General features: G+C 37.9%; 50 protein-coding genes and 1 pseudogene across 51 annotated transcripts; 27 read left to right on the forward strand and 24 right to left on the reverse strand.

The window, feature by feature from the left end:
- Positions 1 to 223: 223 nt before the first annotated feature.
- GCK72_015103 (uncharacterized protein) lies at positions 224 to 2,211 on the forward strand (the record flags this gene model as incomplete). Its single annotated transcript, XM_003108565.2, has 7 exons — positions 224 to 268; positions 312 to 664; positions 720 to 813; positions 1,153 to 1,726; positions 1,775 to 1,936; positions 1,990 to 2,054; positions 2,101 to 2,211. 7 exons carry the CDS (start codon positions 224 to 226, stop codon positions 2,209 to 2,211), a joined length of 1,404 nt encoding a protein of 467 aa, XP_003108613.2.
- A 107-nt stretch (positions 2,212 to 2,318) lies between these two features.
- Positions 2,319 to 2,804, reverse strand: GCK72_015104 (uncharacterized protein; the record flags this gene model as incomplete). The annotated part of the gene is made up of 1 exon (XM_053730632.1): positions 2,319 to 2,804. One exon carries the CDS (start codon positions 2,802 to 2,804, stop codon positions 2,319 to 2,321), a length of 486 nt encoding a protein of 161 aa, XP_053585404.1.
- Positions 2,805 to 3,065: 261 nt separating this feature from the next.
- GCK72_015105 (uncharacterized protein) lies at positions 3,066 to 12,722 on the forward strand (the record flags this gene model as incomplete). Its single annotated transcript, XM_053730633.1, has 4 exons — positions 3,066 to 3,090; positions 3,259 to 3,302; positions 3,802 to 12,026; positions 12,518 to 12,722. 4 exons carry the CDS (start codon positions 3,066 to 3,068, stop codon positions 12,720 to 12,722), a joined length of 8,499 nt encoding a protein of 2,832 aa, XP_053585405.1.
- A 376-nt stretch (positions 12,723 to 13,098) lies between these two features.
- Positions 13,099 to 16,851, reverse strand: GCK72_015106 (uncharacterized protein; the record flags this gene model as incomplete). The annotated part of the gene is made up of 12 exons (XM_053730634.1): positions 13,099 to 13,665; positions 13,714 to 13,804; positions 13,848 to 14,164; positions 14,290 to 14,376; positions 14,895 to 15,006; positions 15,060 to 15,120; positions 15,171 to 15,301; positions 15,389 to 15,536; positions 15,673 to 15,815; positions 16,036 to 16,159; positions 16,204 to 16,357; positions 16,678 to 16,851. The coding sequence occupies 12 exons, from the start codon at positions 16,849 to 16,851 to the stop codon at positions 13,099 to 13,101; spliced, it is 2,109 nt and encodes a 702-aa protein (XP_053585406.1).
- Positions 16,852 to 21,403: 4,552 nt separating this feature from the next.
- GCK72_015107 (uncharacterized protein) lies at positions 21,404 to 22,148 on the forward strand (the record flags this gene model as incomplete). Its single annotated transcript, XM_053730635.1, has 4 exons — positions 21,404 to 21,493; positions 21,540 to 21,637; positions 21,686 to 21,884; positions 21,933 to 22,148. The coding sequence occupies 4 exons, from the start codon at positions 21,404 to 21,406 to the stop codon at positions 22,146 to 22,148; spliced, it is 603 nt and encodes a 200-aa protein (XP_053585407.1).
- A 1,052-nt stretch (positions 22,149 to 23,200) lies between these two features.
- Positions 23,201 to 24,852, forward strand: GCK72_015108 (uncharacterized protein; the record flags this gene model as incomplete). The annotated part of the gene is made up of 4 exons (XM_003090210.2): positions 23,201 to 23,374; positions 23,427 to 23,852; positions 24,333 to 24,609; positions 24,653 to 24,852. The coding sequence occupies 4 exons, from the start codon at positions 23,201 to 23,203 to the stop codon at positions 24,850 to 24,852; spliced, it is 1,077 nt and encodes a 358-aa protein (XP_003090258.2).
- A 38-nt stretch (positions 24,853 to 24,890) lies between these two features.
- Positions 24,891 to 27,025, reverse strand: GCK72_015109 (uncharacterized protein; the record flags this gene model as incomplete). The annotated part of the gene is made up of 3 exons (XM_053730636.1): positions 24,891 to 25,084; positions 25,553 to 25,957; positions 26,881 to 27,025. 3 exons carry the CDS (start codon positions 27,023 to 27,025, stop codon positions 24,891 to 24,893), a joined length of 744 nt encoding a protein of 247 aa, XP_053585408.1.
- Positions 26,189 to 26,814, forward strand: GCK72_015110 (uncharacterized protein; the record flags this gene model as incomplete). The annotated part of the gene is made up of 2 exons (XM_003108538.2): positions 26,189 to 26,398; positions 26,455 to 26,814. 2 exons carry the CDS (start codon positions 26,189 to 26,191, stop codon positions 26,812 to 26,814), a joined length of 570 nt encoding a protein of 189 aa, XP_003108586.2.
- A 1,274-nt stretch (positions 27,026 to 28,299) lies between the features above and the next one.
- Positions 28,300 to 37,837, forward strand: GCK72_015111 (uncharacterized protein; the record flags this gene model as incomplete). The annotated part of the gene is made up of 7 exons (XM_053730637.1): positions 28,300 to 28,364; positions 31,064 to 31,155; positions 34,281 to 34,387; positions 34,506 to 34,644; positions 36,187 to 36,878; positions 37,557 to 37,670; positions 37,727 to 37,837. The coding sequence occupies 7 exons, from the start codon at positions 28,300 to 28,302 to the stop codon at positions 37,835 to 37,837; spliced, it is 1,320 nt and encodes a 439-aa protein (XP_053585409.1).
- A 2,208-nt stretch (positions 37,838 to 40,045) lies between these two features.
- GCK72_015112 (uncharacterized protein) lies at positions 40,046 to 44,814 on the forward strand (the record flags this gene model as incomplete). The annotated part of the gene is made up of 8 exons (XM_003108729.2): positions 40,046 to 40,072; positions 41,743 to 42,066; positions 42,354 to 42,532; positions 43,108 to 43,295; positions 43,408 to 43,532; positions 43,629 to 43,758; positions 44,199 to 44,377; positions 44,674 to 44,814. The coding sequence occupies 8 exons, from the start codon at positions 40,046 to 40,048 to the stop codon at positions 44,812 to 44,814; spliced, it is 1,293 nt and encodes a 430-aa protein (XP_003108777.2).
- Positions 44,815 to 54,135: 9,321 nt separating this feature from the next.
- Positions 54,136 to 60,390, forward strand: GCK72_015113 (uncharacterized protein; the record flags this gene model as incomplete). Its single annotated transcript, XM_053730638.1, has 10 exons — positions 54,136 to 54,195; positions 54,248 to 54,650; positions 56,093 to 56,158; positions 56,289 to 56,465; positions 56,636 to 56,754; positions 56,807 to 57,018; positions 58,226 to 58,455; positions 58,513 to 58,622; positions 60,091 to 60,177; positions 60,247 to 60,390. The coding sequence occupies 10 exons, from the start codon at positions 54,136 to 54,138 to the stop codon at positions 60,388 to 60,390; spliced, it is 1,608 nt and encodes a 535-aa protein (XP_053585410.1).
- GCK72_015114 (uncharacterized protein) lies at positions 54,244 to 54,543 on the reverse strand (the record flags this gene model as incomplete). Its single annotated transcript, XM_053730639.1, has 2 exons — positions 54,244 to 54,347; positions 54,441 to 54,543. The coding sequence occupies 2 exons, from the start codon at positions 54,541 to 54,543 to the stop codon at positions 54,244 to 54,246; spliced, it is 207 nt and encodes a 68-aa protein (XP_053585411.1).
- A 15,705-nt stretch (positions 60,391 to 76,095) lies between the features above and the next one.
- On the forward strand, positions 76,096 to 77,741 carry GCK72_015115 (uncharacterized protein; the record flags this gene model as incomplete). Its single annotated transcript, XM_053730640.1, has 6 exons — positions 76,096 to 76,292; positions 76,339 to 76,807; positions 77,111 to 77,216; positions 77,277 to 77,417; positions 77,466 to 77,627; positions 77,680 to 77,741. 6 exons carry the CDS (start codon positions 76,096 to 76,098, stop codon positions 77,739 to 77,741), a joined length of 1,137 nt encoding a protein of 378 aa, XP_053585412.1.
- Positions 77,742 to 77,983: 242 nt separating this feature from the next.
- GCK72_015116 (uncharacterized protein) lies at positions 77,984 to 78,515 on the reverse strand (the record flags this gene model as incomplete). The annotated part of the gene is made up of 3 exons (XM_003088979.2): positions 77,984 to 78,127; positions 78,277 to 78,393; positions 78,438 to 78,515. 3 exons carry the CDS (start codon positions 78,513 to 78,515, stop codon positions 77,984 to 77,986), a joined length of 339 nt encoding a protein of 112 aa, XP_003089027.2.
- A 124-nt stretch (positions 78,516 to 78,639) lies between these two features.
- GCK72_015117 (uncharacterized protein) lies at positions 78,640 to 79,670 on the reverse strand (the record flags this gene model as incomplete). The annotated part of the gene is made up of 3 exons (XM_053730641.1): positions 78,640 to 78,945; positions 79,169 to 79,305; positions 79,499 to 79,670. 3 exons carry the CDS (start codon positions 79,668 to 79,670, stop codon positions 78,640 to 78,642), a joined length of 615 nt encoding a protein of 204 aa, XP_053585413.1.
- Positions 79,671 to 80,519: 849 nt separating this feature from the next.
- Positions 80,520 to 82,223, forward strand: GCK72_015118 (uncharacterized protein; the record flags this gene model as incomplete). Its single annotated transcript, XM_053730642.1, has 6 exons — positions 80,520 to 80,654; positions 80,703 to 80,766; positions 80,959 to 81,209; positions 81,262 to 81,367; positions 81,441 to 81,825; positions 82,136 to 82,223. The coding sequence occupies 6 exons, from the start codon at positions 80,520 to 80,522 to the stop codon at positions 82,221 to 82,223; spliced, it is 1,029 nt and encodes a 342-aa protein (XP_053585414.1).
- A 240-nt stretch (positions 82,224 to 82,463) lies between these two features.
- On the reverse strand, positions 82,464 to 83,231 carry GCK72_015119 (uncharacterized protein; the record flags this gene model as incomplete). Its single annotated transcript, XM_003088251.2, has 1 exon — positions 82,464 to 83,231. One exon carries the CDS (start codon positions 83,229 to 83,231, stop codon positions 82,464 to 82,466), a length of 768 nt encoding a protein of 255 aa, XP_003088299.2.
- A 279-nt stretch (positions 83,232 to 83,510) lies between these two features.
- On the reverse strand, positions 83,511 to 84,838 carry GCK72_015120 (uncharacterized protein; the record flags this gene model as incomplete). Its single annotated transcript, XM_003088250.2, has 2 exons — positions 83,511 to 84,538; positions 84,583 to 84,838. The coding sequence occupies 2 exons, from the start codon at positions 84,836 to 84,838 to the stop codon at positions 83,511 to 83,513; spliced, it is 1,284 nt and encodes a 427-aa protein (XP_003088298.2).
- Positions 84,839 to 85,477: 639 nt separating this feature from the next.
- Positions 85,478 to 86,968, forward strand: GCK72_015121 (uncharacterized protein; the record flags this gene model as incomplete). The annotated part of the gene is made up of 5 exons (XM_053730643.1): positions 85,478 to 85,696; positions 85,744 to 86,052; positions 86,099 to 86,409; positions 86,457 to 86,571; positions 86,618 to 86,968. The coding sequence occupies 5 exons, from the start codon at positions 85,478 to 85,480 to the stop codon at positions 86,966 to 86,968; spliced, it is 1,305 nt and encodes a 434-aa protein (XP_053585415.1).
- Positions 86,969 to 87,460: 492 nt separating this feature from the next.
- On the forward strand, positions 87,461 to 88,786 carry GCK72_015122 (uncharacterized protein; the record flags this gene model as incomplete). Its single annotated transcript, XM_053730644.1, has 5 exons — positions 87,461 to 87,523; positions 87,571 to 87,858; positions 87,910 to 88,220; positions 88,267 to 88,381; positions 88,427 to 88,786. The coding sequence occupies 5 exons, from the start codon at positions 87,461 to 87,463 to the stop codon at positions 88,784 to 88,786; spliced, it is 1,137 nt and encodes a 378-aa protein (XP_053585416.1).
- A 349-nt stretch (positions 88,787 to 89,135) lies between these two features.
- Positions 89,136 to 92,288, forward strand: GCK72_015123 (uncharacterized protein; the record flags this gene model as incomplete). The annotated part of the gene is made up of 8 exons (XM_053730645.1): positions 89,136 to 89,230; positions 89,279 to 89,465; positions 89,718 to 90,113; positions 90,162 to 90,287; positions 90,735 to 91,030; positions 91,075 to 91,189; positions 91,241 to 91,600; positions 91,779 to 92,288. 8 exons carry the CDS (start codon positions 89,136 to 89,138, stop codon positions 92,286 to 92,288), a joined length of 2,085 nt encoding a protein of 694 aa, XP_053585417.1.
- GCK72_015124 (uncharacterized protein) lies at positions 91,766 to 92,793 on the reverse strand (the record flags this gene model as incomplete). The annotated part of the gene is made up of 3 exons (XM_003108596.2): positions 91,766 to 92,409; positions 92,459 to 92,612; positions 92,659 to 92,793. The coding sequence occupies 3 exons, from the start codon at positions 92,791 to 92,793 to the stop codon at positions 91,766 to 91,768; spliced, it is 933 nt and encodes a 310-aa protein (XP_003108644.2).
- A 323-nt stretch (positions 92,794 to 93,116) lies between these two features.
- On the reverse strand, positions 93,117 to 94,127 carry GCK72_015125 (uncharacterized protein; the record flags this gene model as incomplete). Its single annotated transcript, XM_003108588.2, has 3 exons — positions 93,117 to 93,462; positions 93,671 to 93,938; positions 93,986 to 94,127. 3 exons carry the CDS (start codon positions 94,125 to 94,127, stop codon positions 93,117 to 93,119), a joined length of 756 nt encoding a protein of 251 aa, XP_003108636.2.
- A 6,901-nt stretch (positions 94,128 to 101,028) lies between these two features.
- On the forward strand, positions 101,029 to 101,373 carry GCK72_015126 (uncharacterized protein; the record flags this gene model as incomplete). Its single annotated transcript, XM_053730646.1, has 2 exons — positions 101,029 to 101,145; positions 101,215 to 101,373. 2 exons carry the CDS (start codon positions 101,029 to 101,031, stop codon positions 101,371 to 101,373), a joined length of 276 nt encoding a protein of 91 aa, XP_053585418.1.
- Positions 101,374 to 101,684: 311 nt separating this feature from the next.
- Positions 101,685 to 103,722, reverse strand: GCK72_015127 (uncharacterized protein; the record flags this gene model as incomplete). Its single annotated transcript, XM_003087577.2, has 4 exons — positions 101,685 to 101,838; positions 102,334 to 102,431; positions 103,161 to 103,370; positions 103,624 to 103,722. The coding sequence occupies 4 exons, from the start codon at positions 103,720 to 103,722 to the stop codon at positions 101,685 to 101,687; spliced, it is 561 nt and encodes a 186-aa protein (XP_003087625.2).
- Positions 103,723 to 104,512: 790 nt separating this feature from the next.
- On the forward strand, positions 104,513 to 105,794 carry GCK72_015128 (uncharacterized protein; the record flags this gene model as incomplete). The annotated part of the gene is made up of 5 exons (XM_053730647.1): positions 104,513 to 104,638; positions 104,683 to 104,760; positions 104,809 to 104,892; positions 105,089 to 105,256; positions 105,306 to 105,794. 5 exons carry the CDS (start codon positions 104,513 to 104,515, stop codon positions 105,792 to 105,794), a joined length of 945 nt encoding a protein of 314 aa, XP_053585419.1.
- A 449-nt stretch (positions 105,795 to 106,243) lies between these two features.
- On the forward strand, positions 106,244 to 111,308 carry GCK72_015129 (uncharacterized protein; the record flags this gene model as incomplete). The annotated part of the gene is made up of 7 exons (XM_053730648.1): positions 106,244 to 106,426; positions 106,476 to 106,545; positions 108,892 to 108,999; positions 109,050 to 109,185; positions 109,242 to 109,424; positions 109,470 to 109,797; positions 110,580 to 111,308. The coding sequence occupies 7 exons, from the start codon at positions 106,244 to 106,246 to the stop codon at positions 111,306 to 111,308; spliced, it is 1,737 nt and encodes a 578-aa protein (XP_053585420.1).
- A 505-nt stretch (positions 111,309 to 111,813) lies between these two features.
- GCK72_015130 (uncharacterized protein) lies at positions 111,814 to 117,289 on the reverse strand (the record flags this gene model as incomplete). Its single annotated transcript, XM_053730649.1, has 11 exons — positions 111,814 to 112,043; positions 112,088 to 112,146; positions 112,193 to 112,257; positions 112,307 to 112,549; positions 112,612 to 112,753; positions 113,229 to 113,342; positions 113,393 to 113,943; positions 114,721 to 114,918; positions 114,971 to 115,090; positions 115,136 to 115,603; positions 117,224 to 117,289. 11 exons carry the CDS (start codon positions 117,287 to 117,289, stop codon positions 111,814 to 111,816), a joined length of 2,256 nt encoding a protein of 751 aa, XP_053585421.1.
- Positions 117,290 to 117,556: 267 nt separating this feature from the next.
- On the forward strand, positions 117,557 to 118,178 carry GCK72_015131 (uncharacterized protein; the record flags this gene model as incomplete). The annotated part of the gene is made up of 3 exons (XM_003087014.2): positions 117,557 to 117,725; positions 117,772 to 117,980; positions 118,032 to 118,178. The coding sequence occupies 3 exons, from the start codon at positions 117,557 to 117,559 to the stop codon at positions 118,176 to 118,178; spliced, it is 525 nt and encodes a 174-aa protein (XP_003087062.2).
- A 513-nt stretch (positions 118,179 to 118,691) lies between these two features.
- GCK72_015132 (uncharacterized protein) lies at positions 118,692 to 121,377 on the reverse strand (the record flags this gene model as incomplete). Its single annotated transcript, XM_003094567.2, has 4 exons — positions 118,692 to 118,846; positions 119,001 to 119,240; positions 120,703 to 120,805; positions 121,222 to 121,377. The coding sequence occupies 4 exons, from the start codon at positions 121,375 to 121,377 to the stop codon at positions 118,692 to 118,694; spliced, it is 654 nt and encodes a 217-aa protein (XP_003094615.2).
- A 443-nt stretch (positions 121,378 to 121,820) lies between these two features.
- On the reverse strand, positions 121,821 to 126,255 carry GCK72_015133 (uncharacterized protein; the record flags this gene model as incomplete). Its single annotated transcript, XM_003094577.2, has 9 exons — positions 121,821 to 122,094; positions 122,716 to 122,894; positions 123,287 to 123,987; positions 124,155 to 124,590; positions 124,636 to 124,813; positions 125,049 to 125,124; positions 125,172 to 125,387; positions 125,915 to 126,007; positions 126,054 to 126,255. 9 exons carry the CDS (start codon positions 126,253 to 126,255, stop codon positions 121,821 to 121,823), a joined length of 2,355 nt encoding a protein of 784 aa, XP_003094625.2.
- Positions 126,256 to 127,253: 998 nt separating this feature from the next.
- Positions 127,254 to 129,478, reverse strand: GCK72_015134 (uncharacterized protein; the record flags this gene model as incomplete). The annotated part of the gene is made up of 6 exons (XM_053730650.1): positions 127,254 to 127,649; positions 127,695 to 127,986; positions 128,582 to 128,932; positions 128,978 to 129,133; positions 129,214 to 129,334; positions 129,388 to 129,478. 6 exons carry the CDS (start codon positions 129,476 to 129,478, stop codon positions 127,254 to 127,256), a joined length of 1,407 nt encoding a protein of 468 aa, XP_053585422.1.
- Positions 129,479 to 131,365: 1,887 nt separating this feature from the next.
- Positions 131,366 to 132,811, forward strand: GCK72_015135 (uncharacterized protein; the record flags this gene model as incomplete). The annotated part of the gene is made up of 7 exons (XM_053730651.1): positions 131,366 to 131,372; positions 131,416 to 131,743; positions 131,903 to 132,218; positions 132,267 to 132,358; positions 132,407 to 132,521; positions 132,568 to 132,648; positions 132,698 to 132,811. 7 exons carry the CDS (start codon positions 131,366 to 131,368, stop codon positions 132,809 to 132,811), a joined length of 1,053 nt encoding a protein of 350 aa, XP_053585423.1.
- A 678-nt stretch (positions 132,812 to 133,489) lies between these two features.
- Positions 133,490 to 134,684, forward strand: GCK72_015136 (uncharacterized protein; the record flags this gene model as incomplete). The annotated part of the gene is made up of 5 exons (XM_053730652.1): positions 133,490 to 133,516; positions 133,563 to 133,673; positions 134,011 to 134,142; positions 134,187 to 134,401; positions 134,453 to 134,684. 5 exons carry the CDS (start codon positions 133,490 to 133,492, stop codon positions 134,682 to 134,684), a joined length of 717 nt encoding a protein of 238 aa, XP_053585424.1.
- A 353-nt stretch (positions 134,685 to 135,037) lies between these two features.
- On the reverse strand, positions 135,038 to 142,737 carry GCK72_015137 (uncharacterized protein; the record flags this gene model as incomplete). Its single annotated transcript, XM_053730653.1, has 34 exons — positions 135,038 to 135,490; positions 135,924 to 136,103; positions 136,333 to 136,680; positions 136,962 to 136,996; positions 137,044 to 137,091; positions 137,140 to 137,295; positions 137,344 to 137,529; positions 137,605 to 137,718; positions 137,766 to 137,864; positions 137,957 to 138,022; positions 138,067 to 138,147; positions 138,343 to 138,456; positions 138,508 to 138,609; positions 138,938 to 139,054; positions 139,102 to 139,185; positions 139,253 to 139,366; positions 139,411 to 139,515; positions 139,574 to 139,678; positions 139,731 to 139,802; positions 140,187 to 140,300; positions 140,347 to 140,448; positions 140,493 to 140,609; positions 140,656 to 140,748; positions 140,897 to 140,998; positions 141,046 to 141,147; positions 141,195 to 141,296; positions 141,348 to 141,428; positions 141,494 to 141,568; positions 141,616 to 141,723; positions 141,776 to 141,889; positions 141,938 to 142,024; positions 142,073 to 142,153; positions 142,197 to 142,289; positions 142,341 to 142,737. 34 exons carry the CDS (start codon positions 142,735 to 142,737, stop codon positions 135,038 to 135,040), a joined length of 4,347 nt encoding a protein of 1,448 aa, XP_053585425.1.
- Positions 142,738 to 144,239: 1,502 nt separating this feature from the next.
- GCK72_015138 (uncharacterized protein) lies at positions 144,240 to 145,204 on the forward strand (the record flags this gene model as incomplete). The annotated part of the gene is made up of 4 exons (XM_053730654.1): positions 144,240 to 144,381; positions 144,443 to 144,654; positions 144,706 to 144,761; positions 144,835 to 145,204. 4 exons carry the CDS (start codon positions 144,240 to 144,242, stop codon positions 145,202 to 145,204), a joined length of 780 nt encoding a protein of 259 aa, XP_053585426.1.
- A 2,886-nt stretch (positions 145,205 to 148,090) lies between these two features.
- GCK72_015139 (uncharacterized protein) lies at positions 148,091 to 149,028 on the reverse strand (the record flags this gene model as incomplete). The annotated part of the gene is made up of 4 exons (XM_053730655.1): positions 148,091 to 148,460; positions 148,514 to 148,572; positions 148,618 to 148,820; positions 148,866 to 149,028. The coding sequence occupies 4 exons, from the start codon at positions 149,026 to 149,028 to the stop codon at positions 148,091 to 148,093; spliced, it is 795 nt and encodes a 264-aa protein (XP_053585427.1).
- A 2,889-nt stretch (positions 149,029 to 151,917) lies between these two features.
- On the forward strand, positions 151,918 to 152,695 carry GCK72_015140 (uncharacterized protein; the record flags this gene model as incomplete). Its single annotated transcript, XM_053730656.1, has 3 exons — positions 151,918 to 152,142; positions 152,191 to 152,249; positions 152,326 to 152,695. The coding sequence occupies 3 exons, from the start codon at positions 151,918 to 151,920 to the stop codon at positions 152,693 to 152,695; spliced, it is 654 nt and encodes a 217-aa protein (XP_053585428.1).
- A 3,505-nt stretch (positions 152,696 to 156,200) lies between these two features.
- On the reverse strand, positions 156,201 to 166,601 carry GCK72_015141 (uncharacterized protein; the record flags this gene model as incomplete). The annotated part of the gene is made up of 35 exons (XM_053730657.1): positions 156,201 to 156,481; positions 156,538 to 156,736; positions 159,267 to 159,479; positions 160,340 to 160,591; positions 160,883 to 160,920; positions 160,980 to 161,027; positions 161,070 to 161,225; positions 161,275 to 161,454; positions 161,602 to 161,715; positions 161,894 to 161,992; positions 162,036 to 162,152; positions 162,197 to 162,277; positions 162,357 to 162,470; positions 162,545 to 162,643; positions 162,959 to 163,069; positions 163,138 to 163,221; positions 163,294 to 163,407; positions 163,459 to 163,563; positions 163,613 to 163,711; positions 163,757 to 163,840; positions 163,895 to 163,999; positions 164,044 to 164,145; positions 164,194 to 164,304; positions 164,354 to 164,446; positions 164,538 to 164,639; positions 164,684 to 164,785; positions 164,829 to 164,936; positions 164,981 to 165,064; positions 165,109 to 165,210; positions 165,287 to 165,388; positions 165,433 to 165,546; positions 165,590 to 165,676; positions 165,843 to 165,923; positions 165,970 to 166,062; positions 166,115 to 166,601. 35 exons carry the CDS (start codon positions 166,599 to 166,601, stop codon positions 156,201 to 156,203), a joined length of 4,461 nt encoding a protein of 1,486 aa, XP_053585429.1.
- A 2,826-nt stretch (positions 166,602 to 169,427) lies between these two features.
- Positions 169,428 to 172,429, reverse strand: GCK72_015142 (annotated as a pseudogene). The gene is made up of 10 exons: positions 172,357 to 172,429; positions 171,997 to 172,251; positions 171,846 to 171,944; positions 171,704 to 171,799; positions 171,238 to 171,327; positions 171,077 to 171,190; positions 170,945 to 171,025; positions 169,682 to 169,780; positions 169,553 to 169,633; positions 169,428 to 169,498 (listed from the first exon to the last, which is right to left on the reverse strand). Coding segments are annotated over exons 1-10 (1,059 nt in total).
- Positions 172,430 to 174,014: 1,585 nt separating this feature from the next.
- GCK72_015143 (uncharacterized protein) lies at positions 174,015 to 175,209 on the forward strand (the record flags this gene model as incomplete). Its single annotated transcript, XM_053730658.1, has 5 exons — positions 174,015 to 174,041; positions 174,088 to 174,198; positions 174,536 to 174,667; positions 174,711 to 174,925; positions 174,978 to 175,209. The coding sequence occupies 5 exons, from the start codon at positions 174,015 to 174,017 to the stop codon at positions 175,207 to 175,209; spliced, it is 717 nt and encodes a 238-aa protein (XP_053585430.1).
- Positions 175,210 to 176,310: 1,101 nt separating this feature from the next.
- GCK72_015144 (uncharacterized protein) lies at positions 176,311 to 185,728 on the reverse strand (the record flags this gene model as incomplete). The annotated part of the gene is made up of 34 exons (XM_053730659.1): positions 176,311 to 176,862; positions 177,210 to 177,482; positions 178,768 to 179,019; positions 179,246 to 179,286; positions 179,357 to 179,404; positions 179,452 to 179,607; positions 179,659 to 179,841; positions 179,938 to 180,051; positions 180,104 to 180,202; positions 180,248 to 180,364; positions 180,409 to 180,489; positions 180,609 to 180,722; positions 180,768 to 180,866; positions 180,995 to 181,111; positions 181,163 to 181,246; positions 181,377 to 181,490; positions 182,355 to 182,459; positions 182,503 to 182,607; positions 182,656 to 182,736; positions 182,779 to 182,892; positions 182,935 to 183,036; positions 183,081 to 183,197; positions 183,250 to 183,342; positions 183,489 to 183,590; positions 183,643 to 183,741; positions 184,043 to 184,144; positions 184,191 to 184,268; positions 184,322 to 184,420; positions 184,465 to 184,560; positions 184,609 to 184,722; positions 184,769 to 184,855; positions 185,161 to 185,241; positions 185,285 to 185,383; positions 185,434 to 185,728. The coding sequence occupies 34 exons, from the start codon at positions 185,726 to 185,728 to the stop codon at positions 176,311 to 176,313; spliced, it is 4,413 nt and encodes a 1,470-aa protein (XP_053585431.1).
- A 4,733-nt stretch (positions 185,729 to 190,461) lies between these two features.
- GCK72_015145 (uncharacterized protein) lies at positions 190,462 to 191,690 on the forward strand (the record flags this gene model as incomplete). Its single annotated transcript, XM_003094556.2, has 4 exons — positions 190,462 to 190,636; positions 190,789 to 190,991; positions 191,037 to 191,092; positions 191,159 to 191,690. The coding sequence occupies 4 exons, from the start codon at positions 190,462 to 190,464 to the stop codon at positions 191,688 to 191,690; spliced, it is 966 nt and encodes a 321-aa protein (XP_003094604.2).
- Positions 191,691 to 191,750: 60 nt separating this feature from the next.
- Positions 191,751 to 192,205, reverse strand: GCK72_015146 (uncharacterized protein; the record flags this gene model as incomplete). Its single annotated transcript, XM_053730660.1, has 2 exons — positions 191,751 to 191,931; positions 191,985 to 192,205. 2 exons carry the CDS (start codon positions 192,203 to 192,205, stop codon positions 191,751 to 191,753), a joined length of 402 nt encoding a protein of 133 aa, XP_053585432.1.
- A 1,215-nt stretch (positions 192,206 to 193,420) lies between these two features.
- GCK72_015147 (uncharacterized protein) lies at positions 193,421 to 196,449 on the reverse strand (the record flags this gene model as incomplete). Its single annotated transcript, XM_053730661.1, has 9 exons — positions 193,421 to 193,507; positions 193,558 to 193,827; positions 193,928 to 194,087; positions 194,150 to 194,249; positions 194,301 to 194,590; positions 194,812 to 195,144; positions 195,494 to 195,593; positions 195,645 to 196,215; positions 196,366 to 196,449. The coding sequence occupies 9 exons, from the start codon at positions 196,447 to 196,449 to the stop codon at positions 193,421 to 193,423; spliced, it is 1,995 nt and encodes a 664-aa protein (XP_053585433.1).
- Positions 196,450 to 198,253: 1,804 nt separating this feature from the next.
- On the forward strand, positions 198,254 to 199,444 carry GCK72_015148 (uncharacterized protein; the record flags this gene model as incomplete). The annotated part of the gene is made up of 6 exons (XM_053730662.1): positions 198,254 to 198,280; positions 198,326 to 198,436; positions 198,487 to 198,565; positions 198,849 to 198,901; positions 198,946 to 199,160; positions 199,213 to 199,444. 6 exons carry the CDS (start codon positions 198,254 to 198,256, stop codon positions 199,442 to 199,444), a joined length of 717 nt encoding a protein of 238 aa, XP_053585434.1.
- Positions 199,445 to 200,318: 874 nt separating this feature from the next.
- Positions 200,319 to 208,964, reverse strand: GCK72_015149 (uncharacterized protein; the record flags this gene model as incomplete). Its single annotated transcript, XM_053730663.1, has 33 exons — positions 200,319 to 201,008; positions 201,355 to 201,612; positions 202,156 to 202,410; positions 202,706 to 202,752; positions 202,803 to 202,850; positions 202,900 to 203,055; positions 203,104 to 203,289; positions 203,366 to 203,479; positions 203,527 to 203,625; positions 203,828 to 203,908; positions 205,181 to 205,294; positions 205,346 to 205,447; positions 205,508 to 205,624; positions 205,672 to 205,755; positions 205,824 to 205,937; positions 205,982 to 206,086; positions 206,138 to 206,242; positions 206,293 to 206,364; positions 206,412 to 206,525; positions 206,572 to 206,673; positions 206,718 to 206,834; positions 206,881 to 206,973; positions 207,119 to 207,220; positions 207,268 to 207,369; positions 207,417 to 207,518; positions 207,572 to 207,652; positions 207,718 to 207,792; positions 207,840 to 207,941; positions 207,998 to 208,111; positions 208,160 to 208,246; positions 208,295 to 208,375; positions 208,424 to 208,516; positions 208,568 to 208,964. The coding sequence occupies 33 exons, from the start codon at positions 208,962 to 208,964 to the stop codon at positions 200,319 to 200,321; spliced, it is 4,509 nt and encodes a 1,502-aa protein (XP_053585435.1).
- A 1,853-nt stretch (positions 208,965 to 210,817) lies between these two features.
- On the forward strand, positions 210,818 to 211,823 carry GCK72_015150 (uncharacterized protein; the record flags this gene model as incomplete). The annotated part of the gene is made up of 4 exons (XM_053730664.1): positions 210,818 to 210,959; positions 211,020 to 211,231; positions 211,283 to 211,338; positions 211,412 to 211,823. The coding sequence occupies 4 exons, from the start codon at positions 210,818 to 210,820 to the stop codon at positions 211,821 to 211,823; spliced, it is 822 nt and encodes a 273-aa protein (XP_053585436.1).
- A 922-nt stretch (positions 211,824 to 212,745) lies between these two features.
- Positions 212,746 to 215,819, reverse strand: GCK72_015151 (uncharacterized protein; the record flags this gene model as incomplete). The annotated part of the gene is made up of 11 exons (XM_053730665.1): positions 212,746 to 212,832; positions 212,880 to 213,203; positions 213,250 to 213,409; positions 213,472 to 213,571; positions 213,620 to 213,909; positions 214,150 to 214,482; positions 214,527 to 214,698; positions 214,749 to 215,009; positions 215,335 to 215,545; positions 215,591 to 215,718; positions 215,777 to 215,819. 11 exons carry the CDS (start codon positions 215,817 to 215,819, stop codon positions 212,746 to 212,748), a joined length of 2,109 nt encoding a protein of 702 aa, XP_053585437.1.
- A 1,797-nt stretch (positions 215,820 to 217,616) lies between these two features.
- Positions 217,617 to 219,795, forward strand: GCK72_015152 (uncharacterized protein; the record flags this gene model as incomplete). The annotated part of the gene is made up of 5 exons (XM_053730666.1): positions 217,617 to 217,914; positions 218,096 to 218,457; positions 218,502 to 218,763; positions 218,881 to 219,311; positions 219,361 to 219,795. The coding sequence occupies 5 exons, from the start codon at positions 217,617 to 217,619 to the stop codon at positions 219,793 to 219,795; spliced, it is 1,788 nt and encodes a 595-aa protein (XP_053585438.1).
- A 1,133-nt stretch (positions 219,796 to 220,928) lies between these two features.
- GCK72_015153 (uncharacterized protein) lies at positions 220,929 to 221,793 on the forward strand (the record flags this gene model as incomplete). The annotated part of the gene is made up of 2 exons (XM_053730667.1): positions 220,929 to 221,091; positions 221,525 to 221,793. 2 exons carry the CDS (start codon positions 220,929 to 220,931, stop codon positions 221,791 to 221,793), a joined length of 432 nt encoding a protein of 143 aa, XP_053585439.1.
- Between the last annotated feature and the right edge of the window lie 6,757 nt (positions 221,794 to 228,550).

Consider the following 228,550-nt stretch of genomic DNA (forward strand, 5'->3'; position numbering starts at 1 on the left):
TTCTTCCCTCCCACCCCCATCTTTTTGTTATTTCCGTTTCTTTTTTCTTCTCCCGTCCCCCACTTCTTCTTCTTCTCCTTCCAAAAAAATCTGTGCCAAATGCCTAGGTTACGCTCCTTGTTCAAGTTGCTATTGGCTCCCGGAGCCCCCTTTTTTCACTTCTGGTTTCCTGTTTTCACTCGATAAAGTTTATGTTTTCAGGTGAGATGAAAAGTAGCGTCGAATGATTTCACTGGCGAAAATCATCCTGCGACTCTTTTTAATTTTGGTGAGTCTTACTTCCTAAATTCTTTGAAGTTAATGTATTTTAGCTCCCTCTACTGAGCGGAGCACACTCCGAATTCGAAGCCGATGTCCGTTGGTCATGTTCAGAAGACGTCGTCTCTGTATTCGTCAGAACAAACCAACCATTCGAAGGCATCGTTCAAACCAGTGCATCCACTTCTGATGCCTGTCGTGTGCAAGGATTCGGTACCAATGTTGCTGTTCTGAAATTGAATTTAAAATCAGATGAATGTGGTATCAAATATGACGTGACAAGTCGGACACACTCGGTTACTGTGGATGTTCACTCCCATCCGGTTTTAATTGTCGAAGGAGACAAATCGGTGAACATCACATGTCGAGAAATGATCAATGGCACACAACATTTTATGAGTCAGATGTAAGAAACTGGGAATAAGACTATTTTGGGAGGGAAATGATGTAATCTGTTGCAGGAATACACAAACTACTCCGGATTATGAACTGCGAATTTTGTCGAGTCGACTTCCAGTGGACACCGTGAAATATTCACAGCCGTATACTCTCCAGGTGAGCTTTGTAGTTTCATCATAGTCAATGGAGGTCCGAAAATTATACTTGCCAATCGGGCCGGGCCATAACTCGCTTCAAACTGAGTTTTAGCGTGTTGTCGAAATAAAAAAGTTTCGTCATTTTTTCTTACGACAAAATGCAGACTCAGTGCAAAGTTACTGCTGATAGTGAGTCTGCATTCTGGATGTGAAAAAAAAGTCGGAAATGCTGATGATTATGACTACAAATAAGTTAATAAAGTGAAAATTATAATAAATAATTAGAACGCTAATGTCAAACTTCAGTAGTCAAATATTACACTTATCAACAAAAAGTGCTAACCTCAATGATTTCCAGATCCGTCCGTTCCCCAACCCGTCTCAAAATGCCTACTCGTTCTTCGTTGGTCAATGTACTGCCCAACCGGTCGGTGGAAACGTCACTGTTCAACTCACCGATCCAGTCGGATGTGCACTTTTCAAATCAATCATGGGTCACTTTGCCCGACGAGAATCGGTGGAAGAAGCTGAAATTCCATCAATGTTCCGGTTTCCCAATGCAAAGCAACTTCAAATCTCTTGCATTGTGACAGATTGTGATGGAAAGTGTGAAGCAAGGACATGTGATTCGGATGCTTCTGCATCATCACTTTTAGAAAGAACTACTGCAAGTACAGAGTCAGAAGAGTTTCAGAGAGTGACTGTTATTGTGAATTTGGAAGAGGAAAAAGTGGAAATGGTGAAAGTAGAAGAGCCATTAATATCAGAAGCAGTTCATGATCAAGAAGTAATAGTACACCATGTGGCAAGAGATGCTGAGACTCCGCCCCCAAATCTAATAGTACAGAAAAATCGAGACGACGTGGTTCAGAGTGAATGCATCTCTGAGCATGAGTTCAACTTGCTCTATTATCTGTGTATTTTCTTAGCTGGTTAGTGATTTTTGTTATGAGCTCTCATACATGTTTCCAGTTTTTCAGTCTGCTCTATCCTCGGATTCACAATGAACATTGTGCTGGCATTGATGCTGAAACGGAGATCTGACAAATCTGCAAAACGAAAACCACTCCCCGTGGAACAGCTTCAGATACCAAAGTCTACAGTCACTCCGCCGGACTTTTGGATTATTGAAAATGCAAAAGGTAGGCTACAAATTTTGGGCTGAATGTGAAACGGAAAAATAATAAAAATTTAGAAACTGAAGAACCGGAACCAAATTACTATGCTGCAAGACGAGACTCATTCTCTTCGTATGCTTCGGTAAGTATTCTAGAATTAAAATGTAGAGAATTTATTATTTTTATAGAAACCCAACCGTCGAATCATCCCAGTAGCATCAGAATATGGAGTCCCAGCGTCAAGGAATTCAGATGCGTCGTCTTCCGAGGATAGAAGTAGCAATGAGATTTATAGGTAACTTATATTAGACATGTGCAGACTGGTGCTCGAGGAAATTTTATTCGATATAAAACCAACAAAAAAACAAGAACAAAAAGTCAAAATCAAAACAAAAATGTATTATTTTTAATTGTTTCCGGGATAGATCCATGTCGCATCCTCGTCGAATTCCTTTTCTAACTCTTCCAACTGTACTCCCATGAACGCTGCGACTTGCTCCATTGGCAAGCGTTCCAACTTCCGAGCAATCACGAAATTAATACAGTTCATGAAATCAATGCATTCCGTGAAACTGGCCAATTCAACTATTTGCTTCAACTGCTCGAGACTCAGCTTCCCCGCCGCTTTGTAGTCTTTCTCGACTACTGGTTCAAATCCTTCTCCCTCTGGAATGTAGCTGCGCAAGTGTTGGAACAGAAAGTCTCCAGCAGCTTTAGGAAACGGGATGTTTATTGAAGGGACTGGTTGGACACTTTCAATTTCCCAATTAGGGTTTCCAGTCTCTAGAGCTCTTTTGAGCACTGGAATTTTCTTTATGAGATCCACATCACGGAGTGTGGCTGGCTCTGTGCTGTCCTTGAAGACGAGTTGGATTTCGGATTGGGCAGACATAGTTGTGTTCTGAAATAATGGGAAAATAATAGAAAATTTATTAAAACTGAGAAAAAGAAACGATCGATAAAAAGAGGGAAAGAACAGGCAGAGGAAGAAGAACATCGAGAGAATGAACGGGAACACCTCATTATGCATTGATTTTCTCGACCATTTCGGTTGGCTTCTGGGAATTTGCCTGTGGGATGTTGAGGTCACATTAGAAATGAGTAGGTGCTAATGGGAGATCTGAATAAATATTATAATCCTAGACCAGAGTAAATGGCCAAGACCGCGGTGAACCAAGGTATTTATGTCAAAATAATGCTGGACTCTTAAACGTCCCATAAAAAGTAGTCAATTACAAAAAGTACTGTCAATGCTAAAAAGTAGAGTTCCTGAATTAAAATTAAAATCTTGCGAATGATTTCAAACTTTGTTTAAAAACCTCTCCAGTAATTTTTGTTCATTCCAGACGCCCCAACCAAATCGCCATGGCCCGTCCGGAAGCCCGACACAGTAATTCGACATTTATGACCCATTCGACAACAATGGAGACAGATATTGATAGTCAAGCATCGAATCAGGCCACATCTTATCATTGATATTTTGAGAACAACTGTTTTGTTACCGGTACTTTAAGATATTTTCTTTGCAGTTCGATCTGATTTCTGTATTTTTTTTTCATTTTTGATTCTTCGAAACCTTGTTTGTATAAATAAACGCATTTCGTCACTCTCTCACAGCTTTTACGAAAATATTTTCGGTCTTTCAAATATGAAGTTCTCATTTCGTTTCCATGGTGACTAAAACCCGCGTGTGATAGAGAAAGCACTACACCGGAAGATTAGAGTTTTCCCCTTTCTTTCCATTTCCTCTCCGTTTTCTTTCTTTTTATGTTTTCATTCCTTTAGTATACATTTGTGATTTGTTGAGGACTAATCCCACGAGATTTCGCTTTTAGTTGTTGTTATTGTGACTCTTTTATTACATTGTTAGTAACCTTTTTTGTTTTTAGATGAGCCGTCCCCTTGATAATATCCTGCATAGACCTGAAAAGTTCGATGCAACAACTGAAAGCAGGGCTATGTATGCGAGCTCCAGTGTCCCGAGAACTCAAATAATACGGCCAAGAGATCAGATGAACTGGCCAACTGGAAATTCTCATGTGGGAACAATAACTGGAACGACGTATCAAGGAGGTACTGGAGAGAGGTATGCTGCTACAAGACCAAAAGATGGGATTGATCGTCCGACTGATTCACTTGACTCCACCACAATCAATCGGTCAACGTATCAAGGAGGTACTGGAGAGAGGTATGCTGCTGCAAGACCAAAAGATGGGATTGATCGTCCGACTGATTCACTTGACTCCACCACAATCAATCGGTCAACGTATCAAGGAGGTACTGGAGAGAGGTATGCTGCTACAAGACCAAAAGATGGGATTGATCGTCCGACTGATTCACTTGACTCCACCACAATCAATCGGTCAACGTATCAAGGAGGTACTGGAGAGAGGTATGCTGCTACAAGACCGAAGGATACGATTGATCGCCCGACTGATTCACTTGACTCCACCACCATCAATCGGTCAACGTATCAAGGAGGTACTGGAGAGAGGTATGCTGCTGCAAGACCAAAAGATGGGATTGATCGTCCGACTGATTCACTTGACTCCACCACAATCAATCGGTCAACGTATCAAGGAGGTACTGGAGAGAGGTATGCTGCTACAAGACCGAAGGATACGATTGATCGTCCGACTGATTCACTTGACTCCACCACAATCAATCGGTCAACGTATCAAGGAGGTACTGGAGAGAGGTATGCTGCTGCAAGACCAAAAGATGGGATTGATCGTCCGACTGATTCACTTGACTCCACCACAATCAATCGGTCAACGTATCAAGGAGGTACTGGAGAGAGGTATGCTGCTACAAGACCGAAGGATACGATTGATCGCCCGACTGATTCACTTGACTCCACCACCATCAATCGGTCAACGTATCAAGGAGGTACTGGAGAGAGGTATGCTGCTGCAAGACCAAAAGATGGGATTGATCGTCCGACTGATTCACTTGACTCCACCACAATCAATCGGTCAACGTATCAAGGAGGTACTGGAGAGAGGTATGCTGCTACAAGACCGAAGGATACGATTGATCGTCCGACTGATTCACTTGACTCCACCACAATCAATCGGTCAACGTATCAAGGAGGTACTGGAGAGAGGTATGCTGCTACAAGACCAAAAGATGGGATTGATCGTCCGACTGATTCACTTGACTCCACCACAATCAATCGCTCAACGTATCAAGGAGGTACTGGAGAGAGGTATGCTGCTACAAGACCGAAGGATACGATTGATCGTCCGACTGATTCACTTGACTCCACCACAATCAATCGGTCAACGTATCAAGGAGGTACTGGAGAGAGGTATGCTGCTACAAGACCGAAGGATACGATTGATCGCCCGACTGATTCACTTGACTCCACCACAATCAATCGGTCAACGTATCAAGGAGGTACTGGAGAGAGGTATGCTGCTGCAAGACCGAAGGATACGATTGATCGTCCGACTGATTCACTTGACTCCACCACAATCAATCGGTCAACGTATCAAGGAGGTACTGGAGAGAGGTATGCTGCTGCAAGACCAAAAGATGGGATTGATCGTCCGACTGATTCACTTGACTCCACCACAATCAATCGGTCAACGTATCAAGGAGGTACTGGAGAGAGGTATGCTGCTGCAAGACCAAAAGATGGGATTGATCGTCCGACTGATTCACTTGACTCCACCACAATCAATCGGTCAACGTATCAAGGAGGTACTGGAGAGAGGTATGCTGCTACAAGACCAAAAGATGGGATTGATCGTCCGACTGATTCACTTGACTCCACCACCATCAATCGGTCAACGTATCAAGGAGGTACTGGAGAGAGGTATGCTGCTACAAGACCAAAAGATGGGATTGATCGTCCGACTGATTCACTTGATTCCACCACAATCAATCGGTCAACGTATCAAGGAGGTACTGGAGAGAGGTATGCTGCTGCAAGACCAAAAGATGGGATTGATCGTCCGACTGATTCACTTGACTCCACCACAATCAATCGGTCAACGTATCAAGGAGGTACTGGAGAGAGGTATGCTGCTACAAGACCAAAAGATGGGATTGATCGTCCGACTGATTCACTTGACTCCACCACCATCAATCGGTCAACGTATCAAGGAGGTACTGGAGAGAGGTATGCTGCTGCAAGACCAAAAGATGGGATTGATCGTCCGACTGATTCACTTGACTCCACCACAATCAATCGGTCAACGTATCAAGGAGGTACTGGAGAGAGGTATGCTGCTACAAGACCGAAGGATACGATTGATCGTCCGACTGATTCACTTGACTCCACCACAATCAATCGGTCAACGTATCAAGGAGGTACTGGAGAGAGGTATGCTGCTGCAAGACCAAAAGATGGGATTGATCGTCCGACTGATTCACTTGACTCCACCACAATCAATCGGTCAACGTATCAAGGAGGTACTGGAGAGAGGTATGCTGCTGCAAGACCAAAAGATGGGATTGATCGTCCGACTGATTCACTTGACTCCACCACAATCAATCGGTCAACGTATCAAGGAGGTACTGGAGAGAGGTATGCTGCTACAAGACCAAAAGATGGGATTGATCGTCCGACTGATTCACTTGACTCCACCACCATCAATCGGTCAACGTATCAAGGAGGTACTGGAGAGAGGTATGCTGCTACAAGACCAAAAGATGGGATTGATCGTCCGACTGATTCACTTGATTCCACCACAATCAATCGGTCAACGTATCAAGGAGGTACTGGAGAGAGGTATGCTGCTACAAGACCAAAAGATGGGATTGATCGTCCGACTGATTCACTTGACTCCACCACAATCAATCGGTCAACGTATCAAGGAGGTACTGGAGAGAGGTATGCTGCTACAAGACCGAAGGATACGATTGATCGTCCGACTGATTCACTTGACTCCACCACAATCAATCGGTCAACGTATCAAGGAGGTACTGGAGAGAGGTATGCTGCTACAAGACCAAAAGATGGGATTGATCGTCCGACTGATTCACTTGACTCCACCACAATCAATCGGTCAACGTATCAAGGAGGTACTGGAGAGAGGTATGCTGCTACAAGACCGAAGGATACGATTGATCGTCCGACTGATTCACTTGACTCCACCACAATCAATCGGTCAACGTATCAAGGAGGTACTGGAGAGAGGTATGCTGCTGCAAGACCAAAAGATGGGATTGATCGTCCGACTGATTCACTTGACTCCACCACAATCAATCGGTCAACGTATCAAGGAGGTACTGGAGAGAGGTATGCTGCTACAAGACCGAAGGATACGATTGATCGTCCGACTGATTCACTTGACTCCACCACCATCAATCGGTCAACGTATCAAGGAGGTACTGGAGAGAGGTATGCTGCTGCAAGACCAAAAGATGGGATTGATCGTCCGACTGATTCACTTGACTCCACCACAATCAATCGGTCAACGTATCAAGGAGGTACTGGAGAGAGGTATGCTGCTACAAGACCAAAAGATGGGATTGATCGTCCGACTGATTCACTTGACTCCACCACAATCAATCGGTCAACGTATCAAGGAGGTACTGGAGAGAGGTATGCTGCTACAAGACCGAAGGATACGATTGATCGTCCGACTGATTCACTTGACTCCACCACAATCAATCGGTCAACGTATCAAGGAGGTACTGGAGAGAGGTATGCTGCTACAAGACCAAAAGATGGGATTGATCGTCCGACTGATTCACTTGACTCCACCACAATCAATCGGTCAACGTATCAAGGAGGTACTGGAGAGAGGTATGCTGCTACAAGACCAAAAGATGGGATTGATCGTCCGACTGATTCACTTGACTCCACCACAATCAATCGGTCAACGTATCAAGGAGGTACTGGAGAGAGGTATGCTGCTACAAGACCGAAGGATACGATTGATCGTCCGACTGATTCACTTGACTCCACCACAATCAATCGGTCAACGTATCAAGGAGGTACTGGAGAGAGGTATGCTGCTACAAGACCGAAGGATACGATTGATCGTCCGACTGATTCACTTGACTCCACCACAATCAATCGGTCAACGTATCAAGGAGGTACTGGAGAGAGGTATGCTGCTACAAGACCAAAAGATGGGATTGATCGTCCGACTGATTCACTTGACTCCACCACAATCAATCGGTCAACGTATCAAGGAGGTACTGGAGAGAGGTATGCTGCTACAAGACCGAAGGATACGATTGATCGTCCGACTGATTCACTTGACTCCACCACAATCAATCGGTCAACGTATCAAGGAGGTACTGGAGAGAGGTATGCTGCTGCAAGACCAAAAGATGGGATTGATCGTCCGACTGATTCACTTGACTCCACCACAATCAATCGGTCAACGTATCAAGGAGGTACTGGAGAGAGGTATGCTGCTACAAGACCGAAGGATACGATTGATCGTCCGACTGATTCACTTGACTCCACCACCATCAATCGGTCAACGTATCAAGGAGGTACTGGAGAGAGGTATGCTGCTGCAAGACCAAAAGATGGGATTGATCGTCCGACTGATTCACTTGACTCCACCACAATCAATCGGTCAACGTATCAAGGAGGTACTGGAGAGAGGTATGCTGCTGCAAGACCAAAAGATGGGATTGATCGTCCGACTGATTCACTTGACTCCACCACAATCAATCGGTCAACGTATCAAGGAGGTACTGGAGAGAGGTATGCTGCTGCAAGACCGAAGGATACGATTGATCGTCCGACTGATTCACTTGACTCCACCACAATCAATCGGTCAACGTATCAAGGAGGTACTGGAGAGAGGTATGCTGCTGCAAGACCAAAAGATGGGATTGATCGTCCGACTGATTCACTTGACTCCACCACAATCAATCGGTCAACGTATCAAGGAGGTACTGGAGAGAGGTATGCTGCTGCAAGACCAAAAGATGGGATTGATCGTCCGACTGATTCACTTGACTCCACCACAATCAATCGGTCAACGTATCAAGGAGGTACTGGAGAGAGGTATGCTGCTACAAGACCAAAAGATGGGATTGATCGTCCGACTGATTCACTTGACTCCACCACCATCAATCGGTCAACGTATCAAGGAGGTACTGGAGAGAGGTATGCTGCTACAAGACCAAAAGATGGGATTGATCGTCCGACTGATTCACTTGATTCCACCACAATCAATCGGTCAACGTATCAAGGAGGTACTGGAGAGAGGTATGCTGCTGCAAGACCAAAAGATGGGATTGATCGTCCGACTGATTCACTTGACTCCACCACAATCAATCGGTCAACGTATCAAGGAGGTACTGGAGAGAGGTATGCTGCTACAAGACCAAAAGATGGGATTGATCGTCCGACTGATTCACTTGACTCCACCACCATCAATCGGTCAACGTATCAAGGAGGTACTGGAGAGAGGTATGCTGCTGCAAGACCAAAAGATGGGATTGATCGTCCGACTGATTCACTTGACTCCACCACAATCAATCGGTCAACGTATCAAGGAGGTACTGGAGAGAGGTATGCTGCTACAAGACCGAAGGATACGATTGATCGTCCGACTGATTCACTTGACTCCACCACAATCAATCGGTCAACGTATCAAGGAGGTACTGGAGAGAGGTATGCTGCTGCAAGACCAAAAGATGGGATTGATCGTCCGACTGATTCACTTGACTCCACCACAATCAATCGGTCAACGTATCAAGGAGGTACTGGAGAGAGGTATGCTGCTGCAAGACCAAAAGATGGGATTGATCGTCCGACTGATTCACTTGACTCCACCACAATCAATCGGTCAACGTATCAAGGAGGTACTGGAGAGAGGTATGCTGCTACAAGACCAAAAGATGGGATTGATCGTCCGACTGATTCACTTGACTCCACCACCATCAATCGGTCAACGTATCAAGGAGGTACTGGAGAGAGGTATGCTGCTACAAGACCAAAAGATGGGATTGATCGTCCGACTGATTCACTTGATTCCACCACAATCAATCGGTCAACGTATCAAGGAGGTACTGGAGAGAGGTATGCTGCTACAAGACCGAAGGATACGATTGATCGTCCGACTGATTCACTTGACTCCACCACAATCAATCGGTCAACGTATCAAGGAGGTACTGGAGAGAGGTATGCTGCTACAAGACCGAAGGATACGATTGATCGTCCGACTGATTCACTTGACTCCACCACAATCAATCGGTCAACGTATCAAGGAGGTACTGGAGAGAGGTATGCTGCTACAAGACCAAAAGATGGGATTGATCGTCCGACTGATTCACTTGACTCCACCACAATCAATCGGTCAACGTATCAAGGAGGTACTGGAGAGAGGTATGCTGCTACAAGACCGAAGGATACGATTGATCGTCCGACTGATTCACTTGACTCCACCACAATCAATCGGTCAACGTATCAAGGAGGTACTGGAGAGAGGTATGCTGCTACAAGACCGAAGGATACGATTGATCGTCCGACTGATTCACTTGACTCCACCACAATCAATCGGTCAACGTATCAAGGAGGTACTGGAGAGAGGTATGCTGCTGCAAGACCAAAAGATGGGATTGATCGTCCGACTGATTCACTTGACTCCACCACAATCAATCGGTCAACGTATCAAGGAGGTACTGGAGAGAGGTATGCTGCTACAAGACCAAAAGATGGGATTGATCGTCCGACTGATTCACTTGACTCCACCACCATCAATCGGTCAACGTATCAAGGAGGTACTGGAGAGAGGTATGCTGCTACAAGACCAAAAGATGGGATTGATCGTCCGACTGATTCACTTGATTCCACCACAATCAATCGGTCAACGTATCAAGGAGGTACTGGAGAGAGGTATGCTGCTACAAGACCGAAGGATACGATTGATCGTCCGACTGATTCACTTGACTCCACCACAATCAATCGGTCAACGTATCAAGGAGGTACTGGAGAGAGGTATGCTGCTACAAGACCGAAGGATACGATTGATCGTCCGACTGATTCACTTGACTCCACCACAATCAATCGGTCAACGTATCAAGGAGGTACTGGAGAGAGGTATGCTGCTACAAGACCAAAAGATGGGATTGATCGTCCGACTGATTCACTTGACTCCACCACAATCAATCGGTCAACGTATCAAGGAGGTACTGGAGAGAGGTATGCTGCTACAAGACCGAAGGATACGATTGATCGTCCGACTGATTCACTTGACTCCACCACAATCAATCGGTCAACGTATCAAGGAGGTACTGGAGAGAGGTATGCTGCTACAAGACCGAAGGATACGATTGATCGTCCGACTGATTCACTTGACTCCACCACAATCAATCGGTCAACGTATCAAGGAGGTACTGGAGAGAGGTATGCTGCTGCAAGACCAAAAGATGGGATTGATCGTCCGACTGATTCACTTGACTCCACCACAATCAATCGGTCAACGTATCAAGGAGGTACTGGAGAGAGGTATGCTGCTACAAGACCAAAAGATGGGATTGATCGTCCGACTGATTCACTTGACTCCACCACCATCAATCGGTCAACGTATCAAGGAGGTACTGGAGAGAGGTATGCTGCTGCAAGACCAAAAGATGGGATTGATCGTCCGACTGATTCACTTGACTCCACCACAATCAATCGGTCAACGTATCAAGGAGGTACTGGAGAGAGGTATGCTGCTACAAGACCAAAAGATGGGATTGATCGTCCGACTGATTCACTTGACTCCACCACAATCAATCGGTCAACGTATCAAGGAGGTACTGGAGAGAGGTATGCTGCTGCAAGACCAAAAGATGGGATTGATCGTCCGACTGATTCACTTGACTCCACCACAATCAATCGGTCAACGTATCAAGGAGGTACTGGAGAGAGGTATGCTGCTACAAGACCAAAAGATGGGATTGATCGTCCGACTGATTCACTTGACTCCACCACAATCAATCGGTCAACGTATCAAGGAGGTACTGGAGAGAGGTATGCTGCTACAAGACCAAAAGATGGGATTGATCGTCCGACTGATTCACTTGACTCCACCACAATCAATCGGTCAACGTATCAAGGAGGTGTTGGAGAGCGGTCAAACGTGGTGAAACATGACAGTACAATTGACTTCGGCTCCGGGAAAGTAACAGATCAATCCGTATCAAGGTGAGTTCTCCATCTTGGATTTTATATTATTTTTGTATTTTGCATACCAAAACGGGCCGACACGGGCCGGCGCGTGACTCGCTTAAAACGCAATATTATGAGCTGAAAAATATACCAAAATGTAGATCTCAACAAGTTCTATGTCCGTGACCTACTACGGGTCGGATGGCTATTCGTTAATGTGACGCGGGAAAAAAAGCCATTCTAGCCCGGCCCGCTGCACATTAAAATAGCCATCCGGCCCGTAGTAGGTCACGGACATAACGCTCGTAGAGATCTACATTTTCGTATACCTTTCAGCTCATAATGTTGCGTTTTAAGCGAGTTTCGGCCCGGTTTGCAAGTATGGTATTTTGTAATTGTTCGTTAATCGGAAGAAGTGTCACGTTTCAAGACTGTACTCATTAGAAAACAAGATAATCATCAATCTTTTTTGGACAGTGTTCAGAACCAATATTTTTCAATCTCGTTCCTAATCTATAGCTTTTCAGATTGACCTACACCCAATTTCCCATTGAACGAATGTCTTTGTCTGTCCCTGTCGAGAAATGGATATCAGCTGGATTGTCGTTCCCAACAGAGTATCTCACTGAACAACGAAGTTCCTTCCGTCCGAAACCTGCAAACTCTGAATCTCCAGCCGTAAGAATTGTCAGTTCTAAGAAAAGAACGCCTAACCATATGTTTTTGTATTAAATTTTTTGTAACATCTGTGTCATTTTCCATTCAGTTGTTTGTCTTTCGATTCTGTAGGGTTTTTGTGGAATTCATATAATTTTTCGAATAAATTGAAAATTAATGAAAGATATAAAAACGAATACTGTTTATAGAAAAGTGAATGAATTCAAACTTTGGCAACAATTGTCAGAAAATGAAAGACTGAAATGGGAAATGCAAATTGCACTGGAAAGAAAAAGGTAAGAAAGCGAGGAGAGAAAATAACCCGGATAGGAAATGAAGTGAAACAAGATAAAACATTTGGGTAATGTCAGAGGTTCGATAAAGTCCGGGAGGTTTTTAGGCCACCACATAAACCTCTGACTGACATCAAAGTACCGGTAACAATGGAGACCTACGTCTGCGCGACGACCTCTGGAGGCTTCTGATAATACTGTACATTATGCTCCTGGGGTCTGTTCAACTCTCTATAAAACCGCCATTGCTGATAATAACAATAGATAATGAGGATACAAGAAAACATTAAAAACATCTGAATTGCTCCTAGAATGACTGTAAGCATGCAGGTGACGTCATCCATCAGACAAGTTTTCGCAGCTGACATCAATCCAACAGAGTGCTTCACAACGATGACATCGCCTTCATGAAATTCTCCGGCATCGTTGAAGTCGTAAGTCGAAGATGAAGACGTTGGCGGCTTAAAGTCAAACGCCTTTTGTGGTGGTGGAGGGTTCAAAAGCGTTAGTTTGTGTCCCGTCACTTTGTAGACATCACTTATCAGTTGAAGTTGTCTGGGTTCTCCTGCAAGTGATCTCCTGACCATTCGATGACGTGGCAAGTCCAGAGACAACGGAAGGGAGTGAACATTCGTCTCTTCTTCGGGCAACATCATATCCAGATTGCATTTTGGCATACAGCCAACTGTGCATGTTTCAACCATGGCGTGGTAGACTACTTCGGTCTCAAATGTACTATTCTACAATTTTGAAAATTGGAAACTCGAGCAAACCTGTCTTCGGAATCCAGAAAAACTGATTTTCAGTTTGACATAGTTGTCGGTCTTCCTAATTTCTTTCACAATATCTCGCCGTAAAACACATCTGAAACTTTAATTACTGTCTGCTCGGACATTTTACAACTCACCCGTCCTCATCAATTATCTTCAATACTCTTCCTGTTATAACATCTCTAGCTACTAAATTAGTCACTGTAAAATCCTCTGCCGAATTTTTCACAGCCAGCATAATCCAGCCGAAATCTCCAATATGAACAGTATCAGCTTCATTCGAATCGAGACCCAATACTTTCAAAGAAAACTTTGGATTTGTGGGGGAAACTGTGGAAGTCATTACGACGTCATCAGACATGACTTGACTCGTTTTGTTATTCTCATGAACATTCATTTGGACAGATAAAGATTGTTCTTCGGTAGGCATGCTCTTGTGGAGACGGCAGTTTACCTAAAAAGAGTTGAAATGTTTGGAATTTGGAGAATAGAAAAGGATCGGTACTATACTTTGTTTTGTTGGAGTATGTTTTAAGTTTTTGTGAAACAGTAATAATTTTTTGTTCAAGTTCTACTCACCTGCAAAACTTTATCCCTGATTGTCACCAAACTGGTACTCCCTTCTTTCACGTGAACCATTCCACGATAAGTCGAGTCTTTGGATTTCTGGAAAAATATTTATTTTTTACTTTAACGGTTTGAAATGTTCATAGTTTATAATTTTTGAACGCAATTTCAATTGAGAATATTTATATTCTCACGATGATTCAATTGTAACCTATGCAAACGCGCTTTGTTGAGACTACATTTTGGTAATATTATTTGACGCCTAAATTGGAATTTTTAATATTTTTTGTTCTTTCAAAAAATTGGCCTTTCTCGATTATATTTCTCTTTAAAACTATTTCTTGTCAAAGTTTTTCAGTTTGAACAAAAAAATTTACGTAAGTGATTTGTCTCAAAAGAATTATCGTGTATTCTAAATTATCACAGACTTGCAAAATGTCGGGTCGACCCGGTCCGGCTCGGAAAAATTGCGATCCGGATTTGAATTTCTTTAACATTTTTTAGTACTGAATTTCCGGGCCGACCGGGCCGGGCCGAGCCAGAGAAATGTTGATTTCGGCCCGGCCCGTTGCAAGTCTGGAATATTGATGTTTATCCATTAATTAACGAGGACTTACATTAGGATCCAGTCCACATTTCTTGAAGTCAAATCTCGACGAGAAATCAAATTCTCCTTGGTAATTCTCCTCGCACATAATCTTTTTTGATTTCTTTGTCATCATTTTCCCGCTGAAAACATCGAAAATAATTCTCTACTTCAACCCTAAAAACTGATAACTCACATGAACATTCTCAAAGAGCTTGCCTTGATTTCCAAGTTATTTTCTCGACATTTGAGGGAAACTGAAACAGAATTCAGGATTCTTTTTTCTACCAAAATTAGGAAAACTCACAATTAACACAATCATCTAGATCTCCATGGAATAGATTTGGTTTCATTGATTCTAGTGGACTTCTTCCTAACATTCTGGCGGATGACCACATCAGATGACAATCCAAAGTGGAGTTGTCGTAGGTGTAAGATCTGAAGTTAGAGGTGAAAATTCGGATATTATTCATTTATCTTTGAAATTTCCATTTGAGAAGCCGATTATTAAAATTAAAATTTCACCTGCAGGGATCTGATATCCTCGTTCTTACAACACACATCTGCTCACATTCCTCAACGCTTCCGACACTTTGAACCAATTGATCACTGACTGATTTCAGACCTCCCCCATTGACACGCATGAAAGTACAACCGGATGTTGTCATGGTATCTGGAAATCTAACGTGAAATCCTGAGAAAAAGTTTTCAAATTTGTACTGTTTCAAGTTTTTTTTAAACCAAAAATTCCCCGTTTTCATTACTTTCTGTTAATTCTCGGCAATTATTTAATTGACATGAAAACTCACAGTCGATACAATTATTTTCGTAGAGATCAATTGAATAGCTCGGTTTAAAATATAATCTTGGATTGTACACTGAATTCAATGAGATTCTTGATAATTGACAGAGTGAGGTGTCATGGTTATGAAGGGCGGCACGGCAGGCCGAGCTGAAACAAGAGGGAATAGTTTTGGGACTACATACAATATTTCTTCCCGAACTGAAAAATATCTGCTGAGAAATTATACAATATTTTTAGGAAACAGTAGAAATTTTGAAGATAGTTTGATTAGAATTTTGAAAAAGTTTCTGTTTCAGGAAAATATGAAAAATATTAGTTCAGCCTGGAAATCATTGATTTTAAATATCGTCATGTACCCTTCACTCACTCTTTCTGACACTTCGATAAACATTCTTCGACTGAAACCGAGAATGTCTTGATAATAAAAGAGGCATTCAGCAGAGATTTCCCCGAAAACTTTTCGAAAGCAAAACTTCTCTTCGGACATTTACCTGCAAAAAACGAAATCTCATAAATGTCTGTTAATTATACTCACTCTCTAAACATGTTTTCGTTCCGGCGGTCAAAGGACCAGACGTCGTTGGAGAATTAGATGGAGAAGACGGAGATGTTGAATGAATGAGATGGCAATTGGACACTCCGTTCTTTTCGGCAGCATTCGAGAAAGTGAAATGAGTGCAGTTTTCGATCTGTATGAGTAAAAGTATATATTGGTTGGTATTAGTACGGAAATTCTAGAACAGTGAAGTGACATTTCAGATTTCAGATCTGTGTCCAAGTACTGATAAATTGAAACAGGAAAATTTTTGCCGTTGTTCGAAAGAATGTAAAAGTTGCTTTACTGGAGTAAGCACTTTTCAGAGATACTATTATCTTTTTTTACTATTCCTGAGATTCTGAACAAATTTTCTAAATTATTTAATAAATAAGTCAGACAAACCAAATAATTTAACAAAACAATTAATTCTAAAATAATTGAAACACCAATTTATCTTTCTCAATAACTCACCGATGAACAATACCGAGTGCATTGAGACAAACTATCCACTGATTTCTTCAAAACCAGGGAACCTGAGGAGTTGATGGATCGAGAATTCTCGATGATGAAATTGACTTCACATGGGATTACTGTAGGTAGAACAAAGAGAGAGGTGACTGAGAAAATGAGTAGGATATGTTTCATGGCATCACCTGCAAGAAATGTACTGTTGAAACAGTAAGAAAATCTGGTAAGAATACGGTTTGTAAACGAGAAAAGAAAAACAGAAATAGGATATTCCGTGGAAAAAACTTGTAATGTGTTTGCCGTCGGGATTCTAGAGATATGTGTCTAGAAACGGAAACATACAAGTTTTTTCTGTCTAAAAGTTTTGGAATTGAACATTTGAATTTTCTAACATTGAGTTTAATCCAGAAATTTGAAAATTTCGAGTATAAATATATTCCAAAAGTTTTTAAGTCATCCAAAACCTTTCTTACGTCCACTCCGACCCAGAAACCACTTTTCATCACAGCATGGTGCCAAACTAAAGCATCAAAGGTTAACTGGGTATTAAAGAATATATAATTCCTCCGTCTTGGTCTACATCTCAGAATTCACAAACTAAACTAAAAATATTGCATGAAACTCTTGAGTTATTTCCGAACGAGAAGAAGCTGTCAGCAATAAATAAGAGAACAGAGAAACGGAAGGACGGGGAAGAAACGGAACTACCCATCTCTCTCTTCTAAAAGTTTAAAGTTGCATTCATTTCGGCAGGTTAATTAATGAACACTCCGTCGGAAGATTCATCCGGAGAAGAAAGGGGGAGAGAAGAAGTCGTTTTAAACATGTTATGAGACAAAATGGCATGAATTATTGGAGTTGGTTGAGTAGATGAAGGGAGGTGGTGAAAAGTTTAAGGACTTAGTTTTGGGATTTGGATTTTCTGAATGAACGATGTATCAATCTACATATTAAAACATTTTTGAAGCCTGTGTTATAATAATAAAGCGCGTTTTTTTAATGTTGAAGGAAAGATGGAACAAGAGCCGGAAACGAATGAATAGAAGTAAAACAATCAGGTGGGATCTTGTTACAGTACACTTTGAAACTAACAAGCTTCAAGGTCGTGGGATTTTGATTAACTTTGATTAATTTCGAATCTGAAATTACAAAATACTTCGATTTCGCGAAATCTCGGCTTCTGAAATTCAGGATTGAAAGTCATGGTGCCTTGAATCTTAGTTTTTTTTTAATGTTGCATGTATGATCTCAGTAATTTGGTGTCATCGACGAAACGAAGCGAGAAAAGATAGATGTAAAGTAAATAGTTCGAAACAGTGAAATATAACAAAAAGTTCAAAATCTTTTCAGTTTCAAGAATGGGTTATGAAATGTCAGTAATGCTGATATCTGCTTCACACTAAAGTCGAAATTCATCAAAGTTGGCTATTTTCAGATAAAGACCCAATATTCTGTAGGATATATCCTCTCCAAAAGATATGAAGCAAGATCTTTTGTGATTCATTGCCAATGACTATCCATCAAATAAAAAAACCAACAAAAAAAAAGAGAAGGGAAAATCCGTGTTCGCCGATAGTTACCCGTTGGTCATTTGTCATCTGGTTTACGGACGTGTTTTGAAAACGGACAGACAGAGAGAGATGGGAATGGCTACCGAACAGTAGACACATATATCGTTTTGGCGGTAAGCAAACATGCCCGGACACTCCTGTGAATGACCAGTCAGAAGCGAAAAGAAGAAGAAGAATACTGGAGAAGACGAAGAGAAATAGACAAAATCAAAAGGGCACAGGTGGAAGAGAATCGAAAGTGACGGTTACAGGAAGTAGGTGAAAGTTGTTCCGAGAAGAAGAAGGAGAAGGAGAAGCTTCTCCTCTTTTTCTTCTTCTTCTTCTTCTTTGACTTGCATTTGGGTCAAATCTCAATTTCCAGCTGGGAATATGTCAAGTTGAATTAAGGTTGGAAGCGACGGAGAATTACTTACTGAAAACTGATACCTTGACGGAAATTTCTGAAATCTTTGAAACAGTAACTATTTTTCTGGAAAACTTTCCCACCACTTATTGGAAAAAATACACGGAAATCGCGAAAAGTGGAAGCAATTGGTGGAACTTAACTGAAAAGTTCAAACGGTGATTGTTTCAGAACCCAAAACTTCAAAAACAATTCTCCCCGGCCGGGAATTGAACCCGGGTCTCGCATGTGACAGACGCGGATACTCACCACTATACTACCGAGGACACGAGAGAACAAGACAGCTCGCTGCCAATAATAAATTGGAGAATGGCGAAAAGAAGAGAACAGAGAAAAAGATAAAGGGGGTGTCTCAGCTGAACAAGCACATTTATTTGCAGGTTGGTGTATATTAAGAGGATGAAACAGAGGAATATTATGATTTTCAGGTGTAGATTTACGGTGTGGGTTTACGGCGTGGAATACTGTAGATCTCAGGAAAACTTCCAAAGATCTGATCTCCCAATTGAATGAAACAATAAAATAAATATCCTCATTTTCACTAGTGAATATCCTCTCTACAAAAAACACATTATTGTTTTTCCATTCACTCCTTGAGATTTCATTTGTCTCGGTCTCTCTGATTTGAGTACTCTCTCGTCGAGAAACCAATTGGCGGATTTATGAAACAATAAAGAAAAGATGCGCGGAGTGAAAAAAAACAATTCGGGAAGGAGATATTTAGAAAGTGACGAGCTGAAGATTAGAGAAATCGATTATCCGGGGCGGAACCAGAGAGATGGTTCCGGGATACGCTTCATCGGATCATACGGAATGGGGTGAGGAAAGTTCAAAGGGATAGTTTGTTGTTGCAACGTAAATCTACATGAGATTACGTAAATTGCGGTCCATTGGCCCAGATCCTCAATCCGGGATGCCGAAAAGCTCAACTGGCTCCAAGCTCCGCCCACTCTGTGGTTATACATAATGGACCATCAATTTCAAATCAAAACTTCTCCTCTCATGCCACGAAGAATGAAATTGAATGAAATTGAATGATGACAACGACTGAATAAACAAAAGAAACGGATTGAAGTGAAAACATTATAATGTCCATCGAGTATAACAACTACTATTGACCAGAGGGAACAATTACCACAAAGCTCCGTCAGTTAATTGATCTACCCGACTGGCACCAACACCGAAAGAGGAGGCAGGAAACAAGGTTGATGTGTTTGGAGAGTACTGAATTGAGTGAGTTAATGGAAAGTTTATTGGAGGAAAAGATGGGAAAGGAGGAGAGGCAGGTGTGCTCTTTTCGTTTCACTTTTCACGTTGTTGGGGGAAGAAAAAGAGTATAAAGGGAAACTGAATGTTTTTGCTGGATTTGATTTATAGAAAAATTCAAAATTGGTCCGAAAAGTACATTTTCATTTCAAACTGGAAAAATCCAGGCATTTTTTAAAGTCAGATAGTTTGTTGAAACAGTATTTCATTTTTGGAACTCAGAAATCGTAGAAGGTTTCAATCTAGTCTTGAAACGATTAAAAATATAAATTTTTCACTAAATTTGAGTGTTGATTGGGCTGAATTCTATTGCTCCAAATTATCGTTTTGAAAAGATAGTTGTTTTATTAAAAGAAAGTAATTAATGAGATCTTTATGAAAATGCTTAAAATCTGAAACCTTTGATGAAGACAGAAAAACCATCTATCAGTGAGGTTAATCTAAGTAAAATGTTTCACTTAAAATAAAAACGATTTCGTATGTACGTGGAACTACACAATGGTAAAAGACGATAGTAAACTTGAACGTTTGAAACGGGAATATTTTGAAAAAATGTTACATAACCATACATAGCAGGAAGTCGTATCACATCTGAAACATGATTGTTCTGAGAAAGGAATGTGAGATTTTAAGACTTCTTCAGAAATATTAAAAATTTTCAGATTATTGATGCAGCTATCCAAAACACAATGCACTGCTCGTTTCAGCCAGCCGGAAATCGCCGGGAGAGGAAAAAAGAGGAGAAAGAAGTGACCTTTTAAGTGGAGTGAACAAACAAGAAAGAAGAAGAGCACACTATGATTAAATGGGTGTGATTCTTTATTTGTCTCAGTCTTTCCCTTGATATTTGATAGTTATTGAGTCAATAGAATACAAAAAAGGAACGGCATTCTCTTTCTCTGAGCTCCTAATCAAGTGCCTATCGACCCATGGCACTTACGCAATCTTCTTTTCTTCTTTGGTATTTCCTATAGAGACCGGAAACTAGAGATCAAGAATGTGGGAAAAATGATTACTTATGAAGCTAATAAGCCAGCGGACTGTTGACCGATGTTGTAAAAGTAGGCGGAGCTCCGGCGGGCGACGCGGTCCAACTTTTGATGAAGATGATATGTTTATGAGTGTCCAGATGTCTCTTTTTTACAATCGTTCCATCCTGCTTTACGTTTCTTTTTTGTTTTTGTGACTTATCATGCACATCTGGCATTGAGTGTAACCCTTACGGGAAGAGGAACAATAAGAAAACAAAAATAAGAAGAAATTGGAGGAGGAGAGGGGATTGGAACGGCGGAAAACAAATGAGATTTTTGAGGAGAGAAGCGTGTGAAAAAACAACAATTTCTGGCACATTTTTTGAGGGAGATTGATGATTGGAAAGATGGAATGAACATTTGGACGGAACAATATTCAAGGCGAAGTGTATAATTTCAAACCAATTTCTTTTGAAAAGAAAGAAATTGAAAAGAAGTTCAACGAGGCATTTTCCTACATGCCATTGGCTTGCCTGATTGGAGGAAAGATTCTGACAATGCATGGAGGAATCAGTACGAAATTGGAGAATTGGAAAAACTTTGAGACTGTGAGCAGTCAGATATTTATCTGAAATTTATCTGTTTCTTTTGCAGATCCAGAGACCGCTTGTTGAAGTTTCTGACAATGCACTGGCACAAGACCTTATCTGGGAAGATCCAGCTGCAGATGAATCTTTGGATGCTCTTTCGCGGTAAGTTTTGCCTTTTTTGTTTGTTTTGATTCAATCAATTAATTACAGAGAACCTAAATGGAGCAAAAACGCACTCCGTGGCCTATCATGCACTTTTAATTCGCAGTGTGTGGATGATGTCTGCAAAACATTCAAAATTAAATTAATCATTCGTGCTCATCAGATGATCCCGGATGGATTTCAGTTCACGGCTAACAAAAAATTGCTCACAATCTTCTCTGCACCCCGTTACATGAATGAAAACGATGTAAGTTAAATTCTCTTCTGTCTCAATAACTGATTTTGTTTATTTCAGAACCGTGGCGCTATCGTCCGTATTCGAGAAGATGGAAAATTCGGAATAATTGTCTTCAACAAGACGATGGGTGGAAAGAATCCATTGAACGAAGAGCTGACACGTGCTGACTATATTCCGAATGTCTCCGCGAAAAAGAAGTCTGATACTGTCGTCAATGATATCAAAACTGCTCTACAAACAGCTTTTTTTGACAGCAAGAGCTCTCAAAAATGAATTAAACTTTAAAATGAATCTAGAGTTGAGCATCCGTTTTTGTTTTGAATTTCGCATTCTAGTTCACACTTCAGGATACAAAACACAGAAAAACGTAATATATTTTCAAAACCGCAAAAAATTTCTCCCCGGGTCTCACATGTGACAGACGCGGATACTCATCACTATACTACCGAGGACACGATAGAGCAAAAGAGCTCGTTGCCATCAGATTCCTGTTCTGCTCCCACTCTGCCATCAAATTTATAATACACAAGTTTCGAAAATAAGACAACCACCTTTATTTCCATCGATTCCTCAAACATCAATATCAAGTTTGCAGAAATCTTCTCATAATTCTTATTCCAAAATGACTCAAATCTTCCCACATGACTCTTGTATCTAGATTTCCATATTTCTCACATTCTAATGACCCTTTTTTACTATAAATACCTCTCGGACATCTCAATACTCACATTTCTCAAAATGTTCCACCAATTCTTCTTCATCTTTCTCATCTTCTCTTCAATCATTGGAGCTTCGACTGCTTGGGACAGCGAGGAAAACGATGAGTGAGTATTCAGATAGATCTGGTTCTTATAAATTGATTATCTGTAATTCCAGTCGCATCGTTGTGAGAGCCGAGAGACCATTGGCTCTCCGTACTCGTCGCCCAATCAAGTATGTTCCATTCGGAAGACATCGCGAGACTTGGTATAAGTAATCCAGTTATTGTCATCTGAAATTGAATAAAGTTATGAGCATTCCAATTTTGGTTGTCTGGCGCGCCTTTGATGCATTGAAGCTCACTGATCTAAATGATATCATTCAAGTCATTAGAAAAAAACCAAATGAGTCGAGTCACCTGTTTCTGTTTCCAAATGCCATCATTCCACCCTCAACATTTATTTTTTGACGTATTTCCATGTCCGTCTTCTCTTCAGTCGAGCGTACGTAATCCTACCGGATTTTCAGGAGAATGGGATTACTGATGAATGGAAATTCAATAAAATTGATATAAAGAGTCTCGAAGACTTTTCAATCTCGAAAATTCCGAAATTCATATTACTAAAATGTGGAAAGTTTTAAATCTGATGTCGAATGACTTGGATTCTTCCCTTAATTACTATATTAGAAATGGGTTCGAGCCTCATCCATACTACTACAATTGTTCTGGAATTGAGTCAATCGGAGAAGAAAGACCAATTCTTGGGATTTATTTTATGACAGTTGGGGTTTTGATATTGGTAAGAAAAGACTCCTTTAATGTGTCATTTCAATTTGATTTTTTATTTCCAGAGCATTTACATCCCATGTCTCTTCGTCATCTCTCACTCTGATCTCATCAAATCCTCCTGCTATAAAATAATGCTTTACCTTGGACTAATGGATGTTTGCTGCCTAACAGTAAACTCGCTGGTAACCGGTTACCTCGGGTTCATCGGAGCAACATTTTGCTCATTCCCTCGACTCATTTTCCTTGCTGGATCTATAGGTTGTGGTTGTTGGATGGGTTCGTGTGCCACTTGCATTCTTTTGGCAATCAATCGATGCAGTGATATCAATCATAATCTTCCTTTCCGCAAAATTTTCGTCGGGAGGAATATCTATTTCACTTTGATGATCCCAATGAGTTACACGTTCTATGCAGTATTTTTCACCAAACCAATTCTCTTCAACTCTGTTTACATGAGCTGGTTCTTCAACCCTATGTTGGGTTTAGAGGTTAGTTCTGTCTACAGTATCGCTGGTTATCAACTTTGGCTGTTTTTTTGTGGAAAATGACCAACGTTGACAGTATATTTCGGTAACACCTGATTGTCCGACAAACTTTATTTTGTATGGGCTAAATAGAACAAAAATAGCTCATTATTTTTGTAGTTGACCATTTTTTTGTAGGGACACTACCTTGAAAGTTACAAAGTGTCAAAGCCAGCCGACTAATTTCAGTAGCGAAGTTTTGAAGCTTTTCACTTTGACACCCTGTAACTTTCAAGGCAGTGTCCCTACAAAAAAATGTTCAACTACAAAAATGATGTACTATTTTTGCTTTGTCCAACCCACACAAAATAAAAATTTTCGGACAATCAGGTGACACCGAAATACACTGTCAATGTTGGTCATTTTCCACAGAAAACAGCCAAAGTTAACAACCTTTTGACCTGTACTGTATCTGTATGTTTATCCTAACAATATTGTTCCCAGAGTGATCTATACGTCAGTGTTCCTCACACAATAAACAACTGTTGTGTTTCATTGTGCACAGCGAGTTCATACGGGTACCTCAGCTTATTGATCCATTGGAAAAATCGACATGCCCAATCGGAAGCATTGTCAAAAACTCAGAAGCAGATTTTTATTCAATCCGTGTTAATCTGCACTTGCAACGCTACAGCCGCATTCATTTACGTCTACATGCAATTCTTTCATTCCCCACCTCCAGTTATTCTATTGGGACAGATTGCTTGGCAGTGTGCACATGGTATACACATTAAGAATTATGATTGAAATGCTTATATTTACAGCCTCCGTCTGCATTGTTTACATCACCTGGAACCGAACAATTCGTCGAAAAGTTGTCAATCTGTTACTACCAAAACGGTTCAGAAACCGAGTTGGAGTGACCTCAACATTCATATCAACAGGACCAATTATCAATATGATACCGACTGAAATTATCAAATCAACCGCAACAAAGACAAATAGCAACACAACCATTTTTTGAATTAACGTTTTTCAAATAAATATTTGAAATAGAAAAAGTTATTTCCAAACTCTAAAAACAATATCACACGGTGGATTCATAAACTGATTCAAGAATTCTTCTCCGAGAACTTTGCTTCCTTTTTCGCTTATCTTTGGGGCAAACCATTCGAATTTCGAGAATCCGGCAGCTTTGAAGCATTTTTCATAGAATTCATTGGAATGGAGAGCCATCGTGGAGGTGCATTTGACTTCTGGAACATGAAATACAAGCTTTTCAGAAATTTTATTTTTCAAAAAAAAATACTGTTTCAAATTGTTTTAATCAGCAGTTCAAACAAAATCAAAATAGTTTTTCATCTTCAATCGGAATTGAATCATAATTTTTTTCGATCCAGTTGTAAAATTTTTCTAGAAAAAAAAGTTATGTTTCAGAAAACATTCGAGAATGCTACCATTGTGAGAAAATTATTGAACGAATCGATTATAACGCGCAATAAAAATTTCTTCCGTTTCACTGAAAACTCAAACTACCGTAAAAACTGTATTATAACGGCATGCCGTTGTATTTTTCAACCGTTTTTATCATGGAAAATACCCAAGAAAATGCTTGTGGTGAATTTGGAGCATGGAAGGGTTGCCGTTATAATACAGTTTTTACGGTATTCTGTATATTTTTTTGAATTGATACCCATAAATGTTCTGCTGGAAATACAACTTACTATCTCCTTCATAAAAATTTGCAGTCACCAATCCACCATCGACAAATGGAACTTGTCGTTTCTCAATCTCTGCTCCGAGCACTTTTCCTGCATTTTTTGGAGCAACAACTCCTTCAACTCCATTTGGAATCAATCCAACAAACAATCCATCGTCCTCCAAATGTTCCCAAATCAAACGAATCGCTTTCTGAAGTTCCTGCTTATCATGAACGTATTGCAACACAAAAACAGCAGTTGCCACGTGGAACTTCTCATTGAATTTGAAGTCAGTGACACTTTTGTGATGGAATTCCAAGTTTTCAGATTCCTTGTGCAGGGTTTTGCAGTTCTCAATCATCTCTTGGGAATAGTCAAATCCAATCACTTTCCGTGCACCCCATTGGAGGAATGAGTGGGCGTTGTGTCCTGAAATAATTTGATTTTTTGTATTTTCCGACCTATATATTTTTGAGAGAATACAAAAAACGTGCGCCCTCACGATTATCTGTTAGCCCAGCTGTCCCTCTCCTTTCCCACCGAAAAGCCCAATTTGTATACAAAAATAAACATGCAAATGACCACATTAGTGACCATCACTACACTATATAAACCTGGGGAACCTTCACAAAAATATCCAAAGTATTTTGGTTTCAAATAATGCTATTCCTTCTTTCTACTCTTCTTTTCTTCACAAGTTTCGCTGCTTCGGCGCCAGTTCTCACTGTAAGTGAGGAAATGGAACAAATCTTCCAAAATTTGACGACGGAAGGTCAAGAAGACTACTTCCAAATCCTGTTCAATGACACTGTTACACTCCGGGAAATGGATCATTTGTGGGATCAATGGGCTGAGAAACACGGAATTTCGGTAAGAGAAGCCTTATTTTACTATTGAAGGGGTTTTTTTACGAAAAAAATTTTCAGGACAAATGGACCGCTTACAGTGGAAAATGGGAAACCAGAAAGGAGAAATTCCATAATACAGTACTATCGGTCATCGAGAATCTTCCATCTGCGTACCGTATGATGACTGAGATCACTTCGAACAGAGATCAAACGATCAACCAAGTTCATGAAGCATTGGATCAGCTCAAGGAAACGTATAATATGGAAGTCAGTATGATTTCGTTCCTCTCGAAAATGATGGTTTTGAATGAGGAATATATTATGAACGGAGGAAATGTGGAAATTGGGAATGAGGTTTCCCAGGACTTGAGAAGAATGAGAGACTACAAGAAGAATCGTGGATTGAACGCTCTTTTGGTTCCAGGACCATTGGTTTAATTATTTAATTGATTTGATTCAACTGATTTTCTGTATAAATGAATATTTTATTTCACTCAAACGTACCGTTTCCACATCCAATATCTAACACTTTCTTATCTCTCAATTCGTCTTTGAGCAAAAATTCCAGAGTGGGAAGCACCAAATGATCTTGGTATAACCATTTTTGTTGCGCTGACGAATAAGGGTCGGTCGGGAATTCAGAGGACATTTTAGGAGAGTTAGGTAACAAAAAGACGAGTAGAAAAGGTGAAAGAGATAAGATCTTGACTTTTTCTGAAGTTTCGAAAATGGGATAGGCGAAGGAAAAGGAGACCTTGAATGTTCGGTTTGTATTTGGAATCTAAGTAGATAATATCTTGATTCAAACACTAAACCTTACTAGGGAAGATCTCCGAGTCACCGTGGAGTTATATAGGACGTCACCTATATCAGTGGAAAGCTGAGGAAAAGCTGATTTCAAATAAATATTCAGTTTTTGCCCTCGATGTCTGGTATTCAAGAAAAACGAAGTCAAAGTTCGGACCGCTGTCAAGGGGTACCAACCTGCCGATATTTTTCACACGTCGGTCTCGTCAGCGGTCCAAAATTTGATCTTCTTTTTCTCGAATACCAGGCCTCGAGGGCAAAAACTAAATATATATTTGAAATTAGCGTGGTTTCAGCTTTCAAATGATTTAGGTGACGTTCTATAACTCCACGGTCACTCGGAAGACTTTCCTAGTTAGAGAGATTCCTCATCATAACCAATTTAAATAACAGTATATATTTTAGGTTGTAACTCCTTTTCGGAACATTTGAGACTTTTTCGCTGTTTCTGAACACAAATATGTCAAAAACAGAAGTATTTGATGTCATATTGGAATATTTGCAATTAACTTTATTGATGATAATTTAGTTTGAATGTGATGCGAAAATTAAACCCTTGTTTCCACTTTGACTATTTCCAATTTTCATGAAACCGTAATTAGCTGTGAACATTTGATTCTAGTATACGGTTTCGAAAAATTCATTAAACAAGTTTGAGAGAATGTAGTCTCGATATGTTAGCTATAACTGTTTTAACCAAAAATCATTGTTTTTTTTTAGATTCTCATTCCCTTTTTCGATCTCTGCCTTTTCCTATTTCTTCCTCGTTCGCCTACACACTTCCGGTCATTTTCTCGAGAAGAAGAGGATTTCCGAAACAAAAAGTTTCCATTTTTCAGACTCGTTTCAATCGAAAAAGTCAAGTACATAAGTTCATAATGAGCATGCTCTCTCTCCTCCCTCATAGTCAAACGAGAGAGAGAAAAACAAAAATGTAAGAAGTGCTCCATGAGACGGAGAGTGTCAGAGACAGCTGCTCCGATGAGACTCCGCCCACTTTCTTCTGCTTCTTCTTCGTTTTCTTCAAGAAGAAGAAATAGACAGTCGTGTTGTTTCTGAAGAAGAAGAAGTTATCTGAAGTCAGGATACGGATTCAGAAGACGTTGACATACGCGAATGGTCGGTGGATTCCGGATAGGAATGCACTTTCTGGCCTCAGCCCTTCGATTTCTTGAACCAAGGTTTGTCAGAGCGTTTTTTTTGTATTTTCGGGAATTTCGGCAAAAAATTATAGGAAAATATGTCTCAAGGATTAAAAATGATTGTAGATATGTCTGAAATAGGGAAAAAGAAATTTCAAGGGTTAAGTTTACATTCTAACTATAAAATAAATTTATTTAGCCGTACAGTGATCACTATTTTTGCAAAAACGTTCAATTTTTTAAAATTCACTTTTTCGAAATTTGTCTTTAAAATCCTTACAACCATGCAGCTAGCAGCTTATTGTAGGCCACCTAGCATATCTAAATCAGTTAAATAATAGATAGAGCGAACCCAGAGAAGTCAGGCACCCTCGCTTCTCTATCACTCTCTCATTTTCTGTACTCTTTCTTCGAACACTCTGTGATATCACCCATATTCAAAAGTTCCATCCTTTCAAGTACTTCCTGAGACCTTCCCAATTTACTTTTGAGTGTTCCCTGTCCCCCCTTGTCAACTATACTTTTTGACCTCCCTCCTCCCTTAAAAACAATTCTTCCTAAAGCGAGAATCAGGGTGTGTCATTTCCGAAATAAACAAGTGTTGCTTTCTGAAAAGCGGCCCCCAAATTTTTGGAGAAAGAAGAAGGTCCATGGAAAAAATAAACAAATCATTGGAAGGAGATTCTGTTGCAAATGTGAAGCCACTGTAGGAATAGGGAAGAGGGCGGAGACGCAGAGAAACGAGAGTGTCTGGTTTCTCTGAGTCTCTTACAAGGGTAGTCTTTGGGGGCGCCAATTTTAAACGACCTATAAATTTTGGTCATAGGTACTTTCGACTACGGGGAGTCCGTTTTTGCCGTTAAAACCTGCTGAATATCTTTGTGAGCCGAGTTATGAGCTCTCAAACTTTTCATATGGTCAAGTTTTTTCACATGGAATTCCAAATCGGCTCGCAGAGATATTTAGCAGGTCTTCTAGCAAGTAAGGAGTTAATTTTGTCTGCAAAATCAAAATAATTTTTTTTCTGTTAGTGGCCTAGTCTAACGTTATTGTTTCCTAGACCATCAACTTTTATTCCATTCATAAATCTCTAGACTAAACATTAAAAATCACATATGATTTGTCGTCAGGGGCTCTCGGATCCATCATAATTTCATATCTCTGTCTTTTGAAATATATCTATTCGAAATGTAATCACATGTAATGTATATATCTGTGTGTGTATGCTCAACGGGACCCCCCTTTCCATCCGCTTCTCTTCTTCTGAGTGACTCGCAAAAAAGACAGGTGTTTCTTCTTTTTCTTCTTCGAGAAACTCACCGGAGTATTTTAGAAGGAAGAAACGAAGAAAAAGAAGAAGAAGATATATTCTTTACGTATCTCGATGCGATATTTCACTCTGATCGACTTGCTCTTTTTATCCGAAAAACGATCGGAAATTGGGAAAGAGAGAATCAGAGAGAAAAGTGGTTCTTTTTGATCGAAGACATGTGGAACGGGTCTAATATTTTCGGATGGTTAGCGGGGAAGAGTTTTTTTTTGAGAGAATCGGAAGAGATGTGTGTGTACTAATAAAAATTGTCAATAATATGAATGAAATCGGAGAAGGAAGATCCCTAACAAATAGGGGAAGCTTATCCGAAATCCCTTTTTTTTTGGAAAAAATTTTAACTGCACTTCTGGCATCGTTTATAAAGCAAAAAACAGTGGAACTTAGAGAAGAGAAGCACCATCAAAACATACTCACAGCAGGAGTTTTTTGTTGTTTTAAAGACTTTTAAAAGTGAGAAATGTTTTGGATTGAGAGCAAACAGAAAAATTTTGAAGACGTTTCAGAGATATTCTCTTATACGGAAATTTAGAGTCTCAGTGGCTCAAATTTTAAGTTTTTTAAAGTGTTAGGGAATAAAAAAATAGGAAAAAGAAAATAGGCCCGTTAACAATCCTGAAAAATTTTAATACGTTTTGGAAAACTTTTGAAACAGTGAATTTTTGAAATTTTTCAGTTTTTTTAATGAGCCAATTTTATAATTATGGAACGATGGTTGTGAATTTTGACGGCTGAATTCGGAATTTTTCTCGGCCCGACGTTTGAAATTCAAAACTTTAAAGACTAAATTCTGCAAGAAATTTTGAAATTTTTGAAATTTTTTGAAATTTTTTCCGAAATTTTAACTATACTTAAGAATCCAATCAAAAACTAGTTATGCATCATAAATTGGATTTTTAAAATAAAAAACTTCAAACAAATTCAAAAAATTCGGAAAAAAATACTAGCACGGCACGCTTCTTACAACCGCGCTCTACCGAAACCGGAGAAAATTGTATGCGAAATTGAGGGATTCAGAGAAAACGAAAACGAGAAACTTTTCATGAGGATTTCGGTGGAGCGCAGTTGTAAGAACTGTACTGGGCTAATGCATCAAAAAATTTGATTTTTCAATGTGAAATTTTAAACAAATTTAAAAAATTTGGACCGGGTTGAGCAAAAATCTCAGCCCATGCCGAAATTTAACATTTTTGGTTCAAATCAACAGTTATTCACGAAGAATCTGAAAACAACCCTTATTTTTTGACTCTAAATCCCCAGCTACAGTTTCCCAATATCCACCAACTTTTTTCAAAAATTCTCTGTTTCAAATTTTGTAAATAAGCTATCCCCTCTCAACCCATTCAATATTAACATCCCTCCGATCAAAACTAAAATTTCCCTCCACTTCAATATTTTGTGTTTTCAGAGTAGACGATGACTTTGTTGACCGTCTCCATTACCTCTACACATCCACAATGGTCCTCATGTTTGCTGTTTTGGTGTCGGCCAAACAATATGGTGAGTTCTTTCTTTTTTCTCACGAACATCTGAACTTGATACTTTTGTTTTTTTGTACAACTCTAATAATAAGTTCTTATAAAAATCGGAAAAAGTACTTTTCTCCAGATAATTAGATTCGTTAGATAATTACCCTCATTTGAGTTTTTTTTTGGATTTTTGGATTTCCCCCTCTCTATTTAGATATTTCGTCTAGATGATGTGAAACAGAGAGGAAATTCGAAAAGTCTCATCATTAATTCATCTCAGATTTTGCGTGTCACGGCACTAAAGGAGCAGAAAAATATGAAAAGAAGAAATCTTAGATTTACTTTTCACTTCATGCTCTGATAAGTTTAGGAATGGAAACGGGGGACAGGTGAAATCAGGCGAATGGGTTACGAAGGGATACAAATAGTTGATAAGTTGGGAATGGAGGGTTTTGAGAATTCCAGGGAGATCAAATTTACTTGATATTCAAAAATATATATTTGCAATCTAAAAAATACAGTTTCAGCATTTTATAATTTTTTCGAGTAGCTTAAATTGTATTGTTCGAAGTATGTTATCGTTTCAAAAGTTGATATTTAATTTCACGGTTACGTGAAATAAATGCTGAAACTTAGGATTTTAACGGTGAAACGATGACCAAACATTTCGAAAATCAATTATTCATTTACTGAACTAATCTGAACAAGGATATCATGATATTCGGAAAAGAGTTGGAACAGTAATTTTTTAATTTTATTTCTCATTTGTCTAAGCATTAACTCATTATGAAGAAAGAGCCTGTTCGAAAATTGCAAATTGTTTTCCGGAGGGAATATTGAATAAAAAGATCCGAAAAGCCGAAAAATTGTTTCTGTTTCATGAAAATCTTTTGAGAACTTCACCTCAAAAAAAATTTTGAATTTTTTTTTTGAATACTCAATATTTAAAAAATAATTTTCAAAGTGCCAAACGTTTCATTTTCCACTGAAATGTTTGAATGCCGAAAATTCCGCGACTAACATTCCGGAACCCAGATTTGCAAAGGGCCGACCCGCCCCGGGTGTTATTACAAAAAACTGAAATTGAAAATTTAATTTTTTTCTATTATATTTTTGAAAAAAATTCGAATTTTCGATAAAAACTCAAGCGTACATAGGATTTTTGACAGTTTCTATGAAAATATCCGGAAAATTTTGTGAGCCGGGCCGAGATGTTGCAAGTCTGCCGGAACCGGACGGTTCAAAAACCGATCATATGAAAGTCAAACAGTGTCTATCTCCTGATTTTTAAAATTGAAAAAAACAACCTCAAAAACTAACAGAAAGTACTTTAAAGTCTTGAGAACTTGCCCTGAATCTGATAATGATTGAATACAACGATTCTCGCTCTAATTTCCTCTTTCTTTTCTCTTTTTCCCCCGACTCAACCCATCTAAAAAAGAAACTATTCTTGGGACCTCCCTCCTTCTTCTCCCTGAGTTGTTATTCAAGCTTACAAAGTTATATAAAATGAATAGAAATCATCAAAAAACTACAGTGCGTAACACATGTATAAGGCCACCCATGAAATTGAGTTTATTGGCTCAGCGGAACATTTTTGGTTAAAACTAATAACGGATTCGGATTCCTCATCCAAAAATACCCTTAAGAAAATGTTTTTGTGACATGACCTCCAAAACTAGGATGGCGACGTTGCAAAATGTGAAAAATGCGCACTTTCAAGCGTAACATAAGTATAAGGCCACCCCCGGAGTTGAGCAAAAAGAGTCGAATAAAAGCAAAGTTGCACTCTAGAATTGCATTTTAGGATTGTACAAGTTACATTCAAGAAGAAAACATCAAAACCATATAGTCCTGGCACTACTGGTCTGCTGGGAACCTGGATTCAAGTCTCTCTCCATTTTTTCTCTTTCAGGCGCTAAATCTGGGCTCTAAAAGCGGCGTAAGTGGGTAAATTCTTTGAGAAACCATGTCTCCAAATGCTCATTCGTTGATTTCAAAAGTTTAGAAACATATCTTGTACGTTTCTGGGAAGAAATTTGAGGTTGGACTCTACGCACAGTCTGCACTGCTGTCAATATTAGAGAGATTTGAGTCACTAGCTCGTTGAGATCTTGATAATGAGAGCTGGAAATGTTCTGTAATAATGCAGATAGATACTCAGTATCTGCTGGATACAAACACCGTTCAAATTTGTGGATATCTGATGGATTGTCTTGAGTCCAACTGCCGACATATCATAATTATGCATTAAGAAAAGTGGGCTATGTCGTGGGTGCTCAAGGTCTTCCTCCGATCGATAGATCGAGAGTTGTGTCATCCATTTTTTAAGTTTTATTATGTTAATAACATAAATTTTTAAAGTGGAAAAGTGCCAACAAAGGTTTTTTCGTGAGCAGTCTAGCTACATCATTAGTAACAGTACTGCCCTGGCTTTAGTAACTCAGATGGGGTTTCGGAAAATTGACTACATCATTTTAACTGAACGGTATTTGTATCCAGCAGATACTGAGCATCTATCTGCATTATTACAGAACATTTCCAGCTCTCATTATCAAGATCTCGACGAGCTAGCGACTCAAATCTCTCTAATATTGACAGCAGTGCAGACTGTGCGTAGAGTCCAACCTCAAATTTCTTCCCAGAAACGTACAAGATATGTTTCTAAACTTTTGAAATCAACGAATGAGCATTTGGAGACATGGTTTCTCAAAGAATTTACCCACTTACGCCGCTTTTAGAGCCCAGATTTAGCGCCTGAAAGAGAAAAAATGGAGAGAGACTTGAATCCAGGTTCCCAGCAGACCAGTAGTGCCAGGACTATATGGTTTTGATGTTTTCTTCTTGAATGTAACTTGTACAATCCTAAAATGCAATTCTAGAGTGCAACTTTGCTTTTATTCGACTCTTTTTGCTCAACTCCGGGGGTGGCCTTATACTTATGTTACGCTTGAAAGTGCGCATTTTTCACATTTTGCAACGTCGCCATCCTAGTTTTGGAGGTCATGTCACAAAAACATTTTCTTAAGGGTATTTTTGGATGAGGAATCCGAATCCGTTATTAGTTTTAACCAAAAATGTTCCGCTGAGCCAATAAACTCAATTTCATGGGTGGCCTTATACTTGTGTTACGCACTGTATATTATTTCTTTGCAGTCGGACATCCGATAGAATGTTTTGTGCCGGCACAATTTACGAGGGCAATGGAACAATATACGGAGAATTATTGTTGGGTGCAGAACACTTATTGGGTACCGTTTCAGGTGAGCAATATATAAAATGATGGAATGAATTTAGTCCCATTCTGATTAGAGCTCGAATGATTATTGAATGGAAGATTGAAATAGAAAAAAAAATCTACCAGAAAATGATGATTTCCAGGACCTGATACCTCACCGACTAGACGATCGGGAGCGTCGACAAATAGGATATTATCAATGGGTGCCGTTTGTGTTAGCTGTAGCTGCATTGACATTTCACATTCCTTCTTCGGTATGGAGGATGTTGGCTGGACAGAGTGGTAGGATGATTTATGTTTTTGAATGAGCAATTTCGGTAATGAAAATAGCAGAACAACTTGAAAATTTTCTCAAGTTTTATGAAATCTAGATAACGATTGAACTCGAAAAAGGCTTAGTCTGATTCTCTAATCTCGACAAGAAAAAAACGAATAATCGTAGATCGGGCATACATTGAACTTTTAAAATGTCACAGATCATCTAAATTGTTCAAAACTGTAAACAACTTTACTAGGGAAGGATCCCGAGTCAAGATGGAGTTACATGTCAAGATATATATCACTAGAATCGAAATTTTGCGCTGATTTCAAATCTGTATTCCAATTTTGCTAAACGATCTGGTGAAAAAAGTTATTTGCGATTTTGTGGCTTCCCAGTGCAAATATGAGCATTTTCAAGACTCCCAAAAATAACGTTTCTCTCATTTTTTTCAAATTTTTTCGTTTTGTACGTATGACTACGGATGTGAAGATGGTTTTGGCATAGTTTGATTTCAGAATTTATTTTCAGAAAAATTTTTGTGACGTTTTTTAAATTTTCAAAAATGACGCATCTACAAAAAATTTGTCTGAAAATTTTCTGATGTTCCAACACGAATAATACAATCAACATTATTGGAACTGCACGTACAACACAAAAAAAATAGAAAAAAATAAGAAAAACGTTAATTTTGGGAGTCTTGAAAATGCTCATTTTTGCACTGAGAAGCCACAAAAACGCGAATAACTTTTTTCACGAGATCGTTTAGCAAAATTAGAATACAGATTTGAAATCAGCGCAAAATTTCGGTTCCAGTGATATATATCTCAACCTGTAACTCCATCTTGACTCAGGATCCTTCCCTAGTTAGTTAGCTGCCATCGAAAAAGTTTCAATTGATCTTGTAATTATAAGTATCAAAAGATGGAATTCATCTACAATTGCTATCCCATTAAACTTTCATGAAACTTCACAGTTCACCTAGATTAGCTGAAACGGTAGAAAAAAAGTTGAATTTTGAATTGAGCAGAGGCTACAGAGAAATTCCGTCAATGAGAAGTTTATGGGAGTATTGAATGTATTGATGCTTCAAAGTTTTTTTTAAACCTAAAAATTAGATGACAGAAATTCCTAAAGGTGCAAATATGACAAAAAAACATAGCATTTTTTCTAAACTACTGTTTCTTAGAAGTTATTTATCTATGAATTTCAAAATATTTTGATGATTTCGATTTCATAATTGAACGAAAACATAAAATAAATCGTAACCGTCTACAGGACACACACTAAACATTCTGAAGCAGCCTAACTCATATCCAGATAGGTTGAAACAGAAAAAAATGTGAACAGTTTCCAAATATCGGAAAAGAAAATTCTGAACACAATAATCAAAATGCCTTCTTTCAAGTCTTTGATTATTAACTTCGAAATAGTTAAGAGAAATAAGATCGTAAATTCCTATGAGATCGTTCAATGAAGCTTCAAAAACAAAAGTAATAGAAAAATAAAATTGTTAGAAAGTCTAGTTTTGTGAATCTAGTAATTTAAAACAGTTTTCTTTCCAGGCCTCAACGCTGGATTGGTTCTCCAACTCGTTTGCGGAGAACAGAATGTAGATCCAGTTGTCCGTGACAAGACTGTCGATATTGTCGCTCGTCACATTGATGATGCTCTGATGTACCAGAGGGAGCATGGAGCACGGAGGAACAGTGTCTACATATTTGCAGTCGTGAAACTTGGAAAATTCTATGGAGCCTACGTGTCAACTGTCTACATCTTTATAAAACTACTCCATCTGGCGAATGTGATTCTCCAATTTATGTTGCTCAACTCATTTCTCCAAACATCTGACTATCCAATGTTCGGAGCACACGTTCTCTATGATCTATTCATGGGAAGAGAATGGAGAGATTCTGGAAAATTCCCTCGAGTTACACTGTGTGATTTCGAGATTCGAGTCCTCGGAAATGTACACAGGCATACTGTTCAATGTGTGCTTGTTATCAACATGCTCACCGAGAAAATATTCATTTTCTTGTGGCTCTGGCTCACTGTACTGGCGATTGTGACGGCACTGAATCTGATATTTTGGTTCATTGCACTTGCTTCAAACACTTGTAAAGAGAACTTTGTGGCGAAGCATTTGGATATTCAATCGGATCAGATCAGTCGATTTGTGCATCGATTTTTGAGAGCTGACGGGGTGTTTCTGTTGCAAATGATAGCTTCGCACTCTGGAAATTTGATGGCGGCAAAGGTGGGTTTCATTTAAATTTTTTTTAAATAAAAGGATCAAACTGGTATAAAAAATTAAAACAATTATCTTCGTAAAAAATTAAAACAATTATCTTTATTGCACTCGTGAATAGAAAACTGTATTAAATGATTGACTTTTACCTTTAGGTCCATTAAAGAAAACTTTAAACATTTATATTTTTAAGGATTCCAAGTACTCGACTGAAATTGTTGTAGCAGATAAGATAACGAAATTAACAGATAGTACTTTTATGATAGAAAATTTTTGAAACAGCAAAAAAATACTTTCTGTTTCTGAGTAGTTTCATTTGAAGATGATCTCAATAAGCCCAGTTCTTGTCCTTAAAAAACCTAAGAAATTTCCTAAACGGTTATGAAAAATATCATGAGAAGCTAAAGAACAGAGTTTCGCATTTCCTTTGCTTTTGAATTTCTTCGAACATCATTTTTTACGATTTCACTCGAAGTGACCCGCAATATTAAAGAGTTTCCGTACATTTTTTCTGTTTCACAACCTCCTCATGAAATTTTCTCAATTGTTTCGGTTAATGATTTGTATTGATTATTATCGAAATAAAAAAGTTCCGACATTTTTGTTGCGACAATAGATTTAAAATTAATTAATTCATTAATTTTTTTCGTTCAAAAAACTAACGTATCTAACCTTTTTCCGTTCCAGGTAACAGAACAACTGTGGATGATATTCGTTCGTCGAAGTGGAAAACCAGTGTGTGATGATAAGATAGAGGATCGTGGATCAGTGAGAAGTACAAATGGAAATGACTGGGAATCGGTGGGGGAATTATCAATAGTTGATTGTTAGAGTAGAGAATTCAATTCAAATTACAGCAGCACGATGAGGGAAAAGCATCGTTGAAACGTGGTGATTCGTGGCATGAGACGTCACTTCCTCCGCCGATGCCTAGTCTTCCAATTAGGACAAGAACTGATTATGTCTAGAGAATAATTAAGTTTTGAAATTCCAAAATTAAGGTTTTTTCTGGGTTGTTTTGGAAATGGATTGTGATGGGAAAGATATAGGTTTTGGAGCAAAGAGGGTCTGGAATATTGAAGACATTTGGATGCTCACATTCAAACATTTTTTTTGAAACGGTACTAGAATATCTAGTTTTGTTTCTATAACTGTTCTCGGGAGTTTAAAAAACCCCAGTTTCAAAACATTCTATTAGCTCGGCACAGTTCTTACAACTGTGCTCCACCGTAATGCCCTTGAAAAATGTTTCTTTTTCTCTGAGTCTCTCAATTTCGCTCACAATTTTCTTCGGTTTTGGTAGAGCGCGGTTTTAGGAAGCGTGCCGTGCTAATAGCTTCTTCCATTTTGAAAAACAGTCGTCATCACTCATTTTGGATAGAAAAGCAATCTGATATTCGATCTGATTGTCAATTCCGTATCAAATCCGGCTTTCTCTTGAACAACTAAGAAATATTTTCAGAAACAGTACACATTTTTCATTTTATTGATTCTCAAATCCTTTTCCAAAATTACTCTATTTGATCTTTCCTTATAATTTTTTCCGGGTATTTGATCTCTCGTTTCCTTCATTCTTATTCATCAATGAGTCATTGCTTTCCCCCCGATTCCCACTTTCGTCTACTTTCTTTGTCTTTCTTGTGTTCGAAAAATAAATATATTTGACCAATATGTGTCTTGTTATGATTTGTGATGATGGAGCGTGATTGACGTCATATTCAGAACAGGAGGAACACTTGAAATATAATTGGAACTATTTTAAAATACTGGTTGAGAGGGGAAGTCTACGAGAAGAAGAAATCATGAATCAGTTTCAGAATAGTCAGTAGTGATGCTCACAGATTAGTATTTATCAAAACTTATAATAAATATTTCTGACTATACTAGAGAAATCAGTTTTTCTAACAGATATTTGAACTTGAAATCAGATTTTTTCAAACGAGAATATGAGCAATCAGTTATTCAGCTCGAAGTACTATGAGAAACTGTGAAACAGAAATTTTTGATTTTCGCGGCAAATATTCTACAGACACCAAATTTACAAATGATCAGAGTCCATCACAATCATTTTCGTTCCCTAACCAATTAATTAGCCTGCAAGACAGTTTTTCGAGTGTTTACAAAATTCCTGATGGCTCAAGTAGTCTTGATCACAAAGTTCATTCAATTTTTGATGTCATAGATTGGTCACACGGGAGAAAATGAAGAGACTGTTTGATAGATCAGATCACACCCCAAATTGATCTCGGTGAAAAGGTTGGAATGGGTTTCGGTTTCAGATTTGAAACAGGGAAGGAGAGTGGTTTTTGGTGATTAAAATAACAGAGTGAAGGGAAAAGGGTGGAGAGATGGTACTGTAAGAATTGATAAGCAAGACCGCCATTTTAGGAATCATTATCTATCCAAAATTTTACCCAGACAGACAAAAAAGTCACAAGCAAACCTAGTGGTTCATATCAGTCAATCAGGGTGCAGCTAAATGAAACGAGCCTCAAAATTAGTCAGTAAACAAATTTTTTTCTGAGTTGAGCTCTAGTATTTAATTAACTGTTTGCATAGATTCTATACTGATTACACGATCACCAATGGAATTCACAACCTGAGATGACCACATAAATCGTCTGAATCAACTTTTCAAGTTTTCGTCAATTTCTGATCACCTAAACTGAGACTTCCTGCACACGAAAAACGAGGAAATTCGAAACTTCTGCAACTTGACCCCCATAAAATTTTTAAATTCGCTGAAATTTCCCTTATCATAAATTCTGTTTTACTTCTCTTCCTCTTATTACACATTCCCTCACAAGCCCTCTGTCCATTTCAGGTCATATAACATCTCTATCACTATCATTATTTCTCTCTCACTCACTTCTCACATAGTTTACTATAAACATATGGTTTTTCACTATCTTATCAAATTGAGTAAACGACTGCCCATATCGTAGACGATTATCATATTAGGCGCCCTCTCTCTCTGCCATCGTTTTCTTGAAGGTCAGCTGAACAATGCCCGCATTTTCATGTCAGGCGGTTAAAAAACTTGAGGAGGCGGAGTTTGAGGGGAAGAGGTGACCAGCACTTTTGAGACGCCTTCTGAAATCACTTTCATTTTTTCTCATTATTGACCGGAGAAGAAGGAAATAGCCGGACACCCGGAGCAACTCGCCCTACGTTTGATGCAACAAATTTATCTGCTTGCTACGGTGAGTTTTTCACTCGAATGATAGGATTGAACCTAGCGTTGTGTGTCTGAGAACGACGTTTCATTATAGTCGGAGCTGAAACTAATGTGGCTAAGTTTTGAAACGGTAGAGTTCTGATACAGAGAAACTCTTCCAGATATTTCTACCGGAATCCAACCGTTACGCTTGATAAACTCAAATGAGCTCTCAGAGTTTTCTCAAAACTTAGCCAGATCAGAACTACCTGTAAAATCAGCGTAGTGAAGAACTTGATGTATTCAAGATTTTATCAAAATCATTCAGACGGCTCTTAATTATTTCCGTCCATCATTTCTGAATTTCCAAATACCGTAACACCCTCTCGAAGTTGGTAATTTTTACCTAAAAATGGCCAAATTGTATATCTTACTGTACTGTACTAAACACGAGGTTTCATGAGATTTGAAGTTTTTCTACAAATTTTAACTGTTTCAAAACTTATCGTAAACTTGAAGTGTGCAGTTTCAGTAATCAAACCTTCTTTTCAGTTTGAAGATAGCAATAATAGTGACTAGCTTGAAAAGCTGAAAGTTGTCAACGGTTGTTTCCGATCCTCACTTTGTTAGCTTTAAGTTTTCTCTTGACCCTTTGACCCCTCATTAACATCTGACCATAACAATTATGTCATCAATGATCACGTCATCACCTTCTCCTCCCTCAATACCAAAAAGTGACCAGTCGAGTGTTTCAATTTCACTGTCACCACAACACATATGTTTTCCTTTCATCACCCCCTCCATACTACTTCTGAAACAGTAGACACCGTTGACTTGAGAAATGAAAACTCGATTCTCGGTCCCTCTTCTCTTCCTCAAATGATGAATGATACCTGATATAGAGAAGCATTCAATCACTCTCTTCTCCTCCTCTCTTTTTCTGATTTCTCAAAAAGGGAACGACAAGAAATGAGAAGTGAAGAGAAAAGACGTGTTTTGATAATACTGTATCACTGATATAGTTAACCCCACCCTCTTTTAGAACAGGCGGAGGACCACCTCTTCATTTTTTTTTCTGTTTCTCGACACTTTTTTTGGATTGATACTATATTTGACCCACCTTCACACCTTCTAAAAGAAATATTTAGAAGTTTTCTGACATTTTTCAAAAAAATGTTATGGTTTCAGGTAAATTTTTTATCACTTTTTCAATGTATTTCTAAAATTTGGACGGAAGTAATTCCAGAAGAAATTGTATATCTTTATAAATTGTTCATCTTTTACTAAAACATTTCTAAGCTAGCTGTTCAATTTTTTATCAAAGTTCAGGGTTTCAGAAATCAGAAATGTTTCTGTAAATAATGAGAATTGAAGACCGTTTGCTTTTCTTATTTTTCTAGTAAAATTATCCTAGAAATGCTGAATTCTCAAATCTTTAAAAAATTAAAATTCTATAACTTTCAGAAAAAAAACTATCAGAACAGTCTCACTAATTTGGTATAATTTCCAAAATTTACGGTTTCAATGGACTTTGAAACATCGAACACAACCAGAAAGTTCAATAACTTTCCTAGTTTTAGGAATTATTTTACGGTTTCAATGGTACATCATAAAGAAAATACAAAAATCAGTTTTCAATTTGTGTAATATATCTATCACCACAAAAATCCACCTACTATATAGATACATCCCCTTTCACTCTCTATTTATTTCCAGGTTGGTGCTCTTGCAGCACTAGCAATTGTCGTCCATGCTCAGACCACGCCCCTTTTCCCGGTGGCATGCGAACTGAACGTTCTAATTGTTTTGGATAGATCAGATTCTGTGAAGGGTGGATTCAATAAAAGTAGAAAATTCGTGACAGATGTCTCGGAAGAACTTCAAATCGGACCAGAGAAACATCGAGTCGCTATGATCGTTTATTCTGGATTGAGCTATCGACGAGAAGTTTTTCCATGGAATTTCGCAAAGTCTAATGAAGAATTCGTGCAGAAAACGAATGCGTTGAGAGCTATTGGAGGAACAACTAACACTAAAAAGGTGGGTGGAACTTTAAAATTTTCACGGTTTCAGAAATTACTAGAAAGTTTTTTTTTCAACAAAAAAACCACTGTAAGATTTATTGTGAATACATAAATAACATTTTCCGCTATTTTGGTCTTATAATACATATCAAAACACCGAAAAACAACCGCTAAAACTTTGATTAATATGTTTTCGAATTCATTTTTCTTTACAGTTTTAACGATCTGACTCAGTTGATAACCCCAACCAGGAATTAGAAAAAAGACATACACTTTTATATTGTTGTTTATTTTTCCATTCAGGCGCTGGAAGTTGGACTAGAATTGATGGCCCAGAGGAATGTATCTATTCCAACACTTGTTATGGTTGTCACTGATGGAAGAAGTGCTGATGACCCGAAGGGACCTGGAAAACTTCTTCAAGCTCAACCCAATACTTGGGTATTCGCTGCAGCGACTGGGGATCCAGAGAGTGTTGATACGTAAGGGATGGGGGGAGGATGGGGAGATGGATACAAGAAGAAAAAATTGAACGAAAATTCGTGAGCACAAAACTGTAACTATATATTTTTGAAACAGGAAACTTTTTTAACGGTTTCAAAGTTTTATGGTAGTGGATCATTCGGATGGTGCTGATTATGACTGAAATGGACACCATTAATTTGATTTGAGCAGTCTGAAAATGTTCATTTTGAGTAGCTGAAAAATATGCCAAAATGTAGATCTCGACGAGTTCTATATCCGTGACCTACTACGGGTCGGATGGTTATCCGTTAATGTGCAGGGGGCCGGGCTAGAATGGCTTTTTCGGTCATTTTCGCGTTTTTTGGCACTTTTTCCCGGCCCGCTACATGTTAAGGACTTGTCCTCCGGCCCGTAGTAAGTCGCGCCCCGCCCGGTTTGCAAGTATGATGCAATTCAGTTTATAAGTTCTGAATTATTTCTCTCAAGTTTAAAGTTTTCTGTTCCACCAAACTATTTATCTTTCTAAAAATTCAAATCCTGCTGAAATCTTTTTAAATCCTGAAAATATTATTAGCATTAAATCTATTTCCAGACGAGAACTGATGGATATCACTGGAAATATCAACCACATTGTAATGCACAGAGGAAGAGATTTGGCTACTGATATCACGAGAAGACTTTTGAGAGAAGCACAGGATAAGTGTAGAACTACCACGACTACTACCACGACTACCACGACAACAACCACCACAACAACCACTACTACCAATCCAATCACAGGTGAGAGGAGAAATAATTATTTTTCGGTTTCAAAAAGTTTTGATTTTTGAGAAGAATAGTATTCTATAATTTGTGATTTGCTCGCATACACTTGTGCTATTCGTTTTTCCAGGATGTGAACTCGACCTTGTCCTTGTTCTTGATTTCTCCACAACCACTGATCCAGTCTACAATTCTTACAAAGATCTCAGCAAACGACTGGTGTCTCAATTGAAGATTGGACCACATTATACACAGGTGACACGATGTTTCAAAAATTACTGTTTTTTGAATATTACGAAATTTCACTCTATCCCAATATGTCTTCCTAACTACGTTTATCTCGAATTTCAGGTCGCCGCAGTCACATTCGCCACTGTCGGAAGAACCCGAGTGAGATTCAATTTGAAGAAATACACGACTCAAGAAGAAGTTTTGAGAGGAATTGATAAGTTGCAATCGAAGGGAGGAACTACTGCTATTGGTAGGTTTCTTTAGTATAAAATTTGAAGGATTGGGGTCATTTTGAGCTGGAAACGTTTCGAAAATACTCATTTACGGAAAATCTAGTGTAATTTTTTATGTTCTTAAAGAGGTGAGAACTCAAAAAAATTTTGACTCGAACTCCGTCAAGTATTTGCTCTGCGGGTCTCGAACTCATGACCGAACGCACATGGGTACAAAACCGCAACCGACTGAGCTACACGGGCGAAAACACCTCTGTCCACGCGGGCTGTGATAAATGTGGGTACCACTCAATCACAAACAGTTTTTTGCGTTCTCACCTACTTTAACGAATTCATTTGGAAGTTAAACTTTAGAAATCAGACCCATCATCACCTGGTTCCAGCTCAGGGCCGAGTGGGAGACATTGAAACCCTGACCTCTCAAATCAAATCTGAAAACAATCTAAAATTGTTTCAGGCGCCGGTATCGAGAAAGCCCTAACCCAAATCGACGAATCCGAGGGAGCCCGTCCTGGAATCGCAACGAAAGTGATGATTGTCTTCACAGATGGATGGAGTAACAAGGGACCAGACCCAGAGAAACGGGCAAAAGATGCAGTCAATGCCGGTTTTGAAATGTATACAGTCGCCTATACAGTAGGTGTTTTTGATCTAATTTCTAAAATTGAGAAGTCATGAAGAGAAAACCAACACTCCCTTTTTCACAAAGGTCGACCCCCCGTCCCCCTTGTGTGCTACGTGTGACAGGCGGAGAGGGTGCTAGAGAAAAGAGAGAATGTTGACCACCCATAATGTGTACGCCGTGAAAGTGTACTCCGGCAAGCGGTCCACTGGTGTAGTGGTTATCACGTCTGCTTCACACGCAGAAGGTCGCCGGTTCGAACCCGGCGTGGACCTACTCTTTTGCTTTTCTCATCTACATTTGTTTTCAGGCTCGAGCCCCCAACTCGGTGACATTGAACAATGAAACTCTGTCAGCTATATCTGGAAGCAGAGGGCACGCATTTACAGATGTAACATTTCAATCATTAGTGGACAAAGTCAAGCAACGAAACTTGCCATGTATGCCATAACTTTTTTTGAAACTGGAATTTTTGTTATATAATGTAAATATGTAACTAAATGTAAAACTGAAAAATGTGTACACTCTCTATGGTATATAACAGGGGACCACTCGAATGCTCAGGATTTTGCATGATATTTTGTTTTCTTTTCTTTTTATACTTTTCCTCAATCTGTAATTCTCTACCTCAATAAATGAACTTATCTTGAACTGTGTCACAAGTATAAACAAACAGTAAGCAACACTTATGTGTCATGTCTCTATTTTTGTTTTTAGTCTGATCGAAAGTAACAAAAAAGAGGAAAAGAGAAGAGCATTATTGCCTCACAACTAGTATTTGTATATGTCTGCGTCTCTCATTCTGACTTATCTCTCGTCAGTTTTGAACAGTTGGTTATTTTGATTGGAGAGACAGGAGTTACCTCATGTTTCGATGATCTATTTTTTTTTCCTAGGATTTTTATTGCTCAACATTTTTTTCTTGTTTTTTTAGTTTAAAGTGCTTATTTCTGATGAATCAAATTGAAAAAGCCCAGAACTGATTATGAAAAGTCTGTGAAACTGTAAAATTTTCAAAATTTTAACTTTTAACTTCTCGATATTCAAAGACAGATAAAATAAACAGTACTAATTTGACGATTTGACACAATTCCAGTCTGAATTCCAGTCAACACAAAAAAAAATAAGAAAAACGTTAATTTTTTGAGTCTTGACAATGTCCATTTTTTCACTGTGAAGCCACGAAAACGCGAATAACTTTTTTCACGAGATCGTTCTGCAAAAACAGAATACAGATTTGAAATAAACGCAAAATTTCCGTTCTAGTGATATATGCCTCGACCTGTAACTCCAACTCGACCCGGGATTCTTTCCTTGTGAGTCTCAACGCTCTCATGAACATGTAAGAAAACTTAATCATCTGATTTCAATTGGATCTTCCTATTCTTAATATTCTGAAACTGTAAAAAAAATAGTTTTTAATTTATTTTAGCTGGTTACCTCAACGTAATACACTGAAAGCTAAGCTATTTCATATCTGATTAACTTGAAACAGTATTTATTCAATACATAGATGTACGATTCCCAAGGTGTCCAGTTTTCTCATTTTGTAAAAAATCTCTGATCATCCCCTTTCCTATCGCTATTACACATCCTCTTCTCCTTATTCCTCATATGTTGTGACCTTCAAATAGAACATTCCAGACAGTGTTCCGGTTTCTTAATAATGTCAAAAAAAAAGTGCCAGACGGTTGATGCGTGGGGGAGTGACAACAGATCAGAAATAGAAAAAGATAAAGTCGGAAACAATTTTTCTCTTCTTTCATCCGTTGTACCTTTGTTCCCTGATCGTCATTTCTTTTGGATATCTAATCCTTGATACCTTCTTCCTTTATCTATTCTCGTTCTCTGTCACTCTACGTCTTCTTAGAAATGTTTCCAAATGTACCCTTTTTGTCTGAAAGAGGACGTGCCAAATTGTTTGTTCGCATTGCTCCTTCTAATTTCCTTTGAGATGTTGCCATTTTTCGGAATGGAAAACTTTTTTCAAAAAGTTTGACTTTTTGAATGAACGAGAAAGTTTAATTATAGATTGGAGACAAAACTCAGAATTGTTCTTTTGTTTTGTTTTTCAAAGAAACAGTAGGAGAAGTTCGTCATGGAGAGAGCGCAGAGAAGTCAGACAGTCTAACTTCTCTGCGTCCACCGACTAGTCATCTCCCATCTAGATTTCCTTAGGAACTCTGGAGTTGACAAAATATGATCCTTCAAATTTCAATGAGTTTTGAAAATATTTTCTGTTTCGAAGTTTTTTGATTTTGACTCTCATTTTCTAGTAGTTCATTGCATTAGTTCCAACCAATACTAAAGACAGATTTCCTCCTAAACTAGACGTCATTCTCTTCTAAAATATGTATTTTGTATCAAGTATAATTTCAGCTAATTTCTTTTAGACATTTTTCTCAAAATCGCAACATAAATAAGTGGAGCCAATCACACTTTCCCTCTTTCTCTATTCTCCTATTGCTCATTTTTTCTTTTCTATTTGTTGTCCGATGTTTTCTAGTTGAACTCATTCTCTCTCTTTCTGTCAGTGCTGCCCGGTTGATTCGTCATCAACTTCACAAACAAACAGATCACAGCCAAATGATCATTTTTGGGTGAGCCAATATGAGTGCAAAAACTACGAGAGCACAAATACTTTCTTTTTTTCGTAGTCTCCCCCATTCGAGTGTGTTGTTTCAGCTTCCGTTTTGTTTGGAATGATGGTTTAGGGAACAGGTGAGTATTTTTTATGCAGAGGTCTTGGCTTTTTAGTCGAATGAAATTTTGTGTAGTTTTGACAATACAAACTGAATGTAGCAACAAATTGGCATTTGGTGGTTCCGGTAGAGCGCGGTTGTAAGAAGCGTGTCATGCTAATAAAACGGCCCCAAGTTCATTATCCATACTTAAACACCTTTCATAAACATTACATTTGTGTATTATATTTGGATCAGATGAAAAATATTCAACACTTTTCTGAAACAGTAGATTTTTTCTCGCACGCAATAAAGTTTTGAATAGTGGTTTGCGGATGATTATGGTTATTTTCAAGTTTAAAAAATACACGGTTTCCAAAGTTTTCGAATACTAACTGTCAGATACTATTATATTTTCAGTATTTTTTCAGCAGAAGCCATGAACAAACATTTTTGTGAAATGTTTACGCTTAAATTTTCAATTTCGAAATTTCCCGAATTTTATCTTTTCGAAAAGATCGTTTATTTCGATTTTGGACTATTGACCCACAGAGATCAACAACAAAAATGTTTGTGAGGATAAATAGGCACGGTGTAGTTTGGTTATTCAAGACATTTGGGCGTCAAAGAAGCTTTTTTCGAAAAAAAAATACAGTTTCATTAATCTTTTGTAACTTGAGTTGGAAAAAATTTACTATTTGAAGACATATTTCCAAGAGACATTTTCTAAAACTTTCCGGTTCAGAACTCTCGCTTATAGGAACTGGTCCGTTACTGGTAATATGAGGCTGTCCGTAATTTTATTTCCAGATAAAAACTCAATTATTTTTCGGAAAAATATTGATAATTTCACTGTTTCTACGAAAACTTTTTTTAATTTTCGATAAATCTAGAAGTACAAATTCTAACTTGATGAACTAATATTTTGATTTCTATACACTTTTCCAACTTTTCCAGTTTTCAGTCATCATTATCTTTTCACAATTCGCAACAAACTACACCCATCCACTCAAAATTTTTGTTCTCGAACTTTGGATCAACCCAGAAAATCTAATGAAATCCGGATACCTTCCCGTGCTGTCTCTCCTATCAAACTCTGTACACCCGTTTCAACGGATTCTTATCTCTTACCCCCTTCTTCTCTTTCTTCTCCTTATTCTAACATCATCATGCGGAAGATACAGGCGACGATCTTATTGTAGTCTATGACGTTCAATTTTTCTACAACAAACCGTAGTCTTCTCACTCACACTCTCATTTCTTCTAGATCATATCCTGATGGATGTCTCCTATTCATTGTGTATTTATTGTTTGAATCGGTGAACATTTGGTCTAAATTGTTTTCTTTTTTTTCCATATTCTTGAAATTTTTATTTTCTAGAATATCTAAATTCCTTTACTATTACAAATGCATCTGATTTTTTGTATAAATTGGATCGCCCATCAACTTTAAAAATTGCGATAAGCTTTTACTCAAACTTGAAACAGTAAAATTTATTTAGTGGGATCCAGTCGAACACTACTGAAAAATTCGATACTTGAAAACCTAAAAAAGATGTGGCAGTCAGTTGAATACCGTAATGCTTTTGACTGAACAAAATCACTAAACTATTACAAAAATTAGAAACCTTAACTTATTTATAATCTTTGTTCCATTTCTCCGGTATTTTTCAGCATCCACTCTACATGTTCCCATGTATATTTTATTATACCTATTTTTCTTAAAGCATTGAAAAATTAAATCTTGTCAATCCATCTTCCCCTAATCCATCACTTTTCTCAAATCGTTTGTTGTTCACCAAATCGTTTAACTCTTTCCTCTAGACATACCAATTGACTCAAATTGTTTGAAGATTCTTAACCAAATTACCAGTTAACCTTCTGGGAACATGTAATTTTTCTTCCAATTCATAATGTTGTTGTTTGATATTCTGACTCTTTCATCATCTGAAAGTAACAAATACATAATAGTTAGAAGGAACTGAAAGGACTTTGACAAAGACGATGGGGACGTTTTTTTAAATTTAGATCAAGAATACCTTATTGAGGTTCAAAATGGAATTTTTATTTCCGAGATTACTGTTTCAAATCTTTTTAATTTATCACTTTGCCTTTAAGTGGTATTATCATTGACAAAAGGCTTCTACTACTGTTTTCCAATGTTTTTTTGGAATTCGGAAGGATTTTCTCCATAAATTTGAATTTCACTCTAATTATCACGACTTTATCTGTGTTGGTTTCTGTCATGAATTTAATTGAAACTTCTCCTTTTAAATCTAAAAATCAAAGAGAAGCACAGGTCGGCATGAGAACCTGAAAACCCATGTTCTCAAATTGAAACAGGGAAATTTTCAAGAAGAAAACCAATCCTGAATCTATTTTTTATGTCGGCAACACTAGGCTGGGTATGCTTGAGAGCTTTCACGGAATCTTCGATTCTTCAAAACTATTCCGTTTCAAGAAAATGTTTTAGGAGAAAACGAAAACTTGAATTTTGTTCATACTGTAACGAAATATGGTTAAGGCGTTCTCTTAACCTTCGTTAACGAGTGAACTGTGTTCTGTTGTGAGGAATATCCATGATAGATTGTACAATCTTTATTGTTGTGGCGGTATAATGGAGCGTCGGCCGGAGCCAACCGACCACGACCGCTTGGTGGAAACTAAACTGAGATATAGGGGAGATGAGGATGTGGGGTGTTTTGTGTCTGAGTTAATGACAGTTGGTGAGTGCATCATGGGGAACGTGTGGTTAGATCTTTGCCCCGTGACAATACACTCGTAGCATTTTTAAAGGTTTCAAAAATTCGAATTTATTGGAGTTTCGAAGCAGAAACTTCACTGGTCCGTTATTCTTGAAATATTTTTAGCAACAATAACCCCATACTTGCAAATTTAAGGCCGGGCCGAACCGGGCCGGTAGAGAAATTTCAAGATCCGGCCCGGCTTCAAAAAAAGTACCTATTTTTTACCTAGTTTTTGTTTTTTTTTCAATTTTACATTATGTAATTCAATTTTTTGATGTAGAACTAGCGTTTGATTGAATTCTAAAGTATAATCAAAAATTCGACGTTTTTGGGAAAAAAAATCAAAAAAATTCAAAATTTTCATCCCGGCCCGTAGCAAGTATGAATATCCCAATTTTTCACTTTCAAAAATTCTCGAACCGTGAACCAGACATCTCCCCTGGCAGCTTCTGTTGGGAAACTATAAGAAACACTCTGTTAATCCGTCTAGTATCCCATAAATAGTTGTGTTATGATGACTAGTCAACAGTCTAGAATCGTCTGCTTTTGAAAAAAGTCAACTTTTTTGTTTCCTTAGTTTTCAGATTCTAGCTTTTGAACACTGATCTTCCAGTCTCTTCCAGTCTCTCCAGTTGTCTCCTACTTTAGAATAAAAATGTACCGAATGAGCCATCCTACAAAACCATTGTATTCTTACTTGTTATCCTGGAACAATTCCAGTTTTGACTCCATTTTCCCACACCCTAATCCCGTAATTGTTGCATTTTTGAAAGATATTGTCTGAAATGAATCTCTTCTTGATGTCTGGCTCAAGAAACAAACAACTTTATGTTACGGTTTCTGATACGGTGGAAAGGAATTGAATGGACTCAGATGTTGGTTGCATCGGAAACGTCTTAGTTTTGCTAGATGGTAACGAACCCTTCTCCCCTTCAATCTTATTTACTTCAGAAAGCTGTAACTTCACTGGTTCAACAAAACAGAAACATTCAACCAGCAACTGTTTTTTCATGCAATTCAGTTTCATGTTGTTTCATAAAAGGGCATTTTCAATTCCCTACTGTATCCTGTTTTTTGAAGACTTTTGGGACCAATTCTTGTGTAAATCGGGCTCTGATTACATGTATGTAGCCGTCTTGTCTAGTAATGCTATGATGATTCGATGATTCAGAACAATAACATGACGTCTCTTATGAAATCTGGTAAGCTTTCAGTTATTTTAGTTATAAACATGTTTATTGTTTGTATACTGTAGCAATGTATTATTCAATCAAAAATTATTTTATTGAGTCAGAAATTTAGCTTTAGGTACGTTTGATGGGATCTGGAATAAACAGTAAAACTAAGTGATCACAATTCAATTAGTTACGAAACAGTAGTTTATTTTTCTTATAACGTGATCACAATCCTATCGACTATTTCAGCATTTAATAACTTCCACTGCTTCAAAATTTATCTAAATTTTCGGATGTAACTTGTCATCCCAGAATACTATGCCAATTAACACTGGTACAATAATTCCAACTTTCAAAAAAAATTGAAACAGCAAAAAATATGATCTCATAATCAATTTTCGGTGTTTTATTTCACATTTATCCAACTTCCATTTACCAGAAAATGTTTGGAAGTAGACTGTAGTAATAGGAAGCCTGGATTATTCTTGAAACACGGTTGCTTCATCGATTTGAATTTGGGAGCACTTTGAAATAGTGTAATTTGTTCTTCAGAATGGAGTATATGTATTCCTCATAGATAATTTCGAACAAATTCAATTGATCACTTTGAATTTCAGCACATTTATTTCAGTTTCAAGATTCTTTCAAAAGAAATTGTTCTGAATGGCAACTGGTGTCACATTTCTTGGCATTTTCCATCAGCGGTTGCTGTTCCCATTGTGATCAACTGGAATGTTCTAAAGTTATAATATTTTGAAAAGACTATCAACGAACTAATTCCAACATTTCCAGATACTTTGAAACAATTGTAGTGAGATTACTTATACTGTTGGATAGTAGTCTGCTTCACTTGTGATTATTTTCAATTTTCCTAATTCAGCCTTTAGTAAACTTTTGAAATGGGAAAATATTCAGTGTCAGGCGTGGCTGGCAACTTGCCATCCAGCCCACAGAAGGTCAGACGTTGAACTGGCCAAGATCTACATTTTGGTATAATTTTCAGCTCATAAAACTCAGTTTGAAGCAAATTACGCGTCCTCTCGTGTCGGTTCGCCTTATTTAGTGCACACTGAAAGCTGGAACTTTATTAGCTCGACGCAGTTCTTACAACTGCGCTCCACCGAAATGCCCTTGAAAAATGTCTCTTTTTCTCTGAATGTCTCAATTTCGCACACAATTTTTTTCGGTTTCGGTAGAGCGCGGTTGTAAGAAACCTGTCGTGCTAATATGTGAACAAGTAAACCTCACTTTCTGTAGATGTACTGTAGCAGTTTCTCCAACATTCTATATCCAGAGCCAGAAAGAGAATAGTTTTGAATATAATATAGTCATCGTATCATAGTCATCGTATCAACCAATATTTGAACCTATCCTTTCAAAAGTTTTCATGAAATTTTGAAACAGGAAAAATTTTCATACTTGCAAACCGGGCCAAAACGGGCCGACACGGACCGGCGCGTTATTTGTTTAGAGCTCATTATTATGAGCTGAAAAATATACCAAAATGTAGATCTCGGCGAGTTCCATATCCGTGACCTATTACGGGCCGGATGGTTAATATGCCGTGGGGCTGCAAAAAGTGCCAAAAACTCGAAAATAGCCAAAAACTCATTCTACCCCAGCCCACGGCACATTAACGAATGGTCATCCGGCCCGTCGTAGATCACAGACATAGAATTCGCTGTGATCTACATTTTGGTATATTTTTCAGCTTATAATATTGAGTTTTAAGCGAGTTACCCGCTGGCCCGGTTTGCAAGTATGCCAACTATAGTTTTTTTTTCCGATTTCAATCATTGAGCGATATTTTATAGTGGCTCATGCTACCCGTCAGTTGTAACTCTCCTGGACTTTTGCTCATCCGTGCCGTGGTCACTTTCTCTTCCCACCTACGATCAGATCACACAGTAGTTCATACTCTGTCCCCACACCTTCCATTCGCCCTTTTTGCCCCAACATAATTGTCTTTTCGTTCTGTTTTTTGATTTCTCTCGATTCATTCTGTGTTCACAAACCTTTGCCTTCTCTCTTTTTTCTCTTCCTGATGTCCCGTCTAGTCCCCCTTCTGTCTACTCTTCAACCCCCGCCTCTTCGCGGTCACCTCTGACTGCAAACCCCAGTTTTGCTCCGCCCTTTTGCACTTTCGCCGTCAACAACAAGAAAAAAAGATAGCGAGGAATCTATCTCTCTGGTTTCTATTTTCTTTTCTTTCTCTGTTTCAAACCAATCACACAAACAAGAAAAAAAGAAGAAAGTTGCCCTTTGGATTGATGCAAAATGGTAAAAGTGCAAGATGTCATTCCCCATTCCTTTTCCAAAAAAAAAAGAACTGACAGTTAGTCAGATGTCTGTGACTCTCTCTCTCCCTCTCTTACTCTTCGTTTTTCATATCACTTGTCTCTTTTCTCTTCTTATTTTCTCCTCCTACTCCTCGCCCCTTTCTTGTTCCCGCAACATTCGCTCCCTGACGATCACATCTGTTTTCTCACTTGATCATCATCAACTTCTCTCCTCTCTTGTTAAGTTTTCCAAACCTTTTCGCGATCGGAAACTTAATCGGAACTTGGTTTTTTTTTTCTTTTTTTAAATGTTTTTATATGGTTCGCAACTGAAACTGTGAGTTTTAGAATTACAGATAAGAAAAATAGATCAGTGAGTACTAGATAACAATCGTAAGTTTTGGAACTGAAACTTCTGTGAAGCCTTGAAGAACCGAAACTTTAACCCAAATTCTACTGTTTCAAAGATTTCTGAAAAACAATTTGGCATTGATTCATAAGCCATTTTAAAGATTTGAAACAATTTTAAATAGTGTCGTTTTGAACCTTTTCCCATCCCAAAGACATATTTGCTCGTCACAGTTCATACAATTGCGCTCCACCGAAATGCTCTTGAAAAATGTCTCTTTTTCTCTGCCTCTCTCAGTTTCGCACACAATTTTTTTCGGTTTCGGTAGAGCGCGGTTGTAAGAAGCGTTCCATGCTAGTATAATCTGAGAATCCTTTCTTATTTACTTCTGCCTTGATCTACTTACGTTCTCCCGCTTTCAAAATCGTTTTCACTGTTTCATCTGTTCTCCCTAACTCCCCAACTAATTACTTCCACTTTTTCTACAGAAACTACTAGTCGACTAGTCAAAATTAATTGGATCCCAGATCAAAACACAAATATGGAAATACTTGGAAAGCAGAGAGTTCTCGCGATGATGCGACTCAACGGTGCCGGACAGGTGAGTACGGTAGTGGCCTAACCTTCTGTCTATTACAAATTTTCTCTTTCAGCTAACCGGGTACCCATTCGAGACTCCATCTTCCTCCACATCATCCACTCCAATCCATCCACCAGCTACTCCCGCCACAATGTCATCAACCCTGCTAGCATCTTCATATATGAAAATGTCACCTCCGTCATCTGCCACGTCATCAATCACGTCTTCCTATATGAAGGCGTCCCCTCCATCTACAGTATCCTCACCTCCATCCACATCGACATCCACGTCGTCAGCTGCTTTCATAGAGAAGAAAGAATGCGCGGTGTGTAAGAACCCGAATTCCAGTGGATACCATTTTGGGTGCATTGCTTGTGCCGCGTGCTCCGCATTCTTCAGGCGTACTGTAGTGTTGTCAAGACGGTATTACTGTAGAAGAGACCCGATCGGCAACTCGTTGTGTCCATTGGATAGAAGTAAGTCTGAGGGAGGGGTAGTGTGGGCTCACAGGCTTACCGTACGTCATGTAGATTTACGGTGGGATCTCGTAAATCTACACCAACACTCTAGTCACGCACTACCAGCTGATCAAAAGCCCCCTGTCTAGCTATCCCTGTCTGTCTGTCTGGCATGGTGTTCCATTTTTAAATGTTCAATCCAATATTTTTTCCTATTCTCCTCTATTTCTGTTCAATAGAAATGGCAACATGATTCAGTCCGTTTTCAATATGTTTCGTTTTCTATTTCTCTCTTTCTCTGCGTCTCTCACTCTCTCGTTTTGTCTATTCATGAATACAGTATCTATCAGTCATTCCCATTCCATTTTTTCTCTCCGTTCTGATCAAAAATTTAGAAAGGAGAAATGGAAAAATGTTGCGAAGAATCATGAATTCTGCCAGACAGGCAAATATTACAATAATGAGAACATGATGATAAGATGAACAGTCACTTTTCTTATCTTTGTAAATGTGTAAAACTGACAGAGAGAGTACTCGAAAACGTATTCCCAACTCAACTATAAAATTATCAAAATGCAAATGGAAAACGAAAGAAACTTCTAGTTTCTTGTTGCTCTACACGGTCTTTGAAATTGCTTGAAACAGCAGAAATTGTACGGAAATGTTTTAGTTTGGTGTGGACAGAAATGTTGATAGGAAATAAGGAAAGAAAACGGAGGAAAAATTATGAGGGAACATAGTTTTTGGTTGGCTTTTACATTTTTCATTTTATCACTCACCTTCAGCACCGCTCAAAAAGTTATCAACTTTGATTGTTTTCAGTGGAAAATGACCAACTTTGACAGTGTATTCCGGTGTCACCTGATTGTCCGACAAATTTTATTTTGTATGGGTTAGATAGAGCAAGAATAACACATAACTTTTGTAATTGACCTTTTTTTAGTAGGGACACTACCATAAAAGTTACAGGCAGTCAAAGCTAGCAGACTAATTTCAGTGCATTTTAGCGAAATTTTGGAGCATTTCACTTCGACAACCTGTAGCTTTCAAGATAGTGTCCCTACAAAAAAATGGTCAACTTTTAAAATTATGTACTATTTTTGCTCTGTTTGGCCTTACAAAATTGAATTTATCGGACAAACAGGTTACACCGAAATACACTGTCAAAGTTGGTCGATTTCCACTCAAAACAACCAAAGTTGATAACATTTTGAGCGGTACTGTATCTGTGGTTCTGAAATTTGGGAGCAGTGTTATGACTAAGATTAGGCTCCGTATCGACTGAGTTGCTACTCAAGCTCTAAAATTCATTGCTGAGCCAACTGGAGAACACTGTTTCACCGATTTTCGGAAAAACCATCTGAAAGCGAGAAAAATAGGAGCCGAGAGTGAGAAAAAGAAGCAATGAATAAAACTATTTTTATATGAAACATCCAAAAACATGTTTTCTATTTTTCCAGGACACCGATCGAATTGTCGAGCATGTCGTTATGTGAGATGTATCGAAATGGGGATGAATCCGAGTAGTGAGTTTATAAAATTTTGAAAAATATTTACTGTTTCTAAACAATTTTTTAAGTATAGCATGTGTGAAAATGTTCAATATTTCTTGGGATACCTGTTCCAGTTATACTTTGAAAACTAATATGTTTCCAGGCGTTCAAAATCTTCGTGATTCCATCAAACCCCGTTCTCCAAACTCAGAATCAACAGTTCCAGAAGAAGAAGAAGATAAGAAAGATGATATTTTGTTCTCAGCTGCCACACCTGGTAGTTGGATTTCCAGTACAAGTACTTGTAATGAGAATCCACCACTTCCAGTGGCGCCAAAAGGTAAGTGGCTTGAGATTTTTGGTTTTTGATTTTGAAGTTTTGATATTATGGTTTATGTTTGAATAGGATCAGGTTTAAAACTGAAATTGCTTGCCCAACAATCAACCAACATCTCCCCACAATCTTACCAATTGACCAATTCCCCTTCTTTTTCTAATCAACACTTTCAGAAACATCTGGTGAGAATTGGCTTGAAATCCTACTCTCTGTATATGAAACCTCAATAACTCGTCGTCGAATGTTCTATTGTAATGGATCACTTCGAGAAATGATTGGAGGAACTGGCTTAGTAATCATTGTACTAACTATAACACCATTTCATCAGCTCACCTTTATTTCAGAAAATGCGACCGACGAGATTCGACGAGAGATATTACAAAGAGAAGATGCGATTCGAATTGATACTTTATGTGGAAATGATGAATTCGATGAGTGTTTTCAAGCAGTTTGATTTGGATACGAAGGAAGCATTGATCAAAGGATGTGCTGTTTCGTTGGCTATGCTTGAGAAATATTATATTTCTGTGAAATATGATGGATTGAAGACACAAAAGTATGAGTTTTGGGGAAGTAGTGGGGGTGAAATATGTAAAAATTTCGAAATGATAAAACTTTTTTCTATGATACTAATAGGGTAAAAAAGCCTCATTAGTTCATATTTTCTAATTTTTTATGAAAAAAATGATTTACTAGGGAAGGCCCCCGAGTGACCGTGGAGTTATAGGACGTGACCAATATCATTGGAAAGCTGAGGAAACGCTGATTCCAAATATATTTCAGTTTTTGCCCTTGAGGTCTGATATTCAAGAAAAACAAGGTCAAACTTCTGAAAAATGACAAATTATTACCCTTGTGATACACGAAAAATGTTTGCAATTTTTGGAGTTTTCGAGTGTTAAAAAGGTAATAATTCTCTATTTTACCGAATTTTGACCTTGTTTTTTCTTCTCGAATATCAGGCCTCGAGGGCAAAAACTGAATATATATTTGGAATCAGGGTTTTATCAGCTTTCCAATGATATAGGTCACGTCCTAAAACTCTACGGTCACTCGGGTTTCTTCAAAAATGCAAAAATGCAAAAACATTTTTATAAAAACAGGGATACAATGCATTCTTTATAATAATTAGGTATCCGTGTTATATCACCAACCACTTGCAATTACTGAATCAGGTTAAATTTCGAAATTTCTTTTGCACTATATCGTTCATAGATAATTAAAGACTTTCTTGTTCTCAAGCTTGCACCGGTACTGTGAAAATTTCGGGACTCCACGGAAATCGGGCAGAGCCTTTGAATCGGGGGACGAGAACCGGGGAAAGTGTGCAAACTTTTTCGAACCGTAATGAAATCCTCTCCCCGATTTTCTTGCAGTCCCAAAATTTCGGTTTTGGTAGACCTCATAGGCTTGAAAAACGAATTTACAAAGTGCAAACGTCACCAATTACTTGAACATTTCTATAACCGACTTTCTGGTGATTCCGAAACAGAAAAAATAATATCTTTACCCCACGTGTGTCTATCTTTTGTGATCCCGTGCCATTTGGTAAGTGTGAAGTTTCACAACAAGGCGTTATTTTCTGTCTATTTTCTGTCTATTTTCATATAATCTTGTATCACCAAGCAGTTCAAGATTTAAGAAATTCAAGATCAAAATCGAATGCAAACAAACTCTATAGAATGGAAGTCTATGATTCGAATGAAGCCTCTACTTATTCAAATTCTAATAAATAAATTCTGAAACTGTAAATAAATTTCCAGACTAATCGCCCCGGACGGTTCTTATACCGACCTCGCTGATGAAGGTGCCCAATTCGAAGAGGAATTCAACAAAATCGCTGGAGACACTGTCATGGACAAAGATCAATGCCTGAAACTACTGTACAACCCATTGAAAACGTGTCTGAATGAACTTGGAACCGCACTCGAACATTCGAAAATGACAGACACCGAGTTTTGTGCTCTCTTTGCAATATTGTTATTCAATACTGGTGAGTGTATCCTGTCTGGAGTGAGGTGTCAATCGAAAGTACACTTTTTCGTTTCAGCTGCTGATAACATCACTGATGCCACTCGGAATTTGGTCATGATGGCCAGAAATCGGGTGATGAAAGACTGGTTTGAGTTTTATGCAAAACAGGGCAAAACTTCGGAAGAGGTGAGGAAATAGTGAGAAAATGGAGAAGAGTGCAGAGAAGCTAGACACTCTCGTTTCTCTGCGCTCTCTTGTTTGCCATACAATGATCAAATGCACACAAAAACTATTAGGTTGGCAAGAAAGTTTTTGTGCATGACTCAAGTTATTTTTACTCAAACAGGAAGCATACCAAATACCAAACATAGTAACCATCTTAGTCCACAACTGTCTCCAATTTACTGGGCATGTTCCCGATACCGTCCTGGCAGAGCTCCGGTTGTTTCGAGGCAAAATAGACTTCCACCCATTTTTCGACTTGACTTCAAGTATCGAAGTCCTGTTCAGCGGCCGAGCGCTGAATTACCCCGAACTTATAGTAATTCGTTAGAAGAAGGCCCAAGCTCTAATTTGTATGATTAAAAACTATTTTCCAATATTAGGTGAGAAAATATTTTGTCGGGTATGCAACTAGCGGATATGCAACATTATGGAGGTGGCAGACTTTTTGACCGTGTGGAGCTGAAGACTCACGTATAGTTTTGATTTTTTGCACACAAAAAGAACAGAAGTAGAAGATTATTGTTTCACATTTTCCAATCATATACGTTGGGTTGGGTCCTCCACATTAGGGTCATTATTTTCTTTGGGTATGATTCCCTTTTGATGATGTCTACCAGCGCTTGATCAACGCCAAGTCGGTGCGTTTTCCTGGGGTAGTTTGTGTGCAATACCCACTCTCTATCAGTGATACCCAAATGGTTAGGTCGATTGAAGTTTGAAAGAGGAGAGAGAATTCGAAGCCGCAGGTCTACCCTTCACTGAACGCGGATCTTGGCCAAAATATGACAATTCAATGTCTCTTTTTTTATTCTTGCCGACACATTTCAAAAAGTTTCCAATTGTGTTATAAGTAGTAGTGATTATCATTGATAATTCACAGGAAGATTGAGATAAAAACTCTCCTTCTACAGCTCACAGCATGTGCAAATCCTATTCATATGCACTTTTAGTACGTGGTACTTCGACCACAGAAAAATCGCATTTCTCAAAGTTGGAAACTTAATTACTAATAGTGTGTCAAAAGAAGAATTCATCCTTGTAAACTTTTCCTGTTGGTTGCACAAATTTAGAAATTTAGGTATTAGATGGAAAGCGGAAATAAAAATATTGCTGTAAGAGTTGTCGATCAAGAATAAAGATAGGCATGGCTCTTGCAGATGAGAAGCGTCAGGAGGAATTCCTGACTGCTATCAGAATCACAGAGAGTTTATCTAACAAATGGTATGCGTAGTTGGTTTTGATTCTTGTAATTTATCTGACAGCATTCAAAACAAAACATGCACAAAAACTTTCTTGCCAACCTAATACCATAAAACCTGTAATAGAGGAGCACCTGGCGGTGCCTGTTCGCATCTCGGTTCTCAAAAGAAATATCAAAGAGCTTTCAACTGACAAAATATAGCTTGATGTTCATAGAATATTTTTTTAGTTCAAAAATTCACATATCTTTAAAGACAGCCGAGATACGGTGCTCCAAACTCTTGCTATCGGGTGCGCCTCTGTTACGGGTTTCACGGTAAGCTGATTGTTTGAAGTTCAAATACAAAAACTACTAAAACAGAGAAGAATTCTCTCCCTATTTCAGGCTGGTCTTCTCGTCGGAAACACCCTTCTCCTGCTCACTGCCGTCCGGAATGCAATGGCTGTTCATCGCGAAAACTTCCATGTGATTCGAGTGTTCAACGTGATGGAATACGATAAATTGATTGATGATCTCGCTTTTACTTAAAATTTTGATACCTTTGAAAAAGATTGTTTAGTATTAAAAATCGCTAGAAAATTGTGAAAGAGGGATAATAATTAATAATTTATATAATAAATGTGTACAAACCGTTTTTTAAAAGTGGGGACAAACAGAAACACGGATAGACTCTCATGAGGTTTCGGATTTGAAAAAAAGAAAAACGTCTAGTTTTAAAAAAATAAATGTTTTATAGTCGTTGGTTCCAAGTGTGATGGCGCAAACTGTTTTCAGTCTCATTTCGGGCGATTTCGATAGTTTTTTTTATTTTTGTAGTTAACAATTTTTCTGAGTTACGGTCATTTTAAGGCGACAGCTCAAAAATCGCACTATTTTGCACTGAAATTGGTCGATTTGAGGGAGAAATTACTTTGTCGAAATGTAACTTGCTAGGGAGTGTCCGTACAAAAAAGTTGTCAACTACAAAAATGAAGCTCTGTTTTTGATGTGTATGATCCATTAAAAATCTACTTGATGGGACAATCAGAATTACCATGACACACTCTCATAGTTAGACAATTTCAACGGAAAACTGCCATACATAGAACTTGTGTTTGTCTTCGGAATACGAAAATCTAGGTGTGTATGCTGAAATTTTTGGATATCGTATGTGTGTAATAAAGCATAATATAAACATTTCGTTACAGCAGTAAAACGTGTTCCATCTCCATCCCATTTATCTCCCATTTTTCCACATTTCCTCCTATCTCTGACGTCAGCTCTTCTCTCTGCGTCTCTCATCCCTCCACACTATTTCTCGATTTCTTTGAAAATGAATAATTGGTAGAGCACTCAGAAGAGTAAAGAAAAAAAACAAAAATGTGCTCCGTCTGCTAAGAAAATGTTCTACAAAACCAGAGGAGGGAACATAAAATAGTTGCAACGGGAGGACGAAAAAAGAAAACAAAACATGCTAGTAGGTGAATTGTTGTTGTTGTTTCTATTCTGGAGTTCCTTAATTCCTTCCGTTTCTTTTTTTGTTGGTTTTCCGGTTTTGTATAGTTTTTTGTTATAGTTATTTGTATTACTTTCCGCTTGGCTATTTTTCTTTTCTTTGTGTTCTCATTAGAAACTATCCACAAAAAATATTTATACTGTTTCTGGAAATTTTGAAACCATTCGATATTTTTTTCATGATTGAATTTTTTGTAGACATTTGGAAAAGATATATCCTTATCAAAATTTAAAGGTTCCATACCTATTCCAAGTTTTCCCCCTATCGACCAGATTTTTTTTTGAGAAAAATTCAATTATATTCCCAAGTGCCCCGTGTAGTTTTTGTTGACATGATTTTTGAGTCGTCTCTCACTTTATTCTCCTATTTTTTTTTTCTCAAGTGGAAAATAAGTATACGGTAGGTTTACGTGATTTCTAGGGAATTCATGAGGATTTCAGATTAATTCCAGATGAGACTTGTAGTTGTGTTTTGAGTTTTATGTCAGATGGGGTTTCTGGAAAGCTAAGAAGATTCTGGAAAATATGTATGTTCCGTATTTTGTTTTAGATTTAGAAATTCAACAGAATTTGAACATTTTACCAATGCGTTTTCTTTTTTGATTCTTCTTCGTTTTTCGAGATACAGTAGTTTTTAATTGATTTTAAATTGTACGAACGTAGAAAGTAGTGAGTTTGTCATTGGCAGAGGGTACAGTAGGGTCAGATGTTCAAGTTTTCAAAAGATTTCTTGAAAATTGGGTTTTAAGAATTAAATGAGCCAGTAGATACACATAAGTTAATGAATATCAAACTGCGACTAAGCTTTTTACAAAAATTTTTAACTTTCCATATTTTTATTATTCCTGAAAACTATCGCTGTCTCGCAAATATTCCGGCCGAGCCGGACCGTTATAAGATTTTCAAGGCCCGGCTTCTAGATAGATTAGATAGATTCTAGACTAGACCTAGTTTTTAACCAATTTTTAGAACTTTTTTAGAAATTTTTCATTTAAAAATTCAATTTTCTGATGCATAACCAGCTTTTGATTGAGTTTAGTCAAAAATTGGAAATTTTTGAAAAAAAAATCAAAAAATTTTAGTTTGGTTTCTTTACACTATCGTCCCGCTATTATGGTAGCTTTAAATAATCTAGTTTTTATTAAAGTTAATTTTTTAAATAGTTTTTCATCTTACAATTAAAACGGCCCCAATTGATAATTTAACTTGAACAATATATTTGACATAGTCGTGAAACAGAAAATAATACATTTTTCAAAACGTCCAAAATATGAAATTTATTGAATCCTTTGAACTTTGATGGCTGTTCCTTTTTGTATTCCATCTATTATGCTCCATTTCCAATATGCACCGAAATTTCTTTTTGTAGATTTCCCATCCTTTCAGTCAATAGATATATTCACCCCCCAATCCTGCATATTTTATTTATATTTTCTATACTATATACTTCTTCTTCTACTTTCCTATTTTAGTATTTCCTACCACATGACCCAACACTTCTTCACTAATTTATCTTTTCTCGAGACTTTTCCCACATTCATTCGGAATTCCTTCCCAAATACACGTGGTGATGGACGAAACTTTACATGTTCTGCAAATTTATTCCTTTTTTCTTCTGTTTTCCGGAATGATGTCATGAGTCTGGAAATAATAGAGAACAGTGGGAACGCGGCGATTTTAAATTTTAATGAATGAGAAGATTTCAAAATTAAGTTTCGAAACATTTCCTGTTTCAAAAATTACAAAAAAATATTAGCAAGTTAAAAAAAAGGAATTCATTCAAACGGTTCTGTAGCAGAGTTGCATGGAAGTAAACTCGGAAGTTAGACGGAAGTGTGTTTTATTTCGACAATATAAAACGAAATGCAAAAATATGAAGTGAATACGTTGTATTGATGGTATTACTACCCTTCGAGCATAAAAATTCCAACATTTTACGTATCCCCTACCAGTAGACTTGAAAAAAGAGCTGATTTTGATACCCGAAATATCCCGGAAGTCGGAAGTCGGAAGTGAAGATTTTTTTAGGTCTACTGGTAGGGGATAGGTAAAATGTTGGAATTTTCTATGCTCGAAAGGTAGTAATACCATCAATACAACGTATTCACTTTATATTTTTGCAATTCGTTTTATACTGTCGAAATAAAACACACTTCCGTCTAACTTCTGAGTTTACTTCCATGCAACTCTGTTCTGTAGTCTCTTGTTAATAAATTTTTCAAAAATTCTCACTGATTCCAGAGAATTCCTTTCGTTCTTTCATCTGTGTTCTGCTTCCAACCTGCCCATTTATGTTTTTTAGTCTTAGCTCCCCCCTCTGACTAAAGGAAATTGGAAAATTACATAAAATTGGCAATTTGGTCTATTTTGTTATTTTTTCTGCATCGGCTTTTTCTCTTTCTCTTTAGAACCTGAGTTCAGTCAAGACTAAATTATTCATGTCACATGTCAACGGCTCTGGCGCCTTTTAGATATTTATTTTTTTGTTTTCTTATCCGGTCTACTGAATATTTGTTTTATTTTTATTATTTTAATGCTGGTATATTAGCTCTGCACAGTTCTTACAACTGCGCTCCACCGAAATTACCTTGAAAAATGGCTCTTATTCTTGGTGTCTCTCAATTTCGCACACAATTTTCTTCGGTTTCGGTGGAGCGCGGTTGTAAGAAGCATGCCGTGCTAATAAGTACTATTAGATGTTTCTCTTGAACATTTATCTCTATTTCTTGATTTGCTATTCCAAAATTGAAAATTTCAATTGACAGTCCACAAAATAATTTTACAGTTTCAAGCTTTCCACAATTATAAACTAAAAACGTATTAATTCAGTTCGCGCTCTATGTCTCTCTCGATTGTTTCAGATATACAAAATTTATCTAAAATGGGAGATACGTGTCTATAATTTCTCACTTACTAGGGAAGGTCAGTGTGGAATAATGGGAAGTGACATTTATCATTGGAAAGCTGAGAAAACATTTATTTCAAATATATATTTACAATTTGCCCTCGAGTCTTGGTAATCGAGAAAAACAAGGTCAAAGTTCTGGAAAATGACAAATTATTACCTTTCTGGCAAATTGTTTGCATTTTTTCGAGTATAATTTTGTCATTTTTCAGTCTTTGACCTAGTTTTTCTCGAATACCAGGCCTCGAAGGTCTAAATACATATTTGAAATCAGCGTTTTCTGAGCATTCCAATGATATAGGCCACGTCCCAAAACTCCAAACTGACTCCATAATCTTTCCTAGTTAATCAAGAGCTTCAAGATTTCCAAAACGAAATTCGCCGACTATTCATAGTTATGATTTTACTGTTTCAATACATAGCCATCAATTTTTCTAAAACTAAACTCCCGAATCATTTCGTGCGAACCCTCACCTCTGATCTCCTTCTCACTCCCTCCGTTCACCTTTTCTGCAAATGTCTCTTTGAAACCATTTACATATGCAGATGCAATTTGCGTGTGTATGTATTTGGTTGGTTAGTAGCTGACCAATTGATAAATTATAGCTGTAGTAGTCTCTAGAAGATCATTGAGCGATAGGTGTGTTGCGAGTCACGTATCCAGATAATAATGATTATGTTCCTGTAAAACTTCTTGAATTTTTTCAAGTTTTCGTTTCTTTTTGTTCTTCGTTTTCTACATACTTGAACTCTATTGTTTTATTCAATTCTTTTCCCCGAGACTTCCCTTTTTCAATTCAATTCTCTTGTTCAATGAGTGAGAATTTCTTGTTTTTTCTCATTTTCAAAATTCAGGCCAGGATTTTTGGAACTGAATGACTTTTTGCTCTGCTAGTTGTTTATGTGAAAGGACTGACAGGAGGTATTGAATAGAATGTTTGGTTTCATCGTCATTTTTTAAAACTTAATAATAAAACCATTCACATGACCACCCGGAAAATATGAATAATAGAATAAAGGTGTCAAAAATCAGATGGAACTTTTTTGGAAAAATTGTTTGAATAGATGATAAAGAAACAAATAGGAACCATTCATTTTTTTTCAGTCATGTTCAACTCGTTTTGAAATTCTGACTGTCTCGTTATATCAGAGTTTTATAAAAAACATCTCTCAAGTTAGATCACAGCTTTTCCCTTTTTATGTTCAAAGAAATTACTGTTCCAAGAACTGCAAAACTACCTGAGAGCCGTTATGAAAGCGATCCCCAAACTATGTTCCCTTACTGCGAGTCGAAGTTCTGACCCATACAATTTGTTCATTTTCAGATATTTCAAAAAATTACAAATAAAATGTGGAAAATTTTGACAGCAATATTTTTGTAGTTGGTCATTTAATTTTTTACGACAGTTTTTGGGCAAAGAGATAATTATGTTTTAAAGAAAACCAAGAAAGAAAATCCTTTTTTCACAGTCCCTAGCATTCCAGAATGAAACGATTTCCTTGAATCCTGACCCTCTGCCTGTTCTCTGTCATTTGAGACTAGGAAAATAACCTCCGAAGTTTTTTGATCTACCCCACCACCTTCTCTATTCTTCCTCATGCCCATCCGGTTTCCGGTCTATTCATTTCCAGTTTTTTCATGAAAGAATTTCTCTATTCAAAACGAAAGAGTCATACCAATTTTCGACTATTCTCGATTATTCATAAGAAATAAAAAACAAGTATACCTCTAAAAGTTGGTGTTGGTGATTTAGAGGCTGCCCTTACATCTCTGAACATTTTTTGTTTCTAAAGTGGAGAAAATTCATTGTTTTGAGCTCTTTTTTCCAAGTAGATTAACTCAAATTTTCTGGCTGGCAGGGTTATAGCTTTTGATATTTATTTCAGTCATCAGAGTACTCTCTAAAATTGTAAATTTTTCACATAAAATCTGAGCTTATTGACATTAAATTATTGTCTGAATTATTCATCAAATACCTGAAACAGTAAAATTTTCGAGAAAACATCCCAAGGTCAAATACAAATTTAACAAGTCTAGAAACCACTCTGATCGTAAAAAACCAGTCTTTGACGCTTGCACTTTTCGAACTTGATGCTCTCCCTCTTACCAGTTTTATGTTCACTTTCTTTCTCTTCTCCGATCCTCCGTTCTATATCTGAATTGAGCATCAACACACATTAGCATTCACTAATTGCTCTCTCTCTCTTTCCTTTCACAAAAGACAAAAAAATACATAAATTTGGGCGAATGCTGAACCTTGCATCTCTTTTTTTTTCTGTTAGTTTTTTTTCAGTTGCAAAAGAATAATAAATTGGTGATACGGGGGAAAAGGAGTTCCTGCAAAAACAATTAGGAATGGGAAATGAGAAGACGTCATTGAATTCTTGATGAACAGCGGATTCTGAAGATTATTTGCATGGCATTCTTAAAAATAGTCAAACTCACAGAAATTTAGAAAATTTTGCTGTTTCATTAGCTTTTGAATATTTTAGATAATCATTTCTTTAACGCGTGCTGTCCTTCTCCACAATTTGGAATTTGCCTCTGTCAACGTTTTTTTTATATGTGATATGGCTCTAAACCTTTCCCGAAACAGAACAGTTTTCAGAAAATTCGAAAATAATTCTGTTTCTGATATTTTTATAAAAGTATTTGAATTATGAGTTTGGTATGGGTTTTCTAAAACTTCCATATGGAATACTATCCGAAACCATAACCAAATGTCAGCATGTCCATATGACTTAGCAAAGAAAACTACCGACTGCTCATTTATTTTTAAACAATACTATGAATTTTCTCTGAAACTGGAAATTTTCAAGGAAAATTGAAAGAAAAATACTGTTTCATAGATTTCTCAATAATTATATTTTTGGTTGTTTTCTTGGTTCGAACGCTCCAATGCAAAATACTAGTAGCCAAAATGTATATCCAAATTTTGCATTTCCATCGAAACTGCTTTGAATTTTTGGGCCGGGATTTGGCGCTAATGAAGGTGTCCATTATTTATCCCAAGATGATTATTGTTTCCAACTTTTTCATCTACAATTTGATGTTTGTGGAACAAGTAGCATCCTTTCTTGGTGAATTATGATTTTCATTTCTCCATGAAATAGCAAGTTTTGAGAAAATTTCTGCTTCTTCCGAATAAAAACTATCGTTTCACAGTTTTTCAGACACATTATCCACCTGTGTGTACTTCAAAATCTTTGCAAAATCATTTTAGCTTTCACTGTTTTGGAGACTCATAATATTTCATTACTGCTTGAAAATATTTTTTTTTTAAATATTTTCATTACTGCTTTTCTAGGAAATCGTCTCAATCGATTCTTCCGAACGCCGTCTTCCTGCTTCCAGTTGCTCCCAATAGTTTCCAGAAACTCCTTCCCCTCTATGGAGTTCCAATTAGAATAATCCTTGTTTATCCATCTTTTGCAAGGACACCTCATGACTCGAATGCTCCAAAGAGCTCTCTCTTATTTTCCGCCAAAAAGGGATGGTTCTCTTCCAATTAGATCGGAAAACACTCCTTTTCTTCTTCTCCGTCTTCTGCCCATTTTGCTCATGCTAATAGAGTCGTGTGAGTAAGAAAAAGAAGAAGAGGAGACTGCCAAACATCATCACAGAATGATGATGATGTCAGTTTTTCCCTCTCTCTTCATATGATTCTTCTGTTTTCTCTTTCAGAATTCTCTGGATCATAGGATTCTCCTCGCGGGTCATCTTGTCAGAACTCTGATCTTGTCAATTAGATTGAGAGAAAAAGTTTCAATTTCACTTTTTGATGAAAGTAGATTTCTGATCTTGACCTTCTTGAGTTGTGTTGACTAAACTACATTTTCAACTTATGAAGTCAAAACGAGAGAGCGCAGAGAAGCGAGAGTGTCTGACTTCTCTGCGCTCTCCGTGCAAAATCTTTAGGTAGGTCTATCTCACTAACTTTTTCAGCTAGCTAATTTCAGTCAAGTACAAAAATAATCCACATGAAGGTGTCTACATTTTATTAGCTGGCAACTTTTTGGTAGACTGAATTTGCTAATTGATTCATACATTGACCACCGTCCAATCAGTGTTTAAATGTTATCTTTTGTCTTCCCTATTCTCTGAAACAGAAACAAAATGTTCTGTTTTCTCCCTCCAATGTCCTCTTCTTCAATTTTAATCTTTCTTCACTTTTATTCAAGTACACGTATACTTGTTTTTCCGAAAAAATCTGAAATTTCAGCTTAGCCGTAGTATTACGTAGGTTTAAAAACTTTTGATATCCTCGTCAGAATATCGAATTTTAAAAAATATGAAACTGTGGTGTCACTTTTTTGAAATATCCTAGGGATTAGTGATTGGCAGTGTGAAGGCAATGTAAGAGGGAATCGGATATGATCAACTTTCAGAATACAGAATAAAAATTACAGTTTCAAGAAAATGCCAAACTTTGAATCGTGTTTTCGATATGCTCCTGTGCAACTAGCTGGTATAATAGTATAATCTGTAAAAATGTGTTTTGGGGAACATAATTAGATTCAGAAAGTTATTAGATAAGAACACAATCCTGTTAGCTGTATGGATTGAATCAAGGATATTTTGAAATCGAAAAAAATACCTGTTATTCATAGACAATTCATAATAGTCATTCTAGTTTGTATTCAACGGCTCCACGACATTTCGCAATTGCGACGTTTCGTAACTCACGTATGTTTTGCAACTACGACGTTCCGCAATGCGTACGTGAAAATGTTGAGTGAAAGGGCCTGAAATGTCACAGTTGTGAAATGAACAGTTGCGAAATGAACAGTTGCGAAACGTCGCAGGTCCGAAATGCCTCGGAGGGTATTCAACCATTAAAATCACTGAAAAGCTGTAAAACTCATAGGAATGATGTTGACTGATCCATGATAAAATATGACAACTTTGAAAGAAATGATGATAGGATTTTTTTATTTCGCAGTTTCAAAGTTTCCACTAATATCTGAATGACTTTCAATGGTGATTCTTCAACAAACCTGTTTCAATGACGAATACTCCAATTGTCAACTCCAACCCGAATTCCCTTATCTCCCAGAAAAGGAAGTGTTCCCTTCCTTGGTCACTTTTCTTTCCTCTTGTTGTTATTTCCCGAGAACTGAAACCTCAAACAAACAAGGATGTCTCTCCAATATTTCCGGAGTTTTCTTTTTCTTCTTCCAATTTTCTCCCTTTTTTTCGACAAGAACTGGCACGATTAATATGCAAATGTATGAGGGGATTGTGTGTGCGTAATCAGAGAAGAAAATGGATGATTTCTTTGCTTCACGGCTCACGGAGCATCGATGTTCAAACAGCGTGATGTTTCAGCGAGGCCAGTTTTTCATGTTTCACATTTGTTATGTTCTGTTCGAGATGGGAGTGAGACGGTACAAAATTTCAAGTTTGGAAATTTTAATAATTAGAAACGATCTCATTCAAAATATTTTTGGTGGAAAGTTGGAAAATCAGCGTAACAATTTTGCTCAAACTTCTACCTTTTCCAAATCTTATTAATCAAATTTTTTAAATCAGTTTGGATGCAAAAAATTCCAAATGATTAAAGATCACTTTCTGGTGTCACTGTTCAGGCTAATCTTTTCTTAACTCTTAAATTTTCATTTCGAAAAAAAGTAATCATCCTTATATTCGCATCATGGAAAACATATGATGTTATAAGCTTTTTCAAGCAAGTACCGCAGGAAAACAACTGAAATTCCCCAGTAGATTTTTGCCGATTTTAAAAAGCAATTATCCCCTTCTGCAAAATCTCCTCGCTGTTGGGTGTCACTTTTAAGACCGGGCTGACAGGATAATCTAGGTCATTGACAAGACTGAAAATATCATGAGAACTGAAGAGACTGGATCCACATTTTAAGCTGTTTCCAACTTTTTTCGCTGAAATCTTCATGTCGTAGGTGGGAAAGGATTCCAGTAATCCGTTGGGAAGAAGAGAGAAACAACTTATTTCTATTTCAAAAAAGTCTCCTGTTGATCCTGCTTGAAGTCTTTCATGTAGTATATAAGAAGTGGGGAGCAGAAGCTTTTTGTCATTGAATTCAAGAAAAAGAAGAAAAGGATGATTTCACTTTCTACTGTCAGAAACGTATTCAAATTCAGGAAACAGTGAGTTTATGGAAGTAATTATGTACTCACAGTCATACGGTTTCAGAGTATTTTCAGGTCTAGACGATGACTTTTTGAAACTTTCATTGTCTAGGCAGCTCTTACTTGTCAGATCTGAAAAATAATAAATTCGAAGCTTCAAAAACAATTTCAGATTTTGAATTTCTTCATGTTTTACCGTTTCAAATCTTGGTCTTAATATTTTTATTTTTTGATACTCTCGTTTCTCAGTTTGTTTCCTCTTGATAGCACGACACGCTTCTCACAACCGCGCTCTACCGAAACCTAAGAAAATTGTGTGCGAAATTGAGAGACTTAGAGAAAATGCGACATTTTTAAGGGTTTTTCGGTGGAGCGCAGTTGTAAAAAACTGTACCCAGCTAATAACATCTTTCAATCAATATCATATTTTCAGATCAGTCCAACCCAAACTTGTGCCGATTTCCTGCTCGAAACAGGACAGGTCCGTTTATCTTCCAGAACTTCTTTTCTGGCTTAATTGAGGTTTTTCGGTTCTTTTGAATTTCCAAAGTTCCAGTGAATTTTCTAATTGATGTCTGGAACTTGTCGTGATGTTTTTCAAGTTAATTCCAATCTATTTCAGTCTTTTCCTAATTTAGATATAATTACCCTTGATCTTCCCTAATCACATGTTCCTTCTGACCTCCTTCTCCCTCATAATGTGATCTACGCATTCACGTGAACATCTTCTTCTTTCAACCAAAAAAGTTGTTTGAAACCTTCCTCCTCCCCACTCGAAAAGATGATGTTACATAATGAACTTTAACTTTTTTCCTCTCCTTGCCTTTCAACAAAAGTTCTCAAATTTTTAGTTTTTGAAATTTGTTCCGAAATACAATCCCCGGTTGAAAAGAAGAGAGGCAAAATTTGTCAATATTCGGAGAGCTTTTTTTTCATTTTGAATATGTATTTTTTGCAAGAGAATTTTCTATTTAGTTTGAGGTTGGGAGACTAGAGTGTTTTGGAAGGAATTGGGTTACAAAAGTTTAAGTTTTGAAAAGTTTTCGTGTTCTGTCTGAGTTTCCCAACGTCCGGATGTCCAGATTCTCCCTCCTAACTTATGTGTCTCGATAGTCTATATATTTATCCGGATGTCCAACTTATTCTCTCCATTCACAAAAATCTCGAATTTCGATTATGTCAAGTATGTGCATGTACATATACAACTTTGTGTTGTTCGCCACGAGCCGAAAAAAAATATTTTGGATCGGATAACACGTACACTCGAAGAGTCACAAGATAACGGGGTTCATATTCACTTTACTCTACGATTTATGACTTTTCAGTACTAAGGAGGCGGGGCTTTAAGGTCACCCCGTTCTGTAGGATATCTCTATTTTCATCTTCTTGGAATCCCGTTTGCAAATTGTTTAGAAAAACAGTATGACGTGATTTGAGAGTGAACCCATTGATATTCTGATCACATGTTCAATTTTCCATTCACCTACTTGACTCATTTTCAGTGTTTTTTTGGGTGGGGGGGGGGGGCTCACCGGACGGAGAATAAGATAATTGAATTTCAGTGAGGGAAGGGATTCGATTCGGTTCGCCAACGCCTTCCGATCTCCGACTAGACTCTCTCATTTCCTTTTTTGAGAATATGTGTTCTTTTGGTTTTCAGTTGGAGATTGTAACGATTTGCTTTCAAGCTGAATTATCTCTTCAGCTGAAACACCTAGAAAAAAGTTGATAACTATCAGAATGTAGCTCTTCAAATTTTATAAATTTTTCCTGTTGACAACTTTTTCAGATTTCAGCACCCTCAGAAGTTACAACGGGTTGAAGTTCATGATTAGGAACGAGCGCAGAAACAATCTTTCTCTTTTTCTTCAAACCTAATATTCGATCTTTCTCAACTCTACATCTTCATCCAGAAAATTCATGAAGTGCACATACATTTCTTCCTCTTCTTTTTTGATTCCTCATGCTCTGTCGAGCACTTTGACCCTCCTCTCAAAAAAGGCTCAAGTCTTCTTCTCTTCTTTATGATCACAAATTAGATCCGTGTTTCATCTTGTTTTTGAGGTCATCGAGCATTCAGTTAGTTGATTCATAAGAAGAGATGAAATTTCGAAATTTTAGTTTTCCCTCTCAGAAAGTTTAAAAGAAGCACGTAGGTGGTTTTGGTGTTGACAATATTTAAATCTGGTATTATAATGACGAATCTCTGATTTCGAAATGAAGGAGCGCAGGATTGAAGGATTTCGGTGATATTTTTGGAGTTTTGTGTTGAAGATGTTTAAGTTCAGATGATCATGACAAATAGAACAAGAACAAGAACATTCAGTTTATCGGCACTCGTGGTCTTCGTCTTGAGACCGATTATCTTTTTGAACATCGATGAGTGAAAAAAAAACAATCAACTAATGAAAAAGGGGGCATTTTTTTGTTTTTGATATCTTGATAACTTTTAAACTCGAAAACTAGCTGTTATCTTTGAGACGTTGTAACTCTGTGAGGAGTAAAGATTTCAAAAAAATGTTAACTGAAAAAATGTAGAGAAATTTATGCTGATTATTTTTGTAGTTGAAAACTTTTTGATAGCTAACTATCCCGATCAGATATAGCGGTTTGAATGTTTCTGTGAGAAAAGAGAGACACAGAGAAGATAGACAGTCTAGCTTCTCTGCGTCTCTATTCTCTACTTGATTGTTCTACTTGATACCCAGAGAGACTCAGAGAAACGAGAGTGTCTGGTTTCTCTGTGCTCTCTCAAAATTCAATTCCCCCCAACCCAAAGATGTTGTTGCCAGGAACTTACTAATGTTTGAGACGTACTTTTCGCAGGTCATTCAATTATTTTTTGTTTTTCTCTTTCCAGAATAGCCGTACCCCCCAATAGTCCAAACCCATTGAATGTCCCGCCCGAGAAGGCGTCAAAACAAAAAAAGCTTCTCCAATTTCCTCACAGCTCACTGACCCATATTCCTTCCCCAAATACTAGTCAATCAAGTCATCAAAGTGGGTCAATTAAGTGGTTTCCAGGACATATTCTAACCTTCAATCTCTACATTTTTTCCGTTTTTCATCCGCCAGTCATCTCATTTAAAAAGACGGATTCTATCTCTTTTGCATAACGATGTTTTTGTTGTCTAGACTGGGAAAGGGGGTCCCGAAAGACCAAAACAATGTCCTTTCGAAGAAAATAAATGGAAACAGAGACATAAAATACTAAATAAGTACGTTCAGATTTTCTATAAGTCTAGAATTGAAAAATGTTGTTTAAGCTACGTCATCAACTCCATATCTCTACCTCATCTTTTGTTCTTCTTATTCTTCATTTACACCTCCCCCCTTCTTCATTTCAGAATAAGACGATGATTCAGAAGACGTGGGGGAGAAGCCGCCCTTTTTCCTCCCCTCATTCGCCTTATAATTCTGAAATTCGACTCCCCCTTTCCCACTTCATGTGGGCTCTCATTCTTAAAATTTGAGGTGCGTGGGTAAAACTCATAGACTGGGCTGGAAATCACAAAAAAATAGAAAAAGGAAATAACAAATAGCGACCGATTTAGATTTAGAAGATTAGATTAATTGAATTAGATTAGGAAATTGGGAAGACAAAATCAGAGGTAATTAGTGTCGTCACACAACATGAAGCTCCACCCATTTTTCATATGCTACAGTAAGAAACTCCTACACCATAATCCCCCGATCTGCTTAAGCAAAGAGATTTTGCAGATTTTCCACTTCTTCTTCTTCTTCTTTTTTCAACATCACGTCAAGTTTGTTTACCTTTGTGTGGAAACTAAAGGCCACGCCCACTTTAATATCCTATGTCCTTCCCCTCAACCTTTTTCGCTCATTTTCATTGCTTACTTTGTTTGACTTTTTGTGTTATTGGGTCCCTTTAAAGTTCAGTGGTGCACCACCGACTCAAATGGGTTTCTTATTTCCTTTGGGACAACGTTTTTCTTCTTCAGAGTCCAGAAGCAGGTCGTTTCTGAAATCTACCCAAATTTCAGTTTTGTTCTTTGATGGTGTACCTCTGTTTTCTTTCTCACAAAGTTTTCTTTCTCATATAATACCCCCCACGTCACACAAGTTGAAGACATAGAATAAGAAGAAGGCAGAATAAGAAGGAGATGTCAATCACAGCAACCGACACTTCCCTATTGCACTTACATACACTTCCTAACACATTTCCCCTTTTTTGTCTTAAAAAAAGTAAAAGAATCATTTAGAATGCATTTAGGTTAGAATTCATTTGGAGCAAAAAACTTCCCCGAGATTTTCTTGAGCTCCTCCCGAAAAGTGATGAATTTGATCCGGGATCAATTTAATCAAAAGTAGGTCAATCCTCTCTGACGATCAAAATGAGACCTTTCGGATTACCACGTCCTCTTCTAGAAGACGTCAGTGAACCTGGCCGAAGGGAGGACGTCAACAAGATATTCTGAGAAGTAATGTATCTTACTTTGGCTGTAAATATCATCATATCATCTATATTAATATCTCAACGACTAATCCAATCTGAGGATAAAACAGATCGCTTTTTATCAGGGGTGACGTGACACTACTAGTATTTGGCTTCCTTTTTTATCCAGTTTTTTATCGTTTGGACCCCTGAAAATCCAGATGTTTCTTGTTTTTTTTTGTTTCCCAAGAAGGCCCGAATCCTAATGAACGTCCTTCCCATAGACTCCTCCCCTCTCCTCTTCTCTTCTTTTCAGTACATTTGCATTTTCTGCCTAAAGGCAAAAAGAGAGAGGCAAACGAACCCCTATTCCCCTTATTCCAACGTCTCGCTATTTTTAGAATACTCGAGAAATAAGAGGGTTCGCTCCATTTTCGTTTTCTCTTGACGTCAGATTTTCCTCTTTTTGGGTCTTGGTCAATTTTGAATTTTGGGATCTCATGAATTTTTGAACTTTTCGGTTTTTGATAGACATGTACCTGAGAATTGCGTCAGAGAGTCGGGTTCTTGGAAAATGACTTTTTCGGTTTTTTAATTAGTTTTTCTTTGAGATTTCTTAAGAGTCTCATATCGTGGACATACAGTACTGGCCAAAAATCTATCATATTTTGTCTTTTGTAGTTGAAAACGCCCAACTTTAAGAGTGTGTCATAGTAAAACTAAGTGCCCCACAAAATAACATTTTATGGGATCGAATAGAACAAGAGTAGAACTCCATTTTTGTAGTTGACAACTTTTTTGTACCGGCACTTCCTAGAGAGTGACGCACTATTTTTCCATGAAATTGGTCGATTTGAGGGAGAAATTACTTTGTCGTAACTTGCTACAACTACAAAAGGCAAAATATGATAGCTTTTTGGCCAGTACTGTATCGTACTGGCTTTACCAAAACCACCAAAAACCACCGCCTTCTATTTATCATCGACCCAAAAAACAGCCTCCTACTATTTCCGGCTAAGCTCCGCCCCTTCTCTTCGTTGCTCCCCTCATCATCTGCCTCATAAATCTTCAAGTGTTCAGCTCATCCACTCCCCATCTATCTGACCCGAAATAAACCACATCCCCTCTTTTTCCTTTTTTCATTTTTTCTTCTTGTTTGCAACCCGAGGAGATGTCACGAGTAATGAAAAATGCATTGCAACTTTTTCCTTTCCTCTCTGCATTTGATCCGAATGTTTATTTGATCTCCTTTCATAAGAATTTTGCATTTTACTCCGCAGATTCCGTTCCCATCGTCCTTCTCCATCTAAACCAGCCCCTCACTATTCCAGAATGCCCCGCCGAAACCCATTATGGCTCCGTCTGCCAGGATCATCCTCCCCATCATCCACGTCTACAACCGAGGAACTTCGCCTCGCTGCACTCTCTCCATATAACAATCCAAACGATGAAACCTCATCAATCCCAGATTCTCTGGAACACTCTCCTGCGAAAACCAGCGACGATGGAAGCGAGATTTCTAGAGCAAAGTAAGCATCTAGCTCTCGGGGAAACATGTTAATAATTCATTTTCAGTTTCAGTTCCCCCACGAGTTCCCCATCCAGATCCCCGAATAAGAAGGTATCATGGTCTCTATTCGACCAGGTTTCTCTCTCCGGAGAGGAGTTTCTACTTCCCCGACGTTTCGAAGCCATCGAGTTGATTCCTGGAACAAGTACTCGTACTACATTTGCATCCTGCTCTGCAACAGATCTCCTCGAGAGTGAACACGTCACAATCCGTAAAATATCGTTGCAAGACCCAGCCACAGCTCGTAAAGAATACAGAAATATAATATTGTGTCGACTACTTCCCCACCCAAACATCCTCCCAATTTCTGAAGCATATGAGGTGGATTCTACTCTGTATACAGTTTCTGAACAGATGGATGGACGATTGAGTGATATTGTTGAAGAGAGATTAACTCATTTCGTGGTTGCCAAGATCACTCATCAAGTCTTGGCTGCCGTCGCAATGATGCATCAGAATGGAATTGCACATGGGGTAAGAGAGTCTTCTTGATTTCCCGGAAACTATTCTTGAAAAATGAAGAAAAGAGGAAGAAACATGATCGAAAATCTAGAAAACATGCTTGTTTACTGGTGGGAAATCGGAAATTTATGCTAATTTCCGCTTTTTCAAACAGAAATTGCAGTTGAAAGGCAAAACTAGTTTGCTTCTGTTACTGCAGTATACTGTGAAAGCCTTTTCTGCAAACAAAATTCACCGTATTCCAGTGAAAAACTCTGCAATTTTCATCTCAAAAACTTCCGATTTCTTAGCTCTTAAAATACTTCATTTTTCCAGGATCTTACACTCAACACGATTTATGTCAACACTGACGCGGAACTTCGTCTCTCTTCCTACGGAAAAAGCGATGACTCCTCCGAGCATTTGGATGAAAGATTTCGAGGTAATTGCCCTTTTCTCTCTTCTATTCCGGGTCAAAAAGTCATCGTCGTGTTATTTCCAGACGACCTGCTCTCAATCGGTGCCATTGTTTCACGTTTTTTGATGAACGAAGAGGAAATGTTCAAGTTTTCCAAGTCCAGAAATCATAAGGATATTGATTGGAGACTCGTGCTTGAGGGAAGCAGAGACTCGGGACTTTTAGGTAAAAATTGAGAATGAACTCCTGGTTTTTAGTTTTGAATCCTTTCAGACTTCAACGCTCGTTCCCTTCTCTTCCAACTCCTGGAAGGCCGCCAAACCGCCCGTGATCTTCTCCGTCATCCATATTTCAAATCTTTCCGTGCTCCACAACACCAGACTGTCGAGCGAAAGCACACAGTCGTTGGACAGAAGACATCCGATGAAGTTCTAGGTAATTTAGATGTTCTCCGGCAGACTGTATTATAATTTCATTATAATTCCAGATAAACTTCGTGAAGAACTTCAACGATTCAATCCATTCAATATGTCGGAGATCATGCTTTGATTCAAAATTAATCAATCCTCTTTTCACTTGTTTTTCTGCTTTCACTTTTCTTTTTTTTTCTTGTTCCCGGAATGTATAATACAATACTAGTTCGAGTTTTTTCCCCTACTGTCATGCGGTTTTTCGTATCTGTGGTTCCATGAAAAGAGAACGATAACTTTGATGATTTTCTTCAATTTCTCATTAAAAAATCAAATAAAATGTTTCTTTTATTCCTCTGGATCTTCTCTATTTACAACGAATTATTTTCCGAATCCTCCACGACACGTCGGGCTTTCCTCTTGCTTCTGTCCATCCCATTTGCTTGTCGGAATCGCATCAATTCGAAGAGCATGCACTGAAGTGGCCAACTCTTCCGCAAGACACGTGTTCACCAAACGATGTCGCTGAAAATGAGAATTTGATACGTGATTTAGCTGAAATTCTAACGTTGTTTATGTTTTCTCTGTAATGAATTTTCCAGTGCATGAGGCTTTATTGCTCTTCGGAATTGAATTTATCTTGACATCAACACTTCCTTGTTTATTCAACTGACCTCTATGACACGTTTTCCTTCGAAGGCATCACTGACAACTTGCACTCGAAAGTGCATTTCTGCTCCTTTTGGCACATTGTGCAGGTGGCTTTCACATTCGACTTCGAGATGTTTTGGCTAAAATTGAACGTTCCAGAGCAGCTAATAATATCCGGAAATACCTGAAATGAAGCTGACAGCTTCTCACGGAGAAGGCGAGCCACTGGACCTTCGCTCAATGTGCTCATAACTCTTTTCATTAATACTGAAACTTCTATGAAGATAAATAATAGTACACATTTTAAAGGTATGAAAGATATAACAATTGGTTTATAAACAACCATTTCATTATCGGAACAAGTCCAAAACAAAACATAACAAGATTTATCGCTTGCGGTGGAAAACTTTGGTGTTCTTTCTCTTCCAGTTCTTGGCTTGAGATCCTCCGCGAGTAGCTGAGAAGCGCCATCCCTTTCCGAGTCCACGAGACTTGCGTCCAGCGGATGTGAGTCCTCTTTGCTCACGGTGCTTGTGGACTGGCTTGGTGATCCATTGGGTATCAGCGGTTCTGCGGATGGCCTTGTGGAATGGATCGATCAGGATAACCTCGTAGAACTTGTAGGTGGAATCCTCAGCAACCCAGTATGAGTTGAGAACACGGAGGGATCCGAGACGACGTCCAGCACGTCCCTGAAAATAAGTGATTAACGATGTCAAAATCAGGAATTTCTTAATTCAAGATTGGTAAATTTACTTGTCGCAATGTCATGAATCCGATACACCACAAGGAGTTCGGGGATTACACAATGCTTCTCTATAGCCGACAGTGGATTAAGTTAGTACTATTAAAAACAGCCTACTTTGCCCAGACACTGTGGCCCAAAACGTTTTACTTTATATATGTAATTCTTACCTCAGCGACGGCTTGCTTAGACTTGGCGTTCTTGAGCTCGTTGACTCCATGGGTCTTTGGCTTTCCGTAGGTTTGTCCCTTGCAGACTGGACGCTTTCTGTTTCCTCTGCGGACACGGACACGGTAGATGACGAATCCTAAATAAATTAAATTTTAGTTTTGAAATGTTTCAATGATATGAAACCGAAAAGTTCTATTTAACTTAACGGGGATTATTCAATGAATTTTATATAGCCATCAATGGATTAGGTTGCTCAAGCGGGTGCAGGGCACCTTGCCCAGACATTGTGGCATGAATGAATACATCAAGATTATTTCAGAAGTAATTACCTTGCTTTGAGCGGAATCCGAGACGGCGAGCCTTCTCTGGTCTTGTTGGGCGGACGACACGGTGGACGGCGCTCAATTGTCTGTAGTGCCACGTGCGGATACGGAGCAAGTAGCGAAGAGCATCCGACTGCTTCTTGCGCCAGATCTCTTGCATATACTTGTATGCACCCATGTTTTCTGGAAAATTATAAGTTTAGCAACTAAAATATCGGATTAAGACAAAATGATGAGAAAATTATTCAAAAAAGTTAATTTTAACAAGGATTATGCGAAAATTGAGAAATAAATAAATTCGAGCCAAAAATTGAAATTAGGTACTAAAAAGTTTAACAAACGTGAATTTTAGGATGAAACCTTAATGAGTTGAAAACTTCTTCATCTAAATTTGAATTTCTCTGTGTGAAATTGATTTTACGTGAGAAAAAATTAAAAATTTCATCCAAATTGCTGAAAAATAAACGGAAAAAAGTTTAGGCCAGCAAAAACTGGCGTCAAAATCAAAAGACGCTCCCCATACACTTCGCATACACTCCGACACGCTCCACAACCCACTTACCGTAGGGCGGCGGCGGCTGGCAGCATGCCAAGTGCGACCCTGCGTAAATCGACACGAGAGAAGTTTTTGTTTGTGACAAAGAATTTTCTGGTTTTTGATGTTTTCGGTCAATTTTCGAGCAGAAAACATTTATCATAATGAAGTGAGGTAGTTTTGAAGACCACTGATGTAATTTTTATTAAAATACCTATCAAAATACAGTTTTTGTTATAAAATTTCCCAATTATTCGGATATTATGAGAAAAAAATTATACTCTTTGTGAAATTCCACATTCTCTCCCAGAATTTTAGTTTTTGCTTCGTAACTTCATATTATTCTTCCAGAACTTTCCCATTTCGCAACTCTCTCTAACCTTTGTTGCATCATTCATCCACGTGACCTCATGTTCAGTTATCTTTCTTTTCTCAAAAATAAACAAATATCATCACTTCTCTCTCATTATTTTCCTTTATTCCAGTCGCAAAATGTTGTCTCGTCTCACAATGACCGTTCCAAAAATGGTGACTCTCACCTCAGGAGTCCGATATTTCGCCAGTTCAACTGTCAAATCAGCTCGGTATGGAGGAAATCCAACTGGATTCGGCTCCAGAATTAATCAAGTGAGTTTTTTAATTAGATAATGGTCTTACAGAATTGAAAAATTGCAGGGATTCGGAGTGAAAACCGGACCAACACTCAAAGAACGGCTTCTCGGGCCAACTACTGGAAAACGTAAGCATTAAATAATCAAAAAAATACGTAAAATTTCAATGAAAAGCTCGAAGAAAAAGTGAAAATTATGGTTTTGATTTAGTATAGTTTTTTTCGGATTTTAAGAACTGAAATCGCATAAGAACATCATTTCATGGCAATTTTCAAAAAAATAAGTCTCTATTCGTGGAAATCTAACATCACATTTTCCAGCATTCCTTTACGGAACATATGCTCTCGCTGGAGCATCAGTTTTCGGAGTTGCCGCCCTCATGTATTACGGACTTATCTCAAAAGAACAAAGTATCCTCCAAAAAAGTGCAATTTGGCCAACATATGTTCGAGAAAGAATCAGCTCCACTTACACATATTTGGCTGGAAGTATTGCTTTAACTGCCGTCAGTGGAGTCGCTGCCTCCAGAAGTCCCGCTTTGATGAGATTGACCGCTGGTGGAGGTCTTATGGTAAGTATTTGCCTGAATGTAGTTGTCTTGACGCTGAAACAGAAATTTTCAGTCTCTCTTCGGTACAATGGCTGTAATGATTGGTACTGGAATGCTCGCCAGATCAATTGATTATGACAGCACACTTGTGAAACATCTAGCATGGGCTCTTCATTGTGGTAAGTGTTATTGCAAGCTACTGTCGTCGCCCGCGTTCACAGAAAATCCTAAACGTTTTGTTTCCTTTTTCAGGTGTAATGGGAGCCGTCCTCGCCCCACTCTGCTTCATGGGAGGTCCAATTCTCACTCGTGCTGCTTGGTATACTGCTGGAATTGTTGGAGGACTCTCCGCTACTGCTATCACTGCTCCATCTGAGAAATTCTTAATGATGTCTGGACCACTTGCCATGGGATTCGGTGTCGTTTTCATGGCTAACATCGGAACTTTCTTCTTGCCACCTGGATCCGCTCTTGGAGCAAGTCTCGCCTCGGTTGTGATCTACGGAGGATTGATTCTTTTCTCTGCTTTCCTTCTCTATGATACCCAAAGACTTGTCAAACAAGCTGAGAATCATCCACACAAATCACAATTCTATGGTGGAGAATACCAAATTAGAACTTTCGATCCAATCAACGCGTAAGTATTTTTCCAGTTTTGTCACTTCTTCGAACACGCTGCGTCTCCTCTATTCCCCTGCTCTCTAGTTTTTCTTCCACTATTTGACATAGTGAGCGGCGGAACCCGGGAGATGTCGGCTGCTATGACACACACCGCTATATAAATTTGGTCACCTAGCACTCTGCGTTGCCCGAATGAACCATGGCGGTCTGTGGTGCAGACTTCAAATCTGTAGGCGGTTAGCGCCGCAGTGGTTCGACTCCACCTTTCGGGTGTTGTTTTTAGTTTCATTTTATTTTATTAAAGAGGTAATTTTGATAATTTTCAGGCAAATGTCTATCTACATGGACGTGCTAAACATCTTCATTCGACTCGTCATGATTATGGGTGGAATGAATGGAAACAAGAGAAAGTAGATGATGAATAAAGTCATTTTCATAATGTATTTTGTAAATATTAGTCTTGTTTTTTCTCTCGATTTTTGTACGGTTTCTTTTCTCTTGAATTTCTCTCGCTTCTCGATTATATTGCGAGCTGGTGCGACTAGTTTTTTTTTAAATCGATTTACTCGAAATACATGACATAGTTTTAATTTCGGATAATTTCTGAAGAAAATTGAAAATTTTTAATTTATTTATAGAACATTTATACAAAAATTAATCCGAATCGTAAACGGAGACAAGTTCGAGTCCAGATGGTGAGGATTCTGATGCTTTTTTGATAAGCTTCAAGCCATTGAACCGATCTTTCTGCTCTATTTTCCTCTTCACATGTGAATTCGCAGGCTTTTGCGACGATGTGGATGCTCCAGAATCTACCAACGTCTTCTTAACTCTTCCACTCAGCATCTCTTTTACTATCCGATCTTCTTCTTCTTTCTCTTTGTTCTTCTGTTTCTCTTCTTCTGCTTTCAGAATCTCCAACGCATCCACGCTTTCTTTTCCGTTTCTCATCTCCTGAAGATCCTCCAATTCTTCAATTTTCTTCCTTTCCACATTACTTTGTTTCACTCTTTTCTCCAAAAGTGTCATTGGATCCAGCACGTCTTCCGAATCTTCAGAACCCTCTTGTTTGAAATCCCCTGATCCTCCTTCAGACAGCCTCGTTGCTCCATGTTCCATTTTATAATCACACTTCTCCAAATCAGTTCGGAACACAATTTCAGACAAACAATTGTGACATTTCATATAGAATCGGAATAATTTCAGACCGAGATACGTTTCTTCTTCAACTTTCTCTCGATTCATATTGAATTTTCGTCCTTTATAAATGTGTTGGGAGCAAGAATTGCATTGAATATTGAATGGAACCATGACTCGTTGCACGAATTGTTTCGGACCAGATTTAGAGCCACGTGGAATTTTGGACGGATCAAAATCCGATGGATAGTATTTTTGGAAGCATTTTCGTTCGGTTCCTGTCATTTTTTGGTGAGATCTGAAAATAAAATCTAATGTTTGTGGCCAAGAATTACAGGAAAAACTAATATTTAAAATGCGCTGTTTAGCAAAAACGATTTCGAAAAGAAAATTGATTGTCAATAGAGCGCATTTGCACCGTGGCTCCTTCTTTTGCAGTGTCTGCAGAGAGATCTCTGAAGAGCTCTAAATATGAAAATAAAAGTAAAAAAATATATTTATTCGGGAAAGAAACAAAAAAAAACATAGAAATATTGCAGAATCAATAAATAATACATATCAAAATTAATAGATATTCTTATGTGTTGGGTAAGCTGGGGCAGCCTCTCCACCTTGTCCATTGGTTGGTGGCTCGGCAGCTCCTCCATCGTATCCACCACCTCCGGCTCCTTCTGGTGCAGCTTCTGGAGCGGCAGCAGCGGCTTCTGGAGCCTTCTCAGCAGCTCCAGCTGGCTCTTCACCTCCTCCAGCTCCCTCTGCAGCTGGTGCTGGCTCTGCGGCAGCGGCTTCTGGAGCTTTTTCGGCAGCTCCAGCTGGCTCTTCACCTCCTCCAGCTCCCTCTGCTGCTGGTGCTGGCTCAGCGGCAGCGTCTGGAGCTTTCTCGGCTCCAGCTGGTTCGGCTCCTCCTCCGGCTCCCTCTGCGGCTGCTGGCTCAGCAGCAGCTGGCTCTGCGGCGGCTTCCTTCTCAGCTCCAGCTGGTTCAGCACCTCCTCCGGCTCCAAGAGCAGCAGATCTTGGTGGGCAAGGGCAGTAGGCAGCATCACTTCCTGGGGCTCCATCAGCTCCAGCATCTCCATCTTTACCTGGTGCTCCAGCCTCTCCGTCTTTTCCGGCTGGTCCTGGTGGTCCTGCTGGTCCAGCTGGTCCTGGTCCACTTCCGGCTCCAGCTTCTCCATCTGGTCCTGGTGGTCCTGGAGCTCCGGCAGGTCCTGCTGGTCCTGGAGAGTTGGTTGTCTTCGTTCCGGCTGCTCCTGGTTCTCCGTCCTTTCCAGCTTCTCCAGCCTTTCCGTCTGGTCCTGGTGGTCCTGGTGGTCCTGGTGGACCAGCCTCTCCTGGTGCTCCAGCATCTCCGTCCTTTCCGGGGTTTCCTGCTGGTCCTGCTGGTCCTGCAGGTCCGTCTGGTCCAGCTGGTCCTGGCTCTCCTGCTGGACACTTGATACAGGCTCCTCCATTGACGTCCATTGCCATTTGAGCGACTCCTGGCATACCGTTTCCACCGTCTTCTCCGTCAGTTCCTGGCTCTCCTGGAGTTCCGTCTTCTCCTGCTGGTCCTGGTGGTCCAGCTGGGCATCCGGCGGCTTGGGCTCCGCAGTCTACAAAGGAAAGTGAATATGAATTATTAAATTTTCTAACTCACTGCACTGTTGCTCAGCAGCTGCTCCAGTAGCATATCCAGCTTGTCTTGCCTTTCTTGCAACCAATCCTCTCATTCCCTCGTTAACCATCATTGTTCTCCATGCATCATCATAATGTCCACGGAATTGAACCAAATCTTGTGAGATTTCATCGGAGAAATTGTTAATATCAATAAGGATTGAAGCAGAGATAATGATTGCAGTGACAACAGACACTGCAGTGACCGTAGTCACCACTCCCAGAATAGCTTGAGACATTTTGAGAAGAAAAAGCTGATTGTTTTCTATCCGATGGTTCACTTTTATAGTGTTAACTATCCAGTTGTGATAAACTTGATCACCCATCGACAACTTTGTATTTGAGGGGCGAGAAGAGATAAGAGAGATACCAGTTAGCCTTATCAATTCTGATGATCTAACAATAAAAACAACTTTTGATACGGGGAAAAGATGATTTGATTAGGGGATATATCAATGAGATTTCTGCAATTGCAGAGATGTATCGTCATGATTCATTAGATTATCTGGAAGTGAGAGATGGATGATTTATCTGAAAAGAAGCGACAGCTGTTTACTTCCCCATTTGTATGGATGTCCGGTTTTCAATTTCAGATTTTGAAACTCCAACAATTTTCATCATTTCTCACACTCAAAAGTTTAGCTCAAATTTGAGTAAAATGGTCTTCAGAAAACTTAATCAGAAACTACGGTACTTGCCAAAGTACGCAGTGTGTTTGCGGGAACTTCCTACCGTAACCAGCGCGCGAACTCCTGGAGTTTGAAGATTAACAGCTGGAATTTTCTCTTTTCGTCATGACTGTTTCCATTTTTTTTGCCAATTTAATGCCATAAAAATGTATTGAATAGCAACTTCATAAGCATTTTTCAGAATTAAACATGCTTCCCACCGAGAACAATAATCCACGAGAGTCTGAAGACGAAGACGAATCGTTTAGTTTCGTTTCAAACGAAGACGAATCGTTTGATTTCATTTCATACGAAGATTGCGGTGATGAAGAAGAAATGAGTGAAAATGATTCATTTGGGAATCATTCAGATCCAGAGGAAACGTTTAAAAGCGTGGTTGCGGAAATTTTCAAAAAGGAAAATTATCGGGTAGGCAGGAGGCTTCTTGTTGTGTCTAAAACAAGTATTCTTTTAAGGTTCTGACTCTCAAGCAGCTGGAATCAAATCTGCAACAACTGGTTTTAGACGTCGACGATGTGCTTGAGTTAGGCTATGAACAGTCTCTGAAACTTCTTCAAAAATACGAATATGACAAATATGTGCTTCTGGAACAAAGATATACTAAAGAAGACGCTCTCAGAATAGTTGAAGATCTTCGAAATAGCTTCGGAAATTTGGATATTTCAACTAAATCTTCCGATTGTCAAGCATGGATCAACGATTATGTGAATAAGAGCACTTCGTTGAAATGGTGTCCAAGAGATGGATGTCCCCTTGCCGTTGAGGTAAATCAACGTTTTAAAGTGGATAATTTATTTACTGAACTTTCAGGCTGAATACGCTGAAATTAGCACTGTCAAATGTTTGTGTTCATTTGAATTCTGTTTCTCTTGTGATCGGGCACCGCATGACCCAGTCCCCTGTTATCTACTGGCTCATTGGTTGGAAAATGACAATCATGATTCACTGAAAATGATCATGTGCGAATCGAAACCATGTCCAAAGTGCCGAGTTCGTGTTCAAAATGAAAACGAAAAATCGAAAAGATGGAGGCGTGTGATGTGTCCGAACGTGGAATGCCATTCTCTATTTTGTTGGCGGTGCGGCGTATTATCAGATGAAGTTCACTACGATTGCCAGAAGTCAGTTTATATTGAAAGTCTCAACTTATTGAAAACAATATTTCCAGTTATGAACGACCGTTTGATTACGAGCGTGAGAAGTTGGAGATGGATTTCAGAAGATATTCTCGTTATCATAAATTGTTCGAGGAACAGAGATTAAACCTGGAGTTGGAGGGAATAGTAAGCAAACTTGGTTCTAATCCTCAAACCAAATGAAAAATTTCAGCTCCGCGACCAAATTCGAGATAGCCTTTTTCAATATCTTCAAGAAGCGCTAAACAAACTTCTGGAGTGTTTCAAAACTCTGATGTACTCGTATGTTCTGGAGTTTTACCTCAATGAGAAATCCTATACGGATACTCTCGAACAAACTCTAAAATATCTTCAAGACGATTGTGTCAAACTACTGGAAGCATTCGTGGACCTGCAGGATGATTATTCGGAAGAATCAATAAAGAGTATGCAAGATTTGTGTGTAAATGCAGTGAAGAAACGAGACAGCCTCTTGATGATCTGTGCGGAAGAAATAAAGAATGATAATTGGACATTCGATGAGCACAAATTTATTGAGATGTGAATTCAGTTCCCGGTTCTAGTCATTCTTTTCCTACTCTCATAATTGTGCTATATTGTAATATATTGATAATTTCTCCTCTCCTATCATCGTTGTCATTGTATTTCATTACTGGTTCCTTGACTCGTTGTCACACGTTTTTGAAACCTCGATTTACCATTGTATTTTTAAATGAAATCTCAATCACACAATAGAATATAGTTTTGTCGGTGAGCGGAGTGTTTCTCATTTGAAAATCGAATTGTGGACAGAAGAGAGCGTGAGACGAGAGAGAGAAGCATTAGTCATCGACGCCCTCTTTCGTCGCTCTTCGCTTCCTCACCCTTAAATTTCATTTTTCTTTTCGTTGTGTTCTCACTTACAACGTGTTGTTTCTCCCTCTCAACGATTGTTTTTTCTTCTTGCGATTCAATTATTTTAAAGTTCAAAAACTGAAAAAAACCTTCATCTGTATTTTTCCTTTTCTTTTATTACGGAAATTCATTGTTATAGAAAATGTCGCAGAACGACTGTCAAGAACATGAAAACGAAGAGAAAGATTATGGAAAAGACTATCGTGTAAGCTGGTGAACCTTTGTGCGAAATTTTAATTTTTTATTTTTCAGAGTCTCAATGCCGAACAGCTCGAATCGAAGCTGAAAACGCTCATTTCAAACGTGGCAGTTATTTTCGAGTTAAGCGATGAGCAATGTTTGAAACTTCTTCAAAAGTACAATTACGACAAAGAAAGACTTTTGGAAGAAGGATATTCTGGAGAAGATGCACTCAAAAGTGTTGAAGACGTCTCTCAAACTTCTGAACACAATGATCGTCAAGCCATGATAAATGATTATGTGACAAAAAGCCGATATCTCAAATGGTGTCCAAACGGAGGATGTACCAGAGCCATTGAGGTGAATATAATTTAAATATCTTATTAATTCTTTCATTTTCTGGCATTTCAGGTCGACTACGCCGATATCAGGACCGTCCGATGCTCCTGCCAAATGGAATTCTGCTTCTCTTGTGATCGGGGACCTCATGACCCAGTTCCCTGTGATCTACTGAGCCATTGGTTGGAAAATAACCAGCGCGATTCATTGGAAAAGATAATATTCGAATCGAAACCATGCCCAAAGTGCGGACATCTAATCCAACCTGATGATAAAGAGGACATGAAAACTGGCAGTGTTTGGTGTCTGAATGAGGAATGCCGACAACAATTTTGTTGGTATTGTGGAGTCGAATGGGTTGGTGAACATTATGATTGCGAAGAGTTAGTTTTCTTACTGGAATTTTTAAAAAATTGACAACATTTTCAGCTTCGAACTCCCTCTTAACGAAAAGCACGAAAAACTAGTATCAGATTTCAAGAGATACAGTCGTTATCATGAATTGTTCACTACTCAAAAAGAGAATCTGGAAATGGAGGAAGCGGTAAGAACCTACGATAACTTGCTATTAAAATACACAAAATTTCAGCTTCGTGAAAAAATCGAATCGAGAGAAACCAAAACACAATATCTTCAAGAAACGCTGAGCAAACTTCTAGATTGTTTCCGAACTCTGATGTACTCGTATGTTCTTGAATTCTATCTCAATGAGAAGTGCAATGCGAACATTTTCAAACAAATTCGTGAAGATCTCCAAACTGACAGCGCCAAACTTTTGGAGAAGTTTTTGAAGTTGGAGGAGGTGGACGATTCGATTGAGACGAAAAAGATAGTTCAAGAAATGGGAGAAAGTGCAGTGAAGAAACGGATTAATCTCTTGAAAAACTGTGCGGAAGAAATTAAGAATGATAATTGGACATTTGATGAGCACAAATTTATTGAAATGTAAAAAACTTCCTTATCGTGTTGTTTTATTGTTTATTATTGTTTTGAAGCTTACCTTTTTTATATCATGGCTTCTCTTACTATGTACTCCCTTCCTACTAATGATATTGTACTGAACTGAATCTGATATTCATTTTAAAATAAAGCTATTCAAGAAAGCAAGAAAGCAGTGTTGTCCATCTGGAAAATCATGTTTACTTCAGTATTACGGTAGTTAAAAAAGTACGCAACGTGTTTGCACACTCGCGTACCGTAGTCGCTCGCTTTTTCGTCTTGCTCACTCCTTTTTCGGCGGCTGGTTATCAACATTTGATGCTGTCCTTCACTTGTTATTCTGTATTGCAGATAGCAAAATGAACACTGAAAATATGGAGAACGAAGGTCTGCCGGTTGACTCGACATTCGGTGAAAACTGGCATGGAGTTCAAAAAGTAAAAACGGACGATCGGTAAGAATTTATTACAATAACTGCTAAATGCGCAATTTAATTATTCAGACAATGTATGGGAGATGCAATGAATGTCGAAGAAAGTCGGGATGAGGCGGGAGAAACAGAAGAAACAAATGAGGAGATTGAATATGAAGAATCAGAAGGTGTGGCAGATGAAGAAGATGAAGAAGAGGAGAACGATGCATGCCTTGAATCATGCGACAATGATACAGATTATTTAAAGAATAACAAGGTTGGTTTGTGTACAAAATAAACAATTTCTATTGAATGCTTCGTTATTCCACTAGCGATGGCAGAAAGAACTTTATCGTCTGCGTCTTCGCGTTATCATTTTTTTCTTCCTCACACTAAATATTGGTTTCTCTCTCACTCTCATAAGCCCCCTTTCTTATATATGAGACTTTTTAAATTCTAACAACTGAAAAATGAGTTTCAAAGTAAGATTATTCATTGGGCTTACTTATCCCTAACTCTCTTCATTCAGATTCTCTCCCTCGATAAACTGGAATCGGAAATGAAAGAGATAATCTCAGATGTTGAGACTATTCTTGAAGTCAGCACTGGAATCTCTCAGAACTTGCTTCAAAAATTCCGATGGAACAAAGAAACTCTATTGGAAAAGTTCTACGGAAGTGATGATACCAACGAGTTTCTAATGAACCAAAACGTGATTCCAAGTGATCCTGAAGATTTTCCATCTGAAGAAAACACGCAATGCGCTATTTGTTTTGATGACGAATCCGTGCTTACTGGTCTCTCTTGCAACCATCAATACTGTATTGGATGCTGGAATTCATATTTGACTCAGAAGATTGTTGATGGAGAGACTGAAATTAGTTGTATGGCTCCCGAGTGTACGCTGCTTTTTCAGCCGGAGCAGGTACTCTATCAGCCGGAAAGACACATTTTCATAGTTTTTCGTTTCCAGATCACATTCTACATCAATGACCCAACTGTCATGTCGATGTATCGAAAAGCAGTTGTCAGTAATTATGTAGACACAAATAGACTGCTGAAATGGTGCCATGGAGCAGGTTGCGAGAAGGTTATCAAGGTGAAGAGAAGCTTTAAACCAAACAAAATACGCTGAATTGCCTTTCTTTTTCCAATTTGAGACATTTTCTGATAGGTGGTGTACATGTACGTTACTTTAAAACAGCTTCTAGAAGTGCCTGCAATTTATACTTTCGAAAAAGGCAAGAGACGCAGACAACTCTGAAAAACATCCGTCCTTTTTGCCACATCAAGGCCCAGCTCGGCCCGAAGTCCCGGGTATTTTGGCGCCAAAGTGAACATTTCAATTTTTTCGAATTTTTTCGCTAAAAAGTCAAATTTTCGACTATCATTTAAAATTAAAAGAAATTCTGAAAAAATCAGCAAAAATTTTCACATTAATGATAATCTGAAAAAATACAAAAAGAAATAGGAAAAAGGGTAATTTTTGAATTTTGAAGCCGGGCCTTGACAAGTATAATAAAAACGTATTTATTTCAATTTCTAGGTTCCGCATGCATCAATTCGACATGTCGCCTGTTCATGCGGATCACAATTCTGTTTCTCTTGCAACAAAGACTCGCATGAACCTGCCAGCTGTCATATTTTGACACATTGGCTGAAAATGGATGACCAAGAATCATCGAAATGGATTCTCTCGAATACGAAAGATTGTCCGAAATGCCAGGCGCCAATTGAGAAGAACGGAGGATGCAATCATATGACTTGCACGAATAGAAACTGTCGATATGAATTCTGTTGGCTGTGTATGGGTGATTGGAGAAATCATCAGAATTGTAATCAGTGGGTTTTAGTTGATGGATGTAATATTGAGTGTTTTGTTCCAGATACCAACCGAATCCTGATTCAAAACGTGAGAAACATCTGGCTAACTTGGAGAGATACGCTTTTTATAACGGACGTTATTTGGCTCATCAACAGAGTTTGAATTTGGAGGAAAATGTAAGATTTATGTGATAAAAAGAGTTTTGTTATTTAGTTAGATATTTTCAGCTCCGCGAAGAGATCAAATCGAAAATGAGCAAACTTCAAGAGTTCTTTGCTCTCTCCAAACCGGAAGTACTATTCCTCCAGAAGGCGTTGAATGCACTCTCCCAGTGTCGTCGTACTCTAATGTATTCATACGTTTTCGCATTTTATCTCGAACCGAATTTCAATTCAATCATCTTTGAAGCGAATCAACAGGATTTGCAATCAGCAACCGAACAACTTTCGGAGATTTTAGAGAGAAAGTTAGAGGACGATGACTTGGATTCGTTGAAACAGAGAATTCAAGACAAGTATCAATACGTGGAGACGCGGAGAAAATGTTTGTTGGATCATTGTGCTGAAGGAGAAGAAAAAGACGATTGGGTATACATTGAATACTGATTCTGTTATGTAAATGCTCTCTTTTGTAATAACTTTCATTCTCTAGCTCCCGTTGAGTCTCCTGGTAATAACGTTTTTTGTTATCTTCTCTCTTTCGTTGTTGTTAATATCACAAAATTTATTAAACTGAAAAATATTAAAAACATATCAAGACTTGAAGAAGAAATATCCGCCACCATCGGTCTTCTCATCGGCTCCTTCTCCAATCGGTGTTCTCGGTGGACATGGACAATATTGCGCGTCTTGCCCAGGTTGTCCATCATCTCCAAGAACTCCTGGCGACCCTTCATCTCCTGGTTTTCCTGGATTCCCTGGTGCTCCCATTGGTCCGACTTGTCCTGGATCTCCTTGTGTACTTTCTCCAGGAATACCATCTGGACCCGGTGGGCCTGGTGGTCCGGGAGGTCCAACTGGACCAGGAAGATTTACGGAATGTTGTCCAAACTCTCCAGGTATTCCACTTTTACCTTCACAACCTGGACGTCCATCTGGTCCGGGAGGACCTGGTGGGCCAGGAGGTCCTGGAAGTCCTGGATTTGGCCCATCCCCTGGTTTTCCTGGTAGTCCAATCTGCCCATCATATCCGGGAGGTCCATCTGGTCCAGGAGCTCCAGGTGGTCCAGCCGGACACTTCACACATTCTCCATTGGTGGCTTCCATAGCCATTTGACGCATTGCATCCATTCCTGGTCCACCATCAGTTCCAGGTTCTCCAGGTGTTCCTGGATCTCCTGGAGATCCAATAGGACCTGGGGGACCTGGTGGACAATTGGAGGTAGGTTGGGCGCAGTCTCAAGGTAGAATTTATCGATTTGGGTGATTTTAAGAAAATAAACTCACTGCATTGTTGAGATTGGCCACCAGCAACAGAAGCGCCACCATCGAATTCATAACCAGCTTGCTTCCTTTCCCTTCCCAAATCTCTTCTCGTTAGAATTCTCATCGAATTCCCTTCTGAAACGTGCATTGTTTTCCAGGCGTCGTCAAAATATCCCTGCAAATGATGTTAAATTGGTTCAATATATCAGAGAAAAACTCACTCTGAAATCCCCCAAATCATCGAAAATTTCGTTGTGAAACTCATTGATTCCTACCAAAATCGACACAGAAACACAAAGAGATCCGAAGATGGAAGCAGCTGATGCAATGATGATACAAGTGACTAAACGGATCATTTTTTGGAAGTTGGAGGGTATCGGAGATGGTTTTATACCTAGTCATTTGCTTGAGAACAAACCAGAAAAGAAATAAAAGTAGCCCCGCGGAAAACGGGGCTAATTGACAAGACCAGTTTGTTTCCGTTTCTTTTACCTCTTTCCGACTACAAGTATGTTTATTATCAGATGACTTGATGGTAATGGGTTTGCATTGAAAGAATTTCGTGCGAAGATAGAAAAAAAACCCAGTCACTTTCAGAATCATCAAAAACATTTATTCTAACCATTAATTGAAAAGCAATTACAATAAAGAAAATTACAAAGAAACAGTTGGGTTTTCCTTAAATATGCTTGTCTTTTGGTGTTTCGATAGTGGCGGAAGGTGTCGTGGTTCCACTCGCTGGCGTTCTCGGTCCGAAGTCTGTTCCAATCGGGACATCAGTCATCACCTTGTTAGTTTTCTTTTCCTCACGAGCCTTCTTTGCACGGCGTTCTTTCACACAATACCAAAATAGAAACCCGTCCACGATTGTGAAAATAACCGCGATTACAATCATGATGATTGCCCCTGTCTGCGAGTCGGAACTTTCTTTTTTGTTGTTGAACTGATAGAACTCATTGGAACAAACTTTGTTCCGCAAATGGCTTTTTCGAGCAATTAGTTCCAATTTGATGAAGTCATCGAACCTGAAAATAGGGAAAATGTTAGGACAACTTTGTTGTTTTTTGTTTTCTTAGGTACTGTTCCTACAACTGCGCTCCACCGAAATCCCCTTGCAACAAAATGTCTCTTTTTCTCTGAGTCTCTCAATTTCGCACACAGTTTTCTTCGGTTTCGGTAGAGCGCGGTTGTAAGAAGCGTGCCGTGCTAAAATTTGAAATTGATGAAACTTACGAATCGGTTTCCTCCCTAAATGCCTTTGCGAAGTGATCGTTTTCGAAAACGATATCCTTCTCCTTCTCCTTGCCTTTCAACTCTCCGAGAGAAGTGAAATTCAGTCGTTTCAAATTTTTATTCTTCTTGAATAGCATTGCAGGACCATTCGAATTTTGAATCCTCTCAACGTGCTTTAAATAATCGAACGTCTCAAGGTCAGTTTCGATCACTTCAATTCCAGAGGCTATGTAGTTGATATTTTTTACTTTTTCTCTGACCATTTTTTCTGAAAATTCAAGCAGTTTTCAGATTTCAGAAAAGTATAGAACTCACCATCTTGATTTCCTTTGAAAACCAACGGATTCTTCTCAATCTTAGTGCAATCATCATCCAGATCTTGAACCTCCTTTCCAGCGCAAGTCTTATCCCCGCTGACACCAACGAATTGGAGAATAAGTAGAGAAGAGAGAAGCATTGAGTTCATATTGAACATAATTATCCTGCACGTTTTGCTGAATATTTAAATAGGATTCGGAATTTTCGAAATTGGCTGAACTGATCGTTTCTATCGGACAAATCGACAGAGAGTGACGTGGCAAGTGTGGCAAGATGGGCGGCTCATTCCGTCGGTGGCGATGGGAGCTCACGTGGAAAATGTTTAAAAGTTCACGTTTTATTTTTCTCTTTTTCGTGTAATTCAATAAATTGAAATCTGGTTTGAAATAAGAAATTTTACAGTTTTTTAAACTGTTAAAGTATGTTTGATTAAAACTGAAAATGTTCGAATCTTTCATCTTCGAACTTTGATTTTTCAAGTATGTTTTTTCTACGAAAAAAGGATTCAAGTATCATCTGATTTGCTTGATATTTATCTTCATGTGCAGTCTTCTCTTTTTCAGTAAGAAATCTCTGGAGAATCAGAAAAACATTATTGAATAATACATTCTTCTTCTTCTCACTTTTTCCCAATATGTCGTTATAACTTTTGCAGTTTTTGGTTTCTGGTGAGATTTGTGGTAGGTCGAAGTTCAGGAATTTCAGTTTGTTGTTGTTTTTCCGAGCTCAATTTTTTCCGTTGAATCAGTTCAAAAATGTAGAAAATGGCATTAATGGAGAAAAAATTTTGGCTGTATTTATGAAACAATGATATCTGAATTCAAGTCTTCAAGAATATTACAGAAAAAAAAAGAATCATATGACCTTTCAAAATAAATGTTTGTATTTCGTTATTTCAGGTTTTCGTTTTTCCTGACTTGTCTTTAAATACTTCAAGAGGAGATTATACCTTTTTGCCTTTTTTGACGCTTTGAAGCCTCATAACTCGGTTTAGACTAATTTTCGGATCAGGCCCCAAGAGACATTTCTCTTGTGCTCAAACTTCTCAAACTTCTGAGCTGATTCATATAAAAATTTCGATTTTTGGAAGAAACTAATATCAAATTTCTTGATAATTCATAACATTTTGATCTCCCGTTTCTCTGCAGCTTCTAACTAATTATAAAGTTCAATAATTAAGTTTAGCAAGTCATCATAATTAGATAATTAGAGACCTAGAGGAAATTATTTCGTTGAACTTTGCAAACTTTTAGTTAATAGTTCTTCAGAAACTGAACTTTTTATTCAACTCGATTTTTTCTGGTTTCAATTGTTTTGAATCTGAATCTGAATCCCTTTCCCTTATCCCCAAAAATGAAAATCTAGATAATCTAGATGTTCTTTCATCTAAAAGCTCCATGAAAGTTGATTAGTCGGATGGATAAGCAATCAACTATCCGAGAAGAAAATGAAGATAGAAAATCTAATAAGAAGAGTACACATATGACTCAAATACTATTACAACTCCTCCTTTTTCAGTGCGTGTTCAGAAGGATTTGCTCTTTTTTTTCGATGAAAAATTCTGAGATTCAGAACATCCTGAGCATGCTGTACGAAAAATGTAAAAACCGTTCTAAAAATAATGAAAATTACTGCTGAAATTTTCAAAAATTAAGTGACAAAAATAGCGATTTTTCCTGAATTTTTCCTATTTTTATCCTTTTGCTAATTTTCTACTCAAAACAGGTTTCTGGGAGTCTTTCCTTGAAATAATTACAGTTTTGATACAAATTCAAGACTTCTGCCTCCGAAAAACTCTTTTTTTTTCAGACAGTTTCCTGGACTTTTTTTGATTTTTTCGGTAAGAAGTTCAGCCCAGATCACAGCCCAGATCCGTAGGAACATTTTCACCATAGAGACTAAAAATTCATCAGAAGTTCAAACTGCCCACACGTTTTTGTCTTTTCGACACGTATAGCAACTCGGTGGGGTGTCTAATGGACCTATTCACAAGGTAGCAAAAAACCATAATGGGAGGGACCTATTGAATGAAGCAGTCATTTTTCATTATTTTTAGTTTTTCGAGCAGGATTTTCCATTTTCTTTTTTTGCTCATTTTCATCTTGAATCTAACCTCATACAGTTTCTCTGAAATTTCAGATATTTTGTTTTCTTGTTAATGAATTCTTAATATTTGGTCTGGGATCTCACTCACTTTCTCTATTTATAACAACATCTTGTCACTTATCAATTCATAGTTTTCGTTTTTTGTTCCCAGTTTTTGGTCTTTTCTTCTGAATACACTGTCAGTCACGCAGCATTATTTCCTATTCTCACTAGATTTTTCTCAAAGAAAACAGGTCTGACTATGATATTTCAGATGTAAAAGTCTCGAAATTGAGAGATAAGATGTTCTGATTCTCATAAATTCTTGTATGTCTAACTGTGTGTCTGTCAGTGTGTCCGGATGTCCGGATGTCCATCGTTCTGTTTATTTTCCAGAATTTCAGTTCAATCGTAAAGTAACTTCTCTCAATTTCCCACCAATGTTCCCGGGCTTTCCTGAATGTACAAGAACACCTTGATGAATGAAAATGAATCACCGTTTTGTCTGCAAAATCTTCTTTTTTTCTGCAATTGACACTACTTCCCACTGTCTCTGTAATTTCTTGTTTCGATGGCCGTTACGTAAATTGGATTAAAGAAAAAAAAAGAGAAAATGTACTTGGCTTTATATTCAATTATCTAGCAGAAGGGCGTGCACACTATCTGCTTTTGAAATTTATGCTCATTTTTCTTCTTTTTACGCTTTTTTGTTCTTTCCAATTAGCTGAGATCGGAAGTGGAGATTCTGAAATCGAGGAGATCTTAGGTTTATGGAAACGCGTCGGAGGTGCGCCAGGTCTGATTTCCAGGAATTTTCCTCACTACGAACCTACACCAAGTCATCTAAAACCCCATTAGTATTCGTATACATCCGTTCATAAAACATCAGAAAAATGACCATTAGTTCAATCGGATATGAACACGAGTGCGCTTGGAGTATAATCAAATCGAGAGCCTATGTCATAATCGGCTTCCGATTCAGAATTTGTTTTCTCTCTTTCTGCAAATGGAGGGCGTTCAAGGAGATCAATCTTGACTGTGCATGTATTTCTGTCAGTCCGGATGTCCAGTACACTGGTTGAAATCAAAAACACCAGAAATATATCCAAACGTTTACAACTCTGATTCCACGTCAACTGTTCCAGATGTCCAAACAAGTCTGACTATGATATTTTAGATATAAAAGTCTCAAAATTGAGTAATAAGATGTTCTGATTCTCATAGATTCTCATACAGTAAACCGCTCAAAATGTTGTAAACTTTGGCTGTTTTCAGTGGAAAATTACCAACTTTGTCAGTGTATTTCGGTCTCTCCTAATAGTCTGACAAACTTTATCTTGTATGGGTTAGACAGAGCAAAAATAACACATAATTTTTGTAGTTGACTATATTTTTTTATGGACACTACCATAAAAGTTACAGGGTGTCAAAGTGGAAAGCTCCAAAATTTCGCTAAGGAAATTAGTCGGCTGGCTTTGATTACCTGTAACTATCATGGTAGTGTACCTACGAAAAAATGGTCTACTACAGAAATGATGTGCTATTTTTGCTCTATCCAATCCATATAAAATAAAACTTGTCGGACAATCAGGTGACACCGAAATACACTAATAAAGTTGGTCATTTTCCACTGAAAACAGCATGTCTAACTGTGTGTCTGTCAGTGTGTCCGGATGACCGGATGTCCATCGTTCTGTCTGTTTTTTTTAGAATTTCGGGTTAATCGTAAAGTAACGGGCTCCCTTTTCCCAATTTCCCATTAATTTCCTCCGAGATGACATCATCTCAACTTCTCCATTACATTTTCTCTCGATTTTTTTTTCTGAGAAGAATCTGAATCGTTGACTTCTGAATTCCTCCCGCCTATGATTCATTATTCTCTTTTTTCCTCTGAATATTCAATTCGATTGAAACTCACTCAACTAGACACTAATTGTTTCTTTCTCATTCTGTTTCAATCAAGATAATTCAAAGAATACGGAATATTTTATTCGAGCTTGATTTTTTGACTTCTTTCCATACAAGTCATTCTTTTTTAAATTTCTCCTGCTTCAGATGGATTTCGAAAGTATAAATGCTGTGAACTTTTACAGTTTGTGCTCCCAAGACTATTTTCATCTGCCTCATGAAGCACGTACTCCATTCTGATTTTCAAATTATTTATGTCACTATTATTATTATTACAAGCGCACGGCACGGAACATCTATTATTAGTGTAAATATATTCAGTTGAATATGTACATATAAGAGATGTCAACGTGCTCGGGACGTGGAGAAAATGGGGATTTAAACTACAAAGGGAGGTCAGATTTAGATCTAGAAGGTAGTGGCGGAAAGTTCCCATTTTAGAATTTTTACGTTCTAGAACTATTTAAAACTTAGAACCGCCTCTGCAAGTCAACCCATTTCTCATTGGATTTGCGTGCAAATGCGAAAAATGAGCTAAAATCGGCTAAAATCCAAAATTCGGTGTTTGCGAAGAATGTCCGAGACTTTACGCGAAATTTTGAAGTTTTGAAATTTCTCAAAAAGTTCACGATAGTTTTTGCTCTGTCATCCCAAAAGGCTGTAATGACTTCGTCTTTTTCTAAATATAATAATAATACATGACAAATCAGGTACGGAGAGAGAGAGAGGTAAATAGAATTTACTCCTTGTAATTAACTTAACTGAAATTCGGTTACACACGACGTATTTCGACTATACAAATAATTATAGAGGCCATGGTTAGTGATCAAAATATTTGTGGGTGGTATGTATTCGTAGTCTGGAAATGTATTGTTAGAGAGGGTGTCTGGATTGAAATGGAGTGTTCCGGGAGGGCATGTCCTTGGAATTTCAAGAAACCATCCAGTGATTTCTGATTTGAATTATGCTAGCTCTACCTTCTTGAACTTTTCCTGATCAAATTGTTTTTTCTGGGATGCTATTTGTGATTCATACACATTTCAGATAGCTAATTCAATATAAAATGTTTTTCTAATCAGAAAAATGCCATTGAAAATGTGATTTCTCTCTCTCTCTCTCTCTGATCTCTTTCCTATAATCCGAAACTCCCATATATTCCTGATTGATGTCATCACTAGTTTATTCCAAAACTCTTTAATTTCGATAAGTGCAGAGCTTTGGGATCCAGAGGATTGAACTTCTCGAGCCGGTCACAACCTGACACTGGATTATAGAGAAGATAAGAGAATATACAGATGCTAAAGGGAAGCAGTTTTGGAGGGTTACTGTAGTTACAGTACCGCTCAAAAGGTTGTAAACGTTGGCTGTTTTCAGTGGAAAATTACCAACTTTGACAGTGTATTTCGGTTTCATCTGATTGTCCGATAAACTCAATTTTGTATGGGTTGGACAGAGCAAAAAAGGAAATAATTTTTTTAATTGACCATTTTTTTGTAGGGACACTATCTTGAAAGTTACAGGGTGTCAAAGTGAAAAGCTCCAAAATTTCGCTAATGAAATTAGTCGGCTGGCTTTGACACCCTATAACTTTCATGATAGTATCCCTACAAAAAAATGATCAGCTGCAAAAACTATTTGCTATTTTTGCTCTTTTCAGCCCATATAACATTTCGTTTATCAGACAATTAGGAGAGACCGAAATACACTGTCAAAGTTGATCATTTTCCACTGAAAACATCCTAAGTTGATAACCTTTTGAGTGGTACTGTAAGTTTACAGTGATTACTGTGATTACTGTAATTACTGTAATTCTGTATTCATAACGATGGAGTGGTAGTTTCTAGTGATGTTAATCTTCAACTTTGTGGAAATTGAAGCTAGATTCAACTTAATTTTTTTTTCAATAATTCTTGAAACATTAAAATTTTTCAAATGGTCGGTCTGTGTGTCTATTTGCCCTTCTGTTTCTAAACTAGATGATGGTTTTTTTTAACCAAAAACCAATCATTCTTTCTGACTGGAAAAGTCATTTTCAGGATCCGCCGAATTGTTTCAGCACGACATGCTTCTTACAACCGCGCTCTACCGAAACCGAAAAATATTGCGTGCGAAATTTAAAGACGCAGAGAAAAAGAGACATTTTGCAAGGGGATTCCGACGGTTGCAAGAACTGCACCAAGCTGATAGTATTGTTTCTCTGTCTTCATATCTATCAGTGCATCCGTGTGTCCAGATGTCCTTCTATACTTTAAAAGTCTGATTATCCAGATGTCGCTACCCCTATGATCTACGGATTCCTCGTCACTCGAAGCCACACTTGACCTGAATCAGAACTAGCACACCCACAACTACAATTTCATTGATTTCCGGGTACACTTGTGATTGTCTTCTTGATCTACAATCTCCTACCTCACCATCAGAAGACGTCACACGCCTTCTGATAACTGAATTCAATTGTTTTCTCTCTCTATTTTCTTCCTCTTTTCCCTCTCGATATCCTCCCGAGAGAGAGAAAAAAATTAGTATTCTCGAACAAGTTGTTCCTCATTTCTCTTATTTCCAGACAGATACTATATATTGTCTAGTGAACCTGAATAAAACAGAGATCGTTGTTTAGGTTTCATCGTATAGTTTCTGACTAGAATTACCGAGAATTTTAAGAGAGAGAGAGAGAGAGAGAGAGGGGGAGAGAGCACAAAGAAACTAGTCACTCTCGTTTCTCTGCTCTCTCTCTCTCTCTCTCTGAACTTTCCCCGAAATAACCAAAAACCCTCCCTAGGTGATCAGCTCAACACTGATGGTTTAGTATTTTTTGATATCATTTCGCTCAAAAAATGACGATCCAAATCATGCCATCCTTCTTATCCTAAACTTCAGAAACTTTTCTCTAAATCCTTTCCTTCGCTTTCTCCCCCCTCTGCTTATGGATTTGTACTTGATACAACAACACGCCCCCCTCCCCCCGCTTCCCTAAGCCCCGCCCACTTTTCGCTCTCTTTAAATATTGAATTCTGAATTCATTTTATCTCGATTTTATATCTCAGAGCATGAACTCCAAATCTGTTTTCGCGTGGCTTCTAATGCTTGTTCTCGGATTTGTCGCCAGTCAACCGTTGTCTGGACTCGAGAAACAATTGCTCTACATGTTCGAGGATCCGGAAGAGGTAAGCATTAATTGGAATCATAAAAATAATTGTTTTCACTTTTCTGAAATTCCATCTTCATTTTTACAGTTCGAATTTATCAACAAACGGTCTCCACTGCTCAGCCTCGTCGGATCGAACGTCCGCTTCACCGAGCCATTCCGGAATCGTGTTCTCAACAAAAAGAAGATTCGATCAGTGACTCCAGTTGACACTGATTACAGACAACAGCCTCGCTTCTTCCAGTAAATATATAGTTGCTAACTATCCTCATGATCACTCTTTTTTTGTATGCTTACATACTTTTTTCTGAAAATAATGAATTTTCTGTCTGTTTGAAAAGGAAGAAATGAATAAATTGAAGGGGAAGAGAGGCTTTACACATAGAGGATGGAATACATACAATAAATAGTTATTTTCAGATAAAGAAATTTGCCGAAAAATGGGGTAAAATACAAAAAATTGGGGGATTTGGTTGGACGAAAACAGCAAGAATTGTGGGTTGGAATATATACGAAAAGTTGGCAAAATAGAGAAAAAGGTACATATAGTTGAGTATTTTACATTTTTACATTGAGCCCAGTTCGATCGAGAAGTTGTCCCATTACGGATGTACGGATTCCCAGTTGCTCTTTCACGTTGGCAGCACGATTGGCAATACCGCGAAGACGGAGAGAAGCGTGGCCGAGAACGAAGAATATTGGGAACAACAATCTGAAATTCATTGGGATTTATTGAAGTGAAGGTAAAAAAAACGAGAAATTGCAGTGTTAAAGTCCAAATATGTCAAAACCAGAGAACTCGAAGCCGTCATGATCACGAGAACGGACTTCTGAGAATTCTATTCATTTCAGAGACAATTTTTAATGAAATTTTGAAAAAAAAAAATGGGTCGAAAATGCAAATGTAGCTTTGAGGAGTAAATTATGTCTGCTTGTTGCAATGCTTTTATTTTCCGAAGCGATTCATCAACCGAAAAATGTTTACTTTTACCACTTCACTATTAAATTGACCTGTTCGATTTATTCCTTTTTGAATAATTTGTCACTTTTTTCCTTCTTGAACTCCAGATTTCAAACTCATTTTTCATGCATAAAGTGTATTTTTCTGTGGTTCCTAGTATACCCCGAGTTTTCCTTCCTGGTTCATTGTTGCAATTTTCAAAACACAAAAAGGAACCCAGGGATTACCTAAAAGAGAGATACTTACGCGAATGTGACGACGAGAACCGATGAGAAGACAGAGATGAAAAAGTAGGCGACGAAGATGATTCCTCCCAAAGTGACCAGTGGATGATCGGTGCGCATCTGGAATATTTGGATGATGAGAAGAGAGATTTTGGGGAGGTTTTTTATGAAAGAAAGTTATTAATTTTTTCTTATTCAGCAAGCTCAATCTGATTTTGGGTGTTTTGAATTGTTAGAATAAGAGCTTCAAGTTTCATTGTAAATAATTATTAGCTCGGCACAGTTCTTACAACCACGCTCTACCGAAACCGAAGAAAATTGTGTGCGAAATTGACAGACTCAGAGAAAAAGCGATATTTTTCAAAGGAATTTCGGTGGAACACAGTTGCAAGAACTGTGCCGAGCTAAAAGTCTTCAAGACAAAATAGCGAAACTTTTTCAGATAAAAAGTGTTTTTTGTTGTTGCCGTAATCGGTGTGAACCGGGATCTCTCTCATTTTTCTGGCTGCTTGAAGTGGATATAGTTTTTTCGAGTGTACCAAGGTTTGATTCAAAATTTCTGTTACTGAATGAAAATTGTTTTTTACAATGCAATTGCTTACAAAAGACGAAGGATTGTTAAAAATGAATCGTTCGTTCTCCCGTTTTCCTTCCGAAAAAGGGAATATTCCAACTAAACTTTTTCATTGATCCCAACAGTTCCACCTTTCTTCAGTTGTTCTTTCATTCAAATTCAAATATTTTACACTAAACTTTGCACCCGTTTTCAAATGCCTCTCTTTCGTCATTCCTTATCATTACTCTTTCCCTACGAAAACTATCAAGTAGCCATCAATTTCTTTCTTCTACCTTCTTGATATTGGCATCAACGGAGACAGCAAAGATGAGTGTTGCAATCACAGCGACAACAGCAATCAGTCCGATGAAAATGTCCTGTGAACTGTAGAGTGTTTGAAGGAGGAAAATAGTGATGATTGTGACGAAATAGTTGGTTTGAAAGTACAGAAGATTCGAGATTATTCGGTTGTTCCATTTTTGGAAATCGTTGAATGGTGGACGCTGAAAAATTGAAAAATTCAAATGAAAAGGCGAATTAGGAAACTCAAAAAAAGTTTGTCGATGAAAGCCTGTTGATTTCTTCAAACCTTGCAACAAAGTTTTCAAAAGTGTCTTTTTCAGTACTAAATCGACTATTTGTATTTTAAACATCAGGCTTTTATCCTATTTCTAATGTCGAAAACTCCAAAACGCTTGAGTAGTTTTCAATTTCCAGCCTCATTTGATTTTTCTGTTTTCTTTTCTAACCCCATACCTCATATCGATTGGTTTCCAACAGGAACTCGTGGAAATTCCTGAATGGTGGAAGTTCCACGCCATTCATAATTTGCATGTTTTCATTTGGCGACGACATTTTTCGCCTGTGAAATAACAAAATCAAAATCAGAAGAGAATTTTGGAAAAGGTTTGAAGGTAAAAGTGAAAAGAAGTAAAGTGAAAACGAGAAGGAGTATTTTCCGTCGAGAGCCGCGGCTGTTGGATGAGAAGGAACATCTGGACGATTGAGTGTAATATTCTAATGGCTTTGGGAGAGAACTCGAGAAAAGAGTTGGGATATTTGAGAAGTAATAAACTGCTTCGGGAAACGTTCGAAAGAATTAGAAGAAAATGAACAAATACGACAGGAAATTACTTTTTTGATAACGCAATCTGAAAAATAGCATAAAAACAAGGCTTTATTGACGGAAACCGTTCGAAGTAATCAATAATCTGTCAGATGACATTATATTTATATAAACAAACCAAAAACGTATTGTGTTCTTGATAAAGATTGTGATTCTATGTGCTGATTTCATCAAAAAAGAAAGTGCATTCATTGCGTAAATCGACACATGTCATGCGCCTTTAATCGCGGGTCTAGCACGGAAGAGGCGTTTTTTGGGGGCGGAGCATCGTCCAAACCAAAAATATTTGAGTCGAGTCCTATGATTTCAGTCACCACCTGTCGTTTCGCAACGATTTTTCAGATTTTTTGTCGATATTTTTCGAAAAATATTGAAAACTCACAAAACGAGTCGAAAATTAAAATATTTCCGAAAAGTTTTCTTCGGAAAGCAGTGAAAATTGCGTTTCCATTCCGTTATTCCAGTCAGAAACATTGTTTTCTTCATGTTCTAATTTATTTTTACAGGTAATAAAAGACAATGGCTGCTGAACATGATCTTGACGCCGCTCTTTTGAGCACCAACTTCGACTTGATCCAAGGATTGCCATTAAATGTCAAGAACCGTGTCTGCGCTCTCAAGAAGCTCCAGATCGACAGCATCAAGGTTGGTTTTAATTTCACTGGGTTTTTTAAACAAATTATTTTTAGGTCGAATCTGATTTCTACAAGCGCGTTCACGAGCTCGAAATCGAGTTTGAGACTAAATTCAAGTCTTTCTTCGACCAGGTAACACATCCATTCGTGCAAAACTTTTACATAAACCTAGTCTTTCAGAGAAAAGCCATCATCAACGGTGATGTTGAACCAAGTGCATGTGACGTCCCAATTCTCGAAGGACTCAACGAGGAGCAGATTGCTGTGAGTTGTACATCTAGATAAAATGCTATGAAAGTTATGCAGCGTTGTTCGAGAGGTTACTCCCGTGAGGAATCAATCTATTGAACGTTGCGAAATAAACTTGGCCTTTATTCCCGCTCCTGAATATTGTTTCTTGCGCGATGATGCGGTCATTACAATTTGAAAATTTGTTATCATCAACAATTCATATTTACAGGACTTGAACAAGCACACCGAAGCTGATCCATCCGCCAAGGGAATCAAGGACTTCTGGCTCACCGTTCTCAGAACTCACGACCTTGTTGCTGAGACAATCGAGGAGCACGATGCCCCAATCCTCTCCTTCTTGACCGATGTCACCACCGCTGCCAGCCAAGACCCACCAGTAAGTTGTTTTTGAGAAGTATCATCACGCTAATCATATCATATTTCAGGGTTTCAAGATCGAGTTCCACTTTGCAACCAACCCATATTTCAAGAACTCAGTTCTCACCAAGACCTACGTCCTCAAGTTCGAGCCTGAGGAGGGAGCCGAGCTCTCTTTCGATGGACCACATGTCTCCCGTATTATCGGAGACTCCATCGAGTGGGAAGATGGCAAGAACGTCACTAAGAAGGCCGTCAAAAAGAAGCAAAAGAAAGGAGCCAACGCTGGAAAGTTCCTCACCAAGACAGTCAAGGCTGAGAGCTTCTTCAACTTCTTCGAGCCACCAAAGTCGAAGGACGAGAGAAACGAGGAAGATGATGATGAGCACGCTGAGGAATTCCTCGAGCTCGATTACGAAATGGGACAAGCACTCCGTGATACCGTCATTCCACGTGCCGTTCTTTTCTTCACCGGAGAACTCCAAGCCGACGATATGTTCGATTTCCCAGGAGAGGACGGAGAAGAGGTCTCGGACTTCAGCGACGATGAGGCTTAAACAGCTAATATCGGATTTACATTTATTAATTTGTCAATTTGAACTAATTAATTCTCCCCAAATTTTTTATACTTCTTTCATATTCCAAAATCCCCTCACATAATAGGCGGAAACCCGATTGTTGCTGTTACTTGTTATTATCGTCGTTTTTTTCCTTCACCTATCAATATTCCGCTTCTTCTTTGAAAATCTCTTTGAGAAATACCTTGAAACGAGTAGTCGTCGATAAGTGTTTAGTTTCCGCCTATTTCCTTCTGACTCAACAACTTCAGAAGGTTAATAATGGCTGATGCTTGACTTCGACTCGCTTTTTGAAAATTTCGTGATTACGCACCGAGTGTTGAATAAAATCCCCTTGTTGCATTATTACTTCTTGAATTTGATACATGTTCAGCCGATTTCAGATATTTCGCAAAGCAACACTGAAGGTAGACCAAATTATATTTAGAATGATTGACGGCTACGATCTTCTAATTGGAGCCCAGTGCTCCGAGTCTATGAGTTCTTTGAAATTCAGTTTTGAGGATGTTCTACAATCACTTGAAACCGAAGATAGATTCGATGTAAAATCTCGATTGTGCGAACGGATTGCATTTCTGATCTATCAGGATTCCAATTTCGGACTTCTTCCAGTAAAATCCACTTCTCTTTATGAATTATTCATATTTTTCTCTATTTCAGATTCCCAAATCCATCGAAAGTGTGTCATCATGTATCAATAGATTATGTAAATCATTCAATATTCCCATCGGTATGATAATCCTCTTATTAACAGTGTGTACAGTAATCCCTGTTTTGCCACGTCAATCAAATACAAACACTCGATGGGCGATATTTACAAGAAGAAAAAGAGGAAAAAGTGTTTGCTGACTGCTGTTCTTTTCTCTGTTTCACCGGTTAAATGTCGTCGGCTCGCTTTTCTTTTTTCTGTCGCCATTTCGAAAATGTTGCGAAAAAAGACAGTGTCTGCGTCTCGTTTGTACTTTTCTCACTTTCAAAAGTGCACCTTTTTTAATTGATTCAGTCGAGAAAAAAGACAGCGACGGAAATCTACAAACCAAACTGCTCCTCGGAGGAGCGCACTTTCACACCACTCTGAAATTTGAAAATTTCAGCATTTTTTCCCAAGTTCTTTTTTTTAAAGCATTTTTGGAATGATCTCAGAGGCAGTGTGTCTTCTCGAGAAAAAATTCTCGAGAAAATGAATTCTCGAGAAATTCTCGAGAGATCTCTCGAGAGATTTCTCGAGAAATTCTCGAGACATTCTCGAGAATTCTCGAGAATTCTCGAGAATTCTCGAGAAATCTCTCGAGAGATCTCTCGAGAATTTCTCGAGAATTCTCGAGAATCTCGAGAATAGGTTTTTGAAAATTTTGTTTACTGTTTATGGCGCGGTGCGCGGTGATTTTCAAATATTTGTATTATTAAAGCTTTATTGACAAAAATATAGTTTCTCCATTAGTTATTATTGAAATGTTTCTCGATTTAATGAACTCGGTTCTCTTGTTAAAAATGAATCTCTTTCAATTTAATCTCAATCTCTATTACACTTGTTCACATAGTTATTTTAGTAAAATTGGTTTTTTGTGAGTTTTTCGTGAAATCACTCCTCGAGAAAAATTTCTCGAGAATTCTCGAGAATTCTCGAGAAATCTCTCGAGAAATTTTTCTCGAGAACGTTCTCGAGAATTCTCGAGAAATCTCTCGAGAGATCTCTCGAGAATTTCTCGAGAATTCTCGAGAAAAATTTCTCGAGAATTCTCGAGAAATTCTCGAGAACTCTCTCGAGAATTTTCTCGAGAATTTTCTCGAGACCGTCTCGAGAAGACACACTGCTCAGAGGTTCAAAAAAAGATATTATACAAAAAAATTTCCAAAAAAAACCCGACTTTTTTCGAAAATTTTTTTCACTTAAAAAAAAAAATTTTTTGAATAGCAAAAAAATTATGAGGTACATTCATTTGATTAAAAACGTAATTAAAAAGATAATTTTCGAAATTTTTGCCAAGGTGTCTTCTGTAATCTTCACCGGCAGTTGTCAGTTTTTCGTCTGACATGACTTGTGAAGTAATTGTAGAATTTTGGCAAAATATGTGTTGGAAAAACTACTCAAACTTCTCAGCCGTTTGTCCAAGTCCACATTTCTTAAATTATTATACATACTCACATTTTAATTGAATTTTACGTTTTTAACTAGACTTTTTCAAATTAAAAATGCAAAAAACTGTTACTGTTTTACTGCTACCTCTCAACAGAAAGTTTTTTTTTTCAAGAGAAACCGTATTTCCGGCTTTTGATAACTTTTATTCGTAATATTAAGTGCCGCATCTTTCTGCATGCCCCCAGCCTTTCAAACATCTACTAATATATCACGACTCCAATTCATAATTCCCCGAATGAAATTTTCAGTTTTGTATCTCAAGTTTCGAAAAATTGTGAAAAAATTTTTCGAAAAAAGTCGGGTTTTTTTTCGAACTTTTTTTGTATAATATCTTTTTTTGAATCTCTGAGATCATTCCAAAAATGCTTTAGAAAAAGAACTTGGGAAAAAATGCTGAAATTTTCAAATTTCAGAGTGGTGTGAAAGTGCGCTCCTCCGAGGAGCAGTTTGGTTTGTAGATTTCCGTCGCAGTAGAAAAAAGATGATGGAGGGGGCGATGGAAGCGACGAGAACATTCGAATGGAAGAAGGGAAAAAAATGAGATAGAATCTGAAAAAGAAGAAGAGAAAAAGTGGGGGAGAAACGAATGAATTGATGGGGAAGTAGGGATGGAAGCAGGATTGAGTTCAAAGAATGAGGAATTTTTGCAAGAGAATGAGAGGTTTTGAAGCTAAAAATAGCTGGAGACAAGAAGACTTGTGGCGACTCACTATCAGATAGGATGAAAAAATAATCAAACTTTGAACCAAACGCAGCCCCAAAACGAAACAATTTGTCTGTGAAAAAGCCAGAATTCTGCTTTCATCAGCTGAAAATGCATTCTTGTTTCAAATGTAAAACGCTGTCTGTAAATTCGAAAAAAGCATGAAAAAAGTCACCAAATGAGGCTGAAAGTTGAAATTGAGAGAATCTTGTAAAACACTTCAAAATTTTCAGAAAACGAAACATTCGTCGGTCCGTGCTCATCTTCTGAATCTCTACCCGACTCCAACCACTCGAGAGAACGTGTTTTATGTGCAACACTCCTCACGACACCCAAAGAAGGTACTCTCGTTTTTCCATAACTTCTATATAACTAATCAGTTTCTTTCTAGATCTCCCGTCTCTCCTCACTTCTTTATTTTCTTCTGAATACCCCTCAACTGCTACTCTATCACAGAAATTATTGGATAATGATGAGAGATTTTTGACGAGTTCACTGGCATTGTTGCCATTAATTGAGACGGTGGAGTGAGTAGAAAACCAGAAAACCACAAAAAACCAAAATTTCGAATCGGAATTTTCAGCACGTCTTCAATATTCCATCCGGTATCAATTTTTCTCGAAGCAATGCATCTAATCAGTTATGATTGTGAAGTTCTAATCGATTGGCTCAATTCAGAATTAGCTGCTTCTTCGTTGATTTTGAGAGTTTTAAAATCGAATTGTAATGAGAAAACGAAGAGATTTTGGACGGATTATGTACCACTGTAAGCGGAATGTCGGAAATTAGTCTTACAATCTTTTCTATTCAGAAAAACCCCTGCAACCACGTATTCCACAACTTTTCGCGAAGAACCTACATCGAAATCCACCTCTTCGAAACCCGTAATTTCTCTGAAAGTGATTGAAATTGTTGGAGATCAAGAAATGACAAAAACATTGAATCTACGAGCAGTTGAAACCAAAAAAGTCGCTGTCAAGAAACCAATTATTCTGAGGAATTGTGGAAAGTTCGAGAAATGGATTCAGATGGTTTCGGAGTTACGGACGAGATTGAAACGACTTTTGACAGCAAATTTGGTAGCGAAGAAATTGGATTTAATATTGAAGTGGTGTGATAAATTCTGTGATGTTTTTAATGTAAATAAATCAAATTGATAATAAAGTGTACCCGACTTTTCCATCTTTTCTTCTCGAAACTCAAACCAATAAAACGTCCACTCAACCTACACTCTCCCCTCCCTTTCTTCTATCATCATTCGCTGCCTGTTCAGCTGTTGCACGCTTGGTGTAGGGGTGAAGAGGTTCGACTGGCGGTCGAGAGGTCACCGGTTCGAACTCCCTCACTGCATCTATGTGTACTCGCTCGTCGTGAATCGACAAGTGTAGAAGGGAAATGATGCGAAATGGACCGTGACTTCCGCAGGCGGACGTGGGCTCAATGTGGCTCTTGTCCTAGTCTACTGGAGGTTCTCATTTTGCATTTTTACAGATATATAAAGTGTGTATGAAAAGGATAGAACACCCTTCGATTTCGGGCCTCCTGAACAAGCAAAAAAGTTATGAAAAATCTGACACTGCGGTTCGATTCACAGTACAAAATAACCCCCCGGGTACACATTTTCGTCATCTTACCACTTTTCATATTGCTAAACCACCAGAAATCCATTTTCGAGCGTGCAAATAGGTTTCTGTTGTCTAATCTGCCATCTCGATTATGAATCTACCGTACGTAGGCTACTACGTTGCTCCGAGATTCCTCCACTCAACAAACATCGACATTCCCGAAGGTTCTGTTTGCGCGGGAACAGTGGTCCGATAGGAAGACATTCATTGATTCTTTCCCCCCGCCACACCGTTCTTTTCCTCCTTTTTCCAATACATTTTCCAATATTTTCCTATTTCATCCAAATTTTTTTCAGATGTATTCAATCCAGGAATATCATGCAGCGATTGTTAACTTGCAAGATCATATAACCAAAATGGAGAAGAAAGTAGAAAAGAAGGAGAAAGAAGCAAAAGAAATGGATGAGCATCTGGAGGAGAATGAGGAGAAACTGAAAGAAGCAACGGAGGAAATTGAGATGTTGAAGAAGAAATTGAAAGAATCTGAAAAGAAGAAAATGGGAATGGAGGAGAAATTGAAAGAGGCGAACGAGGATTTGGAGAAAAAGACGATAAATGTGATGTATCTAGAGAAGGAGTGCACTCATCTCGATCAGGAAATCCATGAACTTCAGAAGACAGTCTACGAGACGGAGGAGGAGATGGAGGAGCTCAAAACGAAGGATGCCAAAGTTATTGAAGATCTTGAGAAGAAGTTGAAAGAGACTGAGAAGGAGTTGGAAGGAGTCAAAGTGGATGTGGGATTCCATGAGAAGAGTCTGAAAAACAATGAAACGAAATCGAAAATCGAAATGGCGTGTCTCGAGGAGAATCATCGGAGAAAGATGGAGAAATTGATGAAAGAAATGGAAGAGCTCCGTGGGGATTCTGAGGAGAAGGAGAAGAGAATCGAGGCCTTGGAAAAGGCTTTGGAGGCGAAGGAGCAGGATGTCGATGAGCTTCACAAAGAGGTCGGAAAGCTCTACATGGAGACGAAGAAGGTCGTGAAGACTGCGGAGAAGAAGAAGAACGAGACTGAGAATTGATCAAATCAATAAATTCACTTTTCATTAAAATGTTTTATTATCTGTTTACTGTGCCGTTTTTGAATTAATAAAGTTGTTGACAAAAAATCTGGTAGTTTTCTCATTTCAGATCGTTAAGTGAAGCAAACATGAAGATCAATCAGTGGAGAAAATGTTATCCAAATCTTAAACTATATTTCTTGAAACAGTAAAAATGAGAGAACCAAAAAATGAAAATGTTCTGAGTGGAACTGAAAAAATAGTCATATTCCTTGTTTTTTTAAAAGAAAATTTTGTTTCCGAAGAACGTAATATGGGAGGAGTTTTAAAAATCCGGAATTTCAGATAGAAGGAATTACGGAATTCCAGAAATCTCTTTATCAAAAGTTTTTGAAACAGGGAAGGTGGAAAATTGATGTTACTTTTTCAGAAAAAGTTTAAAAAAATTATTTTTAGAAAACTTCAAAGAATTGTTATACGGAGAAGAAATTATGATTTTATTGTTAGAAACACCGGAAAAATGGAATCAATTATTAGAGAAACTCAAAGTAAATTTCTTCTTCAAAGCCATCAAACTAATGAAATTCTTCGATGAAACAATCAATTTCTGAGTCGAAGCATCATAAGAACTCTTTGACATATCCAATGTAACAGAAGATCCGTCGAGTTTGAATCCAGAGAAGTTTGGAGCCGATGGATATCCGAGGATTTCAATTGTATCAAGAGTTGGTGGTTTTACGGCCTGAAACAATCTAGCTATGTATGTCCAGATGTCCAACTTACAGTAGAACAAGTCTCACAATTTCCAGAGAAGACTCCACCGACGATGGAAGAAGTGAATGAGAATTGCCAGTGAACTCTGAAAAAACGAGAGTGTGGATTTACAGACACACCGGCAGACTCACCTTGGATGTTGCTCAATGTCATCATTTGGAATCAAATCATCTCCACCGTCGTAGTAGAGATCTCCCTGAAATGATCGATAAATTATGTATACAATAATCCAGAGACTTATGTACCGATGAAGCTGCATTCGTCTTGACTGTAATCAAAACTTCAAATGGATTCAATCGAGAAGCCGTGGTTGTTGTCATGGCTGCTTGACGTGGAAGAATGAATCCACCTCTGACGAAAACTGGAGTCAGGGAGGAGAGTGGAGCATTGACGTCGTTGAATCCGGCAAACATCTTCTGACCGTAGGTTTCTGGTTGCAGGGAATACCAGGTGTCGGATGGGAAGTAGGCGTGTACCGTGGATTGACCCTGAAATGAAATTTTTAAATTGAGCACATTCAGTTGTTTGTAGTACATCTCATCATCCTCACCTGATACAAAGCTGGAGCAATCATCAATGCAGATCCCCACAAGAACTGTTCACTGATCTCAAGAGTCTCCTCATCTTTCGGGAATTCGAAGAACAGTGGACGGATTACGGTATGTCCGTAACGAGCAGCGTTGTAGTGAAGACTGGAATATTGGTGTATGGCATAGTTGTACGAAATGACATTTTCCGATATTCGGAATCGGAATGATAGAAAAACCCAGAATTCCGGAATTCCGAATGATTTGCAAAATTTGCAAGACAAGTCATTTTTTTAAACTGTTTTTAGTGATAAATGTAGTTTAAAACTACTTTTAAGGACCAACACCGAAAAAGAAGTACTCTAGTCGTCTTTTAAACTCAAAAAATCCCTTTTAAAATCAAAAGTAAAAATTTTAATTTCTGGATTCCGGGAATCGGAAACTCAAAAAACCGGAATCCGGAATTCGAGCCATTAATGAAAAAAAAAAACTCAGAATTTCAGAATTCCGAAGCCTTAAATCAGATTCCGGACAACTATGGTGTATGGGGCACTCAGATGAATGGAAAAGTTAAACGAAGCATATTTTCTATAATATTTTTTTTGGAAATTGTGAAACTGTAAACTTTTCGATTACAAACCTGTATAAATAAGGAAGATAGTAATATCTGAAACCAAGGGCAATCTTGGCTGCAGTGGCAACTGATGGCCAGACGGCTGGATCTTGGTCGGGCATTCCTTCGGAGTTATGGTCTCTGGAATTGATGGAAGAACATATTTACTGAAAGAAGACGGACAGACTCACCTTGAGAATGGAGAGAATGCTCCAAACTGATGCCATCTCAAACATAATTCCTCGTTACTCACTCCATTGAATCCACAGATATCTGATCCCACATAGGGAATTCCAAACATATTGAATTCCATCACTCCAATCACACTCGTCTGCAAATCCTCCCATCTTGCAGTGTTATCTCCCAACCAATGTCCACCGTATCTTCCAGACGAAGGGAATGTACTTCTCGAGATTACAGCTGATCTCTTTCCAGTCACTTGAGGGATTGCTTGATACGTGGCACGTGCTTCACTCCATCCGTAAAGATTCTTTGTGTCGTAGAAGTTTCTGGAACGACGGGCGGTCTTTCCGAGCATACAAAGAGTCTTCGAAAAGAGGTATTCGCCATCTCTTTGGTATACTGCTTGCGTTGGATATGGAGGTCTTTCGAGAGTGGAATCTGGTCCAGAGATCGGACACGATAACTTGGCACTGGCAAGTTGTTCCTCCATGGATGAGTAGGTTCCAGTGTCGAAGTTCGATGGTTCATTCATGTCAATCCACATTCCGTCGAAGGGAAGCTGAAATTGGAGTGCTCTCACTCACTAGGGAATGTTCTAGACGTAACCTGGCTTTTCAATTTGGCTCATATTCTATTCAGTTGTTCTAAAAATGCTGATTACGAATATGTAATCCAATTTTGCAGAACGTTTCATGGAGCCGAGATATGTGCATTTTAAGTCATTTCCATTGCAAAATTTCAATTTTCGAGAGACTCAAAATCATTTTTAGACCCAATTTTTCCCATTTTTTCTGGGTAATCCGTGTAAATAAAGGTTAAAAAAGCACATACAACGTTTTCTAATAAAAAAAAATTTCAGAAAAATATGTATCACTTTCATTTTTGACAGTTTGACAGTTGTATTTAAACTTAAAAAAAAAATTTAAACCAGAAAACGTTGCTAATGTGTTTTTTCAACCTCTATTTACACCGTGCAAGGAAAAATGAGAAAAATTGGGTCTAAATTTGATTTTGAGGTTCTCGGAAAATGTGGTTTTGCAATGAAAATGACTTAAAATGCACATATCTTGGCTCACTGAAACGTTGTGCAAAATTGGATGACATATTCGGAATTACCGTGTGTAGAGGTACTTAATAGAATTTGAGCCAAATTGAAAAGCCGGGTTACGTTTGGAACTTTCCTTAGTCAGTCTATAGATAGAGCTCACTTGGCTTGGTAGCCAAAGAAGACTTTTTGTATTTTTTTTTTCTGTTTCAAGGTCTCTAAATTTCGAAAGAACGCTATAATTATCAATCAGCTCCAGGTTAGTCAAAAATCCAAATAAAACTAAAATACCGTCTTGTGGAACTGCGCAAACTCTCCAGCCCACCAATCATTCGTGTTACTCTTTGTATCCAAGAAATCTGGGAACGCTGTATTTCTCTCTGGCCACACATTTCCCAACATGACTCTCGTGTTCTTCGCCATCGGATACTGATCTTGAATGCTATGAGGAACTTGGTCATCACGGGCCCATTCGATGAACGAGGCGTCCTGGAAGAACAATTATTGTTTGATTTGAGATTCTATTCGGATATAGACTTACAGCAGTGATTCCTCTCTGGAAAGAAGCGTAATCAACTTCAACGGCTGGATCGAAAATCACAATTAAATGAAGTCCCTGAGCATGTAGTTGTTGAGTGTAGGCAGGAAATCCCGACCAGTTCTAGACAAAAATTATATTGTTTTTTTTTCAAAAAAAAAAACTCACATCTCCCTCTGTGAAATCCTCATAATGATTCATGTAATCAATGTCAGCATACGGTACATCCAATGGAATTCCGGCTGCTTGATTTCTCGAGATGACTGTTTTCATTGCATCCAAACTACCGTATCCCCATCGACACAACTGATATCCGAGTGCCCAGTAGGCAGGTAAGAATGGGAATCCGATGTGTTGAAGGTATTGATTGACGACTTCTTCTGGAGTTGGTCCCGGGAAGAATGCCATATCAATTCGACCTCCGATTGTACGGTACTGTAGATGAGGTCCTGGACCAGTCACCACTTCCTGAGCATTCGAATTCAAAATAAATACTCCGTGAGCCTTTCCATCTGCCTCAATACACATATAGAATGGATGGACTCCGTAGAGATTCTGTGTGGAGAGGGCGGAGCCTGAATCTGGTCCGATGTCACGGGCGAACATTGGCCACGTCGTGTAACGATCCAAGTTGTGCTGAAATTGAGAATTTTCAGAAAACCAAAACGGCTGTTTCCATTGCGGATTGGTTTTGGGAAAACTAAGAAAGTATGATAGGATTGTTCTGAAACAGTAGAAAAATTGAACAATTTTTGAAAGTTGCTGTTTCAAAATTTAGTAAAAAATGTTTCGGTTTCATGAGCCAATAATAAAAAGTTTTTACTTGAAGAAAAGTATTCAAAGAAACTGACTTTGAAACAGAGAAAATATAATCTACCATGTTTTTTCGGAAATGTTTTGTTTCAAAGGTACTACATGTTTGTTTATGGTTTCTATGTTTTTCGTTTTTCATCACTTATCATATCTCAAGAGTTTGAATCGTGTGGAATAGGAATGCACAATTAAAATGGATTACAATAAATCGGCGAAACTGTAAAAATATATGTCCAAACCAATCTACTGTTGGCAAGCCTAAATGTTTCCGAAAAACGTTCCCTTGAAGTACAACATGTTATGAAGTTTTAACTGTTTCAGAAGTTCAAGAAAGATAAATGAATAAAAGATATTTGGTAATGCAGCTCTGTTAGAAAAAATTCCCCTTGTCCCATGAAGTAGATTTTTAATGAATCATGCATATTAAAAGTAGAGCTTTATTTTCGTAGTTGACTTTTTTGTACGAGAACTCCCTAGAGAGCTATGATCATTTGAAGACGCACTATTTTGCACTGAAACTAGTCGATTTGAGGGAGAAAGTACTTTGTCGATACGTAACTTGCTAAGGAGTGTCCGAACAAAAGAGTTGTCAACTACAAAAATGGAGTTATTCTCTTGGTCTGTTTGATCCATAAAAATTATTTTGTGGGACAGTTAGTTTCATCATGGCACACTCTCAAAGTTGGGCATTTTCAACTGAAAATGGTAAATTTTGAGATATTTTTGGCCGGTACTGCATGTTCCTCTATTGGTATGAAAATACAGTTAAAAATGTTAACAGTTGCAAGGTTATAATGCAAAGTCCCTTGCAAGTTTTTGTAGAATTATTTGATTTGTGAAGCCTACCGTTCCCCTCCATCAAAAAGTTTCAAATTTCCATTCACAATCAGTCTAGACTTCAAAGATGAGTCTCCCTCAGAAATGTTTCCGTTCAGAATACCATTCTTCTTCACTTTTTCTATTCCCTTCTTCTTCTTTACCGTAATTTAATGCCCATGCGCAGTCGTCTCTACTAAAAGCCGGCTCAAAATCCAGTGTCCATCAGTTGGAGTGTCTCTATTTGCGTCTTCTCTCTGTCTCTCTCAGAGAGAGAGCATGCGCAAATGCGCGGTTACGGAGCAGCTTCAAAAAGCCTTATTCTGTATACAAACACGTCCGCATTTCCCCCTTACACTTTTTCTCACCTTAATGTGCTTGTGCGTATGTTGGCTCTCGGTGCGTCGGCGGGGACGCAAAGTTTCAAGCCATTTTTTGCAACTTGATGCTGCCAGGCCGATGCGCCTGCCGAGCCGGAAGGGGAGGGCCACTGAGAAGGGAGGCGGAGCTTAGGAGCAAAAACCATGCGAGAGAGCTTTAGGTGACAGTTTATAAGGGTTGTGGGGGAGATGGAAGAAGGCATATTTCTTTCGATTTCAGTTTTCCATTTTATATTATTCAGCTTACAGTTTTTGGTGTAGAACACGGCAGTGATACAGTTTGAAATGCTCTATCTTCTGGTATAAAAACCATATTGACTATCTAAATTTCGAGCCTAAGCAAAACATCTCGAAGTTCCGATAGTACTTTTTGCTCAGCCTAGTTCCGTTTTCCAGAATCAAATTCTGTGATCTACAGTTGCCTAGGTGTCTCCAGCTAACTGTAGAAACCCTAGTCTTTTCCTCTTATCCTCTAGTCAAGCCTCTCTTGGGCTAAGCCGCCACAACTCAAACTACCGTACCTTCCTCATCTTTTTCCTTTCCCAACCTTCTATTATTTCCAGAACCTACCCCACCCATCATGCTCTCAAAGCTGTTCACCACCTCTTGCCTCGTGGCCATCGCCCTCTCGACCGCCCAAGAAGATGACGTGTCCGTTCCAACCAAAGTTTCTTCCACGAAACGCCGTCAATATGTGGCAGCTCAACAACCGGCTGTTCCAGTCGTCGCCCCAGTTGGACAGTGTCCAGGTAACTCAGTATCTCTCTCAACTCTCATTCCTAACAATGATTTCAGGAGGCCCATCACTCCCAATCGAATGTGACCCAAAGCGTCCATGGCCACAGTGTCCACCACAATCCTACTGCTATGCCACCAACTCGGTCGACATCGGACCATATTTCTGTTGCCCAGTCTGGTCGACATACGGAGCCGCCTGGCGTCCAGCCACCCCATTCTACAACTATGTTCCACCAGTCCCAGCCAACTGGCCAGATGTTGCCAAGGTAAGAGACATTCATAACCTAGAACCCTCTGGAGTCCAGTGAAAATTTCAGATGACCGCCAACTGGCCAGCCGCCGCCGTCAGTGTCCCAGTAAAGGCCCGCAAACCAACGAAATCCGACGGAGACAACGAAGAGGATCAACTTCCCGATGGAATTTCCTCGTCGATCAACTCATGGGTTCAACGTCAAAAGTTGTAAACTCTCTCTCTGATATGTTGTCTGTAAATATTTGCTCTTTTCTTCTTCATAACACTTCCGTCCCCTTCTATTTATTATTGAGCTTTCCGCTTCAACATCCTCGACTCTATTCGAAATAAATACATGTGATTTTGTATACAAAAAATTTGTTTCTGTTTCAAGTGACTTACAGTTAAAAAGTTGGATGACAATTGGCAGTGCGTAGTTGATATCATAAAACTAACTCAGCTCATATGGTCATTTGTACAAACCGACGATAAAGCAACAGTATGTCCCTTTTTTGGTTTTAACTCCTGCTATCCGGATATCCGAACTAACCGATGCACGGACAGACAACCTAATTCCTTTATTCAATCAGCTAACTAATGCTAGTAGTGGAAGTTGCTTTCTGGACATCCGGACAAATGGTCCGATCTACACTTCCTACTACTTGTGTTTCGAGTATTCGAGACATTCGGACAAACCGACAAACCGACAGAGTAATATATAGGCTATCAATTTGAGCAGCTCAACTCATTCATTCCAGCAACTTCTGGACATCTGGACACACAGAGACCCGTTCGAACTAACCTTCATCTTCTTGTGAATATGATCTCCAAAACCAAAGATATTCTTGGTTGGTAGATATGTGCCGATTTGAATAAACTTGTCAGCGAACTGCATTCCTCCTGGAAAAGTGAAATTTAAAATGAAAATTACTGTTTCGAGAAACACCAATAACTTTTACTTATCTCGATCACTATAATTTTACTATGATAATTTAATATTTCACCAAAATCTCAAATAAATTTCTAAACTGAATTTTCTAATAGTAAAACCAACCAATACTCGTATCCCACAGAGCGATTCCAGTACTTGCTCTCGTCACTTTAAAACTGAAAATATCAGAAGACCCGATATTTCCAGATGTGAATTTCAGAGATTCAGTAGATGTTGATGGCTTCTTTGGAATGTTCACCGGGGGAACATATCTATCGTCATTTCCAATTGTGAGCAGAAGAGTTGCTCCGTTTGTTGAGTATTTCACGTTGAGTGGAGAGATGTTATCGCCAAATGGATTTTCTGAAATGTGAAAAGTTTGGATTTCGGGGAAAGATTTTATTTTTTTCCAACTTATGCATTGGTATTTTTTGTTGTTTGAATGATTTTCAGTTTTAATTGAAACAGGAAAAATGGAAAAATGATGAAGGAATTTTCACAGGCACTGATTCAGAAGTTAGGAGAAATAGCAAATAATTTGAACCTGTTTTTATATTTCTTTTTGTATTTCTTTCTAGTCAAGTATTCCGTGAAACCAAGCCTGAATGTTGAGTCTTAAAACAGAATAGTTGTGTTTTTGAGACCAATTAAAAAAAAATTCTCTGTTCCAAAGATATCTGATAGAGCCAAACCAAGTCTCAGCTTTTATTAACATGTGTATATGTGGAAGTTGGTTTTCAAAAAAAATCATGAAAGGACAGTAGTTTTTTATAGTTCTTTGAAGTTTTTGTATTTAATTTCTTATTTATGACATGTCAAACTCAAACCTAGAACCTCTCTACCGATAAATTGTTTGAATCTAACCTTCAAGTCTTTCCAGAATTCATTATAAAGAACTTTCTAGTGTTGAAACAATCCCTTTTAAAACAACATTTCCGTCAATTCCATTCTCTCGTCTATTCAAAACTCTCTTCTGAAACAGTAACTTTCTCTCCAGATTCCATTCTTGCTCTTTCCATCTTTCCCCCATTCCCACCCATCCTCTGTTCAAGTACACTGGTCACTTTTTTCTTCTTTGCCGACCAAAAAAATGGAGCACTTGAGAAGTAGGCACTCCCTGTGATTGTCATAAACTATGTGTACACTTTTCGATCTTTGATTTGCATGGAAAAGGCGAAAAAAAAAGAGAGAGAGAGGGGAGTTGACGTCAACAATACACAAACTACATTTTGGAAAATTACAGTTTCAAGGAAATGAGATCATCAGAATCACTTTGAGAATTTCACTATTGCGGGCATATTTAGCATTTACAGTATTGTCCGTTTTCAGTTGAAATTGTCAAACTTTGAGAGTGTTTCATGGTAATTCTGATTGTCCCATCGAGTAGATTTTAAAAGAATTATAAAGATTAAAAGTAGAGCTTCATTTTTGTAGTTGACAACTTTTTTGTGCGGGCACTCCCTAAAGAGTTATGGTCATTTTAAGGGGACAGCTCAAAAATCTCATAATTTTCACTAAAATTGGCGATTTGAGGGAGAAATTACTTTGTCGATATAAAACTTGTTAGGGAGTGCCCGTACAGAAAAGTTGTCAACTACAAAAATGAAGCTCTACTTTTGATCTGTATATTTCTTTCAAAATCTACTCGATGGGACAATCAGAATTACCATGAAACACTCTCAAAATTGGACAATTTCATCTGAAAACGGCCGAAGTGCGTATCTTTTTGCAGAGTACTGTATAATGTACTGTTTAAATGAAATCATTCAAACAAAGGAATGCAATTAACAGTTTCTTTTCAAACCTGTTTATTTCGGAAACTCACTTGTCTTGGCTGCCAACACAAAGGAATTGGTTCCAGTCGATTGCACAGTGAATCCGGATTCAGTTGGGTAATAACACCATGGAGTTCCGACTGGAGAGCCACTCTGAAAGGATTACTGTAGATCTGGAATAAACTGATGATAACTCCTAACAATTTAAAGCGCATTTTCAAAATAGTTATAAAATGAAATATTTTGCTGTTTCAATAGTTTCGGAAGTGAATCGAAAAAACCTTCTTCTGCTGTTGCCATTAAATGCGTATCAATGTCCTGTGAGGATTACTGTAGTCAGGGAAATTTGAATTATTGAATTTCAGTTCTTACAACTGCGGTCCACCGAAATTCCCTTGAAAAATATTTCTTTTCTCTGATTCTCTCAATTTCGCACACAATTTCCTTCGGTTTCGGTAGAGCGCGGTTGTAAGAAGCGCGCCGTGCTAATATCTATTAGTCATACAAAAATGTTGCAAACTCGCTCCACCGAACTCTCTTCGTATTCTCAATAGAGCGTACTTCCTTACCGGTGCTTCTGTCCAAATACAACCTCTCGACTGACATGAATCTTGTGAAGCTCCGGGTTCAGGATAACAATCGACTCGTTTACTGACATCAACAGTTTGACAATTTAAGACTTGAAAGAGGACAAAAAGGAGATAAACTCCTTTTTGAATGGTCATTACTGGAAAGATTTTCAGATTTTCAGTAGAAAATGATATAAAAATAAAAAAGTGTCCAAAATGAAAGAGTCTAGTAGCATTGAAAAAGTGAAAATGTGCATTGAAATGCCGAATGCACGTGTTTCTTTTGATAAGAGAAGAGATTCCTCTCTCTTATCTTCTAATTAATATCACCGAGTCCACAAATTGTTTTCTGGTCAGAATTTTGACAAGAAATTGACATAAGCGAGAAATTCATTGCGAACACATTTTGGGCAATAAAAAAAATCTTTACCGGTCATTTAACAAAAAAATGGATTGGATTCAAAGGGGGAAAAAGGGAAAACCATAAATATTATAATAGTGAAGTGGAACAAAAACTGAAAAAAAGCGTGGGAGATAACAGGGGAATTCTGAAAATTTCGAGAATTTTCAGCTATTTCTAAAAATAACAACAAAAAGATTCACATGAAACTGTCATATTCTTCGTCGACGTCATCATTCCGAAGTCCTGTCTCAACAACTCCATTTTCTCTGAATAAACTCTTATCAGCCGCCTCGATTCGACTTTTCGTCAGAAGTGAAGCATTTCTCATTTGTTCTCTTCGTTCATTTCCGAATTCTTCTAGACATTTTAATTTGATTCGACTCTGTTCCCATTCTTTTCTGCAAATTCGTCGTTGTCGTTGTTGGTGGGATTGACATTGATGGCATAAGGATGATTTGGGATGGTGATATCTGGAAGAATAAAAAATTCGAAATAAATTACCATTCGAATATTTGTTTTGCTTTGTACAAAGCTTTGTTGGGAGAACGGGAATTTGAGAGAAAAAGAACTACGGGAAATCTGTAGTGTTTTGAGATGAATTCGGAGCATTTTGAGACAAAAATTATGAAAAATAAGGGAACTTTGCGCCGAATATACGTGGAATAGCTTACTTTCGGAGTAAAAGTGATGGAAATAAAGAAGTTTTGTTTGTTTTCACGAACATTCGATTTTGATGACACTTTTTTGTTGGAATTTTCGAGAAATCAAGTCAAAATAGACATTTTGAGTGAAAACTATGATTTTGAGGTGGATATTTCGAAAAAAAAAACATGTTTTTGATAAATTTTAGACTAAATTTACGGAATCGATTGAAAATTGAGTTTTTTTTTTGACAAAAACCCTCAGACTTTTGCAATCTAAATCTGAAACCCGAAGATTCTATTTCAAAAAGTATCTAGGATCATTCGGATTGACTCGTGGGGGCGGTCTCGGGAACGAATTCATATAATCCAGGTATTCCTGATCGACTTCCCGATAAAATAAAATATTTTGAGTTTTCGTTTCATATAAAAATGAAAAAAAAAACTAACGGTTCTGGGAACTTGGCATCGTAATCTCTTTCATCTTCTGTCCAAATATAATCCTCATTTCGTCCGACTTCTCTAATCTCGAAACATGACTGTTGATCACTGTTTTCTTCCAGATTCGACACGATTTGTTTCCTCCATTCTTGGAGTTTTTCCTCTCGGATTTCGTCCAGATTTCGGATCTGAAAATAGGAAGTTTTATTATCGATTCTAAGGAATTCCCAAAATCCTAAAAACCAATAAATCTACAGTACCACTCAAAAGTGTATTAAGTTTCGCCTTTTTCAGTTGAAAATTCCCAACTTTGAAAGTGTGTTATGGTAATTCTGATTGTCCCAAAACAGTGCGATTTTTGAACTGCCGTCTTAAAATAACCATAACTCTCTAGGATGTTCTCGTACAAAAAAGTTATCAACTACAAAAATGAAGCTCTATCCTTGGTCTGTTTGATCCAGAAAAATTTATCTTGTGTGACAGTTAGTTTTACTATGACACCCTCTAAAAGTTGGGCATTTTCAACTGAAAAAGCAAAACTTAATATACTTTTAAGCGGTATTGTATAATCTTGTCTCACCTTGACAGCCTCAACTCTCTTCCGATATTGCTGCTCAGCCAACTCATTCTTCTTCTTCATTCCTTCAATTTCTTCGATTCCCTTCCGATTAATCGAATGAAGCATTGTTGTGTAATGAAGACATCGTCGTTCTTCTGCTTCTTTTTTCAGCAAATCCCGTCGATCACTCTCTCTGATTTCCCATTCTTTCGGCTCTTTCTTCACTTTCTTTCTTCCTATTCTTCTCTCCGTTTTCGGGATTTCCTCTGGTTTCGAAATCTCTACATCCATATGGCAGTTTGCACAATTCTTCATGATCGTCTTCCTTTGCTCCGCCTCATTCATAACCCGATTCCTTATTCGTGCCGACAAGAATCTCTCCGTTTGAACGGGTTGTGTCTTCCGTAATTCAACCGATTCCATCTTTTTCGTCAATATCCGATCCACCCAATCGTATTTTTCCCCGAATCCTATATATTCTGTTTCCATGCTTTCCGGTGGTTTTTCCACTGGTTTCTCTACATCTTTCCGATTGAGAATCGTGGAAAGTCTAGTGGAATCCTTGTCGATTCCCTCCCAAATCTTCTGAATCTTCTCCTGAACTTCTTTCCGTGTCCGCTTCTTCCGTTTCTCTTTGAACACCACGGGTTTTCGCTTCGGTGTCGGTGCTCCTCGTATATTTTCATCACCGTCATCACCAAGGTCCAGAGGGCGGCGGAGACCTGAAAATGGTAGAATCTGCAGAATTATCTCATGTTATTTTGAATTTTGATTCCGGATTTCGAAAATTTTATTCCGGATTCCGGAAAATGAAAATTTTCACTCCATACAACAGTAGCTAACAATTAAAGTTTTCAATCCCCCTCCTAACGTTTCCTTTTCGTCTCACCTGTCCTCACTAATCCACTCATTTTTGGTGTCGACGTTGCTGATGGCTCAAAACTCGCATTCATCTGAAACGTATCATCTTCTTCATCATCTTTCAATGGATGTCGAAATGCAGAAATATGTCCGAAATTCGTCATGGGAGCCCTCCGACGAGGTGTCTTCACTTTCGGTTCCGCCGCCGGGATTTTCGGATACACTTTTTTGATTTCAGAAGTTGACGATAGAGTGGGAGTACTTGTAGCCATCGGTCGTATTGTATTCGGAATTTTCGGTGTTTTTAGAATAGGAGATGGAGCAGAGAATGAGGAGGAGGTAGGGATATCAGTCTTCCGACATGCAATCGTCGATTTGAACATTTCTAAATCTTTTTTCTGTTTGTCAATTATCAAATCTTTCGCCGCCAGATTCCGCTGATGTTCATCCTCTTTTTTCTTCGCCTGAACATGAAAAACAGTTTATTTTTAAGCAAGACTTTGACTCACATCCTTCTGAAATTCGGTTTGTAACCTCATAACCTTTCGTTTCTCGTTCTCCAGTTGATCCCTAAGCATCAGAACATCACCAGATGGAGTCGCTGGACGAGAAGATGGATCTGATGGTGGAGTTGTACGGGGAATGAAGATGTTACCCGTTCGGAGAGCAGGAGTTTGGAATGGAGAACTGAACATTATTATATTTGCAGTTCTTCTCTTAAAACTTTCATTTGTTTGAGTAATAGCACGACACGATTCTTACAACCGCGCTCTAACGAAACCCAAGGAAATTGTGGGCGAAATTGAGAGACTCAGAGAAAACGAGACATTTTTCAAGGAGATTTCGGTGGAGCGTAGTTGTAAGAAGCGTGCCTTGATAATATCTGTGTGTCCTAGATGTCCGGATGTCTCCGAAAACTCACTTTCTCAACCCAGAATTTGCACTTCGATGTCGTGCCAATGAGTTAGGTGATGCTGGTGCTTGAGATGATGTTGGTTCTGAAATTTTATTTTGAAACACTTCTATTTCATGCTTCTCTACTTACTCTGCTGTTGAGTCGTCACATCCCCATTCTTTTTTGTATTCGTCACTGCCGAATGAACTCCGATTTTATTCGTATTCTGTTGATTGATAACTGGTCGAAATGGTTGAACTACTACTCTTTGTGACATTTGTTGACTCGATTGGATATATGTTGAAGTGATGGATGGAGGCGGAGCATGAGAGTACTGAGATCGTTGGAGTTGAGGTGGGAGGGGCTCTAGAATGAAACGGGATTAAAGAAGGTTAGAATTAACGAAATTCTTCGACAATGCTGGGGCAAAAATTAGTTTCAGGCAATGTTCTCTAACTCAGATTTGTCAATTTTGCAAAGCAAAATCTCTCTAACAAGGGCCTGTGGAGACGCGGCTTTTAAACGATCTGTAAATTTGTTAATAGGTACTTTCGACTACGGGGAGTCCATTTTTGCCATCAAACTCGGCTAAATGTGTCTGCGAGCCGAGTTATGAGCTCTCAAACTTTCATATGGCCAAGCTTTTTCACGTGGAGTTGACCATATGAAAATATTGAGAGCTCACAACTCGGCTCGCAGAGACATTTAGCAGTTTTGAATGCAGAAATGGACTCCCCGTAGTCGAAAGGGCCTATAAACAAATTTACAGATCATTTGAAAAACCGCGTCTCCAAAGACTTCCCTTGTAAGCGCTAAAAGTCATGCTAACCCCCTATAGAAAGCTTATTTTGTGCGGGCACCGGTTAATTTGTTACTCCAGTTGTTTTACTCACTCGAGCTATACTTCTGTGCTCCTGGAGCAACATTCTGTGTGCCAAAAGGAGGTGCCGGTGGCTGGAATGGTCGAGACGGTGGAAGAGGGGCTTCTGAAATATTCATTCAATTATGAAATTCCTTTTCCAAAAAACTCACTAATGCCTGTAGATTGTGTACTACTAGCTGAACTCTTCAAAGATCCTCCATTCGTAGTTTGAGTCGGTGCAAATGTTTCGAATGAATCATCTGATTCTGGATCAGAGTCCTCTTTCTTTGATTGTTGAGGGGGGATATATGGTGTTGAGCGGGGAACCGGTTGATTGAAACTGTCATCTTCTTCCATTGGTTCTGACGCCATTTCTGGGAGTTTTAGGTAAATAGAAGGAGATCTTGAGAGAAAAAATATTGGAAAAAATACATTTTCAAGCAAAAACAAAGAAAGTTAGTGAAAATTGTTCGTTAGAAAGATCCAAGTCTGACAGAACGTTTCTGACTTTTTTAACAGCAAACGACCGTTTTACTCGAAATAATTATGTTTCGCGATTTCTACATAAACATCTACAAGCCACAAAGTAAAGTTGCCGTTTCTATGAATGTTGATAATTTTTTAAAAGAAAACTCTACCCAGCAAAATCAATTTTTCTTGTCGGGAAGTAGAAACTTTCTGAACATTTCTGTTCAATTTTTGCTTGAAAATGCACTGAAATCTGTTACAAACCGCTTCAAACTGTTAAAATCACAAAAGAAAATCAGAAAAAATAGAATCTTGGATTACTCCAAACCAAAACGAAAACACACTCACAAACACAACAACAAAAAAACGTTAGTCTCTCGAAAAATCTTCTCACAATCTGAATTTTCCTTTATTTTCAAACTATAAAAATGCTAAAAATGCTATTTTGAAATTGAAAGCTATGGAAGAAAATGCAATAAAACTCTGTAGACTCAATGAGGTAAATATACACAATTAAAAGACGATGAAAGCAAAATTTGAAAGGGAATCTCATACAAAGAAACGAATGAATTGAACCGCGTATTTCAGAGATGATGCTGATTTTGGGAGGAAAGAAACAAAACTTGAGAAAACCGGGGAAAATTCGGAAAACTGGAAACATAATGAATGAATGAAAGCGTTCGAGAGAAAATGCCTAGAATTATGCAATAAAAAAATGCCCGTATTTGATAGAAAATAATGCCAGGGAGTGAATGTGATTGATTTGTGGAAAAAATTGAGTAATTTGAGAAAAAAAAACAGTGGAAAATTGATTGTTGAAAATGACTTGCGCCTTTGTGTGCATGCGCCTTTAAATCGATCGACTACTATGCACCGATAATTATCGATTCACAAAAATGAATTTATCGTCGACTCTCCAATCCACCATGCCTAACTGGCTCTGGCGGTGGCTTTCCTCCTCTCTTATTCCGATCAATTTCCGCTCGGAAGTACTCAATTGTCTTCAATAATCCATCCTTCATCAATACTTGTGGTCTCCATTGAATCTGTTCAGCTGCTCGTCGGATATCCGGTCTCCGTTGTTGTGGATCATCCTGTTGTGATTCTTGATTGATTATTTCACTTTGAGAACCAGGAACAAGATCTCGGATGATTGCAGCGAATTGCCCGATTGTGTGTTCCTCTGGATTTCCGATATTGACGGGCAGAGAATAGTTACTATTCATCAACTTGATGAGACCGTCAACCAGATCAGTCACATATTGGAACGAGCGGGTTTGGGTTCCGTTTCCATAGATCTGAAGAAAATAAAATAAAACGAATAACACATTGTAATAGCTCACCGTTATCGGTTTATCCTGAAGAGCTTGAATGATAAAGTTCGACACAACTCTCCCATCATTCATATGCATTCTCGGACCGAATGTATTGAAAATTCGAGCGATTCGAATTTGAACATTCTCTTGTTTATTGTATGCAACCATCAGACTTTCAGCGACTCGTTTACCTTCGTCATAACATGCTCGTGGTCCGATTGTGTTCACGTGCCCCCAGTAGGTTTCCGGTTGGGGATGGACTTCTGGATCACCGTATACTTCAGAGGTGGAGGCGAGAAGAACGGTGGCTTTCACGCGTCTGGAATGAATTCAATAAGTTGTTATATTTGGGATGTTTCTTGACGAAATCAATTGAAAAATTAAAGTTTTACAAGAGAAGTCTTTGGAGGCTCCATTTTCAAACGACCTATAAATTCCTAGGTATTTTCGACTACGTAGAGTCCATTTCTGAAGTCAAAACCTGCTAAATGTCACTGCGAGCCGAATTATGAACTCTCAAACTTTTGATATTGTTAAGCTTTTTCAAATGGATTTCCAAATCGGCAAATAATATACGCTATTCTTATTTTTGTGACGTACGAGCACAGATGATCCGCGGGGTTGCGTATATGCCGCCTCTTTGGAATTCCATGTGAAAACACTTAACCATATGAAAAGTTTGAGAGCTTATAACTCGACTCAAAGAGACATTTGGCTGATTTTGATGGCAGAAATGGACTCTCCGTAATCGAAAGTACCTATGACCAAATTTATAGATCATTTGAAAGCGGCGTCTCCAAAGACTTCCCTTGTTAGACTTCTGGTCATTGTGAAACAACATTGCACAGTTTTAGCAAGAAAGATCGCAGCTTGCAAGAAACAAAGAGCGCTAAAACAGTTTCAGTGAAACTAACTTAGCCAATCCGAGCATATTAATCGTTCCCAGTGTATTCGTTTTGATGGTTTTCACAGGATTATACATATAATGTGGTGGTGAAGCAGGTGATGCCAGATGATAAATCTGATCGACTTCTACAAAATACGGATTAACAACATCGTGATGAACCATTTCAAAGTTCGGATGTCCAATCCAATGCTCGATATTCTTCTTTCTTCCAGTAAAGTAGTTATCCAATGCAATTATTTCATGTCCATCCAACATTAATTTGTCAACTAAATGAGATCCAACAAATCCAGCACCGCCAGTAATCAGAATACGTTTTCGCGTCTCTTCGTTTCGATAACGGACTGATGGGAACGATTTTCTAAAAGAAAAAAATTTCAGCTGAAACCATTGAGTCAATACATACGTCGTTGGTAACGGCGCAACAATTTCATCGCCATTTTCAACATTTCCCTCTCGATTTTCAGCATCATCCATCCGTGTTCTCATCGATGATAACTCGTCTTCAAGCAATTTGATTCGTTCTAGTAGTGAAGAGACAGTATCATCGGAGATCGCATTTCTGGAAGAAAATAGAGTTCACGTGAACGTAAGATTTTCGTAAAAGCTGTTTCAGAAGAGTTTTTTGCTCGTAAAACTCACTTATTCGCCTCAATAATTGGTTCATCACCTTGTCCTTCCACATCCAATCCATTAACTATACGTTCTCTTTGTTCTACTCTGTCACTGGATATCGATTTATTTGATGTATTTGAGATCAGTACTGAAAATCAAATGAATAAGTTCAGGGATTCCGGAGAAAAGTCGAAAATATACCAAAAATGAATAGAAAAACGAGAAGAACTCCACATGCTCCACGAGTTGCCATCGATAACGAATAATTACGGACACGTCTGGGGCTCAGCATGCGGATCGAACGGAAGCATGCAGGGGTAAATGGATGATTTTGAGCCTGGAATTACACATATAAGGATGGAATTGGGAGAATTAGTTTGGAAAGGAAATAGAGGAAATAGAACGATGACATTGAAAGTGAAAGTTCAGCTGACCAAAGTAAAGATTTCATCAGTAAAATGGAAGTCCATGCTGAAAAATGATATGCAAATTATCGAAACGGAAATATTTTGAGTACATATTCTGATGATCGAAATTCATCGCTTTCTTCAATTTTCACACCGAAAAAAGCGAAATTTCATTCATATGAACAGTATATGCAATATTGCAGTCCTCTTCATAGTCAAATTCAAGCTATTAAAATTAAAATGACAGAGAAATCGAATAAAATTTCGGTTTTTTCAGTGTGAAAATTGAAGAAAACACGATGAATTTTGATTATAAAAAGTTAATTTGTCACCGCAAAGAAGCAAAACTTTTCGAAATTGAAATCTTGTTTTTGTCTTCGAGAAGCCATATGCAGTTTTGATAATCAATGAATTTATTTAGAAAGGTGAGAATAAATTTGATAGAACAGTGTTAAAAATACAGATTTCCCGTTTTTTTCAATAGCGAAATGACTCAAAATGCCGAAGAAAATTTGTAAAATCACAGAATTGTCTCTCTCTCGCAAATCTCTCAGTTTCGAAATATTTATGAAAATCTCAATTTCATAACGAAAATTCGTGGCAAATCATGAGAATTGGCAGCTGAGACTGCGGGGAGCAATGAAACAAAGAGAGTAAACAAATGGGAGAGAAAATGACGAATGGGAGGTCGAAAAATCAAGAAAAATGGATACAAAACATGCAAATTTGGCAGCTTTTCGATGATTTTGAACCATTTTGAGTAGAAAAGTCCAAAAATCAAGAAGAAAGGAATAGCTGTCATAGGATATGTAGCGAAAATCATGCTTCAAACATTCAGCACCGGAGATCACAGATAAAAATCAGGATTTTATTGCGGGAATTTTTTAGAGAAGAAATAATTGAAATATTGCGATTAATGGCAATTCCCCACAGAAATTAACGATGGAAAATGGAAAAAAATGGGAAAAATCAAAAGAAAAAAACGAAAACGATTTTCCAATCTCTACGAGAACGAGAGGGATTGAATCAGGGATTATGACGTTGATTTTGTGTATACGAAACGTTATAGTTTTTTGTCTGTTTCACAATGCATTCAGAGATTGTTGTAACCACGAGAATGGCCTTGGTTAGAAAACGAGTTTCCCCTTCTCTTTTCGATTCTTTTTCGCCTCGTCATTACCCTCTGACATTGGAATTTTCGGTTTTCAAAGGAAAATTTGGTACTTGAAAGATGAAAATGAAAGGAAAAGATAGGAAACAACGGAAAGTAAAATATTTAAGAAAAATAAATAAATAATGAAAGAAATGTACAAACGCGCTCCAATGCGCGCCTTTCTCTGCGTCTCTCTTGTTTTAGCACATGAATCTCAGCTCTCTCGCTCTTTTTTCAAACTCGAATTTACAATTTCGAGGAAGAGCTTTATGCATTAAAGAAGATGAAAAATAGTTTATTCAATGAAAATCAATGGAGAAAAGGCAAAAAATAAAACAACAAAAATAACTACAGAAAATATAATAAGAAAAACAAACTACACAGCTGTTCATTTAATGAAAAACAGAAAAGCATATTTCGCGTGAACTTATTGGATATTTCACGTGAGCTTATTTTCCTTACCGTATGCTCCGGTGACGTGTTTCTCGTCGCTTCTCAATACGTGGCATTCGGTGAAAATTCAGTTTTACCAAGAGCAGGAGGAGTTTCTGTTTTACATATTCTTGAAATTTCTGATAAGTTTCGTGGTCACCAAAAGAAAACGAATCGAAAACTGAAAATGACAGGTATGTATTCTGATTAAGAAAATGTATGTTAACTTTTTTCCAGACTATAAATCTGACGTTCGATCGCTACTAAAACGCCATCTTCGGGCGCATGTATATGCTAATCACCGTCCGGTATTGTGGAAAAAACTAGAATATGAGATCAATAATAAAACAAAATTCCAGATCCCCTACCAAGCTCAAGAACTAAAAGATTTGGCATTAGATATGATAGAGAGATTGAAATCAGAACCAACTTTAGCATTTGTAAAGGCACCGGTTGTTGTTGTGGCGGATACACACGGCCAATTCATCGACTTGGTCCGAATCTTGCATGTTGATCCAGAGAATTTTCCCGCTAGTTTTGACTGCACACCGTTCGCAACAAGCAAGTATGTTCTTGATTTCAGATAATTCGTTTCTGTGATTATAGTTAAATTTCGAGCAAAAAATGCCAAAAATCTCGAAAAATTGCTGTAAATTCAATTAAAATATCAGAAACGAATAGATTTTTGTGTGGAATTCTTTCCATAATTTGGCTTTTCTTCCAGATATCTATTCCTCGGAGACTACGTTGACAGAGGAGTGAATTCTATCCAAATCATGGTTCTACTCTTTTCGCTCAAACTATACTACAATAATATCACATTGATTAGAGGAAATCATGAAACGCCAAGCGTGAATGCGAATTATGGATTTCGAGATGAACTGATCGAAAAATTCAAGGAGGGACCAGGAACAGAACTTTGGAATCTGTATAATGAGGTGTTTTGTTTCCTGCCACTTGCTGCGGTTATCAGCGAACGTATTTTGTGCATGCATGGCGGAATATCACCGGATTTGAGAACTCTGAAAGATATCGAAAACGTGAGTGTTGATATTTTCACAAATTCCACATTAATTTTTGATTTATAGATCAATCGACCAATTACCGATATCTCTAATATTGTTTTAGACTTACTTTGGAGTGATCCTATGCCGGCTCGTCGTAAGGGTTACCACTCAAAGTGAGTTGATAGAAGCCTCTCTCTAAATGTATCATCAATTTCTTTCAGGTACCCCCGTTTTATCAAGAATCCAGTGCGAGGACTCGGGACAGAGTATAACGAGTCAGCGGTGGGATGGTTCTGTGAGAATTTAGATATTGAGTTGGTTATTCGAGGACATCAGGTAAGTACACAGTTATGAATTGCTGTCCAATCTAGAAATTCTTCAGTCAAAACACCAGGGTTTCGAGTTCTACTCAACCCAGCTTGTCACCATATTCTCCGCTTCGAACTATTCCGACGACACAGATGTTTGTGCTTTTCAAATTGTGTCAATGGAGAAATCGATTTAAATTACAGAATTTCGGAGCAATCTGTTACGTGTCAGCTGATGGAGGAGTTTCGATCATCCAAATGAGAAACCTCGAGAAAGTGCAATGCCCAATGAGTGAGGAGGACACCAAAGGAGAATAATGGTGCTGGTTATAGTCACTCCTACTCGATTTTTCGCTATTTAACTTTTATGATTATAAATAGTGTTTGGAATAAATGAGTAAAACTGTCAGACATTGTTTTTTTTGTTTTTCATATGGCACATTTTCTAAAGAACTCGAGCATTTTAGATGAATTCATAGACATTTCATTGAATTTCGGGCTACTGAAATGCAAATAGAATTTAAATAAGTGAGTAAAACTTTGGGAGCGTGATACGAAGTTTCAGATCATCTGTTGATTTCAATTTTTTGAGAGAACAGAGAATAAATGTAAAATTTTACATCTTCATTCATTCCCACTTCCTCCTTTTTCTTCCCCGCATTCAATTCTTATCCTTCTTCTTCTCCTCCTCTCGCCAAACATCTGCTTCTCTCCTTTCCCTTCTTCTTCTCTCTCTTTCTCGTCCAAATCACCATGGAAACTGAATATTTCATCCGTTCCATACCTTCCCTTTCCCCTTTTCTTGATGCCTTCTTCGCCAGCAATTGCTCAACAAAACGTCGTTCACTACTTCTCACTTTTACTCGTTATTATCACTTGGATCTGTTTTTTTCAGGTAGTTTGAATATTCTGAAAATAATCCGTTTGTTTTCTCATATTTGCAGGCCGTAATCTACACAGCTCCTCGATTTCTGAAACTGGAAAAATAGCTGAGAAATGCCACATATCGAGATTTTCAGAGAGGTTTGTTCTTTATCATTTCATACTATAAACTATCCAGTTATTCCAGCCAGTCTACCGTACCTACCGGTCTTCTGAATGCAGTTGGGCTGCATTTTATATCAAATCGATAAATATATTCCGATATTTTCTACCAATTCTCATCATCTTTCTGACGGATGTAAGTTTTCTCTTTTGGTATTCATCTGTCGGTTTCAATAATGAATTTTGACAGGGTCTCTGGAAAAAGACGAATACATTTCGAGAAGTTCCTGATGTATCTGTCACTGGAGACTTTATAGTTTATGCTTTCGGTAGGTCAAATCTCTTTGCTCCCTTCTCCGAAAGTTATACTCTTCAGGACATGACAGATCGATAATCTCTTCTTCGTACTCTGTATTGAATTCAGCTGCTTCTCCCGATCAGTTATCCACTTCTCAGATTTTGCATCATTTCTCAGATTCAAATTCAGAAAATGTAAGATTCGGAGTGAAAACTGTAGAAAGTCATTGTTTCAGACTGCTCTCTACCAGAAACCGAATCGAAATCTGAATATTCAATTCCAAATGAGCACTCAAAATCTATCAATTAATACAGTAATCTATGCATTCTCTCTGAAAATGAAACTGGATTATCATTCGATTATTGATGTGAGTTACCTTATCAGAAAACTATCAAAAATATTAATTTTCAGTCAGAACTATTCCTCACGGACACTATCCAATTTCCTTCATTTCCAACATCTCAAATTCAAACAACCGCCCGTCTTACTGTAGATCAATCGGTTCCTTTTCAATCAAGAGAGAAATTCAGTATAATTGATAGAAGACGTCAAGATGTGGAGCACTATCAGATTCATTCTGTGTTGAGAAGAATCAGTGAGTCACCAATTTCGTGGAAAATGGAAAGGTGCGTATATTATCAAAAGAGCACGACTTCTGTATTCAATAATTATTTCAGAAAATCAAGTATTCTACTGTCTGCCCCCTCTCCACCACCCACACTATCTCTCTCCATCTTTTTGTCAATTTCTGAAATGGAATTCACGTATCGAACTGGTTTCTGGGAACTCATGAAATGGTTCTGGATTCAATACTTTGCTGTATTCTATATTATTGACTATTTATTCACATCAATAACATCATATTTATTCAGAAATCATGTATTTTATGTCAATGATGTTGTTCGATAAACCTAATACATTTTATCGAGTTGTTTCACAGAAAAAGATAGGATCAGAGTTCTGGAAAAATTCATAGAGGAAAAAATTAGATATAGTGCTAAGACTAATTTTGAAACGTATGTTGAATCATGCAAGGCTTCTGGCATTATACAAGAGATTTGGTATTAAACAAGAGATATTCTACACTAAAAATGAAACAGGAAAACAATTAAAAACAAAGACAGGATGCTGAATGGAGCCGTATAAAATGTTTTTTGGAAAACAGATAAATAAGATCGGATTTATGACTCATCCCGCTATTTTGACTAATAAAACGGATTTTTCAATAAAGTTGAGGATCCGATATGAACACTCTCGTTTATCTAATTTTTTGACTTACTTCCAGACTTCCGTGGAACAGATGATGGTGTAGATGAACTAGTGGTCTTTCTTGCTGTGGAGCGGGATGATCTAGGTTTTTCCGGTTTATTCACCGATGATTCTCTTGGTTCAGCAGAAGATTCTCGAGATTTTGACGCAGAAGCTTCTCTATGTAAATCGCTCCGATGTGGAATAACGAAATCCTCACGTACGAATGAATCTGAACGTGGCGCTCGCTCCGCTGGCTTCGCTGTGTCCGCTTCAGAATCTTCGTCCGGGAATCTTTCTTTATCATCCTTTTCCAAAACACCAGGGCGCCTTTTTTGAAAGTCTACATCTTTTTCAACGCAATCATAACCGGTTCCACATTTGACAAAATGGTCTCGAGACTTATCGCGGAAAACACGAGGCAGGCGAGTCACAGATTTCCGGCGAACCGATGCTGGGTCAGGGATCTGGAAAAGATAACGATTTGGATGGTCGGTGTGAAAACGGTAGAAAGAAAATGTGTGTTTTTTAATGAGATTGATTTGATATTGCTTGGCTTTTCAATGACACTCGAGAGAAGTAGGATGTGAAAATAACTGATCAGCTATTCATTCGAAAGTATAAAATGTTGTGCAAATCTTAATCATATTGGACTATAACCCCTCTAAAACTTTTCAAGTCCGCATTTCTCACAAAAAAATTATTTAGAATTCAAAGAAAAAAGACGGGATGAAAACATTGAAATTCCGAAGAATAGTCTACATTTGAAGAGAAAAGTTCGGTTTTGACTGGTGAGTAGCTCGAGTAACATGAGTAACACAACTCTATATAATTTCAATGAATGGTGAAATGTGGAAAATTGCCCTTATGGTTTAGTTTTAAAAGAAAATGGAAACTAACATCTGACATGTAAGGTAGTTGGGAATACCCTCCATCTTTGAAATGGTCTGTTTTGTTCCAATCTTTATATTCTTTCGATCTTTCACGTTTCCCTGGTTTGGTTGCTGACAATTTTCTGGCATTTCCTTTTACCGCTTCATCTCCTTGTTCGATCTTTTCATTTTCTTTCGGATTATCGTTCTGAAATAATCTATGACAAATTCAGAGAATAATTTGTTCTTTTTAAAAATTGGGGAAAGAAAATATTAGCACGGCACGCTTCTTACAACCGCGCTCTACCGATACCGAAGAAAATTGTATGCGAAATCGAGAGACCCAGAGAAAACGAGACATTTCTCAAGAGGATTACGGTGAAGCGCAGTTGTAAGAACTGTGCGGAGCTAATAGGCGTAAGATGTTTTTTCATTACCTGTGCCTTCGGATTATCGTTGTTGATATTCTCCTCTTCCTTTTTATCTTTTTCATTTGTCTCCGTATTTGAAGCTGATGGAGTTGGGATTGGAGGTGGTGGTGGTAGAGTTTCTTCTTTCAATAAAGGTTCTGATGATGGATCTTTACGACCGAAGCGATTTTTACAAAATCTTTTAAAATCTTTTCTACTAAAACAACGCCAGCAGATGAGAAGTAAGATGAAGAATATGATGACCACTATACTTAATGCAACAATAGCTATTTTTATAAAGGACCATCCATCGTTGCTCTCTTCCTTTCCTGCTGCTGCACACACCTCTTCGCATGCATCCATGTGAAGAAGATTCTAAAAAGTTTGATAAAGTCGAAGGTTAAAGTGGAGGTACTAAAACATTAAATACACATTTTTTCTCAACTTCTCTTAATTTTTTTACCATTGAAAATAAAAGAGAAGGGAGAAGTCTTCTCAGAAGGAGCTCAAAACTGAACAAAATTTTCGAAATCTTTAGATTAAATTCTAATGCGAGTAGGTCAAATGCTTTGTTTGCCATCACAGGTCGCGGATTTTTTGATGAAAAATGTGTGGATTTTAAGTAGATAATAATTTTTATCACGAAATTATCTCACCTTACATGACACATTGCCCGCAGAGAGGAGATCGGCTGAAAAATTATGAAAAAATCGACAAATTGGCTAGCAAGATACTGACCTCGACATTTTGAACTGGTCTTATCAGCAGAACAATCCGATACACCTTCTGGAATAAACGGTTTTACTTAATTTTCATAACTGAAGATTGTCTTACTTTTCACTGCAGCCTCGATTTTAAGTTTGGAATCTTTACATGGCGTTTTACAATATTTCTCATCAGCTTTGACGAATTCATCGATCACTTTTGGCCTTTCAGTTTTGATGCAGGACGGTGTCACACAACCAACGAGTTTTGCAGCAACTTTGGCAACTAAAAACTATTAAAAATTGAAAAAAAATGGAACGAGTGAATTGTGACCTTGAGCAGTTTCAGAAGCCATTTTCGTAGCAGAATCTTTACATTCTTGTATCAATGTTAGATCAGAGGAACAAGCTATAGACCATGCATTGAGACGTTGGCCGTTGACAGTGTCAATGCATTGATTGTACTCAGTTTCCGTCTTTTTCGAACTACATTGAAGAAATATATCTATTGGGGTGTATCCTGAAAATATAAGAATAGTTCCGAGACTGAATTAGATTATCAAACGATTATTAAAATGTAGAAACATAAACCAACCTTGCGACAAACTCTCAGATAGTTTTAATCCTTCAGTCAAACAACTCGAATATTCACCTTGATTTTTGTTCACATTTCCCCGGCAGAAGTTTGATAAAAATGCTTGAATTGTCTCTGAAACTCGGAATATTTTGTTTCCATAGTTAATATATTCTGCTTACGCTTAAACTCCTTCTTCATTTCCTCCACTCCTCGATTCCAATCGCTTTCAACTAGATTTTGCTCGAGAGCGTAATCAGCGAACTTAGCAGAAGTGGAATCTAAAAGAAGGAGATCTTCTTATTAGTGAGTCATGTGAAACCTCTGGCCGATTTCAATGGAGATGGTTCGGCATCTTTCGACTCTTTTAGACAGCTAACAACTTCATCAAGTGCTTTGATGTTCTTGCACTTTCCCGTTTGTCCTTCGAGAATTTCGCCTGAAAATTCAATACTTTTTTTGTATTACAGTATTTATCCTTACCAACAGGGATGTTACCATACTTGGTGGTTACGAGTGACGATAAAGATATTTCATTACGAAGACTGATCGGAAGGGTTTTATCTAAAATATGATTGAAGTAGCGAAAACACTTAATGATATTCTGAGAACAGACCGCCTAGGCCTATCATGAGCAGACAACTCGTCGTTCTATTTGACTCAGAGAGGAAAACAAGACACTGCGACCATACGAGACTGATCTTTTATGATATAATGATGATGATGTTCTGAACATTTTACGAGTTATATAAGACCAACCATTCAAGTAAGGCAGCGTCTCCTTGAAACCGTCGTCAACGCATTTTGTATATTCTTGTTGATTATTTTTTGCTTTCAAACCGCAATAGTTAAGAAATATAGCCTCAGTTGCTTCTGTAAAGTAATTTCAAAAATGCACTTCATTCTCCTGTCACATTGGTTCACCTTTCAGTTTATTCATGGTATTCAATAGTGGTTCACCATCTCGACACTCCATTATGCTCTCTTTCTGCCCACATACATCCGCCAATATTGCCTTTACTTTTTCTGTAAAAAATTGTGAGGTTATAAACATGTTTGCGATGTGGCAACAATAACAGAGCATGATTCTGATGGAGGAAAGTATTTTAAACCAGCCTGTCTCCCCCGCCTTCGGCGGTTGAGCCGGCTGGTCTCTCTTCATTCACGTAGTCATTGACTTTCGAATGTGCCCGCATGGCCGAGTGGTCTAAAGCGGCTGTCGCTGACCAAAGCACGCCAGTTCGGTTTTGCCCACTGGCTCAGTTTCTCTTCTCTTTCCAAAACCGCTGCGGACAGTGCCTCAGACAAACAGACAAACACCACTTGTCTTTTATATATAAGAATGATAACAAACCGATAGCTGTTTTCAAAGGTGACGTTTGAGCGCCGTCATCTCCTTTCAAGCATTTGTAGTACTCATTGGACGTTTTTTTATCGTTACACGCATTAGTATCGGTTTGAAGGATTTCACCTGTAACTTCTACTTTATTATACCACTAAATCGCTGATGCTTCATACCTATTTTGATTTCCCCGTCATCTTTGTCCGTAATTATCCGAAGAACATCAATTGGAGCGTGGACGGTAGCAGGAAGATTGCCTACTGAAAACACAAGATTTCAACAAACCATAGAGAGACGGGGAACAAAAAATATCTTTAAAAAACTGACGTTTCGCTTCAACTCCCAGCTTGTCTCCATCAAAGTTCAAACACTCGTTGTAGGTGTCTTCTGGGTTCGCATTGAATTCCCGACAGAAGTTCATAAGAATGGCAATCAAAGAATCTGTAAATGATGTAAACTATTCAATATTCGTTTTCAATATTCACCTTTCAGTTGTTTTTCCACTTCAGTTTGACCATTTATCCGACAATCATCGACTTTTGATCTTCCAACTTTTCCACAACTATTAGCTAGTTGTTGCGCGACATCCACTGAAGTTATAGACAACTAACTACGAAGCTAAAATTATTAATTATTAATAAGAAATACCTTTCACTGTTGCAAGAGGTTTTCCTTTTAAGCAATTCAAGTATTCGTCACGAGATTTGGAATTGGTTGTTTTGCACGAATCCGCCTCTTTCTTCAAAATCTCTCCTTAAAAATTAATAGAGTGATTTTTAACCGGGAGAGTACTTAAATCGCCTACCTATTTTGATCTCGCCTTTCATAAACTGGGAAAGAGGAATCTCATCAAGAAGTTTGAAAGGAAGAACAAATTCTGAAATTAACTTCCGACTTAAGATATTAGCTCAATACAATTCTTACAACTGCGCTCCACCGAAACGGACTTGAAAAATGTCTCTTTTTCTCTGGGTCTCTCAATTTCGTACACTATTTTCATTGGTTTCGGTAGAGCGCGGTTGTAAGAAGCGTGCAGTGCTAAATAAGAGACCCCACAAATTCCGAGGAAAAAAAACTCCTGGGAAACGAACTCCTGGGAAAAAGGCGGGGCCAAGCGCGCTGATTGGCTGCAAAATGCTAATTAGCAAGATTGCGCAACTGATTAGCCAATCAGCGCGCTTGGCCCCGCCTTTTTCCCAGGAGTTTTTTTTCCTCGGAATTTGTGGGGTCTCAGTGCTAATACATTATTGAATTTTCTCACCTCCCGAGAGTTTTTTCGCTTTAGATGTTTTCTGACACTCATCATAGTCTTCTTGCCACTTATATTTCGAAGATTCTCCTTCGCAGAATGTGAGGATAAGTGAGTCGATTGAATCTGAAAGACTTAGAATATCACTTTCTTTTATCAAGCGCAGACTAACTTCTAATAAGACCCTGAACTTCTTCTTCGCCTTCCTTCCGACAAATTCTTTCCCTCAACTGATTCTTAGCACAATGATTTGTCAGTTGATTTGAAATTTCCTCTGAAATGATTAAATTAAAATTTGAATCCCGAATATTCACCAACTCATTGCAGTTTTCAAAGGATCGGTTTGCGAACTACCCAAACAACTTGTAAAATCATCGGTAATTTTGCCTTTGTTTTTCTCCAAACAACCTTTTAAATTAGCTTCAACAATCGATCCTACAAAACATAATTGTCAAACTTGTCATAACGAAACAAGCATTACCAATTGTAATTTTACCATACAAATCTTTCGTTACAATTGACTTCAAAGGGGTCGGTTTTTGGAAAGAGATTGTAGGAGCAGGTAGTGAAATATCTGCAAATGATAGTTATTTCAAGTTCACAGTTTACAGGAAGTGAATATAAATATTATGTAACTAGTGTAGCAAACTAGATAAACGTTGAAAACTAAACCTCTCTTTTTTTAACACGAACTATGAAATTTCGAAATATTTACAACGAACCTGCAGAAATTTTATTTCCCGTCTTCGTCAAACAAGACTGATAAGCTTTCTCCTTTTTATAATTTCCACCGCAATAATTTTCCAGAACAGCGGAAATCGCCTCTGAAATTCAAAAAAAACATTGATTGACGAGAAAAAAGATAATTAACCCTTCAGCTTCGTTTCAACCGCTACTTTTCCTTCTTTTCTGCAATTTTTTTCCTTTGAAGAGACTGATTTGCAATGGGCAGCAAGTTTAGTAGCTATATTTTCTGGAATGAGAATGTGAAGTCACAGGTAGTTTTGTAACCGAACTAACTCCTAATAACACCCGAATCCAGCTCTCCTTTCAAGCAGTCAACAAATTTATCTATACTTTGCTGATTTTCGCATTTTTCGGCTGCCGATCCTATCTCCGTTCCTGAAATAATAATTTTTGTGGACAAATAAAGATTGTAACAAAATTCCTCACCGACGTCAACTTCGCCGTATTTTTTATCCGTTTTAAACGTGCTCAGCGGAACTGTTTTATATTGTGAGAAAATATCGAAATCTGAAAATCGAAACTGAACAGAAATCACAAGAATTAACAACCTTTCGACACTTCGTCTTGTATACTTGCTTTCGCATTATCACATGTAGGACTTTTATCTTTGTTGGCGCAGAAGATGATCAAAATGTTCGCAGCAGCAGCTGTAAACTAGGAATAGTTATTTTTCAACTAAAGTTAAAAAACGAACTATCCAGTTTCTGTTTAATATAACCGACTACTTTTCCTCTGCATTCAACTTGTAACTCATCAGTTGCTTCATTTTTACAAAAATCTCCAACTAACACTGCGATTTTATCTGAAAAATTGTTTAAGATGTGGAATATGAAATGTATGAAAGAGATATAAACCTCTGGCAACATTCAGCGGAGATTTTTCGTTTCCACTTTTGAAACATTTCAAGAACTGATCGATTTTGTCGTTTTTGTCGTAGCAGTTATCGAAGTTCTTCGCAAGAATGAAGCCTGAAAAACTGTGTTATTTAAAATAAAAGCTCATGAAGTGTTTCTCACCAATTTTGTGACCACCGTATTTTTCAGCCGTCACTCCTGCAAGAGCGTTAGAGACTGGCAAAGCGAATGGGACGTAACCGAGAACTTCTGAAAATTCACATAATTTAAAAAGCTTTTTTCGAGAAGAAAACCAACTATTCCACGTTTGATCTTTGCATTTTTGTAGCTCAGCACCAGCACACTTATTATTGTCCTTAAGTATGCTTTCGAATTTTTCTGAAAAACTGGAAATATTTAAAGCCCAAACCATACAACTGACTTTCTGTAGATGCTAGAGCTTCCGTGATGCACTTATCGACTTCTTTCGCCGACTTTGTTTGGCACTTCTTGTATTCTTTGATAAGAAAATTTTCTGAATGAACGAGAAGTTAGTGTTATGTTTTTATTTCACTTTCAATCTCACCAAGAGTGGTTTGCATTTCTTTGACATCATCATCTGTCAACGTGGGACCATTGGACAATTTTCTCACCGGTTTTCTTTTCAGTTGTCTTTTAACTCTCAAAGAATCTGTCAAAACATTTTCATCACGATCGTTTCGGCTTGCAATATCTTTTTCTATTTCTGGTATCGTTTTCTTCCGGAGTGATCTTGCATATTGTTTTACTTCTTCTTCTGCACCGATGACGACTTCAGAATCCTTTGTTTTCGGTGTTGCGTTCTCTTCAGTGTTCATCGGTTTCACCCATTTCGAACGAACATCTCTTGACGATTGCCCCGAACTCTCGACTGCTTTAACATGTTCAGTTATGAACGAGTTAAAAACAACGAGAAAAATTATAAATCCAGCCAGCTTCCTCATCTAAACGACACTGCAAATGAGCATATTGATTATAAATGCTTTTTTTCGACAGAAGTTGAGTAAGCAGTAAGAGGTCTCTTAATTGTAAGAAGAACAATGCGAAATATTGTTTATTGAGAACTAAAAATGAGAAACACGAGTTTTTGCATGAATAATGTTCTGTCTCGAAAGATCACAAATTGTGGAAGATGAGCCATGCGATTAATGATTGGCATTTGGATAACAATAAACACAAAAGTTTCATCAGAAATCAGCGTGAAAAATTCCTCGAAAAAATATTATTTAGCTGAAAAATATAAAAAGTAAACACGTTGCGTAGTCGTCTAATATTGAAACGTGGAAGCCCCGAGATTACGGTACACACCAGTGCCACGTGGACTTTTCTGCAAACACCCCACAGATATTCTCGCTTTCGCGCAATATTTCGTTCATTTTTTCTGTGAACTGCAAGAAACGTGAAGCCGAATTTTTCACGTTTTAATTCAATTCTTTTATTGTATGCACAGAAAATGCAGTATTTTCAGGTTTTCAGACGTCCCAATGAATGAAAATAGGTCATCGATCAGAATTGTGTAAATGTAAATTCTCCATCTTATGGGCTAGAAAACGTAAAATTTGATCTGAAATTGAATTATTTGATATAGGAAAACCGATTTTCAAAAAATTGAGAATTTCAGCTATTTCAGCTAATATTTCATTTTCTGAAAATTGTAACAGTTTTAGGGCATCGTCAAGTACATGCTGTGCAATTTCTGTTCGAAGATGTTTTTGCACACATATTCATATCCGATTGAACTAGTGGTCATTTAGTACTACTAACTGGTGTTTCATGAATGGATGTGTACGAATATTAATGGGGTCAGAAAGGATATGAAATGAAGAAAATTCTGAAAAAAATTAGCCGATGGGGGAGTACTAGGAGATATTAATGCTATCAGTGCTAGGAATTCTAATACACTGGTGCACCTTCTCCGCGTTTCCATATCCCTGAGATCTCCTCGATTTCCAAATCTCCGCTTCCGACCTCTGCTACTTAACTTGTACTTTTGGAAATGAAAATAAAATGCCGACATTGTGCCAGAGATGAGGACTAACCCCACATGCGTTATATATATAAGAATGATGTTTTTCTGATTCTCCAGAAATTTCTTACTGAAAAAGAAGAGACTGCACATGGAGGCATCAAGTAAATCAGATGATACTTGAATCCCTTTTTCGGAGAAAAACACGCTTGAAAAATCAAAGTCCGAAGATGAAAGATTCGATCATAATCTGTAAAAATTCTTATTTCATTCGTAAATTTATTGAATTTCACGAAAAAAGAAGATAAACCGTGAACTTTAAAATATTTTCCACGTGAACTCCCATCGCCGCCGGTGGAATGTGCCGCCCATCTTGTCTGTCGCTTTATCCGACTGATAACAACAGTTCCGCCAATTTCAAGAGTTCCGAATCCTACATATTGCAAGACGTGCAAGATAATTATGTTCAATATGAACTCAATGCTTCTCCTGCTCTCTTCTCTACTTATTCTCCAAGGTGTCAGCGGAGATAAGACTTGCAGTGGAAAGGAGGTTCAAAATCTGGATAATGGTTGCACTAAGATTGATAAGTCGCCGTTGGTTTTCCGAGGAAATCTCGATGGTGAGTTCTATACTTTTCCAGTAAACCTAAACTTTTATCTAAAAACTGCTCAAATTTTCAGAAAAAATGGTCAGAGAAAAAGTTCAAAGTATCAAATATATAGCCTCTGGAATTGAAGTGATCGAGACTGATCTCGAGACGTTCGATTATTTAAAACACGTTGAGAGGATTCAAAATTCGAATGGTCCTGCAATGCTATTCAAAAAGAATAAAAATTTGAAACGACTGAATTTCACTTCTCTCGGAGAGTTGAAAGGCAAGGAGAAGGAGAAGGTAAGAAATTCAAACTTTCAAAAAAATCAAAACGAAACTTTTCTATTTCAGGATATCGTTTTCGAAAACGACAACTTCGTCCAGGCATTTAGCAAGGAAGCCGATTCGTAAGTTTCATTAGTTACACATTCAAAAATAATACTGTAATAAAGGAATAAGAAAACATAAACCTATTTTCAGGTTCGATGACTTCATGAAATTGGAACTAATTGCCCGAAAAAGTCATTTGCGGAACAAAGTTTGTTCCAATGATTTCTATCAGTTCATCAACAAAAAAGAAAGTTCCGACTCGAAGACCACATGGACAATTATCATTACTATAATCGCGTCATTTTTCGCCATCGCGGACGTGATTTTAACGTGGTTTTGTGTGAAAGAATGCCGTGCAAAGAAGGCTCGTGAGGAAAAGAAAACTAACAAGATGAAGACTGATGTGCCGGTTGGAACACACTTCGGACCGCCACAAACGCCAGCGAGTGGAACCACGACACCTTCCGCCACCACGACACCCTCCGCCACTATCAAAACACCAAAAGACAAGTGTATGTAAAACCCAACTGTTTCTTTGTAATTTGCCTTTTTTGTAATTGGTTTTCGATTAATGGTTAGAATAAATGTTTTTGGTGATTCTGAAAATGACTGAAGACAGATTCCATACAAAAAAGGGCGGGGCTTTGGATAATCAACTGTCAGCGGTTCAAACCACAAAATTCTTTCAATGCAAACCCATTACCACCAAGTCATCTGATAATAAACATACTTGTAGTCGGAAAGAGGTAAAAGGAACGGAAACAAACTGGTCTTGTCAATTAGCCCCGTTTTCCGCGGCTACTTTTATTTCTTTTCTGGTTGGTTCTCAAGCAAATGACTAGGTATAAAACCATCTCCGATACCCTCCAACTTCCAAAAATGATCCGTTTAGTCACTTGTATCATCATTGCATCAGCTGCTTCTATCTTCGGGTCCCTTTGTGTTTCATCGAATGTGTTATGTCAGAGCTTTTAGAAATGACAATGAAAAGGGCTTCCGATTCACTTGACATTCGAATAAAAACTGTGGAATACAGTAGTTTGGCCGATGGAGAAGAGAACTGTGAAGTCAATCGAAAACCGGTGGTGATAAGTTGAACAAAGATGTTGGCTCCCTTGAAGATTTGATGTTCATGGAACAGATGATTCTCAAGATCTTTATCATTTTCCTATGTAGTTATCGACAATAAGACTACTAATTAATCCTTGATGAATTCTTTCAATTATTCCATACTTCTTTCGGACTAATCCCATTTCGAGTTTTTTTGTAAAAGGTATTTATGGAGCAATATCAAGGATAATTATAAAGAGAGTTGAATTTTTCAACATAAAGCATGAGAGTAGGGTGAAATGACAATGAGGTTATGATATGAATTCAAAGTATTTTGAGATGTTACCAGAGAGAATTATTTTAGTTATTTCTAAATAGTAGGAATAGGCGATTTCTAAAAGTTAAATATATTTCTTTCTTTTTTCCTTTATTTAGCCTTTGTTACGTTTTTCTCTTCCCCCGTGCCATTATTGTCTGTATTTTCAATCTTCCGCTTTTTTTCCTCTTTCCCTCGATTCTACATTGTTTGTCCCGTTCTTTTTCATAACTCGAAACTGTCTCGTGAGGGACAGTTTCCAGTCTTTTGTATCTATTTCTTTTTTCTTTAGTCCCAATAAATATATATAAAGTGACTCCGAAGATATAAGTGAATTAGTTTTGTCTGTTTGGAAGGATTTCTTCAAGTCAAAATTGTCTTACTGTCATTCACGCCAGATATCTCTTGTGGACTCAACTACCTCTGATATTACTACAAATGACTGTTTCCCTATGAGATATCTGCTTTGAACGACATACTACAAAAGGTTGTCAAATAAAAAAATGGAGTTAAAGACTCGGACCGTACCATTTAGTCGCAATTGGCTGTTTTGTTCTTGAAACTTTGATATTTTAGCGACGACTACTGTAACATTTCAAGACTGACACGTATTCAACAGAAGATTCTGGACGCTAGTCAGACTGAGATTAGCTTTTTTGAAAATGGAAGTGTTGCAATTCTTCAATTTTAGTTTTCCAGGTTTCTTCTATTTGTAACTAATTAAGAAGAATAGATCGGTTCTCCTGATTTCTAAAATCACAGTTTGATCCTTGTCTCTCCAAATCTTAATCCAATTTCAAAAAGAAACATATTCCGATCGCTACGTGTGAACTTTTAAACCCCAATGAATAGTCAGCGTGGAGACATAATCCAAGAAATTGAACAACGCAACGAGAAAATTTATTTGGTCCAAATATCAGCCATGTTTCAGAGTGAGTATGAGAAGAAACAAATCAGTGATTAGCTCCTCCGAACTTCATGAGGATTCAGTGATTTGTGTGAGTTTGAATAAAGAAATGTCTTGAATAACCAGAAGAAATCTGCATGGAATTTGTATCCCGGTTTTTATGAACCACCCCGGATTCTGATATTCCAAAAATATGTGCATTCCTAGCCTTTCGCTTTTTTTTTAGAATAACGTTCAATTCCAGATTCCTCAACCATTGTTCGTCCACCTCGAGAAGCCTCCACCCATTTGATAAATGGATTTCACTCTGTCGCCAGATTTGAACAGAACAAAAGCAAAGAATTAGCATTTACTTTTGAGATTTATTACGAATAAATCTTTAGTTTTTACCTTTTTGGTTGAGTTTTCTAACTACTCTGTGCTTTGCTGAAATCTCCAAATCTTGGGAATGGGGAAAAGATAACTTTTTAATTTTCTTTATGGAAATCTCAAAAAGTTTATGGAAAAATCTGGTATCACTAGATCCTACAGTGCTCTAGAAGTGTTGTAACTCTTAAAATGACTCGATTTGTGAAAATGCCACGAAGCCGGAGCTAGAGTCAAATTAAATAGGGTGTGCAGATCAAATCTGGATCTTCATTTTTATAATTGGCAATATTCTTGTATACTTCCTGAATAGTTACAGTATATCAATGTATACAAGAAATTGGACCACTCCAGGCAGAAATGACTCCGTAACTTTTCACAAACGACCCGTACAGAAAAGTTGTCGACTACAAAAAACAGATCTAGGTTTGATCTACATACCCTACAAATTAATGTGTTATGTAATGAACGGGTACAGTGTGCCACCATCTCAAAGTTTGTCGTTTTCCATTGAAAACTGCAACAATATTTTGAACAATGCTGTATTGAGAGTTCATCAGACATTCTATATGAACATTCTATATGGAGATCATCAGACATTCTATATGGACAGATGAAAACACCTATAGAACCGAAACTGGTATGAATACTCGTTTCTTTGTTAAGGACACTAAAAGATACCGTTACTCTCTGCTAATGCAATGATAGAATAATAGTTTATATCGTTTCATGCATTCAGTTTTCATTATACAAAAGAATCGGTGGTATCATTTGCTTCCTGTGGGTTCCGCAGATTTGGACTTGGTGGGGATTTCTGTAGCCGGGCTCTTACTCTTTTCCAATGACTTCGTCCCCGCTTCCGAACTATTTTTTGTTTTATTTTTCTCATCTGTCTTCTCGGTTGTCTTCTTATCATTTTTCTCTACTGATCTCCTATGCTTGAACCAATTCCAGATGAGAATCAAGCTTACAATACACAAGAGAGCAAAAACACCCATCGCAATGATTGCCGGTAGTTTGAAATCCTCATCTGAAGATTCTTTGGTTGTTCGAACTTCTAAGAACTGTTTGGAACATTTCTCCGTCCTCTGATGAGTAGAGCGGGAGATGTGTTCTAAGAACATCCAATCGTGGAACCTGAAAATTATGTGAATGCATATTATTTTTTTAATGATTTTATTTTTACTTACGACTGAGAACTACTACTTCCTTCCGATGAAAAGTGATCGTCCTCGAGGACTACGTCAACCTGAAAACTGATAATTCTTGAAAACTTCTGTTCAGATATTCTTACCGGATCTCCTTTCAAATATTTCAAACCATCAAAGTTAAATCTCTTCAACTTTTGGTTTTTCCGGAATATAATTGCAGGTCCCTCTTTATTTGATATTTTCGTCGCATTTTTCAAATAGTCGAAACTTTCGATATTAGTTTCGATAACTTCAACGCCGTGCTCAATAATAGAGATCGTTTCTGTTTTTCTCTTTATCAGTGCTTCTGAAACATAGAAAATGTACTGTAACATGAACTGTGATCTCTCACCATCTTTTAAATCTCTGAAAATCAACGGAGCTTCGTTGATTATAGTACATCCATCTTCTAGTTCTTTCACCTCTTTTCCTCGACAAGTCTTCTCTGCCGCATCGACACTCAGTTGAGACATGAGAAGGAGAGAAATGAGAGCTACGACATGGTTCCAGCGCATATTGAAATACAACTACAAACTTTCGTTTGTTTCTATGGAAAATAGAGGAATAACTTTGAGAAATGTCATTACCACGTATGACATTCTCAGGGGTCATTTGTAAAACACGTTATAATTTTTTCAATGTGAAATGTATTCTTTTCTCGTGATTTGAAAGAATGTTGTTCTAACAGGTACCTGAAAATAACAATAGCTTATCTAATAAAACATAGAATAAGTCATGTAAGAGTTCTATGAAACGCAATGAAAAGACCTTCTGATTAACCTGATACTAGAAGTAAAGACTGTGGAATACAGTAGTGGATGAAACCGATGGAGAAGATAACTGAGAAGTCAATCGAAAACCGGTGGTGATAAGTTAGACAAGGATGCTGGTTCGAATGAAAATTTTATGAGAGTTGATGTTCATGGAACAGATAATTCTCAAGATCTTTATCATTTTCCTATTTAGTTATCGGCAATAAGACTACTAATTAATCCATGATGAATTCTTTCGATTCCCAACTTCTTTCGGTCTAATCCCATTTCGAGTTCTTTTGTAAAAGGTATTTATGGAGCAATATCAAGGTTAATTATAAAGAGAGTTGAATTTTTCAACATAAAACATGAGTGTAGGATGAAATGACAATGAGGTTATGATATGAATTCAAAGAATTTTGAGGAGCTATCAGAGAGAATGATTCTAGTTGTTTCTAGCAATAAAAATGAGCTAGAAAAGTTACACTTCTTAAAACATGTCATTGAGATTTCCAGTTCGAATGGACCAGCGGTGATCTTCCGAAGCAATGAGAAGTAATGGCTTTAGTTTATGGTTTTGGCAGGTCAAATCTCTTTGTTCCCTAGTCTGAAATTGATACTCTTCAGGACATGACAGATCGATAATCTCTTCTTCGTACACTGTCTTGAATTCAGCTGCTTCTCCCGATCAGTTATCCACTTCTCAGATTCAAATTCAGAAAATGTAAGATTTGGAGTGAAAAAATCATTGTTTCAGACTGCTCTCTACCAGAAACCGAATCGAAATCTGAATATTCATTTCCAAATGAACACTTCAAAAATGCACTGGGTAATGATTATGGAGCAGGGCCATGGGCTCCTGAGGCAAGATCATCCAGATCCCCACTTCCCATTTACAGATTACCATCAATCGGGCTAACTGTTAATGAGCACTTCTTCCATTCATATTTTTCTAAACTGTTTTTTGATGCCGATTGCAAAATTTCTGAAAACGCGAAAATTGGGGGGGGGCACGCACTGTATTTTGATGCTACTTGAGATATTTATACAACGTTTATTGTGTGAGTAAAATTCGAGTAGACGAGGAAACTACACTCGCATTCTTATACTTTTCGGTTCGATGTGGAATCGTTTTCTCTTATTTTCTTGGGGCTGAAGATTGAGTTGCATTTGAAGTTGAAGCTGTTGGAGCTCCAGCTGGAGTTGCAGATCCAGGTTGCTGTTGAACAATAGTGAGAGAAGTTGTCGTAGTAGTAGTTTGAGGAGGAGGAGGTGTTTCATGAAGGCAAGGGAGGAGTCCTGCAAGAAGGAATATGGGAGTTCGTGGAAAACAATTATGCTCCGAGATTTTCAAATAGGGATTTCATCTCTAAAAAAATTGAAACACTATAAGGGTGGTGTTATAGAAGAAGGTTATTATATCGATAGGCATCGCAATCATACTGGTCAAAAATAATTCCCGAGAGTTCTTTCCGCAAGCTTCTAATAGTTAATAGATGACATTTGAAAATAATTTTGGACATTTATTTTTTTCAATCATCAGGAACCGAAAATAAGCGTAGTTATTTAGGAAAAAATATCGTCAAAAGCATCATTAAAGGGACCCCAAATTGGGATCGAACGTCTGTCTCAAAGGATTTGTTACACTACTCAACGAAATTCAACAAGCTAAAGAAGAAATCTATGTGAGTAACTATCGGCCTTCGAGCAAATTTTACCTATTTTATTTCAGATTTGATGAACAATCTTCACCAAAAAAGGACTCATTCGAACGAAAATCAAAACACCGATTACACAATTTTACACTTGGAACGATGCGATGAGAAGCGAAAGGAAACAAGTCAAATGGAGTCAAAAGCAAAGAATATTTTAATTTCTATTTTTCTTCTTTCTTCCTTTTTAATTGTGTTTTTGTTTTTCTTATAATAAACAATAATTATTCAACCATGTGTTCCGAAATTACCGGGGAAAGGGGTCTATTGGGAAAGTGCGCCGGGTGAAAGTTGGCCCGGTGGCGGCTAAACGTTGGTCCGTCGGCGGCTCGCACCTTCAACCACCGTATGTTCGCCGTTGGGCAACTTGCGCGCCGCCGCCGGCCAGTTTTTGGGACTTAGCGGTTTACCTGTGCGGCCACGTGAACGCTTTTGTGAGGGGGTGAACAGGAAAATAAGAAGAGGCCAGCCGGATGAAGCGCCGAACGCGCTGCAGCCAGACTGGTTCAAGAATAAATTATATCTGAACGCATTGAACCTCATCGTTGAAACATCACATAAAAACGTGGTACGTGTTTTTAAATGACCTCTCGTCCCACTAATCTCATAAAAGTTACTTTATCACAACGTGGCGCAACATTCCACATTTCCAAAGTGAATAAATTATTTGAGCAAATCGAACAGAAAACCAGTAACCGAGAAGCAAGATGAACTACATCGGACTGAGCTCAATTTTCCTACTATTTCATGTTTCATTTTTTCTCAATCCAATTGTTACTGAACAAGTGAAGAGATGCACTGGAACGGAGGCCAGAGAGCTGCCCGACGGATGCACGATCATTGAAAAGAAGCCATTGGTCTTCAAAGATGTTGGAGATGGTAAATCTTGTTTTCACAGTTTCGCTTTTTAGCTCACTTTTCCAGCTTTTTCGAAATTTGCATGTTTATAAGTGAATGTTTCAGATTCCATCCTGAGAAAAAAGTGGCAAAACTCACTCAACTGGAAGCTGGACTAGAAGTAATCGAAACCGATCTTGAGACATTTGACTACTTGAGACATGTCAATGAGATTGTCACTTCGTATGGACCAGCGATGATCTTCCGAAGAAATAAGAAGTTGAAAAGACTCAACTTCAATGCTTTGAATAAACTCAAAGGAGGGAATGTGAGATTCCAGAATAGGAATTGGTTTGGAAAATGAGTGTTTTTTCAGATTGACATAGTCCTCGAGGACGACCACTTCGCAGAAGAAGCAGGAGATGGGTCAGCAGGGTAAGAATTCCAGGGCATCACTATTACCGAGTCAATTTATGAAATTCGAACTTTCCTACTGAAACTCAAATTTCAGATTCAATGACTTGATGATGTTGGAAAGTGTGTCTAGAGAAACAGACCAGCGTACCGAGAAGTGTTCCAAAAAGTTTTTAGAAGTGAAAACCACTGGAGGTTCTTCTGGTGGCGTTGTGATGTATTTAGGGTACTTTCTCATAGCTTTGTTTGTCATCCTTTTGGCAGTGGCTATCATTTTGACACTAAAAGAATGGAAAAAATGGAAGACAGAACAAGAACAAGCAGGCAAGAAAAAGAAGAAGAATAAGAAAGATGAGACAAACAAGAAGAAGAAATCTGGAAGCGAAGAGAAGAAAACTAAGAAAACAGCAACGAAAGGACCGAAATCAAAGAATACTCCTGTCAAAGAAAACCCAAAAAAGAAATAATAACTTTTGGAATAAAAAGTGAAAATAATTTGTGTGCTACAACACAAAATGAGTTAGATAAAAGTTTTCGAGTGACAATAAAACATCAAAAAAGTATTAAGGATTGTTTTTCAATGTCACCGGTATTTCCTAATGCAGCGAATCGACATTATTATCTTACCAGCCTGGCTGCCGCGCATTCGGCGCTTCATCCGGCTGGTCTCTCCTCATTTACTTTTTCACCTTCTCAGAAATGTGTCCGAGATTGAGAGACTCAGAGAAAAAAATTTTCAAAGGGATTTCGGTGGAGCACAGTTGCAAGAGATGTGCCGAGCTAATACTAATCAAGAGGTGATTGTGAATTGTGAATAAGGAAGTCGAAACTTAAAATTGATATTTGAAAGATTACTTGCTTCTTGAAGAGCGTGTTCCACTGTTCACTACCGAAATAGGCTGCTTAGTTGAATGCCTAAATACGGAAAGCAGAATAAGAAGTCTTATTTTAGAAGACAATTTTAGTTATTTTTTGTTGTGAAAAGCTTTTTTGGTAAAAACTGATAGCTTCGGTGCAAAAAACCTCAAAAATATCAGTAAATCCGAGTAGGCGAACTTATTTTTCAAGCTGATATTCTCTAATTGTAAGCAGAAGGCGAAAAAAAAACTTCTCAGATAATTTCCAGGCAGTTAGCCGACGAAAACGGCAGTTAGCCGAGGGAAAAAATCCGGCTGCCATATGTATATGGCAGCCGGTTTTTTTTGCTCGGCAAACTCCCGTTTTCGTCGGCTAACTGCCGCTTCGGTCGGCTAACTGCTGTTTCGGTAGTTTCTTATCCTGGGAGGAATTCGCCATGTAGGTGCCGTTTACACGCCGTTTACACGCCGATACCGCGCTGCTTAGGTCAATTGTGTCTTTTGTGTCATTTTGTGTCGGCTGAATTCAAACACACGTTGCCTACTTTTCACTTCTTATCCGCAATATTTAACTACATGGGATTGATTCATGTGCGTTATATTTGATATACTGATACATGTGTCTGTATCATATGCTCTTTATCCATGAAATAACAAAAGTGACCGTTTTCGGACGTGTTGTAGTCCTCATATCATGTATCTGATCGTGGCGTGAGGGCAAGCCACCTAAGTGATGGCTCTGACGAAATTGAGATCAGATTAATAGCTTTTCAATTTCATGCCCCTCTTTCTATATATTAATAAATAAATATTGTGAATATATATCCAAAAGCGGCAGCCGACATCTCACGACTTCCGCGCGCCACTATGTTTATCGTGGTGCCGCTCCTATGCACACCAATCCGCCACATGGGTGCCGGTTAGTTGCCAAACGCCACCTAGATGCCGGATACTCGCCCTCTTGTCCTTATTTGCCGTTTCCATCCCATTTCGGTGCCACACCGGCTAACTGCCATATACCTCGGCTAACTGCCATTTTCACTCAATACTATCATAGAAAATACTGTTTTGAAAATCGGGCTGTATTACAACGTTTATTTATCACACTTTCTTATTTACAGGTACCGCCCCCAGCCGATATTACATATAAAAATGTCGAGTTAAAAGATGTTAAATGGAGTGACGAATTGAACGAACTATGGAGTGTCGGCTCGGATAAGGATGACATTGAACTGGACGATGATTATGTTATGAATCCAGATTCAGTCACTGAGTCTAGCAGCTCTTCGGTCGGATTCCCATCGCTCTCTGAACTCCGCTGCCAAGATAGCTGCCAGCTCACGGAAACACCTACTTTCTTTTAAATCTTGAACGATATCCATCGAATCCTTGTTACGATTCCTATTCTCTTTTTAACTTGATTCCCTCTTGCCGACCAATCATCGATGAAAAAAATTTGGGAATGGGAGATATGATTTTACTTTAAAAATTACACTGTTGGTAATACTGACAAGTACTTGATTATTGTGACTCATAGGGTCGTTATTTAATATTAAATAACAAAAAGTTTCAGAGTGTGGACAACATTCGTATTACCATTTGTATACTGGAAGTTTGGTGAACACAACCTGAAGAAGAAGAAGATAAAGAAGATAAAGAAGATAACAAGCAAACAGGTTTTCGATCAAATAACAAATTAAAGAATCATAAGAAACAACAATTTTTGCTTTAGGAAGTTTGTGGTGCTGTGCAAAAGGACGTGATCCTAGAGTTCGAACTGGGGATTCCCCTTTAGTTCGACCTCCAATTAACCAGCAACCAGGATCTGCAACTACAACAACCGTCTCAAAAGAGACTACAACAACAGCTACAACTCCATCTTCAACTCCATCTCCAGTTTTATCACCTCATATTGTTCCACCACCATCTACATCATCTATTCCGACTGCATCTTCCACTCCTTCAACTCCAGCCTCGACATCTGCGCCAACTTCAGCTGAAAATCAACAATAAATCTTTTTCTTTTTTCTTTTTCAATTGACAATTGAGATATTTGATCCATTTGTAGTTTCAAGGCCTTGCAATATGATGATTTTTTCCCAGCTTTTCTAGGTTTGGCGCTGAAATTTTGGAATTCATGATAGATAGATTTTTAAACTTTTAGGTTGTGTTCATTTTATTTATTTTGAATACGCACGCGAGGTACGTGAAAATTAAGAGTTGAGAGTTCAATATGTCCGTGTCCGTTAACCTTTTAAACGTGAGCTTCCTTCATTTACTATATTTCCTCTTCTTATTTCTTGCTTCGAAAAATGTTTCGAAAGTGAGAAACAAAGACCATACGCGATAGATACCAGGTGAAACACATAAGATTGGCGGCCGCATTATTACTCGACTTTGAAACACGAACTTGTACTTCATTTCTCGGAACTTTACCCAGTGTCGATCTTTCGCTTTCTTCATCTTTCTTCTATATAACTTCCTGGTTTTTCTTTGACTCATCATCTTACGTTTCCTAGCAATTTGAAGCTCCTCTTGCACCATCTCCCATTTTTTCTTCTGTGACCTAATACGACGTTTGATCTCCTGCCTTTCTTTCCTAACAGCTCTTCTAGCAGCTCTTCGGTCGGATTCCCATCGCTCTCTGAACTCCGCTGCCAAGATAGCTGCCAGCTCACGGAAACACCTACTTTCTTTTAAATCTTGAACGATATCCATCGAATCCTTGTTACGATTCCTATTCTCTTTTTAACTTGATTCCCTCTTGCCGACCAATCATCGATGAAAAAAATTTGGGAATGGGAGATATGATTTTACTTTAAAAATTACACTGTTGGTAATACTGACAAGTACTTGATTATTGTGACTCATAGGGTCGTTATTTAATATTAAATAACAAAAAGTTTCAGAGTGTGGACAACATTCGTATTACCATTTGTATACTGGAAGTTTGGTGAACACAACCTAAAAGTTTAAAAATCTATCTATCATGAATTCCAAAATTTCAGCGCCAAACCTAGAAAAGCTGGGAAAAAATCATCATATTGCAAGGCCTTGAAACTACAAATGGATCAAATATCTCAATTGTCAATTGAAAAAGAAAAAAGAAAAAGATTTATTGTTGATTTTCAGCTGAAGTTGGCGCAGATGTCGAGGCTGGAGTTGAAGGAGTGGAAGATGCAGTCGGAATAGATGATGTAGATGGTGGTGGAACAATATGAGGTGATAAAACTGGAGATGGAGTTGAAGATGGAGTTGTAGCTGTTGTTGTAGTCTCTTTTGAGACGGTTGTTGTAGTTGCAGATCCTGGTTGCTGGTTAATTGGAGGTCGAACTAAAGGGGAATCCCCAGTTCGAACTCTAGGATCACGTCCTTTTGCACAGCACCACAAACTTCCTAAAGCAAAAATTGTTGTTTCTTATGATTCTTTAATTTGTTATTTGATCGAAAACCTGTTTGCTTGTTATCTTCTTTATCTTCTTTATCTTCTTCTTCTTCCTCAGTGACTGAATCTGGATTCATAACATAATCATCGTCCAGTTCAATGTCATCCTTATCCGAGCCGACACTCCATAGTTCGTTCAATTCGTCACTCCATTTAACATCTTTTAACTCGACATTTTTATATGTAATATCGGCTGGGGGCGGTACCTGTAAATAAGAAAGTGTGATAAATAAACGTTGTAATACAGCCCGATTTTCAAAACAGTATTTTCTATGATAGTATTGAGTACAGCTGTTTTAACAGCCAAAAATATCAGAAATACAGTTGAAAAGACAGGTTTGAAGTCGTATGCGAGATATTAAGACACGTTCTCTGTTACTCTCAACCATCCCACTGACGACTGCACAGAAAAAACTCAGACGAGTCTGTATGAGTTGGCATTAGGCATAGTAAGTACCCAATCTCTCCTGAAAATAATCGGACATATTTTGTTATCCTCCGCCCGCTTCCGTCTGAAAAGCAAATATCATACTGAAAATTTTGAAAATTTTTCAGATAATGAGATTTTAAAAAATCTTTGCAAAAATGGATTACTTGGAGTATTTTAAGACTTTTTTGTGTTGGCGCCACAGATGTGACACGTCATCTTCTGGTAGAAAAATATCATAGAAAGTTCATTTTTGGTTATTGATCTCAACTTTGACAAATATCTTTTCACGGAAACTCTCTTGCAACGAGATCTTTTTAAATTCAGAATCTGCGTAAAATTCTGGTCTAGATGAGTAATGTCTAGTTAAAAAGTAGTGACCACCTATTTTTTTTCTATAAACGAAAGTATGCGTTTTTCTCAATTTTTCCATGAACCCCCACTCATGGATAAAATTGTCAATGCCCCAGATTTGGATATATATTCGTCAGGAAACGTCTATTAGGGGGACTAATTCATTCCCAAAATTTCAGCTGTCTCAGTTATGTTACTCGCTGCAGGCAGCTGATCGAATATTCACGGCTGAAACAGTAAAAAGTGAAACAGTAAATTCTGAAAACGATGGGGATTTAACTGAAAATTTAAAAAGATCTCGTTTCAAATTTTTAGTATGATATTTGGTTTTCAGACTTAAGAAGGCGGAGCCTACCAAAATATGTCTGATTATTCTCACTAGGGATGGTCCTCGATTCGGTCTGGAATTATGGTACGTGATCTATATCATTGGAAAGCTGAGAAAACGCTGATTCCAAATATATATTCTGTTCTTGCCCTCAAGGCCTGGTCAGCAAGAAAAACGGGGTCAAAGTTAGAAAAAATGACAAATTATTGCCTTTTTAACACACGAAAATCGCAAAAAAATTTCAAAAAATTTTTCCCGTGCTAGAAAGGCAATAATTTGCCATTTTTTTTCTAACTTTGACCCCGTTTTTCTCGCTGACCAGGCCTTGAGGGCAAAAACTGAATATATATTTGGAATCAGCGTTTTCTCAGCTTTCCAATGATATAGATCACGTACCATAATTCCAGACCGTGTCCATGACCTTGTGACTCAAAAATTCTTGACGAACTTAAATTGGTTGGTACTTAGGACCTGTGTATAATATTATTTTGAAAAACGGGTGCCCTGGCTGATGCAAGAGGCGCTGCCGCAACACTTTGATCAAGCCATACTAGAAACATACTTGTTGTGTGAACCGTGAGAATGTGTATAACTTTCGATCAAAATCAATTTAACAGAAATGAAATTTTTTTCTAGAAATAATGAAAATATGTGAATTTTGATAAGCCAAATTTAAGAATACTGTGCCAAGGACAGATGAAACAGTGCGTCCAATAATGATAGGACCCCCTAGATTTTGGGGTTCCAGACAGAACCAGTACAGATACAAAAAATCTGTGGTGGCCATTCGATTCAGGGTACAAAGAAACCTCGGGGGACAGATTTCATGATTCCACCTTTTTTCTTAAAAGCGTTCCACCAAAAAGTCATTTTTTCAGCCGTCCAATAATGATAGGACCACCTCAAAAATCGAATTTCAGTTGATTTTCAAGAATTTTTTTTCTCGGAAAACTTTTATAATCGATTGAAACGTACAATTTTTGTTGTTTTTGGATGACTCCATTATAGTTTTGACATTTTCAATCCCAAGCCCAAATGTTTTCCTTCTTCGAATTTTCATCCATCAGAAATATTCAATGTTTAGAACTTCGAGACGTGTATCTCTTATCACAGGTCATGTATCATTCTGAAACTTTCCGGCAAGGTAAATCAAGTAATTCATGATAAAAATGAATAGGGGATTTGCAAAAACATTCATTTTCTGTAAACTTATACTTACGATTCTCAAACCCACTCGGATTTCTGATGGATGAAAATTCGAAGAAGGAAAACATTTGGGCTTGGGATTGAAAATGTCAAAACTATAATGGAGTCATCCAAAAACAACAAAAATTGTACGTTTCAATCGATTTTAAAAGTTTTCCGAGAAAAAAAATTCTTGAAAATCAACTGAAAATTCAATTTTCGAGGTGGTCCTATCATTATTGGACGGCTGAAAAAATGACTTTTTGGTGGTACGCTTTTAAGATAAGTGGTAGAATCATGAAATCTGTCCCCTGAGGTTTCTTTGTACCCTGAATCGAATGGTCACCACAGATTTTTTGTATTTGTACTGGTTCTGCCTGGAACCCCAAAATCTAGGAGGTCCTATCATTATTGGACGCACTGTATGTAACCTTGAACTAACCTCTGGTTCTTTAGGGATGTAGATATGTCCCATCTTCTTAAATTTTGCGTATTCCAAATCCTCTTTATGTTGCTTGTACATCTTTCTGGCGTGTTTTTTCTTCATTTCATTCTTTTGACTTACTGTCTTATAACTCTTAATGAGTTCCTTGACTTCAGGTGAGCGCTCTTCAACGCTTATATTATCCAGCTTTTCCAATTCTTCACGTATACTCTGAAAGTTTTTTTTCTAAAAAAACAATAGGAAATTGAAAACAATAATATATGTAAAATAGGACGCTCTGATTTTCTAATCTTTTCTGGAAAATTGGGAAAACTTGTGGAAAGAGCTAAAAAAAAATAAATAATAGTTGTCCGGAATCCGAAATACCTGAATTCCGGGTTTTGTTGGCATTCCGGTTCCGGTTCCGGATTCCGGAAAATGAAAAGTTTCAATCCGGTTCCGGATTTTGGATTCCGCTTTCTTGAGTTTCCTTTTTCCGGTATCCAGAAGTTGAAATTTTAACACTTTTTTGAGTTTAAAAGACAACTATAGCACTACTTTTTTGGTTTTGATCCTTCAAAGTAGTTCTAAACTTTTTTTATCATTAAAAAATATCGAAAAAATGACTTGGCCTTGCAAATTTATCGAATCATTCCGAATGCCGGATTCCGAAATTCCGGAATTCCGGGGTCTTTCGATATTCCGGTTCCGGATTCCGGATTCCGGAAATCGAAAAATGGCATTCCGTACATATATGCTATATAGCTTTGTTGTTTCGCAGAATTAGGACTTCATTTTTCAAAAATAATGCCTAATCAGATCGCGTAATGTGCTTTGCGTGGTCAGGAAAACGAAAGAATTCCTCAAGAGAATTCAGTAGAAACCATGGCTGACTAAAAGGTCCCGTAACTTCGGAGAGCGTGAATATTTTCGGAAAAAAATTTGGGAATGTACTTCTATTTACCTGAAGAACAGGTCAAGATGGATATTTTTATGAAAAAATGAGTTTGAAAAAAATGTTGCGGTCTCTATGCATAGAAGAGGAAAGTGTCTTGTGAGAAATATGTATAACACATTTTCTAAATGCTTACCTTGCTGAGGACTATTTTCGTTTCCCTGTACTCTCTGATTTCTTTGTTGCATTTATTGAGTTCTATAACTACTTTACCTAGTTTCCGTCTCTTTCTTTTTTGTAGCCATTTGTAGAAGGCGATGAGGCCCAATGCCATTATTATGTCTAGAACTGCAAATGCTATTGTAATTATGAGCCATGTGTCTTGAGTTGTTGTTTTTGCCAAAGCTTCACACAGTGTTTCACAAGACTTGTAATCATCGGGAAGACTCTGTAATATTTTGAAGTTTGTAATTTTGAATTCTACAATAAAAAAGATTTCGAAGCAATCTGAGATCTGAATTCTGCCAGAATCAGTAACCGTTTAGTACTAGAGCTCATACGAATCAACTAATCAAAACATGGTCTTGTGAGCAGCAAACGATATGGTCAGTACTATTTTACTGAAGATGCCACTTTCTTTTTTGCCAACTTATTTAATTTCTAATTGAAAAACTAAAACTTAACTAATTGGACTTTCTATTTGTTTGAAAGATAAAGACTTGCTCAACTTTATTCTCACCTGACAAGAAGAATCTTTGAGTGCAAGAGAGGAACCAACTGAAAATTAGTTTTTATTGGCTACTAGCTGTATGATCGAATTCTGAAAAGAACCGAACCTTTACACTTTGAATTTTTCGAATCAGTTGAGCAGTTCGGTAACCATTCTGGAATATACTTGTACCTTCTTTACTCTTAGAATAACTTACTTTTCACTGCAACTTCCACCTTCGCTTTCGAATATTTGCATGGAGTTTTACAATACTTTTCCATTTCTTTAGCAAATTCATTGATCACTTTTTGTTTCTCAGTAGCAACACAGGATGTGTCTTCACAACTAACGAGTTTTGATGCGACTTTAGCGACTGAAGAGCAAGAGTAACAGATATATAGATCTGAGTTCTTCATTCTAACCTTTTCCTATTTCTGCTGAAGTTTTTGTGGCAACATCTGTGCATTCTTGCTTCTTTGCAATAGCACAACCGTTTATCCACAAGCTGAGTCGTTGACCGTTTACAATGTCAATACATTGGTTGAAATCACTTTCATTCGTCTTTGAACCACATTGAAAGAAGAGATCGATTGGAGTGTATCCTGAAAATTGGCAGCATTCTTCAATAGGACATACCTTTTTTCTAAAGTGGTCTGATGACCCAATCATCCGACAGTTTTTATGATGCATTTTGACCAAGCTCATAGTAAGAATTGTAGTCTTCATTCTCATCACTTCTTTTCACGAACCTTCCGACAGAACTGTCGACCTTTTCAACCTGTCTTCCATGCATTGTAAATAATCTTCTTGATTCTTATTAGCATTGTCTCGACAAAAATTGGCAAGGAGAGAATCCATTGTTTCTAAAAAAGTAATAATTGTCACATTTTAACTGAAAAGAAAGAAGTATGGTGACTTTGGAAATATGTATGCTTGGTTATTTTTCCACGATTTCGTATTAACTGTGATGTAATTTGAAGATTAGTCAGAACATCCGCTAGAGAGAATTGCGGTGGTCTATTATATTTTCTGGAGACATACTTTTGAACTCTAATTCAATTTCTTCCACTCCTCGTTTCCAAGCATCATCATTGAACTTCCGACCCAGAGCGTAGTCCGCGAACTTGTCCGAAATGGCATCTGCAATCGAGGATTACGATGAAGCAATACATTTCAATGAAACCTTTGGCAGTTTTTGAAGGAGACGGATCACCGCTTTTCGATGTTTTCAGACAATTTATAATATCGTCAAGGGACTTCGTGCCTTTGCACGACTCTGCTTGATTTTTGATAGTTTCGCCTGGAAAATGGACATCGATAGTGAATACATAGACTAAGTCTTACCAATTTTTATATCTCCGTATTTACTAATCGACAAGGTGGAGAGTGGAATTTCATTGTGAAGACTAATAGGAAGAGTGTCCACTGAAAACAGATCAATCAATGTTTGTATCTATTTTTAACAATATAATCCTCCGACATTGAAGACCCATTCTCAACGAACCTTGAGAAAGCGTCCCAGCCTGACTATCTCCTTGTGATACGCAACTCTCATAGGCATCTTGATTCGAATGCTCATTAGCACCACAGTGATTGAGAATGAGAGACTCAATTGTTTCTGCAAATTGTGACAGTTAATATAACTAGATGGAATAGGCACCAAAACGAGTACACATCTTTCTTTGAACGTACTTGTGAGTTTGTTTATCACTTCAAACTTTCCAGAATCGCGGCAATCTCGTATGTTTTGTTTCTGCCCACACGCGTCAGCCACTTCCTTCGTAATGCTTTCTGAAAGTTGTGTGAATGACAGTCTTATAAAGTTAATTCGCGTAAGCCTTAGATTTTAATTATTGTAATTGTATAGTTTTTGGACTCTATAGAGCGACGAGGACAAAAAATCTTTTCAGCCTGCAGTCAATTGAAGAGAGGAATCGCTTTCTTGATTCATACCTTCCGGGAAAGGACCCATACAAAAAATAGTCAGCTACAAGAAAAAGGTTTTGGTCTGAATTATATACCCTCCTAAGGATGGACATATGAAATAAACTGTGTCTCAGTAAGTAACACACTCTAAAAGTTGTTGATATCCTCATAGTACTACACCTTTAGTCTTTGCCAATGGTGATGTATCATCGACTCCTTGCAAGCAATCCAACAAATCATCAATCGTTTTCTTTCCCTTACACGAATCCATATTTTTTTGAAGAGTCTCTCCTGAATTTAGAATTAATTTATTGAAATTCTGAAAGTTTGTTGAAGACGTTGCAATGTCTTTTTCTTACCAATTCTGATCCGACCATACTCTTCTACAGTCTCAAACTTTGTAATATCGATCACTGCTAGTACGGTTGCGGGAATGTTGGGAACTGAATAAAACAAAAATCTCTCATTAGTACTAACCAAAACTACTGGATTCAACATGATTCAAATAAACTTACTGCTCGAAAGAGTATCCAAATTAGCTCCTTCGAGATCCAAACAATCAATGTACTCTGTATTTGATTTTTCGAACTTTTTACGACAAAAGTTGGTTAGTATGGCATCAATCGCCCCTATAGTTTAACAAAATCTGAACAGTTTTCATGAATGAACTTCAAAGTTACCCTCCAGTTTGCTTTCCGTATCAGTTTGCCCATTTGTTCGGCACTCTGTCACCTTAGTTTTATCAGCTTTTCCACAATGTTCTGCTAATAGCTTTCCAATTTTATCTGAAATTTTCAATCCAATAATAGTTTTACACTTCCAGATGAGACCAACCTTTAGCTTCCGTCAATGGATTTCCTTCCAAACATGTCAAATAATCAGCCAATGTTTGTTGATCTTTACATGAATCAGCTTCCTGTTCCAGAATCTCACCTATAAAATTGACAATAATAATTGTCTGCACATAGTTATTCTTACCAATCTTGAAACTCCCATATCCATCGGTTCTACTAAAAGTCGAAAGAGAAATCTTATCAAGAATTTTGAAAGGGAACGGAAAACCTGAAACGGTTGAATGAAGTGAAGTCATTTAATGACTCCTCATTATTCACGAACCTGCGAGAATAGTGCCTGCATCTCTTTTTTTACACTTGTTGTATACTTTTTGGTATCCTGGTTTACTGTCTTCACAAAACTTTAAAATGAGTGAGTCTACAGCTCCTGAAAAAAATTCTGGATTTTTCTTCTACCTTCACAAAACGAACTTTCAAGCAAACCACTGACGATCGATTCTCCCTTCTTCCTGCATATTCTCTCACTACTAGATACTTTTCCACAATGAGTTGTCAATTGCTTCCAAATCTCATCTGAGAACAAGTCAAGCTGACTCTTGATTCCTCATAATTATCAATTACCTGTAGCCGTTTTCAATGGAGAAGTTTTAGAAGTGGTCAAGCAGGACGAAAATTCGTCGATGTTCGTATACTTTCCCTCACAACTTTTGAGTTTCTGTTCAACCTGTTTTCCTAAAAAAAATTGATTTGTCAGAAAAAATAGATGAAAATTTTTTCTGACCAACTGAAATTCCACCATATTCGGGACCCGAAACCAATCCAGTAGGAGCCTCTCGTTTATCAAATTTGATGATGGGTGCGGGAAGAATAAGGTCTGAGAATAAAGATACGTCTTATTACAAGAGGATAATCATTAAAAATAAACAATAATCCAATAATCAAATACAGCATATAGATCAACTAACTTATCGTAATTTTGTTTCCTTTCTCCGCTAAGCAAGATTGATAGTCAGTTTCTTTATGAGACTTCTCACCGCAATGGTTACTAAGAAGAGCTCCAATGGACTCTGAAATGTATTAAAACTTTAAAATTACCCAGTCAGAACCTAACTTTTCATAATAACTTTAGCATCTTTTTCCAATTTGTCTCTACAGGAATCCTCATCAGGTATTATTCTTCCGCAATTCTCAGCCAGTTGGTTGGCAATATTCACTGCAAGAAATATGATGACAGTGATTTGGACAACAGAGAAAACCTTTAGATTTCGATTTTTCAGATTTCATAAGTCCTTCCAAACAACCGACAAACTCTTGTATACTTTTCTTGTCCTTACACGAATTGGCTTCTTTTTCCAGTTCCGCGCCTAGAGAATGTTCTATGCATATTTTCCTGACAGAAACTTCATACCGATTTCAATGGAGCCGCGTTCATTCGTAATTTTTAGATCTGCTAGTTTTATTTGAGGAGCAGGTTTGAAAGGAAGAACGAAATCTGAAAGATGTTTGGTGTTGATACTATTCTGATATCCAGCAAACCTTTAACGTATTCTTTCGGTTTTTTCGATATCATTTTTTTGCATTCTTGTTCGTTTTGAACTTTTTCATGGCAGAATATGTTCAGAACAGCTTTAATAGCACCTGCAAACACATCTCATAAAATTTGAACAAAATGTTACTCGGTTTAATCATCATGAGATCGACTTCTGATACTCACCTTCCAGCTTGATTTTCGCATAACCCACAACGTTTCTTCTACATTTCTTTTCTTCGGCGACATCTTGTGCGCAATGATCTTCTAGTTGTTTCATAATTTTCTCTGGAAAATATCAATGAAACTCTGAATTATGACAGAATAATCACCTTTAGCAGTTTTGAGAGGAGAACTTCCTTGACTTCCTTCCAAACATTCTAAGAACTTCTGGCTGTCTGTGTTATCTTCATAGCACTTATCGAAGTTCTTTCCAATTATCAAACCTTAAGATCAACCAATATTGAGAGATAAATTATTCGAGCCTACCTATTTTTATCTTTCCATATTCCTCCGCCACTACTTTCGCAAAAGAATTGGTGATAGGTATTGATAATGGAATGTAGTCAAGAGCTTCTGAAAGTTTTCTCTTAAAATCAGTTCAAGAAATTCAGGAACAGGTTTTAACCATTTTCACATCAACTGCAGTATTAAAAAATAACAATCGATTAACGTGAGCAAGTTTCAATACATTGTCTACATAGTGGTTAATATCAGAACCAAGAAGAACTTGAAAACGAACCTTTGAAAATCTTATTTTTGCAGTTTTGAAACTCTGCTCCACCACACTTCTTCGCAGCTTTCAATTGTTTATCAATTTCTTCTGTAAATAATAAATAATCAGATGTTACTCAGACTGAAGTGCAAACGTTGTGTTTCAATTCCAGCTTTTACGATGCAAGCATCAATGTTGTTTTTTTGATGACCTTGACATTCCTGGAATTTATCGACGAGCATCTCCACTGAATTGTTTAAATTTCATTTCAGTGCTCTTTTTTTATTCTTAAATCTTACCTGCCACATCTCTCAAAGATGCTTCATCCGCCGCATTCAAATTAGCACCGTTAGAAAGTTTCCTCATCAATTTCCTATTGTCTTTTCTTTTCTTCCCTGTGAAATCATGAGTGACTTTTCTAGATAGTCTACCCTCGTTCTCCGTCTTCCTTTTTATTTGCATGGACTCGAGTGTGAAAAAACTATGAACTTTCTGTAGCCGTTGATAACTTGCATGATTTGGTTTCTCAGTTTTAGTCTCAATCGTTTCACCCGTTTCACTCTTATCATGTTCTTCAGTATTTTCTGAAGTATGACCGTACTCTTTCGATTTTGAATTCACGGTGTGGAGCCCAGGAAATGTTTGATTCTCATCTTCTCCTATCTTCCCCGGCATATTCTCTCTAACATCGGACATAAGCATCGACTTCTTTTCATGTCTAATTGGAGCAGTATGAATACCATTCGCTACCAGTAAAAGTAGGAACAACGCTGGTAGCGTCTTCATCGTGAACGAAGCTGAAAGTGATATATTAGGTATGAAAAAACTTCTGTGTTTCTCTAAACCTCTGAAATTACTCTGTGATTTAGTTTCAGGCAATCTAAAAAGCGAAAGCAACCAAACAACTGGATATATCGTAGGAATATATCAGAAAATGAAATGAATGGAACCAGAAGGAAGAAGCAGATATTATTCAAAATCGAAGAAACTCATAAATTTTTAAGAATTCCACAAGTATTAGAAAAGAACTACACGTGTGAGTATAATTTCACGTTGCTATATACAAAATTCATCAGAAGAAAGAACATCAATTTGAAATGATGGCGAAGAAACAAACCTCTTTAGCTGACAGCTTCTTTGAAGGCAGAAAACCGGAACTTTTTCGGGACACAACAGAAAACTTATATTTCAAGATTGAAATATCACTCTGTTGTAGTTAAACAACAGTTCTAATAGTAAGATGGATTACGTACAACATGAACTGAAGTTAATGTAGAGCAGTTCAGTTTGGTGTTGAGAGGCTATTGGGGTGCCGATAACCAAGGAGATACTCTTTTGTTTATTTGAATAGAAGATTCCTTGAAATTTCCGCATTGAACACTGTCTACCGTAACCACACAGTAACCTTCTTTATAGTTGAGTATGATTCTGACGCTTCAAATTTATTATCCCCTATTTTTGAACTCAAACCCTTCAGTTCGAATATTATTTCAGTTTTGCGTTACTGTAATTATAGAAATCTGGTCTCTGGACGGTATACTCCTGAAGTGATAATTGTCAAAATAGATCTTCCAATTAGAGCAGCTTACGGAGCTACAGTGCAGACAGTTTAATTTTCCTCTAGAAAATTATAAGAAGACAGTGTAAAGACGTTGGTTTTCCCCATAAACTTTTCCCTATAAACGCAGCTACTTACTAGAAAAAATGATTCGTGGGGTTGGGGGAATTACAGTTGAACTGAACTGAGAATTAAACAACAAAAGGTGAAAATCAACTGATCATTTTATATCAAGAAACAATATATTTCTTTTTCAGAAAAAAAAGCATTTTACACATTTTTCGTTGAGAGGAAGTCGAAGAACATAGAAACAATAAAAAATGAGCACTATTTCAAAATGCCAAAAAAAGTAATACCAGTAAAATCTGCCGTAATTTTTTACACGATTTTGGTTGTAATCCTTAGCTGTCATTATAAGGAGGCAATATGAAAAAGTAAAAAATAACGAAAGAGTGACAGAGACCAGTGTGCGTTTTATGAGAGAAATCATGGAGGAAAAACAACGGGGATGAAAGAAAGAATCAGTGGGACAGGTGAATTATGATATTTGCGGCATCCAAGACGAGAACGGCATCGAAGTTGTCGTTGTCGTTGATGGTGTCTGTTGCTGTTGCTGTTCTCTTGGCCTAATATCAAAGCATTAGTAGCGTTGTATACTTATTAGCCAACCTGTATATCGGAAATAGGAAAAAGAGTCTCATCCTGTCAGAAAAATACGTTGGTCACTTGACTCCTAGTACCTATTTTAAATCTATGACTATTGACATGAATTTGTAATGAATACACTTTCTGAATCTATCATTATTGCATGCTTTTTTGTACCCAAAAGTTATAATCTACAATATAACAATTTCGAAATTCAACTAACGTTTCGAAAGAGTTTCCAGCTCGCTCCCGTCGAAATTTAGACAGTTAGTGTATTCTTTCTCTGACTTTTGAAAAACTTCACGACAAAAGTTGGTCAGAATGGCATCCAAGGCGTCTGAAATATATCAAAAGTTATTTCGAAACAGCTAAATAACACTTTCTTTTCAGCTTAGTTTCCACTTCATTCTGACTAGATTTTCGACAGCCAACTACATTTTCCCTCCCGACCTTTCCACAATTATCTGCGAGCTGTTTCGCCATTTCAGCTGAAAGATATATTTAAATCATGAATGCATTCATTCTATTCAATTTACTTTTAGCAGACTTGTCAAAAATCGGGCCGGCCCGGGCCGAGATTTTTCTTGAGTTTGGCCCGGCGGGCCGGGCCGGGCCAAAATTTTTCCTGATTTCAAAAAATGGGAACCCGTTTTTATCGAATTTAATTTGAAATTTTTCGAAAAAATAGAGTAAAAATGCTTAAATTATCATACATATTCACATTTTTCCTAAAATTTCAAAAAATTTCCAAAAAAAAAATCAAAAACTCAACATGTTTCAAAAGAGCCTGACCGGGCCGAGATTTTTCCTGAATTCGGCCCGCCGGGCCGGGCCGGGCCGGGCCAAAATTTTTCCTAATTTCGGCCCGGCCCGGCCCGTGACAAGTCTGACTTTTAGATGTTTCCAGGTTTTCCTTTCAAACAATTGAAGAATTCGTCCCGAGTTTTGAAGCTTATACACGACACCGTCTCTTTCTTCAATATCTCGCCTGAAGAATGATCATACTTTCGATCAGGAAACCCTCTTCTTACCAATTTTGATTTCTCCGTTTTGATCCTTTCGGGAAAAATTGGAAAGATCCATTTCATCTAGCAGTTTGAATGGAAGTGAAAACCCTTCAAAATATTTTCATGAATACTGAAACTTTGATAAGATTTACCTTCGGAAATTGTGTTCGATAAAGGATCATTAATGCAGATGACATAATCTAATTGAAATTCTGGGCCACTTTCTTGACAGAACTTCAAAAAAAGTGAACTAATTGTTTCTGAATAAATATATATTTTGTATTAGTTTCAAGTATAACTTTCAAGTAATAATGTACCTTTGATTTTCTTCTTGACATCTACTTCTCCATCTCTCCTACATTCTCGCTCGTCTGATGGAACTTTAGCGCAGTCAGCGTTTTCTCAGCTATTGATATATTTATCAATATTCGTTTCCTTTTTACATTTATCTGATTCCTTATCAAGCTGTGTGCCTGAAAATATGAACTTTGCAAAAATATTCATAAAATATGATAAAATTTACACACCCAATTCAATGCTGCCGTGTTCTGGTTTTGTTGTAAACGTGTTGAGAGAGATGGAATTTGGCTTAGAGAGCAAATCGAAGTCTGTAAATTAAAACTGTTTGGACACGATGAAAAATGAGATTGTCCAACCTTCGATAACCTCACTTGTCGTTGTTGTCATCTTAGTTTGGCATTCTGCATCTCTGTCTTTTTCATCGCAGAAGATGTCCGAGATTGCATTGATAGCAGCTGAAAAATGAGGAAAATGATCAGGAGTATACCCAAAGAGAACAAACTCAGAGAATTTTGGGCGCGAGGTTGGGACCTATTTGGTAGCTATCTGGGAGTTTGCCACGTGAAATGGGAGATAGCCATGTCAAACGGGAGTTAGCCGTGTGAAACGGGAGTTAGCCGCAAAGAATGGGAGTTAGCCATATCGGCAGCTGTTCGGGGCATACATGGCGTTTAGGCAACGAGCGAACAGTGGATGCCGCCTGCGGGGCTCAGTCGGCGCGGATCCGGGGTTTTTGAAGGGACCTAGTCGGCACCTATGTGGCGTGCAGACGGGGCGTAGTCGGGACCTAAACGGGGTGCGCAAAGGAAAGTGCTGACCCGTTTTTCAAACCTGATTGCAAATATTGATTTCATTTTTTTTAAAACGATTTTTACATGTTTTAAATAGATTTTGCAAACGATTTTTGATGATATTCCTGTTCCAACGTGATTTCATTTTTCAGATCGAAGAATGAACGTTCCAAGGAGAAGCAGTGATCGAATAAGTAATTGAAATTTAGTCTTTTTAATACCAAAAATCGGTTTAAGAATTGGAGCAAGCGGATCTACTTATATCCCACCGTCAATGGGACAACAGCACGGAGTTTTCAAGTTAGAATCAGTACGTTTCTAAACTATCAACCTAGAAATAAGATTATTTTTAGCACGCACCGAAACGTCGGAGAAATGATGGAGAAGACGATTAGCAACACTCTGCCGATCCCACCCTCAACCATGTCATCACTCTCACATGTCATCTATGTTCCAATTGTTATTTCACTTTTAATTGTTAGCTCACTTTCATATCTTCTAAACTTTATTGTTCCACTCTTTTCGTATTTTTTAACCATTTTAATCAATAAATGTACCCGTGTTGGCGAAAAATGAATACACATTTGGGGTCTATTCGGGGCACTTACGGGGCGCTTATGGCAAAAACTGGGGGAGGCGTGGGCGCCGGGCTGCCGGCAGTTAGCCGCGGAAAACGGGAGTTAGCCGACGAAAACGGGAGTTAGCCGCCCGATTCGGGGTCGGTCCCAAAAGCTTTCGGGACCGACCCCGAATCGGGCGGCTAACTCCCGTTTTCGTCGGCTAACTCCCCGGAAATTACGTGAGAACTTTCTGCTAAACCCTTGATACTTCCAACTGCATCTTTTCTACATCCCGCTTCTTTTATCGCATCGAGAGTACAAAAATCCCCAACTTGCTTTGCGATTTCGTCTGAATGTTACAGATTGGAGTGCTTACAGAATCCAGTCATCAAAAACAAACCGTAAGCAACAATCAACGGAGATTTCTCACCGCCAGCTTTTAAACATTTCAAAAACTTATCGGATTTGTCGTTTTTGTCGTAGCAGTTATCAAAGTTCTTTGCTAGAATAAGTCCTGAAAATTATTAGTTTTTTTGGTAGAAACTATAGAAAGTTGCTAACCAATCCTCAATTTTCCATATTTGGATGATGTGACTACGACATAATATGAATCATCAATAGGAATTGAAAGTGGAATAACATCGACAGCCTCTGAAATAATTAGCATTAGATGATCTTCCCGAGTTTCTGTTGCATAAATGTGTGTTCTTGTTCATCTTTTTAGATCTGTACCAATATATTCCACAAACTTTTAAATATCCTATTGTAAAATACGTGCTTGCGCCTGCTCCGTATTCTATATTTCAGTCTGTTTTAGTTACATTCGTTGTAGATTGCAATCTTTATTGACCGGTATAGGAAAGAGAGTGACTTGTGGTCACCATCTTCCACCAGTGAGTGTATATCTAATGCCGAATGTAAAGGAGAGATGGGTGTGTCTGCCCGAGGTTGTTTACACTCCCGCGGGGCAGATGATAATAAATCTTCTTAATCGAGAGATAGAACCCGAGGAAAAGAGAGAAGAGACAGGTCAGAAATTGGCCTGTGACACTATCCTTGCATTTTCCCAGCTCAGCTCCTCCTCCACACTTCTTTCCACCTTTGAGTTTAGTTCCAATATTATCTGAAATTTCAAATAAGTTGGTTGCTACTTCAATAAGGATGCAAACCTTTCTCGGTTTTTTGTGCCTTATCAATGCATTTTTCTATATCTTGTTTGGGTTTCTGTGATGTTTGGCAGTGCTCGAAACTTTTGAGAAGATTGGTAACTGAAAAAAAGAATACTCGTATAAACATCAATTAGAAATCAATTAATCTCACCGGTTTGATCTACGAGTGTGCGCTCGTCTTCATCAGTCAGATCAGATCCGGAAGATAACTTTCTCACCAATTTTCTTTTCGGTTGGATTCTGTGCTCCATCTTCGTCAGATTCAACTTTCCATGCTCAGGGCCTCCAGAAGATTCTGTTGAGTTTCGAAGTTCTCGAGCATATCTCCCTGAATCCGCATGAACAACACTGTATACACTGACCAAGAACAGTAAGAGTATTAGTGTTTGGTGCATTTCGAGTAGAGCTGAACAATAAAAATCTATTTAGGGAGACTTCTGTATGACTCAGAAAATTTATGCGAGGCAGATTTTTACTCAAAACTCGAAAGAAAAACTTACTTTGAAAGTACTCGTAGCTTGTGCAGCCTGTATTGACGAGAATACATCATCATGACATTGAGAATTCGCCAAACACAGTGACATGCAAATATGAAAGTTCACGGTCATCTTTTTAAATGAAACTACTGAGTTTTCCTTTCAGCGGTCGAAAAATCTATGAATTTTGAACTAATAGTAACTTTGAACGTAATCAGCGTTTTCTCAGCTTTCCAATGATACAGGTCACGTCCCATAACTCCATGGTCACCTGGAGACCTTCCCTAGTGAAAGAAGAGCATTTATCTTCCTCTTGCTTATTCCAAAACTGGTTTACTCGGTTTAGGTTCTCTCCACCCCCGACACCAGTTTTCCATTGCTGGCTCACCCATTCTGGATTCCAACTCAGTTCACAATCTCGTCATTATTTTTGAACCTGATCTCAAGTTTCGCGCTCACATTAGAAAGTCTGTATCGTCTTCGCTCTTCCCAATCCTCAAATCCTTCAAGTCCAATAATCCTGCCTTTTACTCATTCCTATTCAAAACTTATGTTCTCCATACTTTTGAAGATACATATGTTATCTCTTGTCCCCTCATCTAGAATACTTGAATCCACTCTAAGAATTTACTCTGGTAAAACTCTCAAACGATGTAATATCCCTTTCTCTTCTTATTCGCATCGTCTAGAACTCCTCTCAATCTACTCTGTAAGACACTGTAGACTCAAAGCTCAATTAGTCTTTGTTTATAAATTCATTGCTGGCGTATCCCATTTTCCCAACCTCCGTTCCTTTTTCAGATTGTTTCGAAGTTCATCTAGAAGACCCATGACTCTCATTTATCTCTCCCCCTGGGAAATTCGCTTATTCCAAACCTGGAGTTGGCGAGTTCATAATTGATGTGTGGAACTGTGTTGATGATCCGATAAAACGTTTTACATACAAAGAAGTTTCACATTAAAAAATCCCCGATAGAAAAAAAACCGGTGGTAAAACACCAAAAAACATGAAATTGTTCAAAAACTGGAAGGAGAAACTATCACATGAGAGTAGAGCACAATTGTGTTTTGTCGTTGAGATCACCGATATTCAGACAGGAAAATTAGAAAAACGGGTAGACATGCTGGTAACAAACAAACCAGAAAGGAATGAAAGGCACCGAGGAAGTTAGAACGAAGAATTGAAGACACTAGCGAAGAAATTAAACCCAGAAAAAAATAAAATTAATATATGAGTAAGCGAATTATGCACGAGATGATGAAGATGCTCCGACTGGTTCGAGTCCCATCTGCTCTAGCTCGAAATCCAGATCCATATGAGCTCCGATCTATCTGAAAGTTATCAAAGTTATAGTAATTTGGGAACTGAAGCTAACCCCGCAGTTCAGATAAAAATTCAGTCTGTCCTGTTTTTCTAAAGTCCTCTTCTTCCGAATTTCCCCCACACAGGATTCAGCTACTTTCACGTGAACTTTTTCTGAAATGAAATAAAGTAAACATATTGCTGAAAGTACAAAAAACTTTTTTTTTCTCTGAAAAGTAATTTTTTTATAAAACCACCAGATTCTATTTATTGTAGACTAAACACCATCGTCCTTTGAATACTCTAAAAATGATCAGTTTGTTTTATCATATTTGTAGGCCGATATCCACACAGCTCCTCGATTTCTGAAACTCGAAAAATAGCTGAGAAATGCCACATATCGAGATTTTCAGAGAGGTTTGCTTTTTATCATTTTATCCTAGCAACAATCCAGTTATTCCAGCCAGTCTACCGTACCTATAGGTCTTCTGAATGCAGTTGGGCTGCATTTTATATCAAATCGATCAATATATTCCGATATTTTCTACCCATTCTCATCATCTTTCTGACGGATGTAAGTTTTAAATTTTGGTATTCATTTTTCTGTTTCAATAATAAATTTTGACAGGGTCTCTGGAAAAAGACGAATACATTTCGAGAAGTTCCTGATGTATCTGTCACTGGGGACTTTATAGTTTATGCTTTCGGTAGGTCAAATCTCTTTGTTTTCTCGTCTGAAATTGATACTCTTCAGGACATGACAGATCGATAATCTCTTCTTCGTACTCTGTATTGAATTCAGCTGCTTCTCCCGATCAGTTATCCACTTCTCAGATTTTGCATCATTTCTCAGATTCAAATTCAGAAAATGTAAGATTCGGAGTGAAAACTGTAGAAAGTCATTGTTTCAGACTGCTCTCTACCAGAAACCGAATCGAAATCTGAATATTCAATTCCAAATGAGCACTCAAAATCTATCAATTAATACAGTAATCTATGCATTCTCTCTGAAAATGAAACTGGATTATCATTCGATTATTGATGTGAGTTCTCTCCTGGAAATAAGACAAAATTATTAATTTTCAGTCAGAACTATTCCTCACGGACACTATCCAACTTCCTTCATTTCCAACATCTCAAATTCAAACAACCGCCCGTCTTACTGTAGATCAATCGGTTCCGTTTCAATCAAGAGAGAAATTCAGAATAATTGATAGAAGACGTCAAGATGTGGAGCACTATCAGATCCATTCTGTATTGAGAAGAATCAGTGAGTCACCGATTTCGTGGAAAATGGAAAGGTGCGTATATAATCAAAAGAGCACGACTTCTGTATTCAATAATTATTTTCAGAAAATCAAGTATTCTACTGTCTGCCCCCTCTCCACCACCCACACTATCTCTCTCCATCTTTTTGTCAATTTCTGAAATGGAATTCACGTATCGAACTGGTTTCTGGGAACTCATGAAATGGTTCTGGATTCAATACTTTGCTGTATTCTATATTATTGACTACTTATTCACATCAATCACATCATTTTTATTCCGAAATCATGTATTTTATGTCAATGATGTTGTTCGATAAACCTATTACACTTTATCGAGTTGCTTCACAGAAAAAGATAGGATCAGAGTTCTGGAAAAATTCATAGAGGAAAAAAGTTAAAAGGTTACGGCTATACAATAGAGATTAAAAAAAAACTAACTTTAAAACGATTGTTAAATCATGCAAGGTGTCTGGGATTATACAAGAGATTTGGTATTAAACAAGAGGTATTCTACAAGAAAAATCAAACAAGAAAACAAATAAAAACAAAGACAGGATGATGAATGGAGCCTTATAATATTTTTTAGAAAAAACAGATAAATAAGATCTGATTTATGACTTACGGATGGGTTATTTTGACTAGTAAAACGGATTTTTTTGGGGAGACATTTCGCAGCCATGAGCTCCACGGCATCAATTCTCTCGTTTTCTCAGTGATAATTTGACTTTTTCAGATAATTTGTTGTTGGAGAAGTCATTAAGACCATTTTTTGTAGTTTTGATAAAAGGGACCACGAGAAATTTCGTCCAAAAAACCAAAAAAAAGTTTTGTTGAAAACAGCTCAAAACTGTTTTTCCTCGTAGAAGTAGCGGTTTTTGACATTTTCTGCACCTTTTAACTTTTTGGTTGTACGTCTAGTTCTACACAAGAAAAACAATTTTCAGCTGTTTTTAAACAAACTTTTTTTTTGGTTTTTTGGACGAAATTTCTCGTGGTCCCTTTTATCAAAACTACAAAAAATGGTCTTAATGACTTCTCTAGCAATAAATTATCTGAAACAGTCAAATTTACACTGAAAAAACGGGAGAATTGAGGCCGTGGAGCTCATGGCTGCGAAATGTCTCGGCTGCGAAACGTCCCGGAGCCATTTTTTAAAACAAAGTTGAGGGAGCGTCTATAGGAGATTACGGACTTAATATGGAAAACAGGAACTTTAATAGAATAAAATGAAACTACTAGGTTCAGATTGGTAGAGAAAACGCTGTTCAAACGGAGAGAATATGAGAGATTACTAAAAAATCAATACTACTCCGAAAGTCCGAAAAGCAGCAAAATGTCCGAAAAGCAAAATGATGTTCTCAAAATCGACATGAAGAAAAAGAACGGAACGGATGACACCAGTGCGCAGGGAAAACTTGCTATTCCTTGCTCTTGTTCTGCTCCTTCTTTGTTTCAGAGGCGTTCGGTTTTTCACCGGCGGGAGCAGATGGAACAGGCGCCGAACCAGAAGGAAATCCCGAAGTAGACGGTTCGTTTTCCGGTGGAACAGATGATGATGCAGATGATTCTTTCGGTTCAGCAGAAGATTCTCGAGATTTTGACTTGCTCTTGCTCTGTTCCTTCTTTGTTTCAGAGGCGTTCGGTTTTTCAGCGGCGGTAGCAATTAGAGCAGGTGCCGAAACAGAAAGACGGCCAGGAATAGATGGTCCAGTACCAGAAGTCGATGGAACTTTCTTGCTTTTCTTGCTATTCTTGCTTTCCTTGCTTTTACTCTTTGAACTACTCTTAGATTTACCACTCTTTTGGCTAGTTTCGTCTTCAGTGACTGAATCTGGATTCAAGACAAAGTCTGGATCCAGCTCAATGTCGTCTACATCGGAACCAACTTCCCATAACTCGTTTAATGAATCTTTCCAAGCTACATTGGTCAGTGAAATGTTGGACGAGGGAATATCAGCTGGAGGCGGAACCTGAAAGAATAGAACGATTTTAATGTATAGAAGAAAATGTCTCAAATATCTAACTATGTATGTAATCGATGAACCATTGAGATCATGAAATCTTTTGTAAAGAAGCAATACTCAATGTTTGGGTTCCACTATTCTATAGTTCGAAATTTTTCTATTCGTGAAAGCGAAAGGACTACATAAATAATGTTATTGAATCACCATTATTAGAAGCACACCCTCAGTAATTTTTCTGAAAAATAGAAGCTCATGTGCTTTAGTTACAGTATTTACGAAAGACTGGAAAACATATATTAAGATCGTAGACCTAATGTTTTAATTGTTTGAAAAATTTTACACAGGAAATCAACCTCTGGTTCCGACGGAATGTAAATCGGTCCCATAGGTGTGAACTTATTCGCGAGATCTTTCTTGTGTTCTTCTGCACACTTATTCGCGTGTGTTCTCAATAATCTAAGATTGTCTTGAGTTTGTTTAAGCTTGTCACGCATTCTTTCGAGTTCCGGATTGTTCCCGAGAGCTGGAGTGCCATCTTGAACTCCTTCTTCTTGAACTCCTTCTTCTTGAACTCTTGCTTCTTGAACTCCTGTCTCGTCGATCTTCTCTTCTTTCTTTTCCACGCCCTAAAAATAAACTTCTTTAGAATCACTGAGAATCCGGTGTATGAAAAAGGACCGACATTTTGTGGATAACTCTTTTTAAAAAATTCACTTCATAATTTCGAAAAGTCGTTGCGAGTTCATCATTTAAAAATAATAAAACTTCCCGAAACTGTATTCCTGCTAACTTTTTTGAGTTTTTGAAACCTCAACATTTCTCTAGAACGCAGTTGAAAAACATAACGGCATGCCTTTATAATACAGTTTTTACGGTATTTTACTGGGAAGGCGATGAGTGAAAAAATGTTCTCCTATTTCACATCTGGGAGTTTTCCAACCGTAAAGGTGGGTGGCCTCGCCTGGTATTGTTGGAAGAAAATTAAAAATAATTGTTATAGCCAATATATATTTTACCTATCAATAATTAACTAAAGAAGGTTTTGTCTAATCCGGTCCGTGGAGAAGATAGAGATTGAAGTTGGAAACTCAGCAAGCGTTGGTCTGCATGGTCTACTTTGGGTCCGCTGGATTAGTTATGACTATGTCATTTTCCAATCGGACGCACAAAAATATTGAAGAACATAGTAAGAAGTAGGATATTGTTACTATGAAAGGACTTAAATACTTTTAAAAAATATACACATTTTGCTCTACGTATTCCGGACCCCAATGCTCGTTGAAAGTGAGCTCCTCATCAACAAAAAATCCTGGATGTAATTTGATTAAGAGAAATGTGGCATGCAACATTTCTCTTAATCAAATTACTATGAAGGAAGCATTCGTGTTTTGGAGATTTTTCTTTGGAAAATTGCATACCTGCTACAGATCTTAGTAGCACAGTAGTTATGTCACTTACATATATACTAAACAGCTCTGGCGAGAGAACACTACCTTGAGGCATCTCACACGATATAGTTCTAACTTCCGATAAAAGGAATTAACTTTGACTATAAAGTATCTCCCTGTTAGAAAAGAGTGGAGCCAGTTCAAAAGACATGCATTAAGACCAATGCTAGTAAATTTAATTAGAAGATCGAAAGGCACTGAATCGAAAGTTTTGGACTAGTCAAGGTTCAGACCTAAATCTATGTTGCTCAGGACTCCAGAAATTTGATGAAACCAGATAATGAGAAACTCTGCGTAAGATACATCTTTTCTACAAAACTACAGAGCTAAATAAGACTGATTGGCCTAAAATGAACTGAATTTTCTTGCTTATTCAGCGGAAACCGTATCGACTCTTTCCATTTATCTGGCACTGCTCCATTTAGTATTGACAGATTAGGCTTTAGTTTAAGAAAAAGCTCACCGGTGTAAGTTTGACATCTACTGCTTGACCTGTCTCCAAATTCGTTTCATTAGAATTGATCACTGTAGTTGCGGGCTTTTTACTTTTCCGGGTTTTCCTGCACTTGTAGCCGATGATGCAGCAAAGGCATAGAAACGCAATAAAATTGAGAACAATAAGACAAATTTCCAATGGTGTGAAACCATCGTCGACTTTTGTTCTTTCCATTGCACCACAGAACTCGTCACAAACTTCGAAGTCTTTCGGGAGACTCTTGAATAAAAATCAAAATTATTGAAAATCGAAAATAGAAAAGAACGCTCATACAAAGTTGTTAATTATAACATGACAATAAAGTTGATACCCTAATGTTCAATATAAATATTTACCGAAATACAAGTTTTATAGAATATTTTGCGACATTTGCTACCCTTCCTGAGTATTTGAAAAACTATTCTAATTGAGATTCAAACTCATTCTAGACAAAACATGTCCTCACCTGGCATCCTACGTCTTCTTTGAGTGCGAGAGAGAAACCGGCTGAAATAAATTAGAAGTTCATTAGAGAATTAATAATTAAAATCTGAAAATAAAAAGAATCATAACTCACCTCGACATTTTAAGTTTTCTGGATACGCCGAACAATCCGGTAACAACTCTGAAAGATGTTTGTTATTTTGTTGATCAGAAGGCATTGATTCTCACTGATCATTGCAGCTTCAACTTTTGCTTCCGAATCTTTACATGGCACTTTACAATATTTTTCAATGTTTTTAGCAAATGAATCGGTCACCTTCTGCTTTTCTGTCTGAACACACTGCGTGTCTTCACAACTGACGAGTTTAGCTGCGATTTTTGCAACTGAAATAGTTTGAAAACAACTATTAACACCTCAGAGCATTTCCTTCTTACCGTTTGCTATTATGCGAGAACTTTCTGTAGCTTCATCGATGCATTCTTTCTTTCTGGGAATGGAAGCACACCCGACAGTCCATAAACTGAGACGGTGACTGTTTGCACCATCAATACATTGATTGAAATCATCAATGGTCGTTTTAGAACCACATTGTAAGAAGAGGTCGATTGGAGAGAACTCTGGAAGAAATAAGTAATGAAGCAAACTTTGAGAAGAAATAAATGCTTTGAAATTATTGTGATTGAAATTGTTCAATCAACGAGAATAGAGCGAACCTCGGGACATTTCTTGTGAACGCTTCAATCCATCATCCAAACATTCGACGTAATTGTCTTGATCGTAATTGACATTTTCACGACAAAAGTTTGAAAATACAGCTTGAATAGTCTCTGAAAACGTAATGTTTATTCATGTTTTTATGTAAATGGACGTGTTCTTCACTTTCAAATTCCATCTGAACTTCTGCTACTCCTTTTTTCCAATCGCCGTCTCCAAACGTATGTTTTATAGCAAAATCAGCAAATTTTTCCGAAACGGAATCTGAAAAAAAACTATTTTGATATAATTTGAAAGGTAATATCTAACCTCTAGCAGATTTCGAAGGAGATGGTTGAGAACCTTTTGACGTTTTCAGACAATCAACGATTTCATCGAATGTCTTCATGTTCTTGCATGTTTCTGCTTGGTTTTGAACAATTTCGCCTGAAAATTCAGTCACGAAATCGTATAGATTAATCAACTCCTACCAATACGGATGTCACCATATTTAGCAATTACAAGCGACGGTAGAGAAACCTCCTGACGTATACTGATAGGAAGATCGATGACTGAAAAATGAAAACAATAGTAACTATTTGCATAGTTAGAACTGAAAACAAAATCTTGTATATTTTTGTACGACAAGACTTCTGTCAGTATTCAGAGTGAGAAAATGTTTCCAACAAACCTTTATCAAGTGCAATCCCTAAAGAGTCTCCATCCGATGTGCAGCTATCGTAAACTTGTTGACTGCTGGCAGCATTTTGACCACAAAAATTTAATAGAAGTGCTTCAACTGCTTCTGAAAATAGATAAAAGATGTTTATTGAAAAAGAGTCTAACGCACCTTTCAGTTCAGACTTAACTTCCACTCTTCCAGTGTTTCTACAGTCTTTAATTTTTTGTTTCTGCCCGCACAGATCAGCTAGTTCCTTTGAAATTTGGCCTGAAAATGCTAACTCAGTTAACAATTTTCAAATATTGTGCTCTATTTGTCACCAACTGGTATATGTAAAATAAGTACAATCAAACATTCGAACCAATTAGGCAGGATTCTAAATATGAATAACAAACCAGTAACATCTAGCCAGGGAGAAGTTTGTGCTCCATCAGCTCCCTTTATGCATTCAAAATACTCTTTGAGTGCCGTCTTTCCTTTGCATGAATTGACGGAGTTTTGGAGAACTTCACCTGAAACAAATAGTATTTCATGAATGAACGAATTTACTACGCAACCAGTACCTATTTTGATATCACCGTGATCGTCACTTGTTTTGAACTTGAGCATATCGATTGGAGCGTAGATTGTGGCAGGAAAGTTGACGACTGAAAACTTGAAGATACTTGCATTGAACAAAGCATAAAAGAAAAATGACATCAGCAACGTTTTGAAACCGAACAATATACATTTTTGTCAAGTTCCAGCTGCTCAGAAATAGTTCTGCAAGCAACCTACTTTTTGATAGAGGTTCCAAGACAGCTCCATCGAAATTCAGACACTCCTTATACTCGTTTTGTGCTTTTGGGAAGGTTTCTCGACAAAAGTTGGTCAAAACGGCATCGATACTATCTGGAATTTTATTACTTATACTTTTAGAAGCAATAGACTCAAGTTCCGTGCTCACATTAATCGAACCGTGGCTCTAGCCCGACTTCGTTCCTCCCAGATCTTAAAATCCTTCAAGTCTAACAACCCTGCTTTCTACGCATTCCTATTCAAAACGAATGTTCTTCCAATCCTTGAGTATTGTTCTGTTATCTTCTGCTTTTCCCCCTCATCTCGTCTCTCTAGACTTCTGGAATCCACCCTTAGAGTATACTCTAGAAAAACTTTCTAGCGTTGCAACATCTCTTTTTCTTCCTACTCGCATCGCTTGGAATTCCTCTCAATGCACTCCATCAGACACCGTAGACTCAAAGCACAATTGTTTCTTCTTTACAAATTGCTGGCACATCTCACTTCCCCTTCCTTAACACCTATGTCAGACTGTCAGACTCTCCTAGAAGACCCATGGCTCTAATCTATCTCTCTCCCCTATCAGATTTTTCTCCTTTACTATTCCATATTGGAATGCTATTACCAACAATGTAAATTATTTTCTTTCCCCCTCCCAGTTTATTATGTTACTCGATAACTCAATCACCCGGTTCTAATCTTTCTTGCTCACTTACTAGTTTTACATATGTAACAGTATTTTTTTCCTTTTCCCTGTCCCTGTCTTCCATTGTCTAGTTTCTTTCATCCCCATATAATTTGCTCGCCCCTGTTTTAGTAATTTTCTTTTTTCCTTCCCCCGGTTATTTTTCTTTGCTATTTTCTCTAGATTTTTCCTCTTTTCTACTTGAAACTGCCTCGTGAGGGGCATGTTCAAGTCTTCTTTGATTATTTTATAGTCCATTATTCTTGAAAAAATAAAATAAAAACCGAGCTCACTTTTCAGCTTTGCTTCCACTTCAGCTTTGCCGTTGGTCCGACACGTTTTCACATGTGTTCTTTCACCTTTTCCACAATGAGCAGCCAGTTTCTCCGCTAATTCGACTGAAAAATATATAAAAACTTGAGTTTTAACGTCTGCACCAACTCAAAGCGGTTTGCAAAGGTTTTCCTTTCAAGCAATTGAAATACTGGTCGCGTGTTTGAGGATTGGGGGTTTTGCATAGATCAGCTTCTTTCTTCAGAGTGGCGCCTGAAATGAAATACTAAGCTAAATTTTCGGTAGAAGAATCATTCTCACCTATCTCAATTCGACCATTCTCGTCCTTAATTATTTCGGAGAGGGGAACCTCATCAAGAAACTTGAAAGGAACTTCGAAACCTATAAATTCACAATATTCTTGGAAACATCGTGATAATTAACCTGCAGCAATAGTTTTGGAGACCGAGATTCTGCCATCTATACAAGTATCATAATCAAATTGGTACTTAGGCGAATTAGCTTTGCAAAACATCAGAATCAACGATTTAATAGCTTCTGAAAAAGAACCGACGTTACTTAATTGGAAACAAAACGAACGCTCAAGTGAAAATTCAACTGATGATTCCCCTTCGTTTCTACATTCTCGCTCTGATTTTGGACTCTTTGCACAATGACTCGCCAGTTGTTTTGAAATTTCCTCTGAAACTTATTTCCGAACTCCGAAATTTTATTTTAAAACAAACCCATAGCCCCTTTTAAAGCAGCGGTATTAGAGTCTCCCAAACAACTTGAGAAAGCTATTTTTGTCAGTTTCTTGTTGTTTTCCACACAACTTCCCGCACTTTTTTCGATTATCGAACCTGAAACACGAGCAAGAATAAATTTACTGGTTTAACTATGCAACTTTCTCACCAATTGCAATTGCTCCATACTTTTTTTCCGTCACAATTGGCTTTAAAGACAGCTCTGGTTCGAAGTCGATTTCAGCAGCAGGAAGCTGAACATCTGAAAAGTCAATCGTCTCAGTTTGGAAAACAAAAAGTTTTCAAGCAGTTTTTGAATACTGGACACAATGATGGACACTGCAACAAATGTATGGAAAAACACCACTTCAATTTTAACTGAAAATTCGAATGCTGATAGTAACAAACCTTTAGAAATCTGATCCATGTTTGTCATCAAGCACGATTGATACAATCGCTCTTTCTTATACGTTTTCCCGCAATAGTTTGTCAAAAGAGCATTAACTGCTTCTGGAAATGATTGAAATGATTTCAATTTTTCTGAAGAGAATGCTATTATTACCTTTCAAAGTTTTTTCGACAGTTGTTTTGCCATTTTGCCGACAAAAGTCTTCTTTTTCATTCCCTTTACAGGTTTTAGACACTCCTTCCGCAATTGATTCTGGAATAGAAATTCAATTTTAATAGCTGAAAATCGAAATATTCCATGGCCATGGAAAGGAATGAAGGTAGAACATAAATACGAGTTTTTGTTGCAAACTTTTTCAGATATAAAATGTTTTCTTAAGGAATTTAGGTCGCAACATTGTTTTTCAATTATCGCCTAGGTCGAAGAAAAGTTTTCTTTGAAATTTCAGACTTTCCAATCATGTATGAGGTAGAACTCGGGACGAAACTCTTAATGGTGAAAAACTATAACCACGGCAAAAGACGACCGCTAAGTCGGCTGATGTATCACTAACTTTTCGTAGATGACTTCTCTATCACTTGTGACAAACACTCGATAAATGTAACACTGCTTTTCTCTTTTTTGCATTTTGCAGCGTCATCAGAGAGCTTTTTACCTGAAAAAAATTATTGTGAATCAAATTTGCATAAATAGTTTTCTACCCAATTCGATGTCTCCGTAGCCGGTAGTTTTGATGGCTTCTAGTGAAATGGGCTGATGATTTGACGATATATCGAATCCTGAATAATGAGTGTTGCTCATCTGATCAAAAATAAATGAGTCTGATCGATACCTTTCGAATAATCTGCAGGGATATTCTTAATTTTTTCCAAACATTTGTTATCCGTCTCCTTGTTCTTGCAGTAGATTTCTAAGATAGCTTTGATGGAATCTGTAAAATAGAGTTTTTGTGAAAATTATGAAGATAGAACCAACCGTGTAACAAGACGTTGACGTAATTTACTAAACCGCTTCTACAGTCGCTAGTCCCATCTCGCGTACAATTTTCTTCCAGTTGCTCCGCAATTTTGTCTACATCCAAATTAATCATTACAAACTACTTTCTGAATTTAAACAAACCGAAAGCAACATTAATCGGGGACTTTTGCTCGCCCTCTTTCAAACATTTCAGAAGTAGAGCAATCTTATTCTGTCCGTGGTAGCAGCCATCAAAATGTTTTGCAAGAATCATTCCTGAAAAAAAAAGTTACTATTTCCACTCTATTGGAATGTCCAATACCAATCCTAACGTTTCCGTATTTTGCTGCCATCACTCCAGAGTACGATTTTTCGACAGGAATTGAAAACGGAATGGTAGAAACCGCCTCTGAAAACATTAAATAAATCAAAACGTTCCTAAAAGGGAACTTTTTGGTGTAGTATTTGCTTTTTTCAAGCAAACAGTAGGGTCCTTCTGAATCGGGGAATTCAGGTACGGATTGGAAAGTAAGCGGCAAAAATACATTCATCTGTGCACAATTCCCTCGATTTTCGCAAGGCCTTCAAAACTGATTCTTCTATTTAGATTTTCTAGAACCATTAATCATTCCTTGCTTATTCTCAATTTATTTGGAATTCCACTCAATCAATGGCTTTTTTGAGACCGCGATAAAATGCCCGAAGATAACAAACTTTTCTGAATTCTATCCTTGCACTTTTCTAGCTCGGCTCCGCCACACTTCTGTTCATTATTCAAAGAAGAGGTGATTTCTTCTGAAAGTGTATATATTTAATGGAACAAAATGAAAATACGAACGTTCTGTCATTTTCTGTGCTTTATCAATGCAGTCATCAAACTCTGCTCCAGTTTTCTTTGATGTTTGACAATCCTTGTAGGCCTCGATCAGACTTTTCTCTGCAAAAGATTGTGTTCAAACAAATTGAATTTTTAGCAATAGGATTTACCAGCTTTATCAACAAGAAATTGCTCATCGGCCTCTGTCAAAGATGGCCCATTAGATAGTTCTTTAGACGACTTTCTCTTGATTCTTTGTGGCGCAATTTGTTCTTCTGTGAAATCTTCTTCTTCATTTGTCGAAATAAGACTTTCAGTATTCAATCCGGGATCTTCTACAAGCAATGTTATCTTGTAACGGCCTGCCGCTTTTGCGTGTTCATTTATATAACCAACTATTTCCGAACTTCCTTCCGTCTTCATCGAGTTCACCCATTTTGCATCAACATCATCAGACGATTGCATTGGAATTCTGACATCTCGTGCATATATTTTCTTTCTCGCATCAACATCATTGATAAAATTTAATGAAAACAAGAATAGTAAAAGCTTGTACATTGTGGATTGAGCTGTAAATAAAAACGGAATTATAATTTTTACAAGAAGGAAATTATACGAATAATCAAAACCGGCAATATGAAGGAAAAACTAGTTTAGATAAGTAGAAAAATTCAGCCTTCACAAGTGTAGAAGACACATAAGCTACTGCTCTACAGAATGGTCAGCCGAAAACTTGCAGAATACACATATTCCACACGAAAACCACGTGGAAAGTACGGTACACGTCAAAGTCCGCAAACACAACGGTGTGTTGCGCTACTAAATTTCTTTCATTTTTTGATGAGAAATCCTAGTATTTCTGAAATTTCGATAGTCGAATGAATCAATAAATATGCGAATATAATTTCAAATTTGCTCATAAATCAGATTAAAGATTTCAAGCTTCGTATTTTTGCCGAGATGTCTACTGTTTCATTCTTCGCCAAGACAGGAAAGTTAAAATGGCTTTCATTTTACAAGAACAAACGAAACTGATGTTGCAAAGATGGTTCCGTTCGTTCGATAATAGTTTTATATTAAAATGAACAATGAAAGTGAAAAATTATGAGAGTTCAGACACGTTTTTCGAGACACAGCTTCTGAAAAACAAACAGAAAAGTGAATGTTAAAAGAAAATGGCTTTAGTGAAAATTTCAGAATCATGTGACTTCTTTTTTGCATAGTTGTCAAGGCCCGGCCCGGGCCGGGCCGGGCCGGGCCTTGTCGGCGAAATCAGGGCCCGGCCCGGCCCGGCCCGGGCCGGCCCGGGCCGGGCCGGGCTTAAGGCCCGGCCCGAAGGCCCGGGCAAATTGGCGCGAAAGTCAAATTTTCAAATTTTTTCAAATTTTTTGAATTTTTTTGAATTTTTTCGCGAAAAAGTCAAATTTTCGACTATCAGTCAGAATTAGAAGAAATTCTGAAAAATAGTCAAAAATGGTCACATTTCCGATGAAAAATTGAAAAAATTTCGAAAAAAAAAATTGGGAAAAAAAGGGTCATTTTTTGAAGCCGGGCCTTCGGGCCGGGCCGGGCCTTGAAAATTTTCTACCGGCCCGGCCCGGCCCGGCCCGGCCCGGCCCGGCCCGGCCCGGGCCTTCGGGCCTTGCCGGGCCTTGCCGGGCCGGCCCGGGCCTTGACAACTATGCTTTTTTGAATATGCTCGGCGATTAACCGGAAGGGACGTGGAAACCCGGACGTGGATTTCTAGAAACCTCCCTTGACTATGCAACGTCGACAAGGGTATCACGTTTATTTATTTGGTGAAAAATTATATTTTTTTTCCACGTTGCAAATCTGGTTTATTGTGATTGGAACGACGGTTGGAACATTGATAGTGAATGGAGAAACGAATGTTAAACATTTTGATTCAAATCGAGGGAAGATTGCCATTGAAAGTTTTAGAAATTTGTTCAGCAGGGGAAGGAGACAAAGAAGACACAGCTGATTCGAAGGATGGCAAAATGGAAGTTCTATTTTAATTAGAGTGGAGAATAGAGTTGGACGTGAACATCTCAAAGAAGCAGGAACAGAAGACGTTACTGAAAAAATACATGTGTAATGAGGGACCGGTCTCTTTTGAGATTTTACTTTGATAGCTTATTCTCTTCACTATTTCAGGTCTCTCTTTCTTTAATTCCCTTCCGCACCAACTCCTTTCTATCTGTTTCATTGTTTTATTAACTTTCAGTTTTTGAGAAATCTCTCGACTTTACAAGGGAACTCCAAGGGGTCACTAGTTTGGAATCGTTCCAAATTGCTACCAGGTATTAAGGACCATATAAGACAGGCCGAATTTGAAAATTTCAACTTTTGAAGGAGAAGTAGCGGTTATCTCCCTAAAGATGTGAAATTATCACAGATTTTCTTACTATTAGCATATCAGAATTTATAGGAAAAATGTCAGAATTTATAGGAAAAAAAATTTTATTTTGGGGATGACTGGTTTTAGAGTTTTAGCATTAACCTGATTTTTTTATCTGATTCCCGCGAAACTCTTGGTCTCTTTAAAATCTTCAAAGCATGTGGAAATTCAGCAATAATTCTCATATTTATTGAATTTCAATCACCGCCTTGAAATGGTTGGGAATCCACAGATTAATTGAAAAAAATGGGAGTGCTTGTTTAAAAGATAAAATTTTCAAATTCGCCTTGTCTTATATCCCAAATTTTTGTTTTGTGCTCGTCACTTCCCGCTGAGAAAAACCTTCTTCACCCCTGATTTTGCAAGCCATTCTCGTGCTTTTTTTGGGCTAACTACAGAAATGAAACTTTGAGACGATTTTTCTCAGAGACAAGTGACGAGCACAAAACAAAAATTTGGGAAATGTCTATTCAAGTTGTCCTTAATACCTGGTTTTTGGAACGATTCCAAACTTGTGACCGCTTGGGGTTCCCTTGTTAGAAGAGTTCTGTATTGATGTTCTAGAAGTCCAACATCAACGTCGCTTGAAAAGAAAACAAAAAACTTCAGCTGACTTCGAGATTCTTATCCCAAGCTCGTTTCATTCAAGTATAGTTTTGTCAACCACATTTCAAGACGTCAATATTGACACCACTGACAGAGAAGAATATGAATGAAACCATGAGAGAAGGAATACTGTATTTCAATAGAATAAGGGTTATTCAGAACTTGTAAGAGTGTATTTTAATACATATATCTGCTCAATCATGAACGGTGAAAAATGTATTTTTAAACAGATTTTCCCTCATTTTTCTACATTTCATCTCTTTTTTTGACAGTCATTTTCCTCTGATTAGATAAATTTATATCTGGCAATCTTTAAAATTCGAATGCATCTTTGCCTTCTGCTCCATATTACAAAGAGGAAATTGCTTTGTTGTCAATAGAATAACAAATTCAAAGTGGAACTACCCAAAAACAAAACAGAAAAATAACCATACTTGTCAAAAATCGGGCCGGGCCGAAATTTCTCTTGGCCCGGCCCGGCCCGGCGGCCCGGATTCAAAAATGGGTACCCATTTTTACCAATTTTTTTTTGAAATTTTTCGAAAAAAAACAGTAAAAATGCTTAAATTATCATTACATATTCACATTTTGATTCAATTTTAAATGTTTATTCGAAAACTATACTTTTTTCAAAAAATTTCAAAAAATTTCCAAAAAAAGTTCAAAAACTCAAAATGTTTTGAAAAAATGTTTCAAAACGGGCCGAGCGGGCCGGGCCGGGCCACGGGCCGGGCCGGGCCGGGCCGGGCCGAGATTTTTCCTGATTTCGGCCCGGCCCGGCCCGTGACAAGTATGAAAATAACTTTTTTCTCATAGAACATTTCGATAGCCTCTTTGTGTTCCTTTTCGAAAATTTTCGTTCCTTCTTCCTTTTTCCGTCTTCCTTTTTTGAAATTTTACTTCCAACGTCTTTTTCGTAATATATTTGAAATTTTAAATACTCATTTTTGAATCGCCACCTTGTTTTTTATTACCCGGTTGCAATAAAAAATACAACTAAAATGTTCCTAAACAAGCTGACAAATTTCGACATCCGTTTTGAAAAAATTACTTCCGACTTCTGCCCTTTTTTCACTTCCTTCTTCCTTCTTCCGGGCATTTTTTCACTTCCTTCTTCCTTTTTCCTTCTTCCTTTTTGAAATGTTATTCCTTCTTCCGTCTTCCTTTTTGAAAATGTTATTCCTTCTTCCTTCTTCCGACTTCCTTTTTTGAAAATTTTACTTCCGCACAGTTCTGATATTGATGTCTTAGGAGTCAAATCAAATTCCTTCGATGGACACGTGCCCTTTTTATCATAACATTTAGCTTTCTTGGAATTAACTGCTGAAGAAAGAAGAGGAAAGCTATTTCCGAATGTGAGAACAACAGGAAAATCAATTGGAATACATATAAGTTCTCAACAACTCCTACCAACTATGAATATTTCCTGTTTAAAAAGAAAAGTCCTAATTTTCAGTATCCGAGGAAGTTTCGGATAATCCAATATTCAGCCTACACTGACAAGGGAACCTCAAGGGATCGCAAGTTTGGAATCGCTTCAAATTGTTACAAATTATTAAGGACAGCTTGATTAGCCATATCCCAAATTTTTGATTTGTGCTCGTCACTTGTCTCTGAGAAAAATCGTCTTCACCTCTTGTTTTGCAAGCCATTTTCGAGTTTTTACAGGGCTTAACTACAGAGGTGGAACTTTGAGACGGTATTTCTCAGCGGCAATTGACGAGCACAAAACAAAAATTTGGGAAATGTCTATTCAAGTTGTCCTTAATACCTGGTAGCAATTTGGACGATTCCAAACTTGCGACCCCTTGAGGTTCCCTTGTGAAATGAAAACGGCAGTCAATCAATCACAGAATCGGTTTGACTGTAGGATTACGGTAGTCTGAAGAAGCTATACTTGTACAGCCAGTACTGCTGGGTTTTCAGACTATCATTTACTTGGGTTTCTATGTTTCGATTAGACAGTTCTCCATTTAAATTTCGTATTTCTTCTCATTGGAAAAATGTTCTTAAAATAAATTACTTTTTCACGTGAACTTTCACAAGTGTTCGCCTTTGAGCCGCACATCTTGCCACACGTTCCACGTCACTCGCTGTCTTTTCGTCGACGAAACAGATTACAACAAGCAGTTTGAGGGTTCAAAACCTTTTCAATTCCGATTAACTCTCCATCTGTTTAACTCTACGCGAAATGAAATGTGCTTCAACTGAAATGGCTCATCTTCTTCTAACTCTTCTCATAATCATTCCCTTCTACGTCGTTGCTGTCTCTGAAAAGCGATGCATTGGAACCGAGACTAAACAATTGGATGAGGGATGCACTATAATCGAATCGAAACCTTTGATTTTCAAAGATGTAATAGACGGTAAGTTTGTGGCGGTTACAGCTTTTCGTTCCAAACTTGATGGGACGACCTTTTTTTGGTGTCTTCTTTTATCTGATGTTTTAAGAAGATGAAGAATGACCAAAACAGAAGTTCTCCCCCAGTTTACCCGTCTGGAATGTTTGAATTTTCAGAATCCCTGACAAGGAAGAAAGTAAAATCGATCACTCATCTGAAAGCTGGTCTTGAGATACTTGGAACCAACATCGAAAACTTCAACTATTTGAGTCACGTTAAAGAGATTTCCAATCCGAATGGTCCGGCAATCACCTTCAGAAACAATAAGGTCTTAAAAAGGGTCAACTTTACTGGTTTGACCACCCTAACCGGGAAAAAAGTAAGATGTCCACGACAAGATATTATTTTTAAACAATTTTTCCAGGAGTTGTTGCTTGACCACGATAATTTATCAAAGGAAGCAAGTGGAAATTCAGCATCGTAAGTTACAGTTGTCAGTGTTAGCTGACCCGAAATGAACAAAAACAATTATCGTTCAATTTTCAGATTCAAAGATTTAATGCAGCTGGAGCACATCTCGAGAGTTTCAAATCGGCGAAGCGAGAAGTGTTCGAAGAACTTTTGGGAAATCAAGGATTTCGATAAGTCTTCAGAGGGTGGCCGTGGAAACGGTTGGGTGATCAGTTTGTCCATTCTGCTCGTGGTTCTCGCTGTTATTTTGGCGACTCTTCTTACACGCCCTTGTCACTTAGTGAGACGCATCCTCAAGAAAAAAAAGTCGAAAGAAGTTGATGAGAAGGACAGAAGCGAAGTAGAGGATGACAAGGAAAAAACACCGAAAAATAGCGCAAATAAGAAAAAGAAGCCTAAAAAAAGCACGGAAACGAATTCCAAGACTAGTTCGACTACAGTTTCGACCCCGAATCCGAAGCCAACTACTTCCAAGCAGAGTTCGAAAACGTCCTCGGTATCGAATTTGAAGTCAATTTCTAAGGAAAACTCGAAGAATGAAGTCTCAAAGGTCACAAAATTAGAAAAAAAAGGAAAACAACGGAAGGGTAAAAAGACTGGAAACTAAAAAATAAAGAAGCGACTTCTACTCCAGAACTTCCTAAATGATTTATTTGTTTTTTTTGTTCTAATTACTTGTGAATAAATAGTCAATAATATAGAATACAGCAAAGTATTGCATCCAGAACCATTTCATGAGCTCCCAGAAACCAGTTCGTGTCGTGAATTCCATTTCAGAAATTGACAAAAAGATGGAGAGAGATAGTGTGGGTGGTGGAGAGGGGGCAGACAGTAGAATACTTGATTTTCTGAAAAAAAACTATTGAATACAGAAGTCGTGCTCTTTTGATTATATACGCACCTTTCCATTTTCCACGAAATCGGTGACTCAGAGATTCTTCTCAATACAGAATGAATCTGATAGTGCTCCACATCGTGACGTCTTCTATCAATTATTCTGAATTTCTCTCTTGATTGAAACGGAACCGATTGATCTACAGTAAGACGGGCGGTTGTTTGAATGTGAGATGTTGGAAATGAAGGAAGTTGGATAGTGTCCGTGAGGAATAGTCGCACCCACATTAGAAAATCTGTATCTCTCGCCCGTTTTTGCTCTGCTCAAATCCTAGAATCCTTGAAGTCCAATAATCCTGCTTTTTACTCATTCCTATTCAAAACTTATGTTCTCCCTATTTTTGAATATGCATCTGTTATGTCTTGCCCCTTTCTCACCTCTCTAGAATACTTGAATCTACTCTAACTAGGGAAGGATCCCGAGTCAAGATGGAGTTACAGGTTGAGATAGATATCACTAGAACCGAAATTTTGCGCTGATTTCAAATCTGTATTCCAATTTTGCTAAACGATCTCGTGAAAAAAGCTATTTGTGTTTTTGTGGCTTCTCAGTGCAAAAATGAGCATTTTCAAGACTCTCAAAATTAACATTTTTCTCATTTTTTTCAATCTTTTTTTGTGTTGTACGTGCAGTTCCAATCATGTAAATTGTATTGTTTGTGCTGGAACTTCAGAAAATTTTCAGACAAATGTTTTGTAGATGCGTCATTTTTGAAAATTTAAGAAACGTCACAAAAATTTTTCTGAAAATAAATTCTGAAATCAAACTATTCCAAAACCATCTTTACATCCGTAGTCATACGTACAAAACAAAAAAAATTGAAAAAAATGAGAGAAACGTTAATTTTGGGAGTCTTGAAAATGCTCATTTTTGCACTGAGAAGCCACAAAAACACAAATAGCTTTTTTCACGAGATCGTTTAGCAAAATTGGAATACAGATTTGAAATCAGCGCAAAATTTCGATTCAAGTGATATATATCTTGACATGTAACTCCATCTTGACTCGGGATCCTTCCCTAGTAAGCATTTACTCTATGAAAGCTCTCCAACAATGCAAAAAACTCGCCTGGAGTTGGCGAGTTTTTAATTGATATGTGGAACTGTGTGGATGATCTGATAAAACGTTTTACATATAAAGAAGTTTCACATTAAGAAATCCCCGATAGAAGAAACCGGAGGTCTAGGTAAAACACCAAAAAAACATGAAATTGTTCAAAAACTGGAAGGAGAAACTATCACATGAGAGTAGAGCACAATTGTGTTTTGTCGTTGAGATCACCGATATTCAGACAGGAAAATTAGAAAAACGGGTAGACATGCTGATAATAAAGAGAAACCAGAAAGCAATGAAAGGCACCGAGGATGTTAGAATGAAGAATTGAAGACACTAGCGAAGAAATTAAACCCAGAAAATAAAATTAACAAAGGAGAATTGAAATAATTATGCACGAGATGATGAAGATGCTCCGACTGGTTCGAGTCCGAGCTGTTCCAGCTCGAAATCAAGATCCATTGAGCTACGATCCATCTGAAATTTCGTTTTATGAATCCATTAAATTTTGTCTTTTCTGTATAAACCTCATCCTCATCAATCAGATCATCATCATCAAGAACATCTTGAGCTGTTAAGGAAATGTATTCTCCACCTGCAGAATTACTGATTCCCGTTGTCAATGGACCACTAGAATTATCCAAAATCTCTTTCAGCCGTTTTGATTTTTGAAGCATTCGTATCGCATAGAATAATAGAATTCCAATTGACACAGTTAGAATGAACGTGAAAATATGATCAAGTCCATTGAAAACTGGTTCAAGAGCAAAGAGACATGCAAATGCACGACCAACGATCTAAGCTATCAGGAAATAGGCCAGTTGAACAGTCGAACGAACTGACAGGAAAATCTGGAAATCGGAGATATAAATATGTTTTGAATACTGATACTCTCACCTCAACCACTAAGAATAATGAAATCCAAAGAGAATACAATCCACAAATCGATAGAATCATTCCAAACTGCGAAGTCGATGCGAAAAGGAGGATTAGTTCTCCGATTGCAGTGAACAGAAATGAGATAATAACAGCTTCAATACTTCCGATTCGGCGACCACTGGAAATTATTTCATTTAAAGGGATATAGACAAAACGCTTCTGTCTGGAAACCAAACTTACGCAAAAACAATGATCAACGATGTCACCATAACAAATACACAGACAAGGATGTGTTCGGAAAAAGCAGTCGGTTGATTAGATGAGTGGAAGTGTTTCAATTCTGAAAAGTGATGTAAATTGCGTTCCAGATTACATCAATAATTATACTCACGTTGCACGAATCCAATGATAGTCTGTGTGGCAGCAATTAAAACTCTCAATCTCATTCCTAATCCAACCACTGAATCAGTTTCCAACTTTTTGACTTTTACATCTGGTTTTAATCCACATGGAAGACAACACAATATATACGAAACAATGTAAATTATAACGCCAAAAGATGCAAATGTTTTCACAAATGAAGACGTTGTTTCCTCTGCCGATGCAACATTTTCAGTCAGGAAGAGACTATCGGATGGACAGTTGGCTGGATATGGTGGGGATTCGATGGCAAGGCTGGATCTGAAAATATGCATTTAGATTTTTTGTTTCTCTTGGTATCTATTTTTCTCGAAATCTGTCTTTTACTTCAATTATTTATTTTCCTACTCCACGATGCAAACCGACAGATTTCAGCAGCTATACAAACAGAAAACTTGAAACGAACTGTGCCTATGACTAATCAATCATTACAGAACTACAGATAATCAGAGTTTCTTAATCAAAAATCAAAAAAAACTCACGGCGGTTCTCTCCTTCTCGCATCCTCTTTACTATCCCTTGTCTTCACATCAACAGTTATCGTTGCAGTCGTTGTGGGGGGTTCTGTAGTCGTCGTCACGGCTTCTGTGGTAGTTGTAGCTTCTGTAGTTGTAGTTGAAGGTGTCGTCGTTGTGGTGGTAGTTGATGTCGTCGTTGAACTTGAAGACGTTGTGGACGTTTCCATGGAATCCGTCGAATTTCCAGTGGATCCATCAACTACGTCCTTCTGTTTCAACTCAACTTCCTTCTCCTTTTCAGCATTCATTTCAGTTTTTGTCTTCAACTTTTGGATGGTTCCAGTGGCTACTTCCGGTCTGAAACCAATGATTATACGAAGTACTCTTTTTGAAAACGTTACTTTTTTATAGCAGAGTCATCGGTAAAATGAGGAAAATGATCAGGAATATACCCAAAGAGAACAAACTTTTTGCTAAACCCTTGATACTTTCAACTGCATCTTTTCTACATTCCGCTTCTTTTTTCGCATCGAGAGCACAAAAATCCCCAACTTGCTTTGCGATTTCGTCTGAATGTTACAGATTGCAGCGCGTACAGATTTCAATCGTCAAAAAACAAACCGTAAGCAACATTCAATGGAGATTTCTCACCACCAGTTTTCAAATTTCTACTAAGTTGGTTGCAAACTCCAATGATGATGGAAACCTTTCTCCCTTTTTTTGTGCATTATCAATGCATATTTCTATATCTTTTTTTGATTGCTGCGATGTTTGGCAGTTCTTGTAACTTTTGAGAAGATTGGTAACTGAAAAAATAATATTTGTATAATCATCAATCTGAATTTAATCAATTTCACAGGTTTGATCTACAAGTGTGCGCTCGTCGTCATCAGTCAGAGCAGGTCCGGAAGATAACTTTCTCATCAGTTTTCTTTTCGGTTTGACTTTGTGTTTCGTTGAATAAGCATTTAATTTCATAGAAGTTCTCCCAGAGTTTCGTTCTTTAAAACTACGATTGTTTTTTGTTGAACGAAGAATTGCATTCACTTTCTCAGTCACTCTTCCCATTTGTTCTGGAATCATCGTTTTACCCAATTTCTTCTCATGTTGTCCAGTTAGTTTTCGGGATGAAACAGTGTGAAGATTATTAGTAATTGTTCTGTTGGAGTGGCTTCTTCCCTTCGTCTTTTCAGAATCGAGATTTCCAATAAGATGGATTTTGGGTGTAGTGTGATGGACCTTTGTCTTCTCCTTTCTTGGTGTGTGCTTCTTCAGATTTCCTTTGACTTCACTTGTTTTATTAATTGGGAAATTAGTAACGCTGTGCTTGGTTGTTGAATTCTTCCCCATCATCGTCAGATTCAACATTCGATACTTCAGGGCCTCCAGAAGATTCTGTTGAGTTTCGAAGCTCTCGAGCATATCTCCCTGAATCAGCATGAACAGCACTGTATACACTGACCAAGAACAGTAAGAGTATTAGTGTTTGGTTTTTTTTTACAGTGAAAATGACGAGAATTCTGTATGACTCGGAAAATTTATAGAGATTTTTACTCAAAACTCAAAAGAAAAACTTACTTCGAAAGTACTCGTAGCTTGTGCAGCTTGTACTGACGAGAATACATCATCACGACATTGAGAATTCGGAAGGCATAGTGACATGCGAGTTCAGTTCGAAAAGTTCGAGAAAGTTCACGGTCAACTTCTTTTTAAAGCTGGCGAGTTTATAATTGATGTATGGAACTGTGTGGATAATCCGATAAAACGATTTACATATAAAGAAGTTTCACATTAAGAAATCCCCGATAGAAAAAAACCGGAGGTCTAGGTAAAACACCAAAAAACATGAAATTGTTCAAAAACTGGAAGGAGAAACTATCACATGAGTGTAGAGCACAATTGTGTTTTGTCGTTGAGATCACCGATATTTGGACAAGAAAATTATAACCGGAGCCAACCCCGCAGTTCTGATACAAATTCAGGCTGTTATATTTTCCTGCACTCCTCTTCTTCCGAATTTTCCACACATTATTCAGCAACTCTGGCGGAAACCATTTCTGAAATGATAGGAAGTTATGAGAATGTCTGAAAATACAAAAAAAAACATTTTTTGTTCTGAAGAATCATTTCTTGATGAAATCACCAAGTTTCACTTGTTTTAGAATCTACATTAATCTGATTATTCGGTCCAATCGGGTAACCCCATCGTCTATTTCACAGAATCTTAAAATGCGTTCAGGTGGTTCCATATTTGATTTGAACTATAGTGGAAAATGACTGTTCTTCAAGATTGGTTTTTTTTTCAGTTTATCGTTTCAGTTGGCGAATTGGTCAGGTACGGAAAATAGCAGACTTGCAAGAGGGGCGGCCCGGTTGGCAAGGAAGTTAAGTAGTGGAAAAATTCAGAGTTTTTTTTCGACAAGTTTCCTATTTTAGGAAAAAATTCTTAAGAACGATTTGCTGTAGCTTTCAAATGTTTTTGAAGAATATATTTGATCAATCAAATTTGAGAAAAAGTATGGAAAAGTTTTCAGAAAATATAATTTTGCCAAGAAAAAGTTGTAGTGAACAGGCTCAGAAATTCAAATCCGAGCCGTAACTTTTCTGGCCCGGCGGACCGAGCCGGATTTTTGCAAACCTGAAAAATACTAATCTTGACAATTAAACTGTAATGAAGAACCCGAAACAAAACTCTGGGAGCAGTAATATAATTGAAGCCAACCGAAACTTAGGAATTTGTTAGTTTTTTTGCAGTAGCGATCTAATTGAAGAAAACAAATAAATCGTTGAGTAAATTAAACTAACATTTCTATGGAGAGTTATATTTGAAGTTAAGGTTCTCTTCTCTTTATTTCCTTCTAGTCCTCGTTTTTTTATGGTTTCCATTTCCAGGAAAAACATTTCCTTTTGAACACCCTCGAATTATTTTATAATGAGTCAAAGAGACATTCTTCATCCCATCTCACTCCTCCGTTTTCTTCCTCGTATTTCTGATTCCCTTCTTATTTTCGTTTTTGTCGTATTTTCGTGAACCAAAAAGACATTCATCATTTCATCTCATTCCTTTCTTATTTTCTCCTCTCCCTCCTCTTTATACAACCATCTGCTTCTCTCCTTTCTCTCTTTTTCTCTCTTCCAAATCACCATGGAAACTGAATATTTCATCCGTTCCATACCTTCCCTTTCCCCTTTTCTTGATGCCTTCTTCGCCAGCAATTGCTCAACGAAACGTCGTTCACTATTTCTCACTTTTACTCGTTATTATCACTTGGATCTGTGTTTTTCAGGTAATTTAAATGTATATGATATACGTCTAACCGGTAATGTAAATATATTTTATAAAGCCTAGCCATAGAAATGTCAGTGATTCGAGTGGAGAAGAAAGTAATCTTGCCATAAAATCTACTTTTCTAGGCCGTAATCCACACAGCTCCTCAATTTCTGAAACTGGAAAAATAGCTGAGAAATGCCACATATCGAGATTTTCAGAGAGGTTTGTTGTTTATCATTTATCCTAGCAACAATCCAGTTATTCCAGCCAGTCTACCGTACCTACCGGTCTTCTGAATGCAGTTGGGCTGCATTTTATATCAAATTGATCAATATATTCCGATACTTTCTTCCAATTCTCATAATCTTTCTGACGGATGTAAGTTTTAAATTTTGGTTTTTTTCTGTTTCAATAATGAATTTTGACAGGGTCTCTGGAAAAAGACGAATACATTTCGAGAAGTTCCTGATGTATCTGTCACTGGAGACTTCATAGTTTATGCTTTCGGTAGGTCAAATCTCGTTGTTCCCTGCTCAGAAATTGATACTCTTCAGGTCATGACAGATCGATAATCTCTTCTTCGTACTCTGTATTGAATTCAGCTGCTTCTCCCGATCAGTTATCCACTTCTCAGATTTTGCATCATTTCTCAGATTCAAATTCAGAAAATGTAAGATTCGGAGTGAAAACTGTAGAAAGTCATTGTTTCAGACTGCTCTCTACCAGAAACCGAATCGAAATCTGAATATTCAATTCCAAATGAGCACTCAAAATCTATCAATTAATACAGTAATCTATGCATTCTCTCTGAAAATGAAACTGGATTATCATTCGATTATTGATGTGAGTTACCTTATCAGAAAACTATCAAAAATATTAATTTTCAGTCAGAACTATTACTCACGGACACCATTCAACTTCCTTCATTTCCAACATCTCAAATTCTAACAACCGCCCGTCTTACTGTAGATCAATCGGTTCCTTTTCAATCAAGAGAGAAATTCAGAGTAATTGATAGAAGACGTCAAGATGTGGAGCACTATCAGATTCATTCTGTATTGAGAAGAATCTCTGAGTCACCGATTTCGTGGAAAATGGAACGGTGGGTATATTATTAAAAGAGCACGACTTCTGTATTCAATATTCATTTTCAGAAAATCAAGTATTCTACTGTCTGCCCCCTCTCCACCACCCACACTATCTCTCTCTATCTTTTTGTCAATTTCTGAAATGGAATTCTCGTATCGAACTGGTTTCTGGGAACTCATGAAATGGTTCTGGATTCAATACTTTGCTGTATTCTATATTATTGATTACTTATTCACATCAATCACATCGTATTTATTCAGAAATCATGTATTTTATGTCAATGATGTTGTTCGATAAACTCATTACATTTTATCGAGTTGTTTTACAGAAAAAGATAGGATCAGTTCTGGAGAAATCCGTAGAGGGAAAAAGTTAAAAGGTTACGGATATACAATAGAGATTTAAAAAAAAAAACTAACTTTAAAACGATTGTTAAATCATGCAAGGCATCTGGCATTATACAAGAGATTTGGTATTAAACAAGAGGTATTCTACAAGAAAAATCAAATAGGAAAACAAATAAAAACAAAGACATGATGATGAATGGAGCCTTATAATATTTTTTAGAAAAAACAGATAAATAAGAACTGATTCATGACTGACGGATGGGTTATTTTGACTAGTAAAACGGATTTTTTAAAATAAAATTGAGGGAGCGTCTATAGGAGATAACGGACTTAATATGGAAAACAGGAACTTTAATAAAATAAAATGAAACTACTATGTTAAGATTGGTAGAGAAAACGCTGTTCAAACGGAGAGAATATGAGATATTACTAAAAATAATCAATACTACTCAAGCCAAGTGACTATAGCAGCCCACGCCTTCTTACAACTGCGCTCCACCGCAAACGAGAGAGTATCGGCGAGAGACGCAGAGTTTTTTTCTAGCGCGAAAAAGATTTTCACCATTTTTGATCTATTTTTGCATAATTTTTCTCGGAATTTGGTAAATTTTTAACTAAAACTTGTGAAAATAGATCGAAAATGATGAAAATCTGTTTCGCGCCAGAAAAAAATTCTGCGTCTCTCGCCGATACTCTCTCGTTTGCGGCGGGGCGCAGTTGTAAGAACTGTGCCAAGCTAATATCCGAAAAGCAAAATGATGTTCTCAAAATCGACATGAAGAAAAAGAGCGGAACTGATGATACCAGTGCGCAGGGAAAACCTATTATTCCTTGCTCTTGTTCTGCTCCTTCTTTGTTTCAGAGGCGTTCGGTTTTTCAGCGGCGGGAGCAGTTGGAGCAGGTGCCGAAACAGAACGAAGTCCCGAAGTAGACTGTTGACTTTCCGGTGGAACAGATGATGATGCAGATGATTCTCTCGGTTCAGCAGAAGATTCTCGAGATTTTGACTTGCTCTTGCTCTGCTCCTTCTTTGTTTCAGAGGCGTTCGGCTTTTCAGAGGTGGGAGCAGTTGGAGCAGGTGCGGAAACAGAAGGAGTGCCAGGAGTAGATAGTCCAGTACCAGAAGTAGATAATCCAGTACCCGGAGTAGATGGTCCAGTACCCGGAGTAGATGGTCCAGTACCAGAAGTAGAGGGTCCAGTACCAGAAGTAGAGGGTCCAGTACCAGAAGTCGATAGTCCAGGACCAGAAGTAGAGGGTCCAGTACCAGAAGTCGATGGTCCAGTACCAGAAGTCGATGGAACTTTCTCGCTTTTACTCTTTGAACTACTCTTAGCTTTACCACTCTTTTGGCTAGCTTCGGATTCAGTGACTGAATCTGGGTTCAAGACATAGGGTTGATCCAGCTCAATGTCGTCTACATCGGAACCAACTTCCCATAACTCGTTTAATCCATCTTTCCAAGCTACATTTTTCAGTGAAACGTTGTTCGGAATATCAGCTGGAGGAGGAACCTGAAAGAATAGAACGATTTTAATTTATAGAAGAAGATGTCTCAAGCATCTAACTATGTATGTAATCAATGAACCACTGACTAGTGAGATCATGAAGTCTTTTTCAGTGAGGCAATACTCAATGTTTGGGTTCCACTACGCTATGGGTACGGAATTAGCATATTACTGATTGGGTACCATCATACTTTGATTCCTTCAAAACTTAAGAAGTTTAAGATTTTCTAGAAATCCCGTGTTCTCTTATCCGGAAAAAAGGATTTTCTCCTCGAGAGACATTAACTTGTTTTTATTGGGGTTCTTGGTGGGATGTGTAAAACCGTTACAACATTTTACACAGAAAACCAACCTCTGGTTCCTTCGGAATGTAAATGTTTCCCATGGGTGTGAACTTATTCGCGAGATCTTTCTTGTGTTCTTCTGCACATTTATTCGCGTGTGTTCTCAATAATCTAAGATTGTCTTGAGTTTTTTTAAGCTTGTCACGCATTCTTTCGAGTGCTGGATTGTTCCCGAGAGCTGGAGTGTCATCTTGAGCTGGATTGTCATCTTCAACTGCTGTTTTCATTCCTTCTTTGTCGATCTTCTCTTCTTCCCTTTCCCTGTCCTAAAAATAAACTTCTTTAGAATCACTGAAAACTACTCATATTACTCATTCTCCGGTGACTGACCGCTCGCACAAAGTTAGGACTTGTAGGTTTCGTGCGGAGTTTTGATTTACGCTGGCTATCTACCGTAATGTTCCAGTGAAAGCTTGTAAAAGTACGGTATAGAGAAGGCGTAAATTGAAATTCGGTAAGAGACCCACATTGGCGAACTTTCTGCGAATCGGCAGTAATCTGCTTTTATTAGAGTAGCGGTCGCTCTCCAAAACACGGAAGTTCGGTTTTGCCCGCTGGCTCAGTTTCTCTTCTCTTTCCAAAACCGTTGCCCGCCGCGGACAGTGCCTCAGACAAACAGACAACGCCCAATTGTCTTTTAAATATAATAATGATTTCACAATCGTAGTTAGCGAAAATTCGCGCGATTAGATTCACAATGGTGCCGTATAAAACCCCATATACCAGATTTGTATTGCAACAAGTCTTTCAAAAACTATTATCCAGCATCACATTTTGTAGCGAGTGTATAAACGTTTGAAACAATTTACCATTTTGGCCACATGATCAGCCAGTAGTCTTCTTAGTTCTGTGGGGTCCTCAAACTTCTCTTTTGATTGTTTTTTCACAGGTTTTCTCCTACTGTGCCGGGAGTAGATGATTGTAATATAAACAACATAGATCGCAAAAACAATGACAGCAATGATCAAGAATACGATAGCGTAAGTTAGATATCCTGCATTTCCGCTATCTTCAACGTTTTTTGCCGCTTCACACACCTCATCACAAGATTCGTCAGAAAGTTTCTGAAATTTTGAAGAAATCGTTAAATCACTAGAAGTGATAATTCATAGCACAGATGTTCAGTTTTTCATGAACGTATAGAAAATATGTTCTTCTTTAGATACATTTTCTTTGTAACTCTATAACTTGTTTTTAACTAAAAAAAAATGTGACAATTACTAAACAGAAAAATTAGTTTTGAGCCCGTGCTCTTGATGTGACTTTTTTCAATGAGCCGAGTGTAGACAACGAGTAAGAATAGGCAATGAGCAACCGTAGTCAATGAGTATTTGCCTTTTCATCAAGAAAATATCTCACCTTAACGAAACTATCACATGACATATCGTCCGGAGAAAGGAGATCGGCTGAAAATTAAGAAAAAAAAAATCGACAAATTGGCTAGCAAGATACTAACCTCGGCATTTTGAACTGGTCTTATCAGCAGAACAATCCGGTACACCTTCTGGAATAAACGGTTTTTACTTCATTTTCATAACTGAAGATTGTCTTACTTTTCACTGCAGCCTCGATTTTATGTTTAGAATCTTTACATGGCGTTTTACAATATTTCTCATCAGCTTTGACGAATTCATCGATCACTTTTCGCCTTTCAGTTTTGATGCAGGACGGTGTCACACAAGCAACGAGTTTTGCAGCAACTTTGGCAACTAAAAACTATTAAAAATTGAAAAAAAATGGAACGAGTGAATTGTGACCTTGAGCTGATTCAGAAGCCATTTTTGTAGCAGAATCTATACATTCTTTTTCCAATGTTAGATCAGAGGAACAAGTGTTAGTCCATGCCTTGAGACGTTGACCGTTGACAGTGTCAACGCATTTATTGTATTCAGTTTCCGTCTTTTTCGAACTACATTGAAGAAATATATCAATTAGAGTGTATCCTGAAAATAAGTATATCAGTTCAGCGACTGAACTAGATTATCAAACGATTATTAACATGTACAAACATAAACAAACCTTGCGACAAACTCTCCGATAATTTTAATCCTTCAGTCAAACAACTCAAATATTCATATTGATTTTTATTCACATTTTTACGGCAGAAATTTGATAGAAATGCTTGAATTGTCTCTGAAATTTGAACTATCTGGTTTTCATAGTTAATATATTCTGCTTACGCTTAAACTCCTTCTTCATTTCCTCCACTCCTTGATTCCAATCGCTTTCAACTAGATTTTGCTCGAGAGCGTAATCGGCAAACTTATCAGAAGTGGAATCTGAAAGAAGGAGATTTTCTGATTAGTGAGTCATGTGAAACCTCTGGCCAATTTCAATGGAGATGGTTCGGCATCTTTCGATTCTTTCAGACAGCTAACAACTTCATCAAGTACGTTGATGTTCTTGCACTTTCCCGTTTGTCCTTCAAGAAATTCGCCTGAAAATTCAATACTTTTTTTGTATTACAGTATTTATCCTTACCAACAGGGATGTTACCATACTTGGTGGTTACGAGTGACGACAAAGATATTTCATTACGAAGACTGATCGGAAGGGTTTTATCTAAAACATGATTGGTATATTTCCACAATCGCCCCCCACTCCGGAAGGACCCCCCACGTTATGGTATCACCCCCCATCCCACAGGTTTGGGGTATGATTCCATGGTGGGGGGTTATAACAGAGCGGGGGGTGATCATGAACTTTCGACAGTCCATGATCGCCCCCCAAGAACAGGAATGGGGGGTCATTCTGAACCCTTAGGTATACTTCCACTATCACCCCCAACGAAGTTCACAATTGCCCCCCTACTTGTACGGTATATTATCTCCCCCCATGGGGGGCAATCATGGAATCACTATCAGCGTGGGGGAGGAAAGTGGACGTACTATATGTTTCCACAATTGCCCCCGCCCGGTTCGAGTAAAGACTGGATCTTCGAACCTAAGCCTAAGATCTAGAAGAATCCTAAGCCTAAGATTTAGAAGAAGCCTAAGCCTAAGATCTAGAAGAAGCCTAAGCCTAAGATTTAGAAAAAAACCTAAGCCTGAGATTTAGAAGAAGCCTAAGCCTAAGATTCAGAAGAAGCCTAAGCCTAAGATTAAGAGAACAACTAATCGATGAGCCTGAAAATGTGGGGGAGGAATGTGGAACTACTACAAGTTTCCACAATCACCCCCCATAGAGTTCACAATTGCCCCCCTATTTTTACATGGGGGGCAATTATGGAATCCTTATCAGAGTGGGGGGAGGAATGTGGAACTAGTCCATGTATCCATAATCACCCCCAATAGAGTTCACACATGACCTTTACTTACCCCTAATGGTCCTTACTTACCTCTAATGGCCCCTAATTGCCTCTAGAACCATACAGCAGTCTTCGATATATCGAAATAAATAATAAAAACGAACTGCTACTACGAACACGAGGGCCACGCGGTGCATTGAAAGGTCACGAATTTTTAAAACTGAATCGATAATGAAAGGAAAATGGGGGGCCATTCCCTACCGTGCAGGTGGGGGGCAATTGTGATAGAGGTGGGGGGTGAATGTGAACGTATACCATATGATTGACTTCATCTACAATAAAAAACACTAAACTAAAATATTTGAGTTGGAAGACGCAACAAGCAGTTTTGTAGATAGCTGCTTTCAAGTAGCGAAAACACTTAATGATATTCTGAGAACAGACCGACTAGGCCTATCATGAGTAGACAACTCATCGTTCTATTTGACTCAGCGAGGAAAACAAGACACTGCGACCATACGAGGCTGATCTTTTATGATATAATTATGATGATGTTCTGAACATTTTACGAGTTATATAAGACCAACCATTCAAGTAACGCATCGTCTCCTTGAAACCGTCGTCAACGCATTTTGTATATTCTATTTGATTTTTTTTTGCTTTCAAACCGCAATAGTTAAGAATTAAAGCCTCGGTTGCTTCTGTAAAGTAATTGCAAGAATGTAATGTATTATCCTGTCACAATAGTTCACCTTTCAGTTTATTCTTGATATTCGATAGTGGTTCACCATTTCGACAGTCTGTTATGCTATCTTTCTGCCCACATACATCCGCGAATTTCATCTTGACTTTTTCTGTAAAACATTTTAAAGTTATAAACCTTCTTATGGAGAAAAGTATTTTAAATTACAAACCGATAGCTGTTTTCAAAGGTGATGTTTGAGCACCGTCATCTCCTTTCAAACATTTGTAGTACTCATTGGATGTTTTTTTATCGTTACAAACATTGGTGCCGGTTTGAAGGATTTCACCTGTAACTTGTACTCACTTAAACGACTAAGCCGCTGAAGCTTCGTACCTATTTTGATTTCCCCGTCATCTTTGTCCGTAATTATCCGAAGAACATCAATTGGAGCGTGGACGGTAGCAGGAAGATTGCCTACTGAACACACAAGATTTAAACAAACCACAGAGAGACGGGGAACAAAAAAGTATCTTTAAAAAACTGACGTTTCGCTTCAACTCCCAGCTTGTCTCCATCAAAGTTCAAACACTCGTTGTAGGTGTCTTCTGGGTTCGCATTGAATTCCCGACAGAAGTTGATAAGAATGGCAATCAAAGAATCTGCAAATTATGTAAACTATTCAATCTTCGTTTTCAATATTCACCTTTCAGTTGTTTTTCCACTTCAGTTTGACCATTTATCCGACAATCATTGACTTTTGGTCTATCAACTTTTCCACAACTATCAGCTAGTTGTTGTGCGACATCCACTGAAATTGTAAACAATTAACTTCGAAACAAAAATTATTAATAAGAAATACCTTTCACTGTTGGCAGAGGTTTTACTTTTAAGCAGTTCAAGTATTCGTCACGAGATTTGGAATTGGCGGTTTTGCACGAATCCGCCTCTTTTTTCAAAATCTCTCCTTGAAAATTAATAGTGATTTTTAACCGGGAGAGTACTTAAATCGCCTACCTATTTTGATCTCGCCTTTCATAAACTGGGAAAGAGGAATCTCATCAAGAAGTTTGAAAGGAAGAACAAATTCTGAAATTAACTTCCGTCTGAAGATATACATTATTGGATTTTCTTACCTCTCGAGAGTTCACTCGCTTTAGAAGTTTTCTGACAGTCATCATAGTCCATTTGCCACTTGTACTTTGAAGATTCACCTTCGCAGAATGTTAAGATAAGTGAGATGATTGCCGCTGAAAAACTTGAAATATCATTTATTTTTATCAAGAACAGACTAACATCTAATAAGACCCTGAAAATGTTTTTCGCCTTCCTTCCGACAAATTCTTTCCTTTAACTGAATCTTAGCACAATGATTTGTCAGTTGATTTGAAATGTCATCTGGAATGAGTATATTAAAGTTTAAATCCCGAATATTCACCAACTCATTGCAGTTTTCCAAGGATCGCTTTGCGAACTACCCAAGCAACTTGTAAAATCATCGGTCTTTTTGCCTTTGCTTTTCTCCAAACAGCCTTTTAAATTCGCTTCAACAATCGATCCTACAAAACATAATTGTCAAACTTGTCATAACGAAACAAGCATTACCAATTGTAATTTTACCATACAAATCTTTCGTTACAATGGACTTCAAAGGGATCGGCTTTTTGAAAGAGATCGTCGGAGCAGGAAGTGTAATATCTGCAAATGAATGTTATTTCAAGTTCACAGTTTACAAGAAATGCATATAAATATTATGTAGCTAGATGTAGCGTACTACATAAAAGTTGAAAACTGAACGTTAGCGTATTTAACACAAACTATGAAATTTCGAAATACAACAAACCCGCAGAAATCCTATTCCCCGTCTTCGTCAAACAAGACTGATATTCTCTCTCCTTTTTAATATTTTCACCGCAATAGTTGTCCAGAACGGCAGAAATCGCCTCTGTAATTTAAAAAAAAACATTGATTGACGAGAAAAAGATAATTAACCCTTCAGCTTCGTTTCAACCGCTACTTCTCCATCTATTCTGCAATTTTCTTCCTCGGAAGATTCTGATTTGCAATGGGCAGCAAGTTTAGTAGCTATATTTTCTGGAATGAAAATGTGAAATCACAAGTAGTTTTGTAACCAAACTAACTCCTAATAACAGCCGAATCCAGCTCTCCTTTCAAGCAGTCAATAAATTTATCGATACTTTGCTGTTTCTTGCATTTATCGGCTGCCGTCCCGATTTCAGTTCCTGAAAGAATATTTGAGGACAAATAAAGATTATAAAGATTAAAAATTCCTCACCAACATCAACTTCGCCGTATTTTTTATCCGTTTTGAAAGTGTTGAGTGGAACTGCTTTATATTGAGAGAAAATATCGAAATCTGAAAATCGAAACTGAACAGAAAACACAAGAATTAACAACCTTTCGACACTTCGTCTTGTATACTTGCTTTCGCATTATCACATGTTGGACTTTTATCTTTGTTGGCGCAGAAGATGATCACAATGTTCGCAGCAGCAGCTGTAAACTAGGAATAGTTATTTTTCAACTAAAGTTGAAGAACGAACCATCCAGTAGTTGTTTAATATAACCGACTACTTTTTCTCTGCATTCAACTTTATCTTTCGCGTCATTTTTACAAAAATTTCCTACTAACATTGCGATTTTATCTGAAAAATTGTTTACTTCAGTTATGGAATATGAAATCTAGGAAAAAGATATAAACCTCTGGCAACATTCAACGGGGATTTTTCGTTTCCACTTTTGAAACATTTCAAGAACTGATCGATTTTGTCGTTTTTGTCGTAACAATTATCGAAGTGCTTCGCAAGAATGAAACCTGAAATACTGTGTCATTTAAAACAAAAACTCATGAAATGTTTCTCACCAATTTTGTGGCCCCCGTAATTATTAGCCGTCACATCTGCAAGAGGCGCAGAGACTGGGAAAGCGAATGGGACGTAACCGAGAACTTCTGAAAATCCACATAATTTAAAAAGCTTATTTCGAGAAGAAAACCAACTATTCAATATTTGATCTTTGCATTTTTGTAGCTCAGCACCAGCACACTTATTATTGACCATCATTATGTTTTCGAATTTTTCTGAAAAACTGGAAATATTTAAAGACTAATTCTTACAAGGACACTGACTTTCTGCTGATGCTTGAGCTTCCGTGATGCACTTATCGACTTCTTTCGACGACTTTGTTTGGCACTTCTTGTATTCGTTGATAAGAAAGTTTTCTGAATAAACGAAAAACTATTGTCATGTTTTTATTTCACTTTCAATCTCACCAAGAGTGGTTTGCATTTCTTTGACATCATCAGCTGTCAAGGTGGGACCATTGGACAATTTTCTCACCGGTTTGTTTTTCAGTTGTCTTTTTACTCTCGAAGAATCTGTTAAAACTTTTTCTTGACGATCGTTTCGGCTTGCGATATCTTTTTCTATTTCCGGTAGCGATTTCTTCCAGGGTGTTCTAGCATGTTTTTTGACTTCTTCTGTATCACCGATGACGACTTCAGAATTCTTTGGTTTCATTATTGCGATATCTTCAGTCTTCATCGGTTCCACCCGTTTCGAACGAACATCTCTTGGCGATTGCTCCGAACTGTCGGCTGCTTTAACATGTTCAGTTATGAACGAGCTAAAAACAACGAAAAAAACTATAAATCCAGCCAACTTCCTCATCTAAACGACACTGCAAATGAGCATATTGATTATAAATGATTATTTCGAGAGAAGTTGAGTAAGCAGTAAGAGGTCTCTTAATTGTAAGAGGAACAATGCGAAATATTGTTTATTGAGAACTAAAAATGAGAAATACGAGTTTTTGCATGAATAATGTTCTGTCTCGAAAGGTCACAAATTGTGGAAGATGAGCCATGCGATTAATGACTGCCATTTGGATAACAATAAACACCACAAAAGTTTCATCAAAAATAAGCATGAAAAATTCCTCGAAAAAATATTATTTAGCTGAAAAATATAAAAAGTAAACACGTTGCGTAGTCGTCTAATATTGAAACGTGGAAGCCCCGAGATTACGGTACACACCAGTGCCACGTGTACTTTTCTGCAAACACCACACATATATTCTCGCTTTCGTCCATTTTTCTGTGAACTGCAAGAAACGTGAAGCGGATTTTTTCACGTTTTAATTCAATTCTTTTATTGTATGCACAGAAAATCCAGTATTTTCAGGTTTTCAGACGTCGCAATGAATGAAAATAGGTCCCATGGATCCCATCAATCAGAATTGTGTAAATATGAATTCTCCATCTTATGGAAAACCGATTTTCAAAAAATAGAGAATTTCAGCTATTTCAGCTAATATTTTATTTTCTGAAAATTTTAACAGTTTTAGGGAATCGTCAAATACATTTTGTGCAATTTCTGTTCGAAGATGTTTTTGCACACATGTTCATATCCGATTGAACTAGTGGTCATTTAGTACTACTAACTAGTGTTTCATGAATGGATGTGTACGAATACTAATGGGGTCAGAGAAGATATGAAATGAGGAAAATTCTGAAAAAAAATGAGCCGATGGGGGAGTACTAGGAAATATTAATGCTACCAGTGCTAGGAATTCTAATACGCTGGTGCACCTTCTCCGCGTTTCCATATCCCTGAGATCTCCTCGATTTCCAAATCTCCACTACCGACCTCTGCTACTTAATTTGTACTTTTGGAAATGAAAATAAAATGCCGACATTGTGACAGAGATGAGGACAAACCCCACATGCGTTTTATAATAAGAATGATGTTTTTCAGACTTGCAAAATATCGGCCCGGCCCGGCTCGGCCCGTCGGCCCGGCCCGGGCCGGTAGAGAAAGTTGCCGGCCCGGCCCGGCCCGGTCGGCCCGGAGTCAAAAAATGAGCACAATTTTTTCACAAAATTTTTCGAAATTTTTTGAAATTTTCATCAAAAATAGTCAAAAATCCTATGTACACTTGAGTTTTATCGATATGTAAAAACATAGTCGAAAATTCGACTTTTTTGCGAAAAAATCAAAAAAAATTCAAATTTTCAAATTTTTGTACTGTGACCCGGGCCGACCGGGCCGGGCCGGGCCAGGCCGGGCCGGGCCGGGCCGGGCCGGGCCGGTGAAAATTCTCAAATCGGCCCGGCCCGGCCCGGCCCGTTGCAAGTATGATGTTTTTCTGATTCTCCAGAAATTTTTTACTGAAAAAGAAGAGACTGCACATGAAGGCATCAAGTAAATCAGATGATAATACTTGAATCCCTTTTTCGGAGAAAAAAAACGCTTGAAAAATCAAAGTCCGAAGATGAAAGATTCGATCATAATCTGTAAAAATTCTTATTTCATTCGTAAATTTATTGAATTGCACGAAAAAAGAAGATAAACCGTGATCTTTTAAATATTTTCCACGTGAACTCCCATCGCCGCCGGTGGAATGTGCCGCCCATCTTGTCTGTCGCTTTATCCGACTGATAACAACAGTTCCGCCAATTTCAAGAGTTCCGAATCCTACATATTGCAAGACGTGCAAGATAATTATGTTCAATATGAACTCAATGCTTCTCCTGCTCTCTTCTCTACTTATTCTCCAAGGTGTCAGCGGAGATAAGACTTGCAGTGGAAATGAGGTTCAAGATCTGGATAATGGTTGCACTAAGATTGATAAGTCGCCGTTGGTTTTCCGAGGAAATCTCGATGGTGAGTTCTATTTTCCAGTATGAACCTAAACTTTTATCTGAAAACTGCTCAAATTTTCAGAAAAAATGGTCAGAGAAAAAGTTCAAAGTATCAAATATATAGCCTCTGGAATTGAAGTGATTGAAACTGATCTCGAGACGTTCGATTATTTAAAACACGTTGAGAGGATTCAAAATTCGAATGGTCCTGCAATGCTATTCAAGAAGAATAAAAATTTGAAACGACTGAATTTCACCTCTCTTGGAGAGTTGAAAGGCAAGGATAAGGAGAAGGTAAGAAATTCAAACTTTCAAAAAAATCAAAACGAAACTTTTCTATTTCAGGATATCGTTTTCGAAAACGACAACTTCGTTCAGGCATTTAGCAAGGAAACCGATTCGTAAGTTTCATTAGTTACACATTCAAAAATAATTCTGTGATAAAGGAATTAGAAAACAAAAACCTATTTTCAGGTTCGATGACTTCATGAAATTGGAACTGATTGCCCGTAAAAGCCATTTGCGGAACAAAGTTTGTTCCAATGAGTTCTATCAGTTCATCAACAAAAAAGAAAGTTCCGACTCGAAGACCACATGGGCAATCATCATTACTGTAATCGCGTCATTTTTCGCAATCGCGGACTTGTTTTTCACGTGGATTTTTGTGACATCATATCTTGAATTTCGTAAAGAGTGTCGAGAGACGAAGAAACTAATCAAGATGAAGACTGATGTGCCGGTTGGAATAAACATCGGACCGCCACAAACGCCAGCGAGTGGAACCACGACACCGTCCGCCATCACGACACCGTCCGCCATCACGACACCGTCCGCCACCACGACACCTCCCGCCACTATCAAAACACCAAAAGACAAGTGTAAGTAAAACACAACTGTTTCTTTGTAATTTGTCTTTATTGTAATTGGTTTTCGATTAATGGTTAGAATAAATGTTTTCGGCTATTCTGAGAATGACTGAAGACAGATTCCATTTAAAAAAAAGAGCGGGGCTTTGGACAATCAACTCGTTTTCCGCGGCTACTTTTATTTCCTTTCTGGTTTGTCCACAAGTAAATGACTCGGTATCCAACCTCCAAAAATGATCCGTTTAGTCACTTGCAAGGCTGTCAAAAAGGCCGTGGGGCGATTTTATATCTCAGTTCCCAGCCATGGAAAATTTTCGCTTCTTCAGGCGGCCTTGTAGAGGACCAAAAGATTAGTCGATATGCAAAAATTCAGCCCATTTGGTTAATCCGCGGCCGCGACGGCCCTGAAAGCCGAGGGCCGCGGCCGGCCGCGGCCGGCCGTGCGACAGCCTTGGTCACTTGTATCATCATTTGGAAAACAATGCAGAAGAGAATCCGGTGAGAATTCTAGCGAGAAGAGATTTGGGAAACTCGCAGAGAGTTTAAACTTTCTATGGCCTGAATTAAACGGAAACAAGCTTTTTTCCGACTTTGACATGTGGAACTGTGTGTATGATCTGATAAAACGTTTTATAGTTTCACATTAACTATAATAAATCCCCGATAGAAAAAACCGGAGGTCTAGGTAAAACACCAAAAAAACATGAAATTGTTCAAAAACTGGAAGGAGAAACTATCACATGAGAGTAGAGCACAATTGTGTTTTGTCGTTGAGATCACCGATATTTAGACAGGAAAATTAGAAAAACGGGTAGACATGCTGATAATAAAGACAAACCAGAAAGCAATGAAAGGCACCGAGGAAGTTAGAATGAAGAATTGAAGACACTAGCGAAGAAATTAAACCCAGAAAAAAATAAAATTGATACATGAGTAAGCGAATTATGCACGAGATGATGAAGATGCTCCGACTGGTTCGAGTCCCAGCTGCTCTAGCTCGAAATCCAGATCCATTGAGCTACGATCCATCTGAAATTTCGTTTTATGAATCAATTCAATTTTTCTCTTTAGAGAACCTCATCCTCATCAATCAGATCATCATCATCAAGAACATCTTGAGCTGTTAAGGAAATGTATTCTCCACCCGCAGAATTACTGATTCCCGTTGTCAATGGACCACTAGAATTATCCAAAATCTCTTTAAGCCGTTTTGATTTTTGAAGCATTCGTGTCGCATAGAATAACAAAATTCCAATTGACACAGTTAGAATGAACGTGAAAATATGATCAAGTCCATTGAAAACTGGTTCGAGAGCAAAGAGACATGCAAATGCACGACCAACGATCCAAGCTATCAGGAAATAGGCCAGTTGAACGGTCGAACGAACTGACAGGAAAATCTGGAAATCGGAGATATAAATATGTTATGAATGTTGATACTCTCACCTCAACAACTAAGAATAATGAAATCCAAAGGGAGTACAATCCACAAATCGATAGAATCATTCCAAACTGCGAAGTAGATGCGAAAAGGAGGATTAGTTCTCCGACTGCAGTGAACAGAAATGAGATAATAACAGCTTCAATACTTCCGATTCGGCGACCACTGAAAATTATTTCATTTAAAGGGATATAGACAAAATACAGCTTTCTTGAAATCAAACTTACGCAAAAACGATTATCAACGATGTCACCATAACAAATACACAGACAAGGATGTGTTCGGAAAAAGCAGTCGGTTGATTAGATGAGTGGAAGTGTTTCAATTCTGAAAAGTTTTTAAAAATTGAGTTTCAGTTCTCATAATTTAACTCACGCTGCACGAATCCAATAATAGTCTGTGTTGCAGCAATTAATATTCTCAGTCTCATTCCTAATCCAACCACTGAATCAGTTTCCAACTTTTTGACTTTTACATCTGGTTTTAATCCACATGGAAGACAACACAATATATATGAAACAATGTAAATTATAACGCCAAAAGATGCAAATGTTTTCACAAATGAAGACGTTGTTTCCTCTGCGGATGCAACATTTCCAGTCAAGAAGAGACTATCGGATGGACAGTTCGCTGGATATGGTGGGGATTCGATGGCAAGGCTGGATCTGAAAATATGCATTTAGATTTTTTGTTTCTCTTGGTATCTATGTTCACCATTTTTCAATTCTAAAGACTATTATCTCGAAGTTCAATTATTTATTTTCATACTCCACGATGTAAACCGACAGGTTTCAGCAGCTATACAAACAGAAAACTTGCAACGAACTGTGCCTATGACTAATCAATCATTACAGAACTACAGATAATCAGAGTTTCTTAATCAAAAATCAAAAAAAAAAACTCACGGCGGTTCTCTCCTTCTTGCATCCTCTTTACTATCCCTTGTCTTCACATCAACAGTTATCGTTTCAGTCGTTGAGGGGGATTCTGTAGTCGTCGTCACGGCTTCTGCGGTAGTTGTAGCTTCATTAGCTGTAGTTGAAGGTGTCGTCGTTGTGGTGGTAGTAGATGTCGTCGTTGTACTTGAAGACGTTGTGGACGTTTCCATGGAATCCGTCGAATTTCCAGTGGATCCATCAACTACGTCCTTCTGTTTCAACTCAACTTCCTTCTCCTTTTCAGCATTCATTTCAGTTTTTGTCTTCAACTTTTGGATGGTTCCAGTGGCTACTTCGGGTCTGAAACAAATGATTATATGATGTATTCTTTTTGAAAACGTTACTTTTTTATAGCAGAGTCATCGGTAACATTCTCTGTTTTATGTGTTGAGTTATCAACGACTGCTGCAAATGGAAGTAGTGTTTTTTCATCTTCCACGGCCCGTTTCAGACGAGATACTGTATCTTGGATAGATCTAGTTACTATACTCATATCGGCGAGGGAGCTTGTCGCATCTATAATCATACAAAAATATGAATTCAACTGGAATAGTTATAAAACTTACCAGAAAATGTTGTTGTCTTCACAGTCATTGCCAGAAGACCTCCAGCAGAGAAAATAAACAATAATATGAGTAATTTTCGTGGCTGTTTCCTCCAGAATGCGAACCAAACAAGTGCTCCGCCATATAATGTCGCTCCGACGAAGAATCCGCGAATTGCAAAAAGAAATGAGAAGCTGGAGGCAAGAAAAAGGTTGACGAGTAGTGTGAGAAGTACGGAAAACAGGAAGAGCATCAGGTTTGAACGAGACGATGTAAGCTTGGCTGAAAATGTAGTCTTTGAAAACAGATATTTTTTTAAACTTTGAATTTTCCGACAGGAAATGGATTTCTTTACTTTCAAGCACATATAACATGAAACATTACGAAGAGAACTTGTCTATTCACGGACGCAATTCAACGAATTTTTAAGGTAGAAAAATGCAAAAAATGCATTATACTTGATTCTAACAATAGAAAAACATGTATTAAACTTCTTTTGTTTAATAGGGTCATTCACCTCCGGAAAAAAAGTTTTTTCCGGGGGTGAAAAACCCCATAATTGTCGCAAACATTAAATTAATTTTTTTGTAATCTTTAAATAACTCACCCGTCCAGGCTCCACAGAACATTCCGATACAAGTCCAAAGACATGCAATGACTTCGTGTCGAACTGAACATACTGATAAACTGCTGGATGTACTAACAAGGCCGGCGGTTAGAAATAGTATTAACAGGATAATAAATCGAATAGTTTGATTATCTGCTCTCCCTCGAATCAGCGATGCATTTTGACGTTTGTTGGAGGAGAGAAGATTGTTCTGGAACCATATTCACTTAAAATTTGAATATCGGAGGGATTATACTCTATCAAAAAGCATATCTTCATCCTCATCGTCGTCATCTGATATAGACGCCGTTAGCTTTACATCCACAAATTTCTTATCTATTGGTGCTGTATCTCGTTTGGGACTCCGTTCGTGTGAATCCAGAACTGAAAAACATAACGCGTTCGGGCTTTCAAATTTCATATTTTCTTTCGTCTGACTCACTTCCCAGCTGAGATAGAATATGCGAATCGTCATGAAAACTCATGACTCAACACCGATTTCCGCCAGTTTGAACCCGTTTCTGTAATATAGAATGTTTTCTTCAGATTAATTTTTCCATTTTTTACGACTTTTATTAATTTTCCGGAAGCGATTAGTTGGAATTTCCAAAAAATAAAAGAGAAAACCGCACAGTTGAAACGAGTGTTACCGTAGTTTCGGTCGTGGCGAGAGACTGTGGGCGTGTCTCCGTTGAGTGCGCAGCGGCCGCGTCGCGTGTGGATGACGAGCGGTCTTCCATCTCGCTGTTTCCAATAGATCTCGTGATTTTCGAAATACATGACGTGTCCGTCTATGACAGTCTGTGAAGCATCCATACTCATTTTCTGTTTCTTTTTGTGCAAAAGTGTCTTCTAACACAGTTTTAGGTGAATTTGCAAAGAAAGGTTGGGAGAATATATAATCCGACAGGCGAAAGCTTTTGAAAACCGAAATGAGGCAATTATAAGCCAGAGAGAACGCAACAATCCCTTGAAAATTGATTGCAGAAGGTTGAAGTTGAAGGTTACTGATCGACTTTAAGAGAGAGAAAACACTGAAATTTGGAGGTAAAATTCGAAATTTGCTTATGGAGAAGTGAGAACATTGATTGGTGGTTTGAATTGTCTCCGCTGTAATTGAAATCTCGACTAAAAGCTGCTTTTGCATTTGGAAATGATTTATTACACTTCAGGTAGCCCTGTTCCAGTTTCACCGTAGTCCATTCAAGTTTGCCGCCTTTTTCGAAAAATTTCCTTTAGAAGATTCTGTAACGCGTTTTTCCATCCAACTTCGATGCGCCCAAAGACGAGGATCGATAAATTTTTGTGAGAGTGTGTAATACGCGGAGTTTCCGATTAGTTGCGTTGTTTGCGCTATGTGAGGAGGAGAAGAGAGACCGGACGGGTCTTCTCGTCCTCGTCTCCATCTCTTACCCTATAGACTTGTGTACGTTTCGGTCGGAGGCTGCTGCTGCGGCGATAGTCACTTGAGCGAGATGTGACGGCTGCAGTATAACTAGCGCTAAACATTCATCATTCTGTGTTTTCCATCGTTTCCTTTTCTAATGCGAAAAGCATTTTCACGAGAATATGTGGACACTTCAGGAAAGAAACAATACGAAATGGTGAAAAAGTTGGAACAATAAGCGAAATCTGAAGATGTTTTTAAAAGAAACTCCATTAAAACTCATTTAATGCTTAGATATCTTCTCGAGAAAGGTGAAATAGGTTTGTCAAATTGTAAAATCTGCGAAACGTTTCTCAAAAACCTCAATCTGCGCATTTTAGTTTCTCTGTAATTATAGCGGAGACATTACCAATCACCATATCGTTTAAACTGAACAGTCTCACACCTTTATAACGATCAAATTTCCGATATGAAACTCGCATACTCTTGAAACGCTGCTCAATTTTTTAGTAAAGGGGCGGAGTCTCGGGCGACCAATCGGCACGTCGCCATTGCATTCGGAAATGTTTGTGAGTCAGCTCCCACCATTATTGTTTGTTGAATTCACCGAAAATTGAAAAATAGACGAAATATGGAAGAAGAAAATAATAGTAATTTGAACGAATGGAATGGGAAAAGAAATTGAAAATTTGAGAAAGAAAGAGTGAGCAAATGGATGAATCAATTAGAACGGACAGACTATTCTTGGCTGAAACATATACTTTTTCATTAATTGTTCTCTGACCTTTGCATTTTTTTTCTACTTGACCTCCTTCGGAGTGATAAGCATCCTCTTTCATTTTTGTACAATTCCGATATAGGCGACAGTTTCCAATACCTACCCTTATTCTAGGTCATGACGGACATCATATCACATAACGAGAACAAAGAAGACTTCGAGGACGGTGAGCTTCCAGAAGACGGTGAAATATGCGACGATGAAGAAGAATCAGTGAAAGCTGCGCCACCATCTAAGCCGAAGGAATATCAACCACCTCCAATGGCTGCTGCTCATGTTGCTCCAGCAGTTGAAAAACCCAGAGAACCGAGAGAGCGCGTCAGAAGATTCGAACAGAATAGTCCTCCAAGGGAACGGGAACGAGAGAGAGATCCAGATCCATTTGGGTCTCATAGCGATGCTCCCGACGGAAATGGTAAGATTTTGGAAGTCAGTACGACACTCCGTACTCACGGTTGTGCGCCCTGTTTAGCATTTGTGGCTTATTTTCCTATTTTTTTGCCAATTGCGAAACCGATTCACTTTTGGGTGTATGAAAACTAAAAAGAGATTTTGAGGGTTATTGATAACTATCGGTTCGAGTATTGATTTTTCAGAATACTTTGGCGACAAGGATTATCGTAGTGCGGGAGCAGCTGCGAGCTCAGAAGAAGAGCCATTCACTGACACAGATTATCGAACAAATCGGCGAAGACGACTCTCTCCATCTCACGATGATGCTGAATACGAGTCACGATCTAAACGCCCGTTTTTCAACGGAGGCGGTGGTCGTGGAGGATTTCGTGGTGGTTTCAGAAATGGGCCAAAGCCGAGATTCCAGACAGAACATCAAATTTGTAAATTTTTCCGCGAAGGATATTGTAGGGATGGAGATAACTGCTCATATTCCCATCAGGCCGAAGATTCATTGAGACGACCGGTTTTGTGCAATTTTTATGCCAATAGTTATTGTAAAAAGGTGTGTTTTTTATCAAAACGTCTTTATTCATATCCTTTTTTCAGGGTCTGCAATGTTTAATGCTTCACGGAGAATTCCCATGTAAAGACTTTCATCGACAGAAATGTTTCAATGATAATTGTCGGTTCTCTCACGTACCACTCACTGACTACACTCGTCCGATTATTGAGAAAATTATCGCTGATGAAGATGCACGGCAACCACAACAACCACCTGTGTATAGACAGAATCCAGTCGCAAATGCGGCCGCCGCGGCAGCTGCTGCACAAGTTATGGCTCCAAGGAGGAGAGTATTGCTCCCTGGTGGTAAGTATGATACACTTTTCGCATACTGGTTTTATGTGTTTGTGCGTCTGTATATTCAGGACGTAATAATAATCAAATACGCGTTGATACATTTATTTTAAAAGTATTCAGTTCCAGGTCCCGCACTAAACAGTACTTCTCCACCACATGCTCCAGTGATTCATGCTCCTGTTCCACAAGCATCCATGCAGAATCAACTACCACCACCGACTGTGGTTGTTCCAACGATTCAACGGAATCCTGTGCCGCTCCATCAACAATATCCTGTCGCTCAAGGAGGCGGGTATTTCAATAATGGACCATCATCTCGTCCTGAACAAGTTCAAGGACTTCCACCACCTCGTACCATAGAACCACCACGGCCAAGTACCCATATGCAACCAATGTCAATGCAACAACAACCACAATTGATTCGGCCGATGAATCCAATGAACTCGATGGGTCCACAACAAATGCAACACCTCCAACAACCTGGATTAGTGGTTCCGCCACAAGTTGTTGCTCAACCGGAAAGAAGAGCACCATCGCCGCCAGTTTTCAATTTGGAGGTAACGATTTGTGATTTAAAAACAACATAAAATATATCTTTATTTTCAGGCGATGCTCAACAAATTGGCTAATAGCGATAAAATGAGACAAAGTCCGAAGACAAACGTGATCGATGACTCTCCAGCATCGCCACCAGCTTTCTCAACGAATATGTTTGGGTCAAACAACCGTGTTGCCGTGATACCACAAACGATTCAAGTGGTCTGGGGACTGCTCCGAATTCAAAAACGTCTTCCCTACTCGAATGTCGAAAATCCGGATAGGATACCAATGAATGATCCAAGAAGAGCGAAAGCCATCTCAAAACAATTCGATGCCTTCTCCTCATTGCTCAGTGCTGGAGGTCGTGGTGGTGTTTCGGATCCACGTCTGCGTGCTCAAAAAGAGAAAAATGAAGCTGCTGCTAGAGAACAGCAACAGACACCAACAACGACAACGACGACTTCGATGCCATTCTCGTCTTGGATGCCGCAAATATCATAATTCACCTGTCCCACTGATTCTTTCTTTCATCCCCGTTGTTTTTCCTCCATGATTTCTCTCATAAAACGCACACTGGTCTCTGTCACTCTTTCGTTATTTTTGACTTTTTCATATTGCCTCCTTATAATGACAGCTAAGGATTACAACCAAAAATCATGTAAACAAATACGGCAGATTTTACTGGTATTACTTTTTTTTGGCATTTTGAAATAGTGCTCATTTTTTATTGTTTCTATGTTCTTCGACTTTCTCTCATCAAAAATGTGTAAAATGTTATTTCTTAAAAAGCGTGTATTCTTTTTGATATAAGATGCTCAGTCGTATTTTTTTCAACTGTTCTTTCCGCATTATGATGAACAAATTGAATTATTTATTCTGATGTTTCCACTAGCTCAGAATACCAGGAACAACAGCAAATTGACTCAATTGGTTTTATATTAAGACAGCAAAGGAAACTCGAAAAGTGTATTTTCTGGCGAAAGAAGGGAAAACTTCCGCTAGACCCTGCGTCTCTGCGGCTTCGTTGTTCCCTCATCGCCGATTCCACTCAAAGTACGGTGGACGGCGGAACCCGCGAGATGTCGGCTGCGCCTTTTCATCACCTCACCTCTGCTGCCGCCTCAAATTAGTCTTCAGTATGGGTCAAATATTGATCTGCAACTGAATATGATGAGTTCGGGCGATGATCCTCTGTGATTACATCGCACGGCGAGTTGGGAACGCAATACCTGACTGCCAGCCCGGTTCTGACCAAAGTTGCAACAGACTACAATTGTGAATTTTGAGAACAACACTTCTGGATATCCGGAAGTTTGAATTGATAAGTGTATTTTAGAAGCTGTGCGTTTCCATCATCCTCCAGCTTGTGGAATCATAAAAAATCAAATCATGATGGTCAAACCCTAAGTTTAGAATTCTGGGGAGTGATTACGAAATAAAGAAAAATCTCATGAATCTGCGCTCGAAAAATATGAATTTGAGGGCTTCTTCTCCAGAGGATGAATATATCGATAACATTTTGCTTTGAGAAAAATTATAAAGTGTTTTCCAAATGACCCTTGCGAATATTATTTCTCAAAGTTATTTCTCTATTTTCCATAGAAACATACGAAAGTTGGTAGTTGTATTTCAATATGCACTGGAACCATGTCGTAGCTCTCATTTCTCTCCTTCTCATGGGTCCATTGACTGTCGATGCGGCAGAGAAGACTTGTCGAGGAAAAGAGGTGAAAGAGCTAGAAGATGGATGTACTATAATCAACGAAGCTCCGTTGATTTTCAGAGATTTAAAAGATGGTGAGAGATCACAGTTCATGTTACAGTACATTTTCTATGTTTCAGAAGCATTGATAAAGAAAAAAACAGAAACGATCTCTATTATTGAGCACAGGGTTGAAGTTATCGAAACTAACACCGAAAGATTTGACTATTTGAAAAATGTGACGGAAATATAAAATAAAGTGGGACCTGCAATTGCATTCCGGAGAAACCTAAAGTTGAAGAGATTTAACTTCGGTGGTTTGAAATATTTGAAAGGAGATCCGGTAGGAATATCTGAACAGAAGTTTTCAAGAATTATCAGTTTTCAGAAACAAAATAAAATGCGTATACATAATTTTCAGGTTCCTAGATTGGATGTTTCTGGAACACATCTCCCGTTCTACTAGCCAGAGAATGGAGAAATGTTCTGAACAGTTCTTAGAAGTTCGAACAACCAAAGAATCTTCAGATGAGGATTTCAAAATACCAGCAATCATTGCGATGAGTGTTTTTGCTCTCTTGCGTTTTGTATGCTTGGGCCTCACCATTCATGACTTCTATCATCGGAAGTCAGTAGGGAAGAATGAAAAGAAGACAACCGAGAAGAAAGATGAGAAAAATAAAACAAAAAAGAGTTCGGAAGCGGGGACAAAGTCACTGGAAAAGAGTAAGAGCCCGGCTACAGAAACCCCCACCAAGTCCAAATCCAAATCTGCGGAACCCACAGGAAGCAAATGATATCTCCGATGTTTTTGTAAAATGAAAACTGAATGTACTAAACGATATAAACTATTCTTCTATCATTGCATTAGCAGAGAGAAACGGCATCTTTTAGTGTCCTTAACAAAGAATCGAGTATTCCTACCAGTTATTTCTAGATTAAACCGTATTCGAATAAAATCTACAGTACTGTCACATGGTAAAGGTTCCACATAAGAACATGTTTTCTATCCCACTGTGGTTGCTTGCTCCTTCCCTCATATATGAATTCTCAACATCTCGTCACTCCTCATTTTCAATTGTATTCTCACAGCGTTCTTACTAGGGAATGACTCACACAAAGTATGGAGATACACAACATCATATTTAATGCTGGAAAGCTGACGTTTCCTTAATTCCGAATCTATATTCAGTTTTTGCAGTGGTCTTCCCAGTTTTGAGAGATTCAGCTCCAAAGTTTGGGTAAATTATAGTGCTCAAACTCAAGTTGCCAACCCGCGTGTTTCTTCAACACGTAAATCCATCCGGGGATAACCAAATCAGTGGTTGAATGATTTAGGGGTTATAGATGGGTAGAGAGTTACTTAGTTGGTCTTAGTTGTAAATTACAGTACTGGCCATAAAGAATGCGAAATTTGCAGTTTTTAGTTGATAATGGTCAACTGTGACACGGCCTCACTGATAGTCTCACAATATTGATTTTTTGGCTCCGGGACATTTCGCCACTAGACGTTTCGCCACCGGACGTTTCGCCACCAGACATTTCGCCACCGGACATTTCGCCACCAGACATTTCGCCACCAGACGTTTCGCCACCAAAAAATGGAGAATTTTCCGAATTTCCGTAGCTTTATAGGGAAAAAAAACATACCACTAGTACGCATTGATTATGCTTATTAAAGTGATGTGCTTTTTTCCCTATAAAGCTTCGGAAATTCTCCATTTTTTGGTGGCGAAACGTCCGGTGGCGAAATGTCTGGTGGCGAAATGTCCGGTGGCGAAATGTCTGGTGGCGAAATGTCCGGTGGCGAAACGTCTAGTGGCGAAATGTCCCGGAGCCGATTTTTTATGGAGTGTATAGATCACAAGTAGAGCTTCATTTTTATAGTTGACAACTTTTTTGAACGGGCACATCCTAAGAAGTTATCAACCCGCAAAGTATTTCCTTGCTATTTTTGCACTTTTTCTGTGCTAAAAGAGGATATTTTCGAGCAATCAACATTGACGATTGTTAACTTCTTAGGATGTGTCCGTACAAAAAAGTTGTCAACTACAAAAATGAAGCTTTATTTGTGATCTATACACTCCATAACAATCAATATTGTGAGACTATCAGGGAGGCCGTATCACAGTCACAAAGTTGACCATTTTCAATTAAAACTGCAAGTTTCGCATTCTTTATGGCCTGTACTGTAGTTGGTCAGTTTTCCCCGACCTCTATGATACCATTACGTCTTTATAAATTATTGCCCATTCATTTCATTGATATGAACATCCAAACACACAATTCCACAAGTTAACAAGATTTGAGACTCTCGGATCATCTACACAATTACATATATCAATTATAAACTCTTCAGCGTTCTGTCTGCTAAGACAGGGAAAAACCCGGGTAATTCAGGCCATAGAAATTGTCAAATCGTAAATGTCATTATTTACAATTCCTTTTGAGTTTAAATTTGTTAGGTTACTTTGAGCAACCTGAGAAATTGATAAATAGTTTTCAGTTCGAAAGGCGGTACTGTAGGCCATGTGCCAAGTCTCCACACTGACTCCATGACCTTCCCTAGTTGGTTCGAAGGTTTCGGATTTCATTCCGGTTGTCTGCTGAAAGGAAGAATCAGTAGCTTTATTTTTTAAAAGAAGATGACCGTGAACTTTCATATTCGCATGTCACTGTGTTTGCCGAATTCTCAATGTCATGATGATGTATTCTCGTCAGTACAAGCTGCACAAGCTACGAGTACTTTCGGAGTAAGTTTTTCTTTTGAGTTTTGAGTAAAAATCTCTATAAATTTTCTGAGTCATACAGAATTCTCCCTAAATATATTTTTACTGTTCAGCTCCACTCGAAATGCACCAAACACTAATACTCTTACTGTTCTTGGTCAGTGTATACAGTGCTGTTCATGCTGATTCAGTGAGATATGCTCGAGAGCTTCGAAACTCAACAGAATCTTCTCGAGACCCTGAGCATGGAAAGTTAAAGAATTCAACAGGGAATCTCAATTCTGAAAAGACGAAGGAGCGGAGCCGCTCTAACACAACACTTGCGGAAAAACTTCCTAATGTTTCATCCCAAAAACTAACTGGAAAACATGAGAAGAAATTGGACAAAACGAAGATTCCAGAACAGATGAAAAGAGTGACTGAGAGAGTGAATGCAGTCCTTCGTTCAACAAAAAATAATCGTAGCTTGAAGGAACGGAACTCTGGGAAAACGATACGAGAGGGTGACCCCAATGGGAAAACTTCTAGGAAACTAGGAGCTAATTCAACGAAACACAAAGTCAAACCGAAAAGAAAACTGATGAGAAAGTTATCTACCGGATCTGTTCTGACTGATGACGACGAGCGCACACTTGTAGATGAAACTGGTGAAATTGATTAATTTCTGATTGATGTTTATACGAATATAATTGTTTCAGTTACTAAACTTCTCACTGGTTACATGGTCTGCCAGAAATCAAAAAAAGATATAGAAACATGCATTGATAAGGCACAAAAAACCGCGCACCCGTAATTCCCGAGTACGGGAGCATAACGGCCAAGTTTGAAATAAAAATTATAATTAAAATAATATACGTGAGACCCGCAAAACACTTTTCGAATATTTTTTTTTTCATTTCCAAGAATTTTGCATGATAGACAATGTTTCCCGATACCAAACCTGAGTTTTAAGATCATGAAACTCATAACTAAACAAATGCAAGCAGCATTATTTTTTCATAATCGATTCACTGGTTTGCTCAGTTATCCCGTTGTTACATTTGAAGCAAAATTTTGAGCGAGCAATTATTGAGTTCACTAAATTGAAGTATACAAATAGATAAAAAAGAGAGTAGGAGGGAAGAGAAAGCTTCCGAGGGTCCCTATTTAAAGATGATCACTACTTCCAGGGTGCTGAGCCTAGGGGCGGAGCGAGAGCAAGCTTCTGGGCGTCCCTGTTTTAAGGTAATCACTACTTCCAGGGTGCTGAGCCTAAGGGCGGAGCGAGAGCAAGCTTCTGGGCGTCCCTGTTTTAAGGTAATCGCTACTTCCAGGGTCCTAACCCAAGGCGCGGGGTGAGAGCAAGCTTTTTTCATTTTCACCCTTCGTTGGAATTCACATTCCGTGGCAAGCAGAATAATTGGTAATGAACAAGAAAGTGGGAAACACGCGGTGAGAAAAACCTCACTGGCCTCACGTGGTCTACAAAATTCTGAAAAATTAATGTGGCCTTTATGCTCCCGTACTCAGGAAATACAGAGAGGCCAAAAAACCGAGAAAGGTTTCCATCCTCATTGGAATATCAACCATCTTGATAAAAATTTCAGACGAAATTGGAAATCAACTCACAAAAGGAAACAAGTGTGGAGGAGGAGCTGAGCTGGAAACATGCAAGGATAGGATTTTGAAAAGTTTGTGAAATATATTGGTACAGATCTAAAAAGATGAACAAGAACACAAATTTATGCAGCAGAAACTCGGGAAGATCACCTAATGCTAATTATTTCAGAGGCTGTCGATGTTATTCCACTTTCAATTCCTATTGATGATACTTATTCTGGTGTAGACGCAGTAAATTATGGAAACGTGAAGATTGGTTAGCAACTTTCTATAGTTTCTACCAAAAAACGAATAATTTTCAGGGCTTATTCTAGCAAAGAACTTCGATAACTGCTACGACAAAAACGATAAATCCGATAAGTTTTTGGAATGTTTGAAAGCTGGCGGTGAGAAATCTCCGTTGAATGTTGCCTACGGTTGGTTGCTAAACTTTTACAATCAAAACGAACTACCGCTTGTTATTTCTAGATGAAATCGCAAGACAATTGGAAGGATTTTGTTCTCGGGAACCATCAAAAGAAGTGGATTGTAGAACAAATGTTGTAGGCCTTACGAAAAATTGGGTGATGGGTTGGCTCTTTCGTTTTGTTCTAAATACATTCTTATATTAAAGACTCGATCAATGCTATCCTCGTAATCTTTTGTCAGAGAAAACACAAAGACCCAGAATGCTCAAGTCCGAACGCTAACACACCAGAAGAATTTTCAGAAGGTTCTATAATAATCCGAATCTTTAAAGATAGTTCTTCTTTGCAGAGTTTGATCTTCTTTCTAAACATAAACCAATTGAGATGTCCACTTTTAAATCAAGTTACGATAATGTTGAATTGGGTGAGAAACAGTTATGAGATTCGATTTTCAATTTAAGAAATACACTAATCCAGGTGCGAATCTGGATAAAGAGGCCGAAAAATGCAAACAAGAAAAGAGCAGTGATAAGTTTACCGAGTGTTTGGAAGGAGTACTGAAGACGTCTGCCGTAAAAAGTTTGTCTCACTCTTTTATTTCCTCTCACTTAATCCTTCCCTTTCCAGAAGTTGTCGAAGAGAAAATTGCATTATCGTGCAAAGGAAATGAGGAAGAGCAAGATTGCAGAGATACTGGAAAGAAAAAAGTAACAACCGAGATAAACGGTATGTTGTGTTTTCTTTGTTAAAAACTGCACAACATCAATTATTTTTAGATGTAGTCAATGCGCTTCTCACCAACTTCTGTGGCAAGACAAAAAGGAAAGAGCAAGCTTTCCAGTCGTGCTTAAAAACTACGTTGAACAAAGTTCAAATAGGTTTGATGGTATCTCTATGTGACAGGAATTAGTTGGGGAATTTCGTTTCAGCTGTTATACCACCTTTTCTCAAGATTGATTTCACTAAATGGACACCTTTGAAGGATATCGTGACTGAAGTCGAATACGGTAAAATTGCTGTCGGTAAGAAAATATCCTCAGTTTATGAGCTGAACACTTGTTTTTCACAGGTTCAATTGTCGAGGGAGCTGTTAAGAACTGTGAAAACCCGAAAAGTTTCAAGAACAGAAACGATTTCATTAAGTGCTTGGGTTCTTCGGAAAGTGGACCATTAAAAAGTGCTATGGGTATGTTCGGTTTCATATGAGTAAAAGGAAACATTGAATTTATTGAAAAATACCAAGTTTTGAATAACTGACCTTTGGAAGAATATATATCTGGCTATTGGGTTTGTTGAATCTCAAGTGCATCATCTTCAAAAATTAACATTATGTTTCTAAACTAACTGTTTGCAGATGAAATCTCACTGCAACTGACGAAACACTGTCCCAAACCGCAATTGAAAGAAAGACTATGCAGAAAAAATGGAGAGATCAAAATTAAATCTCTCCTTGAAAGTAGGAATCCATCAATATTCAAAATAGAATAGACACATATTCCTTATTTTCAGAAGCAATTGACCAACTTATTCTCGATTATTGCGAATCGATCGGTCCAAAGTTACAGATAGATTATAACAAATGCAAAAGAACGTCGAAAGCAAGTGATCTTTCAAATGGTAATGGAAGTATATTGCGATTAACAATTATTGAAAACTTTCAGAGTTTTCCCTCTCTTTCAAACTGCTTGATGAGATTCCACTTTCCAATTTTCATAAGAAAGATGAAAACGGTGAAATAAAAATCGGTAAAGAAACGAATCATCATTCAAAAACATTCAACCTTTTTAGGCGAAATTTGGAAAAAAGGGGCAGATTCATGTAAATCGCATAAAACTCGGGACGAATACTCCACTTGTTTGAAGGGAGAACCTTTGAAAACAACCAAAAGTTTGTTTCAGGGCCAACTTTGAAGATTGACTGTTTTCTTTTTCAGACGAAATCGGACAACAATTGGCAACTCAGTGCGGAAAGGTTGAGAGGGAGGATGTGGATGACTGTCGCAAAAAAGGAAAACTTGAGTTGGAAGCGAGGCTGAAAGGTGAAAACCGTTCTAGTTTCTCTTTAAAAAGTAACTTAATCATTAACAGATGCTATGGACGCCCTTTTGACCAACTTTTGCCGTGAATTTTTCTCTAAACCGGAAAAAGAGTACATCGAATGTTTGGATTTTGATGTAGACAGTCTGGAACCATTTTCGGAAAGTAAGTCCCAACGTCTCGTCAACACGAATGAAAATTAATTTTATCGGGTGGAACACACAACTCTTTTCTTACAACAATTATTCTCTGTAGAATATCTAAAATGCAATTCCACAGACAATATACAGTATCGCTCAAAAGTATATTAAGTTGTTCTTTTTTCAGTTGAAAATGCCCAACTTTGAGAGTGTGTCATGATAAAACTAACTGTCCCACAAAATAACGTTTTATGGGATCGTACAGACCAAGAGTAGAGCTCCATTTTTAAAGTTGGTAACTTTTTGCACGGACGCTCCCTAGCAAGTTACATATCGTCAAAGTCGAGTTGACAAATTTCAGTGCAAAATTGTGCGATTTTTGAGCTGTCGTCTTAAAATGATAATAACTCTCTAGAGAGTGTCCGTACAAAAAGTTGTCAAACACAAAAATGGAGCTCTACTTTTGATATGTATGATCCATTAAAATTTTACTTAATGGGACAATGAATATTACCATGACACACTCTCAAAGTTGGACTTTTTCTACTGAAAAAACCAAAACTAAATACTTTTGAGCGATACTGCATTTGTTGCAACTTAAAAAATTTCAGTGGACAACATTCCTGCCACCATATATGCTGCT

Source organism: Caenorhabditis remanei, chromosome IV (assembly GCF_010183535.1).
Source record: "Caenorhabditis remanei strain PX506 chromosome IV, whole genome shotgun sequence".
Lineage (NCBI taxonomy): Eukaryota > Metazoa > Nematoda > Chromadorea > Rhabditida > Rhabditidae > Caenorhabditis > Caenorhabditis remanei.